This window comes from Sus scrofa, chromosome 6 (assembly GCF_000003025.6).
Source record: "Sus scrofa isolate TJ Tabasco breed Duroc chromosome 6, Sscrofa11.1, whole genome shotgun sequence".
NCBI lineage: Eukaryota > Metazoa > Chordata > Mammalia > Artiodactyla > Suidae > Sus > Sus scrofa.
Genome location: NC_010448.4, coordinates 54,232,964 through 54,471,932, shown reverse-complemented (window position 1 = coordinate 54,471,932; position 238,969 = coordinate 54,232,964). Strand labels below are relative to the sequence as shown.

At 52.9% G+C, this 238,969-nt stretch overlaps 15 protein-coding genes and 2 long non-coding RNA genes across 48 annotated transcripts; 8 read left to right on the top strand and 9 right to left on the bottom strand.

Moving 5' to 3' along the window:
* DKKL1 (dickkopf like acrosomal protein 1) lies at positions 3,570-9,566 on the bottom strand. Of its 4 annotated transcripts, none has more exons than XM_021094734.1 (5): positions 9,508-9,566; positions 7,540-7,714; positions 6,977-7,117; positions 6,763-6,855; positions 3,570-3,979 (listed from the first exon to the last, which is right to left on the bottom strand). In XM_021094734.1, the coding sequence occupies exons 2-5, from the start codon at positions 7,693-7,695 to the stop codon at positions 3,668-3,670; spliced, it is 702 nt and encodes a 233-aa protein (XP_020950393.1). In that variant the 5' UTR covers positions 7,696-7,714; positions 9,508-9,566; the 3' UTR covers positions 3,570-3,667. The 4 variants fall into 4 exon arrangements, with proteins under 4 accessions (XP_020950393.1, XP_020950390.1, XP_020950392.1 ...); XM_021094731.1 differs by lacking the exon at positions 9,508-9,566 and adding an exon at positions 8,129-8,227; XM_021094733.1 differs by lacking the exon at positions 9,508-9,566 and adding an exon at positions 7,991-8,184.
* On the top strand, positions 9,608-23,750 carry TEAD2 (TEA domain transcription factor 2). 6 transcript variants are annotated; one of them, XM_021094723.1, is made up of 13 exons: positions 9,608-9,689; positions 11,363-11,600; positions 12,137-12,201; positions 12,759-12,821; positions 13,946-13,957; positions 14,184-14,291; positions 14,394-14,452; positions 15,640-15,704; positions 16,956-17,104; positions 19,598-19,771; positions 21,407-21,529; positions 22,323-22,475; positions 22,971-23,750. In XM_021094723.1, the coding sequence occupies exons 2-13, from the start codon at positions 11,369-11,371 to the stop codon at positions 23,082-23,084; spliced, it is 1,317 nt and encodes a 438-aa protein (XP_020950382.1). In that variant the 5' UTR covers positions 9,608-9,689; positions 11,363-11,368; the 3' UTR covers positions 23,085-23,750. The 6 variants fall into 6 exon arrangements, with proteins under 6 accessions (XP_020950382.1, XP_020950378.1, XP_020950384.1 ...); XM_021094719.1 differs by having other exon boundaries at positions 21,407-21,568; XM_021094724.1 differs by having other exon boundaries at positions 9,638-9,729.
* Positions 23,738-40,520, bottom strand: CD37 (CD37 molecule). Of its 5 annotated transcripts, none has more exons than XM_021094729.1 (9): positions 31,003-31,201; positions 30,278-30,352; positions 30,108-30,180; positions 28,898-29,022; positions 28,187-28,261; positions 26,591-26,695; positions 25,703-25,939; positions 25,210-25,293; positions 23,738-24,145 (listed from the first exon to the last, which is right to left on the bottom strand). In XM_021094729.1, exons 1-9 carry the CDS (start codon positions 31,018-31,020, stop codon positions 24,068-24,070), a joined length of 870 nt encoding a protein of 289 aa, XP_020950388.1. In that variant the 5' UTR covers positions 31,021-31,201; the 3' UTR covers positions 23,738-24,067. The 5 variants fall into 5 exon arrangements, with proteins under 5 accessions (XP_020950388.1, XP_020950389.1, XP_020950386.1 ...); XM_021094727.1 differs by lacking the exon at positions 31,003-31,201 and adding an exon at positions 40,391-40,517 and having other exon boundaries at positions 23,740-24,920; XM_021094726.1 differs by having other exon boundaries at positions 23,740-24,920; positions 31,003-31,194.
* Positions 40,645-64,527, top strand: LOC110261362 (orphan sodium- and chloride-dependent neurotransmitter transporter NTT5-like). The gene is given in 12 exon segments (XM_021097558.1): positions 40,645-40,825; positions 57,572-57,991; positions 58,399-58,556; positions 58,718-58,844; positions 59,017-59,192; positions 59,395-59,650; positions 59,653-59,902; positions 60,082-60,094; positions 61,506-61,762; positions 62,336-62,565; positions 62,685-62,844; positions 64,191-64,527. Coding segments are annotated over 11 exon segments (2,235 nt in total). The 5' UTR covers positions 40,645-40,825; positions 57,572-57,648; the 3' UTR covers positions 64,456-64,527.
* LOC110261361 (orphan sodium- and chloride-dependent neurotransmitter transporter NTT5-like) lies at positions 71,383-84,492 on the top strand. The gene is made up of 12 exons (XM_021097557.1): positions 71,383-72,770; positions 77,769-78,028; positions 78,205-78,362; positions 78,475-78,601; positions 78,747-78,925; positions 80,610-80,720; positions 80,902-81,140; positions 82,506-82,692; positions 83,079-83,581; positions 83,805-83,970; positions 84,173-84,358; positions 84,448-84,492. The coding sequence occupies exons 2-12, from the start codon at positions 77,806-77,808 to the stop codon at positions 84,490-84,492; spliced, it is 2,124 nt and encodes a 707-aa protein (XP_020953216.1). The 5' UTR covers positions 71,383-72,770; positions 77,769-77,805.
* Positions 94,376-129,159, bottom strand: TRPM4 (transient receptor potential cation channel subfamily M member 4). Of its 7 annotated transcripts, none has more exons than XM_021094711.1 (25): positions 129,025-129,122; positions 128,660-128,727; positions 128,099-128,329; positions 123,134-123,308; positions 122,630-122,810; positions 122,271-122,434; positions 121,852-122,035; positions 119,664-119,725; positions 119,320-119,511; positions 118,650-118,749; positions 114,700-114,812; positions 113,598-113,930; positions 113,297-113,431; positions 107,546-107,675; positions 107,250-107,395; positions 106,193-106,305; positions 105,776-105,853; positions 102,893-103,324; positions 97,891-98,023; positions 97,557-97,731; positions 97,128-97,305; positions 95,826-96,034; positions 95,462-95,594; positions 95,180-95,252; positions 94,376-95,087 (listed from the first exon to the last, which is right to left on the bottom strand). In XM_021094711.1, exons 3-25 carry the CDS (start codon positions 128,131-128,133, stop codon positions 94,977-94,979), a joined length of 3,585 nt encoding a protein of 1,194 aa, XP_020950370.1. In that variant the 5' UTR covers positions 128,134-128,329; positions 128,660-128,727; positions 129,025-129,122; the 3' UTR covers positions 94,376-94,976. The 7 variants fall into 7 exon arrangements, with proteins under 7 accessions (XP_020950370.1, XP_020950372.1, XP_020950369.1 ...); XM_021094713.1 differs by having other exon boundaries at positions 121,915-122,035; positions 129,025-129,090; XM_021094710.1 differs by lacking the exon at positions 128,099-128,329 and having other exon boundaries at positions 129,025-129,159.
* HRC (histidine rich calcium binding protein) lies at positions 130,295-134,585 on the top strand. Its single transcript, XM_003127287.5, has 6 exons — positions 130,295-132,099; positions 132,179-132,249; positions 133,075-133,143; positions 133,404-133,458; positions 134,083-134,119; positions 134,292-134,585. The coding sequence occupies exons 1-6, from the start codon at positions 130,506-130,508 to the stop codon at positions 134,326-134,328; spliced, it is 1,863 nt and encodes a 620-aa protein (XP_003127335.2). The 5' UTR covers positions 130,295-130,505; the 3' UTR covers positions 134,329-134,585.
* Positions 134,588-157,952, bottom strand: PPFIA3 (PTPRF interacting protein alpha 3). 3 transcript variants are annotated; one of them, XM_021094718.1, is made up of 31 exons: positions 157,571-157,894; positions 155,960-156,016; positions 152,106-152,360; positions 151,750-151,851; positions 151,238-151,402; positions 150,816-150,890; positions 150,256-150,330; positions 149,738-149,959; positions 148,276-148,422; positions 148,052-148,186; positions 147,018-147,101; positions 146,757-146,888; positions 146,268-146,330; positions 145,476-145,555; positions 144,752-144,896; positions 144,122-144,309; positions 142,553-142,775; positions 141,646-141,806; positions 141,386-141,513; positions 140,330-140,423; positions 139,884-139,965; positions 139,250-139,450; positions 138,806-138,868; positions 138,618-138,644; positions 137,431-137,606; positions 136,915-137,012; positions 136,535-136,710; positions 136,379-136,447; positions 136,002-136,173; positions 135,456-135,527; positions 134,588-135,371 (listed from the first exon to the last, which is right to left on the bottom strand). In XM_021094718.1, the coding sequence occupies exons 3-30, from the start codon at positions 152,343-152,345 to the stop codon at positions 135,469-135,471; spliced, it is 3,582 nt and encodes a 1,193-aa protein (XP_020950377.1). In that variant the 5' UTR covers positions 152,346-152,360; positions 155,960-156,016; positions 157,571-157,894; the 3' UTR covers positions 134,588-135,371; positions 135,456-135,468. The 3 variants fall into 3 exon arrangements, with proteins under 3 accessions (XP_020950377.1, XP_005664760.1, XP_013854075.1); XM_005664703.3 differs by lacking the exon at positions 155,960-156,016 and having other exon boundaries at positions 157,571-157,952; XM_013998621.2 differs by lacking the exons at positions 138,618-138,644; positions 155,960-156,016; positions 157,571-157,894 and having other exon boundaries at positions 134,593-135,371; positions 152,106-153,161.
* LIN7B (lin-7 homolog B, crumbs cell polarity complex component) lies at positions 158,795-162,381 on the bottom strand. Its single transcript, NM_001244232.1, is given in 6 exon segments — positions 158,795-158,897; positions 159,256-159,419; positions 160,612-160,821; positions 161,408-161,479; positions 161,761-161,879; positions 162,309-162,381. Coding segments are annotated over 6 exon segments (624 nt in total). The 5' UTR covers positions 162,346-162,381; the 3' UTR covers positions 158,795-158,875.
* SNRNP70 (small nuclear ribonucleoprotein U1 subunit 70) lies at positions 167,661-183,579 on the bottom strand. Its single transcript, XM_021094709.1, has 10 exons — positions 183,357-183,579; positions 182,444-182,600; positions 180,993-181,055; positions 180,830-180,884; positions 176,127-176,191; positions 175,922-175,984; positions 175,137-175,218; positions 171,859-171,964; positions 168,602-168,685; positions 167,661-168,496 (listed from the first exon to the last, which is right to left on the bottom strand). Exons 2-10 carry the CDS (start codon positions 182,588-182,590, stop codon positions 167,830-167,832), a joined length of 1,332 nt encoding a protein of 443 aa, XP_020950368.1. The 5' UTR covers positions 182,591-182,600; positions 183,357-183,579; the 3' UTR covers positions 167,661-167,829.
* Positions 183,087-200,689, top strand: NTF4 (neurotrophin 4). Of its 3 annotated transcripts, none has more exons than XM_013998616.2 (3): positions 183,087-183,155; positions 198,998-199,123; positions 199,748-200,689. In XM_013998616.2, exon 3 carries the CDS (start codon positions 199,760-199,762, stop codon positions 200,390-200,392), a length of 633 nt encoding a protein of 210 aa, XP_013854070.1. In that variant the 5' UTR covers positions 183,087-183,155; positions 198,998-199,123; positions 199,748-199,759; the 3' UTR covers positions 200,393-200,689.
* On the top strand, positions 188,042-195,337 carry KCNA7 (potassium voltage-gated channel subfamily A member 7). The gene is given in 3 exon segments (XM_005664712.2): positions 188,042-190,358; positions 192,232-192,268; positions 192,271-195,337. Coding segments are annotated over 3 exon segments (1,629 nt in total). The 5' UTR covers positions 188,042-189,542; the 3' UTR covers positions 193,047-195,337.
* Positions 202,647-208,359, top strand: LHB (luteinizing hormone beta polypeptide). 7 transcript variants are annotated; one of them, XM_021093514.1, is made up of 7 exons: positions 202,648-203,840; positions 204,119-204,319; positions 204,419-204,580; positions 205,339-205,466; positions 206,001-207,257; positions 207,590-207,757; positions 208,048-208,359. In XM_021093514.1, exons 1-5 carry the CDS (start codon positions 203,685-203,687, stop codon positions 206,371-206,373), a joined length of 1,020 nt encoding a protein of 339 aa, XP_020949173.1. In that variant the 5' UTR covers positions 202,648-203,684; the 3' UTR covers positions 206,374-207,257; positions 207,590-207,757; positions 208,048-208,359.
* LOC110261017 lies at positions 205,044-207,093 on the bottom strand. Its single transcript, XR_002344720.1, has 2 exons — positions 206,978-207,093; positions 205,044-205,236 (listed from the first exon to the last, which is right to left on the bottom strand). It is a non-coding gene; the product is annotated as an uncharacterized LOC110261017 (long non-coding RNA).
* On the bottom strand, positions 208,441-221,439 carry RUVBL2 (RuvB like AAA ATPase 2). Of its 4 annotated transcripts, none has more exons than XM_005664694.3 (15): positions 221,073-221,439; positions 217,845-217,899; positions 216,729-216,784; positions 216,272-216,413; positions 214,842-214,971; positions 214,614-214,680; positions 212,580-212,686; positions 212,403-212,496; positions 211,610-211,733; positions 211,159-211,253; positions 210,938-211,056; positions 209,675-209,794; positions 209,169-209,298; positions 208,681-208,795; positions 208,441-208,549 (listed from the first exon to the last, which is right to left on the bottom strand). In XM_005664694.3, the coding sequence occupies exons 1-15, from the start codon at positions 221,082-221,084 to the stop codon at positions 208,527-208,529; spliced, it is 1,389 nt and encodes a 462-aa protein (XP_005664751.1). In that variant the 5' UTR covers positions 221,085-221,439; the 3' UTR covers positions 208,441-208,526.
* GYS1 (glycogen synthase 1) lies at positions 221,722-237,333 on the top strand. The gene is given in 16 exon segments (NM_001195508.1): positions 221,722-221,985; positions 223,451-223,632; positions 225,700-225,891; positions 226,724-226,909; positions 227,115-227,259; positions 228,095-228,212; positions 228,776-228,896; positions 229,187-229,293; positions 230,506-230,565; positions 230,654-230,732; positions 232,515-232,628; positions 232,987-233,113; positions 234,687-234,782; positions 234,947-235,110; positions 235,538-235,618; positions 235,821-237,333. Coding segments are annotated over 16 exon segments (2,214 nt in total). The 5' UTR covers positions 221,722-221,867; the 3' UTR covers positions 236,145-237,333.
* On the bottom strand, positions 234,959-235,555 carry LOC110261018. The gene is made up of 2 exons (XR_002344721.1): positions 235,305-235,555; positions 234,959-235,222 (listed from the first exon to the last, which is right to left on the bottom strand). It is a non-coding gene; the product is annotated as an uncharacterized LOC110261018 (long non-coding RNA).

Here is a 238,969-nt window from a genome sequence, read left to right as displayed (position 1 = left end):
ATATATCCATGTAGAAAAGTCCATAGGAGTTCCCATGGTGGCGCAGTGGGAAGGAATCCAACTAGGAACCATGAGGTTGTGGGTTCGATCCCTGGCCTCTTTCAGTGGGTTAAGCTCAGCTGTGAGCTGTGGTGTAGGTTGCAGAAGAGGCTTGGATCTCACATTGCTGTGGCCGTGGCGTAGGCCAGCTCCATTTCGACCCCTAGCCTCGGAACTTCCATATGCCACGAGTTTGGCCCTAAAAAAGCCAAAAAAAGAAAAAAAAGAAAAGCCCATAGATAATCGGTAAATTTACAGAAATTGAGTGTACTTGTATTTTTTTTTTTTTTTAAGGAGAAAAAGATAGCTGTAGTGCTTTGCCAGGCAAAGGGGGCCACAGCAGGCTAATACCTCAAAGTCTGTGCCCAAGTGTACGTGTATTATCAGAACTCAGATCAAGAAACAACACGCTACCAGCCTCCGAGAATCTTCCTTGTGGCTCCTTCCATCTCTACTCTCTGCATGGGTACCCCCTACCCTTCTTTCTAACAGTATAGATTACTTCTGCTTGTTTTCATACTGCATAGAAGTGGAACCACTTAGTTATATACTGTTTTCTGATCTGGTTCTTTTACCCGTATTTTGTGAGATTCAGCTATACTGTCGCATATAGTTTTATTTATTTATTTTAATTTTTTTAGGGACACGCGCATGGCATATGGTAGTTCCCAGGCCACGGATCCAACCTGCGCCACAGCAGTGACCTTAGCAGCTGCAGTGACAACACCAGATCCTTAACCCACTGAGCCACAAAGGAACTCACTTCCTTTTCCTTTTTTTTTTTTTTTTTTTTTTGGTTTAAGAGTCAGCTGTCAGTCCTACTACCATTGCCTCTTTGAAGGTGTCCTTTTCCTTTGGTTGCTTTCAAGATTCATTGTTGTTTTAGGTTTTCATAGGTTTTAATATGCCTAAGAGTGGTTTCTTTGTGTTTATTCTGCTTTGAGTTCCTAAAGCTTTAATTTGTGAGTCGATGTCTCGTCAATTTTGTAAAATTTTTTTTTTTTTTTTTTTTTTGCTTTTTAGGGCTGCACCTGTGGCATTTGGAGTTTCCCAGGCTAGGGGTCTAATTGGAGCTGTAGCCACCTGCCTGCACCACAGCCATTGCACGTGGTATCCAAGCTGAGTCTTCAACCTACACCATCGCTCACAGCAACTCAGGATACTCAATTCGCTGAGAGAGGCCAGGGATCGAACCTGAGTTCTCATGGATACTAGTCAGGTTCGTTACTACTCAGCCACGACAGGGACTCCCTGGTTCACCTATGGATGCACACTTCCATTGTTCGATAGATGGGGAAATATCAGGTATGGTTAAGGTTTATGGAGTTCTTATCAACTGTCAGAGGGAGTAGACTTGTCAGAATATTCTACCTAATCAAAACAGGTAGATGGGAGTTCCCGTTGTGACACAGTGGAAACGAACCTGACTAGGAACCATGAGGACTCAGGTTCGATCCCTGGCCTCACTCAGTGGGTTAAGGATTCGGCGTTGCCCTGAGCTGTGGTGTAGGTCGAAGATATGGCTCAGATCCCGCATTGCTGTGGCTGTGGTGTAGGCCGGTGGCTACAGTTCTGATTGGACCCCTAGCCTGGGAAGCTCCATATGCCACAGGTGCGGCCCTAAAAAGACAAAAATAAAATAAAATAAAATTAAAATAAGTAAATAAGATTTGATGACTACTTGAAAAAAAATTTTCTGTTTAAGCCATAAGCCACCTAGTCTGTGGTGTTTCTTACAGCAGTCCTAGCCAACATATTCACTTACGAACAATATGCATTAAGCATGGAAATCGTTGTCAATGGCGGGAAAATGAATGGGCACGGGGGATGGGGAGAGAAGATATAAAAATACGAATCGAGATCTCATATCATCCATGAGGACATATCAATGTTTATTCAGAATAATCAAAAATCTGTTTCCCATCGTGGGTCAGTGGTTAACGAATCCAACTAGGAACCATGAGGTTGCGGGTTCCATCCCTGGCCTTGCTCCGTGGGTTAAGGTTCTGGCACTGCCGTGAGCTGTGGTGTAGGTCACAGACATGGCTCGGATCCCACGCTGCTGTGGCTGTGGTGTAAGCCAGCAGCTGTAGCTCCAATTGGACCTGTAGCCTGGGAACCTCTGTATGCCACGGTTGCGGCCCTAAAAAGAAAAAAAAAAAAAAAAAGAAAGAAAAAAAAAAAAGATGCTGTTAGCATGTAAGCTGAGAGTCAGGGAATGAGAAAATAAAGAGTGAAGATGGGGTGTGGTTGTAAGAGACGGGGCCGGAAACACAGACTTGGGGGCTGGAGATGACAGGGTCTAGACCTGTAGTGGGCATAGTGGCCACCCAAAACGACCACCCTCTAATTCCTGATCCAGGTGGGCCCAATACAAACCCATGAACCCTTCAAAGCAGAGAACCGTCTCTTTCTGCAAGAGGAAGAGGAAGCCATGGGGAGATGGGGCAGAAGGGAAATTCAGAGATTCCACGTATGAGATTTGAAGTGTGGGATCCACATGCAAGAACCGGAAAGAGGCCTCTAGGAACTCAGGGTAAGTGGCCCCAGGTGACATCCAGCAAAGAGGCAGGGATGTCAGTCCAACCCCAAGGGACACGATTGTGCCAACAACCTGAATGATCTTGGAAGCACCGTCTTGCTAGAGCCTCCAGATAAGAACCTCTCTGTCCTGCTGTACAGCACAGGAAACTGTAGCTAATCACTTGCTATGGAACATGATGGAGGGTAATATAAAAAAAATGTATATATATGTGTAACTGGGTCACTTTGCTGTACAGCAGAAATGGACAGAACATTGTAAATCGACTATAATAAAAAATTAAAAAAAAAAAGGAGTTCCTGTCGTGGCTCAGTGGTTAACGAATCCGACTAGGAACCATGAGGTTGCGGGTTCAATCCCTGGCCTTGCTCAGTGGGTTAAGGATCTGGCATTGCCGTGAGCTGTGGTGTAGGTTGCAGATACAACTCAGATCTAGGGTTGCTGTGGTTCTGGTGTAGGCCAGTGGCTACAGCTCCAATTCAATCCCTAGCCTGAGAACCTCCATATGCCGCAGGTGTGGCCCTAAAAATACAAAAATAAAATAAAACCAAAGTAAGCTTAAAAAAAAAAAAAAGAACCTCTCTGGCTAACACCTTGATTTTGCCCTTGATACATGCACAGAGTACCAGTACTATCCTAGATTTCTGACTTACAGATCAGTGAGAGAGTACATTTGCACAGAGTCATTGTTTGTGGTCATTTGTTGCAGTGACAATAGAAAACTAACACAGAGGCAGAGTGGACAGAAAGGAGTCAGAGTTGGCAGTGGGAGGGCAGCCGGAGCTGGAGGTGACAGGCTTGGAAAGCGCGGATGGGGCTGGAGGTGCCAGAGTCACTCAGTCAGAAGTCAGTGTCTGAATGAGAAAACTGAGCCCGGAGACAAGAACTAGTAGCTCAGCCAGAGGTCAGGCTCAAAGCTAGGGTTGGAGGGGACCTGCCATGGCTTGGTTGGCTGAGGCTTGGGACAGATTGCAAAAGAAGACAGTGCTGGTGGATATAAGAAAAAGTTTAATGGAAATGGAGCTTGGGGTGAAATCTGGTGGTGGTGGGGGTATATTATATGGAGGTGTTCCGCTGTCCTCGCTCCTATAACTGCTGGGAAGGTCTGAGGATATAAAGGAAGTGGGTCTTGCGAGCGGACAGCTTGGCATGGGAGGGGCTCTGGGTCCTGTCTTCGAGGACATCCTCGTGGGTCCCCTCTCGGAGCCCATCCCGGATGGCCTGCAGGCGGTGTCGCTTCTCACTAAGCCATCGGCTGCCCTCCTGAGCATCCTGGTGGGACCTCCGCCGTGGCAGTTTCATGATCCAGAAGGCTACTCGGGGATGGGGTTCCGGGTGGAAGCTGTCCACGGCCTTCGGGACAGGCGCCAGGGCCTCCTTCTCCTCTATCTTGGGTACCTGGCGAAGAGGGACAAGGAGACCCTCTCAAATTCCAAACGGCAGCCTCAGGATGCTCAGTCCTCCTGGCATATTCAACCCACTTTTCCACCTGTGGGATGCTTTGGGCATTAGAAGCTTGCTTTGCTGTTTACAAAGCACTTGGGTTTATAAGAGCTTTAGAATTAAAAATACTCTGAGGTTTATAGAATAGTCTAGGATTGAAAGCACATTTTGGAGGCTTCAGAAGCACTTTAGGATTAGGCATCCCTTGAGGTTTAGAAAGCAGTTTGAAATGTACAAAGCACTTTGGGATTAAAAGCTCGTGGCTTTATTAAAGAATCATGACAGGATTTCCCGTTGTGGCTCAGTGGTTAACGAATCCGACTAGGAACCATGAGGTTGCGGGTTCGATCCCTGGCCTTGCTCAGTGGGTTAAGGATCCGGCATTGCCGTGAGCTGTGGTGTAGGTTGCAGACACGGCTCGGATCTGGTATTGCTGTGGCTGTGGTATAGGCCGGTGGCTACAGCTCCGATTGGACCCGGCCTGGGAACCTCCACATGCCGCGGGAGCGGCCCAAGAAATGGCAAAAAGACAAAAAAAAAAAAAAAAAAAAAAGAATCATGACAATTGCAACATGTGGTCCTTGATTGAACCCTGGATCAAAAATCAAATCAACTTTTTTTTTTTTTTTTGGTCTTTTTGCTATTTCTTGGGCCGCTCCCTCGGCATATGCAGGTTCCTAGGCTAGGGGTCGAATCAGAACTGTAGCCACCGGCCTACACCAGAGCCACAGCAACGTGGGAACCGAGCTGAGTCTGCAACCTACACCGCATGCAGCTCACCACAACGCCAGCTCGTTAACCCACTGAGCAAGGGCAGGGACCCAACCCGCAACCTCATGGTTCCTAGTCGGATTCGTTAACCACTGCGCCATGCCGGGAACTCCCAAATCAACTTTTTTGAAAGTTCGTGTTGAGGCTCAGTGGAAACGAATCTGACTAGCATCCATGAGGACACAGGTTCGATTCCTGGCCTTGCTCAGTGGGTTAAGGATCCGGCGTTGCCGTGAGCTGTGGTGTAGGTAGCAGACGCAGTTTGGATCCCGAGTTGCTGTGGCTGTGGTGTAGGCTGGCAGCTACAGCTCTGATTAGACCCCTAGCCTTGGAGCCTCCATATGCCACAGGGGTGGCCCTAAAAAGACAAAAAAGAAAAGTATAAATAAAAAAAAGTAGCAATAAATCAACTTTTTTGGACAGCTTTCCATCCAGCTGGGGCATTTGACTGTGGTCCTTGCCACTCAAAGTGAGGGCTGTAGACCAGCAGCTTATGCAAATGAGCCTAATTCCATCCCGCCCTACTGAAACTGAAATCTGCATTTCAGTAAACTGAGGTTTGAGAAGCCCTAGAGCAGATTGTTAAGGGTTGAACTGTGTCCCCCCACCCTCCAATTCCTATGTTGAAGTTCTAATCCCCAGTAGTTCAGAAGGTGATCCCATTTAGAAATCGGGTCATTGTAATTTTCATTAGTTGAGGTCAGAGTTCCCGCTGTGGTACAGCTGGATTGGTGGCATCTTGAGAGTGCTGGAATGCAGGTTCAATCCCTGGCTCAGCACACAGTGGGTTAAGGATGCCGTGTTGGAGTTCCCATTGTGGTGCAGTGGTTAACGAATCTGACTAGGAGCCATGAGGTTGCGGGTTTGATCCCTGGCCTTGCTCAGTGGGGTAACGATCCGGCCTTGCCGTGAGCTGTGGTGTAGGTTGCAGACGCGGCCTCGGATCCCACGTTGCTGTGGCTCTGGCGTAGGCTGGTGGCTACAGCTGCGATTCGACCCCTAGCCTGGGAACCTCCATATGCTGTGAGAGCAGCCCTAGAAAAGGCAAAAAAAAAAAAAAAAAAAAAAAAAAGGATGCCGTGTTGCCAAACCTGTGGCTTATGGGGTGGCACCTGCAGCTCGGATCTGATCCCTGGCTGTGAAACACCATAACCCAAAAAGATGAGGTCATTAGGGCAGGTCCTAATCTAATATGATTGGCATCCTTAGGCCAAAGGGAAATTTGGGAGTTCTCTGGTGGCACATCGGGTTAAGGATCTGGCATTGTCACTGATGTGGCTTGGGTCACTGCTGTGGTGCGGGTTTGATCCCTGACTGGGAAATTTCCATATGCCTTGGGTGCAGCCAAAAAATAAATTAAAAAAAAATTAAAAAGGGACATAGAAATGCACATAGGGAGAACCTGTATGAGGATAAAGGCAGAGATGGTGATGATGCACCTGCATGCCAAAGAACGCCAAAGATGGTTATGGAACCACAGGCAGCAAGAGGAGAGCCTGGAATAGATTTCCCAGGAAGGAAGGAACCAACCTGGCAGGACCATGATCTTGGACACGGAGCCTCCAGGAACTATGGGACAATCAAGTGTTTTTTGCTTGTTTATTTGTTTTGGTTTTTTTTTTTTTTTTTTTTTTTTTTTGGTGTTTTTAGGGCTGCACTTGCAGCATATGGAAGTTCCCAGGCTAGGAGTCAAGTCGGAGCTGTAGCTGCCGGCCCATGCAACAGCCACAGCCACAGCCACGCTCAGATCAGAGCCATGTCTGCGAACTACACCACCGCTCACAGCAATGCCAGATCCTTAACCCGGTGATCAAGGCCAGGGATCGAACCTGCATCCTCATGGATACTAGTCAAGCTCATTAACCACTGAGCCATGACAGAAGCTCCGAGTCAATTCATCTTTTCCTCCTAAACTATAGAAAATGTTTGGGCTTGGATACTTTTAGGGGGCAGGGGTGGGTCCTAACCTTCCAGTTACCCTCCAAGCTCCTCTCTTCTGGATCAATGGATGCTACCACCTTCTCAGAGATCAGCACCTCTCCTGTCTTGTTGTCGGTCACCTGTGAGGACAGAGCAGAGAGGGAGAACGAAGCCGCTTTCCTCTATTGCCCCTTTCCCGAAAGATACTGCAGCATGAGGGATCTTGGGGTGACTCCAAAAAGGACTTCCTGGCATAGACACCTTGTCAATCTGGAGGTGGCTGGAGAGAGTATTGTTCCCCAGCCTGCGCTCCTGGTTCTCTTCTTGGTGGTAGTTCCTGGGGAGGCCCCGGAAGTCCATTGGGGCAGAGAAGAAGCTGTCCATGCCCCGCAGAAGGTCATCCTGGGGCCGGAGGAGGAAATCGGTGAGCTGCTGGAACTCCAGACTCCCCAGGACATCTGCAGCCTTGTCAGAACCCCCTTCCCTCTCTGCCCTCTGACTCTCAGGGCTTAACCAGCTTACCTCCTGCCCCCATCTGTCCCATTACTTTCCTATTCCTGCCCCCTCATTTGTCTTCTGTCTCTCTGTCCCCATTCCCCTCTCCTCTTGTCTCTCTCTCTCTTTCTCTGCTTGTCTCCCTCCCTTTTTTCCTCTCGGCCTCCCAGTCACTCGCTGTCTTTTGACGCGTTCTCTTCCTATCTATCTTTCTACCTGGCCGTGACCCATCTCCCTACTCTGTTTCCCTGAACCCCTTCCAGCCCTCGGTCACCATCTGCCCCTGTCCTTCTCTGCTTTTCTTCCCCCGCGTCCATGCCATCGCTCACTTTCAGAAAAAGCCGGGTGAAGCCTTGGAGTAGACTGCGGAGGCCTAGAAAACCCGAGGAGCTCTCCTGGGCGTCACCATCGCGGATCGGGGCTGCAGTGGAGGCGGGCAACGAGGCAGAAGGGAGCAGCAGCAGCAGGACCAGCGGGTGCCACATGGCGGGGCGGGCCGGGAGCCTGTGGCAAGCTCAGGGGTCAGAGCCCCTCCATCCCCGATCAAGGCCCCGCCCCCTAAGCGCCCAAACCCTCGCCCTAGAGGACGACCCCTTCCGGGCCCAGGAACTCCTCATACCCCGCCCATTTGCCCCCTCCTCTTACCTTCCACTCCAACCCCCTCCATGAGTCAGGCCCCGCCCCCCCTCCCAGGACCGCCTGATACTGGGATCTCAATCCTCTCCTTCGCCAGCGTTCATATCCACATCTCTTTCATATCCTGGTCTCATTCCTCCTCACCTTCTCCCACGCCCCGCCCCTTCTTCTGGGCGCCGCCTTTATACTACACCACAGCCTGGTCCACCGGACTCTCAGGCTCCCGCAGTCCAAGGACTGTTATATCTAAACAGTTCTGGTCTCGAGCCTAGGCCGGATTACCTGGGGCGTTGGGTGAGCTCCGCGAGCCCTGGACTCGGCCCTATTTGCTTGACCACGCCCCCATCTGCTGACCTCACCCAGGAGCCGGGCCCTCTATTGGATAGTCACGCCCTTAAGGGAAGAGCCACGCCCTTAAGGGAAGAGCCACACCCTTTAAGCCAAAGCCCAGCGTACTTTTCAAGCACACACCCCCATAGTCAGACCACGCCCCTGTCCGTTGACCTTGGCCTTGGAGACCCAGTGTTGCCCGCATTCTCCGATCGTGCCCATCTTGCCGCAGTCTTGCTCCAATTGCAGATGGCCCCGCCCCTGACTTAGAGCCACGCCCGCACACCTAGGCCCCACCTAAGAGCCCCAGATCTTGCCCCTAGTGCCCTCAGTTCCACTAGTCTGCTGATGAAATGCCCTACTCTGAACAGTCCTTCTGATTCGTCCACTGCTTAATTTTCTTTTTATCTGTCTGAGTTTCTCCACATCCCTTCCCATCTTCTCCAGGTTTTGAAAGGATTAACGCGCTCAATAGAAGGCTATGTAGGGACGCTGAACACGGAGCCCTCTTGCTACCACTGAAAAGCTCCGCCCTCTCGGGAAACCCTAAATCCAGTCCCGAGTCCCATCTTCCAAGGAGCCCGGAATCCCGGCTCCCCTCTACCTCAGGACCTCAGAGTCTGGACCCCAGCCCCTCTAGTCCCGAATTTGAACACTTAATCCTCATCTTTAAGGAACCTTTTTTTTTTTTTTTTTAATTTTAAGTGGCATGTGTAAATTCTAGGACCAGGGATCGAACCAGAGCCGCCATAGCAGACAAGGCATGTAGTCAGCCACAGAGGAAGCCCAAAGGGCCTTTTTAAGGGACTCTTATCTCTCTCTTCAGGCACCGAGGCTCTCTCCTGGTCCTGGGACACCAAATACCTCTAGTCCACTATCGCGTGTCCATGAGAGTCTCCATCTCCGTGAACCTCTAATAAACTCCCAGTCGTCTTGCCTTCCACCCTTAACTCTCAGGAAGTCACAAGGAAAGCAATCAATGGGGGGGAAAAATCAATGGAAATCGATAAAAAAAAAATCCAGCCTTATACTTCAATCCTGAAAAATGCACTTGAGGGTTGAACAGGAAAGTTTCTTTTGTTTCTTTTTCCTATCAATCGTTCCCGCACACACACAGCTGGGTAAAGCCAGGTGTCCAGGCCTCCAGACCCTTCCTCTCTAGACCCAGGAATCTTGGCCCCCAGTCCCCCCTCCCTCAGATCCAGGTTTCCTGGCCCCCATCAATCCTCCCTCAGACCCCTGAATCCAGACGCCCAAGACCCCTCCTCTCTCAGGGATCCTTCTAAGCACCAGAATCTGGACGTTCTCACCAGGCCCCAGCTAGACTTCACCTTTTTTTGCCAAAGCAAAAATCTTCCCCTAAATTGTCACCGTCGGATCCCCCTTCCCGCTGTCCGGCGCCCGGACCCGCCCCCCCTCCGGTCCCTCCCACTTTTCCCAAACAAAGCTCCCGGGCAACTTTCTCCCTCGCAGCGCCCCGCCCGCCCGCGGCTCCCCAGCCCCAGGCCGGGAGGTAGGAAGGCGCCGGCGGGAGTCGGGGATTCTGCATTTGGGTGTGTGAGTTGGGGTGGGCAATTATGCGTTACGCTTTGAGGTGTTTGTGGGCCCATCTCTGAACTGCTGGCCGCCCTCTTCTTTACCGGGGGTGGGCCCGAGGGTGCGCTCGTGACCGAGGCTAAGTGTGGAGTTGGAACTTTCGCCACACTCGGGGTGTTTGCTGATGGGTCTGAGTTTGAGACTGTGCGCCTGGGAATGGGTGAGGGCTGGGGACTCTGGCGGGTGTGTGCGCCTGAGTGTGAGTGTCTGTGGAGGTGTCGGTTTCACGTGAGAAAGGACCCCGGGCTTGTTTCTGACCGAATTGGTTTGTGTGTGTCATTTGTGGGCGCCTGGTCCTCCTCGTGGAGAACGGAGGCCTCCTGGGTGGCCGAAGGTGGGCTACGGGGCTTTCTGGATCTTCAGTCTTGTCGCTTTGGAGGTTTGGGGCCTGGGGAGGGGAGTTAGGGGGGACTTTTCTGACTCGGCTCCTCCGTCCCTTTGTCTGGCCACATGGGGGAGAGCTGGGCTGGGGTTTTGGCCTACGGGGGTCCTGACCGCCGCAGCGCCACTGGGCTCGGCCTGGGGTCTTTGTCTATCTCGGCCGGGGCTCCGGGGTCCAAGGGAGGAGGGGGATGGGGGCCTGGACTCTGGGGTCCTGGGAAAGCTGTGGAAGACGTGGAGCCGCCAGGGAGGCGGGATCTGACTGTATTGGAAAAAGTTTTCCCCCCGTTCCCGGCCTCCGGAAAGTCACTGGGAACTTGAGTTGGATCTGAGCCCACAGTGCCGGGGGCGGGGGATGGGGGGGAGGGGAACGGGGGAAGGGGCGGGGCTGGGGCCGGAGGGGAGGTGCCCTCGCCGGCCAGCCCCTCCCCTGATGGGGGTTGTGGGAAACTGGGGGAGGGGACGCCTGGGCCCTTTGTTCTGGCGCTCCTGATGGCAGAGCGCCCCCGCCCCCCAGTCTGTGGTGCTGTGGGTCTTTCCTGGTCTTGGCTGGAGTTTCTTCCCTGAGTCTGTCCCTCTCTCTCTGGGTCTCTGTCCCCTACTCTCTGGGACTCTGTCCTCTCTCTCTCTCTCTCTGAGTCGCTGTTCCTCTCTCTCTGGATCGCCCCTCAGCCTTACTCGGGCCTGGGCCCCTCCTTCTTTTCTGGCAGCTGCTGCTCACATCCTAGCACCTGTTCTGGGGGAGGGACTGAGCAGATTTCACCCACACCCCCCCTTCCCCTCAACTAGGCCCTGACGCCTGTCTTCTTTAAACCAGTAATCCATACCCAAAGTTTCAGCCCTCGTGGGCCCTAGGCATTCCTCCGGGGTCTTAAGACTTCATCACAACCCCGGCTCCCTTGAAAACACAGAGGATAATGTTCTCACCCTAAGCTTCCCCAGAAATCCAGCCAACTTTCTCCCCTAGGACCTAAAAGTCAAGGCCCCCCCCAGGCTCTTGCTTCCCTCAGACCTGGGAGTTCGGCTTCCAGCCCCCTCCTTTCTCAGATCCAGGGGTCCAGGCTCCCAGTCCCCTCCTCCCTCAGGCCCCAGGATCTGGGTACCCCTGCCTCCTCCCTCGGACCCAGCTCTCTGCACCCCCAGCCCTCCCAGCCCTGAGGTCCCTCTGGGTGGGTTGTGGGAACCTTGGTGACCTCTGTGTTCCTCCAGGCCCAGATGGGGGAACCCCGGGCTGGGGCCCCCCTGGACGATGGCAGCGGCTGGACAGGAAGTGAGGAAGGAAGTGAAGAGGGCACTGGTGGCAGTGAGGGGGCTGGGGGAGATGGGGGCCCAGACGCCGAGGGTGTCTGGAGTCCAGACATCGAGCAGAGCTTCCAGGAGGCCCTGGCCATCTACCCACCCTGTGGTCGGCGGAAAATCATCCTGTCGGATGAAGGCAAGATGTATGGTGAGTTCATCCTCTCTTTTTGCCTTGGCCCCCGCTGGTTAATACAAATATTAGATAACAGGAGTTCCCTGGTGATTCGACGGATTAAGGATCAGGTGTTGTCACTGCAGCAGCTCAGGTCACTGCTGTGGTGTGATTCTAACCTCTGGCCCTGGGAACTTCCATATGCTATGGGTGTGGCTCCCCAATAAATTAAGCAACATTGGTGGAGCTGTAAACACTGTTCACATAAAAGCACGCTGTATCCTCACAGTGACTCAGGCAGGGGCTAGCATCACTGTTTGCACAGATGAGGAGACCAAGGCCCAGGAAGGCTAAATGATTTGTCAGAGGCCACACAGAACAAGCTTGTGGCAGAACTGGGATCTGAATCCGGGCAGCCGGGCTCCAGAGTGTGCAGTCATAATTCCTCTCCCATATAGCTTCTGGGTTGCTGTGGATTTCTGGGAACTGTTCCTTCTTGCTCCTTCCTCCCAGTCCTCACTGTTGGGAAGTTCTGCTGAAGGTCTAACTCTCTTCCATCTTTGACCCTTCAGGTCGGAATGAACTGATCGCCCGCTACATCAAGCTGAGAACGGGGAAGACCCGAACTCGCAAACAGGTCTCAAGACTGACTTGGGGGCTTCTGCTTGGGGCGGGCTTGTTTTCTCAGGGCCATCTGATTGGCAGATTCAGGTTGGAGGAGGGGTTTGTTCCTGTGCTCTAACCATGCCTGTTCTGGTATAGTTCTCTTAGCAGTTGCATGAGAACCAGAGGGTGAGACCAAAAGAGCCAAAGAGAGGTGTTCTCTTGTGGTGCAGTGGGTTAAGGATCTGGCGCTGTCACTGCAGCGGCTGGGGTTGCTGCTGTGGAATGGGTTCAATCCCTGGCCCAGGAACTTGTACATGCCACGGGGTCTGAAAAAAAAAAAAAAAGAGAGAGAGAGAGAGAATGGAGAAAGAAATAAGACCTGGGTTTGCTGGGGCTGGGGCTGATCAGCAGTGTTAGTGAGAAAAGAATAGCCTTCATAAACACATCTGTGTTCTTATGCTCTAAGACAGCTCTGTGTTTGTCACCTGTCATGTTTCAGCAGCTCCGTGGGTCACCTGGAGGGAGCAGCAGGGGACGCAAGGGGCAAGTGGCTGTGGCCTGACTCTGCTTCTCTGTTACTTCCCTCAGGTCTCTAGTCATATCCAGGTTTTGGCCCGAAGGAAATCGAGGGAAATCCAGTCCAAACTCAAGGTAGGATCGTGGCAGACACCTTGGGAGGGAGACAAAGACCCTGAGAGATGGGGACAGGGACCCAGAGAGAGGGAGACAGGGACCTGGCTGGAGGGCTCAGAGAGAGAGAGAAGGCAACAGAGATCCAGAGAAAGGGGCATAAAGAGACCCAGGGTGGGGGACAAAGCCCCACAGATGGGGCCCGAGTCACACAGAGAGGAAGACAGAGTGGGGGAGCAGAGACTCAAGGTGGGGGTTAGCGGCCCAGCACGGGTATGGATAGAGAGCCTGGGTTGGAAGGGTTTCACAGAGAGAGGGGGCCAAGATTTAGCTTTCGGACAGGCAAAAAGGGTTGGGCGTTGGCCTTCTCCTCTGGCTCCTGCTGTCCTTGCCCTCCCTCTCCACACCTCTCCTCTAACCATCCCTCTTTTTGCTCTGCCTGGTCCTCATGGACTGTTCCCTCTTGTGCCCTGAGGATCTCCTCTTCATCTTCCGGTTCGTCTTCCCATGTGACCTGACTGCACTTCCGGTGCCCAGGCATCTCCATTTCCGTTCAGAGATGTTCATATCCCTTTTCTTTTTTGCTTCCTCTGGATTTCCTGGTCCCTCTTGACCTAAGACCCTCATTTTCTACTCCTCCAAGAGTGGGTCTTTTCTGCCTCTTCCTCAGGACTTGGGGACCACCACTTCCTGTTCTTTTTGTTCCCAGAAGCCTCTGCTTCCTTTTTTCTTTAAGTCTGAAAACGTTCACTTCCGGTCTTTGGTCTTTTCCTGGACCTCGCTTCCCCCCGCCTCTGTCCCCTCCAGCCTGGGAACCCTTCACTCTGTCTTGTGGGTCGATCTAAACGTCTCACTTCCTGTTGCCTGTGTATTCAGAAGCCGTCACTTCCGGCTCTTTCTGAACCTAGAAACCTTAGTGGCTGCCTTTTATTCTGGGCAGGGGGACCCCTTTCCCCTTCTAGGCCTGGCCTTCTCTACTTTCCCTATTCATCCGTTCCTTCCCCTGGCTCCCTTTGCCCGGCTCAGGGTGGCTGGGCTGTAGGGTTGGGAGGGCAGGAAGGTGTGTGTGTGGGGGAGTCCAGGCCTCATTTCCTAAATCATGTTTTCTTTCCTCCTTTGGCACCCTCCCCCACCCCCATGGGCAGGCCCTGAACGTGGTAAGTCCCCCTACCCATCCTCCCACCCAGTCTCTTACCCAGACGTCCCTGGGGAGGCCAGGAGGGGCAGGGGGCTGTAGTGAGCGGGATTTGGACCCTTTCTCATTCTTTTGCCTTGGCTCCCCAGCTCTGCATCTCCCCAGGCTTGCCCTGCCCTTTCACTGTCCCACCCTTCCTGTATTCACTGGGACTCCCCAATAACACGGACCTCCAACGTTTCCTCCAGGACCAGGTTTCCAAGGACAAGGCTTTCCAGACAATGGCCACCATGTCCTCCGCCCAGCTCATCTCAGCACCTTCCCTGCAGGCCAAACTGGGTCCTGCTGGTCCTCAGGTGGCCTGGGTTGGGGATTGTGGGGTTCAGGGCTGGAGGGATGGGTTCATAATTTCAGCAGAAAATTGATTAACCCTGACCCCTTCTTTGTCTCTTCTTCAGGCACCAGAGCTTTTCCAGTTTTGGTCGGGGGGTTCTGGGCCCCCTTGGAATGTTCCAGAGTGAGTACTTGTTTGTTTGTTTTTGCTTTTTAGGACCACACCAGCAGCATATGGAAGTTCCCAGGCTAGGGGTCGAATTGAAGCTATGGCTGCCAGCCACAACCGGAACTCCTAGAGCAGGGGTCTTTATCTCCTCTCTGAGTCAGAGGAAGAAAATGGGGTCCAGAGGTACATGGAAATGTCCTTTTCAGCTGCTAGAGAGCCCTGAGGGTGACAGGATATGTTTCTAGTCTAGAAGAATAGAAATGGCCCCAGAGGCTCATGGGAAATGGAGCTTTCAGCCCAGAGAGGAGACAGTGGGTCCAGGCTGGGCATTGGTAGGGCAGTGTGGCCTCAGGATGGTGAGGCAGGAGCATTGAGGGTGTCATCAGACGAAGAATAAAGTGATGGGCTGTGGGATCCAGGCTGGGAGAAAGGAAAGTTCATTGGGGAGGTGTGGCTGGATCGGGACATGGAAAAGGGTCAGAGCAAGTCCCTGGGGGCCGAAGGAACCACAGGTTTGCAGGGGAGGGGCTTGAGCTGGAAGGAGGGTGCTTTAGCAAGCATCACACTGGGCACTGGGGTCCCACCTTTTATGGAGCTGATGGTCGATCCGGGGAGACGACTGTTAATTGAATCGTCACCTACATAAACGCAAAATTGAAATGTGCAGTGGTATGAAGAGCTGCTGCAGGTTCTGGGGTGAGGGAGAGAGTTCTAGGGCTTTCTCTGAACAGGTAACATTGAAGACTGAGTAGGACTTAGGTATTTCATGAGGTTGGGACTATTTTAGGCAGAGAAAACGGCAGGTGCCAAGGCCCTGAAGTGTGAAATCTTGGTGAATTCCAAAATACCAAAAGAAGTATTAAGCCATTGTCTGATCAGTCAGATGTTTATTGCTTTTATTTTTTTCCTTTTTTATTTATCTTTTTAGGGCTGCACCTGTGGCATATGGAGGTTCCCAGGCTCGGGGTTGAATCAGAGCTGTTGCTGCCGGCCTACGCCACAGCCACAGCCACGCCAGATCTGAGCCGCATCTGCGACCTACACCACAGCTCACGGCAACACCAGATCCTTAACCCACTGAGCGAGGCCAGGGATCGAACCTGCAACCTCATGGATCCTAGTCAGATTCATTTCCCCTGCGCCATGGTGGCACCTCCTGCCTCTTTCCTTCTTGCTGACCCCCAGCTTCCTCTCTCCCTCAGCGTGAAGCCATTCTCGCAGACACCGTTCTCCCTGTCACTGACTCCTCCATCTACTGACCTCCCAGGTAAGAAAGCTGTTCTCCGCTCTCCCATTTTCCCTCTCTCTTCTCAGCCTCAACTGCCTTTCCTTCTACTTTCCATTAATCAGGATACTTTTTTTTGTGTGTGCTATTTAGGGCCATACCCGCAGCATATGGAGGTTCCCAGGGTAGGGGTCGAATCGGAGCTACACCATGGCCAGAGCAACACGGGATCCAAGCTGCATCTGCGACCTACACCATAGCTCTGGATCCTTAACCCACACAGCAATGCTGGATCCTTAACCCACTGAGTGAGGTCAGGGATCAAACCTGCATCCTCATGGATACTAGTCGGGTTCGTTAAACACTGAGCCACAATGGGAGCTCCAGGGGATACATTTTTCCTGGGGTCCAGCTTTTGAGGCAGTGCCTTTGGCGGTATGGATAGATAAGTGGCATAATTTTAGTGGTGAAGAGCACGGCCTCTGTAGAGGCTAGATATACTGGTTTGTGTTCTGTCACTTGCTACCCTAAAGGACATTGGGGAAGTGTATTAATCAAGATTCTTTCAGCTGCAAGTGACAGAAACTCAAATCAAGGTAGATGACCTCTCCCCAGAAAAAGGGAAATGTATTGGTTCAGGTAACTCATATTTCAGGAGTTATGGCTTCAGGCATGGTTGGATCCAGGGGCTCAAATGGTAGCATTGGGACTTGCTTGTTTCTGTTTTTCTTCGTGGTGGCTTCATTCCCAGGCAGGCTCTGCCCATCCATGCTGATGTGGTTCTAAGAACTCGCACTGGTGAGCTCTCAGTTTCCACAGATTCATCACTTGGCTTTTGACTGCAAGTAGCAGAGTATCCAAATTAATAGTGCCTTAAATAGGAAAGGCTTTAATGATTCCACATAACAAAATGTCTGGAGGTGGGCTGCTTCTGTGCTGGCTCTGCAGTTCAGCAGTACCAGGGCTGGCATCTCTATAGATCTTTTGGCTATCATGACTCCAGGCCTTACATCCAAGCAGGACTTGGCCAGGGCCAAAAGCTTTCTCCTCCCAAAGTTCTGTCTTTTTCATTCAGGAAGAAACTCCTTCCCAGAAGCCCCCCAGCAGATTTCCCCTAACGTCTCATTGGCTAGGACTGTGTCACATGGCCACCTCTAGCTGCAAGGGAGGCTGGGAAAGTGAGTATTTAGCTTTTTCAGCTTCTAAGTGGAGGCAGGCAAGAGAGAACAGTGCTTGATATATTCAGTAAATGTTAGCAATTTTTATTGTTTGCTCTTCTTTCTCTCTCTTTAGGGTACGAGCCCCCCCAAACCCTCTCACCCCCTGCTTTGCCCCCACCTGCCCCATCACCTCCAGCGTGGCAGGCTCGGGCTCTGGGCACTGCCCGGTTGCAGCTGGTAGAGTTCTCAGCCTTCGTGGAACCACCGGATGCAGCTGACTCTGTGAGTGCAATTTTGGGACAGTCGCTGGGGGGTTTTTGAACGTAGAGGGTTATAGGAAGGGAAATCATAAAGCAGAGCTTCTCAAATTTCAGCATGTATTAGAATAACCTGGAGGGCTTGTTAAAACACAGATTGCTAGGCCCCATCCCTGGAAATTCTGATCTCAGGAGGTCTGGTGTAGGACTTGAGAATTTGCATTTTTAGCAAGCTCCCAGGTGATAATTGATACTGCTGGTCTGGGTACCACACTTTGAGAACTACTAGAATAAAGAAACTGGAAGATCATGGGGTCATGTGTTGGGTGGGTCAGAAAAATCCCCCAGGACATCATTTATTCATTCATTAAACTTTTTTGAGTGCCTATGGTGTGCCAGGCTTTATGGTGGATCCTGGAAACCTGGACAAGATCTGTTTCTAGGTGTGAACTTTCCTGGCCTAGGATGGAGACAGATGCTGTATTAGGGTGGGCTGACTGTTAGAAATAACTCCCAACCCTCAGGGACTGAATGTCACAGAAGTTTCTCACTCCTTTCAGTGTGGCTGCTAAACAGCAGGAGCCTTCTGTGTAGTGATTTGGGGAATACAAGCTTCTTCCATTTTGTGGCTCTGCCATTTTCTAGGGCTTCAGAAGATGCTGCTGGATGCTCTGCATCTGGCTGGCAGATGGTGGAAGGGAGAGAGTCAAGACTTGTGCAGATTTTATGAGTCTGGCTTGGAAGTGGCAACTGTCAGGTCTGCTCACATCCCATTGGACAGAACTTAGTCATGTGATCATGCCTGACTACAAAGGAGCCTGGGAAATGTAGTTTAGCTGTGTGAAAAGGCACTGGGGTTTGTGAACACAGCTGTCTCTGCCACAGCCACCTAAACACCAATGCTATCTATAGTGGTCCTGGTCAAACCCAATCCAATCAGGTTAAAACCCTCCCATCTCACTTGGACCAAAAGCTAAAGTCCTTTCAGTTGCCCACAAGGCTCTACATGATCTGACCCTCATTCCTGCTGTTCTTACCTCTTGCCTTCTCACCTTTGTTTACTCTGCTCTGGCCACATTGGCCTCCATGTCTTTTTTTTTTTTTTTTTTTTTTTTTTTTGGTTACACCTGCAGCATGCGGAACTTCCCTGGCCAGGGATCCAACCTGTGCCACATCAGTGACAACACTGGATCCTTAACCCACTGAGCCACCAGGGAAGTCGCCTCCATATCCTTTTCAAACCTGCCAGGCCCCCTCAGCATCTGCTGTTCCCGCCTCGGCATGTGCTTCCCCCCACTAGCCCAGCTGCAGTTTTTCCCTCCATTCATTCAGCTCTTTGCTTATCTTTTCACACTGGCTTTCCCAAACCACCTTGTGGAAAATGCCAGCTGCTGTCATTCTTGACTCCCTTACTACACTTTATTGGGGTTTTTTTTTCAGAGCATGTATCACTCTCTGAAGTTGATATTATTCGTGGAACGATTTTTTTTTTTTTTTTGTCTTTTTTTAGGGCCACACCCATGGCATATGGAAGTTCCCAGGCTAGGGGTTGAATCGGAGCTACAGCTGCTGGCCTACACCGCAGCCACAGCAACCTGGGATGCAAGCCGCGTCTGTGACCTATACCACAGCTCACAGCAATGTAGGATGCTTAATCCACTGAGCTGAGGCCAGAGATCAAAGCTGCATTCTCATGGATACTAGTTGGATTTGTTACCACTGAGCCATGATGGGAGCTCTGAGAAGGGGAATGTTTTCAGGGGTGGGACCAGAAATGACAAGAACAGGAACAAATAGAAAGCCCCGATATGGGGAGTTACTGTCGTGGGGCAGTGGAAATGAATCCAACCAGGAGCCATGAGGTTGCAGGTTTGATCCCTGGCCTCTCTCAGTGGGTTAAGGATCTGGTGTTGCTGTGGCTGTGGTGTAGGCTGGTGGCTGCAGTTCCAATTCAACCCCTAGCCTGGGAACCTCCACATGCCACGGGTGCTGCCCTAAAAGGACAAAAAGACCAAAAAAAAAAAAAAAAAAAGTCCCGGTGTGGGCTGTGTGGATTCCCATCCTTCCATTCATCCGTCCATCCATGGAACATTCACGAACACCTGTTCAATACAGGGCCAGGTTGAAAGGGGGTGAGCTTTGGCTTAGGGGCACTGGGAAGCCATGGGGGATTATGAGCAGGAGAGAACCAGCTCTGGAGCCCTGTGAGTGATGAACTGGAGGGAGAGATTGGAGGTTGGGGGGCCAGGGAGAAGGCTGGGGTGAGGCTAGGAGAGGGCAGCACTGAGGACGGAGAGCAGGGGACAGGGCAGAGAACTGGGCAGTCGGAACAGGGCTTGGGGACTCAGGTACTGTGGGAATAAACAGGCGGCAGGGAGAGGAGACAGGCCCCGGCAGCTGGGCCGAGTGGAACAGCCAGCAGGAGCTGTGGCGATGGTGATGGTGTGGGATGGCTTGGGCGGTAGGCCTGGGGGCCCAGCCCGTCTCCCACTCCTCACCCACGGCCGTCCCTCCTCAGTACCAGCGGCACCTGTTCGTACACATCAGCCAGCACTGCCCCAGCCCTGGAGCGCCCCCCCTTGAGAGTGTGGATGTCCGGCAGATCTATGACAAATTCCCTGAGAAAAAGGGCGGGCTGCGGGAGCTGTATGATCGTGGGCCCCCCCACGCCTTCTTCCTGGTCAAGTTCTGGGTGAGTCCCTCCCCGCCCCCCCCCCGAAACAGAAGTGCTGCAAAGTCACGTGATCCTAGCTAAGGCCTCTGGCTCTAATGGAGATAGTCAGTCTCAGGACCTAGCGGGGCAGCCTGGGCCTTATTAGTCCTCGTGGCTCCTTAGCAACAAGGAGTACGGTGGGGAACTTCATGCACCCCAAATCCCACTAGACCTGGCTGTACCCGGTCACATGACTGACATGGCCCTGGGGATTGGCTGGCATCCTTTCAGACGTCCTTATGCCCCACCTGACCACACCAAGCCTCGTTGCTAAGGAGGAGCCTCTTCCCCTTATCAAAGGAGTCCTGGTGTTTCTGGTCGCCAAAGAGGGGTCGAGAATTTGATGGGTTCCACCAGACCCTGTTGCTGGAGAATGTCTGGGCTTGAGGAAGCCGTGGAAGGAGCTAGGGGTTGGCTTTGTAAAGCCTTGCATTCACGTAACAGTCATTTATTGAGCACTTACTATATATACATCGACCCTGTGCCAGGGATGTGACTGTGAATGAGAGCCTCCATCTTGGGCCTTTCTCAAGCTCATTTGGTTCGGTGTCCAGTACACCGACTGATACTACAGGGGTTCAACACTTAGGGGGTGCCAATGCTTATGGTAACCCAGGCTGTGGAAGGATCTATATACTCTCTGAGAAAGCAAGCCTGTAGCCACCATGGTTATAAAGATTCCGATGTGTGAAGTGGAGGCCAGATAGCTCTGGGGATCTGCTGCTGGGGTCTTAGGTGTTGGTTGGGCTTAAGACAGACCTCATAAGGTGCCAGGTCTGGATAGCAACCCTTTAGAAGCCCAGTATCTGAAGGGATGGAGGGGAGTGGCCGGGAAGGCCTTTAGTTTGGCCTGGCTTCACAAGACCCTGTTGTCTGGGTGATGGATGGAGTCAGGCCTCTGAGGAGAGGCATGAACCAAACTGGAGAAGGACCTGGCCAAGTCAACAACTAAAGTTAGAAGGAAACTAAAGAAGTGGAAGAGCTGTGCCTCCCAGGAAGGTGACCAAGGGGCTCAGACCAAAGGTGTGATGGCGTCTTTGGCTTCTGTAGGCTCCACTTGGCCTAATGGATTACCGGTCCACTCCGCCACTGGGGTCATGGAGGGGTCTGACCTCTGAAAATCAGCTGAAAGGGCTTGGGAGTTTTCGAGTGGCGTCAGGCTTCCCTGGGCCTCACCTGGCTCTGTTGCTAGGGAGTAGCCACGTGCCTTAGCAACCACTATCCTGAAGGGCTCTGAGCAAGCACCTCTGGTTGCTAGGGAATAATTGCTTCCTTAGTAACCAGGCCCTTGGAAGGGGCTGAACTCCTAAGCTGTGGGCTTCAGGAGAAAAAGTTGAATTCCAGGGCCTCTTTGGTGGGGCAGTTACCAGGGCGAGAGGGGCAGGGCCATTTGGGGACCCAGACATCTTTAACACTGATGGAAGGAATGGTGGGTCTTCTTCAGAAACTGGCCCATGGAGAAGTGGGGGCTCTGAATACTGAGGAGTTGAGATGGGCAACTGCAAGGCAACGGGAGACACCAGGCCATGGATCAGGATTCCCACTTTAGAAGGGACATCCTGTCGTTTATAAGGGACATCCCCTCCAACTTACCCGTGCCTCCCCACCCCCCAGGCGGACCTGAACTGGGGCCCGAGTGGCGAGGAGGTGGGGGCCAGCGGCAGTAGCGGTGGCTTCTATGGAGTGAGCAGCCAGTACGAGAGCCTGGAGCACATGACCCTCACCTGTTCCTCCAAGGTCTGCTCCTTTGGCAAGCAGGTGGTGGAGAAGGTGGAGGTGAGGCTGGAGGGGTGGAGCTCTGGGCGGGTGAGCACCTAGCCATCTGCCACTTTGGGGCTGCAGACTAGGTGCCAGGATAGCTCAGGCCTTTGGGGGTCTGCCCAGTGGGGGGTGGGGTGGGGGTGGGGTTTCAGCCCCTTTAGTGCATGGGCTTAGAGCTAATCCAGAGTGTCAGAGTCACCGAGAGGTGTCACTTTGAGGGTTTAAAGATAAGGTGTGGTTCAGAGCTTTAGAGTCACTAAGAATCAGAAGGTCCTTGTGGACATGAAGATACTGCAGGGCAAGGAGGTTCAGGGGTCACACTTCGGGGTTGCAGAGGAAGGCCCTCATCTCATGGAGGGGTCTTTGGAGGTTTTTAAGGTATTTGAGGGCCTGGAGGTCAGGAGTTCAGAGTACAGCTTTTTGGGGGGAGTCTTTATATGGCTACAACCACAGCACATGGAGGTTCCCAGGCTAGGGGTCCAATCAGAGCTACAGCTGCCGGCCAACACCACAGCCACAGCAAGTGGCCAGAGATCGAACCTGCATCCTCATGGATACTAGTTGGATTCATTTCCGTTGAGCACAGCTTTGAGAATCTGAAGGGTGCCTGGTTGCAGGCTCAGTGACTCTGAGGTGGGCCCCTGAGGGTTCTGGGTCCCATCTCTAGTCCGCGGGTGGGGCAGTGGAGGGAAGATGGCACGGAGTGGGGCTCAGTTTCTGGGGTGACCCCTGTGTCTAAGTCATTGTCCTCCCCACTCCCATGGTTCAGACGGAGCGTGCCCAGCTGGAGGACGGGAGGTTCGTGTACCGCCTGTTGCGCTCACCCATGTGCGAGTACCTGGTGAATTTCCTGCACAAGCTGCGGCAGCTGCCCGAGCGCTATATGATGAACAGCGTCCTGGAGAACTTCACCATCCTCCAGGTGATGCGCTGTGCTTGCGCCTGAGCAGGGACCCCGATGTGGAGGGGACCCTTCACCTCGGGAACTGACACAGTGGGCGCCTCACACTTGACCCTTAGCCTAGGGGACCCCTTTGACTAGGGAAGTGACATGGTGGGAATGCCACAGCATCCTCATTAAAGGGGATCCGGCTACACTGGGAACCCACCTGCCTCACAATGGATCTTCAGCCTGGGGGACCCCCTTCACTGGGAACTAAGCTTAGCCCAGGGGACATGATATGGTAGGATCCCCTTTAACTTTGGGGAGGGTAATGTGCTGGGGACCCCCTTGACCCTGTAACATGAGATACCATCTGATGGGAAGCCGCTCACTGCTGACCCTCAGACCTGGAACCAGCCGTGTTGGGCATCCCCTTTAACTGGGGGAACATGACATGGTGGGGACCACTCTCCTGGGTCCCCTTCCCTGCCCTCCCTTCTAAGCTTAAACCCGTTCTCCTGGCCTCCTCGGCAGGTGGTGACAAACAGAGACACCCAGGAACTGCTGCTCTGCACCGCCTACGTCTTCGAGGTCTCCACCAGTGAGCGGGGGGCCCAGCACCACATTTACCGCCTGGTCAGGGACTGAAGGGGGACCCCCCCAGAGTGGCTCACCCCCGGAATGCCCTCCTCCCGAGAAGGACTTCCAGCTTTTCTCACGCTTCTTACTTGGGGAGGGGGCTGCTCCCGGTTAGGGCCTTAAAAGCTGGGTGGTGAGTTGCATGGGCTGCGACTGAGAAGAGAGGATGGATCCTGATTTGGGGACCTCACAGGGGTGCCTGAAAGGACAGATCACTCCAGAGCATTAGACACTGGGGACAGGAGTGAGACAAGCCCTGGGACAGCCCTGCTTTCTGTCTCTGACAGGCGCCCTCCCCTCCTCTGTTTTGGAGGACCCTATTTACACATTGGCTTGTCTCTCTCTGTGTCCCCCCCACCCAAACCTGCCTCTCCTTACCAGCCCTACCCCAGGGACCCTGATATCAAATATTGCAGGTTAACCCTTTCTGTGCAGGAGCAGAGCCAGTGGGCCCTGGAAATATTTTTTTTTTTTTAATATAACAAGAGATATTTATAAGTGGGTGTTAGGGTCGTGACTTTTTCTCAGCTGGGCAAGCAGGGGGTGAGACTTCTAATCTCATGCCCTCTTTCTTCTAAATGAGCCGTGGGGCTAGACTGTTGCCTCCCCCTCCTCCCCTCCCCTCAAAGTGTGTTGGTTTGTATTTTGACAGAGGATAAAGCTATTTTACCAAAACGCAGGGGATTTATTTGGGGTTTGGGCGAAAAAAAATCTCGTGGGAGATGGTAAGCTGATACATGAAGCAAGGAAATGGGGTATCTTTAGGGGCAGGAAGCTGGTGGCCGGAAACCCCAGGCCCCGCGGGAGAGCTGACTGCCGACTGCCGCGGGTCTGGCAGACATCTGGGCTGGGGATGGGGGTGGGGGAATGAGGAGGCAGAAGGGCCCAGTGGCTGGGGCGAAGTGGGGATTAAACTAATATTTACTGGCTCCAGGGAACTAAAGGCCCAGGCACTTGAGGGGGTCAGGGCGGGGCTTCGGGAAGGGTGGGGCCTAGCGGTACCGAGCAAGCCGGTCGTAGACATGGTCCAGGTTTCTGCACAGGAACATGGACAGCGTCATGAAGCTGAGCTATAGAGAAAGGAGACTTGGTCAGAGAGGTCGAGTGGGTGCAGGGGGAAGTGGGGCGGCATATTGGGGGAGGAAACGGGGTGGGGCCGGAGGAAGAAAACTGGGGCTGCATCCCTGGAGCGGTGGAGAAGGGAGTAGGTAGAAGATGGGCGGGACCAGAGGGAGAACTGGGCCTGGTTGTGGAAGTCCGGGTCAGGGAAGATAATAGCAGTGGAGCGTGGGATGGAATTAAGAGTAAAAGGGCAAGAGGTCATTGGGCAGGACATCAGAGACGGCGGGCGGGCCGGGAGGACTGGGAGCAGAGTTGAAGCAGGAAGGGGAGTAGGGTAGGGGGAACTCAGCTGCGTCTAGCGCAGGTCTAGAGTCTGAGAAGGAGTGAGATTCGGAGCACGCCCAGGGGCTTTTATTCCGGAGGCTCATCTATCTCCCTCTCCATCTTGGCCTCAAATTCCACCTCGGCTACCACCTCCGCGCCTGTACTCCCGGTCTCAAGATGTTCCTCGTCTTGATCCCAAAGCGGCCAGGGCCCCAGAGTCATGGGCAGCTTGCCCTGCGGGGCCCTGTCTCCCCAGTTGGGGCAGGCACCCGCCAGGCCCCAGCCACCCCACAGGCTGCAGCTACGCCCGCTGCTGCTCAGCACACCGCAGCGCCCGCAGCAGCCATCAGTGTTTGGGCCGGGCCTGGGGCTCGAACAGTAGGCACAAGGGACCTGCGGCTGGGGTTCCCGGTGGAACATGCTGCGAGGTACTAGAAAGCTCAGCCCCGCCGCACTCACCTGCGGGGAAAGGGGAGGGATGTTGCGGCCAATAGCGGGAGACTGAACCGCCAAGGAGGGCCAATGGGAGCCTCGCGAGAAAGGGAGGGAACGCCTGGCCCCTCCGTGCAACCAATCAGGGCTCACAGCGGCTGGGCCTCCCTACACCCCGGGGGCGGCAGCGGGGGCGGGGGGGTCTGGGTTGACTGACTTTCCATCACGCGCGCGCCTTCCCCCAGAGACTGGTTGGACGCGCAGCCTGGGGCGGGGCCGTCTAAGCCAATCGCGGGTAGGGGCGGGACCAGATCACCTCGAGTAGACCGACGCCGAGACAAATGCCCACTATAGAGATGAGGTTGTTGTGCAACCAGTTGTTGAGGCTCCCCTCGCAGCCCTAGGGATGCAAAGAGACGTTATCGGTAGGGTTCTTTTTGGGTTTCGTCCTCAAGCCCTGGTCCACTGTTCTCGGGCCAGCCCTAACCCCTCCTTCGGGCACTGCCTCGCTTTCCTGGTTATCGCCGTCTCTCCTCTTCAGCGGGCCCAAGCCTTCCCCTCCCCAAGCATCAGCGTTACAGGTCCCGACTTTTCGCTTAGGCCTTTTCTTTAGACCTCGCCCTTCCAAAACACCCCGCCCCATGTAGGGGCTCTGGCCCTCCCGTAGTACCCATCCTTCTAGTAACCCCACCCTACTGTCAGACCCCTCCAAGATCCTACCGCTCAGCTTATAGGGACCAAGCCCCTCCCAGGGGCATTATCCCTCCCACAGGCTTCTTCCCTTTCTAATGGCTCCAAATCCTCCCCACCTCTCTGTAGATGTGGCTGTTTGCAGGGACCACGCAAATGTCTGCATTGTGTCCGGACTGCGCCTGTGGTCTGGGCCGGCTGAACTGGGACAAGTAGAACGTATCGAAGATTGCAGAGTCGTTGGTCGCGGATGAGTTATAGCAGGAGCAGGGCACGAGGTGCACGTCCGACTCGTTGCTCCTCAGGGTGGGGATACGGAACCAATCCCGAGGAGAGTTCCAGCCGCAGCAGCGCAGCTGGGGGAGGGACAAGAATCAGACGAACAGCGACTGGAGGGATGGGCCAGGGGACTAGGTGATGGGTGTGAGATCGTATTGGGGAGTAGAGGGCTAAGTGGTGGGTGCAGGGTAGGGGACTGTGGGCTGCACTGGGGTCACGCCAGGCCAGGGGACATTAAGGGAACATGAAGTTGGAAGAGAAGAGTCATGATGGGGTGAGGAGGTCAGGGGGCTGGAGGAGGAGCTGCAGAATCATGCTGTGGATGCGGGTAGGCAGTGCAATTCAGCCTCAGCTAGGGGACAAGTGGATGAGAGGGCGGGATCATGTGAGTGACCAGGGAATGGAGTCTCACTTGTGCCGGGTCCCTTGAGAGGCAGAGTCACAACTGGGCCGGGAGTAGGGCATGCTAGGGCCTTGGGGCTGAGGGCGGAGTCCTGTCGAGGCAGGGGGCGGAGCCACTGTGGGGTTTGGGAACTATTGGGCCACCTTGGGGCCAGTTCTGTTATCATGTGAAGGCCCAGCTCTGTCAGGCAGAAGGTACCTTAGGTAGGTAGGGTTACATTAGAGCCCTTTAGCTGGGGGCCCGGGTCACGTTGGGGCGGAATCTTCCACGCAGAGAGCTGAGCCACATCTGAGTCCCAGAGCTGGAGGGAGGCAGCCTCACGCACCTGAAACTGCACGTAGTCCCAACTCTCCTCGGCCGCTGTCTCCTCTGGGTGGACGCGGTAGTTCTGGATGGTCTTCAGCACGATGTCCTTCACTTTCCGCACCAGCTGAGAGGCCCAGAGTGAGGCTGGACCCCCCCCCTCCACCCGCCTCCTCATGGCCATCCGCCCCAACCCACTCCAACCACTCAGCCTCAGGTGCTCCCTGAATGGCTTGTCTGCATTGGTTTTTCAACAAATGGCTTGCTATGTCTCTATCCCTGAAAATCTCTGCTGGTTTCTTTTAATTTTTTTTAAAGTTTTTGAATTAATTATTATCTTTTGCTTTTTAGGGCCGCTCCCGCGGCACATGGAGGTTCCCAGGCTAGGGGTCTAATCGGAGCTGTAGATGCAGGCGTACACCACAGCTCACCGCAACGCCGGATCCTTAACCCACTGAGCAAGGCCAGGGATCTAACCAGAATCCTCATGAATCCTAGTCGGATTCGTTAACTGCCGAGCTTTGAAGGGAACTCCATGGCTGGTTTCTTTTTTTTCTTTTTCAGGACAGCGCCTGGAGCATATGGAAATTCCCGGGCTAGGGGCCAAATCTGAGCTGCAGCTGTGGCTTAGCAACCTACGCCACAGCCAGAGCAGCGGGATCTGAGCTGCGTCTGTGACCCTCACCACAGCTCAGGGCAATGCCAGATCTTTAACCCACTGAGTGAGACTAAGGATCGAACCTGCATCCTCATGGATACTAGTCAGGTTGTAACCCTCTGAGCCACAATGGGAGCTCCTCTCTGCCGGTTTCCACCATCTGTCTTTCCATTCCTCTGCTCTCTCCCACGGTCTCATTAGGCTTCTTTCTTTTTCTTGGAGCCTTCTGTTTCTCCAAGTGGTGGGTCCTTCCTTCTTTTTCTTTCTTTCTTTCTTTCTTTCTTTCTTTCTTTTCTTTCTTTCTTTCTTTCTTTCTTTCTTTCTTTCTTCTTTCTTTCTTTCTTTCTTTCTTCTTTCTCTCTCTCTTTCTCTCTTTCTCTCTTTCTTTCTTTTTCTTTTCTCTCTCTCTCCTGTTTCCCTTTGGATCTCCGTTTCTCTTCCTTTGACTGTGTAGTTGAGTCTTTCTCTGACCCTCGCTTTCTCTCTCTCTCTCTCTCTCTCTCTCTCTCTCGTGTCTCTACCATTCTCTGTAAATGTCTCTCTCTGGGGAGTTCCTGTCGTGGCTCAGTGGTTAATGAACCCGACGAGCAACCATGAGGAAGTGGGTTCGATCCCTGGCCTTGCTCAGTGGGTTATGGATCTGGCGTTGCCGTGAGCTGTGGTGTAGGTCACCGACGCAGCTCGGATCCCACATTGCTGTGGCTGTGGCGTAGGCCGGCAGCTGCAGCTCTGATTGGACCCCTAGCCTGGGAACCTCCATATGCTGCAGGGGCGGCCCTAAAAAGACAAAAGACAACAACAAAAAGTCTGTCTGGCTTTCTGTGTCTTTATCTTCACTATTTCTCACTGTTATTTCTTTGTCTACGTCCACCCCGTCTGTCTGCCTTTGTTACTCGCTTCCTCTGATGACCCCCCTACCCACCCACTAGCTAGGGGAGGGGGAGGAGAAAGTGAGCTCACCTGGACTCGCTGCGTGGAGATGAGGATTCCCAGGGTGATCTGCGTGGCAAACAGGAGCAGCAGTGCCCCAAAATACTGGCGAGGGGGGCAGAGTGGAAAGCTCAGGCTGAACCCCTCCCCAGGATGAAGGGGCTGCCAGGCCTCTCTCTACATATAGTTTTAATTTTATGGCCATTCCTGAGGCATATGGAAATTACTGGGCCAGGGATTGAATCTGAGCCACAGCTGTGACCTACACCAAGCTGTGACCTATGCCCCAGCTATGGCAATGCTGGATCCTTTAACCCACTGTGCTGGGCTGGGCCTGGATCCAACACCTCCACAGCGACCTGAGCCACTGCAGCTGGATTTTTTTTTTTTTTTTTTTTTTGTCTTTTTAGGGCTACACCTAGTGGCATGTGGAGGTTCCCAGGCTAGGGGTCTAATTGGAGCTGTAGGTTGCAGGCCTTCGCCACAGCCACAGCAATGTCAGATCCAAGCCATGTCTGCGACCTACACCACAGCTCACGGCAAGGTCAGATCCTTAACCCACTGAGCTAGGCCAGGGATTTAACCCGCAGCCTCACGGTTCCTAGTTGGATTGTTTCTGCTGTGCCACGAAGGGAACTCCTGCAGTTGGATTCTTAACCTAGTGCACCACAGCAGGAACTCCCAGGGCTCTATCTGAGGGCAGGGAGTGATCTAGGGATGGGGAGGGGGTGGGGCACTCACCAGGCCCAGCAGGCAGCGGAACTCCTTCAGGGCCCCCACACAGCCCAGGAGGGCAAGGCCCATGGTGAGGATTCCTGAGATGGCCAGGGCCTTGGACCAGATCTGCAAGGGCACGAAGGACAAGCCTAGGGGAGGCGAGAGGCAGTGACATTGGGCTCTGTGTGCGCAGCTCCAGGCAGCCCCATTCTCCACACGCCCCCGCCAGTGGGGAACAGTAACCTTGGGGGGGGGGTTCTTTCTGGCCCCTGGCCCCTGCCCCCTTTTCTCCGGGTCTGTGTTCCCTTCTTTCTGGGTCTCTGGCCCTCTTTCTTCCTGGTTTCTGTCTCTCCCTCTTGCTCTTAGTCTCTTTCCTCCTTCATCCCCCAGTAGTTTCCATCCCATCACTTGTTCTGTGACATTGGATTCATCACCTAAACCTTTCTGAGGCCAAGGGGATAATGATATCTGTTTCCTAGGGTTGTTCTGAGGGACACATGGGAGGCATGTGTTCAGTCTGGTCCTCTACACAGGGCAAATATTTAATACATAGGAGCTATGAGGATTTTGACTATTGCCCCAGTATTATTTTCCTACAATTATTAGTGTTAATCTGCTGTTTTACTACCTTGCTGTGTGACCTGCAGGAAGTGGCCTCCCCTCTCTGAACCTCAGGAGAGGGAAGCTTTATGGGAGAATCTTTTTTCTTTTTAGGGCCGCACCCACGGCATATGGAAGTTCCAGACTAGGGGTCGAATTGGAGCTGCAGCTGCCGGCCTACACCACAGCCACATCCACTCAGGATCTGAGCCACATCTGCGACCTACACCACAGCTCACGGCAACATCAGATCCTTAACTCACTGAGTAAGGCCAGGGGTCAAACCTGTGTCCTCATGGATACTAGTCGGATCAGTTAACCACTGAGCCACAAGAGGAACTCCTTATGGGAGAATCTGATGGGCATGTGCATAAGAGCTGACACATAGGACGGGCTTGAGAAATGGCTATTATTAGTATTATTGGTATGTACACAATGCATTCGCCAGAGGAGGAAGCTGAGGTTCAAGGAGTTGTGGCCACAGCAAGTGGAGGAGCAGAGCCTGGGGTTAGACCAGGGAGCTGGGCACCACGGACCTCTTTGGGACAAGGGAGACCCCAGGAGGTGCCTTGGAGGGGAGCCCCGTTCGCGCCTGCTCCAGGAAGTCCCCCCCAGGCTGCCCCAGCCTCCTTACCCACAAAGGACACGAAGCTGGTCTTATCAATGAGTATCCAGATGCCGAAGCAGAAAATAAGGCTGCCTAGGACCTGGGGAGAGGAGACGAGAATGTGGCTTCGGGGGAAAGGGGGCTGGGAGGAAGGCAGGTGGCTGCGACAGGGGCTGGGGAGCCGGGAGGCAACTCACGAAGAAGAAGAGGTTGAAAACGAACAGGAGGTACTTGATGAAGCTGAGGCAGCTGGCCTGGGCCGACATCTTCTCCTAGAGGGGACAAGACCAGTGGGAGGAACACAACAGAAGGGGTGTTGGCAGCAGGGGACACAGGCAGAAAGAGAGGCCGGGTGAGAGAGAGGGAGGGAGAGAGAGGAGAAAGGAAGAACTCCGAGAAAGAGGAAGTCGAGCATAGAGCCCCACCCCGCCCTTGACAGGCGAGGCCACTTTCTTTGGTGTCTCCCTGTCTCCCTCACCTGTCCCACTGGGACGCACACCCCTACCAGAGGGGCCTTGGGATTTGTGGGCCCCAAGGACATGCCGTGCAGTCCCTCCCAGGTCTCCATGGCTCAGGCTGGGGGTGGGGACCCACAAGAAATCCGGATCTACTTCCACCCACTACTCTGGGCACCAGGACCCCAGGTTGGCTCTGGACAGTGGCCGACCTCATAGACACTCTGACCTCACCGTCTATAAAGCACTGCCACCTCTGCAGCCACCTCTGTCCCCGCGGGGGCTCCCGTCTCCTCTCCCTGGCTCTCTGTTCTTTTCTCTCTGGATCTTTATTCCCTTTGGGTCTTGTCATCCCGTCCCCCCCCCCCATCCCCCGCCCCCTTCCCAGGTCTCTGTCCCCTCTCCTCTGGGTTTGTGGCCCCTTCTCTCTGCCTGCCTGTCCCCCTTTCTCTGTTGATCTGCCCCACCTTCCCATCACTGGTCATGGCCCTTCTCTCCGAGTCTGCGATGTGCTCTTGGCAACCAGTTTGAAGACCAAGGTGCTCCTGAGCTGGGGCAGGGGCTGGGCACCTGGGGGAAGTGAAAGTGCAGCGAGCCCCCGGTGGGAAGGTCCCCGGTGCGAAGGGGGTGACTTGGCAGTACCAAAACACCCAGAGCGGAAGCTGAGCCTCGGGCAGTACTTCCTGCTTCTGCAGTGAGGCCCCAAGGGAGGAGGCCCCACGGGAGTCAGGATCGAGCCCAGGACCTTGGCTTTTAGAACTGGGTTTGCAATACCCTATCCTCCCTAGGTCTCAGATGCATTCCCAGCAGCCTTGGAAGGCTCTCCCGATGCCCCGCAGACTCCGCACTTTTGTCAGGTCCCCAGCACCCACAGATTCCCAACATTGTGGATGTTCCCAGCATCCTGACGTTTGCCCAGGACCTGGAAAGCCAGACCCTCTTAAAGAGCCTGTACCCTCTCTCCCTTCTGAGCCATCTCATCCACTGTTTTCCCCCTGAAGGCTCCCATTGTAACTTATTTTCTTAAGAATGTCATCAAAATCAATTCATATTAATACTATTCTGATTTTTGACTCTGGGCTTGTCTCTTTTTTGGCCACAACATGCAATGGCTTGATATGGGATCTCGGTTCCCAGACCAGGGATTGAACGTGGGCCGCGGTGCTGAAAGCGGTGAATCCGAACCACTAGACCAGCAGGGAACGCCCTGGGCTTGCTTTCTTCCCCCAACTTTGTTGAGGAATAACTGCCAACCATAACTTTATATATTTAAAGCGTGCAGCATGGTGATTATCAAGCTCAAGAGAATGGACACATCCACATCTCACAGAGGAAACCATGGGTATGAGTATGTGTGGTGAGAACACTTAAGAGCTAAGCACGTTTCCAGCACACACTACTGTATCATTAACTACAGGCACCACGCTGGATGTTCGCTCCTCAGATCACAGCTTGCTTTTCTTACAACTGAACGTTTACATCCACAGACCTACGTCTCCCATTTTCTCTACTCCCCAACCCCCGACAACCACTCTCTGTTTCTGTTTCTACGAAATTGGCCTTTTTAATTGTCTGTCTTTTCTTTTCTGGCCACCCCATGGCATATGGAGTTCTAGGGCCACAGATCAGATCCAAGCTGCAGTTTCTACCTAAGCCGCAGCTGTGGCAACACCGGATCCTTAACGCTGTGTGGGGCTGGGGATCAAACCTGCATCCCAGCACTCCCAAGATGTTGCTGATCCTGTTGTGCCACAGCAGGAACTCCTGAAATTGGCCTTTAAAAAAATGGAGGAAAAAAAAGATGCTATATATAAAGAGTACCAGTATTTGTCTTTCTCTCTCTTGTAATTTCACCTAGCATAATGCCCTCTGGGTTCTTCCATATTGTCCTAAATGGCAGGATTTTCTTTTTTTATGGCTGAATAATATTCCATTGTGATATATAAATCATATATAATATATATGTCATATATATGTGTCATATATATATATATATATATATATATATATATGGGTTGGGGGTATGTGTATATATTCATCTAACCTTTCCTGATCCAGTCACCTGTCGAAGGACATTTATATTTCTTTTTTTATCTTGGCTATTGTGAATAATGCTGCAATGTACATGACTCTACGGATATCTTTTGAAGATATTGATGTCATTTCCTTTGGGTCTATACCCAGGAGTGGGATCACTGAAGCACAGAGTGGTTGACTTTTATTTATTTATTTTTTTTTGTCTTTTTGCCATTTCTGGGGCCGCTCCTGTGGCATATGGAGGTTCCCAGGCTAGGGGTCCAATTGGAGCTGTTGCTGCTGGCCTACACCAGAGCCACAGCAACAAGGGATCCAAGCCGCATCTGCAACCTACACCACAGCTCACGGCAATGCCGATCCTTAACCCACTGAGCAAGGCCAAGGATTGAACCCGCAACCTCATGGTTCCTAGTTGGATTTGTTAACCACTGAGCCACGATGGGAACTCTGGGTTTTAATTTTTTGAGGAACCACCATACTGTCTTCTACGGTGGCTGTACCAATTTACATTCCCATAGCAGTACACCAGCGTTCCTTTTTGCCACATCCTCGCCAACACTTGGTGTCTCTTATCTTTCTTTTTTGTTTGTTTGTTTTTTTGTTTTTAGGGCCACACCCACAGCATATGTAAGTTCCCAGGCTAGGGGCTGAATCGGAGTTACAGCTGCCGGCCTGCACCACAGCCACAGCCACAGCCAGGCAGGATCTGAGCTGCGTCTGTGACCTACACCACAGCTCATGGCAATGGCCAGATCCTTAACCCACTGAGTGAGGCCAGGGATCAAACCCGCATCCTCATGGATCCTAGCTGGGTTCGTTAACCTCTGAGCCATGATGGCAACTCCAATATCGCTTGTCTTTTTGATAACAGCCATCCTAACAAGCATGAGGTGATGTCTCACGGTTGTGATTTGCATTTCCCTCATGATTAGTGATGCTGAACACTTCTTCATGTATCGTTTGGCAGTTTGTGTGTCTTCTTCGGAAAAATGTCTATTCAGGACCTTTGTCCATTTTCAAGTTGAGTTATTTGCTTTTTTGCTGTTGAGTTACATGAATTTTTTTTTTTTTTTAATGGTTGCACCCATGGCATATGAAAGTTCCCAGGCCAGGGACTGAATCTGAGCTGCAGCTGCAACCTACACCACAGCTATGGTCACGCCAGACCCTTAGCCCTGTTCTGGACCAGAGGTCGAACCTGAGCTGCCACAGAGACGATGCTGGATCCTTAACCCACTGGGCCACAGCAGGAACATGAGTTCTTTATGTAATTTGAATATTAACCCCTTATCAGATACATGGCTTGCAAATATTTTCTCCCATTTTCAATCGAAAAAGTTTCCTTTTCACTATATTGTTTCCTTTGCTATGCAGAAGCTCTTTTGTTTGATGTAATCTCACTTGTTTATTTTAGCTTTCATTTCCTGTGCTTTTGGTTTCTTAGCCAATAAACTATCGCCAAAACCAACTTGGCAAAACTAGAGGAGGTGTTTCCCTATGTTTTCTTCTAGGACCTTTACAGTTCCAGGTCTTACATTTAAGTTTTTAATTCTTTTCAAGTTAATTTCTGTGAGTGGTGTAGGATGGTGGTTCAGTTTCATTCTTTTGCATGTGTATATGCAGTTTTCCTTTGCCCATTGTGTGTTCCTGGCACACTGGCCAAAACTTAGTTGATCAGGGAGTTCCCATCGTGGTGCCGTGGAAATGAATCCAACTAGGAACCAAGAGGTTGCAGGTTCGATCCCTGGCCTCTCTCAGTGGAATAAGGATCCAGCGTTATCTGTGAGCTGTGGTTTAGGTCGCAGAGCCGGCTTGGATCTGGCGTTGCTGTGGCTGTGGCGAAGGCCGACAGCTATAGCTCTGATTCAACCTCTAGCCTGGGAACCTCCCAAGAAACGGCAAAAAGACAAAAAAGAAAACAAAACCAAACAAAAAACAAAACTCATTCATTGACTATATATTCTTCTATACCTCCGTCCCACTTCTTCCTCTTCTTGATAACAAAATCTGTTAAAAATGTATCTATGCTCACTGCTTCTACTTCCTCTGTTCGAGTCCACCCTCAATCTCCTCCAATAAGGCTGACTCATCCACCAGAGCTACTTCTGTCCAAGTCACCAATGATATCCACATGGTCAAATTTTTTTTTTTTTTTTTTTTTTTTTTTTTTTTTTTTTTTGCTTTTTAGGGCTGCACCTGTGGCATATGGAGGTCCCCAGGCTAGGGGTCAAATTGGAGCTACAGCTGTGGCCGACACCACAGCCACAGCAACATAGGATCTGAGCGGCGTCTGTGACCTACACCACAGCTCACAGCAACGCCAGATCCTTAACCCACTGACGGGGGCCAGGGATTGAACCCACAACCTTGTGGTTCCTAGTGGGTCCTTGTGGTTTCTGCTGTGCCACGATGGGAACTCCACATGGTCAATTCTTAGCTCCCATCTTACTTGACCTCTCTACACCATTGCACATGGTCCCCAGGCAGCATCAGCATCAACTGGGAAGTCGTTTACATATTCTCAGTCTTCACCCCAGACCTAGTGTAGTGAGTTGAAGATGGTCCCCCTAAAGATATGTCTCTGTCCTAACCCTGGAACCTCTGAATGCGACACTGATTTTTTTTTTTTTTTTTTTCCTTTTTAGGGCCAAACCCGCGGCACATGGAGGTTCCCAGGCTAGGGGTCTGTCGCAAGACATGTTTCTACAATCTTTTCTTAGCCTCTTTGCTTCTATTTTTTTATGCTGAAAACTCCATCTTGTCCTGCTTTACTTTACCCCATCTTCCTGCTTGAAAAACAGTCGCAGTGCTGGTGAATGACTTAAGCTTAAGCACAAAGCATAAGTTATTCATAGGGTCAGCTGAATGGGACATAATGCAATGGTCTAGGCACGCTGGACCTGTACAGATGGGCACGCCGTTTGCACGAGCATGATATGTCCTCTAAAGAATGAGAGAAAGAGGAACCTCATGGCCACAAGTGGTTTATGAGGGGTTGTTAGCAGAATATGCTTTAGCAAAGAGAACCGAGGTGTAAACCTAGGCACGCTGGGTTGCCGCAGATAGGCATGCCGTTTGCTGCGGAAGCACAGTGAGGATTCTCTGAAATGCTCTGCATAGATAGCTAACGCCAAGCTTCCTCAAATGCTAATGGCTGTTAAATGCCTAAAGGTCAGAGCAAAAGCTTAACCATCTACCAGCTATGCGGCTTTTAAAATAATAGAAGAACTTATAAAATAATAAAAAAAAAACCCTATATCCTCCACCTATAGCCCCCTCTTCACTTGACGTCCTCCTCAAGAGCACTTTCTTGAAGCGGTGCGCTTGGTCCCTGAGACCTTGAGTCCCCCCGGTTCCCACCTTTACTTAAGATAAATATGTCTTTTTTTATGTTAACCCTTTTCCTTAAGTTTCACAGCACCCGTTCTTCAGACCCATCCTGCTAAACTGGTCTCGGCAGGGGTCTAATCGGAGCTGTCGGCCTACACCACAGCCACAGCCAGGCCAGATCCTTTAATCCTATTTGGGAAAAGGGTCTTTGAAGATGTAGTTAAGGATTTCAAAATGAGACTATCCTGGATTACTTATTTTATTTTATTTTTTTATTTTTTTTGCCTTTTCTAGGGCCATTGCCTTGGCATATGGAAGTTCCCAGGCTAGGGGTCTAATTGGAGCTGTAGCCCCTGGCCTACACCACAGCCACAGCCACGCGGGATCCGAGCCGCGTCTGCAACCTACACCACAGCTCACGGCAACGCCGGATCCTTAACCCACTGAGCAAGGCCAGGGACCGAACCCGCAACCTCATGGTTCCTAGTCAGATTCGTTAACCACTGTGCCACGACGGGAACTCCTGGATTATTTATTTTAGTGGACCCTACGTCTAATGACCAGTGTTCTTAGAAGAGATGCTCCTAGAGGAAAAGAAGACGGAGGCAGAGATTGGAGTCACACAGATACAGCCAAGAAACGCCTGGAGCCACTAGAAGCCCACACATCCTATTGTCTGCCCAGAAGTCAAAGAGATCCTCCTGTTAAAACATGAATCACTTCTTGACTCAGAACCCTCTAATAGCTTTTTATCTCACTCAGAAAATCCCCTACTTCCTACCACAATCTAGAAAGGCCGCCATACAATACTCTGGCCCCTGCCACGTCTCTCATCCTTTTCCTATGGCTACTCTTCCCCTCAGTCACTGGAATCCAGACATATGGGCTTCCTTGCTCTTTCAAGAACCTGTCAAGTACACTTCTGCCTCCAGGCCTTTGTCACTGCTATTTCCTCTGCCTGGAATTCTCTTCCTCATGCGGTTCCTAGCTCCTTTCCTCATCTTCTCCAAGACTGCCAAATGTCACTTCTTCAGAGAGGTCTTTCTTGACTACTGTCTTCAGCTCTCTGCCCCTCATAACACGTTGTTTTGCTTTCTTTTTTTTTTTTCTTTTTGTCTCTTTAGGGCCGCACATGCAGCATATATGGAAGTTCCCAAGCTAAGGGTTGAATTGGAGCTGTAGCCACTGGCCTATGCCACAGCCACAGCAATACCAGATCCAAGCTGCATCTGCAACTTATACCACAGCTCACTGGCAATGCCAGATCCTTAACCCACTGAGCAAGGCCAGGGATCGAACCCATGGCCTCATGGATACTAGTCAGGTTTGTTACCACTGAGCCACAATAGGCACTCCTGTTTTGCTTTCTTAATAGCACTCCTCTTCTTGGAAATTATTATTGTCTTTTTAGGGCTGCACCTGTGGCATATAGAAGTCCCCAGGCTAGGGGTTGAATCTGAGCCATAGCTGCTGGCCTACGCCACAGCCACAGCAATGGGGGATCTGAGCGGTGTCTGTGACCCACACCGCAGCTCATGGCAACGCTGGATCCTTAACCCCCTGAGCAATGCCAGGGATCAAACCTGCATCCTCATGGATACCAGTCAGGTTCGTTAACCGCTGAGCCACGACGGGAATGTCTATTCTTGGAAATTCTTATTTGTTTTTCCTACTTTTTGCAAGTAGAATGTAAAATCTAGGAGTTCCCGTCGTGGCGCAGTGGTTAACGAATCTGACTAGGAACCATGAGGTTGCAGGTTCGGTCCCTGCCCTTGCTCAGTGGGTCAACGATCCGGCGTTGCCGTGAGCTGTGGTGTAGGTTGCAGACGCGGCTCGGATCCCGCGTTGCTGTGGCTCTGGTGTAGGCCGGTGGCTACAGCTCCGATTTGACCCCTAGCCTGGGAACCTCCATATGCCGCAGGAGCGGCCCAAGAAATAGCAAAAAGACAAAAAAAAAAAAAAATATTTTCCCTAATAGTATCCTAAGGGTCTACGGCTATGCAGAGCACATCATTCAGTAAACATTTATTGACTGATAATTTTTCTTGATGGGTTGAATTCAAAGACTGTCCTGCCTCTCAGTGCCTTTAAATAACCTCAGGGCCTGAGATGTTCATATTCCATTGTTCACCTAGTAAATCATCCTTCAAGTCTCAGTTTCAGTGTTACTTCCTCAGACAACTCTTCTTGTAACAGAGAAGAACAAGCCTGACTCCATACTGGATCTATTCCTTTAGCTCTAAACCTTGTACTCTGTTGAATGTGCTTAGTCATGCTGGCTCTGCGCTTTTGTAAAACAATGTTGTCCACAGCCTGAAGTATACAGGATAACCCATTCTCAAGGCCCTGACTTTTAAAAGTACAACACTCCTCTATTTCATATAGAGAGAAAAGGTTGTAAAACAGAAAAGAACAACCATCTTGCTGGAGGTTAACGGGAATATTATGATCAGACCTACAGGGAGAGCTTGCAAGAACCAAGAAGTCAGCAACAACCAGCCACAGCCCCTCACCTGTTAGTATAAAAGAAGTCTGATTTCCAACTGGGGTAAGATGGTTCTTTGGGACACTAGCCCACCACTTTCTCCATCTGCTGGCTTTCTGCTATTCCTTGCCCCCAAAACTCGTCTCTAGATTTATTGGCCTGTTGTGTGGTGAGAAATACGAGCTTGGACCAGTGACACTCTCTCTAAATGAGGTCTCTGTGTTGAAGGATTGAATAATTTCCCCAGATCGTGATGTATTCTTTCAGCCCCTGGACATTTTCCTTTCTAGCTCTTTGTTCAGTCATAATGATCTAAGCCTGTGGTTCTCAAAATGTGGCCTGGGGACCACTGGTGGTTCCTGAGACACTTTCAGGGGTTCATGAGGTGAAAATTATTTTCATAATCCCATTAATATGTTATTTGTCTTTTTACTGTCACTTTCTCCTGTGTATACAGTGATGTTTGATGTTGTGACAGCACAAGCTTTTTTTTTTTTTTTTTTTTTTTTTGTCTCTTTAGGGTGAGACCTGCAGCATATGGAGGTTTCCAGGCTAGGGGTTGAACCAGAGGTGAAGCTGCCAGCCTACACCACAGCCACACCAACACAGGATCCTTAACCCACTGAGCTGAGGCCAGGGATGGAATCTGCATTCTCATGGATACTAGTCAGACTCTCTTCCACTGAGCCACGAGGGGAACTCCAGCACAAGGTATTTTGACAAGCCCCCTGCAGAAGCAGATATGAGAATCAAACTGTCTTTTATTAAGCCAGGCATTAAAGAGATTCACAAAGATATAAAATAGTTTCACTAAGTTATTTTTTGGGTGAAATTATAGCTATTAAAAATGTTATTTATGGAGTTCCCATCACAGCTCAGTGGTTAAGGAATCCGCCTAGGAAGCATGAGGTTGCGGGTTCGATACCTTGCCTTGCTCAGCAGGTTAAGGATCCAGCGCTGCCATGAGCTGTGTTACAGGTCGCAGACTCGGCTTGGATCTGGTGTTGCTGGGGCTCTGCATAGGCCGGTGGCTACAACTCCCATTAGACCCTGAGCCTGGGAACCTCCATATGCCGTGGGTGTGGCCTTAGAGAAAGGCAAAAAAAAAAAAAAAAAGAGTTATTTATGCCTGAGTTTCTGTCCTGGCACAGCAGAAATGAATCTGACTAGGAACCATGAGGTTGCAGGTTTGATCCCTGGCCTTGCTCAGTGACTTAAGGATCTGGCGTTGCTGTGGCTGTGGTGTAGGCCAGCAGCTATAGCTCTGATTAGACCCCTAGCCTGGGAACCTCCATATGCTGCGGGTGCGGCCCCAAAAAGACAAAAGACAAAAAAATAAATAAACAAAAATAAAAATTTTATAAAATGTTATTTATGTTAACAAAATGGATTTTTGATAATATATATTTTGGAAATTTCCCAGTTTTCATGGCACAGATATGACTCATATAAACACAATCCACATAAATTTAACCCACATAATTTGATTGGGGTTGTTCTTTTTTTTCCCTTTTTTTTAGGTCCACACCTGCACCAGTTGGAAGTCCTCAGGCTAGGGGTCAAATTGGAGCTTTAGCTGCCAGACAATGCCACAGCCACACCAAGGCCAGATCTGAGCCAGTCTGTGACCTACATCACAGCTCACAGCAACTGCGGGATCCTTAACCCACTGAGCAGGGCCAGGGATCCAACCTGCATCCTCATGGATACTACTTGGTTTCCTCACTGCTGAACCACAATGAGAACTCCCAGGTCCTTCATTTTTAAGGGACTAAAAATAGTCCTGAGACCAAAAGTTTGAGAGCCACTGACCTAAGTAAATCTTTGGGCTTTCTGACTCTCTGCAAGCCCAGCAGATAGTGTAATGCTCTGAAGGCAAGGTCCCCGTCTGTCTTGTTCATATTTAAGGTTTGACTAGCGGTATGGGAGCCTTAAGTAAGTGTCAAAGCTTTGAAGGCAAGAAGGAATGAATGGGAAGAACAAGCCTCCCACCTCAGACTCACCTCCACATTGCTTGGGGGAATCAGAAGCTAACCCGACGCTCCACACCAGGTACTCCTCTGAGAGACGGGGGAAGCGGATTGGGCACGCGGTCGAAAAGGAAAAGAGAGGGAAGGTGCGAGCATGTGCAGACGGAGGACGTGCGTGCTGGAGGGTGTGCGCGTGTGCGCGCCTGCGCAGTAGGGTAGGCGTAGGTGTTAGGGAGGGTGGAGCTACGGACTCTGGTTAGAGGGCTCGCGAGAGGACCAGCGGCGCATGCGCAGAGAAACGCAGGAAAGGCGGCACCTGCGGCCGAGCGAGGAGCGTCGCGCGTTCAGGCCTGAGGAGACCTGAAAGGGCCGGAAATGGTTGCTAGCCTTCTCAGTTGAGCCTTCTTCACCTTCATTATCGCCTGACTGACCAGACTGGAGACCCCAGGCTTCGAGGCTACGGTGAAGGTGACTTGGTTCCCAAGGGTTCCCTGAAACTTGGGGTGTGTGAGTTTGGGCCCTGGACTTGGCAAGGGATAACTTTTAGGCCGCAAGACGGAGCCTCCCAGACGCTCTCCTTGGCGTCGGCCCCTTGGCTCACTTGATCTCACCCTGAGTCAGTTCCAAGGCTCAACCTTCAGGGGAGTCGCCTTCGGTCCCTGCCCAGTTGGGGATTCCCATTGGTTCAGGCTGCCAAGCGGTGGAGATCGGGTCCAGCCCTGTCTCTGGCCTGTGAGGGACAAGCAGTTACGGCCTGCGCCTTGAGGATGCACCAGGGACCCTCCTTTCAGTTTTGGAGTTGGCGGGTCCAGGAAGGAGGTAAACTGAGAGGCACGGGGCCTTTCCGGAGCCCCCCCTACCCCCCCAGCGCTCCCCAGAGGGAAGGATGCTGGAGGGTGTCACACAGTCAGCCACCCTCAGGGCGTCTCCAGCCTGCGAGGAAGGGTTTACCAGGGGACCAAGGGGGTTTTAAGTGTTACAAGTGGCCAGTTTGCAGGATCTCTTTGCTAAAACTCAGTTCTTTCCCTGGGTCAAATTTACTGATTTACCAGAAAACTCGTTTTAAGGATACACTTAAATACGTTTTTAAAAATTGAAATATAGGCGTTCCCATTGTGGCTCAGCGATTAAGGAGCCCTGCTAGGATCCATGAGGACACAGGTTGCCTCGCTCAGTGGGTTAAAGAGGCCTGCGTTGCCGTGAGCTGTGGTGTAGGTCGAAGATGCGGCTCGGATCTGGCGTGGCTGTGGCTGTGGTGTAGGCCGGCGGCTACAGCTCCAGTTGGACCCCTAGCCTGGGAACCTCCCTATGCCGCAGATACAGCCATAACAAGACAAAATAATAATAATAAATAAATAAATAGGAGTTCCTGTCATGGCTCAGCAGTTTATGAACCTGACATAGTATCCATGAGGACGGGGTTCCATCCCTGGCCTCGCTCAGTGGGTTAAGGATCCGGCATTGCCGCGAGCTGTGGTGTAGGTCCCAGATGTGGCTTGGATCTGGCGTAGCTGTGGCTGTGGAGTCGGCCGGCAGCTACAGCTCCGATTTGACCCCTAGCCTGGGAACCTCTATGTGCCGTGGGTGCGGCCCTAAAGAGTCAAAAAGACTACACATACAAACAAATGAATAGATAAATAAATTTAGATAAAAACCCAGTTTAAAAAATTGAAGTATAGTTGATTTACAATGTTGTGTTAATTTCTGCTCTACAGCAGAGGAATTCAGTTATATATATATATTCAGTTTATCTATATGTATATATTTTTTTCATATTCTTTTTCATTATGGTTTAGCACAGGATATTGAATAGAATTCCCTGTGCTATACAGTAGGACCTTGAAAGGAGTCCCTTTTTGAATATGTTCAAGAAAGATTGATATATTTTTCATGAGTACCGCCCCCCCCCCTTTTAAAGTGGAAGGGCGGTGTCAGGGTCATTGTTAACATGAATGATGGGAATCAGAAGTACTTATTATTTTGAGTTATGGTTCATTTCAGCTGCTGGCAAACCACCTAGTAGTAGTGAAGATTTGTGTTTCTTAGGTAAGCTGCCAACTCTTAGATAAATGTCCCCAGCTTTCTCAACTTGGTTAACTTTTGAATGAATTGAATTAAGATTTGGGGTTTCTTCCAAAGCCCAAAGGAAAGAATTCATTATGGACACACTTTAGAGTTTATCTTATTTGATTTTGTGTTGATTATCTGAGGCTCTCTGTTGCTTTCTCTTTAGCTTTTGTGACAGCATTTCCTTCTGGCATTTCTCCTTATTCTTGAGCCATTTCTTCTCTTTTTCTTTATATTTTATTTTTAACATTCTAAATCATGAAATATGCATCCACAAAAGTGCATAGAACATATAAACAGAGTTTTAAATGAATAATTATAAAGCTTATATCTACATAACTGCCAACAGATTGAGAACTAGAATATTACCATGACTCTGGAAGATCATCTCAAATTGTCATTTCATAATCAAATACCTCTTTTTCTCTTTTAGAGATAGCTTCTAGTCTGACTTTTGTGGTAATAATTTCTTTGAATTTCTTTATACTTTTACTATGTCTATATGCATCCTTAAATTATTAGTTTAATTTTGCTTCTGTTTTGAACTTAGAAATATGACTTATTGTCTCTGGAATATTTTATGTTGTGCTTTTGTTCAACATTGTGCATTTTTACTGTTGAGTGTAGCTGCAGTTCCTTTATTTTCTTCATATATGCGTAGTATTCTTTTGTTTGAATAGTCTATGATTTATTCATTTTACTCTTGAGGGGCATTTGCATTTTTCAACTTTATGACAATTATGAATACTGTTGTGGGGAACATTCTCTCTCTTTTTTTTTTTTTTTCTGTAGCTGCACGCACGGCATATGGAAGCTCCCTGGGCAGGGATTGAATCTGAGCCACAGATGCAAACTACACCACAGCTGCGGCAGTGCTGGATCCTTTAACCCATTACTTCAGGGCCAAGAATTGAACCTATGCTTCCTGAGCTGCTGCAGTCTGGTTCTTAACCCACTGTGCCACAGCGGGAACTCCACTGAGAATGTTCTTGTGAGAAGTAGAAAAATGTTTAGTTGGTAAAGAGCTCTTTATGGAATCAGACTATGTTAAATCCTGACTCTGCCACTCATGGGCAGTGTAACCTTGAGAAAGTTGTGTAGTTTCTTTGTGTTTCAGTTCTTTCACTTTTGTAAAGTGGAGATAATTATAGTATTTACCTCGTAGCGTTGTTGTGAAGAGTAATGTAATATAAAAATGTGAAGCATTTAGAACAGTGCTTGACACAAAGCAAGCACAATGTGTTAATTATTGTTATTATTACTATATTCTGTTGCACAAGTGAAAAAGTTTCTCTGGGGAATATACCTAATATTGGGAGTTGTTGGGCCATAGGGTATGTATGCATTCGATTTTACTACTAAGTTGTTCTCCAAGTAGTTTTAACAATTTATACTAACATTGAGGATAATTCTTATTTGCTCTGCAGCTCATCAATATCTGGTATTATTTGACTTTTCCATTTTTTACCAATCAGATTGTTATGCAGTGGTATTTCTTTTTTTTTTTTTTCCTTTTTTTTTTGACAAAGAAGGAAAAAATAGCTTTATTGCTTTGCCAGGCAAAGGAGGCCACAGCAGGCTAATGCCCTAAAGACCGTATCCTCATTGTAATTTTAATTGCCTTTCACTGATTATTAATGACATAATATTTGTATTATGGAATTTTATATTGATTTGAATAATTTAACTCCATGATGCATGTCATAATTGTTTAAATATTATAAAATATTTGTGAAGTGCCGCTCAAGCCTCTTGCCCATTTTCCTATTGGGTTATCTGTCTCTTTTTTTTTTTTTTTTTTGGCTTTTCTCTTTTTAGGGCCACACTAGCAGCAGCATATGGAGATTCCCAGGCTAGGGGTCTAATTTGAGCTGCAGCTGCCTGCCTACACCAGAGCCACAACAACACGGGATCTGATCTGTGTCTGCGACCTACACCACACCTCATGGCAACGCTGGAACTTAACCCACTGAGTGAGGCCAGGGATTGAACCTGCAACCTCATGGTTCCTAGTTGGATTCGTTTCCATGGAGCCACGATGGGAACTCCTGTCTTTTTCTTTCTGATTTGTACATGTACTTTATACTTTTTGAATATTAGTCATTTGTTGTCATGTAGGTTGCAGATATCTTCTCCCACTCTATGGTTTTTCTTTCTGTTATCCTTTTGGGGACTTTTGATGAAAAGGAGGTTTTAATTTTAATGTAGTAAAATATATCAAATTGAAATTTTTGGTCATTGCTCATCATGTCTTTTATAAGAAATCTTTTCCTCTACCAAGGCGTTGTGCTTCAAGGGGCAGCATTCACATCATCTGCAATTTTTTTGCCTGGAGTAATAGAAGACAGTGATCCTCCATTCCTTCATATTTTCTTGAATTTTATGCTATGGCTTTTCACATTTTCTTCTTTCTTCTTTCCACCTGAGACAGATTTTTGCATGTTATTTGAGGTAGGGGTCAGTTTCTTTTTTTGTTATATGGATACTCAATTGTCCTAACACCATTTATTGAGAATTTAACCCTCTACTCACAGGTCTGCTATGGCATATCTATCCATGTATCTAGACTTCATATATGGGAGTCTAGTTTTAGGCTCTTGATTCTGTTCCATTAGTCTATTTGTCCCTGTCTCAATTCACACTGTCTTACTACAAATTTATAATAAGCTTAATACTTGTTAGAGTATATCTTCTCATTTTGTTTTTATTCAGGAGTATCTTAGCTATTTGGGGGCTTTCGAGTTTTCAGGTAAATTTTGTTATCAAAGTTGAGGTGTCCTTATAAAATAAATGGAGGAGTGTTCCTCTTTCTGTTTTCTAGAAAAGCATATTTAATACTGGAATTATTTCTTCCTTAAAGGTTGGTAGAATTTGCCATTAATGATATCTGGTATTAGAAATGTTTGTATGTGTGTGTGTGTGTTTGTGTGAGTGAATATGTGTATGTACATGTATGTGTGTTTGAAAGATTTTTTTTTTTTTTTGACTGTGTCTGCAGCATATGGAAATTCCCAGGCCAGGGATTGAATTTGCACCACGGCAGCCATCCGAGCAGTGACAACACTGAATCCTTATTTGCTGAGCCACAGGGAACTCCTATTTTTAGTTTTTTAAGGAAACTTCATACTGTTTTCCGTAATGGCTACACCAATTTGCATTCCCACCAACAGTGTAGGCGGGTTCCCTTTTCTCCACACCCTGTGCAGTCTAACATTGTGTGCAGATTTTTTTTTTTTTTTTTTGGTCTTTTTGCTATTTCTTTGGGCCGCTCCCCGCGGCATATGGAGGTTCCCAGGCTAGGGGTCCAATCGGAGCTGTAGCCACCAGCCTACGCCAGAGCCACAGCAACGCGGGATCCGAGCCGCGTCTGCAACCTACACCACAGCTCATGGCAACACCGGATGGTTAACCCACTGAGTAAGGGCAGGGATCGAACCCGCAACCTCATGGTTCCTAGTCGGATTCGTTAACCACTGCGCTACGACGGGAACTCCCCTGTGCAGATTTTTTTTTTTCCCTCTTTTTTTTTTTATTTTTTTATTTTCCCACTGTACAGCAAGGGGGTCAGGTTATCCTTAGATGTATACATTGCAGTTACAGTTTTTTCCCCCATGTGCAGATTTTTTTAATGGCCATTCTGATTGGTATGAAGTGGTACCTCATTGTAGTTTTGATTTGCATTTCTCTAATAGTTATCAATGTTGAGCATCTTTTTGTGTGCCTATTGGTACATTAACGATTTTTTTTTTTTTTCTTTTTAGGGCCTCACCCGCAGCATATGGAAATTCCGAGGTTAGGGGTTGAATTGGAGCTGCAGCTGCTGGCCCATGCCACAACCACAGCAACACCAGATATGAGCCGCATCTGCGACCTATACTGCAGCTTACTGCAATGCTGGATCCTTAACCCACTGAGCAAGACCAGGGATTGAACCTGCCTCCTCTTGGATGCTAGTCAGATTTGTTTCTGCTGAGCCATGTCGGGAACTCCGCATTAACTGATTTTTTTTTTTTTTTTTTTTTTGTCTTTTTGCCTTTTCTAGGGCCACTCCTGCGGCATATGGAGGTTCCCAGGCTAGGGGTCTAATCGGAGCTGTAGCCACTGGCCTACGCCAGAGCCACAGCAATGCAGGATCCGAGCCATGTCTGCGACCTACACCACAGCTCATGGCAACGAAAGATCCTTAACCCACTGAGCAAGGCCAGGGATCGAACCCGCAACCTCATGGTTCCTAGTCGGATTCGTCAACCACAGTGCCACGACAGGAACTTCCATTAACTGATTTTTGAATTTTTTTTTGTCTTTTTGCTTTTTCAAGGGCTGCTTCCCGCAGCATATGGAGGAGGTTCCCAGGCTAGGGGTCGAATTGGAGCTGTAGTCACTGGCCTACACCAGAGCCACAGCAACGTGGGATCCGAGCCGCGTCTGCAACTTACACGACAGCTCGCGGCAACGCCGGATCCTTAACCCACTGAGCAAGGGCAGGGATCGAACCTGCAACCTCATGGTTCCTAGTCGGATTCGTTAACCACTGCGCCATGATGGGAACTCCTGATTTTTGAATATTGAACCAGCCTTGCATACTTGGGATAAATCCCATTTGGTCATGATGTATAATTCTTTTTTTACATTGTTGGATTGTATTTGCCTTCTTTTTTTTTTTTTTTTAATGGCCACACCCACAGCATATAGTTCTGGGGCTAGGGATTGAATCTGAGTTGTAGCTAGCCTATGCTGCAGCTATACTGCCTACACCACAGCCATAGCAATGCGGGATCTGAGTCACATCTGCAGCTTACACACAGCTCATGGCAATGCCGGATCCTTAACCCACTGAGCAGGGTCAGGGATTGAATTCAACTCCTCATGGATACTAGTTGGGTTCATTATGGCTGAGCCGCAGTGGGAACTCCTTGCTAATATTTTGTTGAGGATTTTTGGTCTATGTTTATGAGAGTTGTTGGTCAGTACTTTTCTCTTCCTGTAATATCTTTGTCTGGTTTTGGTATCTGGCTCATGCTGATTTCATTGAATTATTCCCTTTGCTCTATCCTTTGATCATAGGGAACTGTATAATTTCGTCCTTAAATATTTGGTAGAATTCATTAGTGAGCCCATGTAGACCTTGTGCTTTCTGTTTTGGAAGGCAATTAATTATTTATTATTTCTTTAATAGAGAGAGGCCTATTTAGATTATCCTATTTCTGTATGAGTTTTGGAAGATTGTGTTTTTCAAGGAATGGTCTATTTTATCTAGGTTATCAAATTGATGGTCATAGATTTTTTTTCTTGGTGTTCCTTTATTATCCTTTTAATGTCCTTTGGATTTGTAGTTATGTCTACTATTTCTGATGTTAATAATTTGTGCCCTCTTTCTTATGTTGTTACTCAGCTTGGCTAAAAGCTATCAATTTTATTGATCTTTTCAAAGAACCAGCTTTTGATTTTGTTGATTTTCACTACTTATTTTTGTTTTCAATTTCTACTCTAATTCTTATTTGCCTTTTCTTCAGAAGAAAAACTTTTAAATTCTTCTAGTTTCCTAAGGTGGAAACTTAGATTATCAATTTTATATATATTTTTATTTTTTAAATATATGCATCCAATGCTATAAATTTCCCTCAAAGCACTGCTTTTGCTGCATCCCAGAAATTTTGGTGAGTTGTTTCATTTTTGTTTAGTTCAAAATATTTTACTTTTTTTTTTTTTTTTTGTCTTTTTGCTATTTCTTTGGGCTGCTTCCGTGGCGTATGGAGGTTCCCAGGCTAGGGGTCTAATCGGAGCTGTAGCCGCTGGCCTACGCCAGAGCCACAGCAACGTGGGATCTGAGCCACATCTGCAACCTACACCACAGCCCACGGCAATGCCAGATCCTTAACCCACTGAGCAAGGGCAGGGACCGAACCCGAAACCTCATGGTTCCTAGTCGGATTCGTTAACCACTGCGCCACAACGGGAACTCCCAAAATATTTTAAATTTCTCCTAAGGTTTATTCTTTGGCCCATGTGTTAGAAGTTTTTTTTGTGTTTTTTTGTTTTTGTTTTTGTTTGTTTGTTTTAGAAGTTTGTTGTTTAGTCACCACGTATTTTTGGATTTTCCAGTTATCTTTGTGTTATTTAATTCTGGTTTAATTTGATTGTGGACTGAGAGCAGGCATTGTATGACTTCTTGACTTTTACATTTGTTAAGGTGTTTTGTGGCCCAGAATGTGGTCTACTGTGGTGAATGAGCTTGAGAAAAGTACGTATTCTTCTGTTACTGGATGAAGTAATTGGTAGATGCTAATTATATCCTGTTGATTGGTGGTGGTGTTGAGTTCAACTATATCTTTACTGCTGATTTTCAGTCTTTGATCTCTTTGCATTTCAGTTTTGGAGGTTTCTATTGAGATAGCCTCAAGATCAGAGTTTATATTCTTGGCCGTTTCCAGTCTACTAATATACCTCTCAAAGATATTTCTCATTTTTGTTATGGCATTTTTTTCTTTGTCTCTATCAATTCTCCTTGGTTCTTTCTTAGGATTTACATCCTTCTGCTTACATTGCTCATCTGTTCTCGCATGCTATCTACTTACTTAATCCATTAGAGCCCATAGCATATTAATCATAGTTGTATTAAATCCCTGGTCTGATGATTTCAGTGTCCCAGCCATGTCTGGTTCTGATGCTTGCTGTCTCTTCAAATTGTGCTTTTTGCCTTTTGGTATGCCTTTTAATTTTTTTTTCTTGATAGCCTGAACATGATGTAATGGGTGAAAGGAACTGCTGTAAACAGGCCTTTAGGAGTGCAGTGGTAAGGTGTAGGGATAGGATGTGTCCTACAATCCTATGACTAGATCTCAGTCTTTAGTGAGCCTATTTTTCTGGACTGTGAATTTCACAAGTTTTTCTTAAAAATTTTTCCCCTTCTTTTCTTAGGACAGGATGGCTAGAATGGGCTGGAGTTGGATATTTCTTTACCCTAGGTCAGTTTGACTCTGATATTACCCCAAAAGATTAGATTCTGGTTAACTAGTTTCTCCTGAGGACTGGAGCCATTCAGAATGGTTCTTTTTTCCTTCCCCATGCTGGAAGCACAAGGGATTTTTCTCTGATATCTTCTAAGAAACTGGTCAGGTTCCTGGAGGTTGAACTTACAAAAATGAGCCCCTCCCCAAATGGCTAAGTCCCCTTGCAGTTTTAAACTCTCAGAGTTGTCCACACAGAGCCTCCAGAAATTTGTCACTTATAATTCAAGTTTCCTGTCCTGGTACTGGTTCCATGGTGATTTGCGCTCAGGAGTCTGCTCTGCTCTGTAATCAGTGAATCTGTATTTGCCTGTCTCTCCGGTCTTAAAGGCAGTGATTTGCCCTGTGTCCTCACCTCCCTTAGGGATCCAAGAGTTGTTAGTTTTTCAGTCTGTTCAGCTTTTTACTAGTTAGGATGGAATGGCAAATCCCCCCTTACAAGTTCTTTAGATGGGAACCAGAAACTCACAGTCCAACTCATTTTTCACATTCCACTTTAACTTCTTCTTCTTCTTTTTTTTTTTTTTTTGTCTTTTTGCCTTTTCTAGAGCTGCTTCCTTGGCATATGGAGGTTCCGAGGCTAGGGGTCTAATTGGAGCTGTGGCCACTGGCCTATGCCATAGCCATAGCAAAACAGGACCCGAGCTGCGTCTGCAACCTACACCACAGCTCACAGCAACACGGGATCCTTAACCCACTGATCGAGGCCAACGATCAAACCTGCAACCTCATGGTTCCTAGTCAGATTCGTTAGCCACTGAGCCACAATGGGAACTCCTGAGAAACATTTTTATTCATTCATTTAACATATTTTTTGAGTATTTGATATGGGCCAGGCACTGTTTTAATCACCAGGGATACAGCATTGAATAAACAAGCATCCTTGTTGTTAGGAAGTTTACATTCTGGTGGTGGAGATAGGCAATAACCAAATGAACAAATAAAAATATCAGGAGGTGATAACTGACACGAGGCAAATCAAAAGGTAAGGTAGGATGATCAAGAGGAGGAGTGTGTGGGGCACTGATTTAGACAGGATCGCAGGGAAACCCTCTCTGACAAGGTGACATTTGAGCAGACTCCTGAACACAATGAGGGGAGGAACCATGACAAGATTTCGAGAGAGAGTTCCAAGCAGAGAAAACAGTAAGTACAAAAGCAAGAGGAAGCATCATGCCTGGAGTTTTTGAGCCACAAGGAGATAAGAGGAATAGAAGGTTAGGAGATGAGGCCAGAGAGGTAATGGGAGATCATGTAGGGCCTTTTAGGCCATAAAAGTAGGACTTAGGTTTCTATGCAGAATGAGAGAGGAAGCATGGCAGGGTTTTGAGAAAGGGAGTGACATCAGATTTGTTTTTGAAAAAGATTCCTATGACTGCTCTGTTGTGAATAAACTAGGAGGAGTCAAGAGTGAATCAAGGAGAGTAGTTGGGAGCTATTCTGACGTCCCACATGGAAGCTAGCAGTGGCTTGGGCTGAGATGGTAGAGGTGTAGGTTGCAAGGAAGAGCTAGCTACTAGGGAAGGGGAAACATGATATTCAGGGATATAGTAGACATCACTGTGGAAGGAAGAGTGGGAAAATCCAAATAAAATACAAGAAACTCCCAGGACAGCTTTTAAACAGGCTGGTGTGTGGTCATCCAAGTAGTAGATAGAATTCCAGGACAGAAGGTTCAGGTGGCAGCATTTTCAGGTGATAGTGGTTCTTGGAGTCAGTTCACTTATTCATTAACTCACTCAGCATGTATTTCTTGAAATTTTCTTTGTGTCAAGAAAGCCGTGTGGTACTGAGATACAAATGGATAGAATAAGCTCCTCCTCTCAAAGAGCACAGAGTCTAAGGAGCAAGACATATATCAGCAGACAATCCCAGTACAAGGTGGCAAGCGTATAGTTGAGGTTGCCAGGGACATCTAGGGGCATCTGGAGAGTCGGAAAAGGCGTCTCAGGTGAGAAGATGGTTGGGCATAGTCTGGACAGATGAATAGGTAGGTGGAGGGAGAGAGAAGGATATTCTAGGCCAAAAGACCCCACTTATATATTTATTGAGATTGAGAACATGCGGTAAAAGAGGCTGGATACATAGTGTGAGAAAAGGGGTGTATATATACATTTATGACTGGATCACTATGCTGTACAGCAGAAATTGGCTCAACACTGTGAATCAACTATACTTTAATAAAAAGGTTTTTTTTTGGTCGTCTTTTTAGGGCCGTACCTGTAGCATATGGGGCTTCCTAGGCTAGGGGTTGAATTGGAGCTGCAGTTGCCAGCCTATACCACAGCCACAGCAATGCCAGATCCATCTGAGCCACATCTGTGACCCACACCACAGCTCACAGCAACACCGGATCCTTACCCACTGAGTGAGGCCAGGAATCGAACCCATATCCTCATGGACATTAGCTGAGTTAGTTAACCACTGAGCCACGATGGGAATTCCTCCAACAAAAAGATTTTTTTTTAAAGTTAAAAAAAAGAAGAGGCCGGATACATAGACTGGAAGAACTAAGAATAGCTCCTGAGGGTCAATTGTTAGCTTTTTTGGAGTCTGTGTTGTTCACTACGGATACTCAGCACCTAGCAGAATCCCTGGTACATCATAGACACTCTCATATTCATGGAATGAATGAAGGTGACTTGGCCTTTATCCTGAGGGCACTGGTACCTGTGAAAGGTTTTTGAGCAGTAGAGAAATGTTTGAAAATTTTTCTTAGCTTGGAATGAAAAATGAAAATTTTTCTTAGCTTGGAATGGAAGAAGTTAAAGAGGATGAGGCTTAACCTAAGGCAGAGGTTTGGAGGTGAAGTAGAATATTCGAAAGATGCTAAAGTCAGGCTGACCTTGCCCTCCAAGACTGGGTAAGGCCCAAGTGTGCCTTCTACAGTCTCTTGGCCCTTCCTCCCAGTTTCTTTGCAGCCTCGGCTCTCCTGTGGGGCCACCCCTTCTACCCCATCATTCATGGGCTGTGGTCCTGTCTGAATCCAGTTGTGCTGCTGGTCCTGTCTGTGCCTTCTATGTTTCATCTGTCTCTGACGACCATCATCTACCTGGCCTGGGACTCAAGCGCTGTAAGCCTCTCTCCCCAGACCCCAGACCTTCACGGGGAGTGCGAACCAGATTTTTCCATCCATTCTTGGTCTAAAGACCATGTTATCTTCTTCTCTGACTCCCTGAAGACTCTTAGTCCTCTGCCCTGGTTCCCCTCCCACCCTTCCTTTCCACAGTCCTTCCTTTTCTGGGAATTTTGATGTTCTGAACCCCATTCCATCTCTCCACAGTCAAAACAAGTGGTCTGACAACACCCACCATGGGGCTGTTCACAGTGATTGCCCTTTCACTCACTGTCATCCTCCCCATCCCCATCTACCTTGTATATGGCCTCATCCGTGGGATTCCTGTCAACGCCACTAACTGGGGCAGGCCTGTGATAGCTTCCAAATCCCCTTCCCCCCCGCCCCCCCCCCCCGAGTATCCAAAAGGAGGAAATCCTACAAAGCCATGTTCAAGTTGCTGATTAACCTGGTGTGGGACTTTCTAACTTTATCTCTTCAGCCTGGCATCATATATCCCTCAGAACAGACCTAACAGGCAACTCTTAATACCAACTTGCAACTGATGATGTCCCTGGACCTGGAAATGCTTTTATTCCCAAGGATAGGGACATTTTTTTTCGGTGGGGGGGGGGCAGGGCGGGAAGCCCATGGGGCCTGGCTTTGCACTTCCCTTCCCAGGCCCCATCCTCCCTGGTTACCACTTTCGCTGTGTTTTCTCCATCCCCTTCCTCAGTATATACAAATGCCCATTTTATATGCCATCAGTGCTGCCTGCAGAACCTGTTTCTCAACTGATCTCCCTGGCTCCTGGAATGAAGCTGGGGAGGTAGGTGGTCAATAAATCAGTCCACTGGGATTCCAAGCACAGGGTGTGAGCAGATTTTTTTCTACAAATGTATCAGATGTTCAGTTTTTCTCTCATGAGTGTCTCTTTTTTTTTTTTTTTTTTTTTTGCTTTTTAGGGCCGCACCTTTGGCATGTGGAAGTTCCCAGGCTAGGGGTCAAATTGGACCTGCATCTGCTGGTCTACACCACAGCCACAGCAACTTGGGATCTGAGCCACATCTGTGACCTACACCACAGCCCATGTCAAGGCTGGATCCTTAACCCACTGAGCGAGGCCAGGGATCGAACCTGCATCCTCATGGATCCTAGTTGGGTTCATTAACTGCTGAGCCACGAAAGGAACTCCCAAGTCTTTCTTTCTTTTCCGAGCCAAATGTCCAGCCCTGAGTTCCAACGCTCCCCTTGCTGTGGCAAATTCAGGTGCTAGATTATTAGACTTGCTTTATCCTTGAGCCAAGAGAAACCCAGGAAATGGTGGCTTCAACAAAGATGGAAAGGATATTAATGCACTTGCTGATGGGATGTGGTAATCCTATCATTGGTCTAAAAATTATTTTTTAAAAAGAGGTTCCAAGACTGTTGTGGACTGTGTATCTGTGAGCTGAGTTCCAGGGAACTAATGCATTGTTTTGCTGAGCGCACCAGGGGCCCCTATCTGCTCGGTAAGAGACATGGCAGGTTTTACCACGGGGCTAAATCAAATGAATTTGCCTAGCGGGTGATAACGGCCTGGGTGTGGGAGGCCTCTGGAGTTGGGGGCAGTGAACCTCCGTGTCATCAGCCATTGGCTGGGGTACCTCGTAGTCCCACCCTCTCACGCTCCTTCCTTCCTGTAGCCCCCCAACCGCGTGTTTCCCCCCAGCCCCCCCGCGCCCCCATCCAAACGATCGGGCGGCTTCAAGACCCGTGCTTTTGAGTCGGGTAAGGTGGGAATCAGGGAGGAGGCTGTTGCCTTCTCCCCTGATCAAACGGTCTGAGTTTTGGGAACCTGTTTGGGAACCCAGGAGCTCATCCTTTCTGCCCTCCCCCCACTCCTCCATTCCGGCTTTGGGATTGGAACTTGTTGGGGCGGGGACGTTGGAGAGTAGGATTTTACCAGATAAACCGAAAGGAGTGGAATGGAGATCTTGGTGGGTCTCCACTTGCTACTCCAAATTTTTCTTTCCTCTGGCCACTTGTTGCATGTCCTTTGGCACCTAACTGCAGGGTTGTTTGAATTGGGAATATCTCGTTTTGTTGTAGGGAGCACTGATCAGCGCTAGGAGGCTGATTTCTATAGCAGGTGCTTCTCTACAAAGCTCTGGGTCCTTACTGTCTAAGGCTGAGTTTAGTAGCACCCTTGTGTGTGATGCGCGGGTTTTCTTTTGGACTGCTGTTGGGAATCTGTTTCTTGGTAAGGTACCTTATACTTGTCCTCACAGGACTGGTGTGAGAAAAAAGTATTGTCATCCTGTTTTAACCAGGAGATCCAGAAGTAAGAGAGGTCCACACAGTGAGTCAGCGGTAGAGCTGGCAAAGGTTCTTGTCTCAGCACTCCCTGCGGTTTTATTCTGGACATTTACAAACACATACAAAAACATAATGTAATGAATTACTTTGTACCTGTCACCCATCTTCAGTAATGACCAACTCGTGACCAATCTGGTTTTATCCCTCCTCCCCACACTGCATGCCTTCCCATTATTTGGAAGCAGATCCCAAATTTACCATTTCATCTACAGGTATGTCAGTACATTCTCTAAAAACTAAGAACCCTTGGGGAAAAAAAAACTGACAAAACTATTATCACATCTAAAACAAATAACAGTAATCCTTTAATATCATTAAATATCCAGTCAGCGTTCAAATTTTTCTGGTTGTCTCATTTTTTTTTTCTGATAGCTTTATATTTTTTAAAACAGCTTTATTGAGACATAATTTATGTATCATACAACTCACCCTTTTAAAATATACAATTCAGTGGCATTTAATATATTCACAGATTTGTGCCTCCATCACTACAATTTTTGTATATTTTCATTACCCCTAAAAGAAAGCCCACATTCCTTAACCATCACCCCAAGTGTCCCAGCCCACAACCCCAGCCTTAGATGAACACTAACCTACTTTTGTTCTGTAGATTTGCCTATTCTGGACATTTCTTGTAAATGGAATCATGCAGTAAGTGTAGTTGTTTGTGACAAGATTCACTCGTGTAGCACATATCAGTACACACTTTATTTTTATTGCTGAGTTGTGCATTGTATGGCTATACCACGTTTTATTTATCCAGTTACCAGTTGGTGGACATTTTCTGTTGTTCCCACACCAGGACTGTTGTGAAACTGCTGCTGTGAACATTCATGTAAAAGTGGAGTTTTTTGTTTGTTTGTTTAGACATATGTTCCTATTTCTCTTGACATAAATTTAGGAGTGGAATCCTGGATCTGTGTTTAACTATTTGAGAGACTGTCTCATAATTTTTTAAAAGTTCATTTGAATCATCAGCCAAATAAAATTCATATGTTGCAATTCATTGCTATTCTTCTTAAGAATCTTTCAATCTGTAGGTCTTTCTCCTTTTTTCCTTCTTGAAATATATTTGTTGATAAAACTGCGTTGTTTGTCCTGTGCAATTTCCAGCCATCTGAAATTTGCTCGTTATCTGCCTGTGATGTTATTTAGTATATTCTCTGTCCCCTGTATTATTTCTAATACATTGATAATTAGGTCAAGTTGATTGTTTTGGGTTCGATGTTCTGGCAAGAATAGTTAATGAATGGTTTTATGTACTTCTCCTAGGAGGCAAAGAAAAAAAAAAGCCAAGTGCCTGAAGGTCTCTTTTTGAGATGTTGACAGCTGTTGAAGATCACTGTCTAGATTCATATATTTAATAGAAATTATAAAATGCCGGTATTCTAAGTTTATTATTACCTCCTTTTTTTTTTTTTTTTTCCTTCATTTTTGGCCACCTCGAGGCATATGGAATTCCGGGGCCAGGGATCAGATCCGAGCTGCAGTTGCGGCCTAAGCTACAGCTGAGTCAACACGGGATCCTTTAACCCACTGTGTGGGACTGGGGACTGAACCTGGGTCCCAGTGCTCCTGAGACGCCTCCAATCCCATTGCACCACAGCAGAAACTCCTTTCTTTCTTTTTTTTATTAGCTACACTAATTCTAGGAAGATACATCACTTATCAAATATTCATTAATTATCCTGGCATACACTTTAAAAGGCACGAGAACAGTGAACTTTTTGATTTTTTTCTCTTTATTTGCCAGCTTATAAATGAGTTGTTGCCTAATATCCTTTGAATATGATCATTGAAATTTTTAACTTTTAAAAATTTTATTTATTTTGCCCTTTTTTTTTTTTTTTTTTGTCTTTTTGCTATTTCTTGGGCCGCTCCCGCGGCATATGGAGGTTCCCAGGCTAGGGGTCGAATCGGAGCTGTAGCCACCGGCCTATGCCAGAGCCACAGCAACTCGGGATCCGAGCCGCGTCTGTGACCTACAGCTCGCAGCAACGCCAGATCCTTAACCCACTGAGCAAGGGCAGGGACCGAACCCGCAACCTCATGGTTCCTAGTCGGATTCGTTAACCACTGCACCACGACGGGAACTCCTATTTTGCCCTTTTCTTAAGGACTGCTTTTCTCTAGAGCTCATCTCTGAAAGCTGTGAATTCTCAAAGGGCTCAGTCTGCTTTATTTATGTTTTTCTCTCTCTTTTTAACATTTTTATTAAAGTATAGCTGATTTACAATATCATGTTTGTTTCAGCTGTGCAGCACAGTGATTCAGATATTTTTTTTTCAGATTCTTTTCCCTCATAGGTTATTACAAAATATTGAGTATAATTCCCTATGCTGTAAGTAGGTCCTGAGATTTTTAATATCTCTTTGAACTCATTGATTTTAAACATATTTGTATTTCTCTGAACTCATTGATTTAAAAATATTTGATATGTTGGTTTTTTGTTTTGTTTTTTTCTTTTTAGGGCCACACCTGTAGCATATGGAGTTTCCCAGGCTAGGGGCCTAATTGGAGCTACAGCTTCGGGCCTACGCCACAGCCACAGCAACTCAGGATCCGAGCCTCGTCTGCAACCTACACCACAGCTCACGGCAATGCCGGATCGTCAACCCACTGAGCAAGGGCAGGGACCGAACCCGCAACCTCATGGTTCCTAGTTGGATTCGTTAACCACTGCGCCACGACGGGAACTCCAAGTCTGCCATTCTTGATGTCCTTAAGGTCAGCAAGGAAGGAGATCCCATACCTGCAGACACAGGAACTAGAGTCCACCCAGGATGACAACTGTTAATGACAATATGGAGGCCCAGAATGAGGAACCTCAGCTGTCTAAACCCTCGGATTCCAAAACCATGGTTGTTACTACCTCAGCTTTCCAGTTCTTAGTGCCCGAGACGTTGCCTACTGAGGAAGTACCTGAGGAGAACCAGACTTTGGACCCTCTGTCAACATACCCTTGGTCCGAAGGAGAGAATGAAGACACATTGGAGACCCTAGACAAAGACGAGCAGAAAGACGAAACCCCCCATGACCGACCATACTGGACCAATAAAACTGAGTACTTCCTGGCCCAGGTGGGCTTCTCTGTCGGGATGAGCACCATCTGGCGCTTTCCTTATCTGTGTTTTCACAATGGAGGTGGTAAGCCTGGAGACCAGGAATCATGGACCCACAGGGGCTGGGCGGTGGGGGGGTGAGGAGTCAGAAACCTATCCTGGCCACTCCAGGGCCTTTGAGTCATGAAGGGGCTGAGGATCTGGGAAACTGATCAAGGTGGGGGCCAGGTACCTGAGTCCCTAGAGCCTTGGGAGTATGGGAGCAGGATATCTGAGATTTTAGTTTCCTAAGTATGGTGGGGCTGGAGGCCTGGGTCAAGGGTAGAAGTGGAGACTAGGTATCTGGGTCTTCCTTGAACTGGAGACTGGACACCTGGGACTATGAGGGGTGTGGGAACAGAGTCACAATGCCTGTAGCCCTGGTGGGGGGCCTGTTTTCCAGATGTCCAGGCCAGATGGTTCTCAGATCCCCTCCCCGAACCCCCTGCACAGGCAGTTTTCTCTTCATCTATATCCTCATGCTGTTCTTGGTGGGGGTTCCTCTCCTGTTCCTGGAGATGGCAGCTGGTCAGAGGATGCGGCAGGGAAGCATTGGCGTGTGGAAGGCCATCAGCCCCTGGATTGGGGGTTTAGGGTATACCAGCTTCATGGTGAGGAGCCCTGGGCTGCCCAGGCCTAACCTTTACCCCCACCCCCATCCCAGCCCATGTCCCTCGGTCAAGTCCCTTCAGGTTCCCAGTCCGCTGTCAACCCCCTTCCCTTGGCTGGCGCACCTCTCTTCCTCATCCCCAGAACGCTTCATGGTCCCTAGGTGTGCATCATCGTGGGCTTGTACTACAGTGTGCTCCTGGCCTGGAATTTCTTCTATTTGGTCCAGTCTTTCCAGTCTCCACTGCCTTGGTTATTGTGCCCCATAGCCAACAACCTCAGTGCTTATGGTGAGAAGGGAAGGACGAAAAGGGCAAATGGGGGAGGGCTGAGAAACGGACGGGGGAGGGAGGAAGATCATGGGGAGACCATGGTGAAATGGGATCGGGGTGGGGGGGGTAGATGTGAGGCCGGGGAAGCGCACCTGGTCTTGCAGTTCCCTCCACGGCCGGTCCACCTCAGATCCCGAGTGTGCAAGGACCACACCCGCTACCTACTTCTGGTACCGGAAGGTACTGAAGGCCACAGATGAAATCGAGATGGGTGGGTTGCCAATCCTGCATCTCAGTGTCTCTCTCTTTGTGATCTGGTTAATTATCTGCATCTCCATGATCAAAGGGCTCAAGTCCACTGGAAAGGTGAGCCACCCTCTAACTCACTGATCTAACGGACGTCCTTCTGTCTGAGACCCCCCCCCCCATAGTCTCCCGACTTGATGCTTGTAGGTCTCCAACCTCTCATCCCTTCTAGTCTGACCTCTGATTCCCAGTAGCCTTTGAGCCTGCGGTACAAACTCCCACCTCTGCTGAACTCTGTTTCTGCATCACACTTCCCACACAGATGCTGTATGTCTCAGTACTCCTCCCCTACGTCATCCTTTTCTGTCTTCTTATCCAAAGTCTGAAGATGAAAGGTGCAAATTTTGGTCTCAAGAATTTGTTGGCTGCCAAGGTGAGGCAGCTGCCACCCTTTATTTCTCTTATTCAAATGGGGGCGTCAAGGGCTGGAAGGTTGTTTGTCTGCCAGTGGCCCTCCCAGCTCCCTCCTTCACTCCCTTGTCCGTGTATATCCCTCCCTTTCTATGCTAGTTTGCTTCTCCTCCTCAGGTGCCAGCCCTGTACTCTGTGGAAGTGTGGCGCCGAACAGGGAGCCAGCTCTTTTTGTCCCTGGGCCCCGGCTTTGGCAGCTTCACAGCAATCAGCTCATACATCCCTCGGTCCAATGACTGTGTCATTGATGCCTTTGCTGTGGCTTTTCTCAACTTGGTCGCCTCAGTGACTATCACAGTGTTTGTATTTGCCACCTTGGGCCACTTGGCCACAAAGGACAACGAACTCTGTTACATGATGTGAGCCTAACCTTTCATTCGGAGATCATCACAGAGACCAAAGTCTTAGAAATAGCCCACAGAACTCCAGGCTAGGCCCTCTTCCCTCTGGGACGTTGGCTGTCAATATGGGGCCCTCACATTGGAGCATCCTAAACTTTAGAAACACCCGAAGCTCACCACCTTTATCTCTTTCAGAGCTGCCTTCCTAAAGTAGGAAGGCCCCAGAATTAGGTTTTCAAAGGTGGGTTCACCCCATTCTTAACTGGGGCTGTCAGGGAAAAATGAAAGGCTATCTTCAGCTGAACCATAGACAAAAAAAAAGGCCCGCTGCCCTAGAGTCCTCATGGACTCTCCTGCAACTTGCATTCCAAAGACGCTCATCAGACATTTATAAAATGTCTATCTGCCAGCCCTGTGTTGAGCTCTGGCGACACAGCCACTGGTAAATTGGACTACCAGCCCTGACCTCAAGAGAATCACAGTCTTTTGAGGAAGTAAATACTAAACAGATAATCAGGAACTAGATAAGGCCTGGTAGCAGGGCTGGTGAGGAGATGGAGAGAAAGGAGCTATTAACTTCCTGGGGCCGTCAGAGAAGTCTTCCTAGTAGAGGGATTCCTGAGCTAAGTCTGTCTCCTGACAAGTAATCACTGTTAGTGTTCTTTCAAATATCTCCAGTTCATAGACCTATATAAAAAACCATTTTAAAACATTAGATCATACCAAACTACTTTTCTGCAGTTTGTTGATTTGCCCTTATGAAGACAGATCATGAGGGTGTTCCCATTGTGGCTCAGCGGAAACGAATCTGACTAGTATCCATGAGGACGCAGGTTCACTCCCTGGCCTCACTCAATGCATTAGGATCTGGCGTTGTCATGAGCTGTGGTGTAGGTTGCAGATGCAGCTTGGATCCTGTGTCGCTGTGGCTGTGGTGTAGGCCAGCAGCTGTAGCTCCTATTGGACCGCTAGCCAGGGAACCGCCATATGCCATGGGTGCAGCCCTAAAAAAGACAAAAGACAAAAAAGAAAGAAAGAAAAAAAAAAGATTATGAAAAGATTTTCTTGGCAGTAAATAGAGTTCAGTGAGCTGGAGTAAGGCTTTGTAGGTGTTTGCCGCATAGAGACTGCTTAGGAGATGGAACTGAGACTGCTTAGGAGATGGAACTGAGTAGACTGAATGGGGAGAGAGCAGGGTCGTTCTAGGCAGAGAAAACATCAGGTATCAAAATACTGAGGTAACGGAATGCATGGCAAGTTGAAGAAGGTTGAGTGGTTGAGTAGGGCTAACCTGCAGAAGGTTAAGAGAGTTGCGAGTAAAGAGGTTGAGAGGGCAGTGGATTAAGAAAGCTAAGAAGCCATAATGTTACCCTGAGATTGTCTAGTAGGAGGTCAGAGTCCTAAATCCCTCAGTGATGCCATAGGAAAGACCCCTCCAGGAGGCTACTCAAGTCGGAAATTCTCTAGCCTCCCACAGACATCACCGTGGTTATGAAAGTAGGTGTCAGGCAGTACATGCCAGGCTCAGCACTGGCTCTCCTTCAGTTAGATCGAAACTTCCAGGCTAGTGATTTCCTTTTTCACCTAGGAGGCTGTCATAAAAGACCACATGGTTTTATAGAATTCTACCCCTGTCCCCAGGAATATTATGACATTGATAAACATGGTCGATGCTGAGATGATCCCCCCTGAGGCCAAGCCCCCAAAGAATGTGTATCAAGATCCAAGCTCTCTCTACCCCTCGTGGCTCAACAGCCTCCCTGAACACATCAAAATCGCTATCCTACCCTATTTGGTGGAGTGTGACTTATCTGAGCAATTGAATAAGGCAGGTAAAGGTTGGGGATGGGACCCTAGCGTTCCTCATCAAAGCCTCTAGTGCACCAGAGGCTTCCGCGCTGCTTAGGTGTCTGTAGAATTCCAAAAGGCAATTCTCAGAAGCATCTTGGACAACCAAGGCCAAGGCTCACAATATCCTGGTGCCTTAAGGCAACTTGCCTCTGCAGCCCCAAGCACAGGAGTTCACATCAGCTTGTTCACTCCAACCCCAAAGAGGGGCTAGACCAGCAGCTGGTTTTTTTGTTTGTTTGCAATTTAGGGCTGACCCCGCGGCATGTGGAGGTTCCCAGGCTAGGGGCTGAATCAGAGCTACAGCTGCTGACCTACGTCACAGCCACAGCAACGTGGGATCCGAGCGGCGTCTGTGACCTACACCACAGCTCACGGCAATGCCGGATCCTTAACCCCAGGGATCAAACCCACGTCCTCATGGATCCTAGTCAGGTTCATTACCCCTGAGCCATGATGGGAGCTCCCCAGCAGCTGTTTTAAGAGGACGTCAACATGTCTCAAGGCCAGACGAGTGTGGTAATGTCCACTCACAGTGCTGCAGACAATTGCCTAGGGGCGGGGATGGGAATGGAGTTAGGACTCTAGAGACTGAGCTCGGAGCCCTCACTCCCCCTCCTTTCACACGCAGGTTATGGTGGGTCCAGGCGTGGCCATCGTGGCATTTAGTAACATTATCACTGTGTTTTCTGGATCCACCTTCTGGGCCATCGTTATCTTCACGTTGCTGGTGAACCTGGGGCTGAGCACCATGGTAGGGATCATACAAGGCATCGTTACCCCTCTCCAGGATACTTTCTCTTCCCTGAGGGAATATTCAAAGCTGCTCCCAGGTACTCTGACCTATGACCCCCATCCCACCTATGGCCATGGTCTAGTTTAACCCCACTGGGACTCTTCCACAGCCCATGATGAGTTCCGACCTTGATCTAAATCTGATGTTTGCCTCCAGTGAGCATCTGTGTGCCTATGTTCCTGGGAAGCCTCCTTTTTGTGAGGCCCTCCGGCTCCTACTACGTGAACCTGCTGGATGATTACTGGGCATCTCTGGCCCTCTTCTTCATTGTCATCTTGGAGTCTGTGGCCATGGCCTGGATCTATGGGGCCAGGAGGTGATGTCCCAAGCCCAGGATCTCCTGCCCTGCACAGTTAGGGTTCCTATCGAGCGTTGGTTCCTCCTTTTACTGCCAGGTCTCTTATCCCAGGGCTTACAGAGCACCCCCAGGAGGGTGGGAAGGAGAAAAGCATGGGCTGGTTCCAGGGAAAATAGCTATAAAATGGAAAAGTGGTGAGCAGTCTCTCACAAGTCCTGGGGGCTCCTGAGTTCTTTCAGGGTATCTTGGCTATCTGAGACGAGTAATCCCTTGCTTCTCAAAGTGGGCTCTGAGGGAGTTCCCATCGGGGCTCAGCAGAAACGAACCTGACTAGCATCCATGAGGATGTGGGTTCTATCCTGGCCTCGCTCAATGGATTAAGGATCCGGTGTTGCCATGAGCTGTGGTGTAGGTCACAGATGCAGCTTGGATCCCACGTTGCTGTGGCTGTGGTGTAGGCCGGCACCTGCAGCTCTGATTTGACCCCTAGTCTGGGAACTTGCATATGCCGCTCCTGTAGCCCTAAAAAGAAAAAAAAAAAAAATGCGTGCTTTCTGAACTAGCAGTGTTGACATCAGCTAGAAGCTTATCAGAAATGCAGACCCTCAGGCTCCACCCCAGGCATTTGACTCTATCTGTATTTTAGCAAGAACTCCAGGTGATTTCTATGCATACTAACATTGAGAATCACCATGTGATCCAAGAGTGGCAGTGGTTACAGGTGATAGTGGCTCTTGGCATCAGTTGGTTCATTCATACACCCAATCACTCTCAAATATTTCTTAGGGGCTCCTATGTGCCAGGCAGGCCTTGCATTGAATATCGAGGATACTGGGATAATTAAATTTAGTTCCTGCTCACAGAGTCCAAAGAGGAATATCCTTGGGCAGGGTGGTAAATCTGATAGAGGCCGCAGGGAGGGCACTCTAGGAACACAGACTTTTATCTAAAGAAGATTGAAGTCAGCCAAGGAGAGGAATCTCGAAAGATGAAGCGGGGAGTTTGTCAAGGGAGAGAAAGAAGGGTGCTCCAGGCAGGAGAAACTGCGTAAGTGTTGGGATGAAGAAGGTGCACCACAGAAAGCTGGCTATGTGGGCTTGAGGAAACTACATTAAGGAAATTGGTTTTTATCCTGAAGGATGATAAAGGAGAGAGAAAAAATTATTTAAAAAATATCCTGGGGCTTGGACCAAAATCAGGCTGAAAGGAGATGAATTAGAGGGCAGAAAACTGGTTGTGGAGGTGAACAGAAAGGTTTAAGAAGTGTTAAGGGACCTCTCCCAGGCTGGGTTTGGACTGACCCTTACACCAGGCTGGGTACGGCCTGGACGGGCCTCCCAAAGTCATGTGGCCCTTCCTCCCAGGTTCCTTGCAGACCTGAGTATCATGCTGGGCCGCCCCATCTCACCCATCTATCGTTGGCTGTGGTGTTTTCTGTCTCCATTCGTGCTGCTAGTCCTGTTCTTAAGCACCCTGATTCACCTGTCTGTAAAGAAGATCACCTACTTCGCCTGGGACTCAAGAATTGTGAGCCCCCCCCACTCCCCCCGAAACAGACCCCATATCCCCCCAAGGAGTGGAGAGAAGACTTTTCTTTTTCTTTATTTATTTTTTAAATTACTCAAATGAATTTATCACATCTGTAGTTGTATAATGATCATAACAATCTGATTTCACAGGATTTCCATCCCACAGCCCAAACATCCCCCCACCCCCCAAACTGTCTCCTCCGGAGAGCATAAGTTTTTCAATGTCTGTGAGTCAGCATCTGTTCTGCAAAGAAGTTCAGTCTGTCCTTTTTTCAGATTCCACATGTCAGTGAAAGCATTTGATGACGGTGTCTCATTGTATGGCTGACTTCACTTAGCATGATAGTTTCTAGGTCCATCCATGTTGCTAAAAATGCTTGTATTTCGTTCTTTTTTTTGTCTTTTTGTCTTTTTGCTATTTCTTTGGGCCGCTCCCGCGGCATATGGAGGTTCCCAGGCCAGGGGTCTAATCGGAGCTGTGGCTGCCAGCCTATGCCAGAGCCACAGCAACACAGGATCCGAGCCACATCTGCAACCTACACCACAGCTCACGGCAACGCCGGATCATCAACCCACTGAGCAAGGGCAGGGACCGAACCCGCAACCTCATGGTTCCTAGTCAGATTCGTTAACCACTGCGCCACGACGGGAACTCCTATTTCGTTCTTTTTAATGGCTGAGTAATATTCCATTGTGTATATGTACCACATCTTCTGGATCCACTCCTCTGTCGATGGACATTTAGGATGTGTCCTCGTCTTGGCTATCGTGCATAGTGCTGCAATGAACACTGGAGTACACCTGTCTTTGCAAGTCGTGGTTTTCTCTGGAGAGATGCCCAGGAGTGGGATTGCTGGATCCAATGGTAGTTCTATGTTTAGTTTTCTGAGGAATCTCCATATGGCTTTCCACAGTGGTTGCACCCATTTACAACCCCGCCAACAGTGTACAAGGGTTCCTTTTTCTCCACACCCTTTCCAGCACTTCTTGTTTGTACACTTTTGGATGATGGCCATTCTGGCTGGTGTAAGGTGGTACCTCAGAGTGGTTTTGATTTGCATTTCTCTAATAATGAGTGATGTTGAACATCTTTTCATGTGTTTCTCGGCCATCTGTGTGTCTTCTTTGGAGAACTGTCTGTTTAGATCTTCTGCCCATTTTTGGATGGGGTTGTTTGTTTTTTTGGTATGGAGCTGCAGAAGGTGATTATAAATTTTGGAGATGAATCCCTTGTCCGTCGATTCACTTGCAAAGATTTTCTCCCATTCTGTGGGTTGTCTTTTTGTGTTGTTTAGGGTTTCCTTGGCTGTGCAGAAACTTTGAAGTTTGATTAGGTCCCATTTGTTTATTTTTGTTTTTATTGTCAATACTCTAAGAGGTGGATCTGAGAAGATGTTGCTGTCGTTTATGTCAGAGAGTGTTTGGCCTATGTTTTCCTCTAGGAGTTTGATAGTGTCTGGTCTTATATCTAGGTCTTTCATCCATTTGGAGTTTATGTTTGTGTATGGTGTTAGGGAGTGTTCTAATTTCATTCTTTCCCATGTGGCTGTCCAGTTTTCCCAGCACCACTTATTGAACAAGCTCTCCTTTCTCCATTGTATATCCTTGCCTCCTTTGTCATAGATGAGTTGGCTGAAGGTGCGTGGGTTCGATTCTGGGCTTTCTATCCGGTTCCACTGATCTATATTTCTGCCTTAGTGCCAGTACCATATGGTTTTGATGATTGTTGCTTTGTAGTATAGTCTGAAGTCCGGGAGCCTGATTCCTCCAGGTCCATCTTTCTTTTTCAGGATGTCTTTGGCTATTCTGGGTCTTTTGTGCTTCCAAACAAACTTTAAAATATTTTGTTCGAGTTCTGTGAAAAATGTCCTTGGTAATTTGATAGGGATTGCACTGAATCTGTAGATTGCCTTAGGTAGTATAGTCATTTTGATAATATCAGCTCTTCCAATCCACGAGCATGGTATGTCTTTCCATCTATTTGTGTCATCTTTGATTTCTTTCATCAGTGTCTTATAGTTTTCAGAGTACAGGTCTTTTGTCTCTTTAGGTAGGTTTACTCCTAGGTATTTTATTCTTTTGGATGTGATGGTAAACGGGATTGCTTCCCTAATTTCTTTTTCTTCTCTTTCATTGTTAGTGTATAGAAATGCTGTCGATTTCTGTGTATTAGTTTTGTATCCTGTGACTTTGCCAAATTCGTGGATGAGCTCTAACAGTTTTCTGGTAGAGTCTTTAGGATTCTCTAGGTATAGTATCTTGTCATCTGCAAATAGTGATAGTTTTACTTCTTCCTTTCCAATTTGGATTCCTTTTATTTCTTTTACTGAGAGAAGACTTTTCAATCCACTCTTGAAACCAGGACACAGTTGTCTTATTCCTCGACTCCCTGGGGATTCAGTTATTTAATCTCTTGCCTTGGTTCATCTCCTACTCCACCCTCTTCAGGCTCCCGCTTCAGAGAACCTGGGCCTTCTAAACTTTCCTCCCTTTCTCCACAGTCAGATGAAGTGACTCGAGTTTATCCATCATGGGCTAAAGTCTTGCTTACAGTCCTCATCCTGGTCACCATCCTGCCTGTCCCTGCTTACTTCTTCCACACCATCGTCAGGCGGCTGGCTTCTGCCACCGTGATCCACAGTATGACCACGGTAGTCTTCAAACCCGAAGCCAAAGGAGGTTCACCAAAGGGCCTTCCACGGCTTCAAGTGAGGCAAAGCCTGAAGAAGATGAATAAAATGGATAAATAACCAGGGTAAAAACTTTCTACCATGTGAGTATTTCCTCTTGGAAATAAAAGACTTGGTTCTTTTGGCACAACAGTTCTTTATCAAAGCGGAAACTCCCTGGCTGGCAACGTGACATTGGAAGAGGTAAACGTAGCAACTGCTAAAGTAACTGGACACAGAGAGCTTTTGTTTTCCTGGACTGGGGAAGTTTTTCTGGCCTGATAGAGATGAACATAGCAGCCATCCCCTACATGTCCCACCCTTCCCCCACCAAACATGCAGTAATGCTGCTTGACTTCCAGTATTTGGTTACTGGCGGCTGCTGATCCTTCTTCTCCCAGGCTACCTTCCCCTGGGACTCGGTCTGTGCAAGATCTGGTCCCTGTGAAACTAAAGCAAAAGCGGTGCTGGTAAATGAATCTTGGCTTTTGTCATAAAAAGAATGTCTAATCCCCCGTCTTCCCTTCCATTGACTATCAAATTCAAAGGCTAAAGTCCCGGGTCTTCTTCGCCTGGCTTCCTGTAAGTAGACTGGACCAGATAGAGTGGAATCACTGATTATGGCAAAGTGGTTAACGCTGCTGGTTGGTGCAGATAGTTAACCACTAACTGATAACTGTCTCCTAAATATCTGTTAAATACTTGGAATGGTCGATTGCTTTCCTCTGTACACCAGGGAGCTTAAAACTTTACACAACATCATATTTTCTACTAAGGTGGTCTGGGAGTTTGGAGGAAGGGTATTTGGCAGAGAATAAGGAAGAGAGTAGAAGTTGACTGCAGAGAATGAAGAAGACCTAGGGAGAGGACTTTATTTGGGGCAATGTGAAAATCAGTAAGACAAAACACACCATATTACAAGACTCTTAAAATGCACAATCCCCTTCAAATGCATAGATGAGCTTAGAAGAAATTAAATCTTTAAAAGGCCAAAAATTAATCTTAAACTTGAATTAAGATAGTTAAGCAAGTGTAAAAGCTAGTAATCCCTTTAGGAGAATTGCCACTCTGATGACTTACGGATTTTGGTTTTAAAGGCTAGGTGAAGACAAAGTCTTCAGTCGGATTTTTTTTTTTTAAGGAAACTCTTTTACATATAAAGCTAAAGGACTGGGCTGTACACTCCATGAAAGAGTTAGATAGCAGTAAAATGTGTATGTCTTATTCCTGTCTTTGATAAGAGGGAAATAGTGTCTTTTTTGAGAATTTTCAACTCTTGCATGGGATTTTGGTTCAAATTCACACAACTTGCATAGTCTGAAAAATCCAAGTAAGTATTAACATAGGAGTGCCCTGGCGGCTCAGTGAGTAAAGGATCCAGCACTGTTACAGCTGTGGCTCAGGTCATTGCTGGGGCGAGGGTTGGATCCCTGGTCTAGGAACTTCCCTATGCCTTGAGTGTGGCCAAAAAAAATTACTATAAAAAGTGCCTGGTGGATAGCACCTTGCCCCCGCACCTGTATGTATAGATAATGTCTGGGGGAAACACCACCTCTACCATGCTTCCTGGGATTCCCACCAATAAACTATCAATGAACATGAGGTCACAAAAAGAAATCACAAAACATGCAAAGAAACAAGGCACTCTAAAGGGAGGATTAGCAGAATTAGACCTGCAAAGACCTTATATATCAGAATTATCATGATATATTAGTATAATATAAAGTAAATATGCATAATGTATTTAAAGACAAAAAGAGGAAGTTAAAATTAAGAGCAAGAAACAAGAGATTCTCAGAAATGATCAGGTATTTGAAAAAGAACGCAGAAGGACTTTTATCGAATCCGAGCTGCAGTTTGAACCTATACTGCAGCTGTGGCAACGCTGGATCCTTAACCCTGTGCTGGGCTGGAGATCAAACACTAGCTGCCGAAAAGACAGTGCTGGATCCTTAGCCTGCTCTACCACAGTGGGAACTCCCCAAACAGAACTTTTAGACATGAAAAAAAATTAAGGAGTTCCCTTGTGTCTCAGCGGTAACAAACCTGACTAATATCCCTGAGGATATGTGTTCGATCCCTGGTCTCGCTCGGTGGGTTGAGGATCCAGCATTGCCAGGAGCTGTGGTGTAGGTTGCAGACGCAGCTCGGGTCTGGCCTTGCTATGGCTGTGGCATAGGCCAGCAGCTGAAGCTCCGATTCAACCCCTAGCCTGGGAACTTCCATATGCCATGTGTGCAGCCCTAAAAAGACAAAAAAAAAAAAAAAAAAAAAAGAAATGAAAGAAAAAAACCTTAAAAACATCAGTGAATGCAGAGTGGTTTAGCAGGTTAAGGATCCAGCCTAGTCACTGCTATAGCTCTGGTCACAGCTGTGGCCTGGGTTCAGTCCCTAGCTCAGGAACTTCTGCAGGAGAAGCCAAAAAATAAAGAGAGATGGAGAATGGTGGGAGAAAGTCCAACATATATCTAATGGGAATTCCAGAAAAAGATCATTGGAAGAATAGGGGAGAGGCAATACACAAAGACAGAAAGCCAAACATATTGCAAAATCAAGGAAAGACACAAATCCTTGGGCTGAGGAAACACAACAGATACAAAGGAGGATAGATATGAGGAAAGTGCAATACACCAAAAATAGCTATAAAGAGCAAGCAGGCAGAAAAGACATGAAGTGTCACCAAAAACAATAGTTTATATTAGGAGTAGAAAAGAATTTTAGGAGTTCCCGTCGTGGCGCAGTGGTTAACGAATCCGACTAGGAACCATGAGGTTGCTGGTTCGGTCCCTGCCCTTGCTCAGTGGGTTAACGATCTGGCGTTGCCATGAGCTGTGGTGTAGGTTGCAGACGCGGCTCGGATCCCGCGTTGCTGTGGCTCTGGCGTAGGCCGGTGGCTACAGCTCCGATTCAACCCCTAGCCTGGGAACCTCCATATGCTGCAGGAGCGGCCCAAGAAATAGCAACAACAACAAAAAGACAAAAGACAAAAAAAAAAAAGAATTTTATTTGAGCCCTACTGAAAACTAAAGCCTGGGAGACATAGATTCAAGGAGTGCTTGAATTGTGTTCTGCTAGACTACAAAATGGGGCAGGCTTATAAAGGGAAAAACTGCCAAATTACATAAGTTGCTTGTCAAGAATTATAATTGGAGGTTTTGTGAAGTAAGGGTGCTAATTAAGCAAGGATTGACTGGGGTCTGAAATGGTTGCAGAGTTACAAAAGGAGACCTTGAGATCATAGGTTGCAGCTGGCAGCTGCTAGCAGATACTGTTTTTTCAAATTATCATTAATTTTTTTTGCCACACCCACAGTATATGGAAGCTCTCAGGCCAGGGGTCAAATCAAAGCCTCAGCTGTGACCTATGCCACAGCCACAGCAACACCAGCTCTTTAACCCACTGCACGGGGCTGGGGATCAGACTGGTGCCTCAGCAGTGACCCCAGCCACTGCAGAGACAACACTGGATCCTTAACCCACGCCATAGTGGAAACTGTGCCAGGCTGCATCCTTGGCATGTGGAAGTTCCCAGGCCAGGGATCGAACTCAGCCGCTGCAGTGACAGCACTGGGTCCTTAACCTGCTCTGCCACAAGGGAACTCCTACCACATCCTGATTTTTTCTTTTTTTTTTTTGAATTCAGGTGTAGTTGGAGTTCCCATCATAGCACAGCGGAAACGAATCCCACTAGAAACCAATCCCATGAGGTTGCAGGTTTGATCCCTGGCCTTGCTCAGTGGGTAAAGGATCTGGCATTGCCGTGAGCTGTGGTGTAGGTCGCAGACAATGGCTCGGATCCTGCATTGCTGTGGCTGTGGTGTAGGCCAGCAGTTGTAGCTAGGATTTGACCCCTAGCCTGGGAACCTCCATATGCCCTAAAAAGCAGAGAAAAAAAACCAAACAAACAAAAAGAGAGGTATAGTTGATTTACAATGTTGTATTGAGTTCTGCTATACAGCAAAGTGATTCAGTTACATATATATATATATATATATTTTTTTTTTTTTTTGTCTTTTTGCCATTTCTTGGGCCGCTCCCGCAGCATATGGAGGTTCCCAGGCTAGGGGTCAAATCGCAGCTGTAGCCACCAGCCTACGCCAGAGCCACAGCAACGTCTGCAACCTACACCACAGCTCACGGCAATGCCAGATCCTTAACCCACTGAGCAAGGGCAGAGACTGAACCCACAACCTCATGGTTCCTAGTTGATTCATTAACTACTGCGCCATGACGGGAACTCCTATATATTTTATTTTATATTCTTTTCCAATATGGTTCATCACAGGATTTTGAATGTAGTTCCCTGTGCTATACAGTTGTTGGTTATCCGTTCTATATATAATAGTTTGCATCTGCTAACCCCAAACTCACAATCCATCCCTCCCCCGCCCACCCTCCTCCTTGGCAACCACAGGTCTGATGTCACATCCCGATATCTGTCGGTACCCAGGTCCTCTTCTAGACTTTGTATTCTGTGCCATCAAGTTGCTTATGTAACTTTACTCCCAGTTTTAGATTTTGAAGCTGTACACTATGTTGAATCTTTATAGCACCGTGGTTAAGAGTGTGGACTCTGAAACAGGTCCCCTGGGTTTCTATCTTCGCTCTCCCCTTCCCTCAGACCGCGAAGTACGGTAACGCTAAGCTCCTGGCCCTGCTGAATCTGCTTGGCTACCAGTGACCTCCCTCCACCCACAGCAAAGCTGGTTTGGCCTGGTACCTGGGACCCCTAGGGATCCTCCTTGGAGAACAGACTTGGAGAGAAAATGCTCCAAGGAGGCAGGGATGTTGGGGTGAAAAAGGAGGGGGAAGAACTGAACTGTTCTTCCCACTTCAGCGCGAATCGTTAGGTTTCAAAGCTCTTGGGAAGCGGGAGTGCGGGGGAAGGAGGCTCCCTTCAGAGAGAGGCCAAGAGAGCCCCCCCAGATGGGAGCATCTCCAGGGCAAATTGCCTAAATCACCTTCCGGCTACAGTGAAATGTTAAAGCGACGGTGGCTCCCACTGACCCTCGCATCTCGTCCTCCCGTCGCGCGCCCAGGCTGCCCGTCACCCCCACCCCCAAGCGCTCGCAGAGGCGACCGCTCTTGGGTCTTAACCAGACTCGCGCGTCAGTGACGGGTAAAGCGGGGTGCGGTAGTCCTGGTCCCTCTCCCGGAGTCCGGCTTCCGTTCCCCGGGTTCCCACCCCTCCGCCTCTGGACGCAGACCTCGGAGCTTCCCCTCCCATCTCCCTTTCTTTCTAGGAATTGAGGGATCCTGGCCTCCCCCGGCGGGTGGAAGGGGCGGGGTAGTTGTAGACAACCAGAGGAGCCGCAGTCCCTTGGCCCTCTCGCTGCCTCCCCGCTCCACCCCCTTCTCTCCCCTCCATCGGTTTCGGAAGGGCCCACCCTGGAGACAACTACTTCCCCTGCCGGGGATGGGGGCTGAGGCCGGTGGGGTTCGGATGCGGTAGGCGAGTCCTTCACTGGCCGGCGGCTCCGCGGTGGCCTCCTGGTACTCTCCCGTCTCGACCAAAGAGTTTCTTAGCTGGCTCTCAAACAGGCTGTCGCTCCTTTGTTTCTCTGAGGGCCTGGCGGAGAATAGACAGAGCAGGGGACACGGAGGCCAAGAAACATCAGGTGCACAGATCCTGACTGGGTCCGACTGGTGACAGAGACTATTATCTGAGGCGGGTGCACCCTGGGCTGACACTTCCCTGGGGTGAAAGGAGAGGGGGCATCCCCAACCGGCAACCAAGTAAATTGCAGGTAAGAACCCTCGAAAGGGTGACAAGGGACTGGCTGCGGCTGAAGGCAGGGGCGGGAAGCTCTGGGCTATTCCTGGAGGACCCTGGGTGCTATGCTAAACGGGGCTGTGAGGCATCTTCCAGAAGATTTAAGCAAGCGATAGATTTGGTCGTGTTTATATAGTGACTCTGGAATATTAAGTAGCCATTAAAAATTATATTTTTAAAGAATGCTTTATTACATAGAAAATACTCAGGATATACTCATGACATAATGGATATCTATGTGTGGTATATCCATGGTATATATACAATATATCTCCAATCTTTAAGAAACGCACATATATTAATATACAATTATATACTATACATTACATTTAACAGTATATCCAAGGTATATGATCTATAATCATAGCTAATTTGTAAGAAAAATACTTACAGGAGTTCCTGTCGTGGCTCAGTGGTTAATGAATCTGACTAGCATCCATGAGGATGCAGGTTTGATATCTGGCCTTTCTCAGTAGGTTAAGGATCTGACATTGCCATGAGCTGTGGTGTAGATCTCAGACGCGGCTCAGATCTGGCATTGCTGTGGCTACGGTGTAGGCCAGTGGCTACAGCTCCAATTCGACCCCTAGCCTGGGAAACTTCTGCATGCCACTGTGCGGCACTAAATAAATAAATAAATAAATAATGGTTATCTTTTAAGATTGTGTAGGCACCTAATTAGTTTAAACTAAGATCTCAAACTTAAACCAAGAGGAGGCCAAATGGTGCCCTCTTGCACATAGCATCTTCTCAAGTCCAGGTTTAAATGACCTCGATTGTGTGCTGCTCTGCTCCAAGAGCTGGCTCTGGTCCCCACACTGCCCATTGAGGCTGGAAGGCGTTTGCAGGGCAGGATGACTGTCTCTCTGGCTGGAGTCTGTGCAGTGGGCTCTAGAATGGGTTGGGGAGGGGGGGAGCAATTTTTCAAACCAGAACTGGAAACTGGTTACCCAACAAGAGCTATTCTAGTGAGAGTTGTGGGAGTTGTGATCTGAATGCCAAAATAGCAACATTTCCAGATTTCAGCAGTTGATGGAAGCGTTCTAATCAGGACTGCCCCCCAGATGGGGCCTATTGGGGTCATTACACTGGGCAGGTGAAAGGACTTTTGTGTGTAAGGTGCTTGTAATAGAATCTTAAAAGATCTCTAGCGAGCGCGAACTCCACATCAGGCACCACAACAGGGAAGTGACAAAGTGAGCAAGGTTGGTTTTCCGGAGGAAGTCTGATCTGAGAGGAGACATCAGTGCTAAGTTGGAGTTATCTGGATGAGGGAGGATGGGAAGGAACAGAAGGAAGGGCATTAGTGTGAGAAAGAGCAGCCAGAACAGTGTTCTCTACGAATTTCCATGCACATGTATAAACACTTATATACTTTTTTTTCGGAGTTTCTGCCTTGGCTCAGTAGTTAAAGAACCTGACTAGGATCCATGAAGATGCGGGTTTGATCCCTGGCCTCAGTCAGTGGGTTAAGGATCCAGCGTTGCCATGAGCTGTGGTGTAGGTTGTACATGCAGCTTGGATCTGGCGTTGCTGTGGCTGGGGTATAAGCCGGCAGCTGGAGCTCCGATTTGACCCCCTAGCCTGGGAACTTCCACATGCCGAAGGTGCGGCCCTAAAAAGGAAAAAAAAATCTATAGAACTGTACATTCAAAAAAAGAGTTAAGTAATGCATGTTAATTTTAAAAAAAAAGAAAGAAACTTTTTTTTCTTTTTGGCCACACCACCGGCAAGTGGAAGTTCCCAGGCCAGGGATCCAACCTGCGCCATAGCAGCGACCTGAGCCACTGCAGTGACAACACCGGATCCTTAACTGCTGCCCGGAGAGGGAATTCCAGAAACATGGTTTTTTTCTTTGTGAACTTTTTTTTTAGGTAAATGGCATTTTACATTTTATATTCTGACTTAGTGTGTTTTAATGACTTTATTATGTTTTTGCACCTGTATATGCTTTTATTATAAAATATAATACATATACTGGAGTTCCCGTCGTGGCGCAGTGGTTAACGAATCCGACTAGGAACCATGAGGTTGCGGGTTCGGTCCCTGCCCTTGGTCAGTGGGTTAACGATCTGGCGTTGCCGTGAGCTGTGGTGTAGGTTGCAGACGCGGCTCGGATCCCGCGTTGCTGCGGCTCTGGCGTAGGCCTGTGGCTACAGCTCTGATTCGACCCCTAGCCTGGGAACCTCCATATGCCGCGGAAGCGGCCCAAAGAAATAGCAAAAAGACAGGGAAAAAAAAAAAATAAAATAAAATATAATACATATTGGAAAAAAGTGTACAAAATAAAAACATTCAGCTGAATGATTTTTTATAAAGCAAATTCCCCAACCATCCTATTCAAAAAAAGAGAACATCGCCTATATCCTAGAAACACTCCCTTGAGCCTCTCCTAACCACCAGTGCCTCCTGCCCTGCTCCGATACTTATGGTCGTCACTTCTTTGCTTTTTATTTTACCACCTCAGTGTGCACACCTAAATACTTTAATTTTGCTTATTTTTTGGACTTTGATATAAACAGAGTAATATGATATGTAGTCTTTAGAATATAGCTTCTTTCACTCAATGTTATGTTTTTGAGATTCATCCATCTCGTTAAGCATCGTCGTAGTTCATTTCTTTACTGTGCAGTAGTCCATTGTACTGGCTCTTTCGCTCCATAGTCATGCTACTGTGATAGATTTCTGGACTGTTTCCTTTTGGGGTTGTTGCAAGCAATGCTGTTAAGAAAAAGGTGTCCTTTGGTGCATATGTAGACTTTGATACCTATGCAATTACACCTAGGAGTGAAATTGCTGTTCATGAGCTATGTATACCTTCAGTCTTAATAAGTAATGGCCAGCCCATCTCTCAAAATAATTTTTGTCAGTTTCCATTCAACAGCAGTGCATAAGATTTCCCGTGACTCCTCATTTTTGCTGGTATTTGGGAATTCTTATTCAAGCCAGTCTTGTCTTAAATTACCATTTCCTTGCTGTTGAAATAGCTTGAGGACTTTTTCACATGTTCACTGGCCAATTGGAAAAGCACTTTGGAGAAAGATCTCAAGTTTCCTGAGTGTTTTTTGATTGGGTTATTTATATTTTTCTGATTACTTTGGAGGAGCTTTTTATAGATTCTGGACAAAAGCCCTCTATCAACTATATGTGTGGCAACTCTCTTCTACTCTGTAACTTCTGGCTCTTTCTTTTTTTTGTTGTTGTTGTTGTTGTTGTTGTTGCTATTTCTTGGGCCGCTCCCGCGGCATATGGAGGTTCCCAGGCTAGGGGTTGAATTGGAGCTGTAGCCACCGGCCTACGCCAGAGCACAGCAATGCGGGATCCAAGCCGCGTCTGCAACCTACACCACAGCTCACGGCAACGCCAGATCGTTAACCCACTGAGCAAGGGCAGGGACTGAACCCGCAACCTCATGGTTCCCAGTCGGATTCGTTAACCACTGCGCCACGACGGGAACTCCCTCTTTTTTATTCTTCACATGCATAGTCATATCTGTAAATAATGACAGTTTGACTTCTTTTTTCCAAACTTTATACTCTAAAAAATCTTACTATACTGTCTAGGACCTTGTGCCAATTATCTGTTGCCATCAAAATGCTGTACAACACACTACCTCAACATTCAGTGCCTCAGAGCAACAAGAATTTATTATTATATCTCATGAGTCATTAGGCTGGGCTCAGCAAGTATATGAGGGGATTGACTGGCTTTTGATTGATCTCACCTAGTTTGAGCTGGGACCACTGGAGTGATTCAGCTCTGATTTATATTCTCATTTTCCAGCAGATTAGCCTAGACACATCCTTATGGTGACAGCAGAAGTGTGACAGAGCAAGCAGTAACAAGGAAGGTCTTTCGCAGCTGGGGCTCTGAATTGGCACCCCGGCCCAGATTTGAGGGATGGGAAAGTAGATTACAGCCTCCCTTAGAGAGAGGATCTGCAGAATCATGTTGTAAAAGGGGTAGATACAGGAAAAATGGAAGACTTGGGGCCATAAATGCTGTTAATCCACCCAAACTTTAAATTTTATTTGACTAGAGGGGATTGTAGTGGACATTTTTGCCTTATTATTGAGCTCCAGGGGAAAGCCCTCAAAATTTTATTGCTAAATCTGATATTTGCTGTAAGATTTTTTTTTTTTTTTTTTTTTTTAAGGGCTGCACCTGTGGCATATGGAGGTTCCCAGGCCAGGGGTCCAATTGATGCTGCAGCTGCCGGCCTACACCACAGCCACAGCAACACCAGATCCGAGCCGTGTCTGTGACCTACATCACAGCTCACAGCAACGCCAGATCCTTAACCCACTGTTCAAGGCCAGGGATTGAACCTGCAACCTCATGGTTCCTAGTCAGATGCCACGATGGGAACTCCGGATATTCCTTTTTAGTCCTAGTTTCCTAAGAGTTTTTTAAATGAATGGTTATTATCAACCCCACAGTACATTGCTATAATCGTGGCTTTAAGCAGTCCATGGTGTCTTCTTTTTGTCTATGTATTCACCTCTTCTCGTGGTCATCATTCCATCTTGCATGCCTCTGCTCCATCTGGGATAATTTTTCTTCAGCCAAAAGGTTTTCCTTTAATATTTTGTGTAATACAAGTCTACTCATGACAAATACTCCCAACTTTTGTCTGATAGCTATTATTTCACTTTTTAATATTTTAAGGTGAAATTCACATAGCATAAAATTAGCATTTTAAAGTGAAAAATTTGGGAGTTCCCGTCATGGCTCAGCGCTTAATGAAGCCGACTAGCATCCATGAGGATGTGGGTTCTATCCCTGACCTTGCTCAGGGGGTTAAGGATCCGGCGTTGCTGTGGCTGTGGTGTAGGCCGACAGCTATAGCTCCAACTCGACCCCTAGCCTGGGACCCTCCATTTGCCGCAGGTGTGGCCCTAAAAAGACAAAAAAAAAAAGTCTGGTATCTGAGACAGGTCCCTTAAAGTCTGCTATTCTTGGTGACCCCAAGATTCCCTCAGGAGTTAGTGGCCTATAAGAAGAAAGTCATGGAGTCCCTTGAAGAAATATCAGAGGACGAGGTCCCCAAAGAACACAAGACTTCCTCGACCCCATCCTGGAAGCTCTCGGCCAAGGAGATTCTGGCCGCCAAGACCCAAAACTACTTTGCTCAGACTAAAAGAACCGAGAACGTCTTGGTCCAGGTGGCCTTCTCCGTTGGGCTAAGCAGCATATGGCGTTTCCCATACCTGTGTCATCGGAATGGAGGCGGTAAGGCCATGGGCCCGGATCCTGAGTTTGGGAAAAGAGTTTGAAGGCTGGAAGCCTAGACTCCAAGGCCCTGGGGGCGGAGACAATTGGAGGGGAGGCTCCCAGACTCCCTGAGGATGAGGAGGGGGGCCAGAACTCCTGGCTGCCTGAGCTCCGCTCCCGGCTCCCCTCTTCAGGCAGCTTCATCCTGATGTACTTCTTCATGCTGCTCCTGTTCGGGATTCCCCTCTTGTACATGGAGATGATCATGGGGAAGTGGCTGCGTGTGGACAACATCCGGGTCTGGAAGCAGCTTGTCCCCTGGCTGGGTGGCATCGGCTACGCCGGCTTACTGGTGAATGAGGGGCGGGGGCCAAGAGGCATCCTCGCTCACCCCCCCGCGGTCTCCAGGTTTCCTATCTCCACCTGCCCATCCCGCCCCTCAGGCCCCATGTGTCCACCCCCAGGTGTGCACCTTAGTGAGCCTGTATAACAGCAGCATCGTCACCTGGAGCCTCTCCTACTTGGGCAACTCCTTTGATCATCCCCTGCCCTGGAACCAGTGCCCACCGATGAAGAGCACCAACGTTACCGGTGAGAAGAGGGAGAGAGAACGCACTGGCAGAGCCGAGGGAGGCAGGGGCACCCCGGAGCCAGACACAGGGTGTGAGATCTGAAGGGGAGGAAGAGCACAGGCGGACACCAGGCGAGGTGGTACCTAAGCGCCTGGGTCCTCCAGATGTCACCTGCCTTCGGACGGTGTCCCACCAGTACTTCTGGTACCACCACACCCTGAATGCCTCCAACAACATTGAAGAAGGGTTTGAGGTCCTCGTCCTGAATCTCAGTTTGGGCATCTTTGCGGTCTGGCTCCTCCTCTTCTTAATCTTGGTTACAGGGCTCAAGATGTCAATGCAGGTAAGCCACCCTCCTCACTGATCCCACTGCCACCTCACCTGTGCAAGTCCAGAGACCCTCAGGCTCCTGGCCCCACACCACACAGCTCTTCTCCAACCCCCATGACCCACCCACCTGCCCAGAGGGTGAGCTCTGATGTGAGCACCCAGAATCTCCAGCAGGGGTCCTAAGGAACAGGCTGTGCTCTCCCTAAGCAGCTGTCAACCGCTCCTCTTGCAAAGAACTGCTCTTCACCTACCCTTGGCATGGAGGAGCCCCTGTACCAAGCCGACTCCCCTGCCCCATCCCTCATCTGCATGTCACTGCAGGTAGGGACCTGCACGGAGCCTTTTAGATGGAACCACAGCCTCACGCCCAGAGCCTGGCATACTCCACCTTCCTGCATTTCCACAGTGCCTGTTAACCCCTAGTGCTTCTAATTGAGAGTACTTTAGCCAAAGTTTCTCATTGAGAGTATTTTATCCCGATCCATACTTCAGATCCAGCCCCCTGGAGCCTGGATATTTTCCTTCTGTGGAAAAGTTGTTTCAGTGTTTATTAGCTCATTTTGGTTCACTTTACCTGTACCTTCTGGCCCCATATCTATGCAAGCAATCCACGCGACTACCATGCATCCCCTGGGGCCCACTCACCATTTCTTTGCCGCCTTTAAAACAAACCGTTTAGGGGTTCCCGTTGGGGTGCAGCAGAAACGAATCTGACTAGGAACCATGATGTTGTGGGTTCGATCCCTGGCCTTGCTCAGTGGGTTAAGGATCTGGCATTACCATGAGCCTGTGGTGGAGGCTGCAGATGTGGCTCGGATCCCACATTGCTGCGGCTGTGGTGTAGGCCAGCAGCTTTAGCTCCAATTCATCCCCTAGCCTGGGAACCTCCATGTGCCAAGGGTGTGGCTATAAAAAGCAAATAAAATAAAATAAACCATTTACACAAAGGCAGATTTTACTAAAGGCTTAGTAAAGCACCCTGGGAGGGAGGGGGGCCTTCCCTCCCTTATCCCTGAGCAAAAAAAAAGAAGAAAAAATTTAATTCCTACTAAACATGTTATTTTCCCCCCAAGTCTCTCCTCTATTTCTTTCTTCCCCCTTCACCTATGAAGTTGTTCTCTGCAGCCTACAGCCTCAGGGGCTCCTCCCCCCTTGGCAGTTCCTGTCCCTAAGCTCACAGATAGGCCATAACACCAAGGCCCAGGAACTGACCAGCTGCACCACAACGTAAAAGCAACCTTGACCGGGGGCCTCGTTCTTCATCCTTGAGCAGCTGATGGGTGGATTTTCCCCAAAAAACAATATTATTGTCTCCCTAGAGTAACCCTCCCATAGCTCCCCCCCCCCTTTTTTTATGTCTTTTTAGGGCCACACTGGTGGCAAATGGAAGTTCCCAGGCTAGGGGTCCAATCGGAGCTGTAGCTGCTGGCCTATGCCACAGCCACAGCAACACAGATCCTTAACCCACTGAAGGAGGCCAGAGATCCAACCTGCATCCTCATGGATGCTAGTGAGATTCATTTCTGCTGAACCACAGCGGGAACTCCACTTCTTGTTACCCCTGGGCCACTCTGACACTGCTCGCCTCCACGTCTCGACTCCTGCTGACCTGCAGTCCCCCTCGAATGCTCGCCTCTGTCCCATTCCCCCATTCTCTTCTCCTGACCTCTGGTTTCTGCCCCGACCCCCCTGGGCAGATGCTGGTGTTCTCAGTATTACTGCCCTACATCACGCTCCTCTGCTTCCTCATCCGAGGGCTCCTCTTGGAAGGTGCCACCACCAGCCTCAGACGTATGGTGACCACAGAGGTGAGGCGGCGGACTCCAAACCTTCCCCCCTGACGGCTGCCCAGGCCTTCTCTGCCTCTCCTTCCCCTACGTCTTCTTTCCTCCTGCTCCCCACCTCCCCTCATTCCCCCTGTCTCCCACCCAGCCTGCCCCCTCTGCCAGCTCCCACCGCCAGACTCCTCTCACCCACTCCCACCCACAGCTCTCGGCCTGGGCCTCGCTGGACCTGTGGTGTCAGGCAGGAGGCCACGTGCTCTACTCCCTGGGCCTGGGCATGGGCACTATCATCTTATTCTCCTACGACGCTGGAGGTGACAACTATGCCCAGGTGGCCTCTCTGGTGGCCCTGGTCAACCTGGTGACCTCATTGCTGACCACATCCATCATCTTTATAGTGCTGGGGTTCTGGACCACCACCAGTGGCCACGCCTGTGTCAAGCAGTGAGTACTCGCATTCCCGCAGGTCCAAGAAGAGGTCCCCCTCCCTCTATCTTAGCAATCCCCCAGCCTCATGACCTTCACACTCAAGCCTTTCCAATAACAACAGCAATAATAACAGCACTTCTCTTCTCAGAGAAAACAGCCAAAAAGGAATATTTTAATATTCATCACTTTATAGATAAGAAAATAGTCTCAGGAGTTCACGCTGTGGCGCGGTGAGTTAAGAATCCAACTGCACATACTCTGGTTGCTGCAGAGGTGCAGGTTTGATCCCCTGCCCGGTGCAGTGGGTTGAAGGATCTGGCATTGCCACGGCTACAGCATAAGTCGAAGCTGTGGCTTGAATTCAATCCCTGGACTGGGAACTTATGCTGCAGGTGCAGCCATTTAACAACAAACAAACAAAAAATCACTTCCCATTGTGGCTCAGCGGTAATGAAGCCAGCTAGTATCCATGAGGATGCGGGTTTGATCCCCGGCCTTAATCAGTGGGTAAGGCAGAGCAAAGTCTGTTCAATCTTTTTTCTCCATCTTTGAAATGACCTTTTCTCTTTTTTTTTTTTTTGTCTTTTTTTGTCTTTTTAGGGCTGCGCCCATGCCTATGGAGGTTCCCAGGCTAGGGGTTGAATCGGAGCCATAGCTGCTGGCCTACACCACAGCCACAGCAACGCCAGATCCGAGCTGCGTCAGCATCCTACACTACAGCTCACAGCAATGCTATATCCTTAATCCCCTGAGCGAGGCCAGGGATCAAACCTGCGTCCTCATGGATACTAGTCAGATTCGTTTCCACTGCGCCACAACGGGAACTCCGGCCCTACTTCTAAATAAGATCCCATTCTGGAGTTCCCGTTGTGGTGCAGTGGTTAACGAATCTGACTAGGAACCATGGGGTTGGGGGTTCGATCCCTGGCCTTGCTCAGTGGGTTGGGGATCCCGTGTTGCTGTGGCTGTGGTGTAGGCCGCTGGCTACAGCTCTGATTAGATCCCTAATCTGGGAACCTCCATATGAAGCAGGAGCAGCCCTAGAAAAAGCAAAAAGACAAAAAAAAAAAAAAAATCCTATTCTGAGGTACTGGGGAGGTTAAGACTTCCAACATATGAATTTGGGAGGGGTGGGCACATAATTCTATCCATAACACTGAGGAATTAGCTACTACAAATGTATCATCTGCCCCTCAGGTGGGATGCCCAGGGCAAGTCACCCAAGTTCATGTGGTTAGCTTCCGGTTCCTGCCCTGGCTTCTCAGCTGCACTCACCTGGGGCAACTCCCTTTGCTCTCCATCCTCAGTGTCCCCCTTTGCTGATAGCAGAGGGGCCAGTCTCTTCTCTGCCACCTTTCCTCTCGTCTGCTTCTCCTTCAGGAGTGTCTCCAAGCTGATGAAACTAATAGAACAGGGGGTGCTGTCTCAGGATGCCATGCCCCCGGAAGACATCCTGCTCCTGCCCTCCCTGGACTACCTGGACTGGATCAGCAGCCTCCCAGACCACCTCCAGCACCAGATTGTCTACTTCTCCCCCTCCTGCAGCATCAAGGCGCAGAAGGAGAAGGTGTGCCTCCCGCTGGCCCCAGAGGACCCTGGGAAATGTATTTTCCGGGGCCTCGGGGGCTGCCTATGCATCTTCTGAGGCAGGGAACATTTATAATCACTTTTCCACCACCGTTTTGTATGTGACAGGGCCTAAACTGTTATTCTCCTGGGATTCTCACATCACCCTGAGGATCCTTATTTATTAGAGGAGGAAACTGAGGCCTCAAGAGATTGAACTTGTGTAGCTTATGAAACCAAGAAGGGCAAACACTCAGCACTCTGGCCACCCATCCACCCCTCTGTGCCTCACTCCTCTGCCCAAGACAGACGTGGCTAATGGATCACTGCACCAGTTCCCGCCCCCATCCAGTCCTGCCACAGCCTCAGAGCCCTTCTCCCCCACAGTTCATGGAGGGCCCCGGCCTGGCCTTTGCAGCCTTCTCCCAGATCATCTCATTGTTCCCTGGTGCCTCTTTCTGGGCCATCCTCTTCTTCATGGGCCTGCTCATCATAGGGCTGAGCACCTTGATGAAGCTCTTGGAAGGCATCGTCTCTCCCATTCAGAACTCCATCTCCATCTTCAGGGATTATCCCAGGATGCTCTCAGGTATGGGGCTCCTCACCCCAGTGACCACCTTGCCCTGGCACCCCTCCTCACCAGGCCACCCCCAGTCTCCAGGGCTCACTTTGACCCCTGACCCAGCCCTACACACAGACCTCAGTGGGGCCAAACCTGCCTCTGCCTTAGCCATCATCTGCTTGGGAGGTTTTCTGGGCAGCCTCGTCTTCACCAGTCGTGCTGGCAGCTACGTCATGTCATTGTTTGACGACTACCTGGTCCCAATAAGCATCATCATCGTTGTGGCCTTCCAGAACATGGCCCTGGTCTGGATCTACGGAGCTAGGAGGTGACGTCCAGGCCCTGGGATCTGCCAGCCAGGGACCCCATCCCAGGTTTTGGGGGGAAGGGGGGGATGGGGGCATGATCTGCTCTCTTAGCCCTTCGCACAGCAGGACGACCCAGCTGAGGGTGCAGGGGTGCAGGAGGGCCTACCCCCCCAAGGGCTCCAGGCCCTGGTGGTTACAGTTGGGCTCCTTCCCAGACTTCGCTGCCCATGGCCCCCACCCCAGGTTTCGGGAAGAGCTGTTCAGTGAGCTAGGCCACCCTCTGTGGCCCTTCCCCACATTCCTGTGGTGCTACGTGACGCTGCCGGGGCTGCTGGCCCTCCTCGCCCTCTGCCTGGTGCAGTTCTACCAGAGCACACACCTCTACTACATCGCCTGGGACAGCAGTGCGGTGAGACTCCCCCACCCTGGCCTCCAGCCCCCACCCTGGGGACCCCTTGTCAGAACCCCTCTGCCAGGACCCTAAGTCTGGGCTCCTGGCCTCCCTGGGGACCCTTTGACCGGCTCCCCAGGCCCGGGGAAATCTGATCCACAGCATCACGTGGACTGAAACCCCACCACCACTGCTTCTTCGTCCCTTCCTCTGCCCTCAGAGCCAGGAAGTAAAACAGCCCTACCTGCAGAGGACTCTGGGCTGGGTCACCTTTCTCAGCATCCTCACCTTTCTGCCAATCCCAATCCACCCACTTCGCCAGTGGTGGTGCCTCCCGGACTGTATGGCCCCTGATCCCTTAGAAAATCTAATGTCCAAGAAGATGACCTTGGTGTCCCCCCAGCCGGTACAGTGGCCTAAGCACCACTCGAAGTCCACCTTCACAGAAAGAAAAAGCGACATGTCATCAAGAGGCTTAAGTCTGCCCTTGTTCAGGGGGCCGAACTGGGGCTCCTGGCACTTCAGCCCGGCCTCAAGTAGGAGTGGGAGTTCTTCCTGGTTCAGCCTGCCTCTCCCGGCCTCCATGACATCGGCCTTGTCCATTAGGAGTGCCAGCCTCCCCGCCTCCAGGCAGGTGAGCCCAGTCTCAACAGCCATAGACAACAGCAACGAGGGCAGGGAGGCCAAGGAAGAAAATGCGAAAGAGAAATCTAGTCAGTAACTAGAACACCACCGGTTTTTCCCAAGGCAGCAAACCTGGCCGATAACTGGCAGCATTAGTGACTGTTTGGCTACAGAAATAGTTGGTTCTGCCAGCAAGGGGGGGGGGGGGGCAGGGAACAGGAAAAACTTGCCTAGCAACCGATGACATCACTCACCTGACCTTGGAAGGAAGTGGTCCGCCTACGAGCGCCTTCCTCCCCTGGAATGGTACCACCTCAGCGACGTGGAGCACTGCTCTGGAACAGCGGAACTCAGAAGGAGCAATCTTCGCAACTGCACATGGGACTGGCCCTGGTGCCCTCTTCCTCGCGAAGTGGGCACCATTTTGCTCGGATGGGATGGGTGTCACAGCACCTTCCAAGACCCAACCTTCCCAGTTATCCTGGAGATGGATAGTGTGTTCTCTCCAACTTCCCACATCCGCCACCAAACTGGATCGGTAGGGTGGCTCACTTCTCCGGGGCAGCCCTCTCAGAATGAGGCTGAGATGACAGGGCCATGGGTCAATAAATGGGTCCAAAGGGACCCCACGCACAGGCTAGGGGCACAGTGTTCTTCTGGTGAGCAGCTCAGGCATCAACCTCCTCCGACACACGTACCCTCCAGACCACCAGCCTCTGGCAAACCAAGCGTCTAATCTGGTGACCCCAATTTCCCCCTCCCTTTGAGACCCCTCCTTGTCTGGGAGTTGAGCTAAACTGTGGGGGAACAACTTTGCAGCTCTCAGTATCACTCAGATCTAGAAAGTGTGTTAATCCCTAAATCTAAATCCGTCATTGGTGACCATACTCAGCCTATCCCATAACTCTGATCTCACTGCTCCTACCAGGAGGGAGTGTGCCTGGAACATCTAGATCCTCTCCAGCGGTCCAGCGGGCCTCCCTCCCACCTGGGTAGGGTTCCTCAGCCACTTGGGCATGAGAGGTGGGTTGCCTGGTTTCCATGGGCTCAGGACCAGAGAACCTGGAGAACCCGGGCTCTGTTAGGGTTGCCTCGGGAGTACCTAACGCTCTGCCTCTCTGAATGTCAAACAGTTACAGCAACACAGGTGGAGGACTGAGGCCCCTTCTAGAAGCTGCACCTCTTAGTGACTTCCTGGGCAAAAACTCTTCTCTCCTGCCCCTACCCCCAAAGGTCATGACCTTGAGAATCCATGCCAGCTCCCCTTATCACCCACTCTGGTTCCCAGTCGCTTCTTGAAGCTTCACCTACTTTTTCACAGCTTTCATTTACCTCAAAGTCCTCTAAACATCTTTTATCACATTCCCCATCAGTGACAACTTTTGAAAAAAATACCGTCAACATATGTAGCAAATTTACCTGTGAACTGACATGCTACATACTTGATATCAGTAAAGTTTCATTTGTTTTGCTTATTGATTTTTTACCTTTTTTTTTCTAGAGCCGCTCCCACGCATATAGAGGTTCCCAGGCTAGGGGTCTAATCGCAGCTGTAGCCGCCAGCCTATACCACAGCCACAGCAATGTCAGATCCGAGCCACATCTGCAACCTACACCACAGCTCACGGCAACTCCGGATTCTTAACCCACTGAGCAAGGGCAGGGACCGAACCCACAACCTCATGGTTCCTAGTCGGATTCGTTAACCACTGAGCCATGATGGGAACTCCCACCTTTTTTTTTTTTTAAGGGCTGCAGCTGCGGCATATGGAGGTTCCCAGGCTAGAGGTCTAATCAGAGCTACAGCTGCCAGTAGACACCACAGCCACAGCCACAGCCACGCTGGATCCCAGCTGCTCACAGCAATGCCAGATCCTTAACCCACTGACCAGGGACCAGGGATCAAACCCGCATCCTCATGGATACTAGTCCGGTTCATTACCGCTGAGCCATGACAGGAACTCCTGCCTACTGATTTAAAAAAAAAAAAAAATAGATGTAGGAAGTTCACTTGTGGTGCAGCAGGTTAAGGATCCAATGTTACTGCAGCTGTGGTGCAGGTCCCAACTGCAGCTTGGGTTCGATCCCTGGCTGGGGAACTTTCATGTGCAACGGACTCAGCAAAAAAATAAATTAAAAAAAATTTTTTTTAAAAGATGTAAGTAGAAATTCTAAATTATTCTTCCTGCATTCCTGGTGTATTGGCTTCTCCAACTCAATTTTGAAAGCCCCAAAAAGGTCAGAAGCAGAGGCCCCCTGAGACGCAGCTCATGGCCTCTTGCCTCCTCGCTTCCCCTCCAGGGATCCTGGATCCTCGGACCACCCAATTCTGGGAACTGGAGGTGGAGAGAGTGGATTTGGTCTCCCTTCTTCCCTCCCCCTCCCTCTCCCCTCTGTCTCTCCTCCCCTCTCAGAGTCAGGATGGACCACCATGAACCAGTGCTGCCAAGTGTCTGGTGGGGTAAGAGAAAGGCCAGCATAGACGAGTCCTCCCTGCAGAGCTATAGTTGTGAGGTGGTGGCTTTGTGAGGCTGTGGGTGAGAAGTCCTGGCACAGAGGACACCTCCCCAGACACTGTGAGAAGCCCTGCCCCCTTGTTCATACCTGGACAGTGTGCTAACGGATGGGCCCTCGGCGGGTCTCCTCCTCTCACCTCTCCTTTCAGGAAGCAGATACTGTCGGAGGCTTGGAGAAGAGAAAGGATGGGTCTGCCGTCAAACAACCCATGACTGAGCTGGAGATAAAATCGAGGTCTTCAGTCTGGCATCCTTTCATTTTTTGTTTCCTCACCAGGTTAAATGCTTCTTGACCCCTGTGGCTAGGGTGCCAGCACGGGACCTCCATCCCCCAGTCTGAGGTGCTCCCACAAGCTTGAAGGGAGAGCCAAGGACATTTGCAGCGGCCTCTGCATATGGGGAGCTTGATGGCCTTGGTGAATGTGGGGTGGAAGTCTTGGCCCCTCTGCAGTAAAAAGGGCCAGATGCTAAATATTTTTGGCTTTTCAAGACATGGTCTCTCTGGCATACACTTGTCCTCAGGATTGGTTCCAGGACCCCCTCCCCGAGATGCTCAAGTCCCATAAATAAAATGATATCGCATTTGCATATAACCACACACTTTCTTCCCTTTCATTTTAAATCATCTCTAAATTACTTAACACCTAGTATGACATACATGCTATGAAGATAATTGTAAATACAATCTAAATGCTATGTAATATTAGCCGGTGTGGCAAATTCAAGGAGTTCTCTGGTGGCTGAGAGGTTAAGACTCCAGCATTGTCACTGCTGTGGTGTGAATTTGATCCCTGGTCCTTCCACATGCTTCAGGCATGGCCAAAACAAAACAGTAGCTGGTGTGGCAAATTCAAGTTTTGCGGTTTGGAACTTTCTGAATTTACCTTTTTCGATCCACGTTTAGTTGAATCCATCGATGTGGAACACATGGATAAAAGAAGGCCAACTGTGTTCTGTTATTTGAATTTTCACAACTCTTTAAGAATGTAAAAACCATTCTTAGCTCACAGGCCAGATTTATCCCACAACACCTATGGTTTGCCAACCCCTAATCTAGAGCCATGCAGGCCTACAAGAGCATGCTGGTGACTGAACCAGAATTTGGTTTGACCTCCCTAGTTGGCCCACTCTGGGCCAGGCAGCCACTTAAAGGATGTAACTTCCAGGATGTCCAGCAGAAAGGTGACCACAGAATGGTCGGGGGACAGAATCCTAAAATTTCAAAACGGTCTAAAACTCCCCCACCCCTTAGATGTCAGGAGATCGATTATCCAGGAGGCAGCCACCAAGAGATGACACCTCTCTGGGGACACCCACATTTAGCCATCAAGCTGCCTGACCAGGAGGCGGTGAAAAGGTAGAGTCAGAAATCTATTTGAGGAGTTCCCGTCGTGGCGCAGTGGTTGATGAATCCGACTAGGAACCATGAGGTTGCAGGTTCGATCCCTGCCCTTGCTCAGTGGGTTAATGATCCGGCATTGCCATGAGCTGTGGTGTTGGTCGAAGACGCGGCTTGGATCCTGCGTTGCTGTGGCTCTGGCTTAGGCTGGTGGCTACAGCTCCGATTAGACGCCAGCCTGGGAACCTCCATATGCCGCAGGAGCGGCCCAAGAAATGGCAAAAAGACAAAAAAAAAAAAAAAAGGAAATCTATTTGAGTTGATTTTTTCAGGAGACGGTTCCAAGAATCAAGAACACCAGACCATTTAGACCATTTTGAAATCAAGAACACCAGACCATTTAGACCATTTTGAAATTTTAGGATTCTGTCCCCCGACCATTCTGTGGTCACCTTTCTGCTGGACATCCTGGAGTTCCCCTCGTGGCGCAGCGGGAACGAATCCAACTAGTATTCATGAGGATGCAGGTTCCATCCCTGGCCTCACTCAGTGGATTAAGGATCTGGTGTTGTGTGAGCTGTGGTGTAGGTCACAAACTTGTCTCGGATCCTGCGTTGCTGTGGCTGAGGTGTAGGCCAGCAGCTGGAGCTGTGATTCGACCCCTAGCCTGGCAACTTCCACATGCCATAGGTGTGGACCTAAAAAAAAAAAAAAAAAAAAAAAAAAGAGGCAAAGAGAACATCAGAAGTTCCCTGGTGACCTAGTGGTTAAAGATCTGGTGTTTTCACAGCTGTGGTGAGGTTTTGATCCCTGGCTGCAGGAACTTCTGTATGTTGTGGGAGTGGCTAAAATTTAAAAAGAAAATATTAAAAAAAAAATCTTTAGGGCCACACCTGCGGCATATGGAGGTTTCCAGGCTAGGGGTTGAACAAGAGGTGCAAGTGGAGCCTACACCACAGTCACATCAATGCCAGACCTGCACCACAGCTTGCAGCAACACTGGATGCTTAACCTGCTGAGCAAGGCGAGGGATCAAACCCACATCCTCAAGGACACTATGTGGGTTCTTAACCTACTGAGCCACAAGAGGGACTCCCAGAAAAAAAGAGAAAAATCTTTAAAAAAAAAAAAAAACCAAAAAAACCTCCAAAAGAATAAAATACCTAGGAGTAAACCTACCTAAAGAGACAAAAGACCTGTACTCTGAAAACTATAAGACACTGATGAAAGAAATCAAAGATGACACAAATAGATGGAAAGACATACCATGCTCGTGGATTGGAAGAGCTGATATTATCAAAATGACTATACTACCTAAGGCAATCTACAGATTCAGTGCAATCCCTATCAAATTACCAAGGACATTTTTCACAGAACTCGAACAAAATATTTTAAAGTTTGTTTGGAAGCACAAAAGACCCAGAATAGCCAAAGACATCCTGAAAAAGAAAGATGGACCTGGAGGAATCAGGCTCCCGGACTTCAGACTATACTACAAAGCAACAATCATCAAAACCATATGGTACTGGCACTAAGGCAGAAATATAGATCAGTGGAACCGGATAGAAAGCCCAGAATCGAACCCATGCACCTTCAGCCAACTCATCTATGACAAAGGAGGCAAGGATATACAATGGAGAAAGGAGAGCTTGTTCAATAAGTGGTGCTGGGAAAACTGGACAGCCACATGGGAAAGAATGAAATTAGAACACTCCCTAACACCATACACAAACATAAACTCCAAATGGATGAAAGACCTAGATATAAGACCAGACACTATCAAACTCCTAGAGGAAAACATAGGCCAAACACTCTCTGACATAAACGACAGCAACATCTTCTCAGATCCACCTCTTAGAGTATTGACAATAAAAACAAAAATAAACAAATGGGACCTAATCAAACTTCAAAGTTTCTGCACAGCCAAGGAAACCCTAAACAACACAAAAAGACAACCCACAGAATGGGAGAAAATCTTTGCAAGTGAATCGACGGACAAGGGATTCATCTCCAAAATTTATAATCACCTTCTGCAGCTCCATACCAAAAAAACAAACAACCCCATCCAAAAATGGGCAGAAGATCTAAACAGACAGTTCTCCAAAGAAGACACACAGATGGCCGAGAAACACATGAAAAGATGTTCAACATCACTCATTATTAGAGAAATGCAAATCAAAACCACTCTGAGGTACCACCTTACACCAGCCAGAATGGCCATCATCCAAAAGTGTACAAACAAGAAGTGCTGGAAAGGGTGTGGAGAAAAAGGAACCCTTGTACACTGTTGGCGGGGTTGTAAATGGGTGCAACCACTGTGGAAAGCCATATGGAGATTCCTCAGAAAACTAAACATAGAACTACCATTGGATCCAGCAATCCCACTCCTGGGCATCTCTCCAGAGAAAACCACGACTTGCAAAGACAGGTGTACTCCAGTGTTCATTGCAGCACTATGCACGATAGCCAAGACGAGGACACATCCTAAATGTCCATCGACAGAGGAGTGGATCCAGAAGATGTGGTACATATACACAATGGAATATTACTCAGCCATTAAAAAGAACGAAATAGGAGTTCCCGTCGTGGCGCAGTGGTTAACGAATCTGACTAGGAACCATGAGGTTGCGGGTTCGGTCCCTGCCCTTGCTCAGTGGGTTGATGATCCGGCGTTGCCGTGAGCTGTGGTGTAGGTTGCAGATGTGGCTCGGATCCTGTGTTGCTGTGGCTCTGGCATAGGCTGGCAGCCACAGCTCCGATTAGACCCCTGGCCTGGGAACCTCCATATGCCGCGGGAGCGGCCCAAAGAAATAGCAAAAAGACAAAAAGACAAAAAAAAGAACGAAATACAAGCATTTTTAGCAACATGGATGGACCTAGAAACTATCATGCTAAGTGAAGTCAGCCATACAATGAGACACCGTCATCAAATGCTTTCACTGACATGTGGAATCTGAAAAAAGGACAGACTGAACTTCTTTGCAGAACAGATGCTGACTCACAGACATTGAAAAACTTATGCTCTCCGGAGGAGACAGTTTGGGGGGTGGGGGGATGTTTGGGCTGTGGGATGGAAATCCTGTGAAATCAGATTGTTATGATCATTATACAACTACAGATGTGATAAATTCATTTGAGTAATTTAAAAAATGCTAATAAAATAAAATAAAATATGGGAAAAAAAAATACCAGATGCCCGGGCATGGGAGGGGAAATAAAGTTCCACCCATGACCTTAACTATCCATTGATGGTAATCTGTCTTCCCAAATTGGCTCTGGGATTGGATAGCTGTGTGCTCTGGTGGACACCGCTAGCTTTTAATTTAGTCCAACCAGCAGCGAAGGTCGAGCCACTTACCAGAACCTGTGTGAACGGAGGGCCCCATGGAGCCAGCAGCTTTGCTTCAGGCAGTGGAGTGAGGGATAGAGATTTCTCCACAGGGGAAGCCGCTACTTTTTCATTGCAAAACGGAGAATACCTGAGGGCCCGCCCAGCAGCGCCCTTCGCTGACGTTTAACTATTTCAGACCTTACTCGTCGTCAAGTTCCAGGTGACCTACCGCCAAAGGGATGTGTCAGGCCAGGGATTCACAAGGCCTCCGCGGGCCAGGCACTTCCTAACAACAGAATTTAATAGCAATTAACAGGGGCCTTTTCTTAAAAGGGGCGTATGGAGCGGCTGTGTCGACAGGTGGCGCTGTTGTACTGAAAAATGGCTCCTGAGGATGAGTGGAATGATTTTCCCTCTCTCCTCTAGGATCCTTAGCTTAGGCAGTCTATCAGGGGGAGCACCACACGCGCTGCAGTCCCTGGATGGGAGGATGCCCTGACATTTATGGGACAATCACAGTATGAACACAGGCAATATCAATACCAATTATATATTCAACAGAGGAAGCCTCGCATTCCCGCAGTGGAAATGAATCTGACCTGTATCCACCAGCACACAGGTTCCATCCCTGATTTCGCTCAGATCTGGCGTTGCGGTGAGCTGTGGTGTAGGACACAGAGGCTTGGAAATGGCTGTGGCTGTGGCTGTGGCGTAACAGTTACAGCTCTGATTCCCCCCTCCAAAAGAAATAAATAAATAAAAAGGCATAGGGGAAGCCTCAAGGGCACAATGAATTGGCCCAAATGCCCCTACACTACAAGGTCAATTCTGCTTCCCTTCCACCGCAGGGAGCTTTATCAGTTGAACTCAGGTGCTTTTTCTGCCGAAGGATACACACCTGAGTCAGGTACAATTTTCACCTGGGAGATATACTGCCTGCGAGATCCAAAAAGGCTGATCCTTGTTGAACATCCTTTGTAGTTAGAGACGGCACGACCAGCAGTGTGCCTTTTCTAAGCTGTGAAATGTCTATTTGAGCCTAGATAGTTCTCAAGATGATGACTTGAATAGTGGGGTCTTCATTTTTGTCTTCACTCAAGACCCATCAATTCTCAGTTAATGGTGACTGGGTGGGGAGTTCCCGTTGTGGTGCAGAGGAAACGAGTCTGACTAGTGTCCATGAGGACGCAGGTTCGATCCCTGCCCTCGCTCAGTGGGCCAAGGATCCAGTGTTGCTGCAGTGTAGGTCGCAGATGCGGTTTGGATCCCGTGTTGCTGTGGCTGTGCTGTAGGCCAGTGGCCGTAGCTCTGATTCGACCCCTAGCCTGAAATTTCCATATGCTGCAGGTGCAGCTCAAAAAGCAAAAAAAAAAAAAAAAAAAAAAAAAAAAATGGTGACTGGGTGGGGGGTAGTCCAACACAAGAAGTGGAGGTCATTACTAAAAACTCATTCCTTCCTAAGATGTACAAATGGCCAAAAAGCTGGAGTTCCCATGTGGCTCCGCAGAAATGAGCCTGACTAGCATCCAAGAGGGTTTGGGTTCGATCCCTGGCCTCGCTCAGTGAGTTAAGGATCCAGCATTGCAATGAGCTGTGGTGTAGGTTACAGATGCTGCTCAGATCTGTCGGTGGCTGTGGCTGTGGTGTAGGCCGGCAGCTGAAGCTCTGATTCAACCCCTAGCCTGGGAACCTCCATATGCTACAGGTGTGGCCCTAACACAAAAAAAGAATTTTTGGTTTTCAAATTGAGGTGTATATGGAAATGAAGTGGAGGTTGTCTCTCTCCATTTTGATGACTCATGTCAGATTTCTACCTGCCAGCCCTGCTGCTGTCATTGCCGCTGTCACCATCGTCATTACTGTTATTATTACTACTTGAGTTAGTGTGAATTGATTCGGTCTCTTCCAGAGAAATCTGGTTGCCACACAACACTTGGCGATGCTTCAAAGCTGCTGTGCACCCAAAGTGGCAGACAGTCGGAATTCCTCCAATTTGGAAAAGGGATGTTTTGGTTTTCCTTTTTGGATGTGTTGGTTGTTGTTGGCTTTCTTGCTATTTTACTAATAATTGCTGTCGGTTCAGCCTTGTCATTACCGGTTTAGTTTGTTATGGGTTGTTTAGTTAAACGGCATGTATAATGATGCATATTTGCCTCAATTCCAAGCGTGCGTGGCCTGCAATTTTCCACTAATTAGACTTTTTAAAGACATATGCAGTTATCTACTCTAATTTGCATCATCTGTTCCCTATTGCCAAAGCAGATGTACAAAGTGCCCACCCACCCCCACTCCAGGAAATAATTTGCTTTTTAGCACTAAGTTCTTTTTTCACTGGTAGACTGGAATGGGGAGAAAGGGGTACAGATGGTTGAGGTTCTTGTTCCCCCCCCCCCGCCCAAAGTGAGAGTCATCCAAATAGTGCAGACAAGAGGTGCTGAGCCTGAGTCAGGCAGGAACAGTGGGGCTGAGAGGAGGAGATGGCCCTGGGGATAACTGAAATACAGCAGCAAACGGACCAGGGACCCCAAATAGCTCCCCCACCCCCGGCTTCAGCCCCCAGCCCCAAAGGATCTAGACACCCACCACTTCCCCAAGAATCAAGCATCCAGACCCTACTCTTCTCAAAGGGCTTTATTTCCCCAGTGTGGGGAACAGCGAGTGGGCTCTGTGGTTTCTATACCTTGACGACCCTGTGGCCTTCTCCAGCCCGGTGGGCTGCGGTACAGCCTTCGGAGAGGCAAGGCCTGGGCTCCAGAGGCTAATCCACCCAGAGTGGGGCCGGTTCTGGGAGAAGCCAGGCCTGCTGTGGTTTGCACGGATGACACTCCCTGCAGTGATCCTGAGAGCAGCGGCCAAAGTGGTGGTCCAGAGCCATGGGGTTCACCAAAGGACAAGGTTGCCAGGTACAGGGGTTAGGGACCTTCTAGCCAGGTGCAGGGGTCACAGACCTGCTAGGCCTTATTCTGGGAGCAAAACTCCCAATGGCTGCTACTCTTTGAGGTCCCCCAGCAGAGCTCAGTCTGAGGGAAGACAGAACAGGTCATGGGCATGGAGGGGAGAACAGAAAAAATTAGAGACTAGCAAAAAGAAAGACGCACAAAAAGCCCAAAGGAGACCTGGAGGGAACCAGGAACAAAGGAAGGGCAGTAAAAGACAGGGAAACAGACGTAAGGAGTGACTGAGGCTGCAAATACAGGCAGGTAGACCCTACACACTAATCTTTGGGCCCAGGCGGGCTTGGGGGCGGCGGTCCTCCTGGGGGAAGCAACGCAGAGCGGCTCAGGGCCTCAGCGACCCAGCCCAGGACGCGGCTACAGTGCTGGACCTGGAGAGCAAGGGGGGACATCAGGGCGCTACACCGAACCCTACTGCTCCTCCCTCCAGCCATACTCCCCTGGCGTGGCCCGGGATCCTCACCTCCTGTTCCAGCCCTTTCAGGCGCTGCTCATACTCGCGTATTTGTCTCAGCTGCTTCAGCGCTGTGTCCACCCTGGGGATCCAAAGGTTCAGGTCTGCGCAGCAGCCTAACAGCTCCGCCCATCTTGGAGGACGCAGCCCCTGGAGCTCAGCTGTCCTCCCCAGCCTTCCAGGACCCTACCCCCTCAGGCTCCGCCTCTAGCCTGGGCCCTTACAGGTCCTAAATCATGGGATCCGCCCCTGAGGCCAGAAGCCCCACCCACACGCAGGCCCCGCCCTCACTTCTGGGACGTGCGCTTTAGACGTTCCGAGTCACTGTCCCGATTGTCCCGAGCACAGGCCAGCAGGAAATTCTCCTTTTGCACTGACTCCCAGGTCAACAGCCTCCGCTCCGCTTCCTTCGAGAGGATGACCCCTGGGTGGTGAAGTCAGGATGGCGTCAAAGGGCCCGCAGGTCCTCGGGCCACGCCTGCTCCCAGACCCAGCTACCCCACCCAACACTCAGTAGCATTTGTGATCTCCCAGACCACGCCCCGCTAACACCCCACGCCCTGCAGTGGTCCTGGCCGTCCCCCTCCTATGCATGCCCTTCTCTTTCTCCAGGTCCCACTCCCTGGGTTTCTTTAGGGCCAAGCCCGACTCTCACGAAAATGCTCGGAGTCTGGGGAAGATGGCTCTGGGGAAGATGGCAAGCGGGCCCGGCGCCTTCGCAGTCGACGGATGAGGGAGCGCACGTGCGAGATGACGATGAGGGGCGGGGCCAGCGCGGGCCTGGAGTGAAATTCTCGGATGAGGCTGTATCGCTGCGCCTTCCAGTAGAGGTCGCTGTTGCCCTGAACTTTGCCGAAGGTGTGGCTGTGGAGACCAGAGGTCAGGAGGTCAAAGCACCTTCAGAAACCCAGGATCAGGGTTAGCTGTAAGGCAATGGCTGTTTGAAGTCCAAGGCGGCAGGTGGATCTCAGGATTCATACAGTCAGTGGTTAGTACAGGATCCAATCAGTAGTTGGGTTAGGAGGGCCCAGGGTCAGATGTCAAGTTGGGAAAGCTGTCATGAATTAAGGTAGAGGTTGGAGTCGGTTCAAAAGTCAGCCTGGACACCAATAATTAAAATCAGAAATGAAAATGGGGACATTGCTATCAACATTATAGAAATAAAAGGGATTATAAGAGAATACTATCGATAATTGTATGCCAGGAAGTTCCCATTGTGGCACAGCGGAAATGAATCCAACTAGGAACCATGAGGTTGCAGGTTTGATCCCTGGCCTCGCTCAGTGGGTTGAGGATCTGGCGTTGCCATGAACTGTGGTGTAGGTCGAAGATGCAGCTTGGATCCTGAGTTGCTGTGGCTGTGGCTGTGGTGTAGGCCGGCAGCTGTAGCTATGATTCGACCCCTAGCCTGGAAACTTCCATATGCCAGGAGTGTGGCCCGAAAAAGACACACACACACACACACACAAAGGCAGCCTTTATGTTACATTTACTTTGCCACAATAAAAAGAAATTAAAATATTCTAACTGGGCTCAGAGAGAAGATTCCAAAGTCCAGGTCAGGAGCAGACTTTGGCTGAATTTGGGGACAAGCCAGCATTAGATTTGAATCAGAAGACTTCCTGTCTTGGCTCAGTGGTTAACGACTCTGACTAACACCCATGAGGACACAGATTCGATTCCTGGCCTCGCTCAGTGAGTTAAGGATCTGGCGTGGCTGTGAGCTGTGGTGTAGGTCACAGACGTGGCTCAGATCTGGTGTCTCTGTGGCTCTGGCGTAAGCCGGCAGCTGCAGCTCCAATTAGACCCCTAGCCTGGGAACCTCCATCTGCCTTGGGTGTGGCCCTAGAGAAGCCAAAAAAAAAAAAAAAAAAAAGAATCATGCTGGGTTCAAAAGTCATGCAGGGGTCAAGGGTCATGCTGGGTGAGGTCAGATCAGAGGGAAGTGGGGACTCACCTGAACATCGCGATGAGCAAATTGAGCAGCAGGATGTTGGCCACCAGCAGGAAGATGACCAGGAGGAGCACTACCAGCCAGTTGGCGTAAAGTGAGACGCAGGAGCCCGCCTGGGCTCCCGCTGGGCGCGCCCAGAAGCCCGGCTCACTTGAACAGTTGACATGCTCCATGAGGGCCACTGTGAAGGGAGATACTCAGAGATGGAGCCAGAGAGACCTAGACCTTAAGGAAGTCAGAAATCCAGCGGGGTGCGGGAGAGCAAAGAACGGGAGCGAGGGAGACAGATTCCCAGAAAGAGAAGAGTATCGAGACGCAAGGAGACAGAGGAAGAGTCAGAGACTCAGAGAGGGGGAAAGAAGGCGGGGGGCCGGTGGGGGACGGGAGGGGGTCCTCAGAGGGAGGGTGTCAGGCCCTCTCATCCCCTCTCACCGTCCATGTCCTCCTGGGGGATCTGCCCAAAGATTTGCAGGTAGGGCCGGTAGAAGACGCGGCGCAGGATGCTAGGGAGGCTACGGTCCTGGGGCCGAAGGAGCCCCTCCGTGGCCACCCCGTAGGCCACCAGCCACACGCCAAGGAAGAAGAGGAAGAAGAACACGTCCTTCATCTGCAGACGGGGACGATGAGACCAAGTCTGGCCCCGCCCCTGCCCCCAAAGCCCCGCGGCCATCCCTGACTTTGAGCCCCTGCGCGTCCAAGATAACCTCCCTGGCTCCACCCCTTCCCTCCTCCGGCCCCGCCCACCACGGCCCCACCCACTCCTCACCATCTTGCTCACGATGACGATCTTGGGCCCCAGCTGCTTGTTGACGGTGAAGATGTGCAGCAGCCTCAGCGTGAAGATCATGAAGTCGAGGCAGAGGACAGAGCGGCCCAGGTCATACAGGCCCGAGGTCAGCCTGCGGTGTGAGGAAACGAGGTAGGTTACAGACTCAGAGGTTACAGGGTGCAAAGGAAAACCCCGAGTCTTCCCAACACCAGGCTTAAAGAGAGGATGTGGCCTCCCCAGGGCCAGAACTGAGACCCTCCGGTTCCCCTGGCATTCACTCAGATTTGAAATTTGGCACAGTGACAGTGACATTGCCAAGCTGCGCCGCGCAGGGCGCTGGCACCCATTAAATAATGGCTGGATGAATGATGGCCTTAGCAGTAAGCTGGGAGGTCCCTGCAGCAATCAAGTTGGGAAAACTGTGGAAATATCTGTCCAACCTATAAAAGGCAAAATGCACAGAGTTCCAGCAAACCAATCAGCAGAAGACAAACGACCTAGGAGGAAAGCAGATAATGGACAACAACCCAGAATTCACAGAGGTAGGTCAAATGGCCCACCAAAATATATATGCATGCAAGAGATCAATGAACACAGTAAATTAAAAACTGGGGGAGTTCCCGTCGTGGCTCAGCAGAAACAAATCTGACTAGCAGCCATGAGGACGCAGGTTTAATCCCTGGCCTTGCTCAGTGGGTTGAGGACTGGGCATTGCCATGAGCTGTGGTGTAGATCACAAATTCAGATCAGATCCTGTGTTGCTGGCTGTGGTGTAGGCCTGCAGTTACAGCTCTGATTCAACCCCTAGCCTGGGACCTCCATATGCCATGGATGCTGACCTAAAGAGACAAAACGGAGTTCCCGTCATGGCTCAGTGGTTAACGAATCCGACTAGGAACAATGAGGTGGTGGGTTTGATCCCTGGCCTTGCTCAGTGGGTTAAGGATCCAGGGCTGCCGAGAGCTGTGGTGTGGGTCACAGATGCGGCTCGGATCCCGTGTTGCTGTGGCTCTGGCGTAGGCCGGCGGCTACGGCTCCGATTAGACCCCTAGCCTGGGGTGCGGCCCTAGAAAACACACACACACACACACACACAAAACACTGGGGCAGGAGTTCCCAATGTGGCACAACAGGATTGGCACTGGAGCCCTGGGGCACAGGCACAGCCCAGCGCAGTGGGTTAAGGATCAGGTGTTGCCACTCTTGCAGATGCGGCATAGGTCACAGCTGAGGTTCAGATTCAATCCCCGGCCCAGGAATATGCCGTGGGATGGCCAGAAAAACAAAGCAAACAAAAAACTGGGGCAAAGGATATGAAAAGACAGTTGACAGAGGACATGTGGCCATTAGATATAAAAGATGCCCAACTTACCCAACTAGGAGTCAGGGATGCATAAATTAAAACAAGGAGAAGTCATTTTTACCCGTAAGATTGGCAAAACATGTAAAGGTGAAAATGAGAGCTACATTTTAAAGATTCAAAATATCAGCTATTGTGAAGCATGTCCTTAACAGGGTGTTGCCTTACCTGGCTGGTAGGTGTGTGGACAGAAGGTATTTTACAAGGAAACCAGTCCACATCAAGAATACATATACCTTTTGACCCACAAAGTATACATCTCGAATGTAAACTTTTTTTTTTGGCCACACCCGAGGCATGCGGAAGTTACCAGGCCAGGGATCAAACTCACACAACAGCAGGGGCTGGAGTCACAGCAGTGACAATTCTGGATCTTTAACCACTAGGCTACCAGGGTTAAACTTTATGAATGGATGTAAACTTTATTAATTTGGAATCATAAACAATGAGAAACAATTGAAAGGCTCATCCAGGAGGGACTGGCAAGAAACAAATTAATATTATATAGCCCAGTCTGAGCAATGCAAATTTCTGAGGGTAATTCTTCACAATTTGTTTTTTATAAATTAGGTAAGAAATAAGCAGAAAGAGCCCAAGTTTTACAGAGTAAAAAGTTGACAAAACACTCAGGCCTCCCTGATGAAATTTAAAACTAAGAAATTTGACCCAGGAGCACTGGGCATGAAAGAAAAGCCACAAAGTAAAATTCACAAACACAGATCCTAGATTTTGGAAAATCTGATATGGACAAAACCACAAATGATGGGCCAAATATTTGCTGTAAAACTTAACCTGAATCATAATTAACCTAGTTGAAATAATTTCAGAAATTTTTTTTTTTTTTTGTCTTTTTAGGGCTGCACACATGGCATATGGAAGTTCCCAGGCTAGGGGTTGAATTGGAGCTATAGCCGCCAGCCTACACCACAGCCACAGCAATGCCAGCTCTGAGGCTATCTGAGACCTACACCACAGCTCACAGCAACATCATATCCTTAACCCACCGAGTGAGGCCAGAGATCGAACCCGTGTTCACATGGAACCTAGTCAGGTTCGTTACTGCTGAGCCACGATAAGAACTCCAGTGTCAGAAACTGGAAAAGAAAATAGCTGAAGCTAATTTCACTGCCCCGCAATATAAAATTGATCAAGGAAGTTTAAAATAAACTAAAATACTTCCTTGGTAAGAATGTGTGGAGGTTCGCTTGTAGCACATAGTTAAGGACCTGGTGCCGCCACAGCTGTAGTGCAGGCTGCGACTGTGTCATGGGTTCAATCCCTGGCCCCGGGAACTTCCACATGCCTCAGGTGTGGCAAAAGAAAAAAGAAAAAAAGAAGAAGAATTCATTAGTACTGGTAAAATTCTGATTACAATATTATTTTATTTTAATTTTTTTGCACTTTATCATCATTATTATTTGCTTTTTAGGGCCGCACCCACAATGTATGGAAGTTCCCAGGCTAGGGGTCAAATTGGAGCTGCAACTGCCGGCCTACACCACAGCCACAGCAACATGGGATCTGAGCTGTGTCTGTGACCCACACCACAGTTCATAGCAACGCTGGATCCTTAACCCATCGAGTGAGGCCAGGGATCGAACCTGCATCCTCATGGATAATAGTCAAGATTTGTTTCTGCTGCGCCACAACGGGAACTCCCCTGATTATAATTTTATAATTACACAGATTCAAATACCGAGGATCAAAGTCAAAGCCACAGTCTTGTTTTGTTTTCTGTTTTTTGTCTTTTCACCTTTTTGCCTTTTCTAGGGCCGCTCCCACGGCATATGGAGGGTCCCAGGCTAGGGGTCGAATCGGAGCTGTAGCCACCGGCCTACATCACAGCCACAGCAACTCGGGATCCAAGCCACGTCTGCAACCTACATCACAGCTCACGGCAACGCCAGATCCTTAACCCAGAGAGCAAGGCCAGGGATCGAACCCACAACCTCATGGTTTCTAGTTGGATTCGTTAACCACTGCGCCACGGGAAGTCCAAAGCCACTGTCTTGTGATGAAGGAACTGCAAGTAGCTCTCAGAGAGCCCAGAGTGTAGATGAAGAAAAGAGACAGACATCAGGAGGCAGCCCTGCAGAGAACGGTGGACCCAGACCAGATCTAGGGCCTGGGGCTCTGTCCAGGGGGTCTGGGGAGCCACAAGAGGAAGAGAGGGATAGACCAGACTTGGGCATAGAAAAACCCCCCTGTGGGGGACGGGCAGGAGGGAAGAGAGTGGAGTCCAGGCGGCTGTGGCAAAGTTCTGGCTGGGGGTGGGAGAAGCAGCTGTGGAGGTGGAGACCGGGATTGGACACGGAGAGTCAGGGGCCAGGAGGTCTGGACCTGGGACCACAGGCTGTGGATAAAGAGGAGGGACGAGGTGAGGGTGGCACCCAGTGTGCAGCCTGGTGTCTGGCAGCTGGGCCAGGCTGGGGGCTACAGAATCATCCTGTAGATCTAGAATAAAGAGCAGAGCAGTGGGGTTCTCACCTTATCCCACCTGCCCTAGAGCCAGACACCAACCATGAGCACACCGCTTAGACCACCTTCACGAGGTACTTTCAATCAAGAAAGGACTTTTGCTTTTTTGCTCCACAGCTTTGGCACATGGAGGTTCCCAGGCTATGGGTGCAATCAGAGCTACAGCTGCTGGCCTACACCACAGTCACAGCAACGACGAATCTGAGCCACATCTGTGACCTACACCACAAGCTCTTGCAACGCCAGATCCTTAACCCACTGAGTGGAGCCAGGGATCGAACCTGCATCCTCGTGGATCTTAGTCAGATTCTTAACCCACTGAGCCACTGGGACCGCCAGGGTTTTTTGTTTTGGTTTGGTTTTTAGGGCTGCACCTGCCTTATATGGAAATTCCCAGGCTAGGGGTCCAATCGGAGCTGCAAACATCAGCCCAGCCTAGCCACAGCCACAGCCAAGCAGGATCCAAGCTGCGTCTGCGACCTACACCACAGCTCACAGCAACGCTGGATTCTTAACCCATTGAGTGAGACCATGGATCAAACCCATGTCCTTGTGGAACCAAGTCGGGTTCGTTACCGTTGTGCCAGGAAAGGAACTCCAGGATTCTTTTTTTAAAGAAGGTATTTCTGGGAGTTCCCATCTTGGCGCAGTGGTTAACGAATCCGACTAGAAACCATGAGGTTGTGGGTTCGATCCCTGGCCTTGCTCAGCGGGTGAAGGATCCGGCGTTGCTGTGAGCTGTGGTGTAGGTCACAGACATGGCTCGGATCCCACATTTGCTGTGGCTCTGGCGTAGGCTGGCGGCTACAGCTCCGATCCGATCTGACCCCTAGCCTGGGAACCTCCATATGCTGAGGGTAAGGCCCTAGAAAAGGCAAAAAGATCAAAAAAAAAAAAAAAAAAAAAAAAGGTATTTCTGTTTGTTTCTGAAGAATAAGCAGGGTTGTTTTAAAATTGTCAATCACTAGATTGGACCCCTATAATACTGTACCTCAGCTGTACTCCAATGAAAAAAAGACAATAAGCCGAGAGGGGCTTAGCGGCTGCCGGCCCCAGAAAAGCCGCGAGGGCAGAGCCCTCTTGTCCCCACACCCAGCCCGGTCAGGAAGGAAGAGTGGGGGGTCGCCGTGGGCGGGAGTGGGAGGTCGCAGGGACACTCACCGGCAGCCCACACCCAGCAGGAAGCAGGTGAGGGCCACCAGGTCGCACTGGTTCCAGGTGTCGGAGAGGTAGAGGTGCAGGCGGCGGCGCAGTGGGGCCTGGTGGGAGTCTGTCCCGGAGCCCCCCAAGGCTAGGCTGCTCCAGCCGCTGCTCAGGCTCTGACGGAACTCCTCACACAGCAGCGTGAAGGCCCAGAAGTAGAGCAGCAGCTCCAGGGCACCGGGAGGCTTGGGCTGAAAGTCGATGAGCAGCACGCGGGCAAAGAGCAGCAGGAAGAGGAGGTAGCTGACCACGTTGCCCATGAAGGCCGTCACTGGCGCCCCCCAGAACTGGGGCCAGCGGCGCAGGCGCGGGGGGCACCCCCCACAGCAGCTCCTGTGGCTGGGCCGCCTCAGCATCCCCAAGGGCATCTTCTCAGGTGGGTCTGCCGGCCTGGGGGAGAGAAGGATGGACTTAACCTTCACCATTATCCCACCTCTAACCTTTTTTTTTTTTTTTTGTCTTTCTAGGGCCACCCCTGCAGCATATGAAGGTTCCCAGGCTAGGGGTCCAATCAGGGCTATAGCTCCCGGCCCACACCACAGCCACATCAACTCGGGATCCGAGCCGCATCTGCAACCTACACCACAGCTCGTGGCAACACTGGATCCTCAACCCACTGAGCAAGGCCAGGGATCGAGCCTATGTCCTCATGGATGCCAGGCAGGTTCGTTAACTGCTAAGCCATGACGGGAACGCCCCGCCTCAAACCTTTTCACATTCTCCTCATCCTCCATCATGTCTGACCCTGCCTGACCTGAAACTAAGTGATGTCTGCCATCTCCTTGACTTTTTTTTTTTTTTTTTTTTTGGTTTTTAGGGCCGTTCTCACTGCATAGGAAAGTTCCCAGGCCGGAGGTCAAATCAGAATTACAGCTGCAGGCCTACACCACAGACACAGCAACGCAGGATGCTCCGAGCTGCGTCTGGGACCTACACCACAGCTTGCGCTGCAACACCGGGTCCTCAATCCACTGAGCAAGGCCAAGGATGGAACCCGCATCTCATGGATTCAAGTCAGGTGCGTTTCCGCTGCGCCACAACAGGAACTCTCATCTTCTTAACTTTTGACCCCTGTATTTAACTTCTGACCTCCGAAATCCGCTGTCAAGACTGCTGACCTTCCACCTCTGACGTCTTCCATCCTTCTGCCCTCTGGTCCCTGGGCTGAGCTCTGACTCTTGTGTCGCTTTTGGCTTCTTTCACTTTTACAACTTCTGAATCTCTCGGTCGGACCTGGGACCGTCCACCCAGCCTCGGGCCCTCAAAGATGATCTCTGACTCCCTCACGTTCATGGCCTTGATTCCCCATGTCTGACAACTCCATCCCTGAATATTAACCCACACATTCTGCTATCAGAATATCCAGCCGGATAACCGTCCTTTCCCTGTAGCTGATCTCCAAACACACAGTCATCTTTGGCTTCTGAATTCTAACTTTCTTGGTCCACTCATATCTCCGACTCCTATCTCCTCTAAGCTCTGAGCCTCTGTCTCAGTTTTATCCTAACTCTTCAATTCTGACCTCAAATCGGAAACTGCAACGTGAATACTACTACTTCCAATAAATTCAGTAAAGCTAAGAGGAAAAACAAACTGGCTTGGAGAAGCATCCTCTCTTTATGAATAAGCAGAAAGAAAACTCACAAGTGGAAACAACCCACATGTCCATCAACTGACGAATAGATAAAGAAAACGTGGTGGAGTTCCCATCGTGGTGCAGAGGAAACGCATCCGACTAGGAACCATGAGGTTGTGGGTTCGATCCCCGGCCTTGATCAGCGGGTTAAGGATTCGGCGTTGCCACAAGCTGTGGTGTATGTCGCAGACATGGCTCGGATCTGGTGTGGCTCTGGCTCTGGCGTAGGCCAGCAGCTGCAGGTCCAATTTGACCCCTAGTCTGGGAACCACTATATGCTGTGGTTGCAGCCCTAAAAAGAAAAAAAAGGGGGGGGGAGAAAGAAAGAAAAAAGAAAACGTGGTAAATCCATACGGTGGAATATTATTCAGCAATAAAAGGTAATGAAGCGCTGGTACATGCTACGAAGCAGAGTCACTGTGAAAATATGACGCTAAGTTAATGAAGCCGGTCAAAAATGACCACATCCTGTACCACCTCATTTATATAAAATTTCCAGAAGAAGCAAATGTGTAGGGACAGAAAGTAAATTAGTGGTTGCCTGAGGCTGTCGGGGAGGGAGGAGTGGGGAGTGACTGTTAGTGGGTTCAAGGTTTCTTGCTGCAGTGATGACAATGTTTTAAAATTCATTTTGTGGGATTCCCGTTGTGGCACAGTGGTTAACGAATCCGACGAGGAACCATGAGGTTGCGGGTTCGATCCCTGGCCTTGCTCAGTGGGTTAAGGGTCCGGCGTTGCTGTGGCTCTGGTGTAGGCCGGTGGCTGCAGCTCTGATTGGACCCCTAGCCTGGGAACCTCCATATGCCGCAGGAGCAGCCCAAGAAAAGGCAAAAAAAAAAAAAAAAAAAAAAAGACAAAAAATAAATAAAATTCATTTTGTGGATGCAAACTGTTACATTTATTTATTTATTTGGGAGGGGTGTGTTTGTTTTTGCATTTTTGGCCACCCTGCAGCATATGGAGTATGCACAGGCAGCATGAAGAAAACTGATTTCCAGTGAAAACTCCTTGGTGGCAGAACCACACCTCGAACCGAGCCTTGAGCTTGGCCTTTGGGAAACCTCCTCGGAATTTTCGGTGGCTTCCTGAAACCACCCTCTCTGGAAACCGCACTTCTCCCTGGCCTTGCTCCCAGGACCTGGGGCTCCTGGAGCCGCCAAGGGTGCCCCTCCCCACCCCCAGCACAGGGCTGGTGCTTCACTCACCCGACAGGCCCTTCCCCATTGGCGCCCCCGTCCCAGTCAAGCGCCAGGTCCTTCTGCGTGGGCTCCTCATCCGACTTCCTGGCATGGAGGGACCCACAGAGTGAAAAGTAGAGGGAGGGGAGGCGGGGAGAGGAATGCTCGACGGAGACCCACCCTCAGCCACCCAGAGACATTGCAGGGAAAGGCATCACCCCAAAGGGACCTTCCCCCAGAGCCATGGCCAGACGGCTGAGGATACCACAGCAAGCACCCCGAAAGCTCACCTCCCCAAACATGCCCCCAGGCTGGAGGAGGGAGAGGATCCCCAAAGGCCAGGGAAGCTCTGGGCAGACGGAGGAGAAAGGCAGCCAGAGAGGAGCAGGAAGAAGAGGCTGACTCCCGCCCCCACCTCCTGCCAGTCCCACCCCAGGAACTGACCTGAAGGTGATGAGGTTGGTGTAGATGAGTGGGGGGCAGAAGAAGGTGAGAACCAGGGCCCAGATGGGCGTGGTGCTGTCCATGTGCCCCCACCACTTCTGTGTCAGCAGAGACTGTGGGGCAGGGCAGGATTAGGAGCCCGAATCGCCCCACAGCCCCCTCCTGAAGCCCCCAGGCAAGGACGGGGCCAAGGCTCCAGAGCCCAGGGCAAAGGCTCACTAGGGGCCAGAACTATGGGGGGGGGTTGTCAAAAGCAAGGGCCACCTGTCTCAGATTTTAGAGGTTAAACAGTCAACATTTGTTAACACAATATACCGACTCCCCGGCTGAGCGCTTTGCATAGACGAGCGCGCTGAACCCTCGCCACACCCCCAGGAGGACAGGTACTAGAATTTTCCCCTTTTTCACGGATGGAGCACGGGGAGGTTTCGGAAGGGGCAAAAGCTGGAACTCCTGACTTTAACCATCATTTAAAGCAAAGGACTCTGAGCAATTATCTGAAGTACCAGCCACATCACCCCAGCACAGCTGGGTGAGCGTAACGTCTCGTACTGAGGGTCAGGCTCTCTTAAGTCCCTGTCGCATTTAGACGAAGGAGACTGAGAGAGTTTTCGAAATGTCAGGACTGGCAGGATGGGAGAGGCGGTGGGGGCGAATGGGACCTCCCTCAGGAAAGGATTTCCCATAGGAAGGGTGGGAGCTCCTAAACCAGGGTTTGTCTATACCCCGGAACACCAGCTAACGGCGCACTGACGTCATTCTAACTGATGACACCTGGAAATGGGGCTCCTCTGTGGGAGCCTGGGCTTCCTCCTAAAGTCACCAGGGATTCCCCGATCTGGAATGGAACCTTTGAGGAGGGTGGGCTTTGCTGTGGGGAGCTTGGCTTTCTTGCTGCAGAAGGTGGAGCTTCACGTGGGAAGAGCAACCCTTCCTGCAGGGGGCTGAGACTTTCCAGGGGAGTGGGGGGGGGGTCTCTGGAGGGAGGGGCCGGTCAAGGCCACAGACCGGAGTCCCCCTGAGACCCGTTTGGGGTGTTGGTGTCTCAGATGCTCACCTGTACCCCATCCTGGGCGAAGAAGGCCCGGGCGTCCGCCTGCGTGGCAAGCTGGAGGCAGGTGGCATCTCCCCAGAGCGGGCAGCGCCGAAGGAGCAGGCGCGCGGCCCGGTTCTCGCTGCTGCGGTAGCACTCGCCAAAGAGGTCTGGGTGCCGGAGCGAAAGGAGTGGGGAGAGGATGGGAGGGAAGAGGAGGGAGGGTGGGGGGAGCAGGGTTAGGGAGAAGGAGCGGGGAGATGTACACCCCCCTTCACGGTGGCTCCCAGGCCCTCCCCCAGGCACCATGCCCCACGCACCAACACCCAGCCCCTCAAACTTGGCTGCCAGGTCCTTCCTCTTTGCCGCCTCGTCCGCCTCAGTCTCCAGGCGAGCCAGCACTCGGAGCAACAAGCAGGCCCCAAGAGCTGAGGCCACGGAATTGGAACCCTGGAGAGACAGAGGTGGGGGGTCACAGGTAGGGTCAGCGTTTAGAGTGAGATTCCCGGAGGGGTGCAGGGATGGGGGCCGAGCTTGTGATCGAGGGAAGGGACAGGGCCACACGTCAGAAATTAACCAAGGTCAGAGTTCCCGTTGCGGCGGAAATGCATCCAACTAGTCACCATGAGGTTGCAGGTTCAACCCCTGGCCTCCGTTAGTGTGTTAAGGATCCGGCATTGCCATGAGCTGTGTGTAGGTCACAGACTCAGCTCTGAGCCCATGTTGCCGTGGTTGTGGTGTAGGCTGGCAGCTGTAGCTACGATTCAACCCCTCGCCTGGGAGCTTCCATGTGCCACGGGTGTGGCCCTAAAAAGCAAAAAAAGAAAGAAAGAAAGAAATTAACCAAGTCATCAGAGGCCAAGCAGGAAGCAATGTTTGCAGGTGAATCTGGAAGAAACTCGACATCAGCGGAACTGTCAGAAGTCAGGTGGTTCTGAGACCAGGGGCTGGGCTGGAGTTAAAACAACATCCAGAGGTTACAGAGAGGCCAAGAAGCAGTTGGAGATGTCACCTAAGACGGCAGATGAGAGAACTTCAAGACTCCGTCTCAAACCACAACAAAAACTCCGACCCTCCATACAAAGCAACAAGTAAGCTGGCAAAAACTGTTGGAATCAACTTTTTCAGAATTCTGGAATCTAACATAAAATTTACAACACATGGGAGAACGCTTAAGGAAGAGAGAAAATGCTGTCTTTCAGTAGAAGAGCATTGTGGCATTCAACTCACCCACTTACCATTGCCAATTCCCCAGCTCAGTGGCTGCCTTGAAGGCAGCAGCCCATGTTCCTGCTGCAGGTTCTTGGTATCAGAGGTAGCAATTCAGAGCCTACTTTTTTTTTTTTTTCTTTTCGCCCGTGCCCACAGCACATGGAAGTTCCCGAGCCAGGGATCAAATCCCAGCTGCAGCTGTGACCTATGCCAAACATCAAAAACTCTCAGATCGTCTTCTTAAATAATTGCTATTGTGTGTACAAACCTAGCTGATCGTTCCCTGAAGGGATGGCTCAAAGGTTGGCCTTTATTGCACTATAATTGGAGCTTCCCTAAAGCAGAATTGGCTTCCCAGGTGGTGTTTGAAGGCATTTAAAAACAAATGTAGGCGTTCCCGGCGTGGCACAGTGGTTAACGAATCTGACTAGGAACCATGAGGTTGCGGGTTTGATCCCTGGACTCGCTCAGTGGGTTAAGGATCCAGCATTGCTGTGAGCTGTGGTGTGGGTCGCAGACACGGCTCGGATCCTGCGTTGCTGTGGCTGTGGCGTAGGCGGGTGGCTACAGCTCCAATGAGACCCCTAGCCTGGGAACCTGCATATGCCACAGGAGTGGCCCTAGGAAAGGCAAAAAAATAAAAACAAATGAATTAGGCTCAGCTACCTGAGGCAAGGAATAACAGTCTAGGCAAGCAATAGATATCCCGAACAGCTTGGGAGAGAAGAGGGATGTAGTTGGGGGAAGGAGATACTTGGGAGGAAAAGGGGTTTAAAAACTCCTACGTGGGGAGTCGCCCTTGTGGCTCAGCAGGTTACAAACCTGAATAATATCCATGAGGATGCAGGTTCGATCCCTGTCCTTTTTCAGTGGGTTAAGGATCCAGCATTGCTGTGAGCTGTGGTGTAGGTCAATAGCTGCAGCTCTGAGTTGACCCCTAGCCTGGGAACTTCCATATGCTGCGGGTGTGGCCCTAAAAAGAGAAAAAAAAAGAAAAAAAAAAAAAAAGTCCTACATGGAAGTTCTTTTTTGGCTCAGCAGGTTAAGAATCCAGGGTTGTCACTGCAGCGGCTTAGGTCACTGCTGTGGCTCGGGTTTGACCCCCGGCCCAGGAACTTCCACACGCTGTGGGCATGGCAAAAAAAAACCAGACAAACAACCTCCTACATGTACTAAGGAATCTAGAAGGCCATGCACATGCCTAAGACTGGATGCGTGCTCAGAAAAGACTAAAGGAAACCCTAAGCTTTTACCTCTGGCTGACCATTAGGTTTAGCAAAAGCAGGAAGCAGAAGCTAAAGCAGCATTGTAAAGAGCCTGCCTAAGTATTGATAAACATCTCCAACTAAGAGCCAATCTGAAAAGCTGGAGAGTGTTATTCCTCAGTCAGTCATTTGAGGACATCTCTGCTGCGGTACTAGCTAACCACTAAGCTGAAAACAGGACTTCAGTGGCCATGTATGACAAAGAACACAAATTTTACAAAAGTAGCTGAGAAAAGTCACTAAACAAACAACAACTCACAATAAGCAGCAGCAACAAGCCCTGGAAGGATTGAGCTGCTTTCCAGAGTTGTCATAATATTCGAAATGTCCAGTTTTCAACAACAAAAACATTTATAAAGCCTGCAAAGAAACATGAAAGTATGACCGGTTTACAAGAAAAAAGGAAACTAGGAAGCTCAGCCACTGGGCTTACTAGACAAATAATTTTTTCTTTTTCTTTTTTGGCTGGCATAAGGGGTTTCCAGGCCAGGGATCAGACCCAAGCCACAGTTGCAACCTATGCCACCACTGCAGCAATGCTGGATCCTTCACCCACCACACCAGGCTGGGGATCAAACCCGTGTCCGGGCACTGCAGAGAAGCCGCTGACCCCTTTTTGCCACTGTAGGAACTGCATAGACAAAGACTTTAAATCCACTGTCTTAAATATGCCCCCCAAAATTAAAAGAAATCATGAACAAAGGAAGCCAGGAGAATGATGTCTCAGGAAATAGAGAATAGAAATAAAGAAAAAGAAATTATAAAAAGGAACCAAATAGAAATGCTGGAGCTGAAAAATACAATAATTGAAATGAAAATTCATTTAAAAGGCTTAACAGCAGCTTTGAAGAGGCAGAAGAAATAACTTGTAAACTTGAAGATAAGTCAATTGCAATTATCCAGTTTGAGGAGTATGAAGAAAAAAGATTGAAGAAAGAGCAACAGACCCTAAGAAACCTGAGGGACACCATCAATCCTACATATGCATAATGGGAGTCCCAAAGGGAGAAGACAGGGAAAGAGGGACAGAAAGAATATTTGAAGATATAATAGACTAAAACGTCCCAAACCTGATGAAATACGTAAATCTACACATCCAAGAAGATGAAATAAGTCTAAGTAGAATAAGTTTCAAAAGATCCTTACTAAAAAATAAAATAAAATAAAATCCACACTAAGAAACATTATAATCAAATTGCCAAAAGCCAAAAACAAAGAATCTTTTTTTTTTTTTTTTCATTGTTGGCCGCCCTGAGGCATACGGAGCTCCTGGGTCAGGGATCAGATTCAAGCTGCAGTTTCAGTCTAAGCCACAAGTGCGGTAACCCCAGACCCTTAACCACTGTGCTAGGCTGGGGGGATTGAATCCACATCCCAGCGCTTCAAAGATGCTGCCAGTCCCAGTGTGCCGTAGCAGGAGCTCCCAAAGAATCTTAAAGTCAGGAAGACAGAAGTGACTCTTCATATGTATGGAATCTCACTAAGATGAACAGGTAGGATTATATAATTATATATAATAGTTATAGAACTCTTACTCTTAGAATAAAATATAGGGATAAACTTAATGACCTTGTATTTTGCAATCATTCTTCGATACGATGCCAAAAGCATAAGCAAAGAAAAAATAGACAAATTGGATTTCATCAAAATGTAAAACTTTTGTCCATAAAAGGATGCTATCAACAGAGGAAAAAAACAACCCACAGAAAGGAAGAATCTGTTTGCAGATCATATATCTAATAAGGGATTGAGGGAGTTCTCTGATGGCCTAGCAGGTTGAGGCTCCTGTATTCTCACCGCTGTGGCTCTGGCTGCTGCTGTGTAGTGTAGGTTCAAACCCTGGCCCAGGAATTCCCACACACTGACTGTGTGGCAAAAAGGAAAAAAAATACCAAAAAAAAAAAAACTTTAATAGGGATTAATATGCAGGCCACATGAAGAATTCTTAAAATTCATCAACAAAAAATTTGGATCAACAAGCCAATTTAAAAAGTGGGCAAAGGACTTGAATATTGGTATATAAACAAATATTGACAGCAGTGCTAAGTCACAATAGCCCTAAAGCAGAAACAACCCAAATATCCATCAACTGATGAGCAGACAAACAAAATGTGGTCTATCCAGACAATGGAATATAATTCAGCAACAAAACAGGATGAAGATAGAGGTGGTGGTTGCATAACATTGCGAGTGTATTAGAGGCTACTGAACTGTACCATTTTAAGTGGGTTAAATGCTTCAGCTTTATGTTATATGACTTTTATCTCAATGAAAAAAAAAAAAAAATAGGAGTTCCCATTGTGGCTAGCAGGACATGAACCCGACTAGTATCCATGACAATGCGGGTTTGATCCCTGGCCTTGCTCACTGGGGTAAGGATCTGGCGTTGCCACAAGCTGCTGTGTTGCTCACAGATGTGGCTTGGGTACCACAGGGCATTGCAGTGAGCTGCAGTGTAGGTCACAGAAGCAGCTCAGATCCCACAGACTGCGGCTGTGGCGTAGGCTGGCAGCTGCAGCTCGGATTCGACCCCCAGCCCAGGAACCTCCCTATACTGTAGGTACAGCCCTTTAAATTTATATATATATATATATATATATATATATAATTGTATGTATTATATATATTATATATAATTATATATATATATATATATTTATGTTATAGAAATATCTTGACAAGAGTCCTTCAGCCTTGGGTTGTTTTCAGCTCATCAGGTCATCAGTTAAACATAATAAGCTCTGTTGGAGTTCCCTGGTGGCCTAGTAGATTAAGGATCCAGCATTGTCACTGCTTGAGTCACTGCTGTGGCAGGGGTTCAATCCCTGGCTCCAGAACTTCCATATGCCACTGGTTGGGGGGGGGGGCTTTATCTTTGATCCTATTTGAATACCATGACTTTTTTTAACTTCTCACATGGGTCCCAACCCCTCTGTGCCACCTGCTTTAGTCCACATCCTCATCTTGGCTGCCTGAAAGATCCTAGCTTTACCTTCTTTTTTGTTTTGTTTCGTGTGTTTGCTTGTTGTTGCCGTTTGGTTTGTTTGTTTGGCCACTGTGCCTGCAGCGTGTAGAAGTTCCTGAGCTAGGGAACAAACCCACACCACAGCCATGACCCGGACCACAACAGTGACAACATCAGATCCTTAACTGCTAGGCCACCAGGGAACTCTGCAGCTTTATCTGCTTACCTGGTATTCTTGCGCGAGTTTTGCCCCCTTCTGCATTGCAACTACAATTATGCATCTAAATTGCAAGTGTAAGTATGATGAAATGACTCCCCATCAGCTGCATATAACGTCTGACTTCCTCATCCAGGAGACTATTTTGAAAGGATGAGATTGTTGCACAGGTATGTTCAAGGGGAAATGCCCAATACATATATTATGAACGGAAGAGGCAAGTTACAAGAAACGCGTGAAATGGGGAAGGGGGAGGAAGCAGCACCCAGAGTCATATATCAAGAATGGAGGGTGGGGCGGGGGGCGTCAGGGGACATTGTCAGGGCATCCTGCTCTTCAGGCGTCAGAGTCGGTAGAAATAAAGGACAGGCACGTAGGAGAGAGTAGAATCAGAGATCAAGTCAGCACTTACCATCTCCCAGAAGTACACGGCCATCGGAGCTCTGTTCAGTAGCAGCGCCCAGAGGAGCAGGTCGCTCCAGGGAGCCTGCCCTGGGACGGCTTCCAGCCAGGGTTCTGAGGTAGCCTTGTCCGACAGCAGGTGTGACTGCAGGGAGGAAGGCGTGGTGAGGGGTGGCTCCGCCCCACACCCTGCCTGGCCCCGCCCCTACATCAGCTCTGCCCCCCACCCCCCCTTCAGTCACACGCCGGGGGTCCCCAGCCCCGCCCCGGTCCTTTTGTGCCCCCCCCCCCCCGCCCATCCGGTTCCTTACATTCTCCCGGCTGCCATCACCGCGATGGGTGCCCCCGGCTGGGAACGTGGGCGCACACGTCTTCCCCAGCAGCATCCGCAGCACCTGCCCCACCCTGGGAGGTCGTGGCTCCGCAGAAGGTTTAACGGCTGGGGTTTTGGTGCCTGCACCGTGGGACACCTGGTCCAGAAGGCTGCGGATGAGCGAGTTGGGGGGCGCTGCGCTGTAGAGCTGGGCCAGGCGCGTCGGGGTCAAGAAGTGGCCCAGGCTAAGGCCGTGGGAGATGAGCAAGCGAACGAATTCCGGCCGGTCATTCAGGAGGGCGTCCATGAGGGAGGCCTCCAGGTGGAAGGACTGGCAAGGGCGAGATGAATGGGGAACAGATGAGCACAGAGACAAGACAGATGGCCAGGAGAGGTCAGAGGTTAAGGCCAAGAGATGGGGGCGTTTCTATCGTGGCTCAGTGGAAACGAATCTGACTAGTATCCATGAGGATGCAGGTTCGATCCCTGGCCTCACTCAGTGGGTTAAGGATCTGGCATTGCTGTGGCTGTGGTGTAGGCTGGCAGCTACAGCTCCGATCCAACCCCTGGCCTGGGAATTTTCATATGCCGTGCGTGCGGCCCTAAAAAAGAAAGAAAGAAAGAGAGAGAGATGGAGGCACAGAGCTGTGAGTGACGGAAGGATGGGCGGGTGAATGGACAAGTATATGGATGGAAGGATGGATGAGTGGCTGGCTGGATGGATGGGAACAAGATGGGAACAGATGAACATCGGGGATGGCTGGGAGTTCCTGTAGTGGCTTAGCAGAAATGAATCCGACTAGTAACCATGAGGTTACAGGTTCCATCCCTGGCCTCACTCAGTGGGTTAAGGATCCAGTGTTGCTGAAGCACGGATTCCACGTTGCTATGGCCGTGGCCGGCAGCTGCAGCTCCGATTCAACCCCTAGCCTGGGAACCTCCATGTGCCTCAGGAGTGGCCCTGAAAAGCAAAAAAAAAAAGGAGAGAGAGAGAGCACGAGAGAAGGCTGGATGAGCCGTAATGGATGATAGAGCTGGATGTCAAAGGCATGAGGAGGGAGAAGAACGTACCCCTTTTGTCGGGATCCCCAACCCCTCACCCGCCATTGGATGTCCCCCCGGAAGAGTTCACTCTGGGCAATGTCCACACGGTTCCAAGCCACAGCCAAACGCAGCTCGTCCAGGTAAGCTGATGCTTCAGAGCTTCCACAGGCTGCAGAAGTGAAAGGGAGGGGGGGCAAGGGGTCAGGGGGCAACTGGGAACATCTGATGGCTGTATCGCTTCTACTGGAGATGCCTGATATTCAAACTCTGTGTAAGGGGAGCGTTATTGGGAAGAATCTGCCGTCTTTAAGAAGTCAGACTAGGAGTTCCCGTCGTGGCTCAGCAGTTAATGAATCCAACTAGGAACCATGAGGTTGCAGGTTTGATCCCTGCCCTTGCTCAGTGGGTTAAGGATCTGGCGTTGCCGTGAGCTGTGGTGTGGGTCGCAGATGCGGCTCGGATCCTGCGTTGCTGTGGCTGTGGTGTAGGCCAGCGGCTACAGCTCCAATTAGACCCCTAGCCTGGGAACCTCCATATGCCACAGGAGTGGCCCAAGAAATGGCAAAAAGACAAAAAGACAAAAAAAAAAAAAAAAAAAAAAGTCAGACTAGGAAGTTTCCTTTGTGGCTCTGTAGTTAACAATCCTGACTAGGAACCCTGAGGATGCTGGTTTGATCCCTGGCCTCGCTCAGCGGGTTGAGGATCCGGCATTGCTGTGACTGTGGTGTAGGTCGGCTGCTGTACCTCCAATTCAACCCCTAGCCTGGAAACTTCCATATGCCATGGGTGCAGCCCCAAAAAGCAAAAAAAAAAAAGAAAGAAAGAAGCAGCCAGGCTAGGATTTCCCTCTGTGGCACAATGGGCTCGGCATCTCTGCAGCGCCAGAACGCAGGTTCAATCCCCAGCGGCAGCACAGAGTGGGTTAAAGGTCTGACATTGCCACAGCTGCAGCACAGGTCACAAGCACAACTTGGATATGATCCCTGGCCCCCCTGACCTCCCTGGCCAGGGACCTCCACATGCCACAGGGTAGCCAAAAAAAATGAAAGAGGAATTCCCATCGTGGCTCAGTGGTTAACGAATCCGACTAAGAACTATGAGGTTGTGGGTTCCATCACTGGCCTCGCTCAGTGGGTTAAGGATCCGGTGTTGCCGTGAACTGTGGCGTAGGTTGCAGACGTGGCTCGGGTCCCGCATTGCTGTGACTGTGGTGTAGGCCAGCGGCTACAACTCCGATTATACCTAGCCTGGGAATCTCCATGTGTCACAGGAGTGACCCTAGAAATGTAAAAAAAAAAAAAAAAAGAAAAGAAAGAAAGAAAGAAAAAAAAAAAGTCAGGCTATTACAAGCATAAAGTCATTCAACTCAGGGACAGGCATGGTTTAAAGGCCCCCCAAAAAGGAAAGGGACCCTTTTATTCATTTAGCACTTATTGAGGTAGAATAAGGGCCAGGCAGTAAGAGGGATGCGAGAGAAATTATATACAGTCCCTGCCCTGAAGGATCTCACTCCAGGGAAATATGTCCCAGGACCACATAACTGCCCTCAGTGACTGGTGACCTTGGAGATGGGCCTCGCAGGCGATTAGGACCCGGGGAGGCTATAGTCACAGAGGTAGGAGAGATCCAGGGAGCCTACCAGAGGGCGAGTACTGAGGTTGGGCTTTTGAAAGACTGGTAGGATTTGGCAGGCATGCTCCTAAGCTGAGAAAAGAACCTGCAAGGCAGCAGGAGCAGTCTGAGCAAAAGCCTGGCTGCAGGAAAACACGGAATATGAGGGCAGATCTGAGTCAGCCTGATTTCCTGCAACTTGGGAGTATTTGTGAGAAGAAAGAGGAGACAGTAGCAGAAAAAGGCCAAACATTAGAGGGACTCTGGAAGACCCTGGAGGTCATTCAAAAGCACAACGAAGGGAGTTCCATCTGTGGCCCAATGGGATCAGCAGCATCTCTGCATTGCCAAGACACAGGTTCGATCCCCAGCCCAGCACAGGGGGTTAAAGGATCCGGTGTTGCCGCAGCTACAGCGCAGGTCACAACTGTGGCTCGGATCTGATTCCAGGCCTGGGAACTCCATATGCCATGGGGCGGCCGAAAAAGAAAAAAAGAACAAGGAAGAACAAGTGGCCCTTAAACTTACATCCAACTTTTTTTTTTTTTTTTTTTTTTGTCTTATTAGGGCTGCACCCACAGCATATGGAGGTTCCCAGGCTAGGGGTTGGTCGGAGCTGCAGCCACCAACCTACACCACAGCCACAGCCACAGCCACAGCAATGCCAGAACGGAGCCACGTCTGTGACCTACACCACAGCTCACGGCAACACAGGATCCTTAACCCACTGAGCAAGGCCAGGGATTGAACCCACATCCTTGTGGATCCTAGTCGGGTTCATAACCCACAGAGCCACAGTGGAAACTCCGGTTCCTAGACTCTTAAGTAGCACGCCTCCCCTTTCCCCTTCCTTCCTCACCTGCTGAAACCCCATCCCTTCAGCTCTGCTCTCACGGAGCCCGTCCAGCCGCCTCCGGTTTCCTCGGCTGGAGGTGACCGCTTGCACTTCTGCAGGCCATGGACTTACACCGTCACCCCCTCAAACCACATCTTACAGGACTGCTGTGTTTTCTCCCAGGAGGATGGTGAGTTAACTTCTGCACAGTGCATCACATTTGCCCACTGACTACCATCTTCTATTAAAGGATGTGTCCCCACCAGAAATGGAATCATACTAAGAAGCACTCCTATTTCTTAGCTCCCCCAGAAGACCAGGCACTGCCCGTCAACCGCCTCCGAGGCTCACAACACTCCTGCCAGGTAGGATCTCTAGTCTTCAGAGAGAGAAACTATGGCCCAGAGAGGGAAAGTCTCTCAAAGTCACATAGCAGAGGGGGGCAAAGTTGGTATTCAAATTGCAGTTTCAGAGCTCCCGCTGCGATGTAGCATGCTAAGGATCCAGTGTTGTCTCTGAGCTGGTGAGGGCTATCACTGGCCCGGCCCACTGAGTTAAGGACCCCACTGTGGTATAGGTCACGGCTACGGCTCCGATTCGACCTCTGGCCCAAGAACTTCCAGATGCCATGCTTGCAGCTGAAGAAAAAATTTTTTTTCCAATGTTATCTGATTTCAAAGTCAAAAGTCCTTCTGCCACACCACAGAACATGGTGGCTGTATGGGGTGGGGACCTGGGGCTCAGAACACACTGTAAATTGACACTATGCCTCTTGGGAGTTCTTATCTAAGCGGGTGTTTTCCCTACAGAGCTACAGCTGCCAGCCTACAGCCACAACCACAGCAACGCGGGATCCAAGCGTAGGTGGGAAGATCAGTGTATATGTGGCTGGATGGCTTGCTGGATAAAGGATAGGTAGGTGGATGCAACAGAAAGAAAGCAGTGTTGGAACATAATGAAAGCATCTTGGGAAAACTATCCAATAGTATCGGGCAAAGCCCCAAAAGGCAATGATAAGAGAAAAGAGATAAAGGGAGTTCCCTGGTGGCCTCATGGGTTAAGAACCTAGTGTTCTCATTGCTATGGCTCAGGGCACTGCTGTGGCTTGGCGTTGATCCCTGGCCTGGGAACCTCCATGTGCCATGGGCTCAGACCAAAAAAAAAAAGAAGAAAATACAGAGATAAAAAGAGCACAACTTAGAGAGGATGAATAAAGTGCCAAGGCCAGGAGAGGTGTCTCAAGTTGAGCTGAGTGCTGAGGGAGTTCTTGTCATGGTTCAGTGGGTTGTAAACCCGACTAGTATCCATGAGGATGCGGGTTCAATCCCTAGCCTCTCTCAGTGTTGTTGTGAGTGGTGTAGGTCACAGGTGAGGCTTGGATCTGGCGTGGCTGTGGCTGGGGTGTGGGCCAGCAGCTGCAGCTCCAATTCACCCCCTAGCCTGGGAACCTCCATATGCTGCAGGTGAAGCCCTAAAAAGAAAAAAAAGAAAAAAAAAATTAAAAAAAAAAAAAAAAAGGTTGCGCTGACAGAGAAGGAGGTTTGGGAGTTCGGGTCTTACCCTTGACAAGGGCCTTCAAAACGATTGTCTCAAATTCCTCAGGCCCATCTTCAGTTGAATAGACTGTCAGCAGCTCCTTCCGGGTCATAATCCTCTCCACCTGCAGAATACCAAATTCTGGGAGTTCCTGTCGTGGCTCAGTGGTAACGAACCCGCCTAGGATCCATGAGGACGCAGGTTCCATCCCTGGCCTTGTTCAGTGGGTTAAGGATCCGGCGTTGCCGTGAGCTGTGGGGTAGGTTGCAGACGAGGCTCGGATCTGGCCTCACTATGGCTGGGGTGTAGGCTGGCAGCTACAACTCTGATTCGACCCCTAAGCTGGGAACCTCCACGTGCTGGGGTGCGGCCCTAAAAAAAAAAAAAAAAAAAAAAAAAAAAAAGCCAAATTCCGCAACCCCCTCACAACTCCATCTGGGGCCTGTCCACAGAGATTCAGGAGACCATTTCCCTCCAGGACCTAGTAGTCTAGGCGTCCAGCGCCCTCCACTCCCAGAACAAGGATTCCAGGCCCCCAAGCCTCTCCTCCTTCATACCAGTCAGGCTGGGCCCCATTTCCCTTCTCTTGGATCCAGGACTCCAAATCCTCAGCATCATCAACTCTCAAGACCCAGGAGCCCAGGACCCAGTTCCCTCCCATCCCAGGATCCAGAGGTGGCCCCCAGCGTCAGACCTGGGCCTGTAGGACCTCAGGGTCTCCTTTGGGGAAGAAACGCTTAATCAGATCTTGGGCTTCACGTCTCCTGCCCACTCCACTCCCCGGAGCCAGAGTGTCTTCCAGAATCTCTGCCAGGCAGTCTGCAGCTCCCCCAGACCCGGCCACCAGAAGGCAGGGGAGCTGGGCCTGGGTGGCGTTCTCGATCCGCTACAGGATAAAAGGGGAGTCAAGTTAGGAAAGGAAGGTATTCACCCTACCTGGAGTCTAGATCCCCAGCCCCCTCCTCCCCTAGGACTCAAGACCCAGGGGTACAGCAGGGGCCACCGCCCCCCTTGACCCAGGCACCTAGGCCCCCATACCTTCAACATCTTCTCATCACCATCAATCAGGAGGAGGAGGACAGGGATGTCAATTCCAGTCCCTGAAGAGAGAAGAGAGCAGAGCAGAGGGCTTGGTCACCTCCCATCAGCTTTGCCAGGGATGCAAGAGAACCACATTTCCCAGGAGTCCCTGGGGCAAGTGCTGGCTTCTCCTAATCCTCTGTCCCTGAGGCTCCTGGGAATTGTCATGCCTTTGAGGACATTGGGAGGGGCTGGATCCTGATGACCATCTTGTTGGACTTCTCAAGGGAGGAGAGGGCTGGGGACCCGGACTCCTGGGTTCCTGAATGAGGCGTGAGTCAGTCCTGCAACTGATTAAACCTCCCAGGAGCCAGGAGAAGACGAAAGTTCAAATAGAAAATGAAGGAAATAAAGAAGGGAAAGAGCTATCCAAATATAATAAAGTTATTTATCAAGCCCAAGAGCAAAATCATGTAAGATAGTTTCCTGCTAATGTCATTCCCACTTAAAAGAGAAATGAGACAATTTAGCTACTAAACCACACGTAACCAGGAGTCTTGAGCTAATGTAATAAGGCAAGAAAATGAAATAACTGGAATGAAGACTTGTACTTTTTTTTCATTTTGGTCTTTTTAGGGCCGCACCTGCAGCATAAGGAAGTTCTCAGGCTAGGGTTCGAATCCGGGCTGTAGCGGCCGGCCTACACCACAGCCACAGCAAATGGGGATCTGAGCCTCTTCTGTGACCTACCACAGCTCATGGCAACACTGATCATTAACCCACTGAGTGAGGCGAGGGTTTGGCTTGGATCTCTCATTGCTGCGGGCTGTGGCATAGGCCAGCAGCTGCAGCTCCAATTCGACCCCTAGCCTGGGAACCTCCATATGCCTGGATGTAATTATGGATGTTCATACAAAGATATTTATTCAGCATTGTTTGTATTGCCAACCATTGATAAAACTTTAAGTATCCACCAATTGAGAAACATTTAAATATGGTACAACCATTATCAAGGAATATCATGCAACTATTAGAAGGAGATGCAAGATAGAGAAGTTTGGACCTAGAGGGAGGGTTGTAAAAAAAAAAAAGATATGTATAGGAGTTCCCATCGTGGTGCAGTGGTTAACGAATCCGACTAGGAACCATGAGGTTGTGGGTTAGATCCCTGCCCTTGCTCAGTGGGTTAACGATCCGGCGTTGCCGTGAGCTGTGGTGTAGGTTGCAGACGCGGCTCGGATCCCACGTGGCTGTGGCTCTGGTGTAGGCCGGCGGCTACAGCTCCGATTCGACCCCTAGCCTGGGAACCTCCATATGCCGCGGGAGTGGCCCAAGAAATAGCTAAAAAAAAAAAAAAAAAAAAGACAAAAAAAAATGATATGTATAATGTTTAGTATAAAAGAGAAAAAGAAACAGGAGTTCCCGTCGTGGCTCAGTGGTTAACGAATCCGACTAGGAACCATGAGGTTGCGGGTTCGGTCCCTGCCCTTGCTCAGTGTGTTAACAATCCAGCGTTGCCGTGAGCTGTGGTGTAGGTTGCAGACGCAGCTCGGATCCGCGTTGCTGTGGCTCTGGCGTAGGCCAGGGGCTACAGTTCCAACTAGACCCCTAGCCTGGGAATGGCCTACAGCTCCAACTAGACCCCTAGCCTGGGAACCTCCATATGCGGCGGGAGCGGCCCAAAGAAATAACAAAAAAGACCAAAAAAAAAAAAAAAATTAGTTAAAAAGAGAAAAAGAAACAGCATGGTGATGTAAATATAATTACATAGCATACTATGGCCTGGGAACTTCCACACGCAAGGGCAAGACCAAGAAAGACCCGCAAGTGGATAGCGTGACTCCATTCATACGAAACTCAGTCAGAACTACTTTATGCCGGGACGAGCAGGACAGGGTGGTGCTTGGTTGTGGGCAGGAGAAGGCTTCTAGGGGCTGAGAGTCTGTTTCTGGATCTGGGTGCTGGTGCATAAACAGGTTGCCTTTGTTAAAAATTCATCAAGCCATCCGCATTTGTTGTGTATTGTAGGTTTCAAGATAAAGTTTTTTGGTTTTTTCATAAACACAGCAAAGGATGACGAAGGCCACCACCTGACCACAGGAAACTCCTCCTGGCCACAACCCCCACATTGCAACCAGAATTCCAGATTGCACCCCTGGGATCCTGAGCCTCGGGCGGTGAGTCCCCCGTGGGAGGAGCCACTTGCCTCCCACGCCCGTCTTCTGCTGGGCAACGTAGGACTCGAAGCCCAAGCGGAAGCGGTTCTCACCGCCCAGGCGGCCGTGCGTCCCGTCGTCCACCAGGAGAAAGGCCGAGTAGTTGTAGTCGAGGGGAAACTGGAGCTCATCCTCTGGTTCCCCGCGCCACTGGTACTTCGCGGGGAAGGAGCCCTGGGGGACGAGGGGCCAGACCAGGAGTCTTTTCCTCAGACGACGCAGGATCCAGACCCCCAGCCCCCTCCTCCCTCAGACCTGAGACCCCCCAGCCCCCCCCTCAGACCCAGGATCCAGACCCCCCCAGCGCCCCCTCCCTCAGATCCAGGATCCAGACCCCCAGCCCCCTCCTCCCTCGGATGTGAGACTCCCGTCCCCCAGCCCCCTCCTTTTCCAAGACCCTGGGTCCCACCTTGGGGTTGATGAGGTTGTGTCTATTCCGAACCACACCCCAGGGGGCCACGCCCATGGCCACCACCTTGTTGCCCCCAGTGCTGGCCGTCTGGTGGTCCCGCACAGCCACGCCGACATGCCGGCCAATGCCCTTGTGCAGCCCTCCGGTGACGATCCAGGCCCCTACCCGGGGACACAGAGGGCGGGGGTGAGATCTGGAGACCCACGGGCTTGTGGACTATCATGCAAGAGAGGGAGAAAGAGAGAGACAAAAAGCCACCCCGAGACGGGAGTGGGGAGACAGGATTCCAGAGGCGTGTGGGAGCCGGGCGGCCGCCCCAGGCCCCAGAGGCACCGTCCCCACCCACCCTCAGTCACCTGTGCTCTGGGCAGCCCGCACCAGCCCGCGTCGAAGCAGGTCCTGCAGCCACGTCTGGAGGATGGGACTCCCCGACCCCCCCAGCACTGACACCACCAGGTTCGGGGCCCGGAAGCCCCATATGTGCGTGACCAGATTATAAACTGTAGCCGGATCCGTGCGGTCAGAGAGTCGGAGGAACTGTGGACACACGAGAGGCAGGGACACAGGGAGGGGGACAGAGACAGAAAGGGACAGAGATGCAGAGAGAGAGGAGGACAGAGAAGGGGGAGAGGGGACAGACACCCAGAGAGAAAGGGACAGAGGTCCAGGGAGACAGACCGAGCCCCGAGAGAAGAGGACAGACGCGTGGAGGGGACCGAGGTCCAGGAGCGGTGAAGACAGGAATGGGCAAATGGGGAGACACAGCGCTCAGCGGGGGCGCCCCCAGACCTGGCTCTGGAAGCCCCCAAGGTGTGAACCCCGCAGCCAGCCCTGGCCCTGCCCAGACATGCAGGCCTCACATTGCTGGCCCTGCGGCCGGAGCCCAGGAAGTCCAGGTCCCCGAAGGCATCTGTGGGCTTCTCCGTGGTATGCAAGTTACTGTCCCATACGGTCACCACAGCCGCCCCGAATGCATCCTCCACAGCCACTTGAGGGTGGGCACGCTGGGAGTGCCCACACTGGCACAAGGTGCCCCTGGGGGGAGGGGGGAGGGGGAAGATGAACCCCAGGGGTGTCCACACAGACCCTAAACATCCTGTTGAAATGTCCCTACTTCTGCATGTCCTCCCAGAGGGGGTCCCAGTCCACGCTGACCCTTCCCTGGTTCCAACCAGTCTGAGGGAGAGGCTGGGGCAGGGAAACAGTCACAGTCACCTCACCCACCAGCAGGAAGCCACAGTGGCTCAACGAAGCCTGAGCTGGGAGGTCTACAGGGCCCCAGCCTCGCTGTTGCTTCTTGTAGGGCCTGGAGTGGAAAAGCGCAGGAGGCTAAGGGGACAGGGTGGGGGCGGAGGGGGGTTGTCCTGGCTGCCTCCAGTCCAAACGTGATATGACAGCCACCCAAAAAGAAAAATCCGGAAGTGATTCAGAGAGCAAGCATGCACTAGAGGCTGAGGCTGCTGTGTAACTTTGGGCAAGTGGCTTCATCTCTCTGCGCCTAAATTTTCACCTTGAATGCAAATACAATAACAGCAGCACCTATGGGAGTTCCCATTGTGGTTCCGCAGTTAAGAACCCGACTAGTGTCCATGAGGACGCTGGTTCAATCTCTGGCCTCGCTCAGTGGGTTAAGGAGCCGGCATTGCCACGAGCTGTGTGTTAGGCCAGATCCTGCGTGGCTGTGGGCGGCAGCTGCAGCTCCGATTTGACCCCTGGCTGGGGAACTTTCATGTCTCCGGTACAGCCCCAAAAAGAAGAAAAAAAAAAAAGGGACAGCCTACTTCATAGAACTACGAGGAGCCAATGAAAGAACACACATTTCTTGAAATGGGGGCCGCATACCAGACCCAGTCTCCGTGAACTTCAGACAGAGCTTTAAATAACCTTGAAAAACACAGTGAGAAAGCCATTCCTTTTTGAGTTCTCCTGATTACTGTCAAGGAGAGAAGCTCAGCTGGGTGCCAGAATATTTTTAATGCCTAACTCTTTACTACGCTTTCTTTTTAACAGAGAAAAGCTGGCCCCAGGCTCAGAAAACTGCACTGGCAACAGCATCCAATTAGAAGATAAGTATTTTTATTTGGTTTTCACTGTGTCTTTTATGGCTTGTTTTTTTCTTTGTGTGGCAGATGGAACAGATTTTCTCTTTATAGTGATCACAGATGAAACTTTTACTTTTTTGAAATAAATATACACGTATTCTTTCTTAGCTAATGTAATTGGCACCGGAGTTTTATTTATTTTATTTATTTTTCTTTTCAGGGCCACAGCTGTGGCATATGGAAGTTCCTGGGCGAGGGGTAAAATCAGAGCTGCAGCTGCCAGCCTATACCACAGCCACAGCAACGTGGGATCCTAAACCCACTGAGCGAGCCCAGGGATTGAACCCACATCCTTGTGGATACTCATCGGGTTCCTAACCCGGTGAGCCACAATGGGAACTCCAGCACCTGAGTTTTAAAGAGCAAGCAACATGGGTTTGGAGAATGAGGGATTTCTTTGAAAATGTGTCTAAATCTCTTTGTCCCTGATTCCAGAAGAGATTCAGATGTGGGCAGAGACCTGTATTTATATAAACAGAGTCAGCCATGATTTAAGGCCTGATTTTATGGAAAGAATAGCTCAGATGGTCTATGGAGTTGGCAAAAGTTGTGAAGACACTAAAAGAACGGCCAACCCATCCACACAGAGTACACCGGCTCTTGGCACAGTGAAAGCTACAGGAAGAGCACGTGCCCCCCGTTTCTGAGTCAACCTCCAGGGTCCTGGAAGGCCTCAGTTTACCCACTTGATCCTTTTACCCATCTCAACTTTATCCCTGGATCCCCCTCATTCCTGTCCATCTACTTCCCAGGAGACCTTCTGGCAAAATTTCTTCATGGAATGTTCCAGAACCTGAACTGTTCAATACAGTAGCCTCTAGCCACACAACACTTTTTTTTTTTTTTTTTTTGCTTTTTAGGGCCACACCTGCGGCATATGGAAGTTCCAAGGCTAAGAGTCTAATCACAGCTACAGCTGCTGGCCTACACCACAGTCACAGCAACTTGGGATCTGAGCCACATCTGTGACCTACACCCCAGCTCACAGCAACACCAGATCCTTAACCCACTGAGGGAGGCCAGGGACCCAACCTGCCTCCTCATGGATACCAGCGGATTCATTTCCACTAAGCCACGTCGGGACCTCCTCACACAGCACTCTTTATATTCAAATATATAGAAAGTTAAGTACAATCAGGAGTTCCTTTGTGGCACAGCGGGTTAAGGATCCAATGTTGTCCCTGCAGTGACTCGGTTGCTGCTGTGGCACAGATTCGATCCCCGGCCCAGGGAACTTCCACATGCCGCAGGCATGACCAAAAAAAATATAAAGACAAAAATTAAGTACAATTAAAAATTCAGCTCCTCGGTGGCTGTGGCCACAGGTCAAGTGATCAGGAGCCACACGTGGCCAGTGCTGCCATACTAGATATAGAACATTTTCACCACCACAGAAAGTTCTGGTGGGTGGCACTGGAACTTTCCACCCTTCTCTGCAAGGCTCATCTCCTACTCCTCTTTCTTTCTCTGTGGCCACCAAAACTGAAATCGTTCCCGATAAAATCAGCAATGACCCGCGAGTCCTCAAATACAAGGGCCTCTCTTCAGGTCTCATCTGACTCTGACAAAGTGGCCCGGGTCACAGTTAAAGGGCTCTGATTCTAGAAAGCACTTTCCTTGGCAGAGCGCACCCGTTCCCCTGGCCACCCTGTCTCTGCCTCATCTGTGGCTTTCTCTTCTTCTGCGCCTCCCTGGGCGTAGTGTTCCCCAGAGTCAGAATCACTTGTCTTCCCTTCGTGGGGCTTAAACTCAGGGCCCCTGGAGGACCAGGCAGGTAACTTAAGGATAAGAGGCATCAGGTGGAGAATACAAGAGGCTGGAGGCTGTGGTGACTTGAGGCAGCATGTTAGTCTTTTGTTTTTTGGTTTTCTTTGTCTTTTTAGGGCTGTACCCGCGGCTTATGGAGGTTCCCAGGCTAGGGGTCACATTGGAGCTGTAGCCGCCGGCCTACGCCACAGCCACGCACCAAGCTGCGTCTGACCACCACAGCTCACAGCAACGCCGGATCCCTAACCCACTGAGTGAGGCCAGAGATCGAACCCGAGTCCTCATGGATGCTAGTGGGGATCACTAGCCGCTGAGCCATAATGGGAACTCCCTAGCATGTTAGTCTTGAGACATTCAGAGACAAGTTTTTAGAAATCTCTTCCAGGCCAAAAAAAAAAAAAAAAAAAAAAAAATCCACCATAGAATTGCCAGTTTGCTGGCTCCTCTGACTTTACATGTTCTTAGCCCAGCACACACACCCAGTGACGTCTCACCTCCTTCCCCAGGTTCCAACTACAGCTAGGACTTCTCAAGTCTTGGATGGAAGTCCCAGATTTTCCTGAGGCCCTGACCAGGTCTGCGACACTGCTGGCTCCCCCGGTGCCCCCCCACCCACGAAATCCCACTCTGAGCTCAGTGACATTTCCCAAACCTGCTCATCCCCCTGGGTCCCCATCTCAGGGACAATGCCACGGTCTCCCAAGCTCCAGACCTGATGTCTGGGGTATCGCCCTCCCCTCTCCCCTCACTCCCCAAATCCATGGGTCCCCAAGCTCCTGCCCCCGGAATCCTCGCCCCATCATCCCCTCCTGTGTCCCCATAGCCCTGGCCTGCCTCAGGTCTCTTCTCCTCCCGCCTACCCTTGCCCAGCCTCTTCTCCAGCTTCCCGAACTTCTAGTCATCCCAGGAGGTCTTTCCACACCCAGAGCTGACCCTGCCCCTCCCATAATTTCCCGGAACACCAGGACAGGGTCCCAGCCCCTTGGGGTAGCATTTGAGGTCTTGCGACCTCTGGCCCCACCCTCCTCCTCGGTCTCCTTTCTCAGATGCTCCTTGCACCCTGAACTTTGCCCCACTGGCAAACCACGTGGCAATGTCAATAGGGGGCAGCTTATACTGCTGTTCCCACCCCTTCCAAGAGCCTCTCTTCAGCCCGCTTTCAACTGTCAAACTTTTTTCTTTTTTTTTGCTTTTTAGGGCCACACCTGTGGCATACAGAAATTCCCAGGCGAGGGGTTGAATTATTGAATTAGAGCTGCAGCTGGTGGCCTACATCACAGCCACAGCCTCACCAGATCCAAGCCAAGTCTGCAACCTACACGGCAGCTTGGGGCAATGCCAGATCCCTCACCCACGGAGTGAGACCAGGGATCGAACCCACATCCTCATGGATACTAGTCGGGCTCATTTCCACTGAGCCACAAAGGGAACTTCTCAAACTCCAACTTTGTCACCTTTAAATGTCACCTCACTGCCCTCCCCTCCAGGAGCCATTGGTGACACCCCAAGGGCCTCCGCAGCCTCAGCCAGATGCCTCCTCTTGGCTCCCACCAGGCACAGTGGCATGTCTTTGGCAGCTCCCATCCTCTCGCCTTAGAATCCTCTTCCTCCCACCAAAGCAGAGGTTCCTAAACTTTCTGGACCACACTTCCATCTGCAAAAGGTTTTTGAGCACTCACCCCTAAATAATATGTCTATTTATACATAATTCAAGCCATCCTGCACTAATAAATTCATAATAATACGCATACCAAGTTAGGAATGTTGGTATTTCCCACACCCCAAAGATCATCTTGAGGACACCAGGAAGCCGGAAACCCCTTGAGAAAACATTGCTGAAGGCCAGGAGTCCCTAAGGGTGGCCACCGCCCAGCCACGGAGCACCAGCCCAGAGCCTGCACACACTAGGTAACTGCTACCTTCCTGGAGGAACCAGAGCTATTTTCCAGTGCTTACCATGTGCTGGGCACGTTCGGAAGTATCACAAGCATTAACTTGTTTAATTCGCGCAAGAATTCCAGCAGGTAGAGCCAGAGCCTGTTTTTATGCCCAGATGACGGATGAGGCCCAGAGAGGTGAAACGTTTTGCCCAAAGCCACACAGCACGTGTCCCAGCCGAGATTAGAACCCTAGCAGGGCCTGTGCTCTTGAAAATCATGCCCCCTTGGACGTGCGGAGTGAGGGTTTCTTGGAGGAGTGGACGAATGAATGAAACAGCGACAGTCGAGAGAGAAAAACAGAGAAAGTGACACCAGGAGGCGGAGACACACGGGAGAGACACGAGGAAGGAAAGAAACGGAACCCAGCCCTGGGGCTTTAACACGGACCCTGAGCGTGAGAAGGATTAGTTGGATGTGTTTGCAGAAGGACCGAAGCCCTCCCCGAGGGAGAGAGCCACCAGGGAACGCCCTTGGGAGTGTCTGCGGGGACAGGACTGGGGGAGGGGAGGAGCCGAAGGGCGGGGTCTGAGGTGGGCGGGGTGGACATCTGGGGTCGGTCCCCGGGTGGGCTCCTCACCCCGGATCTGTGGGGTCAACGATGAAAGTTGTGCACGTCTTCTTCTTGAAGATCTTGGGGATATAGCTCTGGGGACAAGAACAAGGGGTGAAGGGGAACCAGTTCAGTCCTAAGGGACACAGAGTGACTCACCCGCGCCCCAGCCTAGACCTAGGAGTCCAGGACCCCAGCGCCCGCCTCCCCCAAACTCAGGAGACTCGATTCCCCCCAGCCCCCATCTGTCCCCAAGGACCCAGGCGTCCGAGGCCCCAGCAGCCCCCTTCTTTGACCCAAGAATCTGGGTCTCCAGCGCCCTCCTCTCCGGGAACCAGGGGTCCCGGCCCCCAGCTCCCTGTTCCCTCAGACCCGGGGTCCGGCCGCTGTACCTGCTCCTTCTCCGCACCCACCATGCTGCTGCAGCCTCTGCAAACTATCCGACTCCCTGCATTCCCTCAACCAACCCGGGCTCTAGACGCGCCCGGGACAAACCGGATCCACTACGTCCCAGCCCAGCCTGGGCGGGGCCAGGTCTAGGGGGCGGGGAATCTCGGAGACGCGCAGAGCGGGAGGCGGGGCAAAGGGTCTGAGGGACCGGCAGGCGAGACCCGGGGAGAGGGGGCCGGGGACCCGGGGTGGGGGACAGGGACTCAGAGAGGAAATGCCAGTGATGAGGGAGAGGGCACACAAAAAGGGGATGGGATGGGGACACGAAGCCTTAGGTTGGGACAGGGAATCAGAAAGGGGGGACAGAGATTGGCGAGGGGCTACATCGACCCAAAGCGAGGGGGGGGTGCTTGGAAGGAAGTTGGCGGGGGCGGGGTGGGGGCGCGGCGGAGACACTCAGACTGAGAGGGAGAGACAGAAGCCTGAGAGTGAGAAGGGGACAGAATCCTGGGGAGGGGGACAGGGACTCCAAGAGAGCGGGTGAAGAAACAAGAACTGAGAGAAGGGAACCCACAGAGAAGGCTGGGAACCCAAAGAGCGAGGGGTGAGGACAGCAGTGATAGGATGAGGGGGAGGTACTGATACACAGGCAGGGCCCCCATGTCTCCTGCTAGCTCTCCAGGGACAGGGACAGCTGCAGCCTCCTGAGTAACCTGAGCCCCCTGCACACACACACCCCCTGCTGTATTTATAGCCCTGGCCTGGCCCCATCCCCTGCCCCCAGATCTGAGTTCCAGGGACAGGAGGTCATGGGTACGCACGCTGGAGCACAATTCCTCTCACCCCTGTCCAGGGCTTCCCTGTGGGCATCCACCATCTCAGCAAAGTCGCCCGTTCTGGCCGGAAACTCCCCATAATCTAACCCCCAATCCTTCCTTGGCAGGGGTCTCTCCCCTCAAATACACCCTTCCCGCTCCCCTCCTCCCATGGCCCGGGCTCCCCCCAAATTGGCCCACTGAAAATTTGACACCATTTTTGCAGCTGCCAAACCGGAACTTGTCGGCATTCAAAATCAAGTCCCTTGGCCCCCTCTCCTGGCCAAAGAGAGACCCCTTCTCTCACCCCCTCCCCAGCTGAGAGGAGAAAGAGCCGGAGGGGAGGGGCAGGCCGGGCCTAACCCAGAATAACTCCGGGCCGAAAGTAAATTTAGCCACAGAGAGGGGAGGGGAGAGACCCTATTGGCTGGGGAGCGGGAGGGAGGGGCGGAGGGGGTCAGGGGGTTCTGGAGATTGTCTCAGAGGGGTGTCTGGAGCCTGGCAGTGAGGGCCAGAGGGCAGAGACAGAGAGAGACACAGCAAAGGAAAGACACAGGGAGAAAGAAAGAGAAGGACCCCAAAGGGACAGGGACCCCAGTATTCATCGACATAGCCTCAGCCACAGCGGGAGCCAGCCCAGGGAGAAGCTCTGCTGCTGGTCTGTCCCCATGGGCCACCCTGGGCCATGGTTGCAGGCGTCTCTCCTCTGGGCTGCTGTGGCCAGCCTGCTCCTCCCCCCTGCTATGACCCAGCAGCTGAGAGGGGCTGGGCTGGGCCCCAGCAACTTGAACAACAACGCAGGCATCCCCGGGCCCACAGAGGACGCATCAGGCAAGTTCGGTCACTCCGGGCATAGCCATAGAAGCCATGGGGATGAGAACAGCGATGTCTCCACGGAGAGTGGGCATCATTTCTGGGCCTCTGGAGACCACGGAGAAGAGGAAGAAGATGTCTCCAAAGCAGCCCATCCCCGCCAAGGCCACAGGTACCAAGGCCACGAGGTGGGAGATGAGAACATCTCTGAGGAGGAGGGAACCACAGCGCATGCTCCGCAGGCGGGTGGGCACAGAGGCCGTGGGAGCAAAGACATGGATGATTCAGCTGAGCCCAGGCACCACTTCCCCAGCCATGGGAGCCACGGCCACCAAGACGAGGATGAGGATGAAATTGTGTCCAGCGAGCGACACCATCATATCATCAGGCATGTACGCCGAGGCCATGGAGAAGAGGAGGAGGAAGAGGAGGAGGAAGGCGGCATCTCCACCGAGTATGGACACCAGGCCCACGGGCACCGAGACCACGGGATGGAAGAGGACGAAGACGTCTCAGCTGGACGTCACCATCACGGCCCCAGCCACAGACACCGAGGCCATGAAGAAGAAGAAGATGACGACAATGACGGTGACTCCGCTGAGTACAAATATCAGACGCACGGGCATCAAGGCCACGAGAAGGAAGAGGATGGAGACGTCTCAGACTCGCACCACCATCATGTCCCTGGCCACGGACACCCAGGCCACAGAAATGAGGAAGATGAGGATGAGGTCGTATCCACTGAACACTGGCACCAGGTTCCCAGACATACCCACCATGGCCTTGGAGATGAGGAGGAGGAAGGAGAGGAGGAGATCACGGTCAAGTTCAGCCACCATGCTGCAAGCCCCCAAGCCCAAGGCCACAAGAGCACTGAGGAGGAGGAGGACTTCCCAGACGAATATACGAGAGAGAGCCCTGGTCGTCACCACCCCGGGGTCCTCAAGGAGGAAGATGAGGACATCTCCACCAAGCTTGGCCACCAGCCTGCCAGCCACAGGCAGCAAGGCCACAGAGGATCCATCAAAGAAGAGACTAGCTCCCGTCCCCGGGAACACATGGGGGTCAAGGATAGAAGCCATTTAGGGGAGGGTGATTCCGAGGAGGAAGAGGAAGAGGACCACAGCTCCCCTGAAGAGGATGGTGAAGGTTCAGAAGAGGAAGGAGAAGGCACCCACCAGGGCAGCCTGGACCGGGAGGATGAGGAAGACGAGGAGGAAGGTCATGGCCTCAGCCTGAGCCAGGAGGAGGAGGAGGAAGAGGAGGAGGAAGAAGAGGAGGAGGAGAGGAGGGAAGAGAGGGCTGAGGTTTGGGTCCCACTGAGCCAGGACCACCAGGAGGAAGACGACGAGGAGGAGGAGGAGCTGCCCGTCACCATCATCCCCAACCCACTGGCTGGGAGGGAGGCGGGAGGTGCCTCCAGCGAGGAGGAGAGTGGTGAGGACGTGGGTAAGTGATCTGACTAGGTGGGGGTGGGGAAGAGCAGAGTCAGCCCGGGTCACTGCTGCCCTCTTTCTTGTCCCCCCAGGTCCCCAGGGTGCCCAGGAATACGGAAACTACCAGCCAGGATCCCTGTGTGGCTACTGCTCCTTCTGCAATGTATGTCCCCAACCCAGATCCATCCACCCAGCTGTCCTGAGAATTTCTTCCAGGGCTCTGGTGTGCCTTGGGAGGGCCTTGAGAAAAGGAGGGTCAGGGACAGTTCTGAGTGAACAGCGACACTTCTGGGGCTACGTGGGGGACATCTGGAGGCCAGGATGCTGGGGAGGAAGCTGGGACAATGGTCCAGGAAAGGGTGGGTGAGGCATGAGCTACAAGGCTGTGGGAACAGAGAGGAGGGTACAGGGAGGCAGTGGGGGCAGGAGGACTGTAGACTGACAGGCTGGGAGGAGCGCATGGAGAGAGGAGGTAAAGAGAGGACTGGGGGTGGGGGGCCCAGGCCACAGTGATGGGAGGCCGCGGTGGCGCCCTGCAATAGGGAAACGAGGGGGCGGAAAGCAGACTGGTGGAGATACTGAGCTTAAGGTTAGAGGTAAAGAGGTTGAGGATTGGGAGTTCCTTTCGTGGCGGAGTGGTTAATGAATCTGACAAGGAACCATGAGAGGTTGTGGGTTCCATCCCTGGCCCCGCTCAGCGGGTTAAGGATCTGGCGTTGCTGTGAGCTGGGGTCTAAGTCGCAGGATCCCGCGTGGCTGTGGCTGTGGTCGTGGCTGTGGCTGTGGCGTAGGCCGGGCAGCTACAGCTCTGATTAGACCCCTAGCCATATGGAACCTCCATATGCCGCAGGTATGGCCCTAGAAAATCAAAAAAAAAAAAAAAAAAAAAGGCAAGAGGTTGAGAACTAAGTCAAGTCCAGGGGGCAGGTTGGAGGGCTGCCCGGCGGCTCCAAAACATTTCCATTAACCAGGCTCCTCTGGTCCCCAGCGATGCACTGAATGTGAGAACTGTCACTGTGACGAGGAGAACATGGGAGAGCACTGCGACCAGTGCCAGGTGAGACTTCTCCCAGACTCAAGGACCCGCCAGGCTTCAGGATGGCTCGGGACCATCTGAGCACCCCAACCCCAGCCCCAAATCCTGGCCTCTGTCGTCAAACTCGCCTAACCTTTCGGTCCTGTTGCAGCCTTAACTCCAACTGACCTTAACCTCCAAAGAGCTAGCCTCCTGCCCCTGTACCGCCCACGTCCCATCCTGACTCCCCCTTGCCACCACCGCGTCCTACCGCTCCTTCTCTCTCCCCATCCCCACCCCAGCACTGCCAGTTCTGCTACCTCTGCCCGCTGGTCTGTGAAACAGTCTGCAGTCCAGGTGAGCATGGGCGGGGCCCAGGAGAAACCCTCCGAAGGGGCAAGTGGGGGCGGAGCCAACCTGTGGCAGGCCTAGAAGGCCTGGGGCGTGGCTACATGGGGAGGCGTGGCCAAGGCACGGCAACGGTGGCTCTCCAGGAGCACGGAGGGGCGGAGCCTGGGCCGAGGGAAAGTCGGGGATAGGTGTCAAAGCCTAAGCGTTTAGGATTGGCTGAAGAGTTGAGGGGTGGACCTAGAACCGAGAGGGTGGGGCCAAAGCAAGAGGAATTTGAAGGACGGGGCAGGGGGTGGGGCTATTGGAGAATGGGAACCCCCAGAGCTAGGAGGAGAGAGGGGGACCCTCAAAGGACTTCCCATTGTGGCTCAGCGGAAACGAACCTGACTAGTATCCACGAGGACGCAGGTTCGATCCCTGGCCTCGCTCAGTGGGCCCTTAACCCACTCCAAATGCCGGTGCGGCCCTAAAGAGACAGAAGACAAAAAAAAAAAAAAAAAAAAGAGTCCCAGTGGAAGGAATTATCTTGACTCCAGTAATCAGGGAGAGGGGGCGGAGCTAGTCCTGATCCCGGACTGAGTGAAAAGTGGTCCCCTAATTTCACCCCCTCAAGCTTCTTCTCTCCTGCAGGAAGCTACGTCGACTATTTCTCCTCTTCCCTGTACCAGTAAGTGTGCGTGTAGTGGCGGGGCGGGGGTAGTTTAAGGACCCTGCCTAGGTGCTGTCCCGCAAGGAATTACTGGACGACCCTGGGAGAAATGCGCAGGTTAACGATCCTTAAGTGCCCTGGGGGAGCTTTGGACCCTTGGGCTGGGTAACCTCTGCCTCTTACTCTCCAGAGCCCTGGCAGACATGCTGGAAACTCCAGAAGCCTGACCCCCACCCCCCACCACCCCCGCCTCGCGGCTGCGGAGCAGACACATCTCCCTGGCCCTCCAGCCCCTTTCCAGAGCCATATTTATTTCTCTAAATAAACGTGCTCCCCGAAACCTCATAGTCAGGCCTGGGGTCTGGATCCTCTGGACACTGGGGAACGCGGGTGGGAACTGGGATCTTGGATTCTCGAGTCTGAGGGAGGAGAGGGGTCCTCGTTGGTGTGCTAGGTCCTGATAAATAAATCAGTCGACACGGGAGCTTTTTGAAATAGTTCTCTTTACCCGTGATCACTGAGTGACGCTTGGGGCAGGGAGGCCGATCAAGAGTCGGGGGCGAGGGCTCCCCCACGGTCCTTCCTCCCCCGTGCCACGTCGCCCAGTGGCATCGTGGAAAGAGGATTCTCCCATGCAAACCCCGGAGCCGGAGCGGAACGGGGAGCGCAGTTCGGCACCCCCCACCCCCGGGGCACGGACACGGCCACAGCACGGGGGGTGGGGAAGGGCCTCCGGGACACGAGACACTGGGAGAGGGAACCCCGCCCGCAGCTGACCCCAGGCACCGGCGACTGGAAGCGGCGGGGCAGGGCTGAGTGGCACAAGGGACGAGGCTTTTAGCAGCGAGTCCCCCCTCCTCTCCTTTCGGATGAAGAAGGAAGACTTGGGCCCCGCGACCCGGAAGAAGGGGGGGCAGCCTCTCCACGCATGCGGCCTGGGAGGGAAGCCCCGCCCCCTTCCCGCGGGGAAAGGGCACCCGTCTCCCACTGGAAACTGATCAATAAATTACAAAGTAGAGGAAAGGGAGGCGGAAGTTTGGGGCGGGACTTCTTCCTGCCCTTTTCTTTCCCCCTCCCAGTCCAGTGCATGTGGTTTGGTCCAGGCCCAGTCCATTTGTGAGGCGGGGACGCGCACTCCCCGCTTATCTGTACAGAAGGTCCAGTCCGCGGCGCGAGCTCCCCCGCAGGCTCTCTCCTGGCGAGACCAGACTCTGGGCAGGAGGGGGAGCAGCCCAGCCTCAGAAAGGTTCTTCCGTCGGAGTGAGGTCACCTGCATTGACGCCAGGCGGTACGTGCAGCTGTGAAGATCCATTGTGCCGCCCCAAACCCCAAGGTTGCCCAGTACAGTCCTCACCTGGAGGCCCACACTAGCAGGAATAGGTCCGGACAGAAACGCCCTCTGCCCGGGAACTTCCAGAAGTCTGGCCTGGAGAGAAAAAGAACAGCAGCTCAGCCTGCAAAGAGCAAGTGTGTGCGCAAGTCGTGCCTGGGAAGCGCGCGCGCGCGTGCACACACACACTCACACACGCCCAGTTCCTCCCCCCAGTGTTTCTCCGATCCTTAACCGTCTGCCCTAGGATTTCGCCTCCCGAGATAACGAGGACTGCCTAGCTCCAAGCTGGTTTCCCTCCCTTCCCCACAGCCTTGGATTCCTCCAAAGTGCCCCAGGTGACACTGGAAGAATTCATTTCTTGCTCTGGAAAAGGGGTATAGGATTAATCCATTCCACCCCGGGGAGGACGCTGGCTTATTGGAGTGGTCCATTTGTCATGGGTGGGGGAGAAAGGACTAGGCCATTTCAGAACCCGGAGAGGGAGGCTTCTGGAACGTTGAGTTGGTCCATTTCCCAGCCCCAGGAAGGGGAGGGGAGGAAGGGCTGTCGCATATGGGATCCGCCCACCTTCCGGCTGCAGCTTGCGGAGAGGGAGCCCCGGCGAGCCCAGAGCCCCTGCTGCGGCCGAACGAAAGTTGGGGGGCAACATCTCAGCTGAGTCGGGGGTTACGCCTCGGAGGTCCTTCTCTCGGAACATCTTCCGCCAGGATGGGGAGCGGCTGAAGGACTTGGCGCTGTCCTAGGTAGAGGGGCCGGCAGCCGGTGAGGGACTGGGGTGGTGTTTCGACTCCACCCCTCTCAGGGTCCCGTCCCTCTCTAACCCCGCCCCTTCCCTGACACCCCCTCCAACCCTAACTGGAGGACAACGTCAAGCCCCACCCCTTCAGCTCGGAGCCTACAGGTGCCGCTGGGAGTGGAGTCTCCTATGCCACTGCAGCGCCCACCTCGTCCAGCCGCCTGTCTGTGCCCAAGGAGATGAGGTTGCTGAATTCCTTTTCCAAGAGTTGCCGGGCCTGAGGAGGAGAGGTGGAAGAGGGGTCGCAACGTGCAGTCTACGAGATGGGGATGCCCACTATGCCCCGGGCCTAGCGGCTGCTCACCTGTGCATTCTGCGTGGGGATCTGCAGCAGCAAGGCCAGGTCGGTGTAGTCGAAGGTCTCGTCCAGGGCGAGCAGTGCCCCGTGCACCCCGCTCTCCGTAAGATTCGTGGCGAATTCCTTCAAGCCCAGCCCGGACACCCAACCCATGACCCGCTCATTGGACCACACCATGACGTCTGGGGACAGAAGGGACACTCAGCCGCGCCCCTCCTGGGGGCCTGCCCTTCCAATGTATTTCATCTCTCCACCCCTCTTCCTGACCACGCCCCCATGCTGGCCCCACCCCCTTTTCCCGGCCTTCCTCCCCCTCCCCTATTTGTTAGACCTCCTCCAGCCCTGCCCCAAATCTCCTCTAGCCCTGCCTCCACTTTTCTACTCACCTCGGATCTGAGTCTGACTCTCTTCCCGCCTCCGCTCCAAGTCCTTCCGGTCATAGTTGAGCCGTTTCAGGCACATGATCCCATAATGCAAGCTCACCCTGAGCAGCAGAGACAGTGGAATCACAGAGGAGCCCTCAAGACCCCATTGCCTGCTGCTCCTATTGGGCCCCCCTATTGTCTGGGGTTTTCTGGGAGAGGTGGCAGAATTGCTCCATCGGCTCTGTCCTATTAATTGCTGACCCTCCCAAGAGTTGGCATATTTTCAGCAAGCAGCTCCTATTAGCCAAACGGTGAGCCAGCTTGGTCAACTGGCCAAGCTGTCTCAGGACTTGGACTGTTCCTAGTAGGCCATCTTATGAGTGCAAGGGGCACAGGAGTCTGGATTTCCTGAGAGTCGGCGCTAAAGGACCTAAGATAGTCCAAGGAATTCCCCAGCACTGGTCCAGTTTGCCAAAGACTCTCTAGGAATGGGGCTTCCCTCCTTGGACTGGCACCTGTTGGCCAGGCAGCCCCCACCTGTGGAAGCTGTCCACCATCTTGAGTTGGCCCCGGAGCTCCTTCTTGTTAAGGTGATCTAACATGCGGGCATCCACCAGCGACTCCATGAAGTAGCTGCGGTACTGGGGCAGCCCCAGGCTGGGCAGCCAGTCGTTTCCCACCCACTCGTGGTTCATGTCGCCATATGCCAGGATCTGGGGCCACGGGCAGGTGGGGGAGGGGTCAGGGCCTCTGACCCCTTCCCAGGGATGTATGAAAGGGTACATTCACCCCCCCATCCAAGGTTGTTCTTTCTCCATTCCATAGCAGGACAATGGCCAATCGCCGCTCAGGACAGTGGACAATCCAGAATTGTCTCTTTCTCCTTCATAACGACAGCATAGACCCTTGTCTACTGGAAAGTGTGGTCCTTGGACCCACAGCATCACTATCTCTTGGGAACTTGCTGGAATTGCAGGATCTCAATTCTAGCTACTCAATTCTAGGCTACTGAATCGAAAATTCTGTATTCTCACAGGATTCTCAGGTGCTCTGAGATGCATGTTAAAGTTTAAGAAGCACTAGTCTAGCATTGTCCCAACTCGGAACAGTGGATCCACCCAACACCACTACTCCAAGTCAGGACAACGGATTCTTCCAACAGAGCTCTCTCCCCAACAAAGGATAGCGTGGCTATCCACCACTCTGCACTGTCCCGAAAATACTAGGCTAATTGTCTACCTGACCCAGGACGATATTCTGGGTCAACACTAAGCCCTTTACGCCTCTAAACATAAGGAAATAACCCAGACCCTCCCCTAATGGAAACAAAGACCCGACGTAGCTCTTCTACCTCAGGTTAGTTCACACCTCTCCCCTCTTGAGAACAAAATGTAGCTCCTTTTCCCCAACTTCTCAGCCTGACGGGCCGTCCCCTCCCCAAATGCTTTCTCTTTTGCCCAGAGCCTGAAACAGCCCCTGGAGCCCCGCAACCCACCATAATGGAATGACCCGTGCACCACTATCAATGGAGCAGTCGGGCTTCTGCACCGACCCCATGAAGCCACAAGGACAGGCCAGAGCGGAGCTCCGCGCAGCCCTCCCCCCGCCCCGCGGTGGTGATGGAATAATCCGGCGAGGGTGGGGGCGGGGCTCGGAGAAGGAGGGGCGTCCATGCAGCGTGCACAGCCTGTTCATGCGCCCACGCCCCGCCCCGCGCCCCCTACCTGCTCCCAGCTGATCTCCTTGGTCTCCTGACCAGTTAGTGGGAAGAGGGGAGAGAAGGGGTGGGTTAAGGAGCAGGCGGAGGAGGGTGGGAGGGACGAACAGACGGACAGACAGCCACAGACTCCCTCCCACTCCTCCCGAGGGAAAGTTAGTGCCACCCCCAGGGCCGCCGGCAGGGGGCACTCACAGGCTTGGTCGTCGCCGTCAGGGACTCCATCTCTTCGTGTGTCATCCACACGTTCCCTGTGGACTGAAGGGCGAGGGGTGTTAGGGAGATTGAGAGAGGGCTTCTGGACCAGAGAGGGGAAGGAGGTCGTGCTCCTGGAGGAGACGAATCAGGCCTGGGAACACATACATTTCTATGCGGAATAAAATGATAAAATATTAAAAGGCAGTAAATGCCATGGGAAATAAGGATGGAGAAGAGTCTGCCTCCTGCGTAAGAAAGACTGAGGGTTGGGAATAGAGGGGAGGCAAGGAGACCCCACTGCAGGGATTATCCAGTTAAGAGACTGCGGAGCTGGGTCGACCAGATGGACCTGGAGGTGAGCAGGCCCATGATTGGCTATTCTGAGGACAGTAGGCGGAGCCCTGGGGCAGAAAGGGCTGCGATTGGCTCCTGGACACTCACCGTGCGGGAGGAGGCAGGAGCGGAGGGTGAGGTGAGTGAGACCATCTCCTGGATGGCGAGGCGCAGCTTGAGCCGGTGCAGTGGGTTGCTGATGCCGATCTCACGCTGGATCTCCGTGTCTGACAGGTTGGCCATGATGGCACCACTCTTGACATTGGCCCGGCAGGCAGCCACATACCACGCAGGCATGCCTACCCAGAGCTGGACCAGAGAGAGGCAGAGATGAGGGGAGACACACAGAGGTGCGAGAGAGATGGGGAGTGAACGGAGCAAAAGACATTGAGAGAGGGACATGGGGAGACCCAAAAGAAGGGGAATAAAAAAAAAAACAAAAAACACACACAGAGATGGGAAGAGAGGCAGAAAAATAGAGACGGAGGATCCCAGAGAGAAACATGGGAAAACACGAAGAGACAGCGACATCAGGACCGAGGTGGACAATGGCCAGAAAGACACGGGCGAGGGGAGAAGGGAAAAGAGCAACGGGAGGATGGACAAGAAGCCTGACCCCTCCGGGGACCTTACCCTCCCCCTCCCCCACCTCTGGGGTGTTTGGCGGGTTCCATCATCCCTAATGGTGTCATCCTCAAAAGGGCGGGGGCTCAACAGTCAGGATGGTTCTGGGCTTCAGTACCTCCAGCCAGGAGACCACAGTGGGCCCATCCCAGGCAGCAAAAGGCAGGCCCTGGCGGCAGGCCTCTTCCAGAAGTTCATGCCTGGGGAAAGGGGGCCAGGGCAGGAGCTCTCAGGGGTAGAGACACCCAGCCCTCTTGGGTGGCCCCCTTTAGCAACCCCCCCCACACACACAAAGGCACTTTATGAATGTAGAAAACATAGCAAAAGGTTCAAAAAAATTACACAGGAACCTCTGAGATCCTCCCCGCTCCCCGCACCAATCAAGAGAAAAGAGAAAAAAAGGAAGAAGAAAGAAGGAAAGCTCTAGGAGTTCCCAAGTTGCCAAGCAAGTTGAGGAGCCCAGACTCTCTCCCCATCCCGGAATTTTCTTCTCACATATGAGCACCAACCCTCCACACACACACACACACACACACACACACACACACACTCACACTCACTCACTTCCTCTTGTTCCTTCGATCCTTGTCTCCTGGGCCTGTCAGCTTGGCTAGTCCCAGAGGATCAGCTGCCAAGGTCTCATCTGAGGGCGTTCCAGCTGGAGGCAGGGAGGAGCCAAAATTTGGAGAGTCCAAAGGGGAGTCAGAATCTTTGATGCCAGGGGTGGGGGAGGGAGGGAGGATGCCAGGGAAGCAGAGGCCTGGAGGGATTCGCAGATGAGGCCACACGGAGGGGATGATAAAACAGACAAGGACCAATGACACCTCCTGGGCAAGGAATTGGAGAAACCCCCAAAATGGGGCTGGGTTCACTGGGCTGGCCTTGGTAAGCTGGCCATGGTGTGCTGGTAGACGACGACTGGCTCCCTGGGGAAGCAGGGAGCATTTCCTGATTTGTAGCATTTGCCAATTTCCGTGGTGTAAATTACCCCACCAATATCAAGCTACCAATGGGATGTCAAAGCAGCTGATAAAATGCCTAAAAATATAACTAACTTGGATTTCACAAGCCAGACAAGCAGGCGCTAGGAATATCGGGGGCCCTGTCTTTAGGATGCTCCTCCCTCTCTATTTTAAAAAAAAATAGGGAGTTCCCATTGTGGCTCAGCAATTAATGAATCTGACTAGCATCCATGAGGATGTAGGTTTGATCCTTGGCCTCACTCAGTGGGTTAAGGATCTGGCACAGACATGGGCTGTGGTGTAGGTGGCAGACGCGGCTTGGATCCAGCGTTGCTGTGGCTGTGGTGTAGGCTGGCAGCTGTAGCTCTGATTGGACCCCTAGCCTGGGAACCTCCATATGCTGTGGGTGTGGCACTAAAAAAATTTTTTTTTAATTAGGTAAATGAAATAAATTCCTTTGCCCACCAGTCACTCAGGCAGGCTTCAGTGTGCTGTCTCCTTGTCCCTTCTCCTCCCCTCTGCCTCGGCTGGCCGAGGTGCTAAATGAATTACCAAACTTTGAATGACGACAGGAAGGAAAGTTAAGTGAATATGTAGAGAGGAAGGAAGGAAGGATTAAAGGCAGCAGGGTAAGGGGCGAGGGAACCAGGGTACTCACCCAGAGAAGAGCTGTCCCGACCTGGTGGCCCCATTCGTCCTTTCTCCTTCTTGCCAAAGAGGCGTCCTATGGACGACTTGATGCTCTTCTTCTTGGGAGCTTTGTGCAGGGAATCCGGGGTGCCCTCACTGGGTGAGCAGGACAGAGTGATGGTAGATCCCATCTGAGATGCCACCACCTCTCATCCCAAGTCTTTTGTCTGCTCCCATCTCATCCTCTCAAGCAAGCGCCTCCCTTTCCCACCCCTTGTCCTTACTGACCCCCGTGAGGGCCCTCCGTCTTCCAGGGACCCCGCCTGCAGCGCCAAGGCCTGGGTCATTCTCTCAAGCCGGGCAGAGCGGGGAGTGGGAGGGGGGGTGTCTCCTGGGATTGCTGGTCCCTCCCCTCGTGGAGCCCCAGCGTCCTCCTTGGGGACATGATTCTGGAGACAGAGAGGCACAGGTGCTAGATTGAGTTTGAGGGGTCACGTGGGCAGTTCCTCCCTGGCTGCCATGTCTACTAGGTGTCTGGGATGCCCCTGATTTGAAGCATCCAACCAGGGATCAAACCCATGCCACAGCAGTGACGCAAACCATTGCAGTGACAATGCTGGATCCTTAACCCCCTGTGCCACACGAGAACTCCTGGAGTACCGCTTCTAAGGGTAGCCTAGATTAAGTGGGGGTGGGGTGTGGAACTATAAAGGCGATAAGAGCATCCCCCAGAGCTTGGCAAGCCCATATTTATAGCATCTTAGCTTCAAGCGTCAAGAGCGGGATCTTCTCAGCCTTGAGGAAAGTTAATGAGTTACCGGTTCTGAAAGTAGGAAAGCTGGGTTTAGGGCAATGAAATGGGGCGTAGAGCTCTTGTCCCCTCCACAAAGGTCAAGGCAAAGGACCTAACACTGGTTCTCGAATGTACATTTAGTCACAGAAGCACTTAAATCCTATGCGGAAACTTAATATATAAAACAGGTAAAAGTAAATCAGATCTGATTAAAACACAAGTTAGGGTTCCGGAACCCAGGGGCTCAGCCTCCCCTTTTCCCTCTGCATTGGAACTTTCAGGGAAGGCTAAGACTACTTTTGGACACCGTGGGCGAGGCTGTCACTGCAGCTGTTGGTCAGGGAGCCCTGTTTGTGACCCCCCACCGCCACCACCACCAGGCTGAGGAGACTTGATACTCACAGCTTTGTCAGCGCCCTCCCGGGCAGGGCTAGGGGGGGCCAGACGGGGTGTTGAGTGGCCTGAGCTGGGAGGGGAGGGGCTGGCGAGGGTAGAGGTGGTGAGGGAGGGGGGCAGTGAGCAGCTACTGCGGTAGCGGCCCAGGGAGTCCAGGCCAGAACCCGACACCCGGCTCTCCAGCTCCTCTGCCCTTTGTTCTGTTGTCTCCTTCTCCTCTTGAATTAGTCTGAGGAGGGAAAGGAGGTGAGGGGGTGAGGGGACTGAGGCAGACAACGGGAGAGGGAGCCTGGGGATCCCAATGGGTCAGGAAGGCTTGATGGAGCAAAAGTAATTCTGGGGAAGGCACAGCGAGTTCAGAGGGCCTTGGTGGATCCATGATGGCCTTCCAGCTCCAAAGGGAGTCAAAGGGTCATGGGAGACGCAGGAGGCAATGGGGAGATTAGGATGACGTAATCGGGGTCTGCATCAGGGGAACCCTGAGGACAACCAAGGGGACCTGGAAAATCCTAAATGGATTACTGTGGGCAAGAGGTCACGTTCTGAAGAGGACAGCAAGAGCAGGGTCATAACAAGAGCACGGTGAGATCCGAGACTCTCAGGTCAAGGTTAGGCTCTGGGAAAGTCACAAAGTCAGATGGCCAGTCAATGCCTCAAGTCACAGTGAGTTTGAATGGAAGATGGTTGTCATGTTGATATATTTGCTGGGGCCCTTAGAAAGGGTGTTATTAGATAATTGCTAAATAGGGTGATGGCTGGGGACTCAGGTAGACTTTATGTGATGGAGAATTCTTAAACTGAGAATTTGTGTATCTAAATTAGAATTACATAAGATGGAATTCTTATATCTAAATTGAGGATTCTTGTTATATGAGGTTCTTAGATAGCAAGAGAAATTCTTTTTTTTTTTTTTTTTTTTTTTACTTTTAGGGCCACACCCGTGGCATATGGAGGTTCCCAGGCTGGGGGTCAAATCGGATCTAGAGCCGCCGGCCTACACTGCAGCCACAGCAATGCAAGATCTGAGCCGCATCTGTGACCTACACCACAGCTCATGGCAACGCCAGACCCTTAACCCACTGAGCGAGGCCAGGGATAGAAGCTGCAACCTCATGGTTACTAGTCAGATTCATTTCTGCTGTGCCACAACGGGAACTCCTCATGGGAAATTCTTGGTATCTAAAGTTGAGATGCTCAGGGTGTTTTGGATTGGGGACCTTGTGTTGTGTTGAGATTTTTAGGGTAAGGGGAGTGTCTGGATCCTGGTTACAGGATGCCGTGAAATCCACGATCCAAGGTTCTTGATGTATCGGATTGTGGCTTTTGCTATTTGGGGATGCAGCCTTGGGTGTGTTGGGAAATTGTGAATACTGCCTGAGGGGTATATAATATCTATAGCACATAGCAGACATCTGAGTATTTCCTCAGGGATTCCTGGATAGCGGAGGGAGTGCTGGGCTGGGAGAATTCCCTGAGGATGGGAGGAGAGGAATTGGGCTTCAGCTCAGGCTCCAGAGCCAGAGGGGCTGTGGGCTCAGCTCAGGCGGGGTGGAGCAGAACGGGGCCAGTGCTCACTTGATCTCCTTGTTGATGGCCTCCAGCTGCTCCTGAAGCATGATGGCCAGCGTCTGCACATCGGCCTGACCACTGGGGGAGAGCAGCTCAGCTCCAAACATCCCCTCTGCCTCCTCTTCATCGGAGCCATCCAGCTCCCCAGGGAACGGAGGCGGCATGGGCCCCGCGGGGGCAGAACGCTCCCACTCCTGTCTCTGTGTGGGGACAGAGAGAGGCCGGGTGGACAGGGGTCCACCCGCTATGGCTATGCCCAAGTCCCCTGACACGGACAGCCCCCCACACTCTTCCCAGACCAGCTTTCTCTCTCGATGGCTCCCTGTTCTGCACCGCCCGTGACCCCGCCCCCTCCCAGGATGCTACACCCTGGGGCTGTTCCCCCAAACCCAACCCTCTGCCCACCCCATCATTCCTCTGGAGTTCTCACCAGGCGGCAGGATGTCCCCGTGAAGAGATATGAGGCAAGTGGCGATGACGGAGTTGTGGAAGAAGGAGAGAAGACAGTGTGAGGCTAGGGGACCCTGCTTCTCGATTCAGTCCCCTCCCAGAACCCTGCGTATAGAGCCCCATCCCCCCTTCCCGCGCTTCTCTCTCAAGCCCTGCTCAGTCCCAGCCCCAGAAGCGGCTGCTGACCTTAGAGGGCTCGTCCTTGACCCCCGACCAGCGGCCCCTCTTGGTTGCCCGGCCACTGCCAGCCCCATAGGGGTCCAGGTGGGCGCCAGAAGGCAGTGTGGGCGCCTGAGAGTAACGGAGCTCCAGGGCACTGCCAGGGAGAGACCTGCAGGCATGGAGAGGGCCATCCGAGACCAAGGGGTCAGGAAAAAGAAACAGAGCACCGGTCACGGAGGAGAGCTTGAGGACAGGGGACCCGGGGGAAGGATCTGAAGTCAAAGTCGGAAAAAGGGTCTGGGGTCAGGAGTCATGAAGGCAGCGGTCAAAAATAAAAGGGATGATGGAGTTCCCATCGTGGCGCAGTGGTTAAGGAATCCGACTAGGAACCATGAGGTTGCGGGTTCGAACCCTGGCCTCGCTCAGTGGGTTAAGGATCCGGCGTTGCCATGAGCTGTGGTGTAGGTTGCAGACGCGGCTCGGATCCCGCGTTGCTGTGGCTGTGGTGTAGGCCGGCGGCTACAGCTCCGATTTGACCCCTAGCCTGGGAACCTCCACATGCCGCGGGTGCGGCCCTAGAAAAGGCAAAAAGACAATAAATAAATAAATACATACATACATACATACATACATACATACATAAAAGGGATGAGTGGAAGTCTCGGGACAAGGAGTGGGGGTGGGAGAGACTTGGGGTCAGATGGGATGAGCTTGGCCAAGGGGGCTCCCTGAGCAGAGGTATTGTCACCTGGAATAGGAGGATGGTGGCCTCCCCCGCAGCTGGTCAATCTCCATCTGCATCCGCTCCATCTCTGCCAAGAGCTGCTCCTGCGGGGAGGAGGGGGAAGAGGCGGGGTCAGAACCTGCCCCTCCCACGATGATCAGCCCCTCCCAGCTAGGCCGGTTCTAACCCCAGCGACACCTGCTCCAGGGGCCAGGTCTTCATCCTCCCAGCACCCTCCCCCAGGCCTCTTCCTACCTTTTTTTTTTTTTTTCTTTTTTTCCTGCCTTTTCTAGGGCCGCACCTGCAGCATGTGGAGGTTCCCAGGCTAGGGATCTAATCAGAACTGTAGGCACCGGCCTACACCACCGCCACAGCAACGCGGGATCCGAGCCATTGGTCTGCGACCTACACCACAGCTCACGCCAACACCGGATCCTTAACCCGCTGAGCAAGGCCAGGGATCAAACTGGCAAGATCATGGCTACTACTCAGACTCGTTTCCGCCATGCCAAGACAGGAACTCCTATTTTGTTTTTTGTTTGTTCGTTTTTTGTTTTTCTTTTTTTTGGTCTTTTTAGGTCCACACCTGCAGAATATGGAAGTTCCCAGGCTAGGGGCCAAATCAGAGCTGCAACTGCCAACCTACTGCCACAGCCACAGCAACACTAGATCCGAGCCACGTCTGCGACCTACACCACAGCCCACCGCAACACCTGATCCTTAACCCACTCAACAAGGCCAGGGATCGAACCCGCATCCTCATGGATCCTAGTTGGGTTCATTACCGCTGCTCCACCACGGGAACTCCCTCCCTACCTTGTTGAGCAGCAGCTCATCCTGAAGCTTCTTCATGTTGGCGATCTCCTCGCTTAGCGAGTTCTGTGGGGGACAGGGGTGCAGTGAGGGGACAGAGCCTGGAAGCAGCCTCTAGGGCACAGAGACAGGCCTGAGGGGACCCCAAGGGCAATGGAGGGGGCTGAATGGTGAGCTGGAGGGGGAGAAGATTGTGGAGCCGAAGATGAACTGGTGAGGGGGCGTCTCAGGGAGCCCAGAATTCAGCGTACTGTGTAACCTCAGAGGATCCAGAGTCTGAGGGCCAGGGAAAAGTCAAGAACTCAGGGTACGGTGGCCCCTGAATTCAGCTCCAGGGTGTTTGGACTAGAAGGAATGGTGGTCCCAGCCACAGAGCAGTCTGACAAATTCAAATTCGGGATGCTGAGACTTGGAGAGATCTCAGATAATGCTTGGGGGAAAGGCCTGGGGCCCCCAGATTCCAGCTTATGGGCGGCCTAGGATGGGGTGCACCTTCTCCTCCAGTGCCCCCATGCGCTCCTTGAGGTGAAGCTGCAGCCGTTCGTTGGACTCGCTCAGCAGCTTGTCCACCGTCTCGGACAGCCGCTTATTGTGGTCATCGTTCATCTTCTCCCGCTGCCGGGCCTGCCCAGAGGAGAGCAGGGCAGAAGGGCTCCAGCTTAAAGCTCCGCCCCTGGGCGGAGCTCCGTCCTCCCCACCCCTACCCGAAGCCCCGCCCCTCCATCTAGGCTCCTCCCCACAAGCCCCACTCACCCGCTGCAGCTCCTGGTTCTTCTCCTCCAACTGGGCCTCCAGCTGCCGCAGCCGCTCCTCAAAATTTCCGTGACGTTCCTCAGCCTAGAGGATAGAACTCTTGACTACGGGGCTTTGACCCACTGGGACCACGTCGGGCTCCAAGCCCCACCTCCTCCAAGGCTGGCTTCCAGGCCCCGCCCTGGAGCTCAGGCTCCTCCCCCACAGGACTCCTGACCCCGTACTTGCGATTCAGAGCCCTGCCCTCTTCTCCCGTCTACAGGCCCGTCCCTTTCTCGGTTCACGGTCCACCCATCCTTTCAGTCCAAACTAAAGAACACCACCCACCACCCAACGTCCAGGCCCTTCCTCCCCAGGTCACGTCCCATTCCTAGACCCCAGGCCCTGCCCTTTTCTGCAGAAACCAGGCCTCAGGGCTCCTATCGTCCAGACTCAAGGACCCGCCTCCTCCAAGCTCCACCCCCTGACCCCAGAGACTGAAGATCCAGCCCCAGGCTTCCCCTCACCACGTTTCTTTGAGTTTGTTACTTTTTTTTTTTTTTTTTGTCTTTTTGTCTTTTTGCCATTTCTAGGGCTGCTCCCGCGGATATGGAGGTTTCCAGGCTAGGGGTCGAATCGGAGCTGTAGCCCCGGCCTACACCACAACCACGGCAACGCGGGATCCAAGCTGTCTGCAACCCACACCACAGCTCTCAGCAACGCCAGATCCTCAACCCACGAGCAAGGCCGGGGATCGAACCCGCAACTTCATGGTTCCTAGTCGGATTCGTTAACCACTGAACCACGACAGGAACTCCTGTTTTTTACTCTTTAGGGCCGCACCCGCGGCATATGGAAGTTCCCAGGCTAGGGGTCGAATAGAGCTGTAGCTGCTGGCCAACGCAGGATCTGAGCCGCGTCTGCGACCTACACCACAGCTCACAGCAACATCAGATCCTTAACCTACTGAGCGAGGCCAGGGATGGAACCCTCAACCTCATGGTTCCTAGTCGGATTTGCTTCCGCTGCGCCACGACAGGAACTCCTCCCCTTACCTTGTTGAGCGCAGCCACACGCTGGGCCAGCTGAGCCTCTATCTCGGGCAAGGTCTCCGCCTTCTGCAGCGTCTGCTGCAGCTTCTGCTTGGCATCGTCCAGCCACTCTGCCAACTGACGGCTCTTCTCTTCACTCTGGGGGACACAGACAGGGGGAGGGGAGGAGCTAGGTCACAGGGGCCACAGCCTCGCCCCCATCGCCCCTCCCCGGCTATGCCCCCCACCTGCCGGTACAGGGACTCCTTGCTGGCCAACTCATTCTCCAACTTGTCGTTGGCATCATGCAGAGATGTGGCCTCGCGCTGGGCACTCAGATAGCGCTTCTCCAGCGTCGTGATTCGCTCCTCCATATCCTCTCGCTGCGCCAGCGCCTGCAGAGGTGATACAGGACCACGTGGACTCCAGCTCCCAGAAGGCCCTGAGGGTAGTAGCCCTGGCTTAGAAGCCTGGTTCAGGCACCCCAGGGTATCCTGGGAAATGAAGTCCCCTGTCCTCTGGGCGTCAGAATGATGGAACCGCATCTGCCAAGAACTCCCAGGAATAGCCAACCTGATAGTTAAAATGGTGATACAACCCCTCCCATAAGCTTCTGGGGCAGTACTGGCTTAGACCCTCCTCATATGGATGACCTAAGACCCATGGAATGGAAAGTCTCCACTCTTCTTGTCCCACTTGCCTCACAAATCCAGGCCATAGATTTTTTAGCAACTTCTGGCATGGCTCAGATTTAGAATCACAGAGCATGTGCCCTAGGGCCTCATAGGAAACAAAGGTCCCTTCCATCTGGGAGGAAACATCTCCTAAGAGCCCCAAGGGTAGCACAGGCCTAAGCTACCAGAGAAGGTGCTCCAGGGTCTCATGGGTGATGGACTCCTGTCTGGGAGCCCGCGTGCTGAGACCACACTCCCAAGAGGCCCTGGGGCCATCCCCACTTAAAATCCCAGGTAAAAGCCCCAGTGGATGATGAAAACGAAAATGCTCATTCTTCTTTCTCATCCAATGCCTTCAAGAATCCATGCCCTATATTTCCTAGCAGGTCCTTGAGTGGGGGAGTTAAGATCAAGGAGCCTCAGCCAGGATGGGGCGAAATTCAGACAATTAAGAAGTGCAAGAGGAGAGCTCCTGTTGTGACTCAGAGGATATGAATCTGACAGTATCCATGAGGATGAAGGTTTGATCCCTGGCCTCGGTCAGTGAGTTAAAGATCTGGCATTGGCATGTAGGTCACAGATGCAGCTTGGATCCAGCATGACCTTGGCTGTGGCTATGGCTGGAAGCTGTAGCTCTGATTCGACCCCTAGCCTGGGAACGTCCATATGCCACAGGTACAGTCCTAAAAAAGCACACACACAAACAAAACAAAACAAAACAAAAAAAAACCAAAAAACAAAAAACAAACAAACGAAAAAACAAACAAAATGTGCAAGAGAATTTCCCAGTGAAAATGTAATAACTATGACCAGTTACTGGGCATGCCTACCATGTATGTGCCATGTGCCAACCCTTGGACAAGTCATAAATCCCATTTTACAGGTGAGAAAACTGAGGCTCAGAGAGGAGAAGAATCCATACAGCCTGGGGACTGAATCCAGGTTCATGAGCTCTGTGACTATGGGCAAAGGGGGACAGGGGGGGTTAGGGGAAGGGGAGGGACAGAGGGCAGCCCACCAGGGGCTCCGGCCTCACCTCCTTGAGGTCGCGCTGGAGCTTGGCGTTAGCTTCCTCGGCCTTACCCAGCTCCCGGTGGGCGGTGCCCAGCTCCTCCTCCAGCTGACTCATCTGGCGGCACAACACCGCCAGGCGTTCCCGCAGCTGGCACACCTCTGCTCGCTGCCGCTCCAGCGCCTCCTCCAGCTCCGCTGTGCGCCGGTTCGAATCCCCGCCAGGACCCAGGCCATTGGCAAGGGTCTGGAATGGGGACAGTGAGGGAGGAAGGGGCAGAACTCAGAGTGTCGAACACAGAGATCGAAAGGGAATGCAAGGAGAACACATCTGTGAGGGGGCATCAAAGATCAGTAAAGGCCACGGAGGTCACAAAGGTTAGTAGCTGACTTGAATCAGAGGTCAAAGGCCAGGCAGGGTCTTAGGGCTTCAGATGTCCTAGGATCAGTGAGAATCCTACCAAACATTAAAAGGGCCATCACCAAGTCACAGGAACGGGGACCAATGAAGGGCAAGAGGAGAGAAAGACTTCCACCTCTTACCTGTCCGTCTCCATCCTTGCCCGGCTCCTCCAGCCCCGACCGGCGCCTAGACAGCTGCTCCCGAAGACTCAGAGTCTGGCAACGGGAAAGAGATATCAGGGTAAAGGGGGCCCTAGAACCCCCGTTCTACTTCCCACTGGCTCTGGTTCTGCTGGGGCCACCTCCATCCCACAGTCTGCCCTTAGACCCTGTGCCCACTTTTTATCTCTCCTTAGCGGTTCGCCAAGGAGCAAACTCACCGTTATTCTTAACCTCAGCCTCCTCCTGGAGGTGTCTCTTTAGCCCTGACCTTCCCCACCCACCATTTCCTCCGCTGTCAATTCTGTCTCTTAGCCCCAGCCCTGCTTTATTCCTGAGTCTTGCAGCCAAGGGGCAGTACCCCCCCTTAGTCCTGCCCAGTGAGTGCCTCCTTGGCAACCTCACTGGTTCTCTCCATAGTCCAACCCGGCTGGTCATCCGCCCTAGTCCTGTCCCTAACAGATTCTGGGACCTCCCCCCCCAATCAGCTCCACCCCATTGGTAGTTCTTTAGTCCCGCCTCCTTCTTGGCCACGCCCCCACCTCTTGATTACTCAGCTCCAACTCCTCCTCTAGCACTGCCACTCTCTCCAGGGCCATTCGCAGCCGCTCCCGGACCTGGGGATGGGGGCAAGTTAGTGAGATGGAGATCAGACCCAGTTGAGAACAAGTGAAGCAGAACACCTTTGAGACGGGCCTGATAGAGCAACATCAGCACTCCGCTATTTATAACAGTATGCAGCCTCGACCAGCAACCAAGGCAGCCTCACCCACTGGAATCCCCCGTCCTAGGACATTTTATCACCTGCTCAGGTTCCAATCTGCGTAGCTGGTCTAAATCAATTACAGTCAACATTCTCCCCCTTTGGGACATCCCCAACCAATCAGAGCCAGAATTTCTGCCATTCGAGTCAGCCCTGAGCAACCACGAGTTTCTGTTCTCCAGGCTCTTCTGATTCTCATACCTTTTCATCCAGGGCCTTGTGGTGCTCGAAGAGGGATTTTAGAGCCTTGAGTACCTCCACCTCTGAAGAGACACCGCCCGGGGACTGGGCCTGGCGCTTCACCACGGTCATGCGCAGTGACCTCTCGTGCCTGGACACCAGGCACTCCAGGTGTTCCAGGAGAAGCTACAGGGATAGGGCACCGGGCCAAGGAAAAAAAGCCAAGGGAAGAGAGGCAGAGTAGAAGAGGATTCAGACAGGTGGCAAGGGCACAAGGAAGAGGAGGAGCCAAGTAACAGAATATGGAGAAAGACAGGTTAGGAAAAGAGGGATATGGATGTAGGGGCGGAGTCAAAGCAAAGAGTGGTACGGGATCGAGAACAGTTATGGAGATAGAGGAGGGGACATGGAGGGGACCCGCCAGAATGTGGGACCATGGGGACGACAGGAAGGCGAGAAGGGAAAAAGATCCGTCAGGCTGCACCACCCGGGCCCCGCCCACCATACTTAGGCCCCGCCCCCAAGGCCCTCACCCGCGTGTTGTTGCGCTCCGCTTTCAGCTCTGCAATTTCTTCTTCCCGTTCCAGTAGCTGCTCCCGACATAAGTTCAGCTCCTTTGTCAGAGCTGCAAACTCCTGTTCAGATATGAGCAGGATTGGGACCATCAGGTCAGTTTTTTCCCCATCTCCCTCATTCCATAGGACTGGGAAGTCTGGAGGCCCCGCCCCTACCAAGCCACGCCCCTTTAGTGACTCAGGTCCCGCCCATCACCGACCGGCAACTCCCCCCTCTACAAGCGCCAAGTCCCGCCCCTTCCGGACGGCCCTCCCCGAGCCTTCGCGGGTCAGGGCCCTGCCTCCCGCAGGCCCCGCCCAGGCCCCGCCCAGACCTGGGGCAGCGCGATGCTGAGCTGGCGCTGCAGCGAGTCCTTCTCGTGGCCCAGCTCGCGCAGCCGCAGCTGCGCGGTAGCCAGCCCGTCCTGCGCCTCGCGCAGCGTCTCCAGCAGGCGCTCGCGCTCCGTGAGCATCGTGACCATGAGGCGCTCCAGCTCGCCGCCCGCCTCGTCCGGGCCCAGCGCCGAGCCCCGCCGGCCATCCTCGCTGATGGTGGGCATCACCTCGCACATCATGGCGGCGGTGCTGGCCTGCGGGCACGGGGAGGGGGCAGGGAACCGAGAGCGGCCTCGTCAAGGCGCAGGCAGGATACTACCTAGTGAAAACTGAGGCAGGACAACCCCAGCACTCAGAAGACACTGAGGCCCATGATCCAGTCCGATCATGGCACAGGAGAAACTGAAACCCATTGCTCTCAGGAAACCAGGCCCGGTCACCCGGGTGAGTGCATCTGGGGGGACCAAGGTCAGACTCCATCAGGCACTGGCAGCATATCTGGGCCCAGCCTAGTCAGAGAACCCGAAGCCAGGTGACCCATTGCCTGAGGAGATGTGGACAATTCAGCCTGCTTATTCTGGCCCTGCTAAGCATCCCCCTCAACCCGCTGCGTGAGTGAGACCACTCAGGCCCAGGAGAGAACCAGGCCTTCGCGAGGCCACAAAACCAGGGTCACAGAATTAGGTCACTGATACATAGTTAGCTTTATAAAGCCCAACTCCTGCCTCCTTCAACTTCCCGGATATCTAGAAATCTGGACACCAGCTGCAGGAGAATCTAAGGACCTACTCCATTTCTCTCTCTCTCTCTCTTTTTTTTTCCTTTTTCTTTTTAGGGCAGCACGAGGCATTTGGAAGTTCCCAGGCTAGGGGTTCAATTGGAGCTATAGCTGCTGGGCTACACCACAGTCACAGCAACGCCAAATCTGAGCCACATCTGTGACTTATGCTGCAGCTTGTGACAACGCCAGATCCTTAACCCACTGAGCGAGGCCAGGGATTGAACCCGCGTCCTCATGGATATTAGTCAGGCTCTTAACCCGCTGAGCCACAATGGAACCCCACTCCAAGCAGGGGAAAAAAAATGGAGGGGGTCCTGCAAGCCATCTATCTCCACTACAAAGGAGCCCAAGATCCAGTTCCCTTTCCCCCAGGTCACAGGAGTCTAGGTCCCCCTGTCCCTTCCCTCCCCCGGACCAAGGTGTCTGAGCCTCCGGCTTCCCCCTCCTCCATCCCCCCCACATCCCCCTCCTCCCAGGACAGAAGAGTCTGGGCTTTCAGGCTACAACCTTAGACCCAGAAATTCCAGCCTTCGGATTTTTCCTCCCTCAGAACCCAGGAATCCAGGGCCCCAGGACCCAGGAGTCCGGGTGCATATGAGCTGTGGGCGGAGATGAGGCACTCCCTGACACACATCAGGTCGGACAGGTCCAGCTGGCCCTGCTGAAAGCAGGAAGGACTCTCACTCCGTTCCCCCTTTCCTTCTGTCCCTTCAGGCAGAGGCATAACCGGTTCTGAGAGTGGATAATTCCCAGCCCCACCCAATATTCGGACTATGTTCAAAGCCTGGGACAGGGGCCTTGGACTCCTGTGAGGAGAGGAGGGGACTGCGGGTCCTGGGACCCAGGGAAGAGGCATCTGGGGGCCTGTGCCTTAGGGTCTTTGAAGAGGTGCATCCGGGAATCTAGACACCTGAGTCCCAACTCAGAGGGCAGATTCATGAAAACATTTACAGGAGGACCAGCCAGCCTTAGGCCAAAACCCAACATGGTATCTAAAACTCAGAACCCGGAGTTCCCTTTGTGGTTCAGTAGAAACGAATCCGACTAGTAACTATGAGGTTGCGGGTTCGATCCCTGGCCTTGCTCAGCAGGTTAAGGATCCAGTGTTGCCATGAGCTGTGGTGTAGGTTGCAGATGTGGCTCAGATCCCGCGTGGCTGTGGCTGTGGTGGAGGCTGGCAGCTACAGCTCCAATTGGACCCCTAGCCTGGGAACCTCCATATGCCACGAGTGTGGCCCTAAAAAACCAAAAAATAAATAAACAAATAAATAAATAAAACGCAGAACCTACTCATTAGATGCAACACAGGATAGTTTAAGGAGGCTGTTCTAGAACTTCAAATTCACTGAGAAGGAAACAAAATTCACCAAGGCTGGGTAGAGAATCGGGAAAGCCACTGGCTTGAAGACACAGCACGGAGCACAGAAAGGACAATTACAGTGCACTTGGGGTAGGATCCACACCCAGGGCCATTTAGAGGAGCACGTTCTAGAACCCAGGACTGGAACCTTGACCTAGTCAAGAGCAATCCAATAGCTTAAAAGAGTATCAGCAGGTTAGGGATCCAGCATTTTCACTGCTATAGCTCAGGTCGCTGCTGTGGTGTAGCTTCGATCCCTGGCCTGGGAACTTCCACATGCCACCAGTGCAGCAAAAAAGAAGAAAAGTATCTGGATCATCTTGGAACCCCAAACACAGACGGGAAAATAATGATATTCAAGAAGAGGCCTAATGAAATGCATAACAAATCCACTCAGGAGACATAATCTAGGACTCAGAACCTACCAGGGTGAGGGTATAACACAGAATACAGCAGACATCACATGCATGGCTTCATTGTGTGTCTAGATAATGCTAGAGCTCAGAAGGCAGACACTATGCTCTAGAATTCAGAATATGCCCTGGGAGTTCCTGTCGTGGCGCAATGGTTAACGAATCCGACTAGGAACCATGAGGTCGCGGGTTCGGTCCCTGCCCTTGCTCAGTGGGTTAATGATCCGGCGTTGCTGGGAGCTGTGGTGTAGGTTGCAGATGCGGCTCAGATCCCGCATTGCTGTGGCTCTGGCGTAGGCCGGTGGCTATAGCTCCGATTGGACCCCTAGCCTGGGAACCTCCATATGCCGCGGGAGCGGCCCAAGAAATAGCAACAACAACAACAACAAAAGACAAAAAGACAAAAAAAAAAAAAAAAAGAATATGCCCTGGAGGCAAAAAAAACCTAGAAAGTAGCAAGGAGTTTGCCTGGAATTTAGAATTGCCTGGGGGAAGATGCAGAAGGATGCATTCTGGGAACAGAGAATTTACTGGCATAAGGAGTGAGCTGGCAAAGGAGATGGGGGTGGGGATGTTCTAGAAATGAGGACGTTTCTAGGCTGAAAACTCCAGAAAAGGAAAGAGCCTAGAGCACGCTTAGAATGCTCAAGTGGCAGATGGACAAAAAACCCACGATCCATCAGGGGGACAAGTTCTAAGCCAAGGTCCCCCTAGGGCAAAAGATGGACACAGGACTTGGGACTGGAAGGGCCTAGAACGTAGACCCTATGGAAGACATAATGTATGACACTTCAATGGGGATCCTTGAGACCTAAGGCTGTAGAATCAGATGGAAGCTAAAGTAGGGAAGAGCATTCTAGAATTGATAGCACAATTTAAAGTTTAGAGCACATATATGGAACACACACATTCTAGTACTTAGAGTGCCCCTGGGAAGAGAAGGGAATCTAGAACAATGCCAAGGATGTGGCTAGAATGTAGAACACACCCAAAAGGAAATTTTGGCAGGAAATAAGAAGGACCATCTTCTAAAAAAATGGGACATGTCTGAGAGGGGGAGGATGGGGATCAGAACCTGGGTTGGGGAGTTCCCTGGTGGCCCAGTGGGCTAAGGACATGGTGTTGTCACTGCTGTGGCTGGGGTTCAATCCCTGGCGCCAGGAACTTCTACATGCCTGGGTGCAGCCAAAAAATAAAAATAAAAAGGAATTTAGCTTGGAAGCATTGTCTAGATATTTGAATCTACCTAGGAAAAGCCATACCTAGACTTGAACATCTAGCCTAGAATTTAGAACATACCTTGGTGAAGAAGGAACAGAGATGTAGACTGGGAGTGTTCTAGGCCTCAGGAAGAATCTAGAACATGAAGCATTGCCAGGGCACATGTTTAGCTGGGTATGTGGAATGGCAGACAGTTCTCGATCATGAAACAGGATGCATGTTTGGCTTGTCAGCCTGAGCATGTACATGAAGGATGGAGCATCACGCTATGAAAATGGGATGGGATCCTGGAAACATCTCAAGAGGCTGGATCTCAGGGAGAAAGGAGGGAACTCCAGGGAGCCTGGAACCTGAGATGGGGATACAGCAGGGCTTCTTCAAGGCCGCCAGAGACATCCAAGCTGTTGGCCTGACATCTGGGGCCCTAAGAGCTAAGTGGCTAGGTTCTTGCGGGGAGGACAGAGTGGGGGGAACTGGATTCTGGAATCTTTGGGGAGACAAAGGACAGGAGATAGAAGTTTGGAGCCAGAGTCCTTGTTGGAAGGGAGGGCAGGGGTAAGATGGCTTTGGTGGCAGTACAGAAGTTGGGGTCCGAACTCCTGGATTCCCCGAGGGGAGGCAGGACCAGGGACAATGTGTGTAGGTCTCCAAGGGGGAGCGAGAGAATTACATTAAGAATTGCATTCTGAGTCCCTGAAAGGGAGAGAGTCATGGCGCCTGAATCTCTAAGGGGGCAGATGCTGGGGTGCCAGGAGGCTGGATATATTTGTCTGAGGGTCTCTAAAGAGGGGAAAGGCTAGGAAACTAGATTCCTAGATCCTGAGGGGGTGAGGGCTACCAGCCGGGGGCCTTTCGCCAGAGGAGGTGAGGATTGACAGGGCTTCCAGAGCCGGGTGGGAGCTGGATCCCCGGATGCCAAGATCCCTAAGGTGGACCAGGCAGGAACATTCAGAAGCTCTGACTCCTTAAGAAGCAGTTGGGGTCTCTGAAAGCTGGGGTGCTGAGGATGGAGCTGAGATCTTAGCCAGCAGAACCCTGAGGCCCCGGCGCCCAGGTCGGGGAGGGCCCGGGTATCCCCGGGTCAAAGGCGCGGCGGGGGGGATCCCCGCGCTGCCGGCGCCCCCTCCCCCGGCGGCGGCAGCACCAAGAGATGGGGGAGGCGAGGCTGCCGAGAACGGTGACCATGGACAGCTCCAGAGCGGGCCTGTGTCCAGGGCGGCCGCCAGTCCGGCCTGGACTGAGGGACTCGGCCGGCTGTTCAAGCCGGAGGACCGGAGATGGGCAGACGGGGTGCACCAACGGGGGACTATGCGGACGCGACGGGGGGGGCGTCCGGCCCTAGCTGGGGGAGTCTGACACAGCCGCGGCCGGTGTCTGGAGCTGCCAGGTCTGGGCCGAGGAGGAGGATCTAGGTCCAGGGGGGTATCCAGGGCTGAACTGGGAAATTCAGGCTCCTGGACCCCGGAGGAGGCACAAGGCGGAAATACGCCTGGGATTCTAGGGTTCTGCTGGGGACTCTGAGAGCCGGGAGGGGCATGCCTGAGTCTCTGGGTTCGGGCTGTGATATCTGGGCTCTGAGGTCCCCGGGGATGAAGAAGGGAATCCAGGTTCTTGGGAAGGTGGGGGAAGCTCGGTGAGGGGTCCCCGGGGTGGGCGCTGCCAAGCGGGCCGGGCTGGGCTCTTACCTACCTGGTCCGCGGCGGCTGCGGGCGGAGCTGGGCTGCAGGAGGGACGTGGGGTGGGGTGGGGGACCGGGCGGGGCCCCTGGCGGCGGCCGGGGCCCGGATCTGTGGCTCCGGAGCCCTGTCTCCGCCGCTCGCGCGGGCTCCGCGTCTCTTGCTCCGGCTTAGGCGCTGGGGACCCCTCTCCCCTTCACGGTCTCGCAACCCTCTACCCCCTAAAACAGCCCCCTGCCCCTGTCACCGTTCAGCCTCCCCCGCGAGGCCGCAGCCGCCAGATCCAGGGGCGCTCACCAGCGCCCCCCAAATCCCACCTTCCCCCGCCAAAAAATTCCTCCTCCCTCCTCCCCCAACCAGCTCCCAGGCGGTCATGGCCCCTTTAACAGGAGACTGACAGACGGCGCCGAATGGCCAATGAGAGGAGGTGTTGGCGCCGGCCGGCGGTTAAACCCCGCCTCCACACTGGCTGGGCGGGGCCGCGCGGGCGGTGAGCGGGAGGCGGAACTCAAGGCGCGTGGGCCAATAGGCACGCGGCGTGAGGCGGCTGGGGCGGGAGGCGGAGCCCGGCAGGGGGATGATGTCACCTGGAGCGAGTGGCGCGCGGCGTGGAATACGAGTCGCGACCCTGGATTCCGGCTCTGGCGCTCGCCGGTCCTTACCCCGCACGGGACAGGAGGGTTGGGCGGGCGGCGAGGTGGGAGTAAAGGATGGGTTTTAAGGCGCAGGAGGCTCCCGGAGACACGCGTTTGGGTTGGAAGATGGGGTGAAAGCCGGGTCGACGTGCACCTTTTTCTGCACCCCTTGCGCCCGCCTCGGGAACTGCACGTGGCATCCCCCACCCCGCCCACGCAGACGATTGTAGGGCCGGCAGGGCTCCCCCGGCGGACTAGGCTGATGGTTCGCTCCGCCCCGCCCACACCGAAGCCGCCCACTGACTCGAGCAGAGTTTTAGGACTCTTCTGTCCGACCAGTTACGGAGGAAGGGGGCTTGGCCCCTGCCCTCAGGATCTTTGAGGGGTAGGGGCTACTGTCTGCCGACCCCCGCACTCAGACCCCGACTGGGTCCCAGCCGCCGTCCTTGGACTTGTCGCTCCGAAGCCGACCTGGGGAAAAGTCTTTAGCTCTGCTCTTAGAATCTGAAAAGGTCTTCAGGGTCTAGTCTCCACCTCAGCTTCTCTCCCTCCCCATCTCCAGACACTCAATCCCCCGATGCAGGACAATCACAGACACTCAATGAGGGTCAAAGATCTTTAAATAAGGAGCTGGTGACATAAATACTGTACAGGGGAGGGGGTGAGGGTCCAGATCTGTGGTTTCAGCCTCGAGACTCCAAGGACCTGCAAGGAGGGTGAAGAGAGGGGAGCCAGGCTCAGGGGAGGGGACCTGGGGAGGCACTGGGACAGAGCCAGGACTAGGGTTCCCGAGCCAAGGACCCAGGGAAGGGGGTTGAGGGATTCCAGAGAGAGCAGGCTGCCGATCTCGGGATGGGAGCGAGCTAAGGATCCCCAAGGTATTCAGTTCAAGGAGCTTGGGGTGAGAGCCTGGGTCAAGGGTCAGAATCCCAGGGAAAGGAGCCAGGGAGGTGGGAGGGGGTGGGGGTAGCAACCAAGGTCTCAGAAATCATTGGCTTGGTGTGGGAGTGTGGAGGTAGGGGAGGCAGTGAAGGCCCCAGGGGTATGGTGGCAAAGGGCTCACGAGTAGCTCTGATGTTGCTGGCGCCGGCGGGCAGAGCGCATCTTCTCAAAGCGAGCCTCCATCTCCTCCAGTACCCGAGGGGTGTAACGCACCACCAGCTTCACAGAGCCCTGGGCGGCCTTCAGCAGCTCCACTGCCTTCTCGTGCTGCTCACCCTCCACGCTCTGCAGGGGCCGTGCAGACAGCTGGGCCTGGGGCCTACCACCCTCACCCCCGCCCCCACCCTGGAAATGAGACCAGCTGTAGGTGAGCCTGGTACCAGCCCCAAGACACCAGGTCCTCATGTCCTCATGGGAGAGTCACTAACACTTGCCTTGACGTCCTTCTCCCAAACCTTCCAAATGCCCCATATGCTCCCAGTCACGGAGCCGGACTGCAGGTTCATCTTTATCCGCTCCCTCCCCACAGCTCGACCCAGCCCTCCTGGCCTGACTCCTCTTCTTTGTCCCCACCACCAGGCCCCAGCTCAGGCCTCGTCCTCTCCCCAGTGGACGCTCACCCTCCTTGCCCTTCTGGCCTCCAGTCTCTTTCTCCAGTCCATCCCCAACGAAGCCACAAAGGACAAAGGGGTCTTTCTACAACTCGAGGCCGAGCATACCCCTCCCCTAGTCACAGCCCTCCCACTGGTCACGAGGAACCCTTGGGACAAAGTCCCAGCTTCTCAGGCTGGCCCCAATCACCTGTCCAGTTGTGCTTCCAGCTACTCTAACCACAGTGATTTGCATTGTCTGCCCCAGCCTTCTATCAGAACCAAGCCCCTTCTCTTCGGCACATAGGAGTGCAGAGTCATGGCCCCTACCTAAAACATCCCCAGCCAGCAACACCCTTTTCCCCTCTCATTTGCCCAGAGAACTCCTACTCATCCTTCAAAACCCAACTCAAAATGTGCCTTCATCTGCAAAAACATCCTTCATCTACACTGGTCTGGTGCCACACCCAGGCCCTCACAATGCTTTGTGCTTCTTCATTATTATCTCTCCGGTTTAGGACTTTTCAGTGAGGGTCTGTCTCCCTCACCAAAGAAGGAGTCCTTGAATGTAGGACCAATTACTCTCAGAGTCTGCAGCAACGGCTGGCACAGGGCTGGTCGCAGCGGCAGTGCTCAGTGTGTGTTGAATGACTGTCAAAATCGGAGACTGGGAATTCCCTTGTGGCACAGCGGGTTAAGTATCTGGTGTTGTCACTGCAGGCCTGGGTCGCTGCTGTGGCTCAGGTTCCATCCCTAGTCTGGGAACTTCCACGTGCTGCAGGCGCAGCCAAAACAAAAACAAAAACAAACGACTCCAGAACCACCCCCCCAAAAAAAACAGGCACCGTGCTACCCTTGACAGACGGTGACCTCAGCCCCCTACTCACCACACCATTCACTGACAGCAGCTGGTCCCCACGCTTGAGGCCTCCGTGGCGGTCAGCCACGCCGCCGGGGATGACCCGGGAGATGTAGATGGGCGAATTCTGCTCCTTGCCCCCCATGATGTTGAAGCCTAAGCCCTCGTCCGTCTTGGGCAGTTCGACTACCCGGGGATGTGCGTGGCCCTCACTGGCCGTGAAGGCAGCCACCGTGGCCTGGGAGAGAGAAAGCCTCCGGAGGTTGAGGGCCACCCCCCACCCCCGGCCCCATGATGGGCATGCAGACTAGGGTGGAAGATCTGGGCCCTCGAGCTCGGGGCGCTTCCACCATTCAACACAAGAGCACTCCTTAGCGACCGTAAGTCCTCTTTAGTCCCTCTGGACCCCATCAAAGAGGAACGTCTCCACGTGGCATGCGTGAGTCTCGGAGACTCAACACTCGCCAATCTCACTTTTTAACAGAACGACAAGGCCTGGACAGAGCCAAGAGCCTCCACGAAGCAGCAAGGGAACAGCATCTAACTGGGGTTTAGTAAGATTTCGGGGTTTAACGCTATTTCACTGTCGAAGGTCAGCTTCCCGTCAGGCATTTGGTACTAGTTTCTATTTCTAGTGGCAAAAGACGCCTTTATATGACATTTAAGCGAAAGATGGGCGCGTATGTAAAATGCCTTATACTTAAGTAAGGCAGGTACACAGACACGGCAGAAGCCTGAAACACGGCTGACCGACGTGGGGAGGACGCTGAGCCAGCCCATCCCATTCGGAGGATGCCAGGCGCAGTGGGGCGAGGGGCGCCTACCTTGGCCGTGGCGTGGGCCCGGACCTCAGCACTGCCGGTGATGTCCAGCGTGTCATAGAGCTGCTCATAGACCTGGTGAGGACGCAAAAGCGTCGAGGAGCCGCCAGCCCCCGCCTGCCTTCAACCCAGAAGTCCGGGCCTGCAGACCCTCCCACCCGCAGATCCGCCCCGCCCCTGCAGCCCGGAGGCCGCGGGAACCACAATTCCCAATGGACACCTGAGCTGAAGCGCGGGCGCCCCAAAGGAAGGCCGCCCCGGTCGCTGCTGGGAGGCGTAGTCCCCAGGCTCGGGGCGACCCAGAGGAGGACGACGGCCGCCCGCCCGCTCGGGCCCTGGCGCTGCGTTGCTCTCACCTCCCGGATGGCAGAGCAGAAGCGGCTCTGCAGGACTCGCTGGAGGGCCTGCAGCTTCTGCGGGGGCAGCTCCCCGCTGCGCTGGAGCCGCTCGAGGAGCTCCACCGCCCGGGACACGTCTGCGGGGCGGGGGCGGGGCGCACAGACACAGAGTCAGAGACTGGAAGACGCAGCGAAGCCCGGAGATATGCGGCCGGAGACCGAGGAAGGGCGAGCGCAGACCCGGGGCAAGACAGCCAAGTCCCAGTCGGACAGCCGCAGAGCTGCCGGCGGCAGTGGAGAGACTGCCACCAGTCACCCTGCGTCCCCAGGATCCCCAGGCACACACGGCCGGAGGTGGGCGGCGGGCTCCCCCTCGCCGTCCAGCGGGCCCGCCGACCCTCCCACGCCCATCGACAGCCTGACTTGCTGCGACCCGCCCCGCCCACCCCCGCCGGGCCCGCCCACCCGCCTGGGCCCCGCCGGGGGAGGGGCGGGGCCCGGAGTCCGGGGCCCGGGTCCCGGACGCAGGCCGCGGCCGGGTGGGCAGGGCCGCCTGGCGCGCTTACCCCGCTCCAGCCCCAGCGGCTCCACCAGCGCAGCCATGTCTGCGCCGCCGCTGCGAGGCACCCGCCTGCCGGGTCGCCGGCGAGGAAGGCGGGGCTGCGCGAGGCCACGCCCCGGCGACGAGCGCCACCTGCAGAGGCGCGGCCTGGCGTGCGCACCGCCCTACCGGCCTCCGCTCGGGGCTCGCTCCCCTGCCCTCAAACTCCATCGGTCCGCTGAGTTTGTGACCGTCCATTGCAGCGTCTGCACCACCTTTCATCTCAGTCTATCTGAGCTGCCCGCCACACCTGTCTGTCCCCTGTCTATCCCTTTCTCCCAGATTTATTAGACAACTTGTTAAACATCTCGGCCCAAGATGACCGGCGTGGTGATGAGCAGGGTACACAAGTCCACTGCCGTCCTGGAGCTTAGTCGGGGGGTGGGGGGCGGGTAGACACTAAACTACGACCGTGATCAGAATTGGGATCCAGGAGGGACATTGACATAGAGTCCTTGGAGGAGAGCTCCAGAGGTGGCTCGTGAGTCACTTTCTAGACCGAAAGAGCCCACATGGTTGGATAGCAGAGTAAGAATTGGAGTTTTCTGGTTTTCTGTTCTGTCTTTTTTGTCTTTAGGGCCACACCGGCGGCATATGGAGGTTTCCAGGCTAGGGGTCCAATCTGAGCTGTTGCTGCCAGCCTACGCCACAGCCACGCCAGATCCGAGCCTGGTCTGCGACCTACACCACAGCTCACAGCACCGCCAGATCCTTAACCCACTGATCAAGGCCAGGGATGGAACCCGCAACCCCAATGGTTCCTAGTCGGATTCGTTTCCGCTGCACCACCAGGGGAACTCCATGAACTGGAGCTGTTTATGAGGAAGGTGAACAGGTCGGCAGGATGCGGTTGATGCACACAGCCTTGTATGCTGGCATGCTCCTGCTGAGGACTTTGGACTTCATGGTAACCCCTAAGAGTAAAACGCGACATTGAAACATATATTTTAAGATCACTGTGGACACTGTGTGGAGCCTGGATTGGATGGGAACGAGAGTGGAAGCAGGGGGGTTGATCAGGAAGGCTCTTGCAGGAACTCTGTGATGGCTTGGACCAGGGCAGAGGCGCGGAGGAAAAGTGGACAGATTTGGAAATATGTGTCTTGCTGATTGACTGTATCCGAGGACCGGGAGGTGGAGGAGAAGGGGGTATAGATGCTTGTGGGGCCTTTTGCTAACATGATCTATGCTACTAGAGGGAGAGTCGATATTTCGTCTTTGAAGAGCTGGTGCAGTACCAAGACCTGCAAGCAGTTTTGAGAATTTGCACAAAGATGGTAAATAAAACCCTAAATGCTGGAGGCGAGAGAATACAGACCAGAGAGGACCTAGGACTGAGTCTTCAAAACTAGCATTAAAGGTCAGGAAGGGGAGTTCCTGTTGTGGCTCAGTGGTTAACGAATCTGACTAGGAACCATGAGGTTGCTGGTTTGATCCCTGGCCTCGATCAGTGGGTTAAGGATCCCGTGTTGCGGTGAGCTGTGGTGTAGGTGGCAGACGGGGCTCGGATCCAGCATTGCTGTCACTGTGGTGTAGATCAGCAGCTGCAGCTCTGATTTACCCCTAGCCTGGGAACCTCCATATGCCCCAGGTGCAGCCCTAAAAATGTGAGGGAAAAAAAAAAAGGTTCAGGAAGACGACAATGACCAGAAAGTAGGAAAATCAGCTGGGAGAAACCACGAGAAGAGAGTGTCTCTGAAAAAGGAAGTGGGCAGTGTTATCAGAAGCGCTACAAGAGGCCAAAGAAATGCAGACAGAGGCCAGGCTGGCGCGGTCTGGCCGTTGGCTCACTATTAGCTGGATGGGCCAAGTGTATCTGGGATTAACTTCACTATTAGCGGAAGGGAGTCCAGAAAAAGGCTCCTGCAAAGTGAGAGGACCATCCCTCTCTCTTTCATAGTGCTCTTCTTTTTTTTTTTTTTTTTCAAGGGCCACACCTAAGGTATATGGAAGTTCCTAGGCTAGGGGTCCAATTGGCGTTGTAGCTGCCGGCCGACACCACAGCCACAGCAACGCCGGATCCTTGACCCATTGATTGACGTCAGGGATCCAACCTGTGCCTCATGGATGCTAGTTAGATTCGTGTCCACTGAGCCACGATGGGAACTTCTCATTTTAACAAAAAGTAACTGCCCCATCCCTGTCCTAACTCTCTCCATTGCAAGAGGCAACAAGATATGGATGTTTCACCTGCTAGTTGCTTCTGTAGCTTACATACCATTTCTCCAAGTTTGCAAGTTCAGATGTTAGCAATATATTCCACATCGATTTTCTGCTTTTACAACCTTTCTCCTCCTTTCCCATTGTAGTTCTATGGTACCAGTTTTTAGGTCAATCAATAAAGTACTCGCATTATATTTAAGTACTACTCTTTACTGTAGAGTTTGTGTCCTGTGATTAAATTTCCTTTCTCAAACAGCTTCTGTTTTTTCAGTAACGTCTCTCTCTTTTGTTTCCTTCATCACCTTCCTAGTTTCTTTCGAAGTCTCCATCCCAAGAGATATTTTACTGAGTCTTTTCCTTCTGTAACTCCTTGGAAACGTCAGTCCTCTGACCCCGACCTGGACCAAATGCTCTCTTAAACTGCCATCCTGGGATTTCCCTCTGCTGCTCTGCTCAACTGGACACTCGTTTTTTGTTTTTTTTGTTTCTTCTTTTTTTATTTTTTAGGGCTGCGACCTGCAGCATACGAAGTTCCCAGGCTAGGGGTCAAATCAGAGCTGCAGCTTCTGGTCTACACCACAGTCACAGCAGTGCTGGATCCGAGCCATGTCTTCGACCTACACCACGGCTCACGCTGGATCCTTAACCCACTAAGCAAGGCCTAGGATGGAACCTGAGTCCTCATGGATACTAGTTGGGTTCATTAATCATTGAGCCACGACGGGAACTCCGGGATCCTCTCTTAAATCCATCAATTTGGTAAGGTATGTCTTCAGTTAACTTCCTAAAAAGATTGAGGTTTCTTTTTTTTTTTTTTTTTTTTTGTCTTTTTGTCTTTTGTTGTTGTTGTTGTTGCTATTTCTTGGGCCGCTCCAGCGGCATATGGAGGTTCCCAGGCTAGGGGTTGAATCGGAGCTGTAGCCACCGGCCTACGCCAGAGCCACAGCAACGTGGGATCCGAGCCGCGTCTGCAACCTACACCACAGCTCACGGCAACGCCGGATCGTTGACCCACTGAGCAAGGGCAGGGACCGAACCCGCAACCTCATGGTTCCTAGTCGGATTCGTTAACCACTGCGCCACGATGGGAACTCCCAGATTGAGGTTTCTTTTTCAAGAAAGTTCCTTTAATTCTCCCCCCACCCCAAAATTTCTAGTATCTAGTCAATTGCAAAATGCATCTACTAATTAATTTTTTCTTTTTAGGGCCATACCTGTGGCATATGGAAGTTCCTGGGGTAGGGGTGGAATCAGAGCTGCAGCTGGAGCCCATGCAACAGACACTGCATCTGAACCACATCTGCAACCTATGCTGCACCATGTGGCAACACTGGATCCTCAACCCACTGAGTTAGGCCAGGGATGGAACCTGCATCCTCAGACACTATGTCAAGTTCTTTACCTGACTGAGCCACAGTGGGAACTCCAGTCTACTAATTAATTTCAGTTGCTGTTTTCCAGGTGTAAAATTTCCATTCCTTTTCTTCTTTGGCTGCCTCTCTCTGCACGCACGAGAGTGCCCAGGCCAGAGATCAAACCTGAGCCACAGCAGTGACAATGCTCGATCTTTAATCCGCTGAGCCATGAGGGAACCCTTAATTTTTTTAAGATTCTTGTTAACTTTTAAACATTTAAAGTTCTCCTTCCTTATTTTGTGAATATAGTTATTTCAGTCTGATAATTCCAGCGGTGGAACCATGCCTGGGTGTTTCTATTGTCTAATTTTTTCTCTTTGAAGAGATGCTCAGCCTTGGTACTGAAAACCATACAGGTTCTGACTATCTTCAGCCAAAGGTTACGTTTTCTTTTGGCAGGCAGATCACCTAAATCCCAGTAGGGATTGATTTGGGGTTTTCTTAGACCTGGTCTCTCTCACTTGTGGCCTAACTCCAGTATCATGGTGCTCTGGGGGTCTCAAGTGCAGCCCTTCCACCACTGCAGGCCTTGAACCCCAACCTGTGTCCCCTAGGTCCACATCTCTGCTCAGCAGCTTAGCCTGTTACTGCTTCCTTTTTCTTTTTGGGGGGGGGGGCTTTGAAGTTCAATTAGGTCTCATTTATTTATTTGCTTTTTAGGGCCACATGCGTGGCACATGGAGGTTCCCAAGCTAAGGGTCAAATTGGAGCCACAGCTGCCAGCCTACACCACAGCCACAGCCACGCCAGATCCAAGCCGCATTTGCGACCTACACCACAGCTCACACCAATGCTGGATCCCCAACCCACTGAGCAAGGCCAGGGATGGAAATCTTCATGGTTCCTAGTTGGATTTATTTCCGCTGCACTGTGACGGGAGCTCATTTTTGTTTCCATTACTCCACTCAGATCCAAAAAAAATAGTTACAATTGATGTCAAGGGTCCTGCCCATGCTTTTCCTCTACAGGTTTTATAGCATCTGGTCTTACATTTAGGTCTGTAATTCATTTTGAGTTTTCTTGCCTCTGGTGTTAGAGAAATGTTCTAATTTCTTTTTCCACGTGCAGCTGTCCTCTTCTCCCAGCACCGCTTACTGAAGATTCTTGTCTTTTGTCTTCACCTTTCTATCTTGCTCTCCGGCTTCCTCACCCTTTCCCTGCTCTCCAACTCGGACTAGTTTCCCTTGCACACGTTCGAAGCTGCAGCTTGCAATGAGTGCTCTAGGGCCTCATGCCCTGCCAAGACTGGGGTAAGAAAAGCCCCGCAGTGAATGGGCCGGAGAGTTAAAGAAGGAAAATACAAAAGGGATCTGTCAAGGACCCTTAGGGAGGGCTTCCTCAAGGCCATTTTAGACAGCCCCAACGTCCTGGGGCTGACCCCGGCCTTAGATCACAAAGGTCAAGTCCTGGGCCCACAACGGAAAGCAACCAAAACAGAGCTGTCCCACGTTGGGTGGGAGTTCCCGCTGTGGTGCAATGGGATCAGCAACATCTCCGGACACTCGCACGAAGGTCTGATCCCCGGCCTGGCATCTCCCCAGCACTCGCACGAAGGCCTGATCCTTAGCTGTGGGTTAGGGATCCAGCGTTGCCCCAGCTGCAGCCTAGACTGCAACTGTGGCTTGGAGCTGATCCCTGGCCCAGGAACTCCACACACCACGGGGCAGCCAAGACAGAAAATCAGTCGGAAGGTGACCACCTCTTGGGGGAGACAGTAGGAGCAGTGAGGTAGGCGCATGCCCATTATCAACAAGAAATTAATTTTATTTTTAAATCCGAGACCAGAACAAATAGGAAGACTCCTACCCTTGGCTGGCAAACTTAGGTGGTGGCCAAGAAGGTGGGGGGAGAGGTCGACAGCAACAGGGAGGGTAGGAGCACGTCCCAACTGCTGGCAAGCAGCCCTCTTCACTCTGGTGCCGCCTCCATCAAATACCCGTTCTCTGGAGCGAGATACCCGTCGCCGCCCTCAGCCTCCATGTACATGTCACGGCTGTCGTTGCCCAGACCCTCTAGCCCGTTGTCCTGGCCACCACCGCCACCCCCACCCCGGGCCTCATCCCTGCCCCGCTCTCCGCCCCGCTCCCCCCGCTTGTGGTCCCGCTCCCGGTCTCGATCGCGGTCCCGACGCCGCTCCCGCTCGCTCCGGTGGCTCCGACGTCGTTCCCGGTCGCGATCACGGCCCTTCTCCTCAGGGCCTTCCGGGCCGTCGGGACCCAACTCCCCGGGAGGCCCGTCGTCAGGAGGCGCGTCACCCGCCTCGGAGGGCTCCGCCGTGTCGCCGCTGCCGCCTCCACCACCACCACCGCCACCGCCGCCGCCGCCGCCGCCGCCACCGCGGAGCTCCTCCTTGCGCTCCCGCTCCCGCCGAGCGCGCTCCCGGCTCCGGCTGCTCCGCCGCTTCCGTTCCCGGTCCTTGTCCTTGCTCCGCTCCCGGGAGCGCCGCCGCTCCTCCTTGTCGCGACTCCGTGAGCGCCGCCGCCGGTCCCGAGAGCGGGAGCGTCGTCGTTCTCGCTCCTTGTCGCGCTCGCGGCTTCGCTCCCTGCGCTCCCGCTCGCGGTCCCGGTCCCGGTCCCTGTGGGGCAGCGGGGAGGGCCCGGGCCTGGATGAGGGGGGCAGAGGGTTGCAGCCGCATGCCCCGCACGCCCGCCCCGGCCCAGGAGCCCCGCGGCGACCTCACCTCTCGTCGTAGCGGGAGGTGTCGTCCCTGCCCGAATGCCGGATGTTCACGTCGGCCCCACCTCGCCGGGTCCCGCCGAGGCCCCTCCTGCGGCGGGGCGGACGCGCGTCAGGCCCCGCAGGGCAGGGCGGCCCGGGGCCGAGGGACGGGCGCTGGGAGAGGCCCGCAACCGGCCTCTGCAGCGCCCTCCCCTCCGCCTCAGCGGACACTCGGCCCGCGGGCCAGCCTTGGCCGCCGGCCCCCCCGGGCCTCCAGCCCAGCCCCGCGCCAAAGCCGGCCCGCGCGGCCCGCACGACCCCTTGGAGCCTTCCCACCAGCCGCAGGCTGCACGCCCGCGCAGGGGGCTCCTCCGGAATCTTCCAGAGCAAGGGGCCCGGCTCTCCACGCTCTGGACGGTTGTTCAGATCTCCCGACTCTCCGCTTCCCTCCTGCCTCCACTTTTAGGATCATTCACCTCTTTCCCTAGAATTCAGCTCCCTCCTCTAGAGAAGTCCTGCTCCCCCCTCGCCCCTCTCCTCAAACAGCACCTCCTCCGGAAGCCTGGCCTGCCCTTCCCCAGGAAGCTGCGGCGCCGCCCCCCCACCCCGACACACTACAGCGCTCCCTCCCAAAAGGTCACGGTGAGTTTCCACCTTTTTTTTTTTTTTTTTTTGCTTTTTAGGGCCACACCTCAGCATATGGAGGTTCCCAGGATAGGAGTCAAATCGGAGCTGTAGCTGCCGGCCTACGCCACAGCCACAGCTGCTCGGGATCCAAGCTGGGTCTGCGACCCACACCACAGCTCACGGCAATGCCGGATCCTTAACCCGCTGAGCGAGGCCAGGGATCGAACCTGCGTCCTCACAGATACAAGTCAGACTCATTTCTGCTGAGCCAGGACAGGAACTCCTGTGTGTGTACGTGATTAACAGCTGCCTCCCCCACCACCCAAGTCAGGACAGGGTCTGCTTCATGCGACGTGCACGCGGGGCAGCCTCCCGGATGTAAACTGAGCGAGCGGCAGTTGGTCACTAACGACCCTGAGGAGCAGCGGAGGGTCTCCTCCTTCAGATGGAGAAGCAAACTCAGCTAAAGTCACTAGGGCACAATGACTCCAGGACCTGCCTCGGTGCACAGGGGGAAGCTTCAGGGAGGCGAGCTTGGTGGCCACGACAGGAGTGACGCTCAGCAATGAGGGGGAAGGGAAAGCGGCCACTGGATGTCAGAGACACTCAGATCGGGACAAAAAACCGACCAGGCAACGGGACCAGCACAAGCCCAGGGCAGGTAGATGAGTGTTTGTTGGCTGCTCTCACAGCATGAGGAAATTCCCAGGCCAGGGATCGAACCCGAGCCACAGCAGCCACAATGCCAGATCCTTAACCCCGAGCCACCAGGGAACTCCCTAGATGAGGGTTTTCAACGTTCAGGGCACAACCCAGCAATAAGTCACATCATTAAATCTGATGAGTTGTAACCAACATATACAAAACAAAACAAAACAACAGAATGTAAGATACTAGCAGGTACCGCCTGTAAAAAAGATAATTACTGTCTCATAAAATTTTCATTTGGGTTAAGGGTATTTCTTCACATGCACACTGGGTCAAGATGCAGCAGGCAGCACTACTGCCAAGTCTGAAGGCCAATCAAACTAGGAGATTCTGGGACTCCAGGGGTCTACCACGATGGGAGACAGCAGCCTCGGAAGGACTTCCTCCAACCAGAGAAACCAGACAGTGAGCTAAGAGCCCGTCTACCAGGCTCAGAGACTCGGCAGAGGAGAGTGCGGTCTACTCAGCACACAGGTCGAAAGCGAGAACAGTGGCCTGGGAGGACAAAGGACGGACCATAAGGGACCCTCCTGGGACGTCCACCCAGGAAGATGGTTTTCTCTGACAACAGCTTCTCCCGCTCACAGGAGCTCGTCCTCAACAGCCATGTCTGGATGGCAGGACCTCAGCCCAATGTTGAGCCATTTTGATTCACCCACCTGGAAACACAGACTCACCCAGGGCTGGGTGCAAAGCAGGCACTTGTTTTTTTGGTTGTTTTTTTTGTTTGTTTGTTTTTTGGGGCCAAACCTGCAGCATATGAAGTTCCCAGGCCAGGGGTTGTAATAGAGCTGCAGCTGCCGGCCTCCACCACAGCCACAGCAACGCCAGATCAGAGCTGTGTCTGTGACCTACACCACAGCTTACAGAAATGCTGGATCCCCAACCCACTGAGTGAGGCCAGGGATCCAACCTGTGTCCTCATGGATACCAGTGGTGTTCGTTAGTGCCCAGCCACAACAGGAACTCCGAAGCAGGGAGTTTGAAACAGCACACTGGACCAGTGTAGGTACCAAAGAGTCTGGTTTACAGAAAGAGTGAACAGCGTGGAAGCAAGCTGCCACAGGTGGTTCCTGACAGTTAAGGTCTGGCCACGAGGCCGTCAGAGGACGGTCACAGGCATCACATGCCTCTAGGCTCCAAAAGACACTAAGATTCTCTATCAACAAAGCCCCTTTATACCTTAGGAAGCACAAATGTCTTTTTTGGGGGAGGACGTGACTATGGCACATGCAAGTTCCAGAGCCAGGGACTGAACCTGTGGCACAGCAGTGACACCACCAGAGCCTTAACCCATTGTGCCACAAGAGAACGCCCAAGGAAGCACAAATTTCTCATACGTGTTATCCAATTGATCTTGACTGAGACGGTGACCGATAATTAGAGACAGACAGTGAGGGAACTGGACGGAGAAGGCTTTGAGGACAGAGACGCCATCTGTGTATGTCCTGCTCTTGACTAGGAGCCTGGTACACAGCTGGTGACCAAAGAGGCGTTTGCTAAACCAGTGAATGAATGATCGAACAACAGAGAGGAGGAAAGCATAAACAGATGAGAGTGACTCCAAGACCCAACAAATGCCACGTGCCCAGCTGGGTATCTGACGGTTGAGCTCAGGGACCTGAGGTTAGCCCCACTTTCCAGGACGAGGGAAAAGGAGGGATGAAGAGTGGAAATCCACCAGCCACGAAGCTCGAAAGCCAGAATTCGATCCTAACTGGCTTCTTTCTCTAGGTCAGTCCTCCTGCTCCTACTGGGTAACCCAGAACAAGCAGACAGACCAGAAGAATGACGCTGAGAACAAAGGACGAGCCGGCGCGAGGAAGAAAGGATGGGCGCAGCCAGGAGAGAAAGAGAGGACAGAGCGCGGCAGGAGGTGCAGAAAAGAGCTAAGAAAGGAGCCCCCAAGGGCAGGACCCCAAGCCCAGCCTCAGCAGGACGTGCTCACCTAGCCGCCGGGGCCGCCAGCCCTTCACAGTTCGGCCCCTCTCCACGTCCACGAGGACTCTCCTGCCGTCAATCTTCTTGCCGTCTGCGTGCTTGTAAGCGGCTGCAACAGACGCGGGGAGGGGGAGGGGAGGAGTCCCCAGAGGGTCCTCTAGTCAGGCTGAGGCCCAGCCCTGCGGCATCCCCGCCCCCCGGGTCCCCATCAACACACTCGCACACGTGCACACACACCACACACACACCCCCACACCCACCAGACAGCCAGGCAACTGCCAGCCAGACCCATCCCTTCCCAAACAAGGAGGGGACTGCTCCATCGGCAGCTGCTCATCACCCCCAGTCGCCACTGGGGGGCAGACCACGCCCCCCCCCCCCCGCCCCCCGGCTCCCAGGCCGTCCCAAGTCCCCACTCCCATTCGACAGAGCAGCCCCCCCTGCCAAGGTGGCCAAAGTCGCTGCAAAGAAACCAGAGGTTAACTTAAGGCTGGACTCTGCTGCGGGGGAGGGCTCCCCCACAACCCCAGGCATGCACCCTAAAACATCATGCTGGGGGAGCAGGCCCAACTGGGCCCCTCTGCACCCCAGTTCACAACGGTTTCCTTTTTCTGTGGGTTTTTTTTTTTTTTTCCGGGGAGGGTGAGTGTGGGGGGAACAGACATCAGAACAGAAAATGAACCAGAGGGGGAGGGAGATCTTTAGGAGATGGAGGAAGGGAGCAGAAAGGCGGGCTATGGGGCTCCCAGGGGGCCTGGAGGGGCCCCTACAGCAGGTGGGGCTGAGGGGCAGTGGAGGGAGATGTGGGAGACGTGTGGTGCTACTGCAAATGTCCTGCCTTACCTGAAAGGCCTGCGCCCAGCCCCGGCCCCATCCCATTGCTCCCGCAACACCTCCAGCGCAACGGGCCCTGGGAGGCCGGCCCCAGCCTGAGCCTCCCGGGAGGCGGAGGAGCAGAGGGGAGCTGTGGGCAGAGGCCCCCTCCCTGGCCTATCTCTTGGGGGGCGGTTGGGAAGGCCAGAAGAGTCCCTGTTGCCCACCCCCGGCCCTGGCTAGGGGGCTGTCCTCAACCAACCACAATACCCTGCCCCGCCCCAGCCCTCGCCCCCCCAAATAACAACCAGAGGAAGAGAAAAAGGTGCCATTTACCGATGCCGGCCTTGCGGGTGTCCAAACCGAGCGGGATGGGGGGGGCTCGGCAACTCCTGGGGGCCTGGCGAGGAGGCGGGCTTCCCGGGGGGGGGGGGACACGGGACCGCTTACCTGGAGCCCCCAAGCTTACCTGAGCACGCGCACAGACCCCACACCCACCACCACGAGGTCAGCTAAAGCTACAGGGAAGGGGAACCGGGGCCTCTAGGGAGCCACGGGAAGGAGAGGGGCCACACCTCCTGCACCACCTGGAGACAGGCAGAGGAAGTGGCGGACCCCAAAGAGACCTCGTGGAGGCCTTGAAAGGGGGACACGAGGACTCACGCCAAGCTTGGGAGCTGTAAAGCCAAAGGCCTATCTTGTTGGAATTTAAAAAGAAGGCCAGGGAGGCCTTACGAACCTGTGCACCTTCCCTTTCTCCCAGCAAAGTCCGAGCTACACTAGGCACACGCCCCCGCCCGGCACACGGAAGGCCTCTTCCGCCTCGAGCTCCGCACTCCCTCCCACCACCTGCTTCAGCCCAAAGGCTGGCCTGCAGCAGACAGCCCTGGGGGTCCAGGAGACGGAGCGCTGTCCGCGATCCGAGGAGGGGCCGCGCGGCCCCTGCGCCCAGAGGAGGGGAGCAGGGGAAGGCGTTTAGGGACTGGGAACCCAGTCAAGCAAAGGAGCCCTGCTCTTGGTTCGGAGTCCCAAACCCCAGACGAGGCCCAACCCGGGAGTAACAGTAAAGAAAACACGTGCTGTGTGTATCTAGGCTTCTCTCGCTCTCCCTCTCTCAGGTCTCTCGACGGTGGAGGGGCCTTAGCTGTGTTCCAATACCTTCAGTGGTTCGTGGCCTGGTGCCTGGGCCCTCCCGCACCCCCGGCCCCAGTTCCATGCACTCTGGAGAGCGGCTGGGCTCCACGGCCCCACGGCCCCACGGCCCCTCAGGAGGAAGCCTCGGCCATGACAAGGGAGACTGGAAGGGGGCAGAGCACCCTGAACCCAGCAGCCAAAAAGACGCTCTGGGGCCACCACATTGGTGGCCCGCAGAGGGCAGGGGGAGGGAGCGAAGGCCGGCCGGGTTCCACCAGGAGCCCGGGCCCTAGCGCAGCCCCTCTTCGGTGTTCCCGCCGCCTCGCCGTGGACGCTGTGAAGCCAGATGCCTCAGGGGGACTGGGGTGACGGAGCCCACGTGGAGAGGCCACTGCCTCTCCCGTCAGAGTTCATCTTTCCCCTCCTGGGACCGGCAAGACTACCAGAGAGCGTCTGGATGGGGACAGAAGTGACAAAGGGCACCCCAACGAGGAAAGGGCTTGGGGTGCGGGGCGGCTGAGGGGCAGCTGGGGGGAGGGAGGGGCGCCTCGCTGCTCCTGAGCTGCCTGGCTAAGCTGGGCTGGTGTGCGGTGCTGAGTGAGCTTACCCATGATACAAACCCTTATACCAACCATACACTGAGGTGTTGTAAGGGGAGCGTAAGCATCAGCTGCAAGCCAGCTGCGTGGTGGCTGCAGTGACAATAAGAACAGTCAATTAATACGGCGGCCCCTGGACACGCCGCAGCCCTGCCCGCCCCCACCCACCCAGCCCTGCCCATGTGGACGCCGCCGCAGCCTCAAAGGGGGCTCTGGAGAAGGGGGGGCAGGCGCCAAGCACGCCCACCAGCCCACTGCCCGCTGAGGAACAGGGCCGGGGCCGGGGCAGGGAGGCGGAGGGTCGGGTGGTCCAGCCCCAGCCCAGCTGGGGGGAAGAGAGGGCAGGTTCAAAGGCCAGTCCTCATTCCAACCTGGCCGCCCCAGCTCTGTGGGGGGGGGATGGGGAGAGGATCCCCGAAAATCCGACCCCTCCCCCTGCCTCCAGCTGGCCCCAGCCCCCACCCGTTCCCTGCTTGCCCCTGAGGTTCAACGTGTGACACTTACCTCCCCGGGTTCACACACACACACACACACGTTGTGGGGGATTTTGGTTTTTGGTTTTTTAAAAAAACACGTATATAAAAAAAAGAAGATATATCAGAAACAGAGGGAGGAGGAGAAGAGACACGGCTGAGGTCAGGTTTGGCGGGGTGGGGGTGGGCCAGACGGCGGGGAGGGGCCGGGGCAGCAGAGAAGAGAGCGGGCCAGAGGGAGGGCGCAGGCGGAGGTACTCACAGTGCATGTCTCGCTCGTGTTCGTACTCGATGAAGGCGTAGCCCCGGGGCTTCCCTGACCGCTTGCTGTAGACCATGTGTATCTGTGGGGGGGAGCAGGTGAGTTGACACAGGCAAGCACTCCCACCACTCGCATGGCCCGGGGGCTAGGCCCTGGGTCGGGTGGTGCCAGCAACAGATGCTCAGATGCCCCCTCTGTCCCTTCAAGGACCCAGAGTGACCGGAGCTCCCGGTCATGGACACAGCGGTTTTAAGGGAAAACAAAAAAACAAAAAACCCACCCAGAGGGACAGATGCGCTAAGGGCCCTGGGTGCAGCACTTCCCGTGCAGCGTGACCTCAAGGCCAGAGCACTGAAGTGACTTTTAAATTAAATGAAAGCATGTCAGTTAAACACAAAGCCTTGGTCTCCAACAAGAGTCGGCATCGTCTTCCTTCAAGGGCCTGACAGGAGTGACTCCCAGCTCCGAGGGCCAGTCTGTGCCGCGCCTGCTCGCCCCTCCCTCGCAGCAACAGCAGCCGCGAACGCGCGGAAACGAGCGCGCCCAGCTCAGCAGCAAGGAAACTGGACTTGCAAACACCAAGTCTGGAGCCTGCCCACCTCTGCTCTGAATCGGCACCAAGTCGTCACTGCCTATATCCCAAGTCACGCACGCAGGGTAGGCCGGACCCAGGCTGCTGACTCCGAACCCCAGAAATGACCTGCGGTGTCCTCGGGGCGGCAAGCCAGGCTTCTCCCTCCCCCAACACACCTGCCACTCAAAATCCGCCGCCCCAGGCCACTCACCCTCTTGATGGGTCCATACACCTCAAACTCTCTGCGGAGCTTGGACTCTGTTGTGTCATAGTTCTACGAGGAGACAGGGGTGAAGTTAACCGGGAGCAGCCCTCAGAACATTCCTGAGACAGAGCCTCCTGTCCACAGCCAAGCCCCCAGCAGCCCAGGGTGCCAGGCTCTTCTGGGGCTCAGGGTTCGGGAGCTGGGGACTCACCACTCTGGCCACAAAGAGAGTCTTGAAGGCATCGCCCTGAGCATTGGGATCATTGTGCGGGTCCCCTGTGCGGGAAAAGCAAGAAATCTGTAAGGAGGAAGTGCTGATGGACTCACAGAGCAAGACAGATACGGGCAGAGGGCCAGAATTCATGGTCCCCTGGCGACCTTGGCATGTCCCTCTCTGAGCCGTGTCCCTAAAGCACAACAGCTTTTATCCGAGTGGCCGACTTCGGCTGGAGGGCGGGGAGAAGACTGACTTCAAGCTGACAGGCTGGGGCCAGCCTCTTTCAGACCTGAGGCCCAGGTCCCTTCCAGGTGTACCTAAGCCCAAAGGGGCATCTCCAGAGAAACAGCCCGATCCTTCTCGGTACAGAGCGTCCCCCCTCACCCGCAGGGCCGCCACGCCACTCCCTGGCAGGGCCTGCAACTACAGCCCGCAGGGAAACCGGAGCTGAAGCCACCCCAAGCCCAAGAGGGGGAGCCTACTGGAGTCCGAGCCCTGCTTTCTTCCTCCCGAGGCCACGGGGCATCAGGGAGGAACTCAGGGCTGGTGCTGGAGTTCAGAAGCGGCTGACCAGATTCTCAGGCCCAGCCTTACTACCACCAGGCCACTGAAGAACTCCACCGCCACAGACAGAAGCCAGGATCTATCTCAAAAGCAATTCCCACAGCAGACTCCGATGGCTCAGGCCTGTGAAGAAGTCCTCTTTGCCAAGCATGGTGGCCCAGTACACACGATGGCCCTTGATTCCCACCAGAGCCCCAAGGCACCCTGCCCACTGCGTAGCAGAGACGGTTCTTCTACAACACAGTGCCGCCCGCAGAAGAACCTGCCACCTCCGAGGAGAACGGGAGGCAAGGAGGCGTGCGATCATCTCCAGAACACACGGTGGGCCAGTCCTGCTCGACACAGAGTTACTTACCACCGTTTTGCAAAAGGAAGTAACACCAACCCCTGAGGCATGGGAGAGGGGCAAGCGTCAGAGCAGCACAGAAGCCAAGGCTGGCTTTCAGCCCTCACAGCCTAGCCCCCCAAGGAACCCCATGCCTTGGCCTCCCGGGAAGAGTGTGCGTTCTCTAAGAAGCCACTGCATTAAAAGTCACAGATCTGTTTCCCATGAGAGGGTCTAGCTGCAAAGGTAAATGAAGTTCGAAATGATCTCAGGGAATTCCTTGAAAAGCAGAAGACTGAACCCAAACTTAAGAAAAACTACCCGGACACTGCTGGGACCTGAACGTGATGGTAACCAACACTGCCTGGAAACTGCTGGCGGCCTGTGACGGTAACCCCATCTGTGCCTGCCCCACGATGCCTCACCCTACCTCCTCCCTCCGGGCTGTCATTTTCTGTGCCCAGATGCCCCCACCTGCATCCATTCATCCAAATTATTCTTTGTCACTGCTCTGCACCTGGAACTCTCGTAGGTGCTGGGGAACGCGACAAAGAGGCCCCTGCCTTCCCGGCGCTCATGTACTGCTGAAGGAAGACTGACAGATGCCACGAGTGCCCAGCAGATGAGAGCGGAAACCACGCAGGCGTACTGCATGAGCACCATGGTTTCTGCTTAACCCAAAGGTCAGGAGTGGGACCAAAAGCAAAAGCCAGCGCAGCTGAGCCAAGAGCACCCACGTACCTGAAGAAAGGCCAAAGCGCAGCAAGTTTCGGTACCTGGGGATGGAGGCTCTCAGGAGCAGAGAACCCTACTGCACTGGATCCCTCCCCCCTTTCTATCACAGGGACGTTCAAACAGCGAAGGAAATGGGTAACAGAAAAAATGAACCCCCATGAACCGGCCTCAGTTAGCACCACATGGCTACAGCACTTGTGAGAGGCTCCCACTCTACCCCGATGGTTTTTTCATTTTTTGTTTTACGGCCACACCCACAGCATATGGCAGGTCCCAGGCCAGGGGTTGATCAGAGCTGCAGCTGCCGGCCTGCACCACAGCCAAGCCACAGCACCATGGGATCCAAGCCCCAAGGGGACCCCTCCAACCAGCATTAAAATCAAATCCGGAGTTCCCATCGTGGCGCAGTGGTTAACGAATCCAACTAGGAACCATGAGGTTGCGGGTTCAGTCCCTGGCCTTGCTCAGTGGGTTAAGGGTCCAGCGTTGCGCGAGCTGTGGTGTAGGTCGCAGACGCGGCTCAGATCCCGCGTTGCTGTGGCTCTGGCGTAGGCCGGTGGCTACAGCTCCAATTTGACCCCTAGCCTGGGAACCTCCATACACCGTGGGAACAGCTCAAGAAAAAGGCAAAAATACAAAAAAAAAAAAAAAAAAAAAAACTCAAGTAAGTCACTGTAGTTGATGAAAACTTTGCGGGGGGGGGAGTAACCATACTACTATTATGACACCTTAAAAAGTTATGGTTAATTCCCTAACCTCACTGAGACCCAGCGTCCAGTGTTCAAACATCCTGAGCTGTTTCAAAAACTGGATTTTCAGTTGGCTCATTTAAACGGATCCTCTTTAATCCGTTTGATTTTCCTTAACCACTTCTTTAAGAGTAAAGAAACTGGATCGTAAGTTTGTCCTATATAATTTCCCACGTTCTAAATTCAGCTGACGGCTTCTGCGGCATCACTTAACATGCCAAGACCGCATTCTTAAAGTATAGAAAACAACTTCCAACAAGAGCGATTTATCCAAGGCCACACAGCAGTAAGTAGCAGCAACGGGGTTAAAACTCCTAGGGATTGGACTAGAGGGCCTGTACCCAGCGGCAGAGCTGAAAGGTTCCCCTGAGTTAACTGTGCCAGCAGTTTGGAGTGCAGGTCCTCTAAAAGCAGGGGCCACAGTTGAGAGCAAAATTCCATCCAAACCCTGCCTCCCCGGAGCCCGTGGAAGCCACTATGGAGATACATGCTCATCAGCGAACCTCTCCTGCAGACTGAAGTGATCGGCCTGCAGCAGGAACCAGGGTGTTCGGTGTACAAGGGGACTCCACCCGAACAAGGGAGTCACAAAAGGCTTCCCTGAGGAGTGACTCGGGCAGAGACAAAGGGCAGTTCCATATAAACCAGGGTGTCCATCATCTAAGACTGGGAGAACACCCTGGGCCAATGACAGGAGAGCCCCCAGAAGGATGCCACAGGAGAAGAGGCCAGTGTTGCCTGGAGCAGGGGGAGCAGAGGCAGAGCGCCTCCTCGCTGGGCAGGGGCTCTGGTCTTTATGCTGGAAACAAAAAGCTGCTAGCAGAGAAAAATACCATCCCAGAGTCATTGGGTTTTTTGCCTTTTCTAGGGCCGCACCCGAGGCACATGGAGGTTCCCAGGCTAGGGGTCCAACTGGAGCCACCAGCCTACGCCAGAGCCACAGCAACGTGGGATCCGAGCCGCGTCTGTGACCTATTCTGTGACCTACGCCACAGCTCGTGGCAATGCCGGATCCTTAAACCACTGAGGAAGACCAGGGATTGAACCCGCAACCTCATGGTTCCTAGTTGGATTTGTTAACCACTGGACCACGACGGGAACTCCCAGAGTTTTATTTTTAAAAGCGGTGGGGACAGAGATGTAGGTAAACCTGCCTGACCGGGCTGAGGGGCCCTGGATGGTGAGGGGCACAGACAGAAGGCTCAGATCGGTAACACTGAGAGAATAATGGGGAGAGGGCTGGGTGACAGACTGAGGAACAGTAAGAAAAAGGTGTTAAAGGGAGTTCCCGTCGTGGCGCAGTGGTTAACGAATCCGACTAGGAACCATGAGGTTGCGGGTTCGGTCCCTGCCCTTGCTCAGCGGGTTAACGATCCGGCGTTGCCGTGAACTGTGGTGTAGGTCGCAGACGCGGCTCGGATCCCACGTTGCTACGGCTCTGGCGTAGGCCGGTGGCTACAGCTCCGATTAGACCCCTAGCCTGGGAACCTCCATATGCCGCGGGAGCGGCCCAAGAAATAGCAAAAAGCCAAAAAAAAAGAAAAAAGAAAAAGGTGTTAAAACCAACAGAATGGCAACAGCTGAAGTTATAACTCGCAAAGCTAGATGACCACGTTCCAGTGAAGGAAAGATCCAAAGACAATCGGCTTGGCGGAGAGAGGAAATCCTGACTGTGGTTTGCGATGCCTTCGAGGCATCAGGAAAGACAAGAAGGCAGTGAGTGCCAGGCTCAGAGAGCTCTCCCTAGATCTACCCAAGGCACTGGCATTAGCTCCCTAAGGAACGAGCAACTCTGGGAATGAGGTTCTTAGGGAAGTGATTCACCTCAGCCTCCCGAGTACAAGAGGAAAGAAAACCCAAGTCTTCACACTATAAAGCCCTCGCTCTAACAAGAAAGGGCCATGTGAGCTGATGTATGACCCTCTTGTGAAGTCTGATAAACAGCTGCCTATCCCGGACTCCAATTCCTCCTGCGCCTGGAAGGGAGGAAACACCCCCAGCCCAAGGTCAGGGTGCTACGGTGGAGCCAGGACCTCTCACTCGGCCAGACCTCGCTGCCTAACGCTGGGAGATGAGGCCGGGCCGTGGTGGCCTGTCCAAGGGCAGGCCCCTGCAGGATGCAGCCCAAGGCTCCCTGGCTGTCCACCCTTACTCCACACTCGCCTGCGTAAATGCCTAAACCAAATACAGTGCTTGGCAAAGGGAGGGAGCTAAGAAAGTGAACTGAACTCACTTTCCCAAATTAGAGTCCTGGGGTGGACCTGGGGGAGAGAAACACAAGCGTGCTCGACTCGGACACATGAAAGGAGGAGAGAGAGACTTACACATTTTGAGTTCTGTCTCCACTTCCTGCTGTCGCCGTTCAATTTTTTCTCGTCTCTGTGAGAAAAAGGGCAGACCACTGAATACACAGAGACGTGCCCTGATGTCAGGGAAGAGGGAAGAGGCAAAAGGAAGATACGGGGCCATGAGGCAAACGTGACATACCTTCCTCTCCATTCGTTCCTCCCGGGTTTCTGCTCGAGTTGGAGGAGGGGCATCTCGAGGGTCCTGGGAACAAAAAGAGGTGACAGGGTGGGAGGGACAGGGGAAAATAGCAAGGGACGCCATCCAGGAAATAATGAGCATCTCAGCCACGCCCCTGCGCTTGTACACACACGCATGTGTGCAAACACAGCCAGTTCCTAGGCCAGTGGAGGTGGGGGAATGGTGCAAATCAAAGCATGATCCATGCCCCATGCTATCTGGGAACTGTTACTGGTCTGTGACAAGAGAACTACAGAAACTGGCATTAAGTATTCAGAAACCTCGACAGCAATCTGACAGAGTAGCTTTATATCTGTTGAACTCAACAAATGAAATTTGATTTGTTTTTTTTTTAACTTTGTAGCCTTTCTCTAAAAATACTAGAAAGTGAAAATAATCCTTGTGTTTATCAAAAGCACCACTCTGCAGCAGACTTGTCCTTAATCACAGATAAGAATTGGGACCAGGCCTGAAGCAAAAGAAGCTGACAGTGCAGTGCTCAGAGGCAAACAACTGGACACCTTCTGAGGGCCAGGGTAGTTCCTGAAGGTCTCGGCGAGCACTCATTAAACAGTAACTGTCACATGACCACATCTGCCGCCAGCCTGTAACTACTGCATTGACTTAACTGGCTAGTCATATTTTCCAAATACCGGTTCACCGAGGCTGGCAAATACTACTATAGAGCCAACCTCCTGTCACCTCTGTACTAAACTTCTGCTCCACAACTTCCTTCACCTCCCCGTTCCCACCTGATGCCAGAACTTTCTTCTTCTGACTCCTGTGTGCCAGCACTTCTCGGGTGTCCGCCGATGCACCTCAACAGGTGGATGTTGTTAACCCAATTTCGAAAATGAAAAAACCGAGGCCCATGGGCCAAAGCCATTTATCTCTGTTCACCCTGCAGGTACAAAGCTGCAATTCTCAAGCCTGTGGTCTTCAATGCACCAATCACCAAGTGCTAACCCTTTACAAATTTCACCATATTAATGACCAAAATGGTCATTATACGTTAAGAAATAATTGATGTTTACTGACTGCTTGGCGTCAAGCCCCATAACGTTAAAAAAAAAAAAAAAACAAACAGTCAATTCTCCATCAAATTACATCAAAGACACTAATATTCCCTTGCTAAACATGGGGGGGAAAAAAATCACAGCAGTTAGAGGATACACCTCTTGCCCAAGATCATCACGCAACCGATAAATGGCGCACCAAGGACTACCTAACTCGAGAGTCTGAATCCTCAACTGGTAGTTACTGAATTTTCACAAAAGCCCTACAAGGGCTGTGTTACCAATCTAAGACAGGGAAACAGGATAAAAGCCACCTTCCTCAATCACACAGCTAGAAAATCGCCAGAGACCAGACTCCCCGATCCAGCCCACTCCAAGCCTCTTCAGTGAACTCACCTCAAACTCTCGGATGTAGGGCGCAATGCCACAGTAAGGTTGATTGTGGTGTTTTTCATGTGGCAGTTTCTCCAGGGGTGGCAGGTATGGGATGGGGTCACGGGGAGCAAAGAGGGCCAGAAGGTTGGGCGGCAGGAACTGGGTCATCGTGCCAAGTCTGAGAGCAGAAGCAGGACCATCTTATGTTAGGGTGGGCTGGGGAGATGAAGCCCCTATCAATCCCTTGCCTCCCAAGAAAAGAGAGAAACACGGACAAAAATCTCAAAGTCTCCTGTAAGGACACAGAGCGCGATCGATCCTTAATCACAGGGGCAAGCAGATTCTAGAGGGAGGGCTGTGTGAACGGGAGGGGAGGGGGAGGGCAAGAGAAGAGAAACAAAGACTGAAAACAGGTTTCCGAGCAGTGAAGTCCTGAGCAAGGAACTGCGGGGCTGAAGGTCCCTGGGGGCTTGTGGGGCATCAAGGATCCCGAGGAAGGAGGTCTAGGGCCGTGGCGGCTGGTGGTCCCGCACCTTGGATAAAAGGTTATAGGGGGAGGACCGCAAGAGGTCTCTGATCAGGAGAAGGGGTCAGTCATAAACAGCAAACCTCTCAAGCCAGGGGGTTGTGGGTAATAGATCTAGGCCCCGCAGGCGAAGTGGATTGTGGGTAAGGGTCCAGGACGGAAGGGAAGCGAGGACGAAAAAAGGCAACACAGCGCAAAGGCCTGTGGGTAAGTGACCGCTGAGGGCGGGGGAGGGGGACTATGGAAAAAGCCTAAGTGACCGGAGAACTCTGGGTAAGGCGTGCAAAAAGGTTCTGTGGTGGCGGTGGCGCGGGAAGACTGCCCGGCCCCGGGGAAGGGACTGGGATCCACCGCAGGGGCTTGTGGGTAGCGGCCCCGCACCCGGTAAGGCCACTCAGTCATACTCACCCGCCGCGCGGCGCCCTCCTCGGCCTGGCGACGGTCCAGGGGCTCGCGGCGGCCCCACAGCAGCAGGTACTCTAGCTCTAGCTTCGACTCAGACGGCGACCGCGTCTCTCAGTCTCTGTCGCCCGCCCAGCGCGCGCACCAGGCCACAGCTCACGAGCCCGCGCGGCCTCGGCTCGCGACAGGGGCAAGGGGTGGAACCAGCCTCAAATCCCTCCGCCGACCCTATTGCGCACGCGCCGCGCGAGTCAAGTGCAACCCACACACAGGAACCTTGGCGCCGCTGCGAGCACTGCGCACGCGCGAGGCCACTACCCCGCCTTCCGGCACCTTAAACTCCTTTGCCGCGGCGGGATGAAGGTCACAGTGCGCACGCGCGCTCCGCCCCAAGCGGTCCCCTTTCACCTCGCGCTCAGGGCTCCAACTGCCTCTGTCCGCGAGACTCTTGATGCTCCACGCCTTTTCTTACACACTTCCCGGATCTTGCGCGCATGCCTGTAACGTCTTTCACACTGAAATATCCTTCCGCCGCCTGGCAAAGAGTTCCTACGTGAACAGTGTGATTCCTTAACCTAGGAAATCAGTAACTGTTCATTGAGCGCCCAATGTGTGCGTGGCGTTGTTTGGGCTCTGGCGATATACCATGCGACTGAAGCGAAGTCTTTTCCTTTTTGGAGCTTACATTGTACTGAGGGAGACAATAAAGGCACTTAAAAAGATAAATTTCGGACGGTGGCCAACACAGTAAAGAAAAATAGGGCCGAGTACGGGAATGGGCGGGGATAGAGGGGTTATTTTAGAACTAGGTCCTTCTGGAGAAGGAGACTGATGGAAGGGAGATCTGGGCGGGTTTAACAGCAAGTGCAAAGGTCCTGAATTGGGGCGGAAAGTGGGAATCTCATGTTGGCTGAGAGAGCAGAGAGCTGGCGGATTATTTAGGGCCCTGTAGACCTGTAAGAAGTTAAAATATTTGAAGTTTGGGGAATAGATTCAATTGCCTGTTTGATAATAATTACAGAAATTACTACAAAATTTAAATGGCTAATATCATGCTACTTAAAAAAAATATCCTGAAGCGTTCTCTCGTGGCGCAGCAAGTTAAGAATGAGCATTGTTACTGCATTGGCTTGGGTTGCTGATGTGGAGCAGGTGCCACCTCTGGCCAGGGCACATCGACATGCCATGGGCATGGCTTAAAAAACAGATAACGTATACATAGACACGTTTGCTTTCTGTGTATATGTATGTGGGAACTCTGCACTATTTTTTGGAACTTTTCCATAATTCTAAAATTACTTCAAAATAAAAAGTTTGAAGAAAAATAAAGCTAATAATAATGTATTTTTTTTTAGTACCATTGGATAGTAAATGGCTGAGACACTGCACCTCTAAATGCTTCAGCATGTCTCCTAAGAATAATGGCATCCTCTGCCCAACAACACAGCTATTTTCACCTCTTAGAAAGTTTATCCAGCCCCTATTCAGATTTTCCCAGTTGACTCATGAGAACTCTATCTTAATCTGAAACAGGAGCCAGTCAATGTTCACGCGTTTATTTGGTTATCATGTCTCTCTCGCCTCTTTAACATAGAATAGACACACACACACACACACACACACACACACACACACACACACACACTGCGTTATGTTGTTGTTTTCCCCCGAGTTTGGTGTGCAGTCCTATGTCCTGCATTCTGACTTTGTCTGATTATTTCCTCGTGGAATTTAGTTCATTCCACTATCCCCATTTTGCCCATAAACTGGAAATTGAGTCTAAAGGTTTTCATAGACTGATATTGAACATTTTTGGCAAGAACATTACTCGGGTGATACTGCAGACTTTGTATTGCATCATGTCTGGTATTTCATCACATCTGGAAGTGCCTGATGTCAGATGGTCCTGGTATTATGATGCTGAGTTAGTCACCTGGTCAGGGTGCCAGCTACCAGATCTCTCCTGGCAAAGGTACATATTCTCCTTGGTAATCTGAGCAGTGGGACTTTGCTACTGTTCCCAAGCTCCTCTTATCCTGGTTGTAGCAGCCATTGCGGATCCTTGCCTGAATAAAGCGTTCCATGAGAGAGAGGGCAGATTTTATTGGAAATGAAATAGGAAGTTACTAATGGGTTTTGATCAAGAGACAGACAGACCTAATTTGCATTCTTTAAAAAAAAAAAGAACAGGAGTTCCCATCATGGCTCAGTGGTTAACGAATCCAACTAGGAACCATGAGGTTGTGGGTTCGATCCCTGGCCTTGCTCAGTGGGTTCAGGATCTGGCGTTGCCGTGAGCTGTGGTGTAGGTTGCAGACGCGCTTGGATCCCAGTTGCTGTGGCTCTGGCATAGGCTGGCGGCTACAGCTTTGATTAGACTCCTAGCCTGGGAAACCTCCATATGCCGCAGGAACGGCCCTAAAAAAGACCAAAAAAAAAAAAAAAGAAATAAAATATAGGGAGTTCCCGTCGTGGTGCAGTGGTTAACGAATCCGACTAGGAACCATGAGGTTGCGGGTTTGATCCCTGCCCTTGCTCAGTGGGTTAATGATCTGGCGTTGCCGTGAGCTGTGGTGTAGGTCGCAGATGCGGCTCGGATCCCGAGTTGCTGTGGCTCTGGCATAGGCCGGCAGCTACAGCTCCGATTAGACCCCTAGCCTGGGAACCTCCCATATGCCGCGGGAGCAGCCCAAGAAATGGCAAAAAGACAAAAATAAATAAATAAATAAAAATAAATAAAATATAAAGAAAGAAAGAAAGAACATTAGTGGAATATTGGTGAGATTCAAATAAGGTGTGTAACATTATTTGCTATTTTATTTTTATTTTTTTGGCTTTTTGGGGCCGCACCCGCAGCATATGGAGGTTCCCAGGCTAGGGGTTGAATCGAGCTATAGCTCCCAGACGATGCAGATCCCAGTAGACTTTCAGCCTACACCACAGCTCACGGCAACACCGGATCCTTAACCCACCGAAGCCAGGGATCGAACCTGCGTCCTCATGGATGCTAGTCAAATTGGTTTCCACTGAGCCACAATGGGAACTCCACATTATTGGGTAATAGTATTATACCATTGTTAATTTCCTGACAAATAATTGTACTATGGTTATGTAAGGAGTTGGCGTTGGCAAAAGCTGGGCGAAGGATTTGTGGGAAGTTTGTACTATTTTTTGCAACCTGTCTGTCGCTCTGAAATGATTTCAAAATAACAAGCTTAAAGAAAAAATTTTAATGACGCTAATCCTCCATTAATAATAATAATCCTCTCTCCCAGATTTGTAGACTAAGCAACTGGCTGATTGATGGCGTCAGTGGTTTAGAGAGGGAAGCCAAGGGAAGAGTGGGATTGTTGAGGAGTTCTGGGTTTGGACATGTCAGAGATGTCTGTTTGGGAGTTCCCGTCATGGCTCAGTGGTAATGAACCTGCCTAGTATCCATGAGGATGTGGGTTCAATCCCTGGCCTCGCTCAGTGGGTTAAGGATCCGGTATTGCTGTGAGCTGTGGTGTAGGTCACAGACACAGCTTGGATCCTGCATTGCTAGGGAGCTTAGGTTGTTGTTGTGTCATGGGATGGCAGCTGCAGCTGCAGCTCTGATTGGACCCCTAGCCTGGGAACCTCCATATGCCACAGGCACTGCCCTAAAAAGACAAAAACCCCCCAAACCGGAGGTGTCTGTTTGCCACTCAGATGGAGCTGTGGAGTTGAAAGTTGGAAGATACAGCAATCATGGAAGAGCTTGCGACTGGAGACCTACATTTGGGAGTCACTGGAAGAGAGATGGTATTTGAAGCCATGTAACTGGATGAGCTCAGCTAAGAGAGGAGAGAAGATGGAGAAGGGAAGAAGTCTAAGCAAAATTAAAAAAAAAAAAAAAGGCATTAAGAAGAAACATCAAAATTAAAAAAAAAAAAAAAAAAGAAGTCTAAGGACCAAGTCCTGAGACCCATCAGAATCCAGATAAAGCAGGAAGACTGCAGAGGAGACAGAGTAGGCATGATGGCAAATGTAGGGGGGAAACCAGGAAGCCAAGAAGGCAAGTGCTTCAAGGAGGAGACAGTATCAAGATATGGAAGCAACCTAAGCTGCCATCAACAGATGCATGGATAGAGACAATGTGATCTGGGAGTTCCCGTTTGGGCTCAGCAGGTTAAGAACCCGACTAGCATCCATGAGGATGTGGGTTCGATTCCTGGCCTCCCTCAGTGGGTTAAGGAGTCGGCATTGCCACGAGCTGCTGCCTAGGTCTCAGATCCACTGATGGGATCCCACATGGCTGTGGCTGTGGCATAGGCTAGCAGCTGTAGCTCCAATTCAACTCTTAGCCTGGAATCTCCCATATGGTGCAGGTGCAGTCTTTAAAAAAAAAAAAAAAGTGTTGGGAGTTCCTGTCATAGCTCCATGGGTTAAGGATCCAGTGTTGCCATGATCAGTAGTGTAGGTCGCAGATGCGGCTTGGATCCCATGTTGCTGAGGCGTGGCGTATAGGCCAGCAGCCACAGGTCCAATTCGACTCCTAGCCTGGGAACTTCCATATGCCGCAGGTGCGGCCCTAAAAAAAAAAAAGAAAGAAAATCTTCCATGAAAGAGTGGGAGTGGCCAGAAGGGAAAAGAATGATGGGGGGGGGGCAGGCCTGTGGCACGTGGAAGTTCCAGGCCAAAGATCACTGAACCCAAGTCATAGCAGCAACCTGAGCTGCAGCAGTGACCACACCAGATCCTTAACTTGCTGAGCCACCAAGGAACTCCAGGTGTGCGTTTTTAAGGAAGGCTGGGAACAGGTGTTCATGGATAAGCTTGAGCTTCAAAGGAGCTGAGGGAGGAAGAACTGCCTGGAAGGGGCAAGGAGGAGCACCCATCTTGAGGCTCAGAGGGTGTAAGAGATAGGGCTGCTGGGAGGAGGAGGAGGAGGAGGGATCACTTCACACCGGGAGTTCAGAAACCCACAAAGAGGGGCCTCTGTGGGCTCTGAGAATGGGGAGAAGAGGGAGAAGAAAGGACACAGGGGCCAGAGAGAAGGGGAAAGAAAAAAACCAGAGAGATGTGGGGCCAGAGGCCCAGACACAGGGAGGGCCAAAGACCATGAAAGAGAGGGACACAAACACAGAGACGGGGACACCAAAATCTGTATGGATGATTACATTGCATCTCAGACTGTAGACCGGAAGAAAAAGTGCCAGAATTCCTAGGGAGTTGAAACCTTTAGTGTCTCTCTCTACTCCCTCCAGCAGAGGGCGCGCGGGGCCTCATTTCCAGGAGTCCCAGTGACCAAGCCCCATCACTTCCCCCAAAGCGCATCCGATGGATCTATTTTTACGCAGTGTCATAGGACACTGGTGGCTGGAAGGCCATCGTCTGTCTGTCCTTAGGTCCCTTCGAGTGACCCTGCGGCCTCTCCCGAGCCCACCCCTTTCCTGTTCCTGGCAGGCCCAGCCTCCTTTTGCACTATTCAGGGCTACAGCTCAGGCCTTGCTAGTTCTCAGAAAATCTGGCAGCGTATCTAAGTGGAGACCCTGGGGGGAGACCACAGCGAAGGGACCGGGTGTGTGTGTAGGGAGGGGAGACGCGCAGCGGGGGGGGGGGGAACATGCTCATGGTTTGCAGCTGCTGGAGCGTCCCCAGGTTAGGGCAACCACCAGGACAGCGGCAGAGCCAACCTAGAGTGCCAGTCAGAGAAAGATTCAGAGATACGACTCCAAGACCCCAAGTCATCCAGAAGCCTGCCGACAGAGAAATACAGAGAAAGAGAAAGACACAAAGGGGAGCCCCGAAAATCCAGGGGCAGAGACAGAGAGCTAAGACATAATGAGAGAAGAGTCCCAGTCAGAGGGGAGAGACAGAGACCAAGGGAGACGAGAGATAAACAGAGACAGACAGACAAGAATTAAAACGAAGACGAAGATCTGGAAAGACTAAGACTAGAGAAATCACCAGACATAGATGACCCTACAACGGCAAAATTCTGCTCCATGACCCATAGAGATAGAGATAGATTTCTGAGATCAGAGATACAGAACGACACAAAACGAAGATAAAGCCAGATGCAGAGACAAACAAGAGAAGGAGGTGGGAATTTGTGACTGCAATAGACAACTCGTTAAGAAATAGACGAGACACGCACACGGAAACTCGGAGAGTCGAAGGACAGAGATCCTAAGCGGCAGACAGAGGAAAAGGGGGCCCGAAGAAGGGATGGACCCAGAGAAAGCGCAGCGCGGCAGCGGCTGGGGGTGGGGGGTAGGTGGGAGGGCGGGCACCCCAGCAGAGGGCGCGCCGCCGCCCTCTACCCCGCGGGGGTCATGGCGCCCCCTCCCCCGCGCCCTGGCCGCACGGCTGGGCTATTTTTACGCGTGGACATCGGACACCAGGCTGGGGCGGCGGCGGCGGCCGAGGCGGGGCAGGGCCGGGCTGGGTCGGGCGTCGGGGCCACACGTCCGCCCGCGGGTCGCCGGGGCAGCGCGCGCCATGGAGCCGTGCGGCTGCTGCGAGCGGCTGGTGCTCAACGTGGCGGGGCTGCGCTTCGAGACCCGGGCGCGCACGCTGGGCCGCTTCCCCGACACGCTGCTCGGGGACCCGGTGCGCCGCAGCCGCTTCTATGACGGCACGCGCCGCGAGTACTTCTTCGACCGGCACCGGCCCAGCTTCGACGCGGTGCTCTACTACTACCAGTCGGGCGGGCGGCTGCGGCGGCCAGCGCACGTGCCGCTCGACGTCTTCCTGGAGGAGGTGGCCTTCTACGGGCTGGGCGCTGCGGCGCTAGCGCGCCTGCGCGAGGACGAGGGCTGCCCCTTGCCATCCGAGCGTCCCCTGCCCCGCCGCGCCTTCGCGCGCCAGCTCTGGCTGCTCTTCGAGTTCCCCGAGAGCTCGCAGGCCGCGCGCGTGCTCGCCGTCGTCTCCGTGCTCGTCATCCTCGTCTCCATCGTCGTCTTCTGCCTGGAGACGCTGCCGGACTTCCGCAATGACCGTGATAGCCCGGGGCTCGCGGCTGTTGCAGCTGCTGCTGGCCCGGTGAGGGGGCGGGGCCTGGGTGGAGAGGCGGGGCTGGGGAGGAGTTGGATGGGATCCACGGGGCCCTGGCCAATCAAAAGGTGGGGTAGGGGCAATGGGAGGCGGGGCCCATCGGGAAGGTGGGGCCTTGCTGTGGGTGGGCAAGGGATTGGGCACCTGGGGAGAAGGACCTGGCCCATCACTGGTGAGGAAGGGGCCTTGAGAGACTCTACCTTTAAAGGCTAGGTTGGAGGCCCCGGAAGGCATAGCTTCATGGAGTGGGGCCTGAGGATCTGAACAGGAGCATCTGACTTATGAGAAGGTATGGTAGGTGAGAAACCAAGCTTGTGAAGGGCCGGGAGCACAGGAAGACAGGTGTACTCAGAAATCAAAACTGGAGTTCCCATCATGGCTCAGTGGTTAACGAATCCGACTAGGAACCATGAGGCTGCAGGTTCGATCCCTGGCCATGCTCAGTGGGTTAAGGATCTGGCGTTGCTGTGAGCTGTAGGTTGCAGACGCGGCTCGGATCCAGCGTTGCTGTGGCTCTGGCGTAGGCCAGTGGCTACAGCTCTGACTAGACCCCTAGCCTGGAAACCAACCTCCATATGCTGCGGGAGTGGCCCTAGAAAAAAGGCAAGAAAAAAAAAAAAAGAAATCAAAACTGAGGAGTTCCCATTGTGGCACAGCAGAAAAGAATCCGACTAGTAGCCATGAGGTTGTGGGTTCGATCCCTGGCCTCGCTCAGTGCGTTAAAGATCTGGCATTGCTGTGAGCTGTGGTGTAGGTCGCAGATGGTCGGATCCTGCGTTGCTGTGGCATAGGCAGGCAGCTGTAGCTCCCATTTGACCCCTAGCGTATCCCGTGGGTGCAGGGGAAAAAAAAAGGCAAAGGAAAAAAAAACTCAGGGAGTTCCCCTTGTGGCACAGTGAAAAACGAATCCGACGAGTGATCATGAGATTGCGGGTTCGATCCCTGACCTCGCGCTCAGTGGTTTAAGAATCTGGCGTTGCCGTGAGCTGTAGGTCCCAGATGCAGCTGGTATCCTGTGTTGGCTGTGACTGTGGCGTAGACCAGCAGCTATAACTCCGATTCGACCCCTAGCCTGGGAACTTCCATATGCCCCAAGTGCCACCCTAAGAAAAGAAAAAAAAAAATCAAAACTGAGCTGTAAGAAGATACTGAAACATCGGGGGGGTGGTCTCTGCGGGTGAAGTTAACCAATAAGAAGGATGGGCTGGAGGCACGGAGAGCTGGGGACTGAAGAAAGCCTCGGAGGGAGCTGAGGACAGGGAAGGAGGGCTGGAGAAGGAGGAATCCATTTATCATAGAGTGGAACTAAGGGCAGTGAGAGGATGGGCCCGGGATTTAGCATAAAGATAAGATGTTTACCCTTATGGGTGGATCCGGGCTGGGTTTGCGGAGGGCGGGGCCTAGGGAGTAGGGCCAGGGCTGAGACCCTCCCCATCTGGAAATTCAACGCTGGGAGCAAGATGATGGGAGGGAAAAGGTTGAGCCCCTCAGGTATCACTTCAGGAGGCCCTGTCAGTGAAGATCGGGGACCCTAAAGTCAGCCTTCCAGGAGGATCCCTGGGGTCCTGGGAGGGAGTCTGTGACAGCTGGATCACTGGGGTTCTGGGGGCAGCAGCTAATGACCAACTTTTAAAGAAGTAGTTGGGAGCTGCCTGGTGGCTCAGTGGCTTAAGGATCAAGCGTTGTCACTGCTGTGGCTCGAGTTCAATCCCTGGCCCAGGAGTTTCTGCATGCTGTGGTTATGGCCAAAAAAAAAAAAAAAAAAAAAAAAAAAGTAGTTGAATATTTAAATAACAAATATGGCCATTCCAGTGTGTCTCAGCCCTGGCATGGTCCTCCCTGAACCCCTTCCTCCCTGCAGTTCCCGGCCCGGCTGAACGGCTCCAGCCCAGTGCCTGGACCCCACCTCGCTTGCCCTTCGATGACCCGTTCTTTGTGGTGGAGACATTATGCATCTGTTGGTTTTCCTTCGAGCTGCTGGTGCGCCTGGCGACCTGCCCAAGCAAGGCAGCCTTCTTCAAGAACGTGATGAACCTCATCGATTTCGTGGCTATTCTGCCCTACTTCGTGGCACTGGGTACCGAGCTGGCCCGGCAGCGGGGGGTGGGCCAGCCAGCCATGTCATTGGCCATCCTGCGCGTCATCCGACTGGTACGTGTCTTCCGCATCTTCAAGCTGTCCCGGCATTCAAAGGGCCTGCAGATCTTGGGCCAGACCTTACGGGCCTCCATGCGCGAGCTGGGCCTCCTCATCTTCTTCCTCTTCATCGGTGTGGTTCTCTTCTCCAGCGCAGTCTACTTTGCTGAGGTCGACCGGGCAGACTCACATTTCACTAGCATCCCCGAGTCCTTCTGGTGGGCTGTGGTAACTATGACCACAGTTGGCTATGGAGACATGGCGCCCGTCACTGTGGGTGGCAAGATAGTGGGCTCTCTGTGTGCCATCGCCGGCGTGCTGACCATTTCCCTGCCTGTGCCGGTCATTGTCTCCAACTTCAGCTACTTTTACCACCGGGAGACAGATGACGAAGAGGCTGGGATGTACAGCCATGTGGACACGCAGCCCTGCGGCCCACTGGAGGGCAAGGTCAATGGCGGGTTGGTGGATGGCGAGGTGCCTGAGCTCCCACCTCCACTCTGGGCCCCCCCTGGGAAACACATGGTCACCGAAGTGTGAGGGACAGTTGAGGTCTGCAGGACTTCATACTTCCTCGGAGGGAGGGAGGGAGGGATGGAGGGAGGGAAGGGCAGAAGGGAAAGTTGGGGGGAGGGCGCCGGGTTTAGGAAGGACTAAGTGAAGTCGGGGAACACGAGGTCTTGTTGGCTCTTGAGTTGTGGTTGGGTAGTTCCTGCAGGTACCTTCTTCGGTGACAGTGAACGGCAGTGGGTTATGCCCAGTTGAGGGGGAGGCTACATTGGTCTGTATTGCATTGGATGGTGCAAAGCTTATGGAGTCTGCTGGGGTGGCCTTGAGGTAGGTTTGCTCAGACAGTTTTGTGGGTTTCTAAGTCCCGCTTTGGGTTGGGTTGGGTTGCGAGTCAAGTGAGTCTTGTCCAATTGCCTTGTGCAGGATTCTGTGGTTTTAGGAGTCCCCTAGGGCCATGTCGGATCAAATAAGACGGTCACGCATGGCATTGTTGGCACTGATTTTGTGTTCATGCATGGTGTTGTGGAGTTGAGATGTTGGAAACTGCGTGGCTTTGTGATTCTTCTAGGGCCATGTTATTTTAGGTTCTGTGAACTTGTGAGTCATGTAGAAATACGAAGAGTCGAGTGAGAGAACGCGAGCTGTCTAGGTCACATTAGGTTAAGCTGGGTTGGAATGTATAACCGTAGGAGTCTTTCAGTGTTCCGTTGTGTTGAAATGTGCAGGGTTATGTTGCTGGAAGCTTTTCGGGGCCACGTTGAGTCGAGTCATAATGAGTTGTCTAACCAGGTGAGTCTTGTATGGCCAGTTCAGTTGGCTCATCCCACGGTTTGAGTTTGGTGGGCCCTACTGAGTTGAGTTGCCGTTACATCAAGGTGTGTCATTGAGTCCTGTCACTGAGTCGGACCGTATCTGTGAGCTCCATAGGGCCATGTTGGTTTGTTTTGCATTTAGTGGTAGCACCGGTACCCAAGGATAACAGCACTGGGGAGGAATCATGTATCAAGGAGTGGATGTGGTGTGTGGACTCTGGGAGACCCACGGAACTGGCTTGTCCCATGTCATGACACTCGGGACGGGGCTAGGTTCTGTATCCGTAGATTCAGCTGTTGATACAGAAGGCTTCTGGGTGAACTAGGACGACGGAGATGCCCCTTCCATTCACCCCACACCTGCTTCGTTTTGACATTCAAACCCCTTCTGTGTGGGTCTTCCCCTCGGGCTTTGCTTCCAGACATGGAGATCAGAGCCACAAGGGAAGGGGGAGGCTGGAGGAACTGCTCTGTCCAGACATGACAGGGGTCGGGGGGGACGAAACCCAAAGGAGGGGGGCAGAGCGCCAGGGAGGGACCCTGAGAGACCCCGAGAAAGAAGGACAGAAACCCAAAGAGGGAGCAAAGACCTAGAGAGAGGGAAAGACGGAGACCTAGAGGGAGAGGGACAGAGACCAGAGTTGGAAAGAGACCAGAGCACCCCCGAGAAAGAGAACTAAAAAAAGAAAAAGCCAGGGAGTTCCCGTTGAGGCTTAGGAGGTTAAGACCCTGACAAGTATCCATGAGGATGTGGGTTCAATCCCTGACCTCGCTCAGTGGGTTAAGGATCCTGCGTTGCCGTAAGCTGTGGTGTGAGTCGTAGAAGCGGTTCAGACCCTGCGTTGCTGTGGCTGTGGTGTAGGCCGGCAGCTGCAGCAGCTCCCATTCGACCCCTAGCCTGGGAACCTCCATATGCCACAGACGCGGTCCTAAAAAGCAAAAAAAAAAGGAGAGAGAGAGAGAGAGAGAAAAGAAAAAGGCGGGAAAAAGTCAGCGCCCCTGAATCGAGAGAGACACACGACACACAGTCTATTCCATGGAATCACAAAGGGATCCCCAGGCAGGGCGTGCCACCCCCACCCTCCCGCAGCTCAACAAGTCCCTAAGACAAGCTACGGGCCCACTCTCTTTCCCTGGGGGGAGACCAGCATCTTAGAGCACGGGAGTGGCTTCCCAAGGTCGCGTGGCAGGTGCCAGGGTGGGGGTGGGGCAGGACTGTGGGCCAGCTGCCTGACCCCACATGGCCCCACCAGCCTGCTGGTAGGCACGGGACCTCCCGAGTCCCACAGTCTCATTTCTCGCAGATGAGGAAACTGAGGCTCAGAGGGGAGGGTGTCACCTGAGGTCACAAAGCGAAACCTTTTCAGAGGTCTTTCTGTGCTAAAAGGGCATATTTGGCGGAGGATGTGGAGGGGAGCGGTGAAATCCCTAACACATGTCGGGCTTCCTATGCGCCAGGTATCATTCAAAGTACTTGTATTAATTTATTAAAATCCGTTCAGTGGTTTACAGAGAGTTGTTATTTTTAGCTCTAATTCCCACTTTTCTTTTCTGGTCAAGTGAAATCTTACTTAGAGGCACCAGTGTGGAGTTCCTGCCGTGGTGCAGCGAAACGAATCCAACTAGGAACCACGAGGTTTCGGGTTCAATACCTGGCCTCACTCAGTGGGTTAAGGATCGGCGTTGCCGTGAGCTATGGTGTAGGTCGCGGACCGGCTCAGATCCCTCGTTGCTGTGGCTGTGGTGTAGGCCGGCATCTGTAGCTCTGATCAGACCCCTAGCTTTGGAACCTCCATATGCCAAGGGTGTGGCCTAAAAAGCAAAAAAAAGAAAAAGAAAAAAAGAAATTCAGTTTGGAACACCTGATTTAATCCACCACCTTTTTTATACAGAGAGATGAAGGTACAGATTGTGGGAAGTGTTTGGTAAAGGTCAAAAATAATATAACCTTTAAATAATATAGCACTTCTCCCCGAAATGGAGAGAACGACACATTTGGATATAGAAACGGAGACGTTTGGAGACAGACCCCCCTCTCAGCGACAGACACTGAGGCAGAGTCTGAGAGGCAGGCACAGAGCCCAGCACCGGGACCCAGATAGGATGAGGCCGTCCAGAGAGGAACTGAAACCTGGAGAGAGGACAGGGGGGCCCAAGGGGAGGAGGGAGAGCAGGAGAGGAGAGGCAGCAGCCTGGGAGGGGGTGAGAGACACAGGGCAGGACGGAGACCCAAGGAGGGGGACAAGACCAGAGATCTAGACAAGAGACAAAGACAGGGACGCAGACAGGGGGGGGGCAGAGACCCAGGAAGAGGGGGGCAGAGACCCAGACAGAGAGGGACAGAGGCCCAGACAGAGGGGGACAGGGCTCTAGACAGAGGGGGCAGAGACCCAGACAGAGGGGGGCAGAGACCCAGGAAGAGGGGGACAGAGACCCAGACAGAGGGGGGCAGGGATCTAGACAGAGGGGGACAGAGACCGAGACCGAGGGAGACAGAGACCCTGATGAAGGGGGACAGAGATTCAGACAGAGAAGGACAGAAATGCAGACAGAGGGGGGCAGAGACCCAGACAGTGGGAGAGAGAAACTAGACAGAGTGGGACAGGATCTAGACAGAGGGGGACAAGACTTAGACAGAGGGGGACAGAGACCCTGACAGAGGGGGGTAGGGATCCAGATGGGGGGGGGGGGGGACGACACAGAGACCCAACAGAGACCCAAGGAGAGAGGAGGGGACAGAAACTGTTGCCCAGTTACTCTTCTTTGAACACTCACCCCCACTGCCCCTTCAGAGGCTGGAAGTTCCACAGAGTTCCTCTGGTAGGGGGTAGGGCATGTGGGGTGCTCAGGGATGGGGGGGCATGGAGAATTCAGGAAAGTGACCTGAGTGGACACTCAAAGACTGGGAGGCGCCCGTCCCCCACGGCCAATAAACAACTGCTGCCGCCTTCTATGTAGCCTTGGCGGGCACTGGGGAGAGGTGAGGGGAACACCCTAATCCGGGGACACCCTTCCTGCCACCTTGCCATGCTATATTTAGGCTGAAGGAGGGGTAGGGATGAGCCTTTCCCCCCCACCCCACCCCACCCCGCCGCCAAGGCAGTGTCAGCTTTCCTCCTGAAAATAGCTGCAGGGGGAGAGGTGAAGGGCCAGCTCCCGTCTGATCTGCTTCTGTCTTAAGGTCTCTCTTTCTCTGGGTCTCTGTCCCGCTTGTGGGATTCCCCCTTTTCTGGGGCTGCGTGTCTGGATCCGTGTCTCGCTCTGTCTCTCTCCCTCTCGGGTCTCTGTCTCCCTCTTCGTCTGGGAATCTGTCCCCCTTTTCCCTTATCTCTCTGCCTTCCCCCGCATCTCCCTTCAGCTGTCACTTTGCACGTTCTTCCTCGAAGCAGGTCATTCTGTTGCCATGTCACCTCTTTGTCTACCTCGGGGCCCTAGAATACCTTGAGTTTCTCTTATCTGAACTCAGGACGAGCCCCCTCTCCCCAGTCCCCACCCAGGAAATTCCAGCAGAGAGGGCTGCTGTGGGAGAGCCCCCCACATCCCCGGCTCCTCCTGGGGCGCATCCGGCCTTATCGCTGCCCGAGCCCAGCTGGTTAATGTCTGGCTCGGAGCTCTTGGGAGAGTCGGGGATGAGCGCTGAGGGTGGGAATCTGCCCGGGATTGACACTTCACTGGCAAAAGAACGCAAAGGAATCTCAGGCCCAGACTCCTGGGTGTGAGAGAGGAGGGGGCTGGGGGGCTGCGCTCCCTGGGGCGGAGGGGGGAGGGGGCTGGGGGTCCAGCCAGACTCCTGGGGCCGAGGGAGGAGGGGGCTGGGGACCCGGACTCCTGGGTCGGAGGGAGGAGGGGGGCTGGCGCCTGGCCTCCTGGGACTGAGGCGGACCGAGGGCTGAGCGAGCCAGGCCCGGCTTCCGAGGTCCCGGCACGCGTGTGGGAGGCGGGATCCCCCGGCCCCTCCTCCGCCGTCGGGCGCCGCCCCGCCCCCGCCCCCGACCCGGGCCCTCCGGAGCGTGTGCAGCGAGGAGCCGGCGGGCGAGCGGGCGTCCCTGCAGCCAGCGAGCAGGAGCAGGAGGAGGAGGAGGAGGAGCCGCCGCCGCGCCGGGGGCAGCCGGGGGAACCGAGGAGGGCGCCCCAGGTAAGAGGCTCCGCGCACCTCCTCCCCCAGGATGCGGGTGTCCGGGTCGCCCGGCCCCCGGGTGGGGAGGGGCGGGGGCGGGGCCGCGGGGGCGGGGCTTGGCGGAGGAAACTGAGGCAGGAGGGAGGTGTCCCCGCTGGACAGCCGGTCACCCGCGGCGCCGTCTCAGGCGTCCGGGCTCCCAAGTTTAACTTTCTGCGGGAGGACGGGCCTGGGAGTCCGCGTTTCTGCCTACCTGGGAAGGACGGGCTTGAATCCAGAACTCCGGGATCTGAAGGAGGAGGGCACTGGGGGGCCGGACCCCTGGGTCTGGGGAAGAAGGATTTAGGGGCCTGGACTCCTGCATCTGAGGAAGGGAGCTGGGGGCCTGGGCTCCTGAAGGAAGAGGCGGCCGGGGCCCCTGGGGCTCTTGGGTCGGAGGGAGGAGGGGGCGAGAGCCTGGACGCCTAAGGGTGGAGGCAGCTGGGGCCCTGGACTCCCGATCTTAGCCGGGAATCGGGTCTGCCGATCTAAGAACGGAGGCAGCCGGGAACCCGGACTCCCGGTTCTGCTTGGGTCAGTGAGTGGCCCTCTTCACACTTCCGCCTTCCCCGGTTCCCCATCTCCCAGCCGGGGCAGGCAGCCACTCCAGGTATGTGCAGCAGAAGTCTTGGACGGGCCCTGGCCTGTCCTGCGAGGAGAGAACATTCCAGCAAGCAGCCTCCGGGGACCCAGGGCTTCTTAAGTGTGGGCCCTCAGGGACCCGGGTGTCCAGGCCGGCTCCGCCCCCGCCCCGTCTGAGAGATGAATGGGCCGAGGAGGCTGTAATCTTTTCCAGCCTCCATCCTCAGCGTCTACCCTCAGTGCTCCTCCCCCCATCTGCTTTCTATCCAGGAGCCATCACCTGAGCAGGGCAGGGGCCTCTGGGAGGGGGGTGCAGCCTTGAGTCTGGGTACCCTCTGCTTTAAGAGGAACACCCACAAGGGGACCTTTCAGGGGTTCAGGCCCCCTCCCCCACTTGCCTCTGTAACCTGCCTGTTCCCTTCTTCCCCTAGGTGGTTGCCCCCTCCGTGTCTCCTGAGATGTCAGGAAGGAGGGGGCCACCTGTGTCCCCCACAGGGGCCCCCCGGAGCCCGGGGGCCCCCAGCCCTGGAGCTCGGAGGCGGAGGAGGTGCTGACAGGTCTGGTAACCACCCGATGCCGCTTTTCAGTCCTCTCCGGGCCACCCTGTCCCAGAACCCACAGGCTTGCAGAATGTTCTAGAGAAACAGCAAACATCCAAGCCCCGCCCCCTGCCAGCATCTCCAGGCCTTGGGTCGTTTTCACGGACAGGGAAACCAAAGCCCCACCTGAGAGGAAGTGTCTTGCCTTCTTAGTGGCCGTTTTAAGCTGAACGTGGGTCTCCCTGGGATTCCGGGACTTGATCTTTCTCAGAATTTTGGAACCTCGAACCTCCTCCAGGCTGCCGGGCTTAGGGTTCCTGGAAGCTAGAGAGAGGCAGGATGGCAGAGTAGAGTGGCCTGGACAGGCTGTGAGTCCCATCTCTGGCATTCGCTGGCTGCGTGACCTGAGGCAAGCCACGAACCTCTCTGAGCCTGTATGTTAGCGCTTATTGGCCATTCTTAATAATGGAAGAAGAATTAGCATGAATCTGGAAGTGGGGCGTTATCGAAGTCCTAGAATATCGGGCTCCAATACAAGGGCCTCCCCGTGATGGTGGCACGCAGGTCCCCTTGGAGTTCCCTTCGGTCCCTCCACTAAGCTATCCTCCTCTCTAACTGCAGGTTTCCTCTCTGTATCCTCAGGTGCTCAGCGAGATGCTCCCCTACCCCTCAGGCTCCCTCCCCATCCTCCTACTTTTCCTCCTCCCCAGTGTCCCCATGGAGCCCTACTCCCCGCCCTCACCACTGCCCCCATTTCCAGCCGCAGAATGGGACCTCTTGTCGCCCCGAGTAGCCCTGTCCAGGGGTACCCCTGCGGGGCCTCCCCTGCTCTTCCTGCTGGAGGCTGGGGCCTTTGGGGAGCCAGCCGGCAGCCCAGCCAACCGCAGTCGGCGGGGGGTGAGCGAGACAGCACCAGCAAGTCGCCGGGGAGAGCTGGCCGTGTGTGATGCAGTCAGCGGCTGGGTGACAGACCGCCGGACTGCCGTGGACCTGCGTGGGCGTGAGGTGGAGGTGCTGGGTGAGGTGCCTGCGGCTGGTGGCAGTCCCCTTCGCCAGTACTTCTTTGAAACCCGCTGCAAGGCTGACAGCGCTGGGGAGGACGGCCCCGGTGGGGGTGGAGGGGGCTGCCGGGGCGTGGACCGGAGGCACTGGGTGTCTGAATGTAAGGCCAAGCAGTCCTACGTGCGGGCATTGACTGCTGATGCCCAGGGCCGTGTGGGCTGGCGATGGATTCGAATCGACACCGCCTGCGTCTGCACCCTCCTCAGCCGGACTGGCCGGGCCTGAGGCCTATGCCCAGGCACTGGGCAGGCAGAAGAAGAAGAGAGCTGGATGCTGAGAGACCTCAGGGGTGGCCTGGCTGCTCTGGGCCTCCGTTTGGGAAATTGGCAAATGGTCACAAAAATCACAGCTCTCCGATTTTGAGAGCTTACTCTGGGCAAGATAGATTGTGAAACCCACTGGGGTTTTGAAGGATGAATAGGAGTTCTCCTGGATGAACTTGAGGATGAGGATGAGGATGATAGCCAATATTTTCTGAGCGCCTACTGTTTATCAGCTCTAATACACAACTTGTCAGATCAATGCTGGTGGATTTGACCATTGGAGCCCCTCAGCTTCTAAGTTGCTGACCATGTGATCTGAGAGCCCACCACCTTGCCCACCCTGGAGAGAGTGTCAAGAAGTTTATGGGGCGAGGTCTCGTCATGGCGCAGAGGAAATGAATCCAACTAGGAGGCTACAGGTTCGATCCGTGGCCTCGCTCTGTGGGTTAAGGATCCGGCGTTGCTGTGAGCTGTGGTATAGGTCAAAGACTAGGCTTGGATCCCACGTTGCTGTGGCTGTTGTGTAGGGTGGCAGCTACAGCTCCAATTGGACCCCTAGCCTGGGAACCTCCATGTGCCACGTGTGTGGCCCTAAAAAGACACACACACAAAAAAGTCTGTGGGGGATGGAGTCCCTGCTGTGGCACAACAGGATCGATGGCATCTTGGGAGCGCTGGGAAGCAGGTTTGATTCCCTGCCCAGGACTGCAGCTTAGATCGAGACTGCATCTTGAATCTGATCCCTGGCCCAGGAACTCCATATCCTGTGGGGTGGCCAAAAGAAGGAAAAAAAAGAACAAGCGTGTGGGGGATGGATTTCCCTGCTGGTGCAGCAGGTTAAGGATCTGGCATTGTCACTTCTGTGGCTCAGGTCACTGTGATCCCTGGCCCAGGAACTTCCACATGCCATGGGTGCAGCCAAAATATTTAAGAAAAAAGAAGAAGAAGGAGTTCTTGTCATGGTGCAGTGGTTAACAAATCCGACTAGGAACCATGAGGTTGCGGGTTTGATCCCTGGCCTTGCTCAGTGGGTTAAGGATCTGGTGTTGCCGTGAGCTGTGGTGTAGGTTGCAGACGCAGCTCGGATCCCGAGTTGCTGTGGCTCTGGCATAGGCCGGCGGCTACAGCTCCAATTGGACCCCTAGCCTGGGAAGCTCCATATGCCACAGGAGCGGCCCTAGAAAAGCAAAAAGACAAAAAAAAAAAAAAAAGAGAGAGAGAGAGAAAAGAAGAAGTGTGTGTGGGAGCATAAAAGCTGGAACACATAACCAGCTAGTTGAGAGCTGTTTGAATGAGAAATCTTACTGGTCAGATGGGGCAAGTGTTGGCTTAGAATGTTCTGTTTTGAGGGAACGAGCTACCTGTCACAGTAGGTATACAAACAAGGTTGAATGATAGAAAGAAGATCAGGATGCTTAAGAGTTTGGCCCTGGTGGGGAGTTGGAGTCAGGTTTCTATCCCTCTTCACTGTCCCAACCTTTGCCCTCCGCTAGGAAAGAGATAGCCCTTACTGTTGTCCACCTTGCGTAGGGCATAAGGTTTTGACTAGCTGGTCTGCCCCCTGGCTTCGGTTAGGGGTGACTTGAAAACCGATCAGCTTAGAGTGAGCCAGAAAATTCCAGCAGAAGTGGCCCCGAACGCCTGAAGGAGGGGGTCCGAGGGGGTCGGGCGGACCCTGGACTGGGCTGCAGAAGCCAGCCTCAGTTTTCCCTGTCTGAAGAATGGGTTTGTGGGTCGAACTAAGGGAGGCTGAGGAGACAGAGGCTTTATCCAAAATGGTTTTAAAGTGAGGAAGTGATGAGAGGTCAAGGGTAGACTCACGCCCCTTCATATGTATATGTCTATGCAGCCTCATGCCTTTGCCAATGAATCCAAACACACACTTTCTCTCTCTTTTGTCTTTTGTTTTATATCTCTGTCTTCTCTGTTTGTGGTTCCCACTTCCTTTCTTTTCTTTCTTTTTTTTTTTTCTTTTGTCTTTTTGCCTTTTCTAGGGCTGCACCCGAGGTATATGGAGGTTCCCAGGCTAGGCGTCTAATAGGAGCTGTAGCCACCGGCCTACACCACAGCCACAGCCACGCGGGATCTGAGCCATGTCTGCGACCTACACCACAGCTCACGGCAATGCCGGATCCTTAACCCACTGAGCAAGGCCAGGGATCGAACCTGAAACCTCATGGTTCCTAGTCATATTCGTTAACCACTGAGCCACGACGGGAACTCCCCCACTCCCTTTCTTCCTCTCTCTCTCTTTGTTTTGGCCATGCCTGTGGCATGTGGAAGTTTCCCAGGCCAGGGATTGAACCCGGGCCATACCAGTGACCCAGGCCGCTGTGGTGACAGTGCCGGATCCACACGCCACAAGGGAACTCCCCGACTCTTCCCTACCACCTCCTTTTCTGTCTCCAATCCCATCTTCCCATCATCTCTGGGTCAGTAGCTCTCTTTCTGTCCCTGTCTCTCACTGTCTCTCACCCATTCTTTTATCTATTTCTTTCTCATTCATCAACGTTCTTTCCACACCCCTGTCCTTTTTGCTAAGTATTTCCCTGTGGGTCCCTCCTCCGCCCACCCCCATACCCAGGTGGAAGTTTTCAGCCAAATCAAAGGCAGGCAGGCCAGAAGAAGCCGAAAGGGACTCCTTCAGCACATAGCGGGAGGGAGGCCGAGCGGGGGGATGTCTGGAAATCGTTACCCACCCCCTCACCACCCCCATCCATCGCCGAGGTGGGCTGAACTGGCAGAGGGAGGAGGTGGCCCAGAGCACTGGGACCCTATAGAAAAGGGGGATGTTTCTGGTGGATTCCCTGATGTTCTGGGTGACTCCGCCCTTCCTCACACTCTCTTCCTTTATTTCTGGGTCTCTGTCCCCCTCTTTCTGTCCCCCCCGTCTCTGTCTCCCCTATCCTTGGGGGGGGGTTCTCTGTATCTCAAACTCTCTATACTCTTGAGTTTCTATTTTTCCCTGCCCTCCCCCTTCCTGCTGTCCTCTTCCTCTAGCCACCACCCCCCCACCCCGACCCCGTCTCGCTTTTTCTCTGAGTTTTTATGCCTCTTTTGAGGTCTCTGCTCATTCGTCTCTCAAAGTCCCAGTCCCTCAGTGCCTGGGTCTCTTTCTCTCTAGAGTGAGATCTAGCCATCCACATGCCTGCAGGCCCTGCAATTGGCTAGGCTCCGTGTGGGCGGGTTCTGTCACCCCGGGCAACGGCAACAACAAGCCGGCTCGTCCTAGGCTCTGGGGCGGGGCTGGGACTATGGCAGGTCGGACCCTAGCTCTGCGCTATGGTCCTCCGAGGTCCCCCGTCTCCGAGACCGAGGTGTCTGGATCCTGGCCCAACTGGCATCTCACCAGCAGTGGCATCGCCCACCACTTCATCCCGCCTGTGCCCTTTCCCCCACCCACTGTGCAGGTGAGAGGACCACAGGCTCTTGGTCAAGAAGAGTCTGGGAGCCCAGTCTGAAGAAGGGGCCTGGGATTCCAGAAAGGAGCTGAGAGAAAAGGGGATTGGGGCTTGACTCCTGACTGACCGAAGAAGGGGATCCTAGGGTCTTGGGTCTGAGAGGGGAGGGGTCGGGTAACCTGGATGCCTGAAACTGGAGGGAGGAAAGGAGACTGACTGGGGGAGATCGCGGCTCGTGGGCCAGACTCCCGAATCCTTTAAGCCGATGTCCCCCACCTTCCGCCCAGAGCACGGTCACAGAGCCCCTGCCCCCGGCCGCAAAACAGGATTTGCATATCTGGGCTTTCGACGAGGTCATCAGCAGATGGGAGACAACCTCGGGCTCAGCTTACACGCCCAAGACCCTCGGCGGGCCCTACGCGCAGCCGAAGGCCCCAGAACCTGCGGACCCCACGCGGGCTGTGGGGATCAAGGATTTAGGGGAAAAAGTAAAGTTCGGCGATGCCCCGGTCCGCGGTAGACAGGAGTGGGGTCACACCGGAGTTCCGTGCGCCCTCACGTTGGGTCCCTGCGTCGCCTTCCCGCAGCTCAGACACCATGGCTGGCGCCTCCCTCGGATCACAAAGCACCAGTGCAGTGAGGCCAGGGCGCAGTACACCGGCTGGCCCGGCCTGGACGGGCCTACAACCTTCCATATCGGGCCCCAGCCCCCGGAGCTTGCGGACCACCACCGCGGGGGCCCTTCCCAGGTAGAGGAGAAGACCGAGCTGGCGGGTCCGGCAGAACGTGGAGCGCCTGGGGCGGGGTCAAGGGCGCTCCGAGTCTGGGGACGGGACAGAGACCCGGAGGCAGGAGTCAGAAAGAATTTTGCTTCTGGGAGTGTCTAAAGCGTCTGGGGCCGAATCAGGGGGGCACATAGCCTGGGGGCGGGGCTTTGGACCTGTTGAGGCGGGGCCAGAAGGAGGGAACTGGAAACCCGAAATCGCCGCTCTGAGGCTGGGGGCGCAACTAGTAAATTCTGGGGTGGGTCTAGGAGGCACTTCTGAGGCTGGGGGCGGAGCTAAGCAGTCGACTGTGTATGGGCAGAGCTTGAATATTCCGAGACTGGTTTGGGGACGGGAGGCGGGGGTCGGCTTTCTCCTTCCGGCAAGGAAGGCAGTGGCTTATTCCAGTAGCGGGACCGGAAAGATTTGAATCTGGAAGCGGAGCGGGTAAGGATCTTTTTTTTTCTTTGATGTTTGGGGGCTTGGCTTTGCGTTCGATGATGGACAGAACGTATTTGGATTTTGGAAGTGAGGTTCGTAAAGGTTCCGATTTGGGGAGCGAATCTGAAGTGCCCCGGCAATGCGATTGGTCAGGAAGGGTTCTGATCTGGCGGCGGCCGTCAGCGCCTGGTGCAGAAGGACTGTAGAGGCCGAAAGAAGAGGAATTCTCAGTCTGGGACACAGGGCATGGGACGGGGGTGTGAAAGTTTTCTTGCTCATCCCTCCTCCCCGGGCCTCCTCAGGCTCTCATCCCCTGGACGAAGAACCCCGAGCTGAGCGGCCGGCCTTTCGCAGTATCTGACCAGGGCATCCTGGACTGCCATCAGCTCTATATGACCACTTCGGCCCGGGACTTCCGAACCTACTCGAAGTGAGCCTAGGTCCTCACTTGGGACCATCCCCTGCACAGCCCCCCCCCCCGCGCCTAGGCTAGTGGGCCGCCGGGCCGCCTGGTGTGGACTCCCCTTCTCTGACTCAGTAGTCTCCACTTTCGGCTCCTGCACACTCAGAAGTTCGGACCTCTGCCCCTATCTCTTTTAGAGCCCTAGGATCCTTAGTGTCAACTCTCAGGAACAAAAAGGGCCCAAGAGGGAGTTTGGGATCTGGGGGTGTGGCCCTCAGGGTCTAGGGAGGGCCTCGTTTGGTATTTGGGTCCCCAGATACTTCTTTCAAGGATGCGAAAGTCCCAGATTTCAGGTCCTTGAATACCTCGAGGACCCAGGAATCTAGGCTAGGAGTCCGCAGCCTCATGCTTTCTAAAGAGTCCCCAATCCCTACAAATGTATCCTAGCCTCGCATCGCAGAAGTTCAGCAGCCTCCTCAGGACCCGAGGTCTAAACCTCAGCCTGGTCCAGAGGATCCAGCTGTGCCCTACCCATCCTGCCTCCACCCCCACTCCCAACAGGAAGGAGTTGTCAGGATACCCTCGCAAGGACTCGCTGACATACTGGAGCTTGAAGGAGACGCCCCAGGCCTGGGGCCACGGCCCAAAGCAGCCGTCCTATCCGTATTCCTCTTGGCCACCCGGGCCGCCGAAAACCCGCGTGCCCCGCGCCCGCCCAGTGATGCCCGTCGTGCCGCACCGCGGGGCGCAGTCTCTGGCTCAGGAATCCTACGGCCCCCCGCTGCACCCACTCCGCCGGCTCGACCGTTTCTGCCCGCTGGAGCTCCCTTGGGGAGGCCCCCACTGGAAGCCCGTGTCAGGCATTTACAGCGTGCCGCAAGCCTACGGCACCGAGAACTCCAACTACGGCAGCTTGAAGCCGGCGCTCGTCTGAGCGGGCGGGGCCGGCCGGGCCCCATACCCGGCCCCAAGCGGAGGCGGAGCCGAGCCTGGCTCGCCGCTACTGGGGCCACACTGGGCGGGGTCAAGATCGCGAACCCCGCCCTCCACGTGGGGAGGGGACAGCGTTCGGGACCCGCCCACTGAGCCCCTGGCCCACTCAGTTGCAGGGGCGGGACTGAACCTGGAACCTGTACTCTGGGGCTGTGGGGATCAGGAGGGCCGCGCCCTCTGCGGCAGAGCTTATCTTAGTGACTGAGTTAAATACCCTAAACCACGCTCTTTGCTGGGTTTGGTTCAAGCATCCGGGCTTTCGAGGGCTTGAGCGCGGGGGAGGTGGGGGTCTGGCCGAATTCACCGTGGAGGCACGGCGCATCTGGGCGCGGGTAGACCCCTCACCTCCGGGCACAGAATCCAATAATGAATACAGGCGCCTCCTAAGAGGTTAGACTCAGCCCAGGACGGGTGGAGCAGGGTAGAGGCTTCAGCCAATCACCATTCGAGGGTTGTCAGAGGGGCGCTGCTCCAGCCTCAGCCTCCCTCAGGATGAGCAGAGGGGGATCTGCAGAGCAAGGGGCGCAGCTGAGGGCTTTCTATACCTTATTTCTTGTGCCCCCATCGCGATCTCTTTAGCACCAGTCTGTGAAGTCACCCTCAACTTGGCCGTCTTCTGCTGCTTGGCGAGGGAGCGCTCAGGTGGGCGGATGGGGTGCATCGCTGAGCCACTGATGCACCTCCCTGACCTTGCCTGCTTCTCAGCCCCCGGGGAAGATTAGTGTCCAGGTTACCCCACTTCCAGTGGCCTTGCCGCCCCCACAGCCTGCAGGTATAAGACCAGGTAAACACGGCTTGGAGACACCAAGGATGGAGATGCTCCAGGTAAGACTGTTGGGAACCCGCGGCACCCGGTGACTCCATGCAGCCCTCAGCTGGCAGGAAGAGGGAAAGTCCTGTGACCCGGTGAAGGAGGCCTCTCTCTCGAAGGCTGTGGACAGCCAGCAGGAGGGAAGCTGGTGGGGCAGGGCCTGAGGGTGGGCATCTGAGGTGCTGGGGTATCCAGGGTCCCTGGGAGGGGGGGAGGGGAGATCCTTGAATGGCAGATGTCAGGCGGAGGAGCTGTGTCCCTGAGTGTCACATGCAGAGGGTGGAGGTGGGGAAAGGGCTGGGGGCGGAGGTCTCAGGCTGGCCCTGAGGCACTGGCCTTGTCCCAGGGACTGCTGTTGTGGCTGCTGCTGAGCGTGGCCGGGGTGTGGGCATCCAGGGGGCCACTGCGGCCTCTGTGCCGGCCCATCAACGCCACCCTGGCTGCTGAGAATGAGGCTTGCCCTGTCTGCATCACCTTTACCACCAGCATCTGTGCCGGCTACTGTCCCAGCATGGTGAGCTATGCAGGGTGGGCACCTGCAGACGGGTGCCGCCTCCACCACAGATCCGGGTGGATTACTCAGGGCCAGGCCCACAGAAGACAGGAGGTGGCACCGGGACGGCAGGGTGGCCTGCCCCTCTAGGCAGAGGCTGGGGAGTTGGAGTCAGAGTGGGGCCTGTGGGTGGGAGAACACAGAGGGTCCCCTGGACACCTGAGTCTGGGGTCTGTGGGGTACTGAGGGGGGACCTTGGGGGAGGGCTGGGCCCCAGGTAGACACCCAAGCCCCGCCCCCACCCCCTACAGGTGCGGGTGCTGCCGGCTGCCCTGCCACCCGTGCCCCAGCCGGTGTGCACCTACCGAGAGCTGAGCTTTGCCTCCATCCGCCTCCCTGGCTGCCCGCCTGGCGTGGACCCAACGGTCTCCTTCCCCGTGGCTCTCAGCTGTCACTGCGGGCCCTGCCGCCTCAGCAGCTCTGACTGTGGGGGTCCCAGAGCCCAACCCTTGGCCTGTGACCGCCCCCTACTCCCAGGCCTCCTCTTCCTCTAAGGACTCCCGGCCTCAGCCTCCCAGGCCCACAGATGCTCCCCCCCACCAATAAAGGCTGCTCCACCTGCACTCTGGGGTTGTCTATTCTGGGGGCTGGGGCGTGTGAGCACGTGCGTATGTACACACCTACACCCACACCCACACAGTGGGCCCAGTTTCGGAACCATTTTATACAAAGTCACGGTGTCAGAACTCTGGTAGAAAACAGGGGAGGTGGGGGAGAGGGTGACGTGGGCTCAGGAGGTGTCCATGGTCTCGCCTTCTGTGGGGAGAAGGAAGGCCAGGTGGTCGGTGTGGCCCAGAGGGCAGGGCCCGAGCTCTCCAGGCCGGGCTCCCCTCCCTCTGCGGGCCGGCGGGCGGGCGGCGGTGGGCGGCGGGGCCGATACTCACTGAGCTCGTTGAAGAGGAAGGCATCCTGGTACTCCTTCATGTACTGCGTGGATCGTGACTCGTCCAGAAAGAGCGAGTAGACCCGCTTGATGTCGTCCACCTGGACCTCCGTGCCCTGATGGGGGTGCCAGACCTCAGAGGGGGGGCCCCCCCGGGGCGGGAGCAACGACTCTGGGGCCAGGTCGCCTGGGGTCAAATCCCAGCAGGGCCACCGCCCGGCCACGGCCCCCACCTCTCCACCCCTGGTGTGCTCATCTGTAAAAGGGACTTCACGGCATCGGAGTGCAGCCAATAGCTATTCAGTCGGCGCCTCCCGGCGCCTCCCGGGCGTCCGGCCAGGAGACACAGCAACCAAGCGCAGAGACCGGAAGCTCCCTGCCTCTGAAACCCAAGTCCTAGGACGAAAGGCTGTGGCCCAGGGAAAGCCCTGGGACCAGCGGGCCCTCCACTCACTGCTCCAAGCCCCCAGGGCGCCCTCAGCCGCTGACCTTGCGCTTGCGGCACACCAGGCTGGCGGCTGTAATGAGCTGGATGGCGTAGCGCAGGGAGGTCTCCAGCCCGATGCGGGTCAGCACCGTGTAGGCGTCTTCGCTCATCTCCACATCCTCCTCCTCGCACCTATGGCGGGGGCGGCGGTCAGCCAGGGTGCAGACTCTGCCGCAGAGCCCTCCCCCAAGGGGCGCTGCTGCACCTCCTGGGGCCACGTGGAGTCTCACTCTCAGAGGCACAGGATGCTGAGTGCCAAGGGCCGCTGAGGCACCGGCTGAGCCTAAACCTGGGGTGGGCCTCCGGACCCTCCCACTCCTGGGCTCCCCCTCACCTCCCCCAGCTGTGTCACCAACACCCCCCCGCCTTTCTCCAACCCTCACAACCTCCTCAGAGGCCACTGCTTCGATGCCCAGCCCAGCAGGACTTCTGGCGGGCCCAGCCACCTCCCCTTCAGACCTCGGGGTCCCCATGGGCCAAAGAGGGTGGACACCAGCCCCACCCGCACCGGATGCGGAGGATCTGCTTTGTGTCTTTCTCGCTGTAGGGGGAGGTGGAGACGATGAGCAGTCGGTCCAGCAGATCGATGGGGATGCCATGGGGGCTCTGGTAGCTGGTGCCCCGGATCCTGGGCAGGAGGGGGAAGGGAGGGCGGTCAGGGTGGTGCTCTTAACAGCCCGGCTCCCCATTCCCCTTACCCGGACAGCCCTCCCCACCCCTTCCGCCATGGCCCACTCACTGGGTCAAATACCACTCGCTTGGCCTTCAGCTCCCGGCCGGCTGGCGTCACCGCCTGACAGCACAGCCGGCCCCTGACTGCATCCCTCCCCCTCTAGAGCTGGGCTGGATTTAGCTAGAGATCTATGTCTGGGATTAGCGGCTCAAGGTCCCGCTTCTCTGCTTGACACAGAGCTCCACTGGCACAGTCCTGTCCCCTGCTGCACATGGCAGGTGCCAGGAAACAGCAGATTCCTTTTTTTTTTTTTTTTGGCTACACCCGAATCATATGGAAGTTCCCCGGCCAGGGACTGAACTTGAGCTGCAGCTGCAGCAACTCTGGATCCTTAACCCACTGCACCAGACTGAGGATCAAAGCCACGCTGCTGCAGAGACAACACTGGATCCTGAACCCACTGCACCACAGCAGGAACTCTAGCAGATTCCATAGCAACACGGGCTCAGCTCAGAGCCCCATCTGCGACCTACACTGCAGCTAATGGCCTGAACCCACTGAGTGAGGCCAGGGATCAAACCCACATCCTCATGGATAGTAGTTGGGTTCTTAACTTGTTGAGCCACAAGGGGAACTCTGTCAGGAATTTTTCCTTAGCATCCTTGGGCCAAGGGGAATAAGTTTTGTTCTGTTTATTCCTAAGTAGTTGGATCTAAGTGACTTAATTGGAGTGGTTTACAGAGCACCCGACTCATGTCACGAGGTGTCCCTCAAACATTTGAAAACACCCACAGCACTCCTGTGTTCTCTGCAGCACCCCGCGTGCCTGCCTGGGCACACAGTTTGGAATCTGTAACCTTGAGGCCTCTGGGAACAAGAAAAGACAGAGCATGCTGGGTCCCAGAGCGCCTGTGCAGCTGGGCACCCACCAGCCCCGAGCGCTCGCCTGCTTTTGTTTGAGGGAAAGTACGCCAGCCGCCCGGGCCCCAGCGCCCGAGGGCAGCCCACTACAGCAGCGCAGCTCCCCAACGAGGTGCTCCGCAGCCCTGGCCTGTTTAACCCTGTGGCCTTCCTGCCACCCAGCACGCCCGTTCTCACCGGGTGATGCCGCGGTTGGTGGCCATGATGAGGACAGGTGCCATGTCACTCTCCAGGGCCCGGTTGAGGAAGGAGAAGCTCTCGATGTCCAGCATGTGGACCTCGTCGATAAACAGCACCTGGGGGCCATCGGGGGGGGGACATGAAATCCACCTCCCGCGCCCCCTCTTCTCCTGCGAACCCCCGCGGGCCGCCTGCCGTGGCCTCGGCCAGGTACTCACGCCAGGGATGATCTCCGCCTTGCCCTCCTCCCGCCACTCAGCCACCTTGGCGTTGATCTGCTCTCGGACTTCTGACTTGATCTCCCCCGTGTCACCTGCCGGTTGTGGGGGGTGTCAGAGAGGAGACAGGGATCCAGGGCCGGAGGCGGGACGATGACCCAGAGAGATGGGAGGCCGGGCACAGAGGGAAGAGAGACCCAGACTGGAGTGGCTACGCGACATGAGGGCCGGGGAGTCGGAGGGGCCCCAGAGAGGAAGAACAGAGGCAGAGGGGGTACAGGGGCGCCCCCGTCAGACCACCTGAGAGAAGGACTCAGGCAGGAGTGGGGAGGGGGCAAACCACACACCGAAGGAGAAAAAGATACAGAGGAGACGGGGACGCCATGGGCACTGGCAGGTGGGAAGAGGGAGCTCGGGGCCGGGGGTTGGGTGGGTGGACAGACGGCCTCACCTGAGAAGAGGGCCAGGAAGCCCTGGGTGCGGGAGTTGATGACATCGATCTCGTGCAGGGACACGGTGTGCACGACTTCCTTGCGTTTCTGGAGCTCCCCATCCGGGCACTGCACGAACTTGGTCTGTGGGACCAGGGGCAGGGTTCAGGCGTGGACAAGGGCAGAGAAGGGCATGGGGGGCGGGGGCAAGGCGCTGTCGGGGGGAGACTGGGGCGCGCTGGAATGAGGTGAGGAATCCAGAGGGGGTTCCCCAAACCCCCAGGCCCAAGAGGTAGTCAAGACAAGGGCACGTTTCTTTTTTTTTTTTCTTGTGTTTGAGGGCCACACCCGCGGCATATGGAGGTTCCCAGGCTGGGGGTCAAATGGGAACCGATGCAGCTGCCGGCCTACACCTTGACCACAGCAACATGGGATCTGAACCGTGTCTGTGATTTACACCGCAGCTCATGGCAACGCTGGATCCTTAACCCACTGAGTGAGGCCAGGGATCGAAGATGTAACCTCATGTTTGCCAGTCGGATTGTTTCCACTGTGCCACGAAGGGAACTCCGAGGGCATTTTTCAATACTCTTCAAGAGCCCTGAGGGACATGGGGGTGCCTGGAGGACACCGGAAAACCAAGTGCCAAGCTGGGCACACCAGCTGTCCTAGAGGGTATGGGGAAGAACCAGGAGTAGCAGGGACATGGGGGTAGGGGGTGACAGGAGGATCCCAGGCCTGGCCCCCCGGGGGGAGATGGAGCAGAGAGAAATATCCTGGCACCTGATGAGGGGACCCCAGAGCCCAGCTCACCTGGGAGCCCATGGCATCATAGTCGCGAGCACGGGTGAAGGAGCGTCCCAGCTTGGAGATCTTGCCCGTGGCTTTGTCAATGGTGATCACGTCCCTGCAGGGTAAGGGGGGTGGTGAGAAAAGGAAGGGCTAGAGTCCCTCCACCCCCAGCCACCTGGTGCCACCCCCGCTGCTCACCCAGCCTGGACCTTGTCCTTGGTCAGGGACTCGATCATCTTGGTACCCAGGTCATATATGGTCTCCATCTCTGTGGTCTTGAGGGTCAGCTTGCCCACCTTGGAGCCCTGACGGGTGACACGCCAGGCACAGGGCTCAGAGAAGGCCCCACGTGTCTCCCCAACACAGCCTCAGCATGGGCATGACAAAGGGCAGCTTTGGGGGCTTGATGGGGCTATTCATTGACAGCACGGCAGCGACAGTTTCGTGGGTGCATGAAAACCTAGCATCCTGCAGACCTTCAAGGGTGCGGCTTATTGGATGTCAATTGCTCCTCAATAAATCTATTATTAAAAGCTCAATATGGGAGTTCCCGTTGTGGCTCAGCAGGTTAAGAATCCGACTAGTATCCCTGAGGATGCGGGTTCGATCCCTGGCCTCGCTCAGTGGGTTAAGGATCCCCCACAAGCTATGGTGTAGGTCCCAGATGTGGCTTGGAGCCCCTGTTGCTGTGGCTGTGGCATAGGCTGGCAGCTACAGCTCCGATGTGACCCCTAGTCTGGGAACCTCCACAGCTGCTGGTGCAGCCATAAAAATTAAACAACAAACAAAAAACAATAAAGGAACAAGCAAAAACCTCAAAGACAAAGTGGATAAAAACAACAGGGACCTGAGGTCCCACAGAGCGGCCAGTGCCCAGGAGGGTCCCGCTCTTTATACCCAAATAAAAGGTGGTTTCTGATCACAAACCCGAAGGTGGAGCTGAGCTAAACACAATTAAGAAAATAAAACTGCCAAGCCTTTCCCACAAGATAAGCTAAGACAATAAAAGTGCCACAAGCTCTCCCCATGAGATAAGCTAAGAAAACAAAATGCCTACAAAATAAACAGTCACCTAGCCTGGGCTTTTCCCAGCATATCCAGGTCTTTGCCGGTTCCCTGAATTGTTTCCACAGTGAGGTGCTCCCTTTGCAGGGACAGGTGGCAGGATGAAGGGACAGAGGTAGGGGTGGGAGTTAAAGGGAATTCTGGCTGTTCATTTTTTGGTTTGCTTTTTAGGGCCGATCCTGCAGCATATGGAAGTTTCCAGGCTAAGGGTTGAACTGGAGCAGCAGGTGCCAGCCTACAGCTGCCACAGCCATAGCAACACCAGATGCCAGTCATATCTGTAACCTACGATCCAGCTTGGCAATGCTGGATCCTTAACCCATTGAGAGAGGCCAGGGATCAAACGACATCCTCATCGATACTAGTTGGTTCTTAACCTACTGAGCCATGATGGGAAGTCCCTGGCTGTTCATTTTGATTTTTTTTTTTTTATTTTTTGTCTTTTGTCCTTTTTTAGGGCCGTATCTGTGGCATATGGAGGTTGCCAGGCTAGGGGTTGAATCAGAGCTGTAGCTGCTGGCCTATACCAGAGCCACAGCAATGTCAGATCGAAGCTGTTTCTGTGACCTACACCACAGCTCACAGCAATGCTGGATCCTTAACCCACTAAACAAGGACAGGGATCGAACCCACAACCTCATGGTTCCTAGTCGGATTCGTTTCCGCTGTGCCAGGACGGCAACTCCTTATTTTGATTTTGATTTTTGATTTTCAGGGACACACCTGCAACATATGTTAAGTTCCCAGGCTAGGGGTTGAATTGGAGCTGCAGCTGTTGGCCTACACCACAGCCACAGCAACGCAGGATCCGAGCCACGTCTGCGACCTATGCCACAGCAACACTGGATCCTTAACCCATTGAGGGAGGCCAGGGATCGAATCCACATCCTCATGGATACTAGTCAGATTTGCTACCGCTGAGCCACCCCGGGAACTTCCATAAAACAGGTTTTTTTCAAGCCTGACTAGGAATTCACTGAGAGAAACTTCCAGACCTTCTCTGACATTCCACAGCTTGGCTGTAACTGCTCCCAGTATCCCTCACAAATGGACAAACTGCTGTCCGCACATGGCCATCCCCAATGTGTGGCATCGCGAATGTTCCATGGGATTCGGACCTCACCTTGGACCCCACATCCCCACCCTCCAGCCCCGGGGCAGACTCACCGTCCCGGTTGCCGGCCGATCGATCTGGATCTCCACCACCTCCCCTTCGATGATCTCCGTCTCCTCCCTGGCCAGAGAACAGACCTAAGGAGCGCGCCCGAGCGCGGGCCCTGCAGGAATCTGCCCTCCCGTGAGCCCTTGGGCGCACAAAGGACACGCTGGCCAGGGCCGGGGTGGGGTGGGGGGCTGTCCCAGGGCTGCTAGGAGCGGGCAGCACCCCCTGCTTACTTGATGCGCACGCCAATGGAGCGCCGGAAGGCCTGGGTCAGCGCCTCCGTCTTGCTCATCTCCAGGGAGAAGATCTCACTGCCGGCGATGGCCGTGAACGGGGTGTCAGGGCCCAGGGCCTGTGCCATGCCTGCGGGGGGTGGGGCAGCCTGGGTCAGTGGGGCCGCCCAGGCCCCAGGAACCAAACAGCCACTCCGGGGCGAGCCAGCTCCTCCTTCCTCAGGCAGGAAGAAAGGAGAGGGGCTGGGTGCTGCGTGCAGACAGGGAGATGGAAAGAAAGCGAGGCCAGCGGGCAGGGGCGGGAGGGCTCGAGCCCCGAGCTGCCCAGAGCGCAAGCACCACGACTCTGGCATCTGGCCAGTCCTGCCTCCCAGCCTCTCAGGGCTTAGGGTTAATGATCAGGGCCTAGAGGCCAAGGGGCTAGAAGAGAAGGTAATCGAGTCAAACGGCCTAGGTTCGAATCCCAGCGTCACGACTTAGCACCAAGTGATCTTTTTATTTTTTCCATTTTCCTTCTTTTTTTTTTTTTTGTTTTTAGAGTTAACACAATATATTTATTTCAAGTGCCATTTACGCATATCACTGGCAGCAACAATCCTAATGACACCTGAAATATTTCTTTAAAGCACTAACAGTTACAAAGAATGGGTGCCGTTACGAAATTGTGCAACAGTGAAACTGTGGAAATATTAAAACACTGACTGACCAACAGCAGTATTTTTTTTCCATTTTCTTTCTTTTCTTTTCTTTTTTTTTAGGGCTGCACCCACGGCATATGGAGGTTTCCAGGCTCAGGGTGGAATCGGAGCTGTAGCTGCCGGCCTAAACCACAGCCACAGCCACACGGTATCTGAGCCGTGTCTGCAACCTACACCACAGCTCACGGCAACGCCGGATCCTTAACCCACTGAGTGAGGCTAGGGATGAAACCTGCATCCTCACAGACGCTATGTCAGGTTCTTAACCTGTTGAGCCACAAGGGGAACTCCTCAAAGACATTTTAATGTTTCACTCACCTGGGCAGCAGAGTGTGGCTATTAAGTTCTAGTCAATAAAGTATGAGCAGCCGTGTGTGGGAGGCCTAAGACAGCAGCTCAAAGGGAGCCACCTCCAGGAGGCACACCCTCATTGCAATTCCTCCTTCTCCTTCTATTTGGAGTATGGGTGCGAAGGCTGGCGTGTAGGCCACCTTCTTGCAACATGAGGTGACCCCGACATGCAACGCATGTTGAGGCAGGAAGGCAGGAGCTTCCATGGGACTGCTCGACAAGCCCGAGCTGGCCTATGTTCCGAATCTTCCAGTAAGAGAAGGAACCCTTAGGGGTGAAGCTGCTGCCGTCTTGTTGAATGTGGCTGAACCGGACCTTGACCTTCACGGGAGGGACCACCTGGCGAGACCAGGCGCGCTCTCCCCCCGAGAGGTCCCTTACCCATGGCGATGGCCGTCTTCCCGGTGCCTGGCTGGCCAGCAATGAGGACCGCCCGGCCGGCGATCTTCCCTTCGCGGATCATCTCCAGCACCACGCCGGCTGCTCGCCGGGCCGCCAGCTGGCCCACCATGCCCTGGGAAGCCTGGCGGGGAGGTGACAGAGCACATCAGGGGACTTTCTTGCTACAGGTCTACCCCTGCATTTCTACAGCCTCCAGGCTAGTGAGCTCAAAGAAGACGCTGGTGGCTGAGACTTCAGAAAAAAGCCAAAACAGCCTTTTCCACCCCCATTGTTTTTTTTTTTGAAAGACCAAAATAAAACTCCACGCGTGGGGAAATTTTACAGACATGCAGCCAAAGGTCTAGAAGGTCAGAACACAGTCCCCACAACCCCTGGGGTCCCCTCCACCCCAGGCCCCCAGGGAGCAGCCTTCCCACCACGGCCCCCTGGGCTCTACCTGCCGTGGCTCCAAGGCATCGTCGAGCCCCAGCCCCCGGATGTGGGAGTGAGCGCCTGTGTGCGGGGAAGGAAGCAGAGGCGGTTACCGGCCAGCTCAACTGGTTACAGGCCAGCTCGCTGGTGGCCATGTGTGGCCTGAGGGGAGGGGCGCCCCTACCCAGTGCTGGTGTCCGCCTTGGCCACGGTCCCCTCTCACCCCCCAACACACACGTCCCCACCTCACTGGGATGATGGCCAGACACGGTCAATGCTCAGTAAACAGAGTGGCTCCTAGGCTACATGGTGGCCTGAGGGACCTCCCAAGTTCTAATCATACTTCACGGGACCTGGGACTTGGAGAAACACAAATCGCAGCTATTATTATCAGCCTGGAGCCCTGCTGGGGCTCAGTAATCACCCCAGGCCCTTATTACTACCTCTCCTGGAAGCTGTGGATGAATGAGTGAACGAACAGGAATGAAGGAATGAATGAACGAATGAATGAGTGGTCTCCTCCCTGCAGGGCAGGCTCTCTGCAAAGGCTACACCCTGCTGAACCCTCTACACCCCCACTTCCTGCTCCCGGGGAGCTGGGACCAGGGGCTTGATTGCGTCACTGAGTCCTGGTCCCTTCAGCTAAAAATGGGATGACGGTGGCAGGAGGAACACTGCAGGGCTACGCCAAGGATTCAAAGGATGCAAACTCCCGTGTTCAGTGGTGACCTGTGGAGCCTCTGGCCTGCCAGGACCTGTGCCGGGGACACTGCTAGGAAGGAGCCAGGTCCCTGCCCTCTCAGAGCTGAAGCCCCAGCGTATGCTGGCTGGATGGGACATTCGCTGCGGGGCCAACCCCTGGAAGATCTCAGCAAAAACCCCCTTTCACGATTTCCAAGCAGGATGCTGGGGCACCCGGGAGGCCCATCAGGGCAGCCCAGCCAGCAGTGGTAGCTTGGGGTTGGGGCCTGACATGGTTCCCCCCCACCTCTGAGTCATCTGGGACTAAGGCCTCCCTCCTTACGGTGGGGTGGGGGAGTGTGCAGGCTGCCCCCCTCCAAGGGTCCCAGGTAGACTGGCTCTGGCAGGGGGCAGGGGGCAGGCAGGGGCTAGATCCTGTCCCTGACCCACGCTTACTCACCGATACGCTCGATCCTCGTCACATCGCGGATTTCCGGGACCTTGGTTGTGGCTGTCTGGTGTCAGAGGAAGAGGCGTCAGTCGAGCTTTTGCGGTCCCAGCTTTCAGCAACCCCTCCTCTGTCCCCCTGCCCACCCCACACGCAACAGTTCTTTCCTCTCCTCCCTGAAGGCAGGAGTTGTCGCCCATGAAGGCTGGTGGGTTGATCCCATTACACAGTCAAGCTCAAGCGGCCAGAGACTGCGTCTGTCTTGTTCATAGCCCTGCTCCCAGGGCCGGGCACACACTTGGTGCATGGAAATTATTTGCTGAAGGAAGAAGTCCGCCTTGTCCCCCAGAGCTGCAAGAACATACACAGAGCACAGGGCAGGCATCAACCTGGACATGTTCTGGCCCCTGTTGATCTTCCAGTGCCACCTCCCCACTGCTTGTACCTCACTGTCCCAGCTCTGTCACTAGACCTTTGCAGGTCCCTGGGTCCAGCCTGCTCTCTCCTCTACCCTGACTGAATCGGATCAAGCATCACTCATTAAGGGAGGTGCTCCCTGACCTCAGCCCCTGCTTGGCTAGTTTAGGGTCTCTGGATGTCTAAACTGAAGGAAGGGCCTCTTGGGAGTTCTCATCGTGGTGCAGGGGAAACGAATCCCACTAGGAACCATGAGGTTGTGGGTTTGATCCCTGGCCTCCCTCAGTGGGTTAATCATCCGGTGTTGCCGTGAGCTGTGGCGTAGGTCACAGACGCAGCTCGGATCTGGCATGGCTGTGGCTGTGGTGTAGGCCGGCAGCTACAGCTCTGATTGGACCCCTAGCCTGGGAACCTCCATATGCCGCGGGTGCGGCCCTTAAAAAAAAAAAAAAAGAAGAAGGAAGGGCCTCTTTGGGGAACCCGCTCTCCCTGCCGAGTCTCAGATTCTTGAGGGAGACTGTTGGATCGAGGTCCTGGGCTCTAACAGATGGGAGTCCCATAAAGGGTGCAGTCCACATCTCACTGGTTCCCTGCGGGACTCAGTGTTTGGGGTTGGACTGAAGGATGACCTGAAGCGTTGAGCTCATTCAACAAGCACATACGGAGGCCGCCTGTGTCCCCAGCTCTCCAGGGAGAGAAGTCAGCCATCGTCGCTTCTCATGTGAGGGAGACCGATGAGTAAACTCCACCTGGGACAGTTCCAGAACTTCATGGAGTTCCCACTGTGGCACAGTGGGTTAAGGATCCAGCGTTGCCACAGCCATGGTGGGGGTCGCAGCTGTGGCTTGGATTCGGGATCCTTCACCTGGGAATTCTAAATACCATGGGCGGGGCAAAACCCAAACCAAACCAAACCAAACCAATGGAGATGCACGCAAATGTTCATGGCAGTGTCATTCATAACCAAACAGTAGCAACAACCCAATACACTATCAATGGATGACTGGATAAGCAAAAGGGGGTTATCCATACAACAGAAAGTTATCCAGCCATGAAAAGGGATGAAGTTCTGATCCATGAACATGGATCAACTTTGAAAACATGCTGAGTTGATGAAGCAGCCAAAAAAGTCACGGGCTTAAGAGTCCGTTTATATGGAATGTCCAGAAGAGATAAATCCAGAGACAGAAAGAAAGGGAGGCCTAAGAAGCCAGTACACTGACCCAGTTCCTTGGCCAGCCGCCCCCAACCCTCTTCCTCCCCCAGGTCTCTCTTCCTCCACCAGCCCAAAGAAACTCTCCTCTTGGAGTTCCCATCGTGGCTCAGCAGAAACGAATCTGACTAGCATCCATGAGGACACAAGTTCCATTCCCGGCCTCGCTCAGTGGGTTAAGGATCCAGTGGTGCGATGAGCTGTGGTGTAGGTTGCCGACAAGGCTCGGATCCTGTGTGGCTGTGGCTGTGGTGTAGGCCAGTGGCTACAGCTCCAATTTGACCCCTAGCCTGGGAACCTCCATATGCCGCGGGTGGGGCCCTAAAAAGATAAAAAAAAAAAAAAAAAAAAAAAAAAAACAGAACAAAACAAAACAACATCTCTTCTCTATGGAACCAAGAGTTCAGACTTCCTGGCCACCACATGGTCACAAGTGTCCTCCCTTGCTGTTTGTGCAGCTCACGCCTATTCTTCCGCATGGGAGGCCGGTCACTGCACCCAAACCACTGTCAAGACGACTGAGAACAGACCTCCATCCACACCTCCCCAGCCTATCAGACTCTGAGACAAAAAAAAAAAAAAAAAAAAAAAAAAGACATTGATCTAGGAATTCCCAACGCTTAGCAACCCCATAAACAGACCTGCCTTCCTCAAAACTTTTCCTTTCACCCTAAGCCTCTCCCACCTCCCTCCTCCCCACCTGGTGACCTCATGGAAACAGAGGTCATGTCATTACAAAACTCCTACCATCCCCCTCACGCTTCCACTGCTTCATCCATACCCGTGGGAACCGGGTCTCACTGCCCTTCCCTCTTCTATACTCTTGGCCATGACCACGGACTCACATTTCACCCCCTCAGACACCAGTAACTGTCACCCCATCTTGACCGGGGTCACCACAGGAACGGAGGCATCTAGAAGCCATGTAGCCAGGTGCAACCCCCCAAGGTAAAGCCACATCCCTTCTTCATTCAGAAGTCTCTGGAGAAAGTACTTGGTGCCTGGTCTAGTGTAACTGGTCTTTCCTCTACGGCGTTCACGTGCATTCATTCAAGTGATAACTTCCTGATCACCACACTGAGCTTACCCCGGTAAAGCGCTTGAAATACGAAAATGGTCAGAACAATCCCACGACAAGATCCCAAGATGCCCCGCGTTCTTCCCCCTGTCTGTTAACACCCTCTGTGTTCTCAACATTTTGGCTCAAGACTCAGGAAGCAACTCCACGATCTGAAGCACACAGGACGGGTCCCCGCTGCCGTTTCATTCACGTCATCAACAACCCAAGACTGGATGGCTTAGAGCCCAAGACACTACAACCCTCGTCAGTCTTTAAGACGGCACAACTGTCACTGACTGCGCCCAGAGACTTGGAAGGTGGCGTTCCTATCATTTACATGAGACCGTAAATATTCACTTGAACCTAGGAGTCCCTGAGATCCTAGCCCCTTTTTCTCTCCCTCAGATCTAGAAGCCCGGGCCCCTAGCTCCCTCCTTCCTCAGACGAGGAGTCCAGGCGCCCAGCTCCCCCATCCCCGCTAAGATCCAAGAATCCAGGTCCAGCCCCCTGCTCCTTGAAACGCCTCAGCCCTCCGCACGCCAACACTCACCACGGTTGTCATGATGCTCACCAACCGCCAATATCCTAGCGGAAACGGAAACGTGCTAGGAACGAGGCGTTCTGACCCCTCTAGTCTCCCAAGTCCTCCAAGAAATCTCGGTGGTTCTTTATAAATATGCAAACCTCTCCTGGTGGGGCGCGGCGTCACTTTTAAGGCCCCGCCTACTCGCTGGAAGATGCGTTCCCGGAGCTTCGGGGTCCGTTCCCCACGCCTCCTGGCTCCTCCTCCTTTTACCCAGGCCTCTTTGCTAAGGCCTATTGCAAAATTCTTAACACTTCTTTGGGGAACCACACGTCCCCCACGCTTCCTTTCCTCCTTAGCCACCGTCTTCCCTCCCCCGCCCACTTTGGGGCTTCAAGCTTCGTATTGACAGAGCTGAAGACCAATCAGCGGAAGCAGCGGTAAACCCCGCCCCCCCAGCTCTTCCCGCCAGCCAAGGAGGTGGCGGGGATGAGCGAACCCTACACTGTCCACCAATGAGGGGACTCCAGAGCCCCGCCCCCGGACGCTGACCAATGACACTGGCCCGGGGGCGGGCACCGCCTCCTGGCAGCCGCAAGATTTCACTGCGGGAGCCCCCCTAGGCTCAGTGACGCTGCGGCCGCCTGCAGCACTGGTTCTAGCGCTTCGGGCGGGGGTGCGGTCGTGCAATAGGAAGCCGAGGGCGGTGCAAGCTTCCTGTCGGGCAGCAGCTACCTGGCCCAGCGCCCTGCCCAGGGCATTCCTCAGACAAATCCTGGGCCCCCACCTGCGGCTCCCCGGAGCCCTCCTCTCGCGTCGGCCATGCCTCTAAACCGCACTTTGTCCATGTCCTCATTGCCAGGACTGGAAGATTGGGAGGATGAATTCGACCTGGAGAACACAGTGCTCTTCGAGGTGGCCTGGGAGGTGGCCAACAAGGGTGAGCACGCCGAGCAGAAGGGCTGGGACAAGAAGGGCAGTCGGGGATGGGGGCCCGGAACTCTTGAGTAACAGGAGGGTGAGGCTGCAGGACATGACTCTTGGGTCCTGGGCAAGGAGCCTATGACTCCTGTGTCCTTGGGGAGGGCCGGAATTTGTTTCCTGGGCCCTGGAGGGAGGCGTGAGCCGCCTGACTGAGGTGAAAGGAGGTTGGAAACCCAGGTCCTGGGTCCTAGGGAGAGGGGGCTAAAATGAAAAAGACCAGAGACGTGGGTCCGCTATAAGGAAGGAGCTGGGGGCGGGGAAGGTTGTCACTTCAGAACTGTGGCCCTAGCACGGAGGGCCTTAGGATACACTTCGGATTTGGGCAGGAGCCCACTTGGAGAAAGGATGCATGAAGCATGGTGGGAGAACTGCGGGAACTGGTCTTCTGAGAGTAAAGATGGGAGGAGGCTGGAGACCCTAATTCTTGGCTTCTAGGGTGAGAGAGAGTTGGGGCCTGGACGCCTGGGCTTTGAGCGCCTGAGCTCTGGGTTCCTGAGAGTAGCGGAGCCCGTGGCCTCAGACACATGCGCACTGGAATAGCGGGAGGCTGGGAAGTCCTAAGTTGGTCAGGGGCTGGGCCCTGGAATGGGAGTGGCTGGGGGCCAGGATTTCTGGGTCCCAGGCTCCAAAGGGCCAGAGCTTCTGGGTTTGCCGAAGGCTGGGGCCGGACTCCCAGGAGCTAGGCAGTCTGGCTCCACAGAAGGAAGGGAGCTGAGATTTTGCTTTGCTGAGTCTTGGGAGAGATGGGGCGGGGGGCGGGGGGGCTGTGAACACGGAGCCATGGATCTCCAGGGCCCAGGCTCCAGGAGGTAAGGAAGCTGGAGCCCCAGCCTCCTGGGTCTGGATGGGAGTCATGGGAGGGGCAGGGCCCTGCATTCCTGTGGGGACAGGTTGGCAGAATTCCGGGGGTGTGTGTGGGGGGTGAGGAATGATAACTCTGGCTTCTTTCGGACAATTGTGGGAACCTACAAGAAGAGGGCTTCTCCCTTACTGTGTCTTAGAGCTGCACTGGGGATTTAACCCCAGCTCCTGTGAGTCAGGAACTCAGGAAACCTGGGTGTGGCCTCTTTGCCAGCTTCTGTCATCCTTGGCCCCAGCCCCTAATTCCTTGACACCTAGGAGCCCAGGCCCCCAGCCCCTTCTCTCAGACTCAGAAGTCTAGCCTGAGACCACTCCCCTCCTCCCTCCAAGTCCTGACCCTAGCCCCCCGCACTCACAGACCCAGGAGTACCACCCTGCAGCCCCCTCTCCCCCTTTCCCCTCCTTCCTCTGACTCGAAAGGAGGGGCTCGCCGTCCCCTCTTCCCTCTGAGCCAGGGGTCTGGGGCTCCTAGGCACAGCACCCCCATCCCCCTGCCTTGCCCCAGACCCCAGACCTGTGGGCCTTGGCTGAGGCCTGCCCTCACACACTTGGGCCCACAGTGGGCGGCATCTACACGGTGCTGCAGACGAAGGCGAAGGTGACCGGGGATGAATGGGGCGACAACTACTACCTGGTGGGACCGTACACGGAGCAGGGCGTGAGGACCCAGGTGGAACTGCTCGAGCCCCCGACCCCGGCCCTGAAGAGGACCCTGGATTCCATGAACAGCAAGGGCTGCAAGGTGGGACATGGCCCGGCCAAGGACAGGGTGGGAGCAGCAGAAGGAGCAGGGGGTGGACCGAAACTCACGATCGATATTAATGAATGGAGAGACAGACAGCAGGAACAAAACAGACTGAAAGATGGTCCCACGAGGCCAAGCTCCTCAGATCCAGAGAGAAAAAGAGCTAGAGGGACAGCCAGACACAACCAGGGGTGAGGCCGGAGGTCGGAAGAGGCGTTCTGGAACCTGAAGTCCAAGTTCACCTTCTCCGCTTCTTGCCGCCTGACCTTGGCTAAGTCACATGCTCACGGCATCTACCTTGTAGGTTTCTTGGGGGGATTAGTTCGTAACGTCTTCGCCCAGGTCCCGGCATGTAGTTAGCCCTGTCTGTGAGCTATTTGTCATCAGGAGTATCATCAACATCCTTTTTACTAAAAACAGCCAAGCTTGCAGAATGAGGGGGACAGACAGACAGAGAGCTGGATGGGGAGAGGCTGAGTGGCCCCAAAAGTGATGGTGGCCCCCGTAGTTAGAGCAGCAGGGAGAGCGACAGAGATACCGAAGGGAGGGGGCCCAATGTTATAGAGAGAAGGATCTCGAAGGAGACAAGAAAGATGGACGGTTGAGGAAGAGAGAGAGAGGAGAGGTAGGCATGCAGACCCAGGGGACAGGGCTTCCGCTGGGCAACATCAGGCATTCAAGAGAGGAGGGGAGAGTCCCAGGCACCCAAGGAGGATTCAAGAGTGATGACAGAGAAGTGGCTGGCCCCCAGTGAGAGGGCCATGAAGCAGCAGGAAGGAGGTACACACGGGGTGGGGTCTGCGAGGGAAAGCTGCCGCGCTGCCTTCATTCATTCACAGCCTTTGGTTGGGGGTGCGGTCTGGAGTTCCATCAGGCAGGGCTGTGTCCCTAAGGAACCCTGGGGCAGTCCAGGCCCTCCCCCATGGCAGCTGCTGTCCATGTGCTGGGGGCCTAAGAATAGCCCCCCCAGCAAAAGGGCAGACAACAGCTGGGAGGGGGAGGGGCATCAGGGTCAGGCTTCCAAAGCTGGGAAAAGCCAGATTGGGGAGGAATAGGATGGCTTGTCCGCTGGATAGTGCTGTGGCAGCAGGCACAGATCCTGGGCCATGGTCTCGGGAGGAAAGCAACAGATCCGAGAAACGGGGCAGGGGCAGAAATGAGACCACAAGGCTTAGAAATAGGCAGTGGGTAGGAAAACATAGCCCCAGGGCAGAGAAAGTGGGTGGCCAGTGTTAGGAATGAGGCCACAGGAATTTCCGTTGTGGCTCAGCAGTAAGGAACCCGACTATAATCCATGAGGATGTGGGTTCCATCCCTGGCCTCACTCCGTGGGTTAAGGATCCAGTGTTGCCATGAGCTGTGGTGTAGGTCGTGGATGCAGCTCGGATCCCGCGTTGCTATGACTGGTATAGGCTGGCAGCTGCAGCTCCGATTTGACCCCTAGCCTGGGAACCTCCATATGCAACAGGTGTGGCCCTAAAAAAAAAAGAAATGAAGCTGCAGAGTACACGATGGGCCTGTGGGCAGAGGAAAGAGGAAGCGGGTGACAAATCTATGGTGAAAGGATCAGAAGCAAGGCAGTGAGTGTGGGAGCAAGAACAGTACAAGTAGCATCCCATGGAAGGAGTGAGCAGCAGAAAGGAAAGATAATGGGAGAAAGCAGCATGATGGGTGGGGAGAGAAATACGGTGGCAAACACAGAAACAAGGCGGCGGCTTGGAGAAATGATTAGCAGGATGGAAAAGTAAGGCAGCAGGGACACTGAGATAGGACACGTGCAACATGGTGTTATAAGTGATGGGAGGCGACCCAGCTGTTACAGAAACTAAGCAAGGGACACAGAGATGCTGCTTCGGAGATGGGAAAAGTTTGTGGTGGGAATAACCAACAGCAAATAGAGAAATAAGGCAGTGGGTGAGAAATCAGCAGCAGATTCAGAAACAGAAGAGGTTAGAAGAACCAAGGCCGTGAGCCCAGATATCTGCCCAGGGACTGGAGAAAAGCAGATGCTGTGCTCAGGGACATGTGGCCCAAACTCTAAGCCTCCTTATGGGTCCTCCCCAGGTGTATTTCGGGCGCTGGCTGATCGAGGGGGGCCCGCTGGTGGTGCTCTTGGACGTGGGGGCCTCAGCCTGGGCCCTGGAGCGCTGGAAAGGGGAGCTGTGGGAAACATGCAGCATCGGGGTACCCTGGTACGACCGCGAGGCCAACGACGCCGTCCTTTTTGGCTTCCTCACCACCTGGTTCCTGGGTGAGGTAGGCCCCACTGCCACTCCTTGCCACTCCTTTTGACCCCAGGCCACAAAATGACAATGGCCATGAGCCCCTGACTGGAGTGTCTGTTTTCTCCCAGAGCTTTCTGGGAGTTGTAGTCCTTTAATCCAAGGATTAAAGGAACATAAACATACGAGGTCCCAGATTCTTCTTTCCTCAGAGATCTAGGCTCCCAACCCCACCTTCTTCTGCTCCAGTCTCCCAAATATAGGCATTCTAAGCCTTAGCTCTTGGAAAGGCAGACTTGACAGGAAGGCTCATCCCAGGGAATTCTGGGAATTGTAGTTCTTTAATCTGTTATCAGTTAGACGTGGCTCTCAGATGGGTTCCCAGGTATTTGGGAATCTGCAGCCTATCTGAGCACCAGGAATCCTGATTCTTACCCTCTTTTAGGTTTTAAACGGTTCAAGAAACTTTGTTTCCCCTACCCTGGGAAAAACAGTTTATGAACTGATTGCTCCTAGGGCATTCTGGGGAGTTGTAGTCCTTCTGCCAGTATTGGGTACAGGTCTACTCTTGATGGATGTAAAGCATTTCCAAGAATTGTGTTCAGGATTTGGGGACACCAAAACTTCAGTCTTTCCAACTCAGCCCTCTTGGGACTTGGAAGGTTGGCCCAAAACCCCACATCTCCCATCAGCCTTTGGGGATGAGTCAGCTTGTCTCTCCACTGGGGATTGCAGTGAGCCACCCCACGCTGTGTAGTAATGGAGACAGATCTACCTCTCCCCTGCTTCCTCATCCATCTTGGGGATTGCTGGTTGTCTTCGCAACACACATGGAGACACAGTGGCCCTGTCCTGTTGCCCCACAGTTCCTGGCCCAGAGCGAGGAGAAACCACATGTGGTCGCACACTTCCACGAGTGGCTGGCGGGCATCGGACTCTGCCTGTGCCGTGCCCGGCGACTGCCTGTGGCTACAATCTTCACCACCCACGCCACGCTGCTGGGGCGATACCTATGTGCTGGTGCTGTGGACTTCTACAACAACCTGGAGAATGTGAGCTGGGAGTGTGGCACATGGGGGGCTGCTGATATTTCAGGACAACCCAGAAGTGTCTGAAGTCCAAGGGGATCAAGGTCCCTCTTCCCCCAGGACCCAGGAGTCCAAGTCTCCAGCCCCAACCTTCCCAAAGACTCTAGAGTCTGGGCCACCAGTCCTCTCCCCAGTACTTCTAACCTGATTGCCTTCCCTCCCGGCCCAGTTCAATGTGGACAAGGAAGCAGGTGAGAGGCAAATCTATCACCGCTACTGCATGGAGCGGGCAGCAGCCCACTGCGCTCATGTCTTCACTACCGTGTCTCAGATTACTGCCATCGAGGCTCAGCACCTACTCAAAAGGAAACCAGGTAGGAAATAGGCTGGGGTCCATAGACATGAATGAGGAGGCAGTCTATGCCAAACCCTGTCCCAATTTCTTTGTTGTAAAGAGCAGGGGACTACAACTCCCAGAAGACCCATATTGGTGACCTGAATATGAAGCCACTTGGCTGTATACCCTAGAGGCTAATGGGAAATGTAGTTTCTTTAATATTTCAGAAATGGTAAAATTCGCTTATTGACTAATGTCAGTATTGCTCTTCTGAAAGAGGAAGGAGGTTCATTAGATTTTATTTTTGAGAAAAGCAGTGTTGGAACAAGTTACTCTTCCAGAACGATAGCATCTATTCCCAATGGGTATAAATGAGAACTACAGCTCCCAGAAGGCCTTTGGCTGGTCAGCTCTTTATATTCCTGGAATTTTGTCCAAGGAGCTGATGGGGGTTATAGTTTTTCACTGATATGTGTTAATTTCTATGAGAATAGGAGATGGTTGGGGCCCTAAAAGAGGCTTGAAGGTAGAGAAGCAGGATGGAGATGTTAAACCGTTTCCCCGAGCTCAGAGTCGACCAGAGGAAACAAAAGAACTACAACTCCCAGAAGCCCCAGTGTTGATCTGCTCCCTGTTTGGTTAGCCTGAATGGCTAGTGGGAGTTGTAGTTAGGCTTGTGAACATAAGCAAGAAATACTGGGTAGGAAGGCATCTGAGTGGCAGGGCATTTAGGTCACCACAGGAACACTCAGAGAAGCTATCAAAACAAAGCTATTGTGAAAGGAGTCTTTCCTTCATTTCTTCATTCAGCCACGTTGATCTGAATGAAGAAATGAAGAAATGAAATGCAGGACCTTCTCCCCCAATCCCAGATATCGTGACCCCCAATGGACTGAATGTGAAGAAATTCTCTGCCATGCATGAGTTCCAGAACCTCCATGCTCAGAGCAAGGCTCGAATCCAGGAGTTTGTGCGGGGCCATTTCTATGGGTATGTAGGCCAGATACCTAGGTCTTGAGAGAGGCGGGGGTTGGGAGCCCAGACTTCTGGGGCCAAAGAAGTGACAGCTAAGGGCTCGGACTCTTTTTTTTTTTTTTTAAGGGCCACACCCACAGCATATGGAAACTCCCAGGCTAGGGGTCGAACCAGAGCTGTAGCTGCCGGCCTACACCACAGCCACAGCCACAGCCACACGCCAGATCCAAGCCGCATCTGTGACCTACACCACCACTCAGGCAACGCTGGATCCTTAACCCATTGAGCAAGGCCAGGGATTAAACCTGCATCCTCATGGATACTGATTGGGTTCTTTACACGCTGAGCCACAGCTGGAACTCCAGGGCTCAGCCTCTTAAGTTCTTGAGCTCCAGAGCAATGGCTGAGTATTTAAGGAGAGCCCCATCTAAGGAGAAAAGAACCACAGTTCCCGGAGGTTCCCATGATGCCTCTGTCTTAAGATGTTCTTTGCCCCTGTGCCTTCTGGGGTTTGTAGTTTCGAGGCCAGGGCTAGACGGTAAGGGACTGGGCTTCACCCTGCCTTGTGGCTTCTTTAGGCACTTGGACTTCAACTTGGACAAGACCTTGTACTTCTTTATCGCGGGGCGCTATGAGTTCTCCAACAAGGGGGCTGACGTTTTCCTGGAGGCTTTGGCCCGGCTCAACTATCTGCTCAGAGTAAGGCCTGGGCTGTAAGGGGACAAAGGCGGGTGAGAGAATCGGCACATGACTGGGGAGAATAGAGACCTGGGGAGGTGGGGGCAGGGACACCCCTGTGTGAAGCAGGAGTGTAGGGATCCAGGAAGAAGATCAGAGTCCTATGGTAATTCTGTCCTATGATTCCCCTTGACAGGAAGGGGCATGGCAGGGTCCTAGCGGTCTTAGGGGCTGGAAAATAGGGGTGGGGGGCTCAATCTTCTCCCATGTGACTTTTTCACACTCACACACACCCCTTTCCTCTGTCCCAGGTGAACGGCAGCGAGCAGACAGTGGTTGCTTTCTTCATCATGCCGGCCCGGACCAACAATTTCAATGTGGAAACCCTTAAGGGCCAAGCCGTGCGCAAGCAGCTTTGGTCAGCAGCCCTTGGCCCCGCATCCCTGCCGTTCCCACTCCCAGCTGTGTGCTCTGGGTCCCCTGTTTCTCCTGGAGTCTCTGTTTTGTCATCTGTAACATGATCCACCCCACCCCCCCACACTGATTTCTAAGAAAGTCACTTGCTTCAGTTGCTTCCAGCTCAGGGGCACGATAAAGTCACAGTTGCCGGCAGGATGAGTGTAACAGCACAGCCAGGGCTCTGATATCAAACTGGCGAGGTCCTCCCCCAGGCCCTGTTCCTCTCTGGCTTGTGACTTTACGCAGACCACTCCCTCTCTCCAAGCCTCAGTTTCCCCATCTGTAAAACCCATTCATTAGCCATCAGAGACTCAGTGAGCTCCGACTGTGTGCCAGGGGCTATTCCAGGCACTGGGAACATAGCTGTGAACGAGAAAAGATAAAATCCCAGCCCTCATTGACTTCACATTCTAGAAAGTTCTATAGAACGTGCTCTGACAAAAGAAGCAGGGCTGGAATATGAGATAGCGTTGACAGGACAGGCCACACTGAGCCCGGAGAGGAAACGAGGGAGGGAGCCCTGGGTGTATCTGGGGACCAGCAATTCAGGCAGAGGGAAAAGCAAGTGCAAAGGCCCTAAGGCATGTTTGAGACATGCCTCAGCAAGGAGGCCAGCGAGGCTGGAGCAGAGTGCCCAAGGGAGAAGGGGTGGGAAATGAGGCCAGAGCTGAGAGGACCATGAACAGAGGAATAGCTACCAAGCTGTCGGGTGGCACTCTTTGTTCGCTTTACTTGTGTCCATACATTTTCCTCTCTCGGAACATGATTTTCCCTTTCTATAAACTGGGGCTTAGCATCGCCATGGCCAGGACTAGCACACGTCCTAATAATAGCCGACATTTCTGGAAGGCTCTCTGTGTGCCGGGCACTGTGCACTTTTTGTCATGACCTCATCGAATTCTCATGGCAAACTTTTGAGGTTGCTTCTATTTTTAATCCCCATCTGACAGATGAGTCACTGAAGTCAGAGAGGGAAGGCCACCTGTCCCTGGCCACACAGCTCAGGCAAGACGCAAGGGATTCCAGCTTTCCAGGGCCTATTCCCCGAGTCCCTGTCCTCCAGCCAGAAACCCCTCCAGGGCTTCTCTGCCCGCGCCTCAACTTCCCAGCTGCCCCAGAAGCCTAACAATAAATGGTAGCTGGTGCTAATGGAATGTTCTGCTTCTTCCAGGGATACGGCCAACACGGTGAAGGAGAAGTTTGGGAGGAAGCTTTATGAATCCTTGCTGGTGTGAGTGTCCCGCCCTCAACCCTGCATCCTCCCAAGCTCTGGTCTCTCCTCACCCATTCCCAGATGCATCCCCCTGCTCACCTTACAGGGGAAGCCTCCCAGACATGAACAAGATGCTGGACAAGGAGGATTTCACCATGATGAAGAGAGCCATCTTTGCCACGCAGGTATGGTTTGGCCTCCTGAGTAGAGAGACGGCGATTCCCGGCAGCCCCAGGACAAGCTTGCCATGTTAGCTCTGACCCCAGAGATTGCTGGGAGTTCTGCTTTATTGGCAGTTCTTGTTCCAGGAATCCACAGGAAGGTGTGAGCCGACTGGTAAAGGCTCAATTCCCAGAAGCCCTGAGGGCAGCCTGTTTTTCCCACAGCTTAGTCTCCTACAGGGCCTGCTGGGAGTTGTAGTTTCTTTGAGTCCTTGGGGGTCTATAACAAAAGGTGAAAAGAACTATAGACTAACGTCAAGAGCCACAAAAGGAGAACTACAACTCCCAGCTGTCCTTAGGACTTGCTGCACGCTACCTCCGCCTCTTCCCCCAGAGACTGCTGGGAGTGGTAGTTTTGTTGAGCCTGTAGGGACTAGAGCCAGGAGATCAGCTAAAACATTTATTTCCTGAAGAGCACTGAAACCTCCTAGCAGCTGCTCTTTCTTATCCTGCTGGCTGTGACAGTCCCCAGACCCATTGAAAAACTGGCAGTCACTAAATGAGAACTACAACTCCCAGCAGCCCCTGGTGCTTTCTATTACATTGACTTCCCTTGCCCCAGAGACTCCTGGGAATTAGAGTTCTTTTATTCTTTGGCGTCAAGGGTCTTTGGTACCCATGGGCAGGACTGCTGATCCATTTCCTGGGGAATGGAAACCTAGACAGGCAAGTTGCATAAACAAGGTATGAACTGCTTTTAGCCAAATTATAATTTCCAATAGTCCCTAAGGTAGTCGGCGTCACTGAGGATGCTTTTGCTGTGGGGCTCCTGGGAGTTCTAGTGTCCTGGGCTCCTGGAGTCAGACTGTTAAGATGAGAAGTATCTTTTAATGAGATGAAAGATGAGGAATGATGGGACAGCTGCAAAGAACTGCTATCACACTCACCGTGTCTTCTCCAGTGACTTGGAAATTTTGGTTTCCTTGGGCCTCTTTTTTTGGCTGCATCTGTGGCATGTAGAAGTTCCTGGGCCAGGGATTGAACCCATGCCACAGCACTGACAATGCTGGATCCTTAACCTGCTGAGCCACCAGGGAACTCTGTCTTTCGGCCTCTTTTGAGGGTGAAGGTACAGGGAATTCCAGGGTGGAGAGTAAAAGGGACTTGGAGATAAAGAGATCCAGGATTTTCAGAAGGAAATTGTAACATCCAGCAAGCAGCCCATGAAGGGCACAGACTCTGGCCCCATCAACTACTGGGAATTACAGTTCCTTTGGGGTTTTTTTGTTTTTTCCTTTTTTGGCCACCCCATGGCATATGGAGTCCCTGGGCCAGGGATCAGATCTGAACCACAGTTGCAACCTAAGCCACAGCTGCAGCAACCCCAGATCCTTAACCCACTGTGCCTGGCTGGGGATCAAACCTGCATCCCAGCACTCCCAAGACACTGCCAATCCCATTGCGCCACAGTGGGAGCTCCTCCTTTGCATTGCTCTGTGCATAGCCCAGAGTACAGAATGAGATAGCTCCCACTCGCCGTAGGCGTTTTAACACTGGCTCTGCCTCAGAGACAGCTGGGGATTGTAGTTTCTTTTTGGCTCCTGGTGGGCTAAAGGGAAAAGAAGACCTTGATGGAGAGAGCCAAGTGGGAAGTCCGTAACTGCTGGCCATCTCCTGGGTTTGTGGCTCCACATCCTGCTAGGGATTGCGGTCTCCTGGGATCCCCAGGATCCACATGGCTCATGGGGCAGTAGGGAGCCCTCTGCCCCTTCCCTAACTGCCGCGCCCCACTTGTGGCCCCTATAGCGGCAGTCGTTCCCCCCTGTGTGCACCCACAATATGCTGGATGACTCCTCGGACCCTATCTTGACCACTATCCGGAGAATTGGCCTCTTCAACAGTAGTGCCGACAGGGTCAAGGTGAGGGCACTGGCCAGGGTGGGTTGGGCATGGTGATAGGGGCTCTTGGGGGCGGGGGGAAGAAAGCCTGGGGGGTGATGTGGGGGCAGAGCCTGGGGTGATATGGGGGTGGAGCCTGGGGTTGATATGGGAGCGGAGCCTGGGCCTCACATTCCCCGAGTCCCCTAGTTTATCAGAGGACTGCTATGTTTAGAAAGATTCCTAGCTTCTGAGGCAGACAGACTTGGATTCCAGTTGTTGTCCTGACACTGACTTGGGTGACTTTCGACAATTTTTTCATCCTCTCTGGGCCGCCCTGGAAACCTCAGGGAGTAGCTAGGTGAGGTGCCTGGGCTGAGCCTTTGTTTTTCACTGCCAGGTAATTTTTCACCCGGAGTTCCTCTCCTCCACGAGCCCCCTGCTCCCCGTGGACTACGAGGAATTTGTCCGTGGCTGCCACCTTGGCGTCTTTCCCTCCTATTACGAGCCTTGGGGCTACACGCCAGGTGAGTGCAGCATCGGGCCTGATCCCAGGACAAGGCACTCAGCCTCCCTAAGCCTGAAGCTTCTCTGTAAAAAAGGAACAAGGACAACAGTCTGTTCATGTGTTTTCGTGGCAAGGAGCTCATGTGATGAGTAATTAGAGGGCTGATGATGTCAGGGTTCCCACATGACTTCCTCCTGGAGTTCCCTTTGTGGCTCAGCGGGTTCAGAACCCAGCTAGTCTCCATGAGGATGCTGGTTTGATCTGCGCCCCGCTGAGTGTGTTAAGGATCCGGTATTGCCGTGAGCTGCTATGTAGGTTGCAGATGTGGCTTGGATCCTGAGTTGCTGTGGCTGTGGTATAGGTCGGTGGCTACAGCTCCGATTTGACCCCTAGCCTGGGACCCTCCATATGCCTCGGGTATGGCCCTGAAAAGACCAAAAAAAAAGTTACTTCCCCGAGTTTGCTACTGCTGGGTCCCCCCAAGAACAGCTAAATGCACAGTTTAGTGACAGTGACAGTCACGCTCCTTCCTTTTTTTTTTTTTTTTTTGCTTTTAGGGTCGCACTTGTGGCATATATAAGTTCCCAGGCTAGGGGTCAAATCGGAGCTGCAGCTGCCAGCCTACACACAGCCACAGCAACACAGGATTCGAGCCGCGTCTAGGACCTACACCATAGCTCACAGCAACACCGGATCCTTAACCCACTGAGCGAGGCCAGGGATTGAACCATATCCTCACAGACACTAGTCAGATTTGTTTCCGCTGTGCCACCACGCGGAAGATCTTTCCTGTGTTTTTAAATGTTTTGCTTTTTAGGGCCACACCCACGCACATGGGCACATGGAAGTTCCCGGACTAGAGGTCCAATCGGAGCTACAGCTGCCGGCCGACACCACAGCCACAGCAATGCCAGATCCGAGCCGTGTCTGCGACCTACACCACAGCTCTTGACAACACCGGATCCTTAATCCACTAAGTGAAGTTGGGGACCTCATGGTTCCTAGTGGGATTTGTTTCTGCTGCGCCACAATGGGAACCTCAAGACTTGTTATTTTTAGTGAAAGGTTTTTAGGAACACTCATATAAGAGTAATAATAAACTCCCTGAAACGTTTCTCAGCGTTATTTAAGGTAGTAAACAAGGCATAGTAGGCGCTCTGGACACAGCAATAGTAATAACGAGAGACCCTGCCTTATCTCATGTCAAAACAGGCTCTAAAGGTATGACAAGTAAAACCGTTTAGTCTGGCACAAGAAAGTATCTTATAGGTTATGAGGAGTAACTGAAATGGCCCCCAGAGTCCCTTGTTAAATAAATTAGGATCCTTATTGCCCAGTTATAAACTCTTCCTTACCCTGAGGTCTTGGAGCAAGTGAACTAACTCCCTCTTCGCTGCCTCTTGGCTTCTCCTCTAAGAAACGTAGTCTAAAGCGCAGCCTGATTTTTCTGGCTCGTGACTTGCTCGGCCCAGCACCACCCACCCCCGCACTTGGTAAAGGCACCAGTAGAGGGCGCCATTGCGGCTTTTATTGGGATTTAAGAGACGAAAGAGGAGGAAACCTTAGCGGGCCTTTCTCACGCCTTCCCGCAGCTGAATGCACGGTTATGGGTATCCCCAGTATCTCCACCAACCTCTCCGGCTTCGGCTGCTTCATGGAGGAACACATCGCAGACCCCTCGGCTTACGGTCAGCGCCCGGACTGAGAGCTGGGACTCTTGGATCAGAGGGAGGAGGGGAGGGGGTGGACTCCTGACTCCCAGTGGGAGGAGGCGTCTTGGTGCCGCTGAGTCTCAGAGTGAATGGAGGTTTCCCCAGTCTGTTTTCTGAGACCCCCGTCCTGGCCCTGACAGGCATCTACATTCTGGACCGGCGGTTCCGCAGCCTGGATGATTCCTGCTCGCAGCTCACCTCCTTCCTCTACAGCTTCTGCCAGCAGAGTCGGCGGCAGCGCATTATCCAGCGGAACCGCACCGAGCGCCTCTCCGACCTTCTGGACTGGAAATACCTAGGCCGGGTATAACTCCCTTCCCTGTCCTTTGCTGCTGAATCAGCCGCTTCTGGCTCTGGGTCTCGGCTTTCGCAGTACTAAAAGCCCGGTCTCTTCCTAATTGTAATGGTTGCGGCCCCTTTAAGAAATTAATCCACATTGGCTGGAAGACCCTCTGGGGTGGTTCTCTATTTGCATAGGAGTTTGGACCGAGAGATTACCTGATTGAAGAGTTCTGCGTTCCTAGTGTGTGGCTCAGAAATTTCTTGCAGCAGCTCTGCTCATCTACATAAGGGGGTGGAGCCAGAAAGAGGCCAATTGAAAGACCGCTCAGTGTGCACTCATCTGCATAAAAGTTGTAGCCAGCGTTTTCCCGAGACCCAAATCTGCTCCAGCGGGGGCAGATTTGACTCCAGCCTTCTGATGCCCGCTCTCCTCTCTCCCTGCCCCCAAGTACTACATGTCTGCACGCCACATGGCACTGGCCAAGGCCTTTCCAGAACACTTCACCTACGAGCCCCACGAAGCTGACGCAGTAAGTGGACCTGTGTTCTCTCTGGAGGAGAGGTGGGCCAGGGAGCTAGAAGGGTTGGGTAGGGTGCCCTGGGATCCAGTGGGGTTTCCCTCCTGAAGTTGCAAGGGCTCAGGGACGCTGGACACCCAGGCTGGCTGTAGGGGCCTCTGCTCACTCCGCAGTCTGTGCCCACATCCCCTCCCCCCCCGCGCCCCGCACACAGACCCAGGGCTACCGCTACCCACGGCCAGCATCAGTGCCACCATCGCCTTCGCTGTCGCGCCATTCGAGTCCACACCAGAGTGAGGATGAGGAGGAACCGCGGGATGGACCACCTGATGAAGACGGCGAGCGCTATGACGAGGACGAGGAGGCCGCCAAGGATCGGCGCAATATCCGCGCCCCCGAGTGGCCTCGACGCGCCTCTTGCACCTCTTCCACTAGCGGGAGCAAGCGCGGCTCCGTGGACACAGGGCCATCCAGCTCACTCAGCACCCCCAGCGAGCCCCTCAGCCCCGCCAGCTCCCTGGGAGAGGAGCGCAACTAAAACCCCAGCCCCACACTCCCAGCCAGCCTTGCTTCCCTTATCCAGAGGGTGGCTGCAGAATGGCGCTGTTTCTAAACTCCACTCCAGATCCCCAACTCTCTGTGGGGTCCACGGCCCCACCACCTCCGCCATACACTCCAGCCCCTCTCGCCTCTCCTTTGGAATCCTCAATACTCCGGAATCCACAACACTGTGCCTTTCTTGGGTTCCAGAATGCATAATCTGTGCCCTGGAGTCCCCTCCCCACCCCCACCCACCTGGCCTGAGTCCCAGAGGCCAGGGATATGCCATTATTACCCTGCTGTGGTGCCAGAGGTTTTCAGAAACCTGCTCTGTTGCCTTCTGTGCTGAGGCTCCTAAGCCCTTTGAGGCTTGCTCCTTCTGCAGCATTCAGAACCTGCCACGCTCAGGCCTGACCTGGGGGCCGCCAAGCACTGGAAACCACGTGGCGTCCCTTCTAATGAGACAATCAAGTCCAGAGCTGGGGCACTTTCAGGGACTTAACTGATCTCAGGCGCTCCATTTGGACTCTAGGACTCGGGCTCCAGGCCAGTGCCCTCGTGTTTACTCTGATCTTGATCTAGCCCTCTCTGGGTGTTGGGCTCTGCCTGGAGGATCTCCCCCCCCCACTTCCTCCCTACTTTGGTCAGGCAAGTTGGGGCAGGAGCACTTGGCTTCTCATTCCTTCTGGAGAACATACTGACATTGGCCTGGATGCCTTTCTGGCCTTTTCTGGACCAGGCCCTACTCCGTCCCTGAGTCTGAATGCTTGCCCATATTTCTAGACTCCTGTGCCCTGCGGGAAATCCCTCTGCTGAGGACAAGTGTCTCTCTCCCCCTGCACCCTTCCCCCCCTACCACAAGCCCTGTCTGCTAGATGCATCGCATCATGAAACCACTGGGTTCTAGGTCCCGGCTGTCGGATCTAGAACCTTGCCGCTGTGCTGCCTCCTGATCCCTGCCCCCTGGTCTAGAACTCGACCCACTGGATTCTAGATCCTCCATATTTACCTCGAGGCTCTTCCATCCCAAGCTGTGCCTGACCCCCAGCTTTGGTGAGAGGGAGGGGCCCCTCACGTGTGCTGTGCTGTTTCTGCTGCACTTGGTTTGCAGTTGGGGGGGGGAGGGCGGAAGGGTTGCGATTGAAGTGTGTCCAGAGATGAAAAAAATACATCTATATTTAAGAATATCAGGTCTAGTCTGACGGGAGGGCTTGGTGGGCCTCAGTCCTGGCCCCTCCCTCCTCTTAACATCCTATTCCAACCCCAACTAACAAGTGGGTCCCTGATCCCTTGTCTCATCCTGCTGTCTTGGATTGCCATTGGATTCCAGTGTTATTCCTTTCTCTTTGCTTCTTTTGCTGTCCTTTTAGGGCCACACATATGGAGCAGCATATGGAGGTTCCTAGGCTAGAGGGTGAATCAGAGCTGCAGCTGCTGGCCTTCACCACAGCCACAGCAATTAGGGATCAGAGCCATGACTGCGACCTATACCACAACTCACAGTAAAGCCAGATCCTTAACCCACTGAGCAAGGCCAGGGATTGAACCCGCAACCTCATGGATACCAGTCAGGTTCATTACCACTGAGCCATGCCGGGAACTCCAGTGTTATTTCAAAGGAAGACACCTCTTGATTTTGATTTTTTTGTTTTGTTTTTTGGCCATGCCTATAGCATGTGAAAGTTCCGGGGCCAGGGATCCAACCCTCCTCAACTTAGCAGCTGCCGGGGCTGCCATAGAGATGCCATATCCTTCACGCAGCATGCCACGAGGGAACTCCTATATAGAACATTTCTATTAGTGCCAAAAGCTTAGAGCATGTGTTCAGGACTGTGACTTCTGGACTTTGGCCCTTCTCTTCTCTGAATGACTCTTGCTTCTGAGAAAAAAATCTCAGTCCTAGTCTTCCCTCTGAACCAGTTGCTTTTCAGGGGAGTCAAAAGCTCGATTGTTAGAATTTGGACATGTGATCATCCTTCCCCTTGGCCACTGTCTTTGCCAGACACAGAAGTCCCCTCCCCCACCAGAATCACCAGGCTTGGTGCTGAGCCCACAAAAGAACTGATATCCAGTGGCCATTTCACCTACCAAAAACAGGATGGACCCAGCGGTTGCCTGCTAAGCTCTCCAGTTGCCATTTGGACAATTTCACATTCTGTTTCTGTGCTGAGCCAGCAGCTTTAGCTCAGTTCCTCTTTCATATCACGTGCCCCCAGCTGCTCAGAAGTGAGTCAGGTTTTACATAGAGTTGCCTTGGATCTGCGAGGCAGATCTTAAGAGGTCAGACCTGGGGGTGCCCCCTGGTTGCTATGGGCAATTTAGAGTAATTGCCTAGGAGTTCCCATCGTGGCTCAGTGGTTAACGAATCTGACTAGGAACCATGAGGTTGTGGCTTCGATCCCTGGGTTCCATCCCCAGCCTTACTCAGTGGGTTAAGGATCCAGCGTTGCCATGAGCTGTGGTGTGGGTCGCAAATGTGGCTTGGATCCCTAGTTGCTGTGGCTGTGGTGTAGGCCGGCTGCTACAGCTCCGATCAGACCCCTAGCCTGGACACCTCCATATGCTGCGGGTGTGGCCCTAGAAAAGGCAAGACAAAAAAAACAATTGCCTCCACTCACCCATATAATAAGGATCTCCAAGCAGCCTTAGGCCAGACCTGGGTGTGCTCCCTGGTTGCCATGGCCGATTTAGTTAATTGTCTCAATTCACCCATTTAATAAAGAAGCTCAGTCCTCCTTAACCTCTCAAGATTGAGTCAGTACTTTCAGAGGGTGGCAGTGCCTGGCAACATAATCACTCATCTGAACCAGTTTCCAGCTACTG

Coding starts and splice junctions, on each gene's coding strand:
- CD37 (XM_021094726.1), bottom strand. Junction 30,181..30,277: donor TTTTCAACCTCTTCTTCTTC/GTGAGTTGCCTC, acceptor TCCTCTCCCCAG/GTCCTAGGCAGCCTTATTTT. Junction 25,294..25,702: donor ACAGCCACATCTACAGAGAG/GTGGGGAGGATT, acceptor TTGCATCCCTAG/GGCTGCGAGGGGAGCCTCAA.
- TEAD2 (XM_021094719.1), top strand. CDS start 11,369: ATGGGGGAACCCCGGGCTGGGGCCCCCCTGGACGATGGCAGCGGCTGG. Junction 12,202..12,758: donor AGACCCGAACTCGCAAACAG/GTCTCAAGACTG, acceptor TACTTCCCTCAG/GTCTCTAGTCATATCCAGGT. Junction 14,292..14,393: donor TGGGTCCTGCTGGTCCTCAG/GTGGCCTGGGTT, acceptor TCTCTTCTTCAG/GCACCAGAGCTTTTCCAGTT.
- DKKL1 (XM_021094734.1), bottom strand. CDS start 7,695: ATGTGGCACCCGCTGGTCCTGCTGCTGCTGCTCCCTTCTGCCTCGTTG. Junction 6,856..6,976: donor GCCACCTCCAGATTGACAAG/GTGTCTATGCCA, acceptor CTGTCCTCACAG/GTGACCGACAACAAGACAGG. Junction 3,980..6,762: donor GCTTGGAGGGTAACTGGAAG/GTTAGGACCCAC, acceptor CCTCTTCGCCAG/GTACCCAAGATAGAGGAGAA.
- LHB (XM_021093514.1), top strand. CDS start 203,685: ATGGCAGGTCGGACCCTAGCTCTGCGCTATGGTCCTCCGAGGTCCCCC. Junction 203,841..204,118: donor TTCCCCCACCCACTGTGCAG/GTGAGAGGACCA, acceptor CCTTCCGCCCAG/AGCACGGTCACAGAGCCCCT. Junction 204,581..205,338: donor ACCGCGGGGGCCCTTCCCAG/GTAGAGGAGAAG, acceptor GGGCCTCCTCAG/GCTCTCATCCCCTGGACGAA.
- PPFIA3 (XM_005664703.3), bottom strand. CDS start 152,345: ATGATGTGCGAGGTGATGCCCACCATCAGCGAGGATGGCCGGCGGGGC. Junction 148,423..149,737: donor TCCAGCGCGACCTCAAGGAG/GTGAGGCCGGAG, acceptor TCACCTCTGCAG/GCGCTGGCGCAGCGAGAGGA. Junction 145,556..146,267: donor ATGAGCTGCTGCTCAACAAG/GTAGGGAGGGAG, acceptor TCCTCCCCGCAG/GAGCAGCTCTTGGCAGAGAT.
- HRC (XM_003127287.5), top strand. CDS start 130,506: ATGGGCCACCCTGGGCCATGGTTGCAGGCGTCTCTCCTCTGGGCTGCT. Junction 132,100..132,178: donor GGAGAGTGGTGAGGACGTGG/GTAAGTGATCTG, acceptor TTGTCCCCCCAG/GTCCCCAGGGTGCCCAGGAA. Junction 133,144..133,403: donor AGCACTGCGACCAGTGCCAG/GTGAGACTTCTC, acceptor TCCCCACCCCAG/CACTGCCAGTTCTGCTACCT.
- RUVBL2 (XM_005664694.3), bottom strand. Junction 214,681..214,841: donor TCCATTGGCGTGCGCATCAA/GTAAGCAGGGGG, acceptor TTCTCTGGCCAG/GGAGGAGACGGAGATCATCG. Junction 208,550..208,680: donor CTTCCTCTTCAACGAGCTCA/GTGAGTATCGGC, acceptor TCCCCACAGAAG/GCGAGACCATGGACACCTCC.
- NTF4 (XM_013998616.2), top strand. CDS start 199,760: ATGCTCCCCTACCCCTCAGGCTCCCTCCCCATCCTCCTACTTTTCCTC.
- SNRNP70 (XM_021094709.1), bottom strand. CDS start 182,590: ATGACCCAGTTCCTGCCGCCCAACCTTCTGGCCCTCTTTGCTCCCCGT. Junction 181,056..182,443: donor CCTACATCCGAGAGTTTGAG/GTGAGTTCACTG, acceptor TTTTGTTCCCAG/GACCCTCGAGATGCCCCTCC. Junction 168,497..168,601: donor ACCTCCCGCTACGACGAGAG/GTGAGGTCGCCG, acceptor GCTGCCCCACAG/GGACCGGGACCGGGACCGCG.
- LOC110261361 (XM_021097557.1), top strand. CDS start 77,806: ATGGAGTCCCTTGAAGAAATATCAGAGGACGAGGTCCCCAAAGAACAC. Junction 78,602..78,746: donor GAAGAGCACCAACGTTACCG/GTGAGAAGAGGG, acceptor TGGGTCCTCCAG/ATGTCACCTGCCTTCGGACG. Junction 83,582..83,804: donor TGGATCTACGGAGCTAGGAG/GTGACGTCCAGG, acceptor CCCCCACCCCAG/GTTTCGGGAAGAGCTGTTCA.
- TRPM4 (XM_021094710.1), bottom strand. CDS start 129,048: ATGGTGGGTGCGGAGAAGGAGCAG. Junction 128,728..129,024: donor TGGGTGCGGAGAAGGAGCAG/GTACAGCGGCCG, acceptor TCTTGTCCCCAG/AGCTATATCCCCAAGATCTT. Junction 95,253..95,461: donor CTAAAGCGCACGTCCCAGAA/GTGAGGGCGGGG, acceptor TTGGATCCCCAG/GGTGGACACAGCGCTGAAGC.